Source organism: Micrasema longulum, unplaced genomic scaffold (assembly GCF_059751315.1).
Source record: "Micrasema longulum isolate JH-2025_06_02 unplaced genomic scaffold, ASM5975131v1 h1tg000609l, whole genome shotgun sequence".
Classification (NCBI taxonomy): Eukaryota; Metazoa; Arthropoda; class Insecta; order Trichoptera; family Brachycentridae; genus Micrasema; species Micrasema longulum.
The window spans coordinates 11,212-299,569 of NW_028277805.1; the positions used below are offsets into that span (position 1 = coordinate 11,212).

Consider the following 288,358-nt stretch of genomic DNA (forward strand, 5'->3'; position numbering starts at 1 on the left):
AGTTCAAAAAATCTTTCGGACTAATAAATATTTATTTCAAAAATGTTTTGAGCATGTCTAAACACTTGAAGACACGCAGGATTTCCTCCCTAGGAGTTATTTAAATCTAAATTTGTTGCAACAGAAAGGGGTTTTCAGAAAGCGTTTTACAGGGCTTATGATCTGTCAATGGCTGGTTTAAGAGCCCACTTTACACACTATGTAACATTCACTATTTTGCCTATGTTAAAACATTCACATCTCCCCAACTCTTCCATCTGTTGACTTTGTGAAGTAAAAGAGCTGAAACCTTTCTAATGTGGGTGAGATCTGGCTGACCCATTTCACCTTTATTTAGAAATTTAGATCCGAATGGCTCCCTAGAGAGGAATCCAGCCCGTCTACGAGATTTCGGACATATTCAAAACATTTTTATTTTTTAGATCGAATCAATATCCGAATAATTATAATAATAAAATTCTTGTCAATCAATAGTACGCTCCGTCAACACCTTGTCCCACGAACAACGCTGATTGATATTTACTGCTTGATTAAGTGTTGCCAAATCTTGATTAATCCCATGAACCTGTAGAATGAATATTATATTAACAATTATGACACATTAATAAGCTGTCAGATTAGAATATAAGAGTTTATAATTGTATTGATTGTTGATATGAATCTTTTGGACGCCAATTTATTATTGACATAATAATTTTAAAAAATGCTGTATTCATATTTCAATACATAAATGTATCTAGAGTTTTACACTTATTATCACCTTCATAATCGCCCTATCCGTACCCGATGGTGCATAGTGCACTACATTAAAACATTAAATGCAGTGTACCTAAATCGTCCGTTACATCCGTTTTTACTACATATATATTGACCACATTTCTGTCTATCGTAGGCAACTGAAATGGCTCAAAATTAGACAGCGGAGAGACTATCACTCCCCTCTCACTTCCGTTCATTGTACTTTATAGTCCTAACGCTCCTGCGTGAAAAATTTAAACGCTTTTAAGTTTATGGTTTACCTCTTCGTTCTAATTCTCAAGGCTCTCTCTTAATACCCATCCACAATTCCTCATTCTTCTCTAATTCATAAAGTGTCCATGCGGCTCGACTGTGGAATCATCTCTCATCCATCATAAAATATGTTACTACATTATCTCTGTTTAAATCATGTCTGAAGAAACATCTCCTTTCCTGTCCTTAATATTTCCTCTTTTCCTCTTTCCTCTTTTTTCATTTTTCCTAATGTTTTAATTTAAGGTAATTTATAAACAAATACGTTCATTTCTATTTAATATATTTTTAGTTTTTAAACCTTTATTTTCTATTGAATATGTTCTGAACTTGAATTTAAAAAATAAAACTATTATTTTATTGGTTGGTTGGAAGAAATTGCCATTTGGCAATAAGCCAATGTACAAATAACATTATGTACAAAAAGTAAAATAAATAAGTATATTTTTTTAAATTATGTTCTTACAAATTAGGTTGTGGTCCCGTGGTAATATCGTGTACTCACGGACCAAAGGTCCGAGGTTTACATCCCACCTTCCACAACTCGGTTTTCATTTTTCCAGCACAAGTTATACATCTACGACTTTTAGGAAATGGTCTGAAAATTTAAATATTTGAGTAAATAATAAGAACTCACGTATTTCTCTTTTTCCTTTTAATAAAAAAAATCCAAATGTTTTTTTACTGTTTTTTTTTGTTTTACTACATATTTTACTATGTTTTGCGCCGTGCATACATTTTTTATTTTGTCTTTGACTATGTTCCTTAGTATGTTTTTTGTTGATTGATTTGGTGTTTATTTTGTAGAACTCCATATTTAAACTTATAATATTAGAAATCAAACACTCAAACACAAATGTTTCTTCTTTTACAACGTATTTTCTAGGTTTGTAAATATGTCTTTTACTACATTTTTTGCTATGTTTTTTTTACTGAAAGTTTTACTATGTTTTCACTATATGTTCGCTATGGCTCATCATCATCATCATCATCATCATCACCATCATCATCATTCCCTTTCCGCACCTAATGGTGCATAGGGCACTGCATTGGTACACCAATCGGAGTGTATCTTGATCATTTTTGTTACATACAAACAAACAACAAACAAACCATCACGCCGTTCCCCGTCGGGGTAGGCAGAGAGAAATTTTCAATACTTAAGAAATTATTAAACATTCATTTTTTATATGCAGTGGGTTTCAAACTGATAATCAACCGACTTAATTCATTTTAAATGCGTTATTAAAATATTTACATTTTATTTATACGGACGATGGGAATCCGCTTCAAAACAACAAACCTGACCGACAACCAGCTGCCAAAGTTTAAAACGAACTTTTCAGTGTAATGCCGACTACCGACGTATACAAAATAAAATAGACGTACCAAGGGAACGTACAGAATTTCCAGTACTAGACATTCAAAATCCTGACAGACATAATGACGGACAACAAATTTACGACACTAGGCAAAGACAAAAAAACAACACTTCTGCTCCCAATGAAAAAAAAAAATTACGGACTAAGGCATTATACTTTTCTGGCCCCTAAGCCGTACAACTTTTTAAGCAAGGACATATCGGTGAACAAAATGAAAAACAATATTTTCAAAGCTCGAGTCCAGAAATGGATTGCTAAAAAGACTGGACAGGAAGCTGAGGAACATGTTTCATATACGAGAATATAATTTTAGTTTTATGAAAATCCTTTTTCGTTTTATTGATGTAGGTAGGTATGTTTTAATTTTTTTTTATTTCTTTTGAATTTCTACACACAATTGATGTGAAAGTATGTACAATTATGTATAAAATAAATAATACCCTGACACTCCGGAACGTGCCTGTGGGCCAGTGGAGCGGCTACATCCATATGTAAAAATAAAATTATATTGAATGTGCCTAGTGTATAAACATTTTTGGAAACTATGTATTTGGATTTTATATTGGATCAAATAATAACAATTTAAAAAAAGTGGTTCCAGTAATTAAAAACGGTTAGTGAGAAAACATTCCAATTTCAGTTTTGCAGTTTTTCTAAAATACCCTTCAATTTTCAATTATCATAGGTGTTTTTATACTTTTTTTTAGTTATTGTATCTGCCCGTTTGCCTAGCATGCAAGTGGTCTCGGGTTTGATTCCCGACACGGGTGACTAGAAATATTTATTTTAAAATGTGTTTTTACATGTAAATATTTCATAGTCCCTGGACTGGCACCCGGAGCGTAGAACCCTTTTAATACCCTTTCATAGCTCTAATTTTCTTGCCTCCTCTTTCACAGTAGTAGCCGCTCGACTGTGGAATAATCTACCCACTAATGTTAGAGACGCCTCTTCTTTATTTACATTTTAGTCAAGATTGAAATGTCACTATCTAAATATTTAAATTGTTCCCGTATTCTTCTTTTTTCCTCCCCATCCCCTCTCCTCTCTTCATAGTATAGTTTTAATTTTATTTTTATTTTGTTAATCTTTGTTTTTAATTTTTGTATAAAATTGTAAGATTCAATATGTCCATGTATTTATAATTTTCTCAAACTGAACGGTTTGGGTAGGTAGGAAGAAATTGCCTTAAGGCAATAATGCCCGCCCTTATATGTATATATATTGTTTATGTATATAAAAGGTCAAATAAATAAGCGTAAGGCTGATGATCATCTTACCTTCGTGCATTTTTTTTATGAAGATAACCTGCTTTTGAGTACCGATGCAGTGTATTATGCACCATTAGGTGCAGAAAGGGAATAATAAATAATATTAAAAACATTTTCTTCTGATATGCAAGTTACAGTTTTGTTAATGGGTTTCTTTTTTTTTGTTACAGGTGAGATGAAGCTATATACTGAAAACATCAAATTGACTGTGAATCCTGAATGTTTTGACTCCCAACATGAATACAGGTAAAATATCTTATAACCTAGATAAATATGTTTTAACAAAAACACTTCATTTTTTTCTTCCTCTTCGTTTAGATCTATCGATCTGTTATTTATTTTTCTTATTTTTCTTTATTTATTTGGAAAAACAACCGAAAATTTGTTGACAATTCATATTATGATATAATATATGAGTCTAATTAAAGTTTTTTACGACTATTTAATACTTTTTGTAGGCATACTAATGAACAGATTAAGACTGTAGTCGGGTAAAACAGACAAAAATGAGGGAATCGTACGATTTTGCCTTTTTAAAACGAATGTTTTTTAAAAATCGCGCAATAATAAATTTAAAAAAAAAACATAAATTAGATAAAATCAATAATTTTTAAAAGTATTTATATTACAAACTATACTTAAAAGTTTTATATCACTAAAATATAATTACTTTTCGACCGGCAGATTACGCCATTTCAAATTTGGGTTGGTAGAAAGAAATTGCCTTAAGGCAATATGCCCGCCCTTATATGTATATGAATTGTATATTTTTATAAAGTGTTAAATAAATAATAAAAATATAAAAAACACATTAAAATAAAGGGAGTTCAAGATTCTGAGGATGTAAAGTTGTGTCAGGCGTTTCTTGAAGGTGGCTGGAGAGGGTGCATTTATATGAAGAGGTAGCTCATTCTATATGTAGTGTATTTTACACAATTAAATGGAGCAGATAATGCTACTATCATGTCCAATTATTTATTCGCTCGTTTCCTGGTTAAGACCCCTGGATTAGGGAATAGTCGTAAATCTCCCTCGCGAATTGTGTGACGCGCCTTGCCCCCACTCCAGAGCACTCGGAGGAGAGAACTCGCGACCTTTTGTTTTTATTTTACTTAGTTTTATTTCCGTTTCGGTACTTACCGCCTGCTTGCTCACAAAGAAAGACAAGGAGAATCCTATATCGAGTGGAGAAGAGTTTCTTTATTTAGATTCGCCTGCGCAGCAAACATTGCCGGGGATTTATGGCCTTTAAACATTCGCAAAGAATTTCAATTCTGGCCTGAAACATTCGTTTGTTTATTTCATTGCCTAGAATTCTTTGGAAGACACAAAGTCGCTCTGTCTGCATGCATCAGTCGTGGGTACAATATAAATATCTTTGTTGCACTGACGGATAATAAATAAACACGTGACTCTTATGCAAGCTATATTTGAATGATGTAAAGATGTATGCAAATATTCCGTTGCCCTTAAAAAAGCGTATCACGTTACACGTACACAACCCTTTTAAGTATGTCCAAATTCATTTATTTATTTATATATACGCCCAATAGGCATTTTTATGGACACATTCATACATAGAAAATAATTATAAAAAATCAGAAAGACTCAATGGTTTATAGTAGACTTTGTGGGAGTGGAAGCGGGAGAGAGGTGTTTATAATTGAATTTGATTCAGTGATCGTTTGAAAGAAGACAACTTGTTATCAAAGAAATCAAGACTGGTATGTTTGTTGGCAGACCTAAGAATTCTGGGCATAGGGGAATGAAAACTATAGTTAGTTCTATGGATATCGGTATGAAAGAGTAAGTTTTGTCTGAGGTTTCTAGTTGGAATATTTAATTTTATTGCGCTCAGTAGTTCAAATGCTTGTAGACAGGCTAGATTCACTCCCTAGGTAGTTATTAAGATCCAAAACAAGGTGTTTAACAAACAAACAAACCATCACGCCGTTTCCCCGTAGGGGTAGGCAGAGAGGATAGAACGCTTCGCTTCCTCTACATTCATACATCTTCTCATGCACGCACGCCGATTATTCCTATTTTTGACATGTCCATCTTAAAGTATTTGATGGACTTGATCGTGCCCTGTCTTTCTCGGCGTTCCTCGTTTTCTGCATCCATCAACATTCGCATCGTAGATCTTTTAAGCCGTTCTTTCGTTGTCCATTCGCTCTACATGTCCCAACCATCGCAGCACCCCTTTCTTGATTCTGGTGTGAAAGGCGTTTAAACATAGCAGAATTGTGAATGTTACTCAGTGTGTTAAGTGGCCACTTAAATTAGCTAATGACAAATCATAATCCTTGTAAGTGCCTATGCTTCCATATTGCCTTCTCAATCGTGTTTTCCCTCTCGATCGCAATAGATTTCGATATATTTCCTTAGTTTATATTTTTATGTGTATTTGTTTTATACTGCACTAGTCTTTTATCACAATTTAGGATTTTTCAGAAAAGTATATATTTTTATTGATTCACTAGGGATAATTTTTCATGGACGATTATTAAAAATAATTCATTTATTACATGTTGACAAACTGTTCTATATTTCATAAGCAAAAAGGCAGTTATTTGCAAAAGTCATATTTTAGATATGAGATTTTTCTTTGAAAATGGATATCGTTTTTTGTCCTGGCTTTAATTTATTTTTGTTGTATTTTATTTTAATTGTACCTGTATGCATTATAAGGAAATTTATTTACCATTGTTGAATTGACTAAATAAGTCCGTAAATAAATAAATAAATAAATTACCTAAAAACTTTAAAATCATACAACATTTTATCGTTTTTCGTACTGAAATATTTTTTTCAGCTAATTTCTACATATCAAATGGTTCAAAACTTTGTGTAAAAAATTTATCAGCTTTTGTTACACAAAGGTAAGATGATCCGCCTTACGCTTCAGATGCCCAAGGGATATAAAATATTCTAGTGTAAAAACACCTTTTTTCATTAACAAATACTGTCAATCATGTCGGGAATCGAACCCAAGACCTCTTGCATGGTAGGCAAACGCGCTGACCACCACGATACGAGGTTTTAACCGACATTGTAGAACATTACCTCACATTTAACTCATTTTGTAATGTTTGACAAAACGTTGCATTTTTGCTGATAACGGCTGTATAAAGGATATAACTTTAATAATTTTATCTTCCGATAAAATAAATGATTGAGTATCGAAATATTCGACTAATCGTTTTATTAAACTAATCAAATTATTCGATTATCATAATTAACTATACCCATTACTTATTTTTGATTTATTTCCAAATTATTGATTCATCCACAATATGTACATTACAGTGAGCCGATGATGTATGAGGTTTTTTATTTTTTTAGACATCAAAGTTAAAGGTGTCTAAAAAGTTGCATTTTGGATCACATTGAACGTAAAAATTATTTAAAAAAATATTTCATACTACTTTTGGCTCTCAACCGAGGTTTGAAGTTTATCACTTTCTGAACATTTTGTTAACTATCTATATTGAAAAAATTAATTTGTGTTAGTAAAAAAATAACTTAATCACATTACAAATTTGAACGCGCTTTAAAACTACCGAAATGGAAAAAGTTTACACTCCGCGGAACTAATTCCGTCGAGCGCCTGGCTAATATTGACGAAAACAATGGCATATTAAAACAATGCTACCCATTTATTACAAAACAAAGTGCAACTCACGCTCTTAGATGCTTATTTAATAAGATACAATGCACATTATAACATTTAATTAGACTGATTTTCTTACTTAAATACGAAATGACAGCCGATTTACTCCAAAAAATCGACCTTTTCGAAAACTTCAATCTCTGGTTGAGGGCCAAAAGTAGTATCGAATATTTAAAAAAATATTTTTTGTATTCTGAGTAATTCAAAAGGCAACTTTTTAGACCCCTTTCATTTCAAAATTCGGAAAAAAAAATATCGGCCCACCCTAATGTACATAGACATAAGTCCATAGGAATCCATTTCTGTGTTGAGTTTGGACGATTAGATGACCAATTCAACAAACCACATTCATTAGACTACAAAATATAATCATAATACTGTAATATAAAGAATCAGAAGAATAAATATTTGATATCCGTGAAATAACCGACCACCAATTCAAATCCCTCCCATAAGGAACCTCCAGCCTTAAATATTTATTTCACTTAAAAAATGTTTTTTTCTTCGAGAGCCTAAACGCTCTTCCAAAATATTTAACACTTCAGGTGCGATAAAGGAAGGGTGCCTCTTAATCTAAAGGCCCATTTCACTCCGTAGTAAAAATCCTACGCACCACGATAAAGTAACAAAGGATGGATTGATATTTGAGGATATTAGAAGCAAACTAAGAAATCTCCATTGAAGGAGTTACTGAGATATTTGCGAAAAACTTTGAAAAAATAATAGGGAAATATAACTTTTTTTTACAATTTAAAAGTAATAAAGGTCTATGAAATACTGACCAGTAAAAAAACATTTTTTTGCTAATTATTAGTAGCATTAAAAATATTTTTTAATTTGTAATTTTGAATTCCCGCAAACAGTCATTCCATTGGCCATGCTCCTAATACGTCACGATTCATGTTTATTTGTTCCTGGCCATTGAAATTTCTTCAGAACATTATCACGAATCGTCACAACAACCAAGGCAAACAAGACGCGTTTTTCTAGCAACATATTTTTTTTTTTTACATTTGTGTATGAAAACATTTCTCCACAATATCTATATTGATTTTGAGAGTACAATGAATTTTTCTAAATCCATTTCATACATTTTTATCGATATTCGTAGTATATTATACTATAAAATATTTCCCTATTCTCTACCAGAGTACCTACGGCTCGTTGAATTGCTGTATTCTGTAGCTAACGTCGTGGTCGATAACCGTAGAATTGTTTTTCTCCCTATGGGCGACTCTATTAGGTTATTACTTCAAGGGGTATAAGTAATTTTGCGGACTGTATAATTATTACTTTACGCGTGTTTTTGCTGAACGAGCCCTTTGTGTCACAATTTGCCGCAATTTGTGAATTGTAACTTTAAAATGACATATCTACATATGTTATAAAAGCCCTCATGTAGTTAGCGACTCTGAAATGAATAAAATATCAAATTATAACACGGGTTATGTTGACCCGGGGTAATGAAATTTTCGTAACAACCTATACATTTTAATGACTCCATAAAATTACTTTTTTCGTGTATTGTTATGATTGTGCATTCAGGGGTGCTATTCTAAACCGCTCTCGCGGCACGAGGAAACTGTTTTTATCGTGTATTTTGTATGTAAATTTACGAGAAAATACGGCCGCGAGAGCGTTTAAGAAATAAGAAATATATACAAAACAGATTTTTTTGCAATAACGTTAAAATAACGGATTATTTATGTTTAATGCTTAAACTTTGCCGCTATGACCACTTACCAACTTTTTATGTTTACCGGTTTCGAGACGTAATTGAAATGGCGTAATCTGCCGGTCTACAAGTAATTATATTTTAGTTACATAAAACTTTTAACTATATTTTTTTTATAAAAATACCATTAAAAATATTGTTTTTATCTAATTTATTTGTTTTTATTATTTTATTATTGCGCGATTGAAAAAAAAACATTCGTTTTAAAATGGCAAAATCGTATGATTTCCTAATTTTGCGTTCGTTTTACCAGACTACAGCCTCAATCAAGACGGCAACGTGTTCACAAATTTCGCTTTGGTTCATTTTTATAACTTGGGTATGAAATTTAATCTTGGCAGCAATTAGCACGCCTCCTCCCCTGGATTTGTTGTTGCTGGATGGACGATCACATCCATATACATTATAGTTGTTGCTAACAAAACCTTACTTTTTATTAATATTATTATGGATAACTTATATAGCGCCATTTTCGTAATAGAACACCTCAAGGTCGCTTTACATAGTGATTCTATTGTTAAATAAATTTAATTGAAGCTTTTAAATTTGTAATTTAATTAAAACAATTTATTTTGTTGTCACATGCTACGGATTTATTCAAATGATTTAGAGAACAAGTGGGTTTTAAGTTTTTTCCGAAACATCACTTCACTTTCACAGCCTCGCACCTCTGCTAGGAGAGCATTCCATGCCATAGGGCCTGCGACCGCAAATGCGCGTTCACTAAATTTAGTGCGCTGTTTGCGTAGAGGTATAATAACTTTTCCTCTCGCCGTAGACGTAGCTGATCTAAGCGTGAGACGCCTGTCAGCTAGTTCATCTGGAATGCATAGTTCCCTTAGATATTCCGGAGCCGAGTTGTGCAGTGACTTATACATAAGCCAACAGAGTTTGTATTCGACCCCCTGTGGAAAATGTAGCCATTGTAGTTTCCGAAGTAGTGGAGTGATATGACTGAAGTTAGAGATTCCGAAAATAAGTCTCGCTGCGGCATTCAATACAGATTGTAGGCGAGTCATTTTGTTCATTGGTAGACCTGCATAGATACCATTACAATAATCGACTCTAGGCACTTACAAACGCATTACAACAAAAATGAAGAACACTTTAGAGAAGATAATATAGATAATCTAGGCATCTACAAGGCTTATGACCTGTCATTGGCTGGTTCAAGTAGCCACTTTACCACTGAGTAACATTCACCGTTCTGCCTATATTTGAACATCTATATCCCTTCAAATCTTTCATCTGTTGATGTTTGTGAAGTCAAAGAGCTGAAGCCATTATTTATGCGGGTGAGATTCGTGTAATTGAATTATTTCACCTACATACTAGGCAACGCCTGAAAATTTGCAAAATTTACTTACAAAGTTTGTATCTTTATATATATAATTCCTCTGTACGTGTGATGTCACCGTACTCATCCTAAACGACTTAACCGATTTACGTGCGGTTTTCAGAAAAATATAGATCTTTGCGCTGTGCGTGTTCGTAGATATTATAATCTTCAATAGAATATGTAAAGAAGATGTTAGGAGCATAAATGTTTTGTTCATCAATCTACCAGGATTGCATTTTCGTGTATAAAAAAGTTTGTTTTTGAATGTTTACAAACAGCATTTGTTTTTTGTGGATCTCAATCAGATTCTTTCCTTAAATTCCTTATAATTTTTGTCCATTTATTTCGTTTTATTGGATTTTTGGTATCGCTAAAATAATTTTAAATTTACTGAATTTTAAAAATCGTTTTCTACATAAGTACACCCTTTTTCATAACACGACTTGGAATTTTTTGGGATAGATCTTCCGGCTTTTCGTAGATCTCCTCGCGACTAAACAGTGTGGGATTAGGTTGGATTGGCATGGTTTAGCTCAAAGTTTTTGGTCTTTCATTATTTTAAATATATTGTATACTATTATCGTTTTGCCCTTGTTTGTAACTGTTGTAATTGGCTTAGGCCGTATATATAATAAATAAATAAATACGACCGGAGTTTGACGTTTGCAAAAAGAATGCCATATTTGAAAAATATTTATTTTATGTTTTAGAATTCAACTGTAAACAAGTACCTACTTAAATTAAATATTTTTTGAATCTTGACAATTTTTAGTTTTGGAATTTGATCACAAACAAGTATCTAGGTACCTACTTATCAATGAAAAGTCTTTTGCCAACGTTTGGGCACGACAACGTCTGTCGGGTCCGCTAGTTTGTAATATACCAAAACCTTAATCATCAGAATACTCGATACGTTTTCTGAAATGCCGACGTAATATATTTTTGAAACAAGTAAACGCTGAACTAAGTCTGAAGACTACATTCATACGCTGACCAACAAAGTAGGTTATGCACTGCTGAGTTCCGCAATCGTCTCCGCCGTTTCGCTGTAGCAAGGGTAGGCTCCCGTTTACTCGGAGGGTTAAATTAGACTCGGCAAAAGCCTCGCATCTCTTCATATAAATTTGTGAAAAGTTTTCCTTTCACGGCGGGCGCACTCGACGTTCCGTGCACAGCAAAAGCTCCCAGCGGGACAATTTCAAAGGATCACTTTGTATGATGTGTTTTATTTATACAAACAAAAACGTAATAAAACCATACAAGTCCGCTTAACATTCGGCGTCCGCCGACTGTTGCAAGCAACGAAATTCGAAGCATAGTTTATTGTTAATCTTTCTCTCCAGGCCCCAAGAGTGTTCAATGTCCTGGATGAAAATATTAAGTTCTCAAAAACGAAACCCATTTTCAGAAAGAGTGTACAAGTCTGGATTTTGCCTAAGGGAAGAGACCATTGCAGGAGACAGCTGCGAGATATTGCAGAGATTTATATACTATTAAGCGTGTTGTCCAGGTGCCCTTTAAAATATATGCACGTTTATGCGATAATATTTAATTTTTATTTTGCTTTTATTTAATTATGTACGTGCTTCCACTTTCCATTAAGTTGTATCCCAACTCAACACAGGGCCCTTGGCCTCATAGAGTTTGGGATACGTTATTATTATATTTTTTGTAATATGTATGTATTTGTATAAATATAAAAAAAAAAATTACCAATACAGTTCTGTGTATGAAATAGAACCAGAATCCTTAGTGAGTGTTTTCGACTCGACGGTTACTCCCGGGTAAAAATCATGAAATTAAAATCGGATAGAGAGAAGTCCGCTTCTTAGTGTAGTAGTTGGCGTCTTTGCCTACCATTTTTGAGGATCTGGTTCGATTTTTTTAATTGGCTTTAGTATTGTTAAGATTTTTCTAATTATTTTGTTTATGTAATAGCTGTAAAAATCCCAAATAAAATAAAATAAAATAAGCAACTGTGCTGCGCCCTGTAATTTAAACGTCCATAATTCAACGTGCGCATTACTGAGCCAAGAACCTCTCGCCACGGCCGCGGCCTGTACGAGCACCAGAGTTTAGTGTCAAGTGTTAGCGGAGGTGAGTGAGTACTCATCTTGAGTTATCTCGCGCTGCGCATCAACCGACTGAAATTTCACCACATTTTTCAAAGCCCTCCTACATAATTCATCCCTGTCGGGAGATCTTAACTTGCCAAAGCAAATTTAAATTACGGGCTTAACGTGTTTTTATAAAAAAGGATAGAAGTTTTAGCATACAGGCAGGGGTGAGATATGTGAGATCGAGGAAAGCCACATTCTGAAAACATATCGCAGCTTAAATTCAAAAGAGCCACGAATCGAAATTTGACTTTTTTCAGTTGAGTCAATCAAAGTTTTTTTATTTTTTTAAAATATTTAAATCTTAAAGAAGGGCACACATATCATACATATTGTTATGTGTGTTCTAATAATAACATTGCAAATATATTTCATTTATAAATTGTTTATCACATATGTCTTGATCATTATTTTAAATTTTTATATGTTTTTTTCTTCATAAATATTTTAGTTTATTTTAGTTTTAGTTTTTAACATAAGTTTTTGCTTTTTTTCTATAATCTTACTATATTTTTATTTATGTTTTTATCATTAGATGCGTTATTTTAAGCTGTATCTATCTAATTCTACAGCTCAATCACAAATAACTATCGACGTGCTAATAAGCGACGTGATAACAATTTTTCACTATGGTTGTTTATCGTATTCGCGATCACAATGGAACATCCTTGAACACCTAATATTAAATGTCAAAATATTTACGTTTCGCGACGTATAATCCTGCTGCGCAATCACATATTTGAATTTCACCGGTGTAAATATGGAAAATATAACAAAACTGCTATTTTTATTTATTTATTCTTTATGGCGGCTTCCGATGTGTAGTGGTCAAGACGCTTGACTCACACAGTAAAGGTTCCGGGTTCGATTCCCGGTGAGAACACAAAAAATAAAATGTGATTTTTCTCAAGCCTGGGTGTTCTGTGATCTAATTCACCACTGTTATTGGGCCTCCTGGCCTGTTGTGGTGCAAAAATAAATAAATAAATCATGCTATTTATTGCATTTAGCCAGCGGTTGGCAAGCCAAATGTCAAAAAAAGCAGTCGCCATAGTAATTGTTTGTAATTTAAATTTCACTTTTTTGTATTAGATACTCCTTACTATTTTGCAAATGCAATGTATTGTATTATTTTTTATAGTAAACGCTGATTTTTCACCAGTGAACTGTATTTCTTTACGAGAAAAACAAAAAACAAAACTACACGAGCGTTGACTTAGAGATTACACACGCGTTGACTTATGACTGCGATAACTTAAGCATGTTCATTGTTGTTCATTGTGATCGCTCAAATGCTTAGCATGTTTTTAAGCACGTCGATAGTTATTTGTGATTGAGCAACTGGAGTGCTGAGCTTTCACCCAGAAACATAAAACACCACATAAGTCCCTTTTGCATAAGATGGCGGTTTTGCTCTGAAGTTTGCCTCCAAAACACAAAATGCCAGAAGGGCTGTTGTGCGATTTGGGTCATTTATAATGCAAAATCTATGGGAGTCTTTTCCTTCCAGAAAAATACGGACGATTCAAATCTTATTTTTGAAATGTAACAAAATTTCGGGGTTTTAGATTTGTGGCTCTTTTGAATTTAAGCAGCGATATACTCGTATATAGAGCTGGTTCGAAAATATCTTCATATATATATATGCATAAATTATAAATATCTAAAAAAAAACGCAATGATTAATTGATTAAGTATTTTAATAAATTGTCCAATATCCTTGAAAGATGGCAATAATAATTTTCACAATCGGCCCAAACAAAAAAATTAATAAACGACCTCCATTTACGACATTAGTCCGGAATGGTATTTAATTACGCCGAATAGGAGCCAATTTGATCCCAACACTTGATTGGATAATATGAACTTATTACAAGTGATTTATAGTCTCTAGATTAACTGAGTTAACTCTCTCGGGACCTCGGGAAGGCAATTCCGATAATGGTGACAAAGTACATTGTTTTTCTTTTATTAAAAAAGTTTAAATTAAATTTATATCTTCACATAATCACTTTGTAAAGCGCCCTTGAGGTATTATACTACGAAAATGGCGCTATAAAAGTTATCCATAATAATAATAATGCTGATAAGTATTGTATTGTGTGATAAATTAATAAGAGCGAAGAAAACGAATGAGGAAGTTCGGTGGTTTTTTTTTATTTGTTAATAGACTATTAAACTAAACAAAAAAAACCTGTTGTATTAATTTTCAATACTAATTTAATTAAACATTTTATTTATTTTATACGTTTTTTTTAAATGTAAAAATGTATTCAAGGTATGCATAACACGAAAAAAAAATAACAGTACAATTTGAATGTGAAAAAATGGTAAAATAACAATGGCCAGTAGTTAGAGTAAAAGGAAGCTCTCCTGTCTGAACATGACAAGAAAGATTTCGATATCTGAAGAGATACGGCTGAGTAAAGATATTGCTCTTCCTACTGGCGTTGCCATCGGCTGACTGTGCCTCGATTATGAACGCTATCTTCATCTGTACATATCGAGAGGGTATACTTAACTTCTGTACTATCTGTATCTACCTCGGTATGTTCTATCTACTTGTCCTATCGACATAATATGATAGAAACAAACCAATAAATGACCCCAAAAAAAAAGTCCGCGTGCCTTACGTCATGCGTCATTAACATTTAAAATAGTTCTCATTTTTATTTTAAATAGGCTTCTGTGATAAAAAGTGCCCACTTCAAAGTGATTATAAACTCCAATAAATCCCAATTCAAGCAAAAAATGCTCGCTTAAACATTAGTTTTATATGACTTTTGGTAAGAACAATTGTCTGTATTTATCTACCGGTTGACTACAAAGTCGGCTCCTTTAACGTCTCGATGCCTACACTTAAAAAAGATAGAAAATCAGAGGGAAAATTAAAATAACTAAATTTATTTCTTACAGTGGCAACTTTCTAACGCCTTGATACTTTTATGTGTTAATAGGGCAGAACCTACCGACATTATTTTTTGCATCTAGGCGTTCGTTTTACCACACTGACAGTTACGTCTGAATTAAATTCGATTTCAAAATTTATTACTTATATATTCATTTCTCTCTCATATTTTTTATAAGCTTTTAAAAAAAAAATTACCAACCTCAAAACGATTAATATTTTAAACAAATCGAAATTAAAGAAAAAATTGCTCGGTGGAACAAACTTTGACACTTTTAACGCGTAGATAAACGTATTGAGGGGTTCTAGTCCCGTCGCTACAAACCGATGTACTTGATGGTGGAAGGATCGGTAGTGTGTCTTTGTAATCGGTTGATAAGATTTTATCTTCAACTATGATATGATATCATACTAAAGCTATGTCATCTTAGTGCGTAGATATGTGTACTGTGACGTACGCTTCCCCTTGTATCCTTCATATCGATTTGCCTACCCAAAACTTGAAGTTGGGGGTTTGGTAGTGTATATTAGTAATCGCTAGAAATAATTTATCTACAACTATACCGTCAAGGTGAAGGTATGACGTCTTTATCTTCCCATCATAATCAAGGCCCTGGGCCGCGTGTAGGTACACCAATAGTAGTTCAAATAGGATAAATATTATTGTTCCGCTAAGCCTAACAACTTGTGTGGCTTCTGTCTTTAGTCCGATTACAAACAATTAAGGCGTACTTTGTACTTGAGCGGTGCTTACTTAGTCGAAATATGGAGGAATTTAATCCTTATAATATCGAAAGCAGTTTAACAAATCAAAGTATTTCATTTAAAACTATATGTAATCCAAATCTTTACTTAACTAGTCACAGCTGTAATTATAATAACCAAATTCCGAATATTGAATGTATTTGTAAATCGTTGGACAGAGTAGATTCAATTAAATATTTGGGAATTCATATAGATGGGAATTTAAGATGGACTCATCAAATTAATAATATTAAAAATAAATTAAAAAAGCAAATGTACTTTTTTAAAACTATAAGCAATATAATTAGCCTAAAAGAACTTGTAAAAATATATTACGCAATTACTCAATCAGTTTTGGAATATGGGATAATTGGATGGGGATGTGCAAATGACACACTGATCAAGCAAATAATAATTGGACAAAAAGCTTTAATAAAAATTATCCTAAGAGTCCCAATCAGAACTAGCTCCCTCGGTATAATTGAAAATCTCAATGTAAATTCTATAAAACAACTTTATGCAAAAGCTTTGTTACTATACGCACGTAAACATTATTCTCTACCTTCCGTTACAAATACAATAGTTACTAGATACTCCACCCTGATGCTGCAAAAAAATAAAAAAATAAATACAATCTTCGGTCACAGAGGATTGACCTACTACTCGGTTAAAGTGTACAATCTACTTCCATTATCCATAAGGACAATAAGTAAGTTCTCAAAATATAAAATTGCTATTAAGAAATGGATAGTGGAGGGGGGTTGCGCACGGATCGATGAGTGGATCAAGCCAAATATGTAAAATGTATGCACTGTTTATGAATTTTATTAATTAGTCTATATAAATTGGTTATTTTTTTAATGAATATTTTTGTTTTTTATTTTGTTTATTATGTTAATTATAATTAGGTTAATTGCGTAATTACGTTTTTTTATTGTTATTATTTTGTTAATTTTTTTAACTTTGTTAAATATTATTATCATAGGCATGTTTCACATTTTTGTAAAATGTTTCCCTCGGCACGGGATACCCCAGTGAGGGAACATAATTCTGTATAAAAAAAGAATACAAACATTGTGAAAGTATAAATAAATAAATTTCCGAGTATAAAAAAATGTAGAGGTTTTTAAAAATATTTTATCAATGTCTTTAAGGATTTTACATACATTTTACAGCGATACATAAAATATTGTGTCATCATTCACTAAATAGGGTATTTTCACAATTGAGGACCGTTCTCACAAACCAAAATATAAAAATAAAAAAAAACAAAATATTGTTTTTTGACAGAAATCGATTCTTCTATATGAGATCTATCTATTGGTTAAATAACATTTTAACAAAACAGTATATGTGCGAAGTTGCAGCGAGTCGATTCGGAATCGAAATAACTTACCTATACATAGGCCTATAATTTTAAAAAGTTTATAATGATTTCACGCAAAAGTGAACTTATATTCTTCTTCTTTTCCACATCCGCTCCTAAGTGAAGCATGTGGACATCACCAGTTGCCTCCAGGAGACCCTTTCGCCAGCCAGCACTCTCGCTTCTTCCCATGTCAATCCAGCGCCCCTTCGTCTAAAGCCCCAAAGTCTAAAGACGGCCTCCTAGGACGGCGTGATCCCGCAGGTTTTAAGAAGAGGCAACTAGGGTTTAGGTTCTCCTGAGGCATGCGCAGCACGTGTCCAAGCCAGGTCCACCGCCGCATCCTCAAGACGCTCGTTATAGGAGGCTGCTGCGTCCGTTCTCGGACTTCAATGTTAGTTATAAAATCGAACCACCTTATACATAATATTCTTCTCAAGCACTTACTCTCAAATCTCAGAAGTTTGGTGTTTTGAGCTTTGGTAAGGTGCCAAGATTCTCACCCATATAGGAGAACTGGCATTATACAAGAGTTGAATAATCGGAATTTCGTTTTGACCGAGTATAGACTAGAGTTCCAGACAACACGCATCATGTTAAAAGTTGCTCCAGCAATTCGTAAGCGGGTTGCGAATTCTTTATGCATGCTTCCATCCTCAGTTATGTGTACTCCCAAGTATTTAAAGCTGTCAACTTTCTCAATTCTCTGTCCATTATTATACAGAGGCTGATTATGGTCAGGACAGGATTTGTTGCACATAATCTGAATCTTTTTTGTATTAATATTAAGACCCAGACGAGTTGAGTTTTCCTGCTGTGTGTCAACAATTTCCTGAAAATCACCAACAGGCTTTTCAATAGGACTGCATCATCTGCATATTCCAAGTCGTACAACTTTAACTTATATTCCTAACATAAATAAACTTTTCAATACATTCCTATCACTAAATATATACGTACATATATCGTTTTTGTGAAAATTCGGAGAGCTTAGACTTTTTTAATTAATAGTTTCGCTTATTCTGTATTATTGATTTCCAGTATACGAGTTAGGATGTAGAATTTCTATAAAACAGTTTTTTTTTTGTGAAAATCCTTGTATTTTTTTTTATCATGAACAAACCTTCTGAAATTTTTACTTTTTGTGGATATTTCGCTTTGGAAAAACGGTCCTTAATGGGGAAATGTAAGGTTTTTTACGTTTTAAAGCAACACAGGTATATGAAATACTGTCCAGTAGAAAATATTTTTTTTTGCTAATTATTAATAGCATAAAAAATACTTTTAAATTTGTAATTTTGAAATCCCGCAAAAACGGTTATTCCACTGGCCACGCCCCTAATACGTCACGATTGATTTTGAAAATACAATCAATTATTTTAAATCCATTTCATATATTTTTATCGGTATTCGTAGTATGTGATATTTCCCTATTCGGAAATAACTTTGAAAATATGTTTAATGTACGGAGCGGATTTATACGATTTTATTGATACAATCATAAAAATCAAGTTTTCATTTACAATTTTCGGGTTTAAAAACGAGCTCATATAAAATGGCTCGCAATTGGTGTCACGTCACTTTGACCCGCCCGCTACTAAGCTTTGTAAATGCCTGCACGCTTATATTCTATTCTCAAAACGCTGTCGTTCCCTGTCGTATTTCTATAATGAAATATTTATAGGAAATGGCTTTAATTAACCATAATTTAATTCAAAGATGATAATATTTTAAATCTAACTTCTGAAAACATGAAAAAACCATTGGGTATCGCTAACGACTCGGGCGAAACGTGCACCTGCACCAACTTTCCGAGAACTACTGAGTAGCTATATAGTACTGGACTTCGTGACTGACTGAGAGTATACTTTTGATGATATTTGTAATTTATTCCCGATTTCCGATAAAATGCTTTTTTTGTGCCTAATAAGTACTTATTATTTAATAACAAATTATTTCAGTCGATACGTAAATGTGTAATGGAGGAATACTGAAAATCTAAACCCAATATTTATTATTTTTTTATTTTTTTTATTTTTGTTTATTTATAAATCATGTAATACAAAGTATTTTACAAGTATAATACGTTGAATTATATTCCCAGGAGTTACAACAACTCAATTCAGGACATACATAATATTAACATTCAGAAAATAACACATATGGAGAACAACAAAGAAACAAAGCAAGTTTAGCACCTTTATAACTAAATATAGCACAACAAAACATACGCTTAAATCTACTAAGGGAGAGAAGGTCTTAAGGGAGATAAGATTTATAAAGATATTATATTTATTAGACGCAATGTGCACTAGCTACACATCACCGTTAAAAAGAGAATTACGTTTTTTTATTTGTTTTTAAATATAATAAGTAAATGGAATATAGGAAGGAAAAAAACTTGAATAATGTTAGTCTGCAAAGATTTGGATACTCAAACTCAAAATACTGTTAACAATATTTTAGACTGAAAATGTTTTGGTCGTTTGGTTTATAGTTAAAATGCAAACAGGCATCGCATTGTGCCGCGCGTACACTGTTTGTATTCTGGCTAAATCAATGCTCGTAGATCATTCTTACACGATTCAAATTACTATGAATTTTTATTACCGCTTATAGCATTTTATCCTCATTTCCTTCAGCTTAGGGAAAATTATTTATAATGGCCTATATTTAATAGTCTGTCATGGATACCGTATTGATAATTATAATAAAAACAAGTGATGAATGCACATAAGCTATCGATATTTTTTTTTATAAAGTTTATATTTGAAGAACTAACTTTGTGGTTATTCATTATAATAAAATAAATACAATAACCTTGTTTTTAACCACTAACTTTTATTTTTCACGATTCAATCTACATTGGAAAAACTAAACGATACTCTAATATTAGAGTAAAAGAACACTTAAGATGCTTAAATAATAATAATTTTTCTGAATTCGCAAATCATCTGATAGAAAATAATCATAACTTCAATAAAAACACTGGATCAAAAATACTTCATGTTGAAAATAAAATATTCAAATTAGACAACTTAGAAATTAAAAAAGCGATTCATAATAAGAAAACAATAATTAATAACCAAATAAACAATATTTCTTTTAGTCCTCTCCTGTCTAACTTCGAAAATATTGATATCAAATTACCACCCATGTAAGGAAAAAACGACTTGATGTATTGGGTCCACGTGTAGTATTTAGTGAACATGATAAAAATAAAAAAGGAATCAATTCATTAGTTACGTAAACCTTGACGAAGAAGCTTGTTTGCTTTGAAACCGGTCGGTGGAAAAAAAAAATGGGTGGTTAAAAACAAAGTTGTTTTATTTATTTTATCATTTGTTTTTTTTTGTTGTTTTTTTTACAATATGCATAAAAGGTGAAACGGAGTATAAAAAACATAAAGGATAATTACATAGCAATGAAATACATATTAACAGTAAAAATAGTCAATAAAAACCCTACAAAGGCATGGCCTGTTCGTGGGTATACAAAAAATGTGTATGAATTTTTTGCTCCTATAATAAATAGACAGGTATGATATTTTTGTGTAATATAAGAAAGAGAAAAGAAAATATTATGTAAAAGATTAGAAGGTACTTTTTTATTTTAAAGTTATTAAAAAAGGAAATAAAAAATATTTTTAAAAAACATTTAAGTTTGTAAGTGAAAATTCTTGATGGAAGTTCATTGTAATTTATTGTATAAATAAAAGACGAGTGATACTTTGATCCACAAATTTGGAATATCCAGTGACCGGTTTCATCGATAAAAGTAACTTTATCTTTTGACTTAAGATAAAAATAACTTTATTTTATTTACTTTCATATGATTTTGAATTATCTATCCTTACCTCTGTTTTGTATAAATACTCGTACATTGAACTCCTTAATAAAGATACCAGTCTCGAAGATGTCGCGAAAGCGATGAAACCGGTCACTGGATATTCCAAATTTGTGGACTAAAGTATCACTCGTCTTTTATTTGTATAATAAAACATTAAAAAATCGTTATTTATTAAAGGGCAACAAAATATATCATAGAAAAAAAAGTCAATGTCTGTTTGAATCCAGGATAGCGCGCGTTTTTTAAAAGGAGAAAAATTTTGAAAGTTTGGGATCAATAAAATATTATCAGTAAAAAAAAAAATTCTTTTGGGCCTACAAACATTCCGACAATATAAACAGAGACGATGGGGCACGATTAAAATCATCCAGCATTTTATTTTTATATAATTTATTTCTAATACAGACAGATGTACAGGTTAAATTAATATTTTAAAAAAAAATAAAAAATATATACATAGTAGGGCCTGCCATCCGATTATATGAATTCACCAAATTATACTGCAATAAAGCGACGACGTTTAAAGTTTAAACGATATAAATAATAAAAATATACTATATCTTCTTCTTCTTCATGTGTCATGTCGGGTCCCCCCGACGTTGACGATCACTTGGGAGAAAGCTTCCCTATCCTGAGCAGTGCGAAACAGCTCCTCCACAGTTCTAATCCTGGTCCATGCTCGGATGTTTCGAAGCCAGGAAAGCTGTTTTCTTCCGACCCCTCTACGTCCCTCGATCTTCCCCTTTATGACAAGCTGAAGTATGGCATAGTTATCACCTCTCAACACACGAAAATATGAAATCTTACGGAGCTTAACAGTGGTGAATAGTTCTCTATTCGTATTGGCTCTACGTCATACTTCATTGATGGTTATCATATCGGTCCAAGATATTCTTAATATAACTATATAATAAAATAAAAGAAATATGGACAAAACAAGGAGATATTGGGAAAGAAAATTGATAATTAAAGAAATCACGCAACAGCGTAGATTGTGAAACGACATAGTTGTGAAAATTCTAATAAATTTATCTCGCTTTTATTATGATATTTTCACTTAATAATCGAGGATTACCCTGTTTTCATAAGTCGTAAATGTCGGTGGATTAATTTGTACTCGTCGGTTATAATGATACAATTAAGAGTTTTTTCAAGCATAATAAAAATAAATAAATTGTTGATGGTTCGAAGCCGACGGTAAAATGTATCCAATCTTATTCTGTCGCGTGGGATACTATTGTTTCGTCCTTTCCTCGCGGAGTCCTTGACTCCACGGAAATAACGAGTAACAATGATTTTCATATGAAGGCAACGTAACAATTGGACAATTCGAGCGTGGGATTATTCTATGGAATTGTTTTTTTGACTGAATTGTTATATTATATAATACATATGGCGTAATCACGCAGATGAGAAATTAATGGAATGCTGTCGCGTCTTCACAAACGGTATTGTCTGCTTTTCAGGCGGCTACTTTAATAATCCTTTTGGTTTAATAGAAAACATTCCGAACGAATCACGGTGGTATTATACTGTAGTACAAATGTACACCTTTAGATAGCATTGATTCAAGCAATAATTTTTAAGTCAGTTATTCGGTGTTTGATTACCATCCATTCGGCTTCTTTACCCGTTATTGCGTTGTGAAAAATATTCATAAATAACGAACAGAAACGCAAATTAAAAATAAATTGAAGACGGTTTGCCTACTATGCAAGAGATTTCTGGTTCGATTCCTGACATGGTTGATGTGAAATATTTATTTAAAAGGGTGTTTCCACACTAGAATATTTAATATTCCCTGGACTTGTACCTGACGCCTAAAACTGATTATCTTACCTTTATGTAACAAAAATGATCAATCTACGCTGCGATTGCTGTACCAATACAGTGCCCTATGCACCATTAAGTGCGGAAAAGGTATGATGACTAATTATTTTAACCTATTTTAGTTTTAGTTGAAGTTTTTTTTTTTACATGCACTTCATATTTTTAAAGAATTCAAACCATAATATAGTATGTTCATTGTTTTAAATTATGTACTTGTGCAGTATTATGTCTGTACTTTTTAATTTACACTTTAATTAACATTATGTCTGAGCACCTGGTGACTAACTATTAGTCGATAGTTTATCGAGACGAATTCGTTTAATTTTTATGTTTTATAATGTAAAATAATGTTGGATCAACTTGTATATTTTTTTGAATAATGACTCTCTTAACGATGTAATAACTTATATTTACATGTAAGTTATTAATTTAAAAATACTCGGTACACTTCCACTTATTTATTTGACCAATTAGCGCTTTCACCCTCTAATGGGCATTTTCTGACTAGTGAATATTATACAGTGTAAGGATAATTTATATAAAACTAAATATGATCTTAAGTGTAGGTACATTTAAAAATAAGTTGAAAAATACACAATACGCAATATTTCAATGGAACAGAGCGAGCGAGACAAATTATTGAAACATGTGTTGGCGGTGTACTTTAAGAGAGGATTGTATTCTATGAAAAACATTTATTGTTTTATTACAATGTACAGGGTTCAACTTAGGGGGCTAATAAGGGTGAGTTTTTGAATTCTATCTGCTGATTTATCAAAATTATATCGCTATTATTTTTTATCCTATTTATTTCTCAAATTTCCAATTTATCTAACTTTTGACCTTAATGTTCTACATGTAAAATTTTTATGTTTTTTGATTCGTCAAAATTATGTTTTAATTCATTTAAATGTGATGCATAGTTTGATATATCGTTATTCGATATATGTGAAGTTAAATGTTCTTTCATCTCTTAACTATTATTTACATTTTATCTTTGTCGCAGAACATAATTCTTACAAGCGCATTTCCTCAGCATACAATGTCCTCACCGCCCAATGTTTAACTGTTAATCGTTTACCAGTCGCAACTCGCAACTCGCAACCGGTTGATCTCAGCTGAACCGAATTCCGGTAACACGCAACTCCGGCAACCAGCTGATTGCAAATACCGGTCCTTCGTCCGACCGCAGATACGCACAAACCGGTAGTAAAATCATTGCTTATTATTCAATCTCGATACTCCGCACTATCCGGCCTCTGCCATTAGTGCCATTTACGTATATTTGACTTACGTGAAAATAATACATTATATTAATTGGCTGTAATCGTCCAATTACGTCGTTTTGTACATTGGCGGGCTTATTTTCAAATGGCAAATGAGGAAGTTCAGTAGTTTTAAAAAAAAAAATATTTGTTAATAGACTGTTAAACTAAGTCAATTTTTTTATTTTTATTTTTGTATATCGTATTATCGGCGCTACGATTTTTCAAAGTTTTGTATTTCTGAAATAACTCCGCGTGTAACGTCAGAGGTTCACTTCCGCTTATTCTCATTCAGTTCTTCCTATTGGTCCAGAAGCGACAAGCAGACCGGAAATCTTCCATAGCTCTCAGATCATAGGTTGATTCACATGAACCAGTGACGTCATTTAAAGTAGTGCGTTTTTATCAAAATATTTTTTATTATTTTTTCTGTACATTTTCAAGAAACTTTGTGGTACAATTTAATGCTCTAATTTTTACCCCGCGTAAGAAAACATTTTTTGTATCCAATTTCCCGTAGGGCTGAAGTTCCTCATTCTTCCAACCTACCAATAAATTAAATCTAGCAAATTAAAATAAATGATATAATCATCATCATCTTCACAAGTCCGACAGCTCTGGGTAAGCCTTAGCTTAATCTTAGGTCTGCTGCCCTTCCTCTCCAGTTCCTCACTTCCAAAATTGTCATATCTGCGCTGATGCAGTCCATCCATTGCATTTTGGGCCTTCCTGGTCTTCATCGTCCTTGTGGCACTGAGAGAGTCAGGCGTTTCATGGGGTTTTCGTCGTTAATTCTAATTATATGGCCAGCCCACCTCGAGCGTCGCACCTTGATGGAGTTTGATTACATCGGGCGCTCGGTAGATATCAATTCATTTTTTTTTTCAATTAAATTCATTTATTTAAATACAACATATACATTACAAACCTACATTTAATACGTACATATTATAAAAAAGAAAAAAATACATGAAAGAGATTCGTGTCAAAGTAGTAGGAGAATCCTGCTCCGGAAAACCCCTTCGGATACATGGAAGAGATCAATATCCAGAGCGATGTTGTTCAGCATAGCGGTAGCTCTTCCAACAGGCATAAAACCATCGGCAGGTTGGTCCTGTATATCGGAATATGAAACAATCTATGCTGACGCTGTCTTAGGTAATTATCAGGAACATACAAACCAATGCTCATTATAATCTCAGGATTATCGACAATACCGCGCAACAATCGATAAAAATGTGTAGTCAAATACACACTCCTCCTAGTCTCTAAACTGTTGTAGTCAAGCATACCCTGGAGGAACTCGGTCGGGTAGAGCCGAGGATAATACCCATGTAGAGATATCTCATAGATCGTATAGCTCTCTATTGTAGCGACGATGCCAATAGTTTTTTTTAATAATTTTTATTATGGATAACTTATATAGCGCTATTTTCGTAATATAATACCTCAAGGGCGCTTTACAAAGTGATTATATAAAGAAATCACAGGGCCATAGATAACTCTGAGGATTCTTCTTTCGAAAACTGCAATGCTTTTCTCAATGTTCTTTAGTTTCGGAGGCATATGTCAAGATTGGTTTAATCAGAGTATTGTTCAGTATTATTTTAGTTTTTTTTTGTTCTAGTTTGAACCATAATTGTTTTTGAAGCGCGTAGTAGCTACGGTTGGCAGCCATTATTCTCCACCTGATTTCTTCCTGTGTTCTGTGGAACCTACGTATGTTAAGGACTTGATCACCTCAAATTTGTGGTTTCCCGATGTGAAGGTGTAGGGGATTATGCCGAGGGTTTGGGAGGCAATCATCAATTTTATTTTGTCCTCATTAATGATGAGTCCCATTTTCTTTGCACTTAGTTCAAGCGATATGAACGCTTCGCATGCAGTGTTGCCAACCCTATCCTAGAGTAAAATTGTATACACGCTTAAAAAAAACTTTAGAAAACTGTAGATGTTAATTAAATAACTGTAAATCTACAGCCTTTGCTAATTTTGTATTATTTAATGGTAGTAATAAATTAAACATATATCGCGAAGAAATATAAAATAAAAAAATCATGTTGTGATCATCAAATTTTAAATCAGTTTAACAAAATAAACTTGGAAATAAACAATGAAATAAAATTTTTAAACAATCATTAAAAGTATAAATACACTAAACAATATCAATATAGTTAAACAGATTTAGGCATAAAAAATTTCAATAGCCTACTCTTTGAAATTAAGAAGATTAACCATATTTAAAAAAAACTAAAAAAATAACTAAACAAACACTTTAAACAAATGCAAATCGAAAATAAATAATATTAATATACACCTAGCAACCAAAATAAAACATATAAAATACTAAATATATCGCATCAAAAATAAATCAAAAACATTAGCGTAAGTCACTCTCCAAGCACAAGAGCTAGTCTCTTATTTGGAGAGTCAACGCATCAAATAAGAAATTAGATTTAACAGTAAAATATTATATGAAAACAACCATAAATATAATGTGAAAATAAAAATGTATTTGAAACCATAAATAAATAAAAAAATGGATGTGATAATATCTAAAATGTTATTTACATATAAAGCTATCAGCTGATTTTCAATTTGCAAATCTTTTTCATTTTCCATTTCAATTCCACAATTTAATATGTATGATTTTAATTTTTAAACTTCGCGGGTCTGTCTTTAAACCGTATCGTTTTAAAGTTATTATATCATTGTCGACTGTTTGTTTCTGTAAAATAAACAATAACAATATTAAGAATACCCGTCGAAAAATATCATTAAATACTAAAAAAATATAATGGATATTATACAACGTTACAAATATAATCTAGAAAACAGAATAACAAAGAAAAAAAAAATATCGATAATACATAAAATATCTCTATAGTATTATTTTTCCCGCGGTAATCTCATACAGCGGTCTCTTCCCCGCAATAAAATCCAGTTATGGATGTTCATCTCACGGCTCTTGTTTTTGAGGACTGAATAATGTTCATTCGAGACGTTGAACGCTCTTGGAGCTACGTAAAAATAATTGTTTGATCATATGTTAACTCGCCAATTATCTACTACCAAATAGAGCTGATCATTGATCCTTGCATTTCGCCTTTCAGCACTAGATTGCGAGCTTCCGCATAGCTTTACAAGTCTATACCGACCATATAACGACTACTAACAACTGTAATGGTCGCTTTTATATTGTAACTCGATTGATTTACTGGGTATTCTCGTTTCCGCTGCTCAAAATAATACGCCTTTGTTTGAAAACGTCACCGATTTATTTAAAATATGTCTTTCGTAATGGCAAAGCGCCGGTATTAATTACGCATAGTTTGGTGGTGAAACTCAGTCGATGAATAATTTAACGTAGTTGTGCAGAAAGCAGCCAATCTCCTAATTTTGAAAACATGAGATACAGTAGACTCCATTCGGATAATCGAAAATTTAGATTTATTTATTATCATATTATTTTATTTATTTAATTTTATTTATTTATTTATTTATTTTATTTTTCTTTCTGTTGACGCCCATGGGGATTTTACATTATACATACTATATAATAAGAAAAAGTTACACATTAAACATAATTAACATTTTTTCAAATATATATTTTTTTTTTAAATATTTTTAAAATTTAAAAATAAAGTTACATAGTTAACATAATGCACTATTAAGACATAATACATACATTATATTATGTTTATAATATAAGGCATAGTAGGATTGAAAAAAAACATAATTATTTTTTTATTTTTTTTTACACCGGTAAACTAAACTTTAAAGTGAAGTTATCCAAAATGTTGAAAACTGAAAAGGGTTTTATAAACTAAAAATATAAAACATAACATTTTATTTAATTTGAAAGCCAACAGACATTTATACATTTATAAGATACAATTATACCATAAATACACATCATAAAGTTCAATTAGAGGCTTCCACATAATATTGTTATTGTAAATGTTGTCACATAAAAATTATTCATTACGTTAAATAACTAATCATACAAAACGTATAATATTACTAGAAATGTAAATGCAAATGTAATACATATTATTCAAAATATATCTACTTTTGAATATTGGTCACACAGTTGCACATTATAATATACAATACAAATATAGTTGACCATACAGTGTACATTTATAATGTGCCTACATACAGAACTGCACATAACCTGCATAATATTACATACACAAAATTATAATTTATACAAAGTTGGTTTGACTGCCTAACTAACTATTTACCCCGTTCTAAGACAATCAAAAAAATATAAAAAACAGTTATCAATATATAGAAACAGTTATAAAGATAGAGGACAAAGTGAAAAACAAAGAAAAAAATGGAGTAAAAACATGGTAATTAGATAATTAGATTTTTTCCGAAAAAAGAGTATATTTTAATTAATTACTTTATGTATGTTGAAAATGGGAAAAAGAAGTGTTTTTAAAGAAAAAGAGCTTTTAAATTATTGAATGAAGAGGCAACACTTTTACATGTTAAGCGTAGTTACAAGTGCTGCACATTAAATCAGTACAAATGTACCGTACTGAAAATGAAAGTCATTGCTTGCAGAACATCTCGGTCAAAGTAAGCTGTTTGACTGTCATCATCCGTTTTCGGGCAGCCAAGTCGTTATTTTGCAAATCGCACTACGTTTCCGTCTTTTTTTTCTGAAATTCCGAAAGCGATTCGGATGGTCGGAGTTCGAATGATGAGAGTTCTACTATATTGGTGTTATCAAATGCTGGAAGGTCACTTTTATGTTCCGCTAAACAGCCAGGCCGCTTTTATATAAAAAAAATGTAATAATCACCTTCTGAAAATAGTGTTAATTACAAAAACGACATTTCTCAATTTGCAGACAACACCCACAGGGCCTCGATTAGGATGGGAAGTTAAAATTTATCTTAAATTTTATCTACAAAGTTAAATAAAGTTTTCAGTATGAAAAATATGATATGTTTACAATTTTTTTTTCTAAACATTTTCAATTACCGCTTGCCGACGAAGATACTTTGAATTTTCATACGAATATACACACTTTCATACATAAATATCGATTTTAGTTTATACCGTCTCAGTATATACCGATAAAAATAGTCATTCATAATCGCGGCCTAGCACTAGAAAAAAATAGCGGTATAGATGCTGGTGGGAAGATTTATGTCTCCAGAAATATATATTAAATAAATTAAAGTGCATAAATACATACGTATTTTAATTTTATAAATTCATTAATTTAAAAATGCCTGTGGCAAAAAAACATGTTTTTTAAAGTTAATGCTTTAAATATGAATAATATTTTGTTTAATTTATTATGATTATTACTGTTATGATTGTGGCTATGTGATTGTTTCAAATATAAATATCTGCCTTTGCAATACTCAATGAAAAAAAATAAAAAAAATTGAGCTACTAGAAATTTGAATTTCCCCTTAATCTGTTTTTCCAATCATATTCAGCTTCTAATCAAATTATTCCGATCCATTTTCCAAGTTTTCACTACCCAAACTCGCCCCCACTAATCCTACCTAATAGGAGGTACTTCCATCAATTTCAATCTGCAATGTTTGTTTTGCAACCGATTTCGGATGAAGATATTCTGTTCTTTGCCAGTCCGACTTACTCACTCGTATATTAGGCTATGTTCATTAAAGTGGGCCGATGATGTACGAGGTTTTTTATTTTTTAGACATCAAAGTGAAAGGGGTCTAAAAAGTTGCATTTTGGAACACATTGAACGTAAAAATTATTAAAAAAAATATTCCATACTACTTTTGGCCCTCAACCGAGGTTTAAAGTTTATTACAGTCTGAACATTTTGTTAAATATCTATATTGATAAAATTATTTTGTGTTAGTAAAGAAATAACTTAATCACATTACAAATTCGAACGCGCTTTACAACTACCGAAATGGAAAAAATTTACACTCCGCGGAACTGATTCCGTTGAGCGCCTGGTTAATATAAACGAAAACAATGGCTCATTAAAACGATGCTACCCATTTATTACGAAACAAAGTGCAACTCACGCCCTTTGATGCTTATTTAATAAGATTTAATGCACATTATAACATTTAATAAGACTGATTTTCTTACTTAAATGAAAGCCGGTTTACTCCAACAAATCGACTTTTTCGAAAACTTCAAGCTCTGGTTGAGGGCCAAAAGTAGTATCGAATATTTTTTTTAATATTTTTTGCATTCTGAGTAATCCAAAAGGCAACTTTTTAGACCCCTTTCATTTCAAAATTCGGAAAAAAAATTATCGGTCCACCCTAATGTTCATGTATCACTATTCACTATGCCAAATTTACTCGAATACGGATTTATAATTAGGTTAAGTGATGCGCACAATCGATTATTATATCCGAATCATTAGTTATTTATTTATTTATTCCGAATAATTTGTGTGCCGTTTTTGTGTAAATCACCTCGAGGTCGCTGTGCAATAAACATCCCAACACGTCATACAGCTACAAATGACAAAGATGGTTAGGATTCTAGTTTCCCGTTTTCAATAACATATGTTACATTTTATTATTATATAGGAGCTACATTACAACACGTCCTGCAGCTACAGAGCGCTCAGTTATAAATTTAAACCCTATTTATATTTTACATTAAATGATTAAGTAGTTTTTTCAATCAAATAAATAAACATTTTCACGAAGAATCTTAATTACAACATGTCCTGCAGCTACATGAGCGCATGAGCGGCTGGATTTTTATTTTTTCCTATTAGTTATAATCGACTACTGTATTGGGTATATTCGATTATCGTATTTGTTATCTATTCTATCCACTATACCAAATAATTTATTAATTACGCTTTCATGACACAAGCAGGCTGCATTTCGGTTCCGATTCTAAATGTCACACCTGGCGAAGAACGACTAAATACGCGTTGGGCATCTGTGAACGTCTGAGCATCAGTTATCATTTTTGAGAGCTCAGGACGCGTCTATGTGTAATAATAGGTTAATGTAAAAAAAAATGAAAACTGAAAAGTCGATAAAATATTTGGGAGTAACGTCAGACTTTCAACTTAAATGGACTTATCATATTGAAAAAAATGTTAACAAATTTAGATATTTGACCTATTTAAAAAAAAAACATATATTATTATAATTTTTTTTACAATAAATACATACAAGTTAAAACAGAGTTTTTAAAAAATAAAGAATAATTACATAGCATTTAAATACATAGATATAAAAATAGTAAACAAAAAATACCACAAAGGCATGGCCTGTTCGTGGGTTTACAAGAAATTTTTATGAGTTTTTTGCTCTTATAATTAATAGACAGGTATAAATTTTTTGTGTAATGTAAGAAAGAGAAAAGAAAATATTATGTAAAAGATTAGAAGTTACTTTTTTATTTTATAGTTATTAAAAAGGGAAATAAAAAATACAAAAAAAAATTAGTTATGTTCATCCAAACACTAGCAGAATGGTTTATCATGCTCTTGTACAGTCTTCTCTTTCTTATGGAATAATTGGATGGGGAGGAGCCTATAATAATCATATTAAACCGTACAAAACTCATTATTAAAATTATATATTCTTCATAAAAATTCACCTTTTTCCTCAAACCAATTATTTCAGCAAGCTGAATTTTTGAAGATACGAGTATCTATTGTCAGCAATGTCTAAAATATGTTTTAATCCGCCAACATTTATTTCCTATAATTTAAAAAAATTGAAAAGTTTACTTGAAATGCCTTACCGTAAATCCAGACTCGGGCAAAGACACTCATTTTTCATAGCTCAAGGACAATATGATAGAGAAATTTGATGTTTGAATATTTGTTGAAATTGTGGATAAAAAAGCTGATTTAAATAGCTTCTTTTGTTAATGAATAGTACATAGGTACTTTTGCTATAATTTTCTCATTTTTATTGAAAAATAAAACGTGTTCTATTTTCAGAATAATAATGCGTAACCTAGAGAGAATCCCTATCACTATGTTTCATAGAACGCAAGCGATGTTGGTTTGTTGGTTAGCAACCAATTGGTGGCCATTTTGTTTTATTTGACAACATAAACATAACGGTTCGATCGGGTGCTTTTATAGCTGTGCTTGGCTTTGTTTGTAAATAACTTGGATATTTACATTATAATAAATAAAAATCGACTATAGTGAATTGCAGTATGTTTGGTTGCAGCAGTAGGAGCGTCAAAGGTGTTAAAGGAGTCAGTTTTCACAGGTAATTGATTCCGAATATTTTCCCATGATTTACATTGATTTTTGGAATTTATTTTCCCGACACGTGTATTATGTTGCTTAAAAACTTATATCAACATATTTACTTCAGATACTACTTTTTCTCAATTTAGGGGATAAATTTGTGAATTGAAGTATGTTTACTGTTGATAGTGACAGTTGATTATGGGCAATATGTCAGGGCCGCACTAGGCATCCATATAAAGTTTGAGTTTTTATCGAGTAGAGGTCGATTAAAATTTTACTCGAAAAAAGCAACGTCAACCTTGAAATCACATCTAAAATGACGTGTCCTAATTTCAGGCCGCTACGACTCGCCATTTCGGAGATGTAACGGATAAACAAACAAACTCAACTCAACTCGAAAAGGACTTTGGTTCAATGGAGTTGGGATTTATGTCTCAATAAATATAACATAAAGATATTGTGAATAAAATGAATAAATAAATAAAAAAATAAACACAAACATGTATTTTCAGTTTTATAAAATAAAAAAAATGGAAAAAAAAAATTGGAATAACCCTGCAATGATAAATACACAGGTACATATTTAAAAGTAATTACAATGCAAATTAATATCCATTTGGCAATTCTCGACCCGAGTACTGCCTATTGTTTTGCTGCGAACTGTTGCTAACTTAATACTCAACAGTCATAGAATGGTTTTCCTACGTTTGGGCTCCTCTCTAGGTTACGCATTATTACTCACTTATCACTTATTTTTTTTTTTTTTTATATCTATCGTATTCCTCCAGTAACCTTTATTTAAATTTAAATTAATCAACCAAACACAGGCCATGCCTTTTTCGTTTTTTTTTTCTATTTGTAACTTATGTATCTCTGTGATTTAACATGTATTGACAATTATCAATTACGTTTTTTAAAAAAATGTATGCCAGTCTCTCGATTACAAAAGGACAGTAAGAAATTAACCCGTGTTTGTCAGTAACAACTCAAATTTTCTATCCCAAATTTGAATTGAATTTTCAATAACCTTTATCGGTTACAAAGCTACAATCTCACATAAATATTTTTTCTATTTTTTTTCTATTTGTAACTTATGTATACCTTATAAATGCAAAGAAAAAATATAATTAGTTTTTTAAAATGCTTATCACTGACAGAAGGGAATTTATCTGTTGTGTATGATATTTTGTAACGAATTGAAAATAAATTGAATTTATTTTCTGTAATGTTCTCAATATCGTCGTTAATAATAAATGAATAAATGAAATTTACGTGTAATATTAATTTAATATAATTTATTAAATAAAAACTTTTTTAGGACGCCCTTACTGCTGGTTATTTCTCTCGCTGTGTGGTATTTCCATTCGGTGTTTTGTAATATTTAGGGCAAAATATCGGGAATTGAACGATTCTTGGACCGGTTCCAGCGGTGCATTATTTTTATGGGTTACTCTTTATTTAGACTAGCCTAGTTTATATATACTCTGAAACATCCTGTCGTCGACATGTTAATGACACCAAATAGCGCGAGCGGTTGCCAAAAAAATGCCTATTAATTTTCTTTATTAATAATGCTATTATCTCGAAATTATTAGCAAAAAATTATAAAATCGAGAAATCGCTTAGATTTTAGATGAACGTGATTTTGAGCAATTTCTTTATGCTTAAACAAGCTTGTATGTATATACATGGTGTTCTTCAAACCCTGTTACATCCGAAACCACAATGATCAGTATGGGCAAGAAGACATATTAGCATATTATTTTTTTTTATTTAAAACCAAGAATTAAAAAAAAAATGTTCAAAAAAACAAATGGTTGTTTACTTCTGCAGGAGAGAAGTGAGGGAAGCGCGGCGAAGAATCGAAATCTCCCCCTCCCCCCTCCTTGTTCCTCCCCTGCAGAAGTAAGCAACCATTTGCTTTTTTTGATATATTTTTTTTAAAAATTTTATTTGGTCTAAAAAATAATTTAATGTGCCAATATGTCTTCTTGCTCATACTGATCATCGTTGTTTCGGATGTGACAGGGTTTACTGAATACCTGTATATCGCCGCCAGTTAAATCAGCCACTCAACAGAGCAGCCAGGCAGTTCATTAAATGCTGACATTCATGCTGAGTTAAATAAAGAAACATTTTTTAAAATTATTATTAAATTTAACCCAACCCTAACCTAACCTAATTCACATAGCAAAATAAATGAAAAAATAATACGATTACTACTGTTGTATTAAAATTAAAGAGGCTAAGTAACGTTTAACCCATAAAATTAAGAATAGTCCAGAAGGAGCGTAGAATCATATTTGAATACATCGGACTGTGTCCAAAAATCCCCCCACTATGCCCCACTTTCGCTGTGCGCATTCGTGATGTCGCCGTGTAATGTTGCACGACGGGAAAAAATATAATCATTACACAAATGTAAGGTAAAAAAAAAAAAGCAATTTGTTAATTTCTCTAAAATTTTATTGTGCACGCGTTAATATTGATTGAAACAACAGAGTAGATAAGTAAAGGGTCATTTAATAAGATTAATGCCTGCTTGCCTGCTTTTATCTGGTTCAGCAAACGTTTTTTCGATATTTGGATTTTAACCTCCCGGGTTCAATTGTGAATCCAAACCATACGGGGACCCACTCGAACACACACAAAAAAATTCATCGAAATCTGTCCAGCCGTTTAGGAGTTCAGTGACATACATGCGTACATAAGAATTATACATATTTATAAAGATAAGTATGTGTACTGTTTTTATAGATTTGATCTATTTTGTAACTATCAGGTAAGAGCAAAAATCAGTACATTTTTGGTATTTTTCAAGTGTTGTGCACGATACTAATAGATTGAAATAATAATTTAACGGCGAAGAGTCACTTGTTAGAAATTCTAGAAAATAGAGAGATATTGCTAAAGTTTATCTGAAAAAATGGACAGGAAAAGAAGATTAAGGTCTTGTGATTTATTACAGTCTTGGGACTTCGTCTCTCCTTTTGAAGATTTAGTTTAGAAAGTAAAAGGGTTCCTCTTAAAAATAGTCTCACGCGTGTTTGGAACTAGGAAACGTTCTTTTCGCTTTAGCGGAGTGTCGTTAAGTGATGTGTCGTCAAATGTTGTCATTTTAGTAAGGGATTTAATCGCGGCTCGACTAAAGAACCGGGGAGAAATTTTACATTAGTTTTTCTATATTGTAAGCTCTTATTTTCTATTATATATTTTTTCAATCTTGAGATGCTTTCGATAATTTTTAAAGAAATCTTATAATACAAATTGTATTAATTATACAAATTTGAACTTCCCCTTATTGATCGATTTGATTGTAAAAAAATAACATTTAAAATGCGTGTCTTAAAACATACTTTTTTGTCTTATACTTAGTTTCAATAATAAAGTCATATTTTATCTTATTTTATTTTATTTTATCTCTAATTCTTAATATTTTAACCCCTGTTCCAATATAACACCCACTCACCCACCCTCTCACTCACTTACACTTACACAAACACACTAGTATGTACAATATTTTGAGTTTGTCCAAATTTTTGTAGACAAGGACTGGATTCAACTCCCTGGGTAGCTGTTTATATTAACATATTACAACAGAGATGAAGAACATTTAAGAAAAGGTAATATATAAGTCTAGGCATCCACAGGGCTTATGACCTGTCAATGCCTGGTTTAAGTGGCCACTTTAGACACTGTGTAACATTCACCATTCTGCCTATATTTGAACATCTATATTCCTTCAAGTCTTTCATCTGTTGATGTTTGTGAAGTTAAAGAGCTGAAACCTTTATTTATGCGGGTGAGATTCATCTAATTGAATTAATTGAATTAGAATGTAGGTGAAATAATTCAATTAGATGAATCTCACCCGCATAAATAAAGGTTTCAGCTCTTTAACTTCACAAACATCAACAGATGAAAGAATTGAAGGAATATAGATTAAATTATGCTAAGCATTAACAAAAAATGAAAATAAATAAATAAACATGACCGCCCCAACGAAAAAAACATTGTTCGAAATCGCTCACGTCTTGCGTATCAATAGGATTGAAGGTATCCGGGTCGCAGGAGGCGCAAAGGGTCTGTATACGAGCATTAACAATGCACGCCCGTTGGATATAACGGAGATCGTGACCGCTTTACCAATCCTAAACATTCCTGCGTGTGAACCCACTGATCTGTCTCCTATCCTGCCCTCCTGGTATTCACATTATTCGATGCGTGGGGGACGTTTATTACAAAACATGAATAGTTTGTTTATTTGATTAAATAGTAAATAACATCTTTTAGGTTAAGTATGTAATGCAAGAGGTCACGGGATCAATTACCGACATGGTTAACATGAAATATTTATTTAAAAGGGTGTTGGTTACGCGTGAATGTTTACTGCCATTTGTATATTTTGATTGTCGGCTTTTACCTTGAAAAGTAAAAACCTGAGCAGCCTGGTAGTTCCTACCGCATTGCAATAATTTACAAATTCCTTATTCAAAAATACAACTGACAGCTTTTTGTATCTTACTGAAAACAAAAGAATACGTTTTCTTATAGTTTTCGCTAGAAGTGTCAATGGTATTATTATCACCGCATTTAATATCCAATCCTGATATGTAAAGCCGAATTGAGAAAGAAGTAAACAACCGCATCATTTCCCGTATATAATATCTGGCGGAGCGAGGGACGCAGAGGTGAGTCGATTTCTATTGTACATTAAGTGGCAGTAAACGTCCTTAATAGTTTGTGTGTTGGCTGACCTTGTTGAACCATTTTAGATTAGTTCATGCGCTCTCTAACTATCGATAAAATAACGTTTGCGCCTCTCTCTCGCGTCACCAGGTGTTTTTACTCTAGAATATTTCGTAGCCATTGGACACCTGAAGCGTAAGACTGATCATCTGACCTTAATATAACGAAAATGATCAAGATACGCTGCGGTTGACTTAACAATGCAGTGACCCATGCACCGGCATGGGAAAGAGAACAAATTATGTAGTTGGTATATCACGTCATGTCACATAACTGAGGATGGAAGCACGCGCAAAGAGCTCGCAATCCGCCTAAGAATTGCTGGAGCAACTTTTAACATGATGCGTGTTGTCTGGAACTCTAGTCTATACTCGGTCAAAACGAAATGCCGATGATTCAACTATTGTATAATGTCAGTACTCCTATATGGGTGCGAATCTTGGCACCTTACCCAAAGCTCAAAACACCAAAATTCCGAGTTTTGTGAGTAAGTGCCTGAGAAGAATATGAGGTATGAGTTGGTTCGATTTTATAACTAACATTGAAGTCCGAGAACGGACGCAGCAGCCTCTTATAACGAGCGTCTTGAGGATGCGGCGGTGGACCTGGCTTAGACACGTGCTGCGCATGCTTCAGGAGAACTTAAACCAAAGTTGCCTCTTTTTTTAACCAGCGGGGTTACGTCGTCCTGGAAGGCCGTCGATGACGATCTTTCTACTTTATTCAGCGGAACTAAGGGGCACTGGATTGACGTGGGAAGAGGTGAAAATGCTGGCTGGCGATAGGGTCTCCTGGAGGCAACTGGTGATGTCCACATGCTCCACTTAGGAGCGGATGTGGAAATTAAGATAGTCTTCGTTTCGCAAGTTCATTCGTATGCCATAATACGCCATGCAACTAATGTTTTCAAAATTATTGTGTTTAATATATGTCATACCCAAAACCCGTTGGACTTTTGCTCAGAGACATCTCTCATTTATCGCACCGAGAGTGTCCAATATTTTGGGAGAGCGTATTAAGATCCCAAGGACAAAAACTATTTTCAAGAAAGTAGTTAAGAACTGGATTTACCTTAGTGGGAGGGATTTGAGTAGGAAACTCCTTGACGATTTTCCGAATGTTTGAGTTTACTGTTTACCATATTGATGTATTTAAAAAAAAAAAAGTATTTTTTATGTTTCTGATCCTATATTTGTGGTGATATACTCATGTGTCTGTGTCAACTAATTGCTAGTCCCATCTCAACACAGGACTTTTAGTCCCATGGAGTTGGGACTTATGTCTCAAATAATGTACAGTAAACTTATGTATGTAAATAAATAAATAAATAAATCTCGTTTCAGTCACATACGAACGAATACTTTGTGATCCTTGTCCCAAGCATCTGATTCAATGGGCGATGTGTTGCATTGCTTTTGAAATTTGTACTGATGCGACATTTTGAACACTGAATGACGACGCCCAACAATGGACCATTGTTATGGGGTGCCGGTCGCCATATTATTATCTGCTTACAGGTAAATGCCACGGACATGGCTTAAATGATCTCACCACCGCATCCGGCGCCCCCTAATCTCAGACTTCAGGTCTAAACTCTAAACTAAAAAATACACGTTGAGGAAAATAAAAATCCCCAAACCAATTCACAAACTTACACACGGACATTAAAAATTTAACACAATATGTAACTTACACGCGTTCACGACACGAGAACATCGACAATTTCTACCTTCCAATAATGGATTTAAAATCTGTATTTTTTTATTACCGAAAAGGATCTGATTCTTCAGAAGAGGGTCAACATTTATTTGGCACGAAGGAACATTACTACATTGAACAACTAATTTACAACCTGATTCCTATAAACATGGAAATCTGGTAGTGTTGTCAAGCTAAAGAAAGTCGTAGTTTCTTTATGCCATTGGTTGGGGGGAGTCAGAGAAATTAACGACCATTGAAGGAAGACAAAAATTGAGTCAAAAAACTTTTTCTGTTTAAACTGTAATTTTGTGTGTTGTAAGGAAAATTTATTTAAATTTGAAGGCGTAAATGCTGTACTTTATCATGTTAATGGAATGAAAAAAAAAATCTTGCTGGTTTAAGTTCAGGGTACTGACCCTAGTTAAAGTACCTACCCATAACGTAAATATTGAAACCTGTAAGCTGTACTTTACTTTTTTATTATGTTATTAACTATTTTAATGTTATGTTTAATAAGACCCTTTATTTTAGGAGACTCAGATAATTTCATCCCGACCAATCCTCTAATGACCCCTATTCATATCCAACCAGAATATTTTCCTAGTACTTTTTACTATTTTCTTTCTTTGTTTTATTTTGATTTCCTAATACAGAATGCCCGATTTTGAAATATGGTATTATCTTTCGGGGTAACTCTGCCGATGTACAGGCTTTTTTTAATTAAAAAAAGACTCGTTAGAAAAATGGTAGAATAAGGGCAACATGTTGGTCTATTTAAAAAAAATATATATTAACAGTGACAGGTATATAACGAAACTTTGCCTTATTGTTAAATTAAAACCTTAATATTTTAGTACACAAGAAAAAAAGCCACTTTCATAACACCGGGGTACGTATTTTGATGGGAAGTTAAAATTTATCTACAATTTTGTAGATAAATGAAGTTTTCTGTGTGAAAAATGGAATATGTTTACATTTTTTTTCTAAACATGTTCAATTACCGGTTACCGACGAAATTGCTTTGAATTTTCATACAAATATATCACACTTTCGTACATAAATATCGATATTGGTTTTTTACCGTCTTAGTATATACCGACAAAGATTGCCGTTCATAATCTCGGCCCAGGGCCCCGATTACAATGGGAAGTTAACAGAGTTATCTTCGACTGTCTATAAAGAAAAACCGATATTTGTGTACGAAATTAGTATATTTGCGTGAACATTTGAAGTATCTTCGTCGGTAACCTATTATTGAAGAAAAAATGTATGCAAATTCTGCATTTCATACAGACAACTTAATTTTACTTTTTAGATAAAATTGAAGATAATTGTAATTAGGAACTAGGGCCCGTATTCTAATGGTCAGTTAAAATTTATTTTAAATTTTATCTACAAAGTAAAATAAGTTTTCGTTATAAAAAATAAAATATGTTAACAATTTTTTTTTTCGAAAAATGTTCAATTACAAAAGATACTTTGAATTTTCATACAAATATCATAAATACATATCGATGTTAATTTATACCGTTTCGATGTGTACCGATGAAGAAAGCGTTTGTGCCGTTTTTAATCGCAGCCTAGGAATAAAAGTAAATTAAAAATTCCATTGGCGAAATAATCATTTCTACAAAAAGAGTATATATGCATGACCGGCCGTAAAAATTGATAATAAGCTTCCAAAAAAACTAAAGAAATATTTAAAAATTTGCAAGTGTTGTTTCTAGTAAATAAATGTTTCCATATCAGAGTAAAAATTCACTAGAGAAGCTCTTTAGCTATATTGCTATTTTGGTATGGTTTTTAGTTTAACAACAAAAGTGTAACGGATCGTTTCGTTTTGAGCTTGCAATTCTCGACACGAGTACCTACGGTCCGTTGTATTGCTGTAATATGTAGCTAACTTCGTAGTTAGATCCACACGCAGACCATGCCTTTGTGGGATTTTTTGCGCTAGCGCAAAAGTTTTTTTTTTGTATTTGTAACTTATGTATTACCTACCTTAAAAAATATATATCATAGAATTGTTTTTGTCCGCATGGGCGACTCTCGCCAGTGGCGTGTTATTACTCCGAGATTTCTATAATATAAATAAATATTTGGAAGATGCAATTGAATAAATAAAAACGTATTGACTGTAAATAATGTAAGCAATAAAAGACACCATAACTAATATAATGTTTTTACTGTTAGTACTTTCTTAACTTTTTTCTTTCTTTTTAATTGTATTTTTTTTTATTTGGGTTTGGTCTGACCGTAAGAAATTGCTACTTGCAATAAATCCGCAATTGAACCGTGTATACCTTTGTTTTTTTTGTTTGTATTTATCACATTGTAAATATCATGGTACCTAAATAAATATTAAAAAAAAAAATTTTTATCATGTACCGGGGGGTATGAGTTGTTTAAATGTAATCGTTTTTTTTAACAACTACACCGCAAGACAAAAAAAAATACGAGTTTACCTGCTACCGCGCCCCTTGACTTTACTGAACCCTTTTTCTAAGAAATCCTTTATCGATACCTCTTTCTTTTGTTTAATAAATTAAGGACACTATGTGTCACCTTTCTACAATATTTACATTTTAAAATGTCTCAACAGTCTTGTTTTACCCGCGTTTGAGTGAACATAACACAACAATCATGGAAAGTGCAAAGCAAATGTCGATTGCGATAAAATCCAAAATAATCACATTGTCGCAAGAAAACATATCTAATTGTGAAATATCTCGTCGAGTTGGGTATTCAGAAGGTGCAGTGAGGTTTTTATTAAAAAAAATCCAAGAAACTGGATCCATAGAACGGAAAAAAGGAAGCGGACGGGGGCGCGTGACATCTGCCCGAGATGATCGCTTAATAAAAAAAATTGTTATGCGCGATCGATTTTTAACGGCACCTGAAATACACGCAGAGGTGCAGTCTACCAGCACATCAACATTTTCAGTAAAAACAGTGTCCAGGCGGCTGTTGGAGCATGGTTTCTAAGCACGGAGTCCCGCAAAGAAACCATTACTCACGGACAAAATGAAGAAGGCTAGACTGGATTGGGCGAAAGAGCACCAGAATTGGACCTTGGAGGATTGGCAAAATGTTGTTTTCTCTGATGAATCAAAATTCAACCTTTTTGGTCCAGACGGCAGAAAGATAGTTCGACGAAAACGTGGGGAAAGATATCATCCGTCGTGCGTCACTCGAACCGTTAAACATTCACCCTACGTGATGATTTGGGGGTGCATGACAGCATACGGTTTAGGACCTCTAAATTTTGTACAGGGTACGATGAATGCCATTCAGTACAAAAAAGTGTTAAAAAAACATATTATTCCAACAATCGAGGAGATTACGCAGTATACCGCGGACCCAATTTTTCAGGACGATTCTGCGCCGTGCCATAGAGCCCGCACTGTGAGTACAAATATATATATTTTTTAATGCATTTTGTGACCACATGATAAATAATTTATTGTTTTTTTATAGATCAATGAATTCAAGGAGAAAATTGGCTTAAAATCGTTGACGTGGCCCGGGAATAGCCCTGATTTGAACCCGATAGAAAATTTATGGGCGATTATGAAAAAAAAAGTCGGGAAAAAAAAATCAAAAAACATTGAGGAATTAAAAAAAAACTTAATTCAAGTTTGGGAAGAAGAAATAACATCAGAAATTTTAGATTCGCTTTACGCTTCTCTAAATAATAGAATTTTACATGTTATAAAAAATAAAGGTGAATTCACTAAGTACTAAATATTTTTAAATGTTATAAATATGTTTAAATGTAAAATACTTTAATTTAAAATAAAGCGATAAGAACCTACTTCTTAAATATGAATTAAAAAATAACATGTCTTTTATTATTCCATCACAAACACTCGACCATAAATGAACCGTTATGGGTCTCTAAGGTTCGGGTAATCTGATACCTGATATATAATGGCAATTTCTAAGTACAATTCATGAGTAAGATTTTTTATTTTAACCTTGAAATAACGAGTAGTCATCACATATGTCAAACAATATAAAAAAAACTAATTAAATATCAAGAATAATTCATTATATGTCAATTTTAGTTTTTTTTGAGAACTCGTAAATTTATTTGTCTTGCGGTGTACATATTTAAATGAATACATTACATATAACATTCGTGTTTTTGTTCTAAGCTCCATTTGTCGGGTTTATATCCAAAAAGGTGGATAATCCCCAATTTCATTATGGTGTTGGAATAACTCTAATTCTTTCTCTTTGTCTCAATAATTGCCCAATCGGAATAATTTGGCTCAAGGTTGGGTACTGTTTTAACCCAAAATGTTCTCGTTTCGAACTTGAGACATATTCAGACAGACAGACTTGAGACATATACGTATTTTATTCATGTTTATTTTATTTTTAATTCGTACAATTTTTGCAATTTTATTTCAATTTTTACAATAATTTAAATTCAATTTATTCATTTATTTTGCCCATTTTAAATAAACATGTATTTAGTTAGTGTTTACATGTAATTGGTGAAAAAAAGTAGTATCGTTTTTTTTTATTGTTTCAATATTTTTGTGTATTATTTTTTCATTGTTTGTAAACCAAATAAATAAATAAATTCGATTCTGGTTTAATTATTTTTAATTTATCATCGTCTCCCTCAGCTTACTGCTAATATTATACTGTTTTATACGAATCTGTCAGCAGTTTCAGCCGACAGTTATGTCAGATATTGACATTACTCAGTTTTTAAACCGAACAGCTAGATGTTGCCATATGTTAATAAAGCAGCATCTAGTCGTTCGGTTTGAAAACTCAGAGTAATTACAGTGTATGCATAATAATCACGTGACCTTTGGGACTTAATAGAAATGTTTCCCCTCAGATAAATATATATATTTACATGTTTTCCTATGTTCCGGAGAGTATGCATCGAAATATTGATTGATCCGGCTTTGTAATACCTCGGTAGATACAGACAGACTGAAAGTTAAGCATACCGTATTAGAAACTGTCAAATCTTTATATATATAATTCCTATGTACGTGTGAGGTCACTAAACTCCTCCTAGGCGGCTTAACCGATTTACGTGCGGTTTTCAGAGAAATATAGATCATTGCGCTGTGCGTGTTCGTAGATATTAAAATCTTCAATCTAATATGTAAAAAAGAAGTAAGAAGCATAAATGTTTTATTCATCTATCTACCAGGGCTGCATTCGAGGAGAATGCATTTACAAAAAATGGATAGATGTTGTTTTTTTATGTATAAAAAACGTTGGTTTTTAAATTTTTACAAACATCATTTGTTTTTTGAGGATCTTAATCAGATCTTTTCCTTAAATTCCTTATAATTTCTACCCATTTATTTTTTTTTACTGGATTTTTGGTAATACTAAAATAATATTTAGTAAAAAATAGTTTTCCTACATAAGTACACCCCTTTGTTGGTGAGAAGACCGGAGTTTGGCGTTTGCAAAAAGAATGCCATATTTGAAAAAATATTTATTTTATGTTTTGGAGTTCAACCATAAACAAGTACCTTGGTACCTACTTAAATGAAATATTTTAAGTTTTGAAATTTAATCACAAACAAGTAGTTAGGTACCTACTTATCAATGAAGTTTTTTCCAAGCTTATAGCAGGGAAGCCAACGTTCGGGCAGGACAACGTCTGACGGGTCCGCTAGTCAATAATAATATTCAATAAATTTATTACACCAATAATCAACCTGGATCCCACAATGTTTGTCCATTATATTTATTTATCTTTGCATTTTCTTTTATTGTTTCGTTTCTAGTTTTATGTTACTGAGTTGTATTTTTCGTTGTTATATTATTTAAATGGACCCTGTCCGTATATTTGTTACAATAAATTTAAAAAAATATATATTCTTAACAATGACAAATACACGAGTTCTTATTATTTACTCAAATATTTCAATTCTCAGACCGTTTCCTAAAAGTTGTAAATAACTTGTGCTGAAAACATCACTCTGTCAGATTTAAAATTTACACTAAAAATGTATTATGTAACTTAGTAGACATTATAATAATATATATGTGCATCTCCCCTCCCCTCCTTATCCTCTCTTCAAGCATTTTTGTTCTTATCCCGCCCAATTTACAGTAACTTAATGTTCTTAAAATAAATATTTTAAAAATCTTTGATTATTGAGTACATGAAAATAACATTTTTATATGGATAAATTGTATGTATTTATTTGATATGTAATATATTTTCTTTACTTACTTTGTATACTATGTGGAAATCTGTTATTAGTTCTGAGTTTATACACTATATCCGCTGGTTAACTAAAAATACGTATGTAGAACTGTTGATTTAACAAATAAAATAAAATAAAATAAAACATGGAAGTCGATTTGTGGAATAGTGGGATTTGAGTCCACAATACTACCACGGACCACGCCCGGTTTAAATATAAAATACTTTTAATATTAATTATGTAACTACCGTATACGCCCGATGTATGTACGCATAAATGTTAAGAAAATCAATCATTCATAAACATACATTTTAATTTCCAGACGTACGGGCTCGGGCGGCCGTCCAGCGCGCCCTCAGGCGCAGCGCCCGTCGCCCGCGCGGCGCGCTCCCCCGCCCCCTTGGGGCCCGGCGGGCGGCGCGCCCCCGTGCCCCGCTTCCACTTCCCGAGCGGCCGCCCCCCGCCCCAGGCCTCCATAGACCAGGCCGTGCTCAAGGTGCAGTCGGCCTTCAACACCTTCCCCAACAGCCAGGTAACGACAAACAACGCTATTATTTTTCCATACTGTTATTCTATTCGACGGAGACACTGCTGTCCACAATAAATGGTGACACGTATTCAAAAAAATAGTTTTTGCATGATTTCTTCCAGTATGAGGTTTCATTTCTTTGACCTGTAATTTATTACTTTCTCCCGATCTAAATACCACCATTATTTTATCCGTTGGTTGGAAGTAGTTTCCTTTTGACAATAAATCCACCAAGAAAGATTTGTGTATCTGTGAAGTATATTTTCAAGAGATGGAAGAGTAGAAACAGATGTTGAAAGGAGAGTGAATGCGGGCAACAAAATGAACGGAGCACTAAGCACAATAATTGCCAATAAGAATATGTCAATCGAAGCTAAACTGGCAGTGCATAACGGAGTTTTAGTCCCAACACTTATGCATGGAAGTGAAACATGGAACTGGCAGAGGAAGGATGAAAGCCGAGTGAACGCGGTTGAAATGGGATCTCTTAGACGAATGTGTGGGAAATCAATGTATGACAGGGTTACGAATGATGAAATCAGGCGAGAGTGTAAATCTGAGTCAAGTATAATTGATAAGATTAAGAAAGGGTCTCTGAGATGGTTTGGTCACGTAGAACGAATGGACGACGAAATAATGGTAAGAAACAAATATATATGGCGAAAATGAACGGCAACGTGAGACGAGGACGAGCAAGAAAGACGTGGCATGATCAGATAAACCAAAATCTTAAGTCTGGTCATGTCAAAAGCAGACAGAACCGAAGGGCATGTATGACAAGATGTATGAATGTGGAAGAAGCTAGGAATGTATGCCAGGATATACGTGTGTGGCGGTCCATTCTCTTTGCCTACCCCTACGGGGAAATAGCGTAATGGTAGTAGTAGTAGTAGTAGTAGTAGTAGTAGTCCACCAATACCCAATTTATATTATGTCCAACACGTTAAAATTAAGAAAAAAAAACACGTCTTCAAGGAAACAAAGTTAAATTAAAAAATACATTTTAGAATAAATCCATTACTTTTCCAAAATATAACGAGTGAGATTACATTTGCGGATGGTTACCCTACATTCAACAATAACACAAACATAAATATAATAATATCTACATTCTAAAATAAATATATTGTGTTGTGTACGTAATTGGTGCTGGGTTAGGTTTATGTATATCACTCCCTCTCACTTCTGTTCAATGTACTTCATAGTCCTAACGCTCCTATATACCTGCGTGAAAAATTTCAACGCTTATCAGTTCATGGTTTACCTCTTCGTTCTAATTCTCAAGGCACTCTCTTTATACCCATCCACAATTCCTCTTTCTTCTCTAACTCATATAGTGTCCATGCGCCTCGACTGTGGAATCATCTTCCATCCACCATCAAAGATGTTACTACATTATCTCTGTTTAAATCACGTCTAAAGAAACATCTCCTTTCTCTTCCTTAATCTCTCCTCCTTTCCTCTTTCCTCTTTTTTCCTTTTTCCCATTGAGTAATAGTTTTGATTTAAGGTAATCTACAAACAAATACGTTTATTTCTATTTTTATATATTTTTAACTTTTTAATCATTTTTTTCTATTGAATATGTTCTGTAACTTGAATTATACTAATAAAACTTTTATTTTATTGGTTGGTTGGTTGGTTGGAAGAAATTGCCATTTGGCAATAAGCCCGCCAATGTACAAATAAGATTATGTACAAAAAGTTAAATAAATAAAAAAATATGTTTTTGTAATAATATTCCAATATATTATTCCTACATATAGCACTGAAGCTACTGCATTGACTATAAATAAATAAACAATATTATGTATATGACGCCACAAAATAGATATTTTTTTTGTACACTTTGCCCAGCTAACAAGGGTACGTACCCCGCTCCAAGGTAGGCAATTACATTTTTATTCATAATAATTATTTACAAATTAATTTGGCGGCGACATATATATATTTCATCGCAAAATTGAACGCGCTATCATCGGGTATTATCCACTTTAACTATGGCAGTTCTCCAGTCTTAAAAAAAATATAAAAAATTAGACTAGCCTAGACAGAAGACAGGTAAATTGCAGTAATTTGACAATTAACAACTTCCTTGCATAAGAAAATTCACTTTAAATGCCTTCAGAGCAATCAAAGTTCGTAAACGTCAGGTTTCGAGAATCTGTCTGGCCTGAGAAAAGACAGTTCGAGATTCACCGACGCTTGTTGACAGTCAACTCGAATCGTCGTAAATGACAGGTACCTATATGTAAAATCTATAAAACGTTTTCAGTATTAGAAAGGCATTGAAAATCTACGAGCTGCATTAAAAAAGCATTTCAATGAGAAAAGCCGTGAAACTCTACGAACTGACATCGGAAAAGCAGTAAAAATCAACGAAACTATTGATTTCTACAAGAGAAAAGCCGTGAAAATATACGATCTGCTATCGGGAAAGCAGTGAAAACCTACGAACTGCCACAGGAAAATCAGTGAAAATCTACGTACTGCCATAGGAAAAGCAGTGAATATCTACGAAACTATTAATTTATAAGAGAAAAGACGTGTAAATCTACAAACTGCTATCGATCGGGAAAGCAGTAAAAATCTACGAAAATTTTGATTTATTAGAGAAAATCCATGAAATTTTACGATCTGCTATCGGAAAAGCAGTGAAAATCTACGAACTGCCATAGGAAAATCAGTGAATTTCTACGAAACTACTATTTTCTAAGAGAAAAGACGTGTAAATCTACAAACTGCTATCGGAAAAGCAGTAAAAATCTACGAAACTTTTGATTTATTAGAGAAAATCCGTGAAATTTTACGATCTGCTATCGGAAAAGCAGTGAAAATCTACGAACTGCCATAGGAAAAGCAGTGAAAATCTAAGAAACTATTAATTTCTAAGAGAAAAGACGTGAAAATCTACGAACTGCTATCGCGAAAGCAGTGATAATCTATGAAATTATTAATTTCAATCACAATACCCGTGAAAATCTACAAAAATTCAAGCATCAGAAAAGCCGCGACAATTCAATAGAAAAAATGTAAAGATTTTCAGCGAATTTGTCAATCTATTAATATCAAAAAAAGCCATGAAAATTCATGAAACCATCATCAGAAACACAGATTTTAGACACAATTATTCACGCAATTTTTTTGAATTGAAGTCTTTAGTCCCCCAATGATGCCTCAATCTCATGATATGTCGCACGTTCATCTTCCTTGATGAGCTTGCGCATAGCATCGAAGTTTTCCTGGGTGACTGCCGTTTTTGGTGCACCTGTCATTGGATCGTCGCGAAGACTAAGCCGTTCACGTTTGAATTCGCCAAACCAACGAGAAATTGTCGATTGGTGTGGTGCTTCATTGCCGAAAACAGAAACAAACTCGGCGAGGCATTCTTGTTGAGATGCATAGGTGGAAATCAATTTGAACAAATATTCGATATTTTCAATACAAATTCTGTAAATGAATTAAAATGTAATCTCACTCGTTATATTTTGAAAAAGTAATGGATTTATTCTAAAATATATTTTTTAATTTAACTTTGTTTCCTTGAATTCGTGTTTTTTTATTTCTTAATTTTAACGTGCTGGACATAATATAAAATGGGCATTGGTGGACTACTACTTCTACTACCATCACGCTATTTCCCCGTAGGGGTAGGCAAAGAGAATAGACCGCCACACACGTCTATCCTGGCATACATTCCAAGCTTCCTCCGCATTCATACATCTTGTCATACACGCCCTTCGGTTCTGTCTGCTTTGGACATGACCAGACTTAAGATTTTGGTTTATCTGATCATGCCACGTCTTCCTCGGTCGTCCTCGTCTCACGTTGCCGTTCGTTTTCGCCATGTATAGTTTGATGTTCTTTTTGTTCAGTTTCTTGCATTTATGTTTCTTCATGTAACTGTTGTAATTGGCTTAGGCCGTATATAATAAATAAATATAAACTTGTTTTACCATTCTTTCGTCATACATTCGTTGTACATGGCCAAACCATCTCAGAGACCCTTTCTTAATCTTATCAATTATACTTGACTCAGATTTACACTCTCGCCTGATTTCATCATTCGTGATCATACTGAACTGGATTTTTATAATTGTATTTATGTGGAAAACTGATTTGGCTTTATTTAAGGTTTTTTTTTTAATGTTGCGTATTTTTTTTTTGTATTGCTGTTGTTTTCCTGAATAAACAAAATTAAAAAATTAAATTAAAAAAATAAAATTTAGAAATACACAGCTTCTTCAAGTTCCAAAATGGCTGCTGTGGACAGGCTAAGTTGGAAGAAAAAGTTAAAGATGGCTAATGTTCGATTTGGCCTGTTGAAGACGTCTTTCTCGGTCTTCGCCGTTTTCTGCATCCATCAGCTTTCGCACTGTAAATCCTTTTAGCCGTTCTTTCGTTGCCATTCGCTCTACGCGATCAAATAAACGTAGCACGCCTTCTTGCCATTATAATGGAAGAGAATCCCGTTACGGCCGCTACACACGTGGGAATTTAATTAATATTCAGCGCCTCTCTGTGCTAGGATTGCCCACGCTATTTTTTCGTGCGAGTGCGTGGGGGTATTTTGTACATTATGTTATGCATTTGATTCTATAATCATTTATGTATATTATTAAGGGCGCGAAACAGGCAAACAAGTTATACTGTGGGCGTAACTGCTGGCATATTTTTATTTATTTCATTTTATTTATTTCGAATACAAACAGATGTACAGGTTAAATTAATATTTTTTTTCAAAACTATATAAAATGTATACATAGTAGGGCCTGCCATCCAATTATATGTATTCACCAAATAATACTGTAATAAAGCGACGACGGCTTGAAGTTTAAACTATATAAATAATAAATATACTATATAATAGAATAAGATAAATATGGACAAAACAAGGAGATAGCGCAAAGGAAAAGAAGGAAATTGATAACGAGGGGAGTTTAAATTAAATTTATATCTTTATATAATCACTTTGTAAAGCGCCCTTGAGGTATTATATTAAGAAAATGGCGCTATATAAGTTATCCATAATTATTATTATTATTATTATTTAAGGATGATTGAAGGATTGAATAGTAAAGTGTTAAAAAAAAAGTTAAATAGTAAAAGTATAAACAATTCAATATATAGGCGCAATTAAAAATCTTACAGGGATGTTAACTTAATTTTTTTTGCTAATTAATTAATTTATTTGTTATACAGGTGTTCTTTAAACCCTGTCACATCCGAAACCACGATGTTCAGTACGGGCAAGAAGATATATTAGCATATTAAAAAAAATATTTATAACGAACAAAGTTTTTTTAAAGAAAATATTTTTAAAAAAAACAAATGGTTGCGTACTTCTGCAGGGGTGAAGCGAGGAGGGCGCCGCCGCGCGGTTGACGGTATATCAGACTCCCCTCCTCCTCGTTTCTCCCTTGGAGAAGTAAGGAACCATTTGTTTTTTTTAATATTTTATTTTTGTAAATTTTATTCGTTCTAAAAATTTATTTTAATGTGCCAATATGTCTTTTTGCTCATTCTGATCATCGTGGTTTCGGATGTGACAGGGTTTAAAGAACACCCTGTATATAAGCCAATAATAACAGTTATATAAAGAAACATATGTTCAAGAAACTGAACAGAACGAACATAAAACTGGGTAGCAAAGACAAACAAGGGCAATAAAATAAAAGCGTAAAATATATTCATAAACACGATAAACAAATGGGACATCGAGCTAAACCATGCCAATCCATAAAAAAGAAATCTGTTCACTTTATTGTGCACACGGAAATATCGATTGACACAACAGAGTAGAGTAGATAAGTAAAGATAAGATAAGTAAAGGATCATGTAATAAGAGTAATTGAATTAATGAACTTTAAACTTAAAATATAAAACAAATTTTATTTAACATAAAACGGATATTTTTATATTATGTTAAATAATATTTGATGTTTTAAAGATAATGTCGGTCAAATGTCCACTACAGAGCTGTTTTATCGGAGGTCCAATTTTTATTAGTTCTCTCATTAGATGAGCAAAGAAGGGTAAACAAATTTACTACCCTGGCAACACTAACAAAATTTCCATTTTGTTTCTTCGACAATCTGACAGATGGAAAATAATTCAATTTTTAAGTATTGCATTTGCTACTTACACATTCATTTGATGTGCACACATGAAATGTGATACCAACCTGTTTCTTTAAGATCCTAGCAGTATTTCTACACTTAAAAAAAATATTAGTAGTTTAGCCGCCTTCTGTTTGATGCTCGTATGCGGTTTCTGGACTATTCTTAATTCATGCATTTGTGGGTGTCAAGTCTCAAGCAACTTCTATATTTGCCTCTAAGATTTTCATTCCTTTTGTTTTCTGTTTGTAATCTATGTATTTTTCCATTTCCAGGTCCCGAGAGAGAGCTTCCAGCACATAGTGAAGGCGTGCGAGTGTCCGCTGTACTGGAAGGCTCCCCTATTCCTGGCCACGCAGAAGAATCTCCACACCCCCGTAGACGGACACAAGTTCATAGACTACTGGAGACAGTAAGTTCAAAAAATGCATTATTTATTCCTATTATTTTTTTTTATATTAACATACGAGGGCGGATTGAAAATGTAGCTAGATCAATTGAATGATGCAATCGAGGAAAAACGACCACATTTAATGAAGAAAAAAGTGCTCGTTCTTCAAGACAACGCACCGGTTCACACAGCATTAGATACGATGCGAAATCGTATTATTCAGATGGTATAAAAAGTTGGAATGTCGTCTAACTAAGTGTGTCGAAGTAAAAGGAGACTATGTTAAGAAATAAATGGTTTTTGAAAAAATAAAAAATAAAAATTCCTACTTAGGTAGCTTCATTTTCAATCCGCCCTCGTACATACTAGGCAACGCCTGAAAATTTTCCTTTTTTCAATTTCTATTCTTTCCATGGACTAGGTGGATTTACCAACAATATTTTGAGTTTGTCAATTTTTTTTTATATTAGCTGATGACGCCGTGCTTTTTGATAATAACAAAAGTCTACGATGTGTGCAAGGGAAGCAACTTTTTATATAGCGCTGATTTTTCTGGAAATCCACCTCAAGGGCGCTGTACAATTAACATCCCGACACGTCTTGCGGCTACTGATCGCCAAGACGGTTGTGATCCTAGTTCCTCATTTCCAATTATGTTATTTTAATAATGATAATTTTATAGGAGCTAGATGACAACACGTCTTGCAGCTACATAGCCCTATTTACAATGGACACAAAAAATGACCAAGAAGAGTTTTCAATGAATAAATAATTGTTTACAAATAGAGTAAATGGGTGGTTGCCGATGAATGTTTATAAATCAAATTTGATGGTTTTTGAAAGAAATGAAAGTATAACCAAATGTGAGATCACTAGGAATGGGGTTATACTTAAACAGGCAGAGGACATTGTGCATCTGGGAAGTATGCTTGCTAGGGATGGAAAGACTGAGAAAGATGTTGAAAAGAGGGTGAGTGCCGGGATCAGGGTATACGGTGCACGAAAATAGGCCTTGGTAAATAAATGTTTGTCGCAGGAGAGAAAATTAGCAGCTCATAATTGAGATCTGATGCCGACCCTCGTTTATGGGAGTGAGGTAAAGAATTGGAAATACGAGGATGTTTGTAGGCTGAATATTGTCAAAATGCGATATCTCATGCGAATGTGTGGAAAAATGTGCGATATATGCCCAAATGTCGAGATCCGTGCATTGTGTAGGGCTGAGACAGGCATTACCGACGAAATCAAGAAAGGAGTTCTGCATTGGTTTGGATTGGATATGTAGAGCGAATGGACGGCGAAAGAAAGGCTAAAAAGATTTACGATGCCAATGTTGATGGATGCAGGAATCGAGGAAGAACGAGAAAGACATCTTCTTCTTCTTCCTCTTCAGCCTTGTTCTCTCCACTGCTTGATAAAGGCCTCTTCCAAACGTCTCCATTCCTTTTCGAGAAAGACATGGCACGACTAAAACAAACAAACAGTCAAAAGTCGGAATAATCGGCGTGCGAAACTGTATGAATGTAGAGTGATGTGGTGATCTATCCTCTCTGCCTACCGCTACGGAGAAACGGCGTGATGGTTTGTTTGTATTTGTTCGCAATTTTTTTTCTCCAACTCCAGTCATCCAGCTTGCCAAATATCCCTATTTTTATCAGGAAATAAAAAATACAAAAGTTATGTTTTAATAACAAGTAAAACAGGGCGCTGGCTGCCGGCGCATTTTTTCGTTAAAGCAATGAACATTGCTGGACATATTTGAGTAAGTTTTTATGTGATAACGTCTGGCGCTCATTAATCCGGATAGTTGGATTTTTACTGTACTGTATAAAATAGGTACGTATCCCCAACTCCGTTTTCTTCATTCCTTACAAAGGTAAACCAGCAAATAGGGTTGGGAATAAAAAAAATGACCGATATTCATTGTCAACCTCGTACATTTTTAGTCAATGATTTTTTTTTTCTCATTTCAATTATAAAAGAGCTGATGTTTTTTTCATGGGCGAATTAACATTTCTAAATAAACTCTCGTTATCTTTTATCAATGACATGTTAGCTAGTTAAAATTTTGAATAATTTATGAGTCCACTATACAAATATTTATTTAGCTCCGTACTAACTTAGAAGGCTGTTTACACTGAATTATGATATTTGATCGGAGGGGATTGTCAAGAATATGACAATATGATAGTGCGTGTGTTTCTTTACTGGTATAATTAATGCTAGTGATACAGCTGATTACAAAACGAATATAAATAGGTTTATTTAACATAACAATGACTGTTAATATTGTTAGATGAAGACGTTTACGCAATCGGAGACAGTGAAAAGATGGAACTGAAGCCTTTATTATTATTTTCAAAGCAAAGGTTTTTTACAAAAAGTCTGTTTTAATTCTTAAGCATATTTTTTTTCTAAATATAAAACAATACTAATAAAAGGCAGTCTGTATTTTGTAATGAACACATTTGCGGACACTTTTTTCTCTTAGGATCCACATAAACAATGTTTTGAGTTTGTCCAAATTTTTGTTGACAAGAACTGGATTCAACCCCTCAGGGAGCTGTTAATATTAACATATTACAACAGAGATTGAGAACAATTTAGATAAGGTTATGTAAAAGTCTAGGCATCTACAGGGCTTATGACCTGTCATTGGCTGGTTTGAGTGGCCACTTTACACACTGTGTACTATTTACCATTCTGCCTATATTTGAACATCTATATTCCTTCAATTCTTTCATCTGTTGACGTTTGTGAAGTTAAGGAGCTTAAACCTTTATTGGTGTGGGTGAGATTCAATTATTATCAGGTCATAAGCCCTGTAGATGCCTAGACTTCTATATTCCCTTCTCTAAAATATTTTCTATCTCTGTTGTAATATGTTAACGTATTATAATTTTTTTTAATTTAATTTTCATATTTCACTTCCGATTGGACCCATAATTGACAGTTTAAAGTAAAAATGAACAAAATTGTGTTGTGACACTTTCATCGTTGATTGTTTTTTGTAGGGCACAATATCCTACCCTATAATTATTTCAGGCTATAGTTGTCTTTTCACAACCACTGTCTTTTGGACAGCTTAAGCCGTAATTTCCTAAATAAGGTGCGATTTTAACGGCCATAGCCGTAATTTTCTAAATAAGACACGATTTTAACGGCTATAGCCGTATTTTCCTAAATGAGACGATTTTAACGGCTATGACCCTATTTTTCTAAATGAGACACGATGTTAACGGCTATAGCCATAATTTTCTAAATAAGACACTATTTAAACGGCTATAGCCGTATTTTCCTAAATGAGACGATTTTAACGGCTATGACCGTATTTTTCTAAATGAGACACGATGTTAACGGCTATAGCCATAATTTTCTAAATGAGACGCTATTTTAACGGCTATAGCCGTATTTTCCTAAATAAGACACGATTTTAACGGCTATAGTCGTAATTTCCTAAATGAGACACGATTTTAACGGCTATAGCCGCATTTTCCTAAATGAGACACGATTTTAACAGCTATAACTGTCATTTCTTAAATGAGAGACCGACTTTGACTCACGGATCAGAGGTCCGAGGTTCGAACCCCACTCTACCCCAACTTGATTTACAACTCGTTGAAAATGGTCACCAAAATTGAAATATTTGGGCATATTATAAGAACACCAATATTTCTTTTTAAAATAAAAAATACTGTAAAATTTTCCAACTCCACAAGTCTGTCCTTTTCCGGTCTCTGTTTGTTGGCTTCTTAATAATTAAGAGGATGCGCGGTCTGATTTTTATTTATGTTTTATTTATACGCCCTATGGGCTTTAACATTTATTAGCAATACGTTTAATTGCAGCAGTGCAACATAAGTATATACATGAAGTTAAAATTAAGAATAACATAAGAAAGACTAAAAGAAACAATAATAAGTTATATGGGTATGCAGAAAGATATTAAATATATTTACATATATAAATATGCACATATTCATATACATGCATATGCATACATACACACACATATACATAAATATATATATATAAATACACATAAACATATATATTATTATAGAGATACCTAAAAAAACCTTTATTCTAATACCCGTTCATTAAACCGTTCCTCTACCGCATATCCTCTTAATGACAATATTGATTATTTTTCTTGCAGAGTGATAACCCAGTGCCATGACCCAGCGTCCAGGTTTGTGTACGTGCTGACGAAGGGCACGGCGGACTGCCTCGGGCCCGAGGAGCTCGCGCCCCTGGTGCAGGACGTAGTGGATACGCACCCCGGCTTGTCCTTCCTCAAGGAAGCCACAGAGTTCCACTCCAGATATGTGCACACTGTAAGTATGACACGACAAGATGCTTAGCGAGTTGCCGTAGGGATTAGGGAAGCCCCGTCGATCGCGTGAAAAGAAAACGTTTGAATTAATAAAAAAATATTATTATTTAATTGGTAGCAGGCTGCTATCACTGCTCTTTTCTTATCTTTCTGGTAAGCTTATCTCACTTCCTACATATCGCGAGGTAATTATTATAGCTAAGTCCTTAAAATATATATTGTGATGGGAAATTACTGATCACTGATCATGTACCGATTAAATCGATTTGATCAGTTATTTCATGCAATCACGAAACTCTGTTTCCGAAAATTGATATAAAAAACGCAAAAACAAGCCTATTATAGTGTGTTTAACACAATTATTCACCAAAAAATGAGACATTAATATTTTTTTTATGAGCAACATCAAATGAATTATTTTTTTATTCGATCAATTTACATCGACAATTATAAGAATAAAAGTTTTGTTTGAATGTATATAATAAAAACTGGAGTAAAATATATAATTTTATGAAGTTCTATAATGAAATTGTATTTGAATTACATGTATTTAAATTAAATTAAAACTATAACAGGGGGCCGCTGGTTGGTAGTTCCATCGACATCTATGTCTCCGGGCCCGGGGGTAATTAAGTGATTCTCTGAAAGCAAAAATTCCCGGCAATTAATTCTTAACATATCATATATTATGTGTCAGCATAACTTGTGTCCTTTTTATTCCAAATTTAAAAATGAGCGCCGAAAGCAAAACAAAATGGTAAATGTTATTCGTCATTCGAAAGAAAATTTTCTGCTCTGCTGTGTTTGCTTTTATGTTACATTTATACATAGAATTAAGAATAGTCCGGAAGGAGCGTAGAATCATATTTGAATACATCGGACTGTGTCCAAAAATCCCCCCACTCTGCCCCACTTTCGCCGCGCGCATACTTGAAGTCACCGCATAATGTTGCCAGATCGCGAAAAATAAAATCATAGCACAAATGTAAGATAATTATATATTTTTTTTAAAGTTCTCAAAATTGTATTATACACGCGGAAACATTGATTGACACAACAGAGTAGACAAGTGAAGGATTATTTAATAAGAGTTATTGAATGAATGAACTTTGAACTTAGAAAATGTAAGAAATGTAATTTTACCTGAAGCGGATATTTTTATGTCATGTTAAATAATATTTGATGAGCAAAGTAGCGTAAAAAATTTGACTACCCTGGCAACACTAACAGAATGTCCATTTTGTTTTCTTTGACAATCTGACAGATGGAAAAATAATTAAATTTTTAAGTAATACATTTGCTACTTACACATGCATTTGCCACTTCCACATGAAATGTGATCCCATCCTGTTTCTTTTTGATCCCAGCAGTATTTCTACACTTTAAAACGACTCAACACAGCATAGTTGAATTCGAATCGGGAGTTGCGTACTGAGCGACGTCTACAAAGAAACTAATGGGTCAAAACGTAAAACTACTCCTTTTAGAGTAGTTTAGTCACCTTCTGTTTGATGCGGGTATGCGGTTTCTGGACTATTCTTAATTATATGCATATATATATTATTTAATTTTATTGCAAGCCTTCAAAATGGAATGTCAAGTAGACGAAAGTGAGCATTTTCGACAACCCTTTCTGTTTGCGTTCAATTGAGGGAATAAAGCTGCCATACCTGCTCGCAATATTTGCGCAGTGTATGGTGAAAAATTCCACCCAAAACCCCGTTTTTTGAAAAAAAATTTTTTGGTTCCTTTGTTAGCAAGTATCCTAGTTTCGATCCTTATTAATCGGGTAATTTATCCATTCAAGGTATGAATTTGGATTTAGGGAGTTTGATTAGGGTAGTTTGTATATTCCGGCATTTCGAATTCAGAAATTTTATTACTTCATTACTTCACACACGTTATTACTTCACACACGTTATTACTTCACACACGTTATTACTTCACACACATTATTACTTCACATACGTTATTACTTCACACACGTTATTACTTCACACACGTTATTACTTCACACACGTTATTACTTCACACATTCAGGGAGTTTGAATTTGAAGAGTTCGATTTGAGCTTCTTGTTCATTAAAAAATATTTGGAATTTCAGTCATTTCTTAATTCAGAGAATTTGAATTTGGGGATTTCGATTCAGGCTGTATGTTCACTGGCAATTCAGCGTGGACAACTTTGTGACAGTTCAACTTTATTTGATCACGAATGACTTGTCTATGGTTCCCTTTTACCTACAAAATAAAAATGAAATTCTTTTTTTCTAGGTTATAGCCCGAATATTCTACTGTGTTAACCGCTCTTGGTCAGGGAGAATCACCGTCCAGGAGCTTCGTAGATCAGACTTGCTGCAGGTGCTCCAGCTTCTGGAAGATGAAGAAGACATCAACCAAGTCACCGCCTATTTCAGGTAAATACAGTAGTACTCCGTTTATCTGAACTCGTCATCCGGATTTCCAAATATCCGGATTGTTATCTGGAAATAAAAAATAAAGGAGATGTTATAATAACAAATAAAGAAAAAAGAAAGGGCAATTAACTTTGCTAGACAAATTTAAGTAAGTTTTTAATGTGATACCAATTTTGAATTTTCTTTTAAAACATTGCTTTAATTCAATGGTTAATCTAACTATCCGGATTTTTGCGTATCCGGATAATGTCTGGTACTCATTAATCCGGATAGTTGGAATATTACTGTACTTGTTATTATAATATGGCTTGAAACTGCATCGGTACCTTCCAATTTCAATTATATTTTGATTAGGTAATAACTTATATTTAAAAAAAAAGTTATATCCTAAGCCGAGTTCACACGAAGACTATACAATAGACACTACAATACTATTATTTCCCAGCTGCATGAACAGCCTCGACTGCGCGGGACAGGACAATGAGACAATTTGAGCATAGTTTAAAAGCAGAACTCTGCAAAAATGGATACACACAGACGAAACACGCGGTTTTGAGAGTATGCCATTGTCTTAATCTATCTCTAGGATAATGTCTTGGTCTATTGTCCTATCCTCTAAATTTCTTTTTACACTAGGACAATAGGTCCGAAGCTGGAATAAGACACATTACTGTATTTCACCAACAGACCTCATAATATTGTCTCTTTTGCAATTTAGTATTATTGTATCGGGTTGGTTTTTTTAAAAAATTAAATGTACTAACCTATTTAAGATATAGTATTTTGTTTTGTGTAAGTGATTTTACCACTTTAATTTTCACCAGAGAATTGAAGTGCCAATTGAGGACCGTTTTTCAAAATACAACATATCACCCTTAAAAAAGTTTTTGTGTTTAAAAAATGCTATTTTTATTTTAAGAATTTTGAGGTTAAAATGTTCAGCGATAATAGCATGTCACAACTCAATAAGTTATAAACGGATTTTTTAAATATTTTGTAGGTTGGGATTCAAAAGGTCCTTAGTATCTCTTTGATAATATTTGAAGTGTATTTGATTTTTATTTCCAGCTACGAGCATTTCTACGTAATCTACTGCAAGTTCTGGGAGCTGGATCGTGACCACGACCTATTTATTGACAAACAAGATCTCGCCCGCCATAATGACCACGGTAAGATCACAATCATAAATTATTATTGTATTCTTTTTTATAATACATCATTCTGTATTTTTCACATCGAGGTAAACAAAATGTTTCATTTAAATTATTTATTGACAATTCTTGATGGAATTCCATTGTAATGATGTAATAACTTATATTTACATAAAAGTTATTAATTTTAAAAATACTTGGTACACTTCCACTTATTTATTTTGACCAATAAACAAAATGTGTAGAACATCTTCGCGATCATATTTGTGCAAACAATGATTTCTTGTCTCTGTCGCTAATTATTAAGATCATATTTCAATTAAGATGTAAGATTTTTGCTAGTTTTACTGAAGAATTCCATGCTGGGCCGAAGAAAAGTACAGTTCTGTATGTAAAATCAAAAAATAAGAACCCTGGATCAGTGTTTTCCACTCGATGGCTACTCTCAGTTAAAAATCCTGAAAAAGAAAATCGAATGGAGATAAGTCCGCCTTGTGGTGCAGTGGTTTACGCGTTTGCCTACTTGAGGTCTCTGATTCTATTTCTAGTAGTTCGAGTAATAACAAGCCACTGGCTAGTGTCGCCGACATGGAGAAAAACCATTCTACGATTACTAACTACGATGTTACCCACAGATTACAGCAATACAACGGGCGTGGGACTCGTGCCGAGAATTGCAAGCGCAAGCCGAAACCGTCCGTTAAACGTTTGTTTTTAAACCAATAACCAAACTAAAAATCTAACCAAAATTTGGAACGAGAGCTAAAGGGCTTCTCTATAGAATTATTACTCTGAAGTTTTAAAGGTGGCACTACATTGAAATATTTCACTATTTCCTGGACTGGCACCTGAAGCATAAGATGAATGCGCGAAGCACGAAGCACGAATCGTGAATGATACTCAGTGTGTAAAGTTGCCACTTAAACCAGCCAATGACAGGTCATTAGTCCTGTAAATGCAATGCCTTGACTTCCATATTCCCTTCTCAAAAATGTTTTCTCTCTTTGTTGCAACGAATTTAGATCGAAACAGCTAAATTTAGACATATAACAGTATACTTCTGGGGGTGTGAATTGTACTTTACTGTAATTTTTGCATTTCATAGGACTTCCGTCATGGACCTAAACTTTATCCATCCCAAACTAATTCTCCGTGTTCCATCTGCTGCCCATCATAATGTACTGATGCGAAATTAAAATGACGATTGTAAATGTCCTTTTCCAGCGCTGTCCAGCCGCATGATCGAGCGCGTGGTGTCGGGTTGCGTGACCCGCGGCACTCGGAGGACACCCCAGCGGGAGGGGGAGGACGCGCGCATGTCCTACACGGAGTTCGTGTGGTTCCTGCTGGCCGAGGAAGACAAGCAGCACCCCACTGCCATCGAGTACTGGTTTAGGTGAGAGAAGCCAGAACTGGCGTAGTGACCAGTAGAGTAGTCTTCCCTAAAATCTCTTGTACTATTTTGTTCTTTTGGTGAATGCTTTAATTATGAACTACAATATGAAGGTTTATCCCCAAATTCAATGTATAAATTAATTCGAGTCAAATTAGGGTCAAGGACAATACAAATCTATCGTCCACTTCATTAGTAAGACAAGTTCAATAAAATAAAATTTATTCGAAGAATAGGTATTTCAATATAGTTTTTTTGTAACTTAGATGCCTCTCTTAACTTTTCCCTTACTGTGCTAAAAACATACGCGCGTTACGGCGTCTAGTCTAGTATTAGATGCAATGTGTACTAGCTACACATCACCGGGAAGGGAGAGTTAAGAAATGATTTTGTAACAAATGTGCAAAAACGGGCATATTTTTTTTGTTGATAGTATTCATAATATTATATAGTTTGATTAATTAATTCGTAAAATTTCCAACCTAACTCGCCTGCGATGTTATTCTCTAGGTGTATGGACCTTGATGGAGATGGTTACCTGTCCATGTACGAGTTAGAGTACTTCTATGAGGAGCAGATGCACCGCATGGAGGCCATCGGTATAGAGACTCTTCCTTTCCAAGACTGCTTGTGTCAGGTAAAGTTTTCTCAAATTCATTTCTACCTGTCTGGTGATATTTTAGTTCCTGTCAACAATGTGTATGATTTTACACATTCACATCTTTTAGACTAAAACAAGGCAAGAAATATAACACCAACACAACCACATCACCTCAAGAAATGGAACATTAACACAACATCATCATCATCATTCCCTTTCAACACCTAATGGTGCATAGGGCACTGCGTTGGTATATCAATCGCAGTATATCCCGATCATTTTTTTAACATACGAAAGTAAGATGATCAGTCTTACGCTTCAGGTGCCAGTCCAGGGACTATGAAATATTCTAGCGAAAAAACACTCTTTTAAATAAATATTTCAAGTCAACAATTTCGGGAATCGAACCCGAGACCTCTTGCATGGTAGGCAAACACCCTGACTACTACATTACGAGGCCGACAATGCAATGACATCAGCATAAATTAAATAATCAAAAGCAGATGACAACTCAATGAAAATTGATTTAAAATCAATGTTTAAAAAACAAAACATAAAAATATATAATTAGGACATAATCACTTACTGACTTTTTAGTGTCTACTGGTTTCGAGACGCACCCGTTCCTTTTGGAGGTCTTTTACTAGGTTGACACATATTTTGGGATTCATTCACTTATTTTATTCTCATTTCTAGTGTTAAAATTATTAACATTTTTGTTTAAAACTGTTTTAAACAAAAAGTATTATTAAGTAGCACGGAAAGTTATGCAAAGTCACAAAAACTTGTTTTGTATTTTTGTAGATGTTGGACATGGTCCAACCTGCAGAGAGAGACAAAGTGTCCCTCAGTGACCTGAAGAGATGCAAGATGACCCCGATATTCTTCGATACATTCTTCAACTTAGAGAAATACCTTGATCATGAACAGAGGGATCCATTTGCCTCCCAACGTGATCATGATGCTGAAGGAAGAGAGGTATGTGGTTTTATTACTGACATTTGTTGATGGAACTGCCTTTTGACATTTTATTTATTTATTTAATTGAATGTACAATACAGCGCAAGTGCCAATAAAACTGTACATATATGATCAGTATTTACAAAAACATGTTTAAAAAGAGCAAAAATGGGTTATTTAAATGTCAATTGTCTTTTGTATCCTGATGATGCCGTGCTTCTTGCTAACAACAAAGGGCAACTGCAATTCTTGGTAACGATGTATGGGAGGGAAGCCATTTGCTGATGAATGTCGATAAATCAAATGGTTTTTGAAAGAAATCAAGGAATGACTAAATGTGAAATCACTGTGAATGGAGTTATACTAAAACAAGTAGAGGAATTTGTGTATCTGGGAAGTATGTTTACTAGGGATGAAACGACTGAGAAAGATATTGAAAGGAGAGTGAGCAAAATTAGCAGTTCTTATTAGTAGCATATATATTTTTTTTAATTTGTAATTTTAATGCCCGAAAAAATGGTCATAGCATTGGCAACGCCCCTGATACGTCACGATTCATGTTAATTTTCAACTTTGTTCTTAGTCGTTAAAATTTTTACAGAAAACTGCCACGAATCTTGATGTCTCAATAATCAATGCCAAACATGTCTAGGCTGTTCGGTTTGACGTAAAAGTTTGTCCTAAGACCTGCAAACTATTGTTGATTGCCTTTTTTGATGGATTTTTAATAATTTGTCATCTCATTTTAGCTCTCTGAGTGGGACCGATTCGCAGCCGAAGAGTATGAACTACTCGTGGCTGAGGAAGGTGGTAGTGATGCTCAAGAACAAGTGTAAGTATATACAACTAACTCTAGTCCGACATTATTTGAAGCTGTTCATCTTTTATTGCGTAAGCTGAATAACAGTGAATAAACCCATTGGTAATAAACACACAACTGTCTTCAATATCTCAATTTTTGTGAAATATAGACACAAGCTTGGACCAGTGTTTTCTACGGTTCCCGGCTAGGTCGACCTGATTAAAAGTTATGCATAACTCGTTGAAAATGGCTCCCAAAATTCAAGTATTTGTGTAAAAAAACAGAAGAATGAAAATGATTCTTTATTTAAAAGACTATTTTTAAAATAATGCATAATTCAGAATGTCTATTCAAATTTTTGTGCAGACGTACTAAAAAAAAAGTTCCTCACTTCATATCGATGCTGGAAAAAAAAATACCAAGCGACATGTATCAACTTTACAGAAGAGCCGATTGAAGCATTTTTTTTTTAATTAATAAAAAAAATCGTATTTTAAATTTTCATTTAAATTATGTAGGAATCACGCCAAAATAAAACATATGTATGCGATTTTTTTATTTAAAAAAAAAAAATTCAATTAGCTTTTCTGTAAAGTTGCTACATGTCGCTTGGTAACTTTTTCTTTTCCAGCGTCGATATTATAATCCACAATGTGTTAAAATTACCCATGGCTTTCTTTCACTTTAAAATCAGCTGTGAGATTTTAATATCATCCATCAAAAATATTTTTTACTCTAGTCACATATATTTTTGCTAGTTCATTTTGACCATACATTAAATTTATTTGCAATTTGAAAAATATATGATTTGCATCGTTTTATGACTGTTTTTTATATTGTAATTATATCATCTTATTAATATATTAGACATACATATTATGTATGTTATCTCTACATTGTTATATTAAAATAAAATATGTTTTTGTTTTATAATATGGTAGAATTGGCTCTGCACTATTTAGCCATTTTACTGGAACAAAAATTATGAATATGTATATTTTTTAACATGTAAAATAATAGTTTAAGTTACATGTTTTTTTTTTTTTATTGACATCAGAATTCAAACAATAAGCTGTTAGTTATTTTGCTTATCAAGCAAAAAGTTTAAAAAAAAATTATTTGCAATATATAATCACCTTTTCAAAACGTTTGTCGATACTCAATCGAACCTTTAAAGTTTTAGCATTTATTTTATTTATCACTGATAGTTTTGGCTGTTTTGTTTTGAAACATTAATATTATAAAAAAATGTTGAGATGACGTATCCACAATCCACAAACGTTTTGATCCATCTTGTTCATACGTAGAATAAATTCTGTGGCATTTAGGCAAGGAGGTAAATGTCACTTAAATAGATAAAATGAGCTATGTACGCAGTTGCACTCTATAAGGTCTTCGGAAAGTTGGGTCAAGAGATTATTTCAATAATCAAATTGGTTAATGACGCATAATTCGAAGGTACTATATGGTACAGTACATGTTACTTGTATTAAAATTGCCTTTAACAACATGAAAAAAGCAATTATGAGAAAATACACTATACGACTTGTACCGCTTAACGTATTTAATTGTCAAGTTAACCTTTAAATTTAGAGTTTATTCTAAGATAGCACCCGAAACGAAACTTTTAATGAATCCCCTGCAACGATTAGCCAGCAGCGACATGTATTTCTTTCCCTAAATACCGCAGAATTGTACACTTCATCCGACCTTTTCAAAATTCAGATGATCCATTTCATCGTTTACTAATTCACCGATGAAATTCTCAATTCAGTTATTTTCCGCTCCCAGTAGTCGGCAACTGTTCCGTGCCTACGAGGTTATGAAGTGCAAAAACAAATTCATGGAAGTATGTCGAAGGAATACCATGAACTGATTTTTTACTATGAACAAAGTCCAATAGTGTTAAGTCCAATGTCTAACTTGTGCTATATCTGAGCGTTTGTGTTGTGCTACCAGGGACTATGGATGTTTTTAAGAGATTTAAAGTAAGTGAGATCATCTGTGATAGTTTGCATCGATTTGGTGGTTTTTCTGACTTGCCGTATCTATATATCGTCACTGTGAATCCATCCGAAAAGTCCAGTCGACATAAATAATTATTTTACATCAACGCTTTTCATTCCTGTGAACCTATCGTTGGCCTCATTTTTTCATGCAAGTTTTATGATGAATATATACATTTTTGTTTCTTATTGAATTTCTACGTTCTAATCCTACTGAATTTGCCGAAACTCAATAGCTGAGATAAAAAATATAATTTAAACTGCCACGTTTTGTTGGAAAATCTTTTAGGACTTTTCGCATATCTCAGAAAAGTAGGCTGGGATTAAAATGGTTAATTAAAATCAATAACTACATATCAAAAATCTTTTTTATGGTTATAACAGTATTACCTACCGCATATGGGTAGTTGTCGACTTACGACTCTTCGACTTTACAACCACAATCTGCACTCAGTTGACCGCCTGCGAGTGTGGCAATAATGGTCCGAGCTTTTTTAAGCTCGTTCGAGATGTCTACAAAAGAAAAAATAACAATGTTACAACCCGCAGAAAGGGTATTGAAAATAAAAACATAGCTTAATCCGATAAACGAAAGCGGTAATAATACACAAGTAGTGATCATAACAAGAAGATAGAAAATAAAACAATCTCATAGAATAATGACTGACGACCAGACCTACTTATGACCTGTTTATTGGAACCGACTGTGGTTGTAATTCGACGACTACCTGTATTTAAAATGGTCTGTAAAATCGAACAATGGTGAACATATTTCCTTGTATAAAAATCAATTCGGGATTTCCAAAAAATTTTTTTGTTCTTACATCAAAATACTTAAAACCACCGCAACAAAGATTATTCATTATCACTCTCATGTATTAAGCGCCTAGTAGGTAATTTGACGAGCAATGTATGAAATTCCAATAATAAATAGTATAATTGTATCGTAATATTACTATTACGCATCGTTAAATAATATTATTTTTCAATTTTAATTTTTATACGGTGTTATTTTGAAACCACGTGTAAGAACGTCCAGTGTAAATCATAAAATGTTTTTTTGTCTCAAATAGAAAGTTGTCGAAGTTGACTTGAGCGGTGATGGGTTCGCACTTGCGATATTATAGTTGAATGTTTGTTTTCTAAGTGACCGTAGCTTCGATTACTTAGTGATCTAGTGTAGTGCCCTATACGAGAGGCTTGTGTGTTGTACGGACTCTAAGTGCCATGAAAATCACATCCTTTCACAGTCACAGTCCATACATATTTCTATCTAGCCTGATTTTATTATTATTCTATCATTTTTTTTCACTGTTTAATTTGTTCTGAATCTCAACTGAATTCCGCATGGTTTATTAAAATTATTATTAATTTTTCTTTAACCCGAAAAGATATACACACAATAGCCATGTATCCGTCTCCCTAACTGTCATTACATTATAAATATATTTCGCAATCTTTTAAAGAAAAAAATACTCGATTGCGTACAGAATTATTCTGTGTCCGGACGGATAAAGAATACAGTTCTGAGTGTGAAAAAGAACCAGAACCCTGGACTAGCATCTTTCACTCGATGGCTCTCTCGGGTAAAAATCCTGGTAAAGAAAATCGAATGGAGATAAGTCCGCCGGCATTCGTTGGCGTGTTCGCCTACCATTTTTGAGATCCTGGGTTCGATTCCTGGCGGGGTGAACGTGAAATATTTATTCTAAAGGTGGTCTATACTGCAATATTTCAATGTACCTGGACTGGCACCTGAAGCGTAAGGCTGATCACCTTATTTTCCATGTAACAAAAATTATCTAGATGCGCTGTAATTGGAGTTCCAATGCAGTGCTCTATGCACATCTAGGTGCAGATAGGTAAATGATGATGTGTACGGAATTTGATACCTATTAAAAAAAAAAAAAAAAAAAAAAACCCAATTAACTTTACAAATCTTTAAAAATTGTATTTTCATAACATTTCATTCTCAATTTGTTAAATGTATTGTAATAACTTTATAACAGTCATTTATAAGCAAAATATGGTCAAAAAACATATTTCCATATGCCATGTTTCATGACCAAATCAGGCACCACCATTTTGTAGGAGAATGATGTGTTTGGTAAACCCACATATAGTTTATTTTGTCCCATTCCCTGCACCACTTCTGTTTGCATAGGCAGTAATTTGTTTTTATTTTATTTGATTTTATTAGGAAGGAGGAGACTACAGGCTTTGCCAGGGTAAGATTGTGACAGAGAGATTGCCTGCTAACAATCATTCATTTCCCATATCACCCTTAGTGCAACCCACTTGTCGAATTTCACAGACATTTTACATGAACACCTACATACATATTCAATGATTCCATAACTTTACAAACAGATTATTTCAATAAATTAGGATTGAAAATGCTATTGATTTTTTACTGTACTCAAAATATCTGATGTTGTTTAAGAAAACATTCACAGATGCACATGAAGCAGAAAAATATTCACAGATACACATCAAGTAGTAAAATATTCACAGATACACATCAAGTAGTAAAATATTCACATATACACATCAATCAGTAAAACATTCACAGATACACATCAATCAGTAAAACATTCACATCAAGCAAATTTTGAAAAAACATGACCCAAAGATAGAATTTCATTATTTATAATTTCAAAAAGTTACTTTTATCGTAATTTGTTGTTTTTTATTCAATGACACCCAAATTTAAAATTTATCTATTTAAAATATTTATTTCACAATCATTCGGCTTATCAAAAACAGTGTTGTTAAAATAATAGCACTTAAATAGATTATGCTGAAATTTAATAAGTGGGTTTCACTTAAATAAACATCATTATCCAAAAAGTCAGCTTTTCTTAAAAGAGAGCTTAAAAATTTGCAAACATTAATGTTAAATTTTCAAACGCAATCCTATGGCCCGAGTTGTATATAAAATATGCATGTGAATTTAGATTTTTCCCATTGCGTTCTATTATATTTGCTGTTGGGTTTATACCAAAATAAACTATGGAAAAACACAACACTAGTCTAGTCAATCTTTTAGGTTAATAAGTAGTGACCGACCAATGTTTTGGTTTCGGTTTTGGCCAAAAATTGTCCGAAACTTCGGCTCAGGCGAAACCTGCGGCCGGGATGTGTCGGATTACATTCGGCTGTACTCAGGTGTATTTTGGAAATGGATTCTACCCCACATCAATAAACTAATAAATATAACTTCACAAAAATTTATAGATCGAAGAATTGAAGAAATATAGATTTTTAAACATAGACAGAATGGTGAATGTTACACAGTGTGTAAAGTAGCTACTTTATCCAGTCAATGGCAGGTCTTCCTAAATTTCCATATTCCTCCTCTAAAATAAAGGTAGCTAATTTCCATATTCCTGCCTGCTAAAATATACCATATGTATTAAAATCTCATCGAAAATTGAGAAACTAAAATATTTTTGTTGAAGTTATTTTATTTATAGAAGTTTCAAGTAATACTAAATTTGGTCAGTGAGAAACAGAAAATTGGACCTAAAAATGTTTTCTTACCGGCGGTCAAAATTAGAGCATTTAATTATTCATTGGAGTTTCTCAAAAACGTACGAAAAAGTTCTTTGAATTACATCACAAGTTCTTCAGAATCAACCGATGAGAGGATGTTGTGATAGATTTCCGGTTTCCGGGAAGCCGACTACTCATCAATCAGCAGAACTCTCCGACCAGAACTTGTGACATCACAGGTCGAGTAATTACAAAACATAAAAAAATCATAGCGCTGATAATACGATGTATAAAAATAAAAAATATCATTTCTTAGCAGTCTATTGACAAATAAAAAAAATGAAAACACTCTGAACTTCCTCATTGTCGTGTAAATTATATTTTATTCTAACGGTTTGGTTGATGATGGATGGTTTTTTGCAGGAGTTAAAATCACGCATCATTCAAAAATTAATATTACAGATCGGTAGTCAGATGGCAAAAAGGACCATCTGTAATTGAGGACCGTTTTCACAAAGCGAAATATCTACAAAAAGTAAAATTGTCAGACGATTTTTTCACATTAAAAAAATACAATTTTAAAGAGATTTTACACCCTTACTCGTATACTGGAAATCAATAATAAAAAATAACTGGAACTATTTGTTTAAAAAATCCAAATTTTCACAAAAACTATATATCTACGTATTTTGTGAAAGGAATGTATAGAAAAGATGATTGTGTGAGGAATATAACATATATGTTGACTTTTACATGAAATCATTATTAACTGTTTTTTGTTATATTTTAAATGCCTACATATACCTTTGTATAGGTATGTTACTTCTGAAATATTTTCATATTATTACACAATTAAATAATAATACAATCCAATTCGACTCGCTGCAACTTCCCACATATATCGATTTGTCAAAATTTTATTTCATTAATCGTTCGAAGAATCGATTTCCGTCAAAAAACACTTTTCCCTTTTTTGTAGACTTTTCGCTTTGTGAAAACGGTCCTCAATTTTCAAAAATGTTCGGGAGAGCTGAAATACAACTCAATTTCAAGACACAAACTAAAATATTTTAGTGTTACTTTTTGATAATTAATTACCATTTTAAAACCAGTTCTTGCCGAAATTGATTCTAACCTACAAAATTGTCTGTTTTAATCTGACCGAGTTTAATCACAATTTTGTATGTTGAAATTCAAGGGGGGACTTCCATCGATCAAGGTCTCCTCGCAACTTCATCCAAGACACCTTGCGAGTTAGGCAAACGTAACTTCTGTAATTTTTTTGGTTTTTTAGTAATACACATAAAAAAAAAAACAAAAATGATGAGCTCTGTAAGAAGGTTGGTGATGAGGAAAAAAATGGTAAAGAGAGATTTTTATAGTATAGTTGACCAATTGGAAATTTACTTACGATAATAACATAACCTTATTAAAAGGTACATAAATTAATTAATTATGTACCTTTTCATTATTTAGCGCTATGATTTTTTATAGTTTTTTAATTTTTAATAAGTTTACTTCTGTGAGTTCTGTTGATTGGTAAGTTGGCAAATCTATCACAACTCTCTCTTATTGGTTGGTTCTTAAGAAGTTGTGGCGTAATTCAAAATAGTTCATTTTGATTGATTTTTTTTATACATGTTAGGGATTCTTGGCCTTACAATTAAATGCTCTAATTTTCACCGCGCATAAGATAACATTTTTTATATTCAATTTCCCGTAGTACTGAACTTCCTCATTTTGTGTGATGAAAATTTGTTGATTTTACGAACGTCGTACAAGAGGACACGCCAAAAATTACATCCGATATCCATGCGTGCCGGAGCATAAGACGCAGTGTAAAATTGTAATAATGTAACTCAATTTTGGCCACAGTGGCACATCAGTCACTTAGTCTTCTCACCGTCAATATGGATTATGCCTGATGGTGATTGATCCTGACTTCGGTATAGTTAGAAATTACGATGAATCATCACAAGCATTATCGCTCGCTTCCTTGCTATCCTTGCTTTCACGAATCACATTTCTATGATAAAACCCATTCAGAAGTTTCCCTCATCTCCTTGTCCCGGATCAGTGATCATCTCTCGTCCTTCCGGAGTGTTATGAGACTGCCCTTCATTATGTTTGCGTAAAGCTTTTCCGAATGAAGAATTAACTTTGTGAAATATATGTCCGTTTTTGCTTGAAATTGTCATTACTACTAAGCCTGGAGAAAGTTTGCATTTTGAAGCTTCTGTTTGTATCCGCAGCTTGTGTTTGAATGAAATTTTATCGAACTATAACTCCAAAAGTTTTTCGGTATTTCTATGTGAATTGTCCCCTTTAAAAAAAATGTAATACCTATTTTTGCATTTATTTTATATCTGCACCCCACTAAAAATGTTTTTTTAAATCATTTCATCTAATTTGCAATGCTATACATTTATTTATATGGAACTAATTTGCAGAACTTTGTTTTTTTTAAATTTAAATAAATTATTTCAATTAAAAAAAATAAATTAATATTATAAAAATTTTAACGTAATAGTCAACTTACCAGATTATATGACGCATTATAGCCTTTTTTTTATTTAAGACAGTTTAGAGGTTCGCATGTTGGTTCGATAGTTTTTTTTTTAAAAACAAATATAATTTTATTCCGGTTATTGGGCCAAAATTGTTATAGAACTTCTTCCATGCTGTATATAAACGTGACGTGAATTGTTTCAGCTCGTACGATGAGACAGACGACGACTGCCTGTCCCCGAATCTGGATGAAATCCTCTCCACTGAGGTGATAGAAGAGGCGAGCATCATGTGCGTCGGCTCCCCGGTGCGGAAGGTACTCCGAGCTCCCAAACAGCTGGACTCGCAAGACGTCACCGGCGGCTATGTCAACCTAACCTCACTCTACAAATCATCCCCTCTGGAGAAAGCCGTCCTATCCAAGCCCGGGGATCCGTACTACAAGAACGGTTTCTTAGATCGACAGCCCCAATCTCCTCTAAGCCCTTCCAAGTCGCTGAGCCTGAACTCCATGTCCAAAATGGCAAACGACGGTAACAATAGCTTCTTATACAGTCATCTTCTTTCCCCGCAGCGAAAATTATCTCCGGAAAAGGAGAACGGTCGCGGAGACGCGCTGTACGCCGATCTTCTAAACGAAGCGAGCTCCGGGCCTAGGAGTCCGGACTTTGGGAATAAGTATTCCAATCTCGGCGATAGTGCTCATAACCGTCTCGCCTTCACAAGCGGGATCAACAAAATATCGGACAATTACGAGAAAGCCATCAGCGGCCACATACCTCCCAAGGAAATCTCGGCCATGAATCGAATCGGAATATTTAGCAAAGACTCCCTGAAATCGCCAAAGAAACCGAAAGCTTCGAGTTACAAAGACGAAGATGACGAAGACTACGCCAGGGATAGTGACGAATGTTCTACTTAAATGAAATACTAATTGTGTTTAGTTATAATGTGGACAAATTTTAAAACTTTCGGCAAAGGAATTAATTATAGCGTTGACGCAACACAGAAAATTGTACTACGCCCGTCATGTTTGGCCTATTACTTCTAGGCCTAAAGAAAACAACCTCAATTCAGAATGATATGAGATTCAAAGCTTATGAGAGAACACCAGAAACTGATTAAGTTTATTAGAAGGAGAGTGTTAATATAGACTAGTGTAATTATAAGACTTTTCAATGATATAAATAGTGATAGGTAGATATCACATCTTCTCATGCCATAGTAAAATGTTTAATAATGTCTTTTGTAATCGCTTTTTGTAGATAATTTAAGGTAACCTGTAAGGAGATGTGGAAAGGTGTGTAGAGTGATACATTACAAGCCATTTGTACAATGTCTTATAAGTTAGGTCTATTTAGTGTATAGTGTAGGAGTTTTAAATAATGTTTCACATAGTGAATATGTGGTTTTTATGCAAATTAAATTTAACAAAAATCAAACACTGAATACGCACATATAGAGAAAAAGTGACAAGGAAAACATTTCATTATAATATAATGCAGCTAGATTGAAATACAACATTTTTATCATATTACTACAATCTTCCACCAAAGAATTTCACCATGTACCTATTTTAATAATAACTCTTGTTTTCCTGTCATATCCGTTCATATATTGTGTTTACTGTTAAATCATCGGCTCTTATATTGATATTGTACTTTTTTGTCATTTTCCAAAACGGGCTAAGAGGCTCAAGTACATTGGTAATTTATAAACAGAACACTCGGGCTTGAGAAAAATAATAATTTTGATTATTGTAATCGCACCAGGATTCGACCCGGAATTCCGGTGCATAAAGCGAGTGTCATAGCTATCTGATATCAGCTATGTCCGGCAAAGTAATCTACCTGTTTTGAAACATCCAACAGTGATCGTAATTTATATTTTATTTTATTGTAAGAAAGAACACGGTTTGCCACTTTGTTTTAAAAGTTATGTCATCCAAATATGTGGCTTGTTTTTAAAGTAAAAACTTTTACTGTAAAAATCCGCGACGGCTTACTTTAAAATGCCAACTGAACAAACACCGCATGCAGCAGTGATGGAGTCGCCATTTTTCAAATAAGTTTCAATAACAAACGCTCGATGCTCAAACTAAAATGGCAAATGTTTCGGAAGTCAAAATGATACCTAAGCTTCGACCGTAGCCAACAGCGCCTCCACGAAGCCAATTTCTAAATAGCTTTATCATTTTTTGGCCTATTTGTGATATTCAGATTAACAAAATGGGTGTATCGATGATAATTGTATTGAAAATGAGTATACTTTGATGCCCAATCTACAAAAAATTTAGAGATTATGGGTATCTCTTTTTACTAACATATTATGTGAAGAATCTATTTGCTGACATTTGTATAAATGTTTTCAAATGACATAAAGTGTGTAACAAATGGCTGACTTATTAGAAAATAACCAGTGTAGCGATGGATCAAAGGAATAAATCAAAATGTATCATGAATTTATTAAAAAATTTGTAAAATGTTTAAAAAAAAATCTTCCAGACAATATTGATTATTTAACAGGGTTTTTTTCGCTTGAAATTTTAACAAGTATCAAATCATCTTTGCTTCAATTTTTGTAATATTTCTCTTACCAGAAACATTTTTTTTCAAACATTTCTCTAAATACTAAATAGTAACAAATAACTTTTAAATGTTGAATAATAGAGAACATATTTTCTATAGCCTTTTTGTCAAGTATTAAGAATGTTTGTATGCATTTTGAAGTAACAGAGGAACTTAATAAAACTACCTACTTTTTAATATATGAATAATGTTGCACTTGTTAAGAAAATTAGCTTTAAATCAATTCTACCTTAAGAATTAGTTTCTCAGTCAGTTGAATCTTATTCTAACAATAACATTACCAAAAATGTACTTATAAGCGATCAATAACTCTTTGGTATCAGAATAAAAGTTCTAAGGTTAAGTTTTGGCCAAGTATAGTATCTATGAAGTAACTACATACCATATTTTAGGTCATTGAAGCAAAGATAGCAAACTTTTTATTTTGTTTTTTTTATTCTATACAAAGATTTTATTTTGTTAAGCTACCTATTTATTATACTTAACATTTCAAGGTACAGTGGAACCTCTATATTTGTCATTAATCTGTTCCTGGGGTCTAATAAATATAGAATATGACTAATATGGAAACATTTTTCACATAAGAAATAATTTTAATTCAATGAATCTGTTTCCAACTCCTAAAAATGATACAAAAATGTTGTTGAAACTTGAACTTTATTGTACTAAATAGATATGCCTAATGGTAGAAGTGAAGAAAAAGAGTTGCTATCAATTTAAACAAAACAGCCAATGTAATTCAAATTTTGATCATGGAGTCGCAGCATCAGTGGGGTAGACAACGATCACGGCAAATACTAACGAATACGGGAAAAAAACTGTCATCAAAATGTGACAATTATCGAAAATGGGGGTTGTTGGTTGTTGAGGATCGTTTTTTCAAACCACATTATATTTCGCCCCACATGGCGATTTGGCTTTTTAAAAATATAATTTAAAGCCAGTATCGAGACGCATCGATTACCTGAAAAAAAAACTCACCAAAACACGCTAAAACCCGGCCTTAAAATATTTCAAAGTCTTATCATTTTTTTAAAACACAATATTGTATCACGTATCCCCAATTTCAATAATTTATATTGGGCGCTAAAGATTATTCATTAAGTTACCTTCGGGCTTAGTTGTAAGGTATAATTTTTTAAAACAAAGATTGTTCTCGTGATTTAACGCGAAACATAAAAAACCCCTTCCTAAAAAAATACAATTTAAGGGAATGTCGAGTTTTGAGAAAACGGTCCTTAAATAATTACATCAAATAAAACATGGCCACAAAAATCAAGTTAAGCACTCTGAATCGGTAGGCATAGTAAAAACCTTGTAATCTTAAAATAATCTATAACTTAAGAACTTTTACATTGTGACCACAGAATTGTCTTATATTATAATGCTATCTTCTCTTCTTATGGATTTATCTTGAGTGAATTTACTAATTCAAATTCAATGAACCTACCCTGTATTCAATACAAAGCCAATATTATTCAAACTTTTTCAAGTTGAGTAATTAATTATCATAATTAGCAATTAGTTGAGTAATTGAATTAATTAGTTTAGTAACCAACTAAACTTAAAGATGTTTGAATTGTGTTGGTTTTAACATTGGATCAACAATATAAAATTTATTTTAAATTACGATTGGAAAAGTAACAACTTAAATCTATTTTATTATCCAGTTGGATCTGGACATTCCAAATTTGTGGATTAAAGTATCACTTGTCTTTTATTTATATAATAAATTACAATGAACTTCCATTAAGAATTTTCACTTACAAGCTTAAAACTTGAATCCATGTCTACGATTAGCCCTTGAAAATTCTTCGCTTACGTAAATCTTAAAGTTGTTTTGATTCCAAATATTTTTGAATGTTAACCCATGTTTCAATTGATTGGTCCCGAATTAAAAAACACAAGTGCACGGGAAAATTTATTTTAATTGTTTTGCGTGTCCAGTATATATGTCACCGCCGAATTGTATGGCTAGGCTGTTCATTAATTGCCGGCATTCAATTGAATGGCTAGGCTGTTTGTTGAATAAATTAAGATAGCTCAAAATTCAACGTGTTGGCTGGTTGAAAGCTAGCCCTTTGGAAATGGCCGAACCAAAAGCCGCCGGGTTAGGTTAGGATAGGTTGGGTTAAGTTTATTAATAAAAAAAACTTTATTTTATTAACTTATTAAGTTAAGTTAAAAAACTTTTGTTTAATTATCAGACTTAACCCAACCTATCCTTACCTAACCCAACTTCATATAACAAAATAAATTTAAAATGAAAACAATTATTATTGTTGTGTTAAAATTAAAGAGGGTAAGTGACGTTCAGCCCTTTAATTAAACGTCGCTTTCAACATTTTGGCTAAGTGTCTGTTACCCATTCAATTGAATGCCGGCATTTAATGAACACCCTTGCTGATCAATTGAGTGCCTGATTTAACTATTTGGCGGCAACATACATATTACAAATTCTCATGCCATGATACGTGTCAGTTTGAAAAATAATAAAGTCTTAAATCTACATAATAATTGTCACCATTCTTAAAATACTGTAAAGATGACATTAGAAATATGCACATATATGTATTTACATATTTATGGTCTATTAAACAGTTTCACTAGATTCTAAGCCCTTCAAACTCTGTTTAGATAGTATTGTGTCGAATAAATTAATGTTCCCAAATAACCGGTAAGCAATAAATGATATTGTGATTTTTCAACTGATATTCTTTACTCTTAAATATCACAAGTATTGTAACTTCAAAAATACTAAATTACTCTATGTATTTAATCAAATTAGCTTTTCAGTATTAACGTAAGTGTAACTCATAATCGTAATATAATGTATACATATTATTAATCAGAAGTTACCATTTCCTTACACTTATTGCCTAAATTATAACATCGGTTATAATCAGTAATCTTTAATAAAACAATTTAGCAGTTAATGGAGCGAACGATCAAATATTTTTGTTAACGGAAGAAACATATATTTTTGGCAGTACATACTCACTAAATAGTCTTAGATATCGATAGCTTTCGTAAACAAATTTTTCGTACTAAAAACTAGTCGCTGTAGATTTTGCAACAAACGATGTCAATTCTAATAAGTAAAACAAGTAGGTACGGACATTTTTATATGAAGCTATTTTTTGCAAGCTTTTTGCAATCATCGAGAAATAATTTACTGTTTTTTTTTCTTGTCCGGATTCTGTATTTTCTAGCTTTGTAGTAACTCACGAAAGCTTTACAATTAATGCGTAATGAATCACGTTTGCCAATATACATATACCGCCTTATAAGATACATAAAGTAGTTTGAGAACTCAGAAATCATCGTTATATTTTTGTCATTCGTCCTTTCAAAAGTGATTTGTATAATTAAATAAAAGATTGTTCCAAAATTTCTTACAAGTTGTAATTTTCTGTATTAAGCAATTTCTTATCCTCGAGTTCAATTATTTTTCTCCGCAAAAATATTAAATTCTTTCTGTAACAGTAAGTTATTCCATCTAACTTCATCAATTGAAGTAATAGTTAATCAAAATGATTCAATTAATTTTATTTCTATATTATCTTCCTTTTGGGCACATAATCTTTATGTTCATTGAGAGAAATGTAAATATTTTGTAATTTAACATGATTGAAATTTAGCAAATCCAATGTCATTTTAATAGGCAGTAGAGTGAAAATGTGATTTATTGGAAAATTTCTACAATGACCACAGAATTAAATCTTTATCGTTATCTGTTTTAACTAGAGGTGAATTTTTGACAGCAAAATGCCAGAGTTTCACTTTCTGTGGGGTACAATATTATTCAAATTAGGTATTATTAGTTATTAAAAATATATTGCAAAAAGTGTATGACATAATCTTTAATCTCCTTAAGAATGTTTTATTTTAAATACTAACCAAACCATATAATTATTCCTCGTAACATTTGAGGTTGTAAAATAAAGAGTTAACCTAACCTATAAATACGTTACTCCGAGTAACTTGAGTCGTGTTTTAGCAAAATTCAATGCTCACTAGTAAAGAGTGTCTGAATCGTTGGTTTGTTTTTGATCAAATTAATCAAACCGAATCTCGGGAGTGTAAATAATGATAACATTGGTCGAATAAGGGTTATTAATCTAATGTTACGTAGTTTGTGAACTAAATGTCCTATGTTCAGTTTTTTTAATTGTATAAATTCCTTTTGTGTTTCAAAGGTTTATAAATTTAAAAATGTAAAAATTAAAATTTAGAAAAAATGTAAACGTTTCGATTGAATTCTACTCATTTGGTTTTCGTGATCTTTAAGATGGAAGCTTCCGTTGTTTTTTCCAATATATTAAAACATATATAAATGAATACTTCCTGATTATGAAGAGGAATTTGCCCAGGTCGATTTTCATAGGAAGTTTTTAACACGTTCACGGTTATGCCGGCTATATAAGAGAATATAAGAGAAGATAATCCCGAAGTACATAGTGTGCACTTCGTTGGATTGAGAATAAGAGGGAAGTGAATTCTTCACTGATTTGGAATAAATTGATTAGACATGATCAATTCGCCCAAATGATGACAGAACTTTTTAAAAAACCTTGAAATTTTACGCCGGCTATAGCAGTCAAAATCGTGTCTCTCATTTAGGAATTGACAGCCATAGCTGTAGCCTATAGCCTATAGCCTGTAGGCTGTAGCCTATAGCCTATAGCCTGTAGACTATAGCCTACCTGAAACTGACGTAATAATATAGTAGGAGATATTGCGTCCCTGTTAAGTCAAATAAGATTAACTGCGGTCCAATCGGAAGTGAAATGTGTCCATGAGTGGATCCTATGAGAAAAAAGTATCCGTGAACGTGTTAATCATAAACAATTATATTTTATTCCACATGCCGAAAAATCTATTTGTTTATATCAAAAAAACTTATTTGTAATTAAAGACTCTAAAGCTGATTTATTTATTTAATTTTTTGATATACGAAAAAAGATATTCCTTTTCAAAATTTCAACTATTGCTAATGAGGAAATAACCGGGCCTGTCTTCCTCTCAATTGTAAAATCTTAATTTGTCAAATTTGTGATTTTTCCCCGAAATTGACCCTTTTTAAAATGTTTATTTAGTACCACCAATTTGTTAGTATAAAGTTCTGTATTATTATATAATCAAATACGTATTATAGTATAGTTTCGTTATGAACATAGATCGGAACGACACAAGTATTTAATTGTCTAAACTGTGTTCTATGGAAGGTAAGGTATGACCGAACCTGTGACTTACGTAGCATTGTATCGATGGAGTATCCGAACATGATGTGCCCTTAATAAAGTATTGCCGTGTCTGTATTATCATGTGAATGTAGTTATCGGTGTGTCAGTGTGCGTGTGTTTTATACAATTAGTCTTTAGCTATCAAATATTATAAATCAAAGGGTAAAACAGTTAGTAACGTTAAATTTACATCTAATATGTATTCAATCATTTGCACATGTTCATAAAAAGCTTAATAATCACCTGTGTATCATAATGTTCTTAACCTTTAAGAGTGTTAAAATTCATGTAAATTATTTATTGAATTTTTGACATTTTGTCTTTGCCATGTTTTCTAAATGTCAAAAAAACTTTATTATTGCTGCATACCTCGGTGAAATTTAAATTTTACATCTAGCAAATACTTCAGTGTAATATTTTTAAATATGGAGAACACCACACTATGTTTTAATTATTCCAAACATTACAATCTAATTTTACCACTAAATATCTTAATTTGAAAATACTTATGAAATTAATTTTACATAATATATTGGGTCTTTCTTTTTAAATGCATTATATTAGGAAGACAATTGATAACCAATATAATATATATTAGTTACAATTGTCACGCATTGCATGTGTTTATTAATCCTCGCACTCCTGATCTTTGAATACACCCTCGATAGGGTTTATGTTAGTGGCAATGCATGCACACTAATGCAGAAATAACCAATCATTTATTCTAATTTAAAAAGAAATTGTCACTAATTATATATATTTCGTATGTATATGGTATCTTTAACTGTCTCCTGCAATGTAATGCATTTAAACTTAAACATCTTGTGTATAATCAAGAATTCGTATAAGTTATATTCATTCAAAATTATGTCCCACGAAACTAAAAAATAATTTAAATAAATATTTTATACAGTTGATCATTATTTCACATCAAATGATTTAAAATCTCAATAATTTGCAATGTTTAATTTTTGTGAATAAGCCAACATTCTATTCTTGTGAATGAGGGTCAGTGCCAAACAAGCTGCTGACATCACTGTGACCCGTGTAGATGTATTAATAGGTCCCCATAAATTGACTCTCGCCCTCTAATCCTAAATCTTTGGAAAGCCGGGCTACCGAATGTAGGGCGAGTTGCTCTCACTTCTATTGCTAAATCTCCTCCTCTAAGCTCAAGTCCTTAAAGTAACTGGCTATTAGGTAGGGGGCGAACGCTCTCACATCCTCAAGTTTGACGGTCCACTGAGATTTAAAGCATCACATTCACACGATATGTGTAAAGGTGTTTCATCATCTCCACTACAGAACCTACCATCTAGAAGATTTACAAAGATTCATTCTAGCAAGGTGTTTATTAAATCTGCAGTGCCCTGTAAAGGCTCTAGGGATAATCCTCACTTGTAACCCAACATTAGTAATTAATCTTTCGCTTCGAGTTTAATCCGTCATGTGCTAGAAAATCAAGTATGTAGATTCACCGTTGGCTTATTTATTATAAACATTTATTGCAAATGTATTTTATAAGTCAGTATTACTCTTGGAAATTTGAAATAAAAGACTTAGTTTTCGATTTTAAAATTTTTGACAATCGTTTCTTATAATTATTGGAAATATTGTGTTTTACAAGATTGCAACTTTTTCAAAAAAATCATATTATAACTAATCAATTGTAGCTTTAAAATTCTTCAACCGAATTTGAGTCACGGTGCAAATATGCGATCATATGATTGACAAATCAAACCCCCTACTCCCATATTCCTATTCTCAAATATCCGACAGTCAGAAACTCTTGAAATTAAGTCGCCTAGCATTATTTTTTTAATGTTTGAGAAATCAATCTGGGAATTTATTGCATTATCAATCAAAACATTTCTACTTTCAACATTTTATGCTTTTATGAATATAAAAAAAATAACTAAAATCTAGATGTCGTTGAACCTAAAAAACTTGATTTTATTTTTATTCATTAAAAATAATATACTACATTGCGGCAGCTATATAAATCTTATTTTACTCATGTCTAGTTAACCTTTAAATTTTAGAATTCATTTCTCAATCACTAATTTAATAGATTTAAATAAGTGAAAAATTACATAAACTAAAATTTCAAATATATTATAATATCTTTGATTTCATATTATTATTTATTTTTTTTAATTCACACACAAAAATAGTTTCAAGTGGAACAGTACGTCAATAAGAGGCACTATTGCTTTTAGAAAAACTATCATCATCGAATCCTTATCTGCACCCAATGGTGCATAGGACACTGCATTAATGAAAGAAATGCAGCGTATCTCGTCAAAGGTCAGTCTTACGCTTCAGGTACCACTCCAGGACAGTGAAATATTGCAGTGTAAGATCATCTTACAAACAAATATTTCATCGATCCTGCCAGGAATCAAACCCAAGGCCTCGAGCATGGTAGGCGAACATGCCAATCACTGCACTACGAGGCGTACTTTTCTCCACCTGATATAGAGAGTAGTCGTCGAGTAGAAAACACTCGTTCAGGGTCCTTCTTTAAATATTACTGAAGTTTTATTGAAAATTTTAATTATTTAAATATGCTTTCTCAAAGTTGACGTATATACATAAACACTTTTTAACTGAAAATTTATTTACATAACAAAAAAAAATAACCATTTCTGGAATACACTTTTTCTAGACAATTTGAGAAAGGAGTTTGTTTAAAAATCAAGATTAGTAAATGTTTTTATTTTTATTTCTTCTCGTCTAGTTTGTATTTATAGTTATGTTATTTTGTAATACCTCAACTGTCACTTATGAAAATGTCTGACACTCGGTAATCTCTACTGACTACTGACTGCTGACTGCTGAGTAATGTTATCAACAAATCTAGTCGACGAGTGCTAATACTAATTTTTACCTTGACTTGATTTATCTGTTAAGTTTTTTTATAACTGCAAAAATATAATCTTTATTAATTCGTAAAACATTATTGTTAACATTAAAACTTGTATATTAATTTGTCTAATTTTATCTTTTTTCATGGCTATAACCAAAGACGTGTGGTAAACTTGAAATATAATCTTTAACAATTTTCCTTATATTTTGAGTTTATAAATTTAATATTAGTATTAAATAGCATGTGGCTTTGAAACTCGGACGTTGCAAATAAAAGCTCACATCTCATCTAATTTTAAACATCTTTTTGACTCAAACATCTCTCTAATTGATATTTTAAAAATAATATCACTCGAATAATATACTTATTTTGAATAATTTATATATTTTTTTTTTTACTCACTGTTGTACACTGCAAGTTTATAAATAAACTTTTGCTAGTGAGCTTAGAATGATTTAATTAGATAATCAACATTCAATTACATAATACAGTAACAATTTTCATTATGAAACTGTCTTCCTTATTTACACTGACTTGATAAGTTATTGCATCACATTACCACTGTGTCAAATAATATTTGCAAATTGTATATTTATAAAGCTTATTTTATTTATTAAAAAAAACAAAATGCTTCAGGTAAATTCTTAGTAGTATATTTATCGTATTATTTGTTGTAAAAATAGTATTTTAGATTTGTAGTTATATATAAATATTTAAATGTTTTGTCCCAGTAAAATTTGTGGTAGAAAAACTATTTGCATTTGTCACACATTTTTTTTTACTTTAAAAAATCTCTGGAGGTTTAATACTCTATTGTACCATATTACAATTAAATTCGAATGTGAATTTAACAGTGCAAAATCATTTATAGCTTGACATACAAATTTTAGTAAGTAAATTTCTAAATATGCATGGATTTGCATTAAGGAAGACGATTAGCCAAATGTAATCATAACAATACATATTTGATAACTTGTGTTGTGCGTACCGATAAAGTGTCATTTTGTTTTGAATAATTTGTAAGAAGTTTGAGCTTATTTTCAAAGTAAATACTATCACACTTGTAGCAAATATTGAGTATTTTGTATTATTGTCGAATATTAAAGTATAGAAAGAAATGTTTTGTACAAATGTTTGGTTATCTTAAGACATTATAGTTCAGATTGTTTATTACCATTTAGATTTTATAAAGTAATTATATTTATTTGTAATATTTGTTATAATTATATAATATTACTTTTTACAAATTATTATGTAATGATTATTTCCTCTTTGTTTTGTATTGTACTACGGAGGGAATGTAAAGGGAAATTTACTAACCTGAATAATTTCACAGGTGAACTTTAGTTTACAATTATCTTATTAATCTGGAAATATACCATTATTCCCAAACTATCTTGTTATTTATTTCTGATTAATAATTAACTCCCCTCTTCTGGAATAGACATCTTTATCTTCCCAACCTATCCCGATTAATAAAATGATTCCTCTACAGTCCGTATTCCCGTTCAGTCGCATCACTCCATTTTTTACATTGGCTTGAATACAAATTCTGTCAACTTATGTATACAAGTCACTGCACAACGCTGCTTCGGAATATCTAAAAGAACTATGCATTCCAGATGAACTAGCTGATAGACGCCTTATGCTTAGGTCAGCTACAGCAATAGCAATGGTCATTATTCCTGTACGCAACCAGCACACTCAATTCAGTTAAGGCGCGTTTTCAGTTGCAGACCCTCTGATATGGAATGCTCTCCCGTAAGAGTGAAGTGATGACAACATAAATTGTTTTACTGAAAAGTTTAGATTAGATTTTTATTTAAGAAAATGGCATTATGTATATAAGTTATCCAAAATAGTAATTTGTCGGAGGACCGATGCTGGAAACATGTGGTATAAATGCTATCATTATTCACTTGATTTCAAGCATTTTAAATCCACTATCCACTGTAGCTTTATTTTATTCATATTTTTAATCATGTAATAATAAATAGACAGGCGCCGTGGGTTAGACGGCTATCTGTGAAACTGGCGTCGCGGGTTCAACTCCCGCCAGTTGCAAGAGAAAAATCCAAGAAAGATTTTTTTCTCAATTGGTCTGGGTGTTGTGGTGTATTTTTCATTACCTCCTTCCATATCCCCTCTATCCCACCTGCTGACAAGCCTCAAAATAGAGACTTGACAGGTTATTCCCTAAAAAAAAGTATTATAATAACAAAGTAAGTAAAATAAAGATATAAATGTAGTGTAAAAATTCAAAAGGGTGTTATATTTAATGCCAAAAAGGTAATTATTATTTATACAATGAGGAAGTACAGTGCAGTGAGAAATTTGATAAAATAATGTTTTATAGAGTGCGGTAAGGTAAAAATTAGAGCATTTAATTGTATGGCCAAGTTTCTCGAAAAGGAAGAAAAAATTATTTTTATAAAAATAAACTGCTTTGATCATCGTCACAATCAACAACAAGTGTTGTGATACATTTCTGGTTCCCGGGAAGCCAACCTACCAATCAGAATAACTTGCCGTAGAAAACTTGTGACGTCACTGGCGGAGTGGAGTAATTTCAAAATCGCAAAACTTAAATAAATCATATCAGTGATAATAGGAGACATAAAAAGTAGTTTTTTTTAATTGGCTTAGTTTGATAGTCTATTAACAAAAACCACTGAACCTTCTCATTTTAAATCCGTTTTACAGGTTGTGGTCCCGTGGCTGGGTTAATTATAAGAACGCAAATATTTTTTTTTTTTTATGTAAAAAAAATATACATATATATATATATATATATATAATGCATATAAAAACAATCTCTAACAACCAAAGTAAAAACATTAAAATATACATAATCCTAAAAATCAATGCAATTTCTTCGAAGAGATTTCCCAGTGAGGAATATATTATAAATTAAATTAAATCTTATACACTAAATCACGAGGGCAACTAGGTAACTTCAAAATTATCAGGTGTGAGTCACCCACTAAAAACACATTTTTTAATGCTACAAATAAACAAGGATGTATTAAAATCATCATAATATAATATGCTTTGAATGAATCGTGACATTTGTAGCATTCATGGAGCATTTGTAGCACTCGAAAATTATGATTTCGAAGCTACCTAGCCATAATTTTCCCAGGAAATAGTAATGCAACAACAATAATTCATTTAATTATGTATCTTATTAAATTTTAACCTCATTTCATCATAGCATCTAAATGTTCAAATGGCTTTAAATAGCAAAGGCAGTTGAGGAAAATTCCAGTTTACCTATTAGTAAACACAATAGGTTGATGACAGTGCTGTCATTATAATGCTATAGTGTTTTGACTAGGTGAATCTAGTATTTTTTTGTAAATTCTGGTCTGAAAATGATTTATCTAATTATTTGTCTTTTACTGCTCATTTTTTTCTAGCTGACCGACAGTTTATTTGATTCAGAGATAATGTAGAACTATTACTAGTTCAGATCTGCCACTTAGTACTACGGCGCCGTAACAACTAATTGACGTTTAGGTATAATAACACATTCCTATTGGTCAAATTTTGTATTCGCGCTATTTCACGTTGGCGCTTATATCCGTCGAAAAAAAAATCCGCGGGAAATTCAAAACTTTCCCTAAAAGTTTTTACAGCTCATAGCTTGATCATGAGTAATAGTTAAAAATCAGAAGTATTCACTTTTTTTCCAAATTGTTACTTTTACCACGGATTTTTAATTATTACTACTGATCAAACTACAAGTTTATATTATGAAGGAATTAAAGCTTCTCTATCATTAATGATTCTGCATTTCGAAAATAATGAGTTTTGGGAATTGATTGCCAACCCATAAAATTTAATAAAAAATCTTAGATTCCTTTTTTGTGATTTAAAAGTGAATTCACCACATTTAACAACAAACTTTTATAAAGCAAACTTGCCCTAACACTGATCATTAATGGTAAAGAGGCTTTGAAGACAGAGGAGATGAAAAAAAAGACACTTTATATGGAACATGATTTTTTTAATAATTTAGTTTACGTTGTTAACTTTGATTCAGTGTTAAGTTGGATAAAAAAACGCCAACATGGAACACATACTTAAACATGACAATTTTTATTTTAAGTTCTGGAAAGAAAAACATGCCAATTGAACGCTTCAATACATATATGGATATATTTAAGTTGATATAATACAGATTTATGCAACAAAAAAAGATAACATTGGAATACAATACTTTCTGAAGAGCTAAACTTATTTGAATTCTATATATATATATACTTATATAACATGTTTATAGTTTTAATGTATATATTTTAGTCTTTATTCAGAATAAAACATTACATTTAAATTAAATTTGATACAACTTTAAAACGCATAAAAGAAAAATAATGTGTCGTGGTTCAGATTAGGGCTTCCAACCCTGCAGCTGATTTTCAATCTAGGTTTTTTTGCAGAATGAAAAAAATTCAATCCAGTGAAATCCTCGTATTAGCGGGATCCTGCATGTTTTAATGCATAGCTTAAAGTTCCATTTACAGGAGTACAATATAAAAGATATGAAAATGTTGTCTAATAAACAGCATCAACCACAAAAGACAATATTCTGGGACAATACAATAATTCCACTTGGATCCTTGGAAAGAACAATGTTGTATTGTTCACTTGTAAACGGTTGTTATATTTTGTATTTAGTGTATTGTATTATCGAGACATAATCGCAAAAATATTGTAACCAACAAAAACAATATTTTTAAGGAGAACACTAGACTTATTCCTATCAATGAACAAGGAATACACTTTGAGAATCAATCTCTCGACTATTTATTTTATTGATACCATAATAATATCTTGTTAAAAGATATATGACTGTTGACAGATGTGGATAAAAATCTATATCAACCAATACCGTGGGATCTTGCTCCAAGTGGGATCAGAAAATCAATAGGGATCCTAGTATAACGGAATGTGCACATACTCCCAGTTCAGAATACATCAACTTTATATAATACAAAAAATTTCAAAATAATTAGCCCCTTTTCACATCAAAATTTCTTTCTGGAAGTTATGATTACAGAAAAATTTAAAAATGCTAGAATAGCTCTTATCTCAGAATATAATTGCAACAGCTTAATGCTACTTATTAAAATAATATCTACTTATTGCACATTAAAAGCAAAAATGTCATATTTTGTGTACTGAACAAATAAAGTGAAGTCCATATTTAAAAGAAATACTGTATGTTAGCTAAAAAAAGACATAACATATTTAATTTGCAATAATGATGTGAACAATAAAGGTCCATATTTAAAAGAAATACTGTATTTTAGCTATACAAATACATAACATATTCATTTTGCAACAATAAATAAATAAATAGGTCAATAAGAATTGTTTATTTAAAAATATGTGATAAAAACCATCTGTATTTATATGCAAGAGTAAATAAATAACAGTTACTTAAATACAAATTAATGATTTTAAAATACAAATTAATGATTTTAAAATACAAATTAATGATTAATATTTTTTGCTTTTTACAACAGCCAATTTTTGTAAAACATTTAGATTCGAATCAAGTAAAATTACTTCTAAAATTACTTACATTCTAAATAGAATCATATTTTCCTGACAATATTTTATTTATTTCCTGTGTCTAATTGAATAGTTGTAATTTAAAAATCAGCTTTACAAATTTTACTTTTATTACATTTATAACCACTCAAAATTTAAATTTTCCTCTATTATATACTGCAAGTTTTTATGGATATTTGATTGAATAAGATTATTTGGATTATTTAAATACCCATTAATAATTTCAATCCACCTTGTAAATAAATTCAGAAGGCTATTATATGCTAATTTTAAATAATAACCAGTTCTCTCTCTCAACAATACATATTTGTGATGAATTGAAGCTTCTGACTGAGTAAGGGATTGTTTGCAGGCCTCACAAATATTGTCACTTAACAATCTACGACAAATCCAACCAGCAAAATATCCATGGGCTCCAACTTTACTTCTCTCCTGTTGAGAGCGTAAAATAGATACATCATGCACAGTAATGCTATTGCATTCTGCTATTAACAAACTAGATAATGACATCCTAGATTCATTATTGAGCTCAGGTTCTGAAAGTAATGTGGGACCATCACGAGAGAAACTTAAAAACTCTTTCAGGTTTAGTATCATGCGCCCTCTATCGTCTTCACAGTTAAGTGTCGGAGAGTGTGACGACAAAAAATTACTAATAAGTGCAGACTTAAAAGTGTTGACAAAGTCTCTGCATGTTGGATTCACATTCTTTACATTGTACATTCTTATTGTACCAAAAAAGTTTTCCAATGGATCTTGGTTGAGACGTCGCAGAACTAGTTTTTTATTACCAGCCTGATGCAAGTCTGCCCAGAGCCCTTGAACACCTTTGATGGTCAAAATATAGTTTTTTAGAGATGGTACAATCGTCTCTCTTCCTGAATTCAAATTTCATTTTCTTCAATTTGTTAATAGCATCAATCCAAAATGCATGGTGTGTAGACTGCGGTGTAGTAATGTATCTCATTTTACCCTTGGAAAAGTTGGTAGCACCATTTGTACTGTCGGAGAGTTTGTCGAAGAATAAGACGACATCACTGGTGGCTAACAAACTTAATTTTTTGGGTGATGACTCTGAAATAGAAAAAAACAAGTATTTATTAAAGATTAAATATTTTTAATTCATATTTTGATCTCATCCGGCACATTTAGATACATACCAAATTCTGCAGCAAAACGAAGAGCAGCAACCGTCCTTTCATTCAACACTCAGTTGCTTACTTTCATTTTTCGGATTTTATCAGGTATAATGTGTGCATCGTGTATTGATTTCAATAACCTCACATCTCCAATCCTTGCGTCCCGTTCATACACAAAAATTAAATCATTACAACTTGAAATTTTAGCCTCAGTTGATGTATTTTTATTGAGAAAATTATTTTTTAACCCCTTTATCAAATGGGGGAGGTCATAAATTATAAAAACCTTATGACTACATATTTCAAAAAATGTTTCATCTGCAAACAAATTTCAATAAAACATTAAACATAATATAAAACTGAAGTAGTATTATTTAAAATATTTGTAAAGAAAATCTGAATGTAATTTTGCATTTATAAACTAAGGAAATAAAAATAATTCTATCTACCGTTTTAGAAATTAATTTGTAGAATTAATTTTAAATAAAAAACACTTTGTATTTATACACCACATACGAGTTTAATATTAGTTAGTACACAAGTCTTGGGTATTCAGAATTCATCACCCATCATTAGGTGTAAATACAAACCTTTGCAAGTTTATGTTAACATTTGATGATGGGTAATTTTGAATACCAGAACCTTGTTTTCTAACTAATATTAATTTCATGATTGACAAAGTTTTTTATTAATAAAATATTAAAAATTATTATTACCATAATCTTTCCCATTAATCAAATACATTCTTCGTGTTTCTTCTCTTAAATATTTAAGTGCTCCAACATTCGTTGCACCTTGGTCACATATACTGGCCTTAATAATAAAACCAGTGTCTGAAACAGCAGCGTACACTTCCCGAATACATTTAACTGAATGGCAGGAGTTGTCCCTTCACAGAAATAGTAAGCACTATCATAAAAAATCTCCCTTATCATAAAAACCAGGGCATGGTCCGCAAATCTGAAATAAGAAAAAAATATATATTCTCAAAATTATGACATTACAAATGGAACTAAATAATTTGTTTGCAATACTATTTTTTTTTTTTAAAACAAACCTGGCTTTTTCTCAATTCCAAAATCGAGAAGCCTTTGGAGTCCTTCATTTTTCACACCAAAAGATAGTTATGGTGACAGCGAAATTATTAAATATTAATTAATATTTTTAAAAAATGCTCTTGTGTTTGCATTTATTCCTGTTCGGAAACTCAATCCTCCAAGAAGTCTATATAAGGTTCGTCTTGAAGGCGATGCAAAATTTTTCTGCACGAGTATGTAACCCTTGGGAGTTTTTCAACAAAGCAAGGGACAAAATTAGCGCAGTTTTGATATATATAAATTTTTATTTTTGCTTCCTTGGCTATATGTTCTTCAGTAAATAAAGCCGGTGCTGCTTCAGGAAGTAGCCTACAGTTTCCCTCAATGAACTTTGCCTGAAAATGTCTTTGACATACGCGAAATGCATAGCGAATTCTACTATGTGATGTGTCTAATTTTGGCAAAGCGATATAGTTTGACGATGTCCCCGGATACATGGCAAGAAAGCATACAACACTTTTTTGACATTGTTATAATTATCACAGGCGAGAAAAATAGAAGAGAAAAGGTGAGAAGACACACGCACGCCGTAGATTTAAGGTTAACACACGTTTTAAATTTAAACCATTTTTCACACGCGCTTTTTGCTTTTAATAGAAGAGAAAAGGTGAGAAGACTGACACAAACCGAAAAAATAACGAAAACAGGACACGCACGCCGTAGATTTAAGATTAACACAGGTTTTAAATTTAAACCGTTTTTCACACATGCGCCATTTGCTTTTTCTAACTGTGTGACGTCATGATGCGACATCAGCGCTCGTACGTAGCAAGTGCGTAGCGCTTACTCGAAATAGCGATGCGATACTACCAATTCCATTACTACCAACACAAGGGGGGTAAAACTCCATGACTACCAACACAAGGGGGGTAAAACACTTCGCAATAGGGACTGTCACCCCAGTGATTTGATTGTGCCGCCATTTGACATCAGAGACAATTTATTTTCATTCCATAGAAAAATTCTTTTTTTTAAATTAAAATCCAAATTGTCTATGAGAATTTTAATGTTTCTTCTTCTTCTTGATTTTTTATGGCCTTTTCACCTCTTAACTCGGGTGTTCTGGCCAGTGTCGAGTTTTTTTGTTTTTTTTTAAATATTTACACATGTGTTAGTAATGTAATATATACAAGTTAGTATTTAATATAATATATACATGTAATAATGTAACATATTTACAGCTTAACATCATTTATAACTAGATATTATATAAAATTTTAAATACATATTTATTGGGTGGTGACAGGAGAGTTAGAATATGCAAAGGGAATGCGACGTTGATAACGGAGAGGTCGGATAGGAACTCAGGATAACCATCATTCATGGGGCACCCAAAAAAACATGATTTAGATCTTCCTCATCAAGCTGACATTCGCACATGGCAGAGTCAGACGTGGATTCAGAACAGGTGAGAACCATTACAACAGTGCCCAATGCATATTTTGCATATGGTAGATGTCTCAAACTTGTTCAGAATCACCTTGGAAAACTAAGGCTTTTTTGTTACATTTGGTTTTAATTGGAAAAGATGTCTTCCCTTGGCTTGGGAGGAAGCTAAGTAGATCCTGGGATAATCCATGTCTCCGAGATAGCCACAAGAGAGATAGATTCTTCTTGAATGGTGTACAAAAGATCATCTTTTTTGTTCAGGATACTATGATTTTTCCACTGAAGAATCCTCATCTGAGAAGCCATGGCGGTAGTTAAGGAGAAAGGTAGCATTTGAAGTTGGTGGGCGATGTTGGACGGTATTTGAAAATTATTTTGGAGGAGTGAAAGTAAAATACTAAATATGGAAGAAATCAGTGAGTTGTTCGATGCTGGGGAAAGCACGCCCGTTAGGTCCCGAAAGAAGTTGCCCATTTGGAAAGAAAAGGAATGAGGAATCGTAATAAGGAGCAATGGGTTTGGAGGGAGGTTTTTTTGACCTCAACTTTTTCTCTACTGTTTTTTGAAGGATGTTGACGGGGAGGGTTGAGCAATCGTTTTCGGCTTTGTTGTTTTAGAGGTGATTTCTGCGTAAGAAATCGTCACTTTTCCGAAAATTTTCACCGCTTCTTCGTACGATATGCTTTTTTCAGCCATCGTATGTTTAATATTTTGTTGCCTTTTTAGGTCAGAGCACAGCTTGCTGGTGGCACAGTGGTAACCGAAACAATTAAGGCATTTTATATTCTCCACTGTTACCGTGCAGGACTCTCCATAGTGTGATGACCATATTTGCAGCAGCAACACTGATCTACACCGGATAGTAGGGAACACATAGAATTCTACAGGGAGGGACACATTGAATATAGATATATGGGAGGGCAGAGATTTCGAGTCGAAGGTCAAAAAACCACCGTGTGCGAGGGTTTCCATTCGACTACTTTACCATTACTCGATTTGTCGTTTAATTATCGAGCCTTGATTACTTTTCCTAATCCATGCGGTACCTCGGCATTCTCCACAATGTCCTGTTCGGACCTTTTGGCTATCTCAGATACTACAAACGTATTGGCCTCGTTTGCCGTTCTTAAGTCCACAGAAATAGGGTTACGACCGACAGACCAAAGATTTTACACCGACAGACTTAATTCCGTTCCAGGGCTGGTATTCTGAACGCTTTTACAGCGCGCTATAATGTGTATTTAGTACGTAAAAACGCGCTATAATTTCGTTTGGAATACCAGCTCAGGCAGTCCAAATGTGACCTATTTCTATACAAGTCAAGAACGAAGTCCATATCGTACAACTGGGTTGGGGTGACGCCGTCTACTTGTACTATGGTTACATGTACAATGAATGATGCGTGATCCATTCCATTATACATGCGGGATTGAACTTTGGTAGGCGTGATGGTAGGTGTGGTGGTAGATGCGGTGGTAGATGTGGTAGTAGGTGCTAATGCGTTTGGGACCTGTGAGGTACCTGGGGTTGCAGGAACCGGATGTCAAAAGGTTGATGGTTTGTGTGGGAGGGGGCGGTCTGAATCAGAATTCGATTTCCTCTTCGTATTCATGAGTTTCGGTTTCTTTGATTTGGCCTTTACGATTACGAATTCTGCGGGGTCTGGAATTGAATCCATAGTGCCGCAGGATGAATCAGATTGAGATCCATCCGATGGTTTCTCTTTATCGTCCATGTTTTTAAAAATATTACAATAAAAGGAAATTACATTTACAAATAAGAAAAAAAAGTTTTGTTACCTGGTTTGAGGTTTCAGGATAATTGGAATAAAACAATCTAAAACTAACTAATTACACTATAGACACTTGTTAGTAAACAAATCTTATATAAACCCACTGTTTTTAAACAAATTAGTATGTAATTTTCACTTAAAAATATAGGAGACACAATTATATTTTTTTATGACACATGAAATCAACCGCCACCAATGTAAGATGTAAGTCATAGACAATCCTATTATCCTATCTATGAAAGCAAAACCAAACAAATGACAGTTGGTGCTGGTTGACAGATGTCTTACTTATTATTAAATACTTTGAAATTTATAACCCGAAGTTTTAGAAAGTGTTCATTTTTCGACGGAAAAATGCCGTTTTATGCGGTAGCTCGAGGTAGGAGACCGGGGATATTTAATACGTGGGCAGAATGCGAAACTCAGGTGAAAGGGTTCACGGGAGCGAGATTTAAAAAGTTCGACTCTCCGGACGAGGCAACGCGTTTTATTACAAACGAAGGGCAAACTTTACCGCAAGCGTCTAGACAAAATACTTCTTCAAATTCGTCTCCGCGTGCAAAGCCACCTAATCCGAAATTTAAAAAATCGTATAAACCTGTAGCAAGCAGTTCAAATGACGACGTTCAATTTGACAATATTGACGACATTCACGACGCGATCATGCGGAAAATGGATCAAATTGAAAACGACGTCGGCGAGATTAAGCAGAAGGTTTTTAATAAGGCGCCCAAGAAGAGTATAATGATTGATGCGATGCCAGCCGCGACGGGCACTGCGGGAGTCAAACGGCCCAGAGAATCAGTTCCACACTTAACAGAAGACAGCAAAAGAAGAAAAGTGGATATTACGCAAGCGGGGAGATCTTATAAGTTTGATACGGATGATTCTGGTTATGTGGTAGTGTACACGGATGGTGCTTGCTCTAGTAATGGCACGAAAGTTGCAAAAGCCGGTTTAGGGGTCTACTTTGGAGAAGACCACCCGCTTAATATCAGTGAACCTGTTTCGGGAAGGGCAACCAACAACTGTGGAGAGATTCAGGCGACTACCAAAGCCATTAAAATAGCACATTCTTTAGGTATAAAAAAACTGTCAATCAATACAGACTCGCAGTTTGTGATCAACTCCATCACCAAATGGGTCAGCGGTATGTACAAACATACAAAATACATAATCGTACATATTTTTTATCAATTTATTTCAATGTTGAATATTTATAATTTTTATTTAAAAGGTTTTTCGAATTCATTCATTTTTACTAGCCGTGCAATAGACCAAGAGTGACCATTGACAAATGATTAATTACACATTGTCAATGTCTAAAATGCTTTTACAATAACATTTAGAGAATTATGTTTTTTTTTTAATTGGCCTAGTCAGTTTAATATTTTTCACTGCTAAGTCGAATTTTACTATAAGTATTGCAGTTTTCTTATGAAATAAGCTTAATAATTGCTTTATTAACCTTTTCTGTGCCGCTAGGTATTATATAGCAGTTCACAGCAGGCCGCGAAATTTTAGGCAATTTTTAGAAATTCTTATTTGAACCACCGTCGTGTCGATAATTTAAATAATTCCTCATGGCCTAGTGTTTCATCAAGCTTCGAACAGATGTCTCATAGTGTACAAAAGCTGTAATATTTTGGAATACGCATACAAAGGCGTGCATCTTTACTCACTTTTTTGTATGGCCGGCCTTCCGAGTACAGAAACGGAGAGCGCATTAACGCGCTTATGGCACTACCTGGTTAAAAAATCCATAAATCTAGTCTTTGTAATAATTTATAATCGACCATTTTGAATTGTAGAATATTCTATTTATTTCTTGCAGGTTGGAAGCGTAAAGGATGGAAGTTGGCATCCGGTGGTCCCGTAAAGAATGAAATCGACTTCAAGGACTTGGATCAGGCGGTCAACCTGTTGGATGTCAAGTGGGTGTATGTGAACGCACATAAAGGAATACTTGGGAACGAAAGAGCCGACCAGTTAGCAAAGGCTGGAGCTTCCCAATATAATAGACGGTAGCTTTTAAGTAAAAATATATCAGAACAATCGTCTCTTTTTACTTCAAATAGTTAACACAATATTTTTAAAAAATGCGATTTTGTCTAACACGAACTATATGAATACATTAAAACACAAATTTCAGTTTTGGCATTTTAGGTGATTTCGGTATTATTTATTTTATTGAATCTTTTTAAAACTATTTCCATTCTCTATTTTTTTCCATTTTTATTTACTACGCAAAGCGTTATCGATATTGTCAAATTTACATTTAACATATTTTATATGCGTAACATTTTGTAACTTTCAATTTTTAAGGAGTAGAATGACATTTTCCGTGTCTGAGTTTTTAAGTTAGTTATATGTGTATAAAGTACGCCCGAATACGGCAGATAAAACTGTGTGCTTTTAATTGTTTTTGGCTGGTTCTAGTTCCCTTAAGAAACAATTTATCAAAAATATAAAATGATACAGACACACCGATGGTAAATATCTATGTGTAAAAAAATCATTGCTCTAGTGCCATAATCCAGGGAGAAAATACAGGAATATGTTTGTATGAAGAGAGTATCCTCTTAAGTGATTTTATGCACTGTAAAACATTTACGCCTACGATTGAACCCATACTTACTTTTATGTTTAAGAATACATGTTTTCAAAGATTTATCTATCACTGTTAAGATATTGATCTTGTTATAATCCACTGGAACTGAATCCGTTGTTAATATTTAAAAAAAAAATATATTTTATTTTTGAATAATATTTTGTACATTTTTACTGTACCACTACAGACAAAGAGAACAAATAAATTAAAGTGGTGAATTACAACACAGAACACCCAGACTTGAGAAAAATCCCCTTTTTTGTTCTCACCGGGAAACGAACCTGGAACCCTTCACGAAGTATCAAACTACTTTGATTAATTGATTTTTTTACCAGTTCTGAGCCATAAATTGAATTATTTTTATGATAATTCTAATATACTTATCTATGTAAAATAATATTGTTATTTATCGTATTTTGGATCTGTTGATCCTAGACTGATTTTGTGGTGCGGGCCCTATTATTATTATGGATAACTTATATAGCGTCATTTTCGTAATACAATACCTCAAGGGCGCTTTACAAAGTGATTATACAGCGTGTTCTTTCAACCCTGCCCTACTAGGATTAAAATGTTTTTTTTTGCTAAAATCGAGTTTTAGAGCAATTTGCTAAGTAAAATCCCAATGGCAGACAATAAAAGCATATCAAAATAAATGCGTTGACATCTTTTTGTTCTTACTGGCGGGAATTAGTGTTAAATAAGCTCCCGATGTCACTGCGGCCTGCGTAGATCCGTTGTGAAGAGTATTTGTGAGTTAATTCTCGCCTTTCATACCTAGACGGAGGACGGATATTCTTAAAATTGTATTTTTGTTGTTATACAAGCCTATAAAAGCTGCACCCTTCAAAGCCTGGATGGGCCCTGGTTGTTGATGTGAGAGTATTATTCCTATGTACATAATTATTGTTGAATTTACATTTTGTTGAGAAAGGTTGTAATAAAAAAAATCTTAGTTAATACATATCGTCTTTTTGATCCAATAACATTTAAACACCAAATGCAAACCTTTTGCTTCGATAACTTCTCGAGAGTGTAAAAATAAACTTTTATTGAAATATACTTAACATGCCCAAGGGTATTCTCGGGTGTCTGCGTCCGGGCTTGTTGCAGTTCTGTGAATGAAATAGAACCCGAATGATCATTTTTTACTTGACAACTACCCTCGGGAAAAAATCCTGAGAAAGAAAATAAGAGATGAAAAAAGTAAAAAAGATGGAGATTTATGTCGGCGCATTCGACGACCATGCTATGTTGGATTCTCCTGGCTGGGTCAAGGTGAAATATTTATTCTAAAGGTTCACTGCGATATTTCACTGTCTCTGGGCTGGCACATTATCTTCATGTGACAGATGATCGAAATACGCCGAATTTGGTGCACCACTCGGTGGAGAGACGGAAATTATGATTCTCGAGCATTCTCGATTGATTGATTATACACTCAGAATTGATGTCTCGAAGCAATTTCTTCAGCCCAATGCTGCGCTTCATGGATAAAGGACGGGAATTAGTTTATTTACGGGATCTAAAAATAAAAACCAAAGAGATATTTAATGAATGTAATGAATTAATAAAACTATTAAATGCAAGTTCTTATGAGAATACCTTAATGTAACGGGGTTTAAGCGAGTCTATGTTTGTTTGCGTTGTTGAAATAAAACCATTTTATTAAATGTTAGTAAATAATTATATAATATAAACTCACCGACTTGTAATAAAATCATTATATTTTAAAACCATTTTTTTCACAGCCAATTTAGACATCTTTAGGATTGCTACAAGAGAATTCTTGATGCCATCTATGTAGTATTTTTCAGTATAATATTGATGATTTTTTGTTGTGTTGATGTCACATTTACATACAAGAGATTTTAATTTAAGCTTGTTTTACAGAAAATTTATCTGAATAAATTTGGTTTTTATTTTAAAATATAGCTACAACTGAGTGCCATGTTGGACAGACATTGTTTACTATTTATTGTACTTTATTTCATCTTATTAAAAAACAACACATGACAACGAAATGCTTCAAAAAATTGTAACAAATATTATTCACTGTCCCCTTGCGCATACTTTTCTGCGCCTAGTAAGTTTTTGCTCTTTTGAGCGATTTAGTGAATTCTATAAACGAATAGTATAATAATTATGTTATTACGCATTGTTAAATTAATATGTATGTATTTTTCAATTTCATATTTGTACCGTGTTGTTTATAAAGAAGAGGTTTCGGTGTACTGTCAATGGGGATAAGTTTTGTTAGAGGATATTTTGCAGAATTATAAGTGGAATGGTCTCTATTAATATTAGGCAGTGTGTTTAATCGGTGGTAAAACATATTCTGGATATTTACATGCGAATGTTCATGTTACACTGTCCACGGGCAGCATCGAATCTAACTGAATCTCGTGCCTGTCACTTACTGAAAGGGGACAGAATTACACACATTTATATATTAATAGAAGCATATTATTCTCCCCTCCCTTGTTAGCCTGAGCCTACGGCAGGTCCGGCTCTGACAGTGCGCGAGATATCTCGTTTGTGCCACCTAAAGGGTTATAAAACGATAGCACAGACAAACATAAAGTCGCTTGTGTTCTATCTTAAAATAATAATATTTTTATAAAAAATATTTATATACAATGTAGTCGAGCTAAACTAAAGATGACAAAAAAGATATTCAATGTTTATTTCTAAAATGACAGTATAAAACGCATGTTTATTGAGATGTTACGCCTCGCTACATTTGATTTGTGAATCGGTAGTCGGAAAAAGCGGGCATAACATCTTAGCAAATGATTCGCGCAGGTAGTTTCCAAAACATTGGAAAGGCAAAACGTAAACAAATTATTTACATAACATACAGAAATTAACATAATTACAGAGAATTAATACAAGGTTATTCTAATGTTTTTATGTTTGGTTGTATAAGCTATGGGAATATCTACACTACTCATTTCTACTTAAAATAAAAATATTAGTCACATGGTGAAGCTTATTCGTCTAACCATCCAAATGCCGTAACTCGTACACAGATTTCCAAATTTTACTAAGGAAAATGGGCAAAAATATGAATAAAAAATTATATAGGTACGAATTTTCATTATAGAATAATTTATTTACACAAAAATAGGGTTCAAAAACCGGATGCATAATGAGCAATGAGCGTTCCATATCTTAAAATGGACATTTAAAAAGAGCCATACAAGTAATTTACATTCTGTTTCAAAATAACTCACAATTCATAAAAAAATATGCATTTTTATTTTGATAGGCGGGCCCAATATGTTAACATATTCCTTTTGCATCTATCTACCTTTTATCACCTTGAATAACTGAACAACTCACTGAAGCACAGAAAATTTAAGAAATCAAACAAGTGGAAGCCATTTTGAGACTGATCACTTTGTTGGACTTAATTCATAAAGAAAAAAAGGTATTTCTAAAAAAAGTATAGAAAGTAAATTAGCTCAAGTGTCCACCTCATGGTCTGGTAGTTGCCCAATTGCCTACTCTCTCAAAAAGTCCCTGCTTAGATTCCTGACATGTTAGTATAAAGTATTTGTATAAAAATGTGTTTTTATACTACAGTATTTGAAAGGGTTAAAAGCAAAGATGCTACTGTCCATGATCACTGTTTTAGGGAAGACCAACAAAACTAGTAGCGAAAAGACTATTTTCTTTAATGGTACATTGTGTACGGACTTATGTTCTGAATTGGTATACAATCCTTGTATTTTTCTATGTATCGGGTATGTACAAGAAACCACGCCAATATCGGTTCTACTTTCTGGAAACTCGTTATTAACACTTCTACATCGAGCTTAAAAGAAACAGTCTTTTCGCTATTGGTTTTGTTGATCTTCGCAAGAACAAAAATCATAGACAATGGCGTTTTTGCCTTTAACTCCCTCATTTCGTAGTCCCTGAACTGGCGCCCAGAGCGTAAGACTGATCATATCGCCTTCTCGGTGTACCGATGCAGCGTCCTATGCACCATCAGGTGCAGATAAAGGAAGTTAGTGTATTATTTATTATATCCGGAGTGCTTGCGACTTGATGGCCACTCTCGCGTAAAAATTCTGAATAACAATCGAGTGGAGCATTTCCGCCTCGCAGTGTAGTGGTTTGCCATGCTTGAGGTCCCGGGTTCAATTCCCGGGAAGGTCGATATGAAATATTTGTTAAAAATGTGGTTCTACGCTGCAACATTTCATGCTCCTGGACGTAAGACTGATCACCTTACCTTCATAAATCAGATGATCGATATACTCTCCGTTCAGTGTATCAATGAATATATTTGGGGATATCCTAAGAACACAAATGCCATGTTCGAGGTCCTGGGATCGATTTCTGGCTTCCAAATGGTAATTCTTCACACTTTTACGTAACAGACTGAGTTATACAAGACACCGAGTCAACGGTTGAGATGAAACTTATTTAATTTGAGTATTATAAGAGGCTATGTTCCCAGGATGTACATTCCGGAACTTCCGCTCTTTGTCGCCGGGAGCTCGGCGGGCTGTTCTGCGGCTTTGTCTGGAGGCTGCGGAGTGGAGGATGTGACCGTGGCATTCTGGTTTGTCACTACTTTGTACGTGCTCGGTTTCGCTGGAAAGAAAAGGTAATAATGAATGTTGCACTATAGAAATAAAAGACGAGTGATGCCTAAATCTACAAATTTGGAATAACTATCGACCGGTTGGTTACGTTAAAAATTAACAAGAATTCAAAATTATTTACACAATAGTGATTTAATTAAATTATTTTTCATCAATGTTTTGAGTATGTACTGCATTACAAGTAAGATTGTAGAAATAATTATCCTCTTTAAGGGAGGTTCAATCGTATCTGTAAAAGCAGAAAATCTGAAACTCCTAAAATGAAACATTAAAAGAATATAAACATTTAAGAATCAAAAAATGTAGCAGCCGAAAAACAAAGAATGTCTGTAAAATTAAACTTAAAATTGAAAATATCAGCAACCAACTTCTGTAAAAGAAAGAAAAAATGAGTAAATGAAAATCTTTTGTTTTTACAGGGATACCAACAACAACCAAAAAGACTAGAGGCCTTCAGGATGTGGTGCAAGTATTAGGAACACATCACTAATGACGAGGTTCTCAACAGAATCAAAGAAGGTAGGCACCGAATCAAAACCATCTCAGAGTGGCGAGCCCGATGGATCGGCCACATTATGCGCCATGAGGGTCCCCTGCACGACATCACAGAGGGAATGGCTGAGGGGACAAATTATAGATGGCGATATTTGGAGCAAGTGTGCGAAGATTTAAACTGCGCCTCATATGTGGAGCTGAAGAGGGCTGCAGAAAATAGAGACCAATGGAGGACGAGATGCAGGACTTTGCTGCAAACCAATCCCCAGGATTGAGGCTGCGAAGGCTAACAATAAAATTCACATGCTGGGAAATTTAATTATTATGTTGGTATTTATAAGTTTTATCCATTGACAAAAATCTTCAAAATAATGTACACGAACTAAGACTTACTTATTATGGTGGCAGGAATGATGCTCTGAACAGCAGTCTGATGTATCATGTTAGGTACGGAGGTCCGTGCGATGATGACTTGCTTCTTATTACGATTCACAACTTGTCCCGTGGCCACGGGTGGGCGATTCTAGGACAAACAATATTACGTAATTATTTCATCAAAATACCCCGAAATAATTCAGGTAAAAATTTAATTTTAAAAAAATTAAATAATTTTCCAACATGTAGGGGAAAAAATATTTTGTTATTTTATGCAAATTCAAAATTCTATTTTTGGTTTTTTTTTATTTGCACATAAAATCATTTTAACATAGTGTTTTTCAATCAAATAAAAAAAAACAGATTACATAATATTGTTTGAAAAAATATAAAAATATTTTTAGTGAAATCATTCAAAAAAAGGTAAAAAAATATTGTCAATTTCCACTTATCACCGTTTTTACAATTTTTCTGAAAGTATATGTACACTATAGTGTAGTAAATCAATTTGATTTTTATGTAATTCCCATTTTCCCATAAATTTTTCATTTCCTCACTTTAGCGTTTTACTCAGTTTTACACTTTTTTCTTGCTCCCTTGAAAAATGTAAAAAGGGGGTTTTACTGGATTACAAAGTAATATTTTTTATTTTTCCATTTTATCCCCACCAAAGTTAGTGGGCTTTTTGTAGATTATTTACGCTAAAGTCCGATTTACATTTTTTTCTAGGAATTAGGAGATCGATACCCAAAAAAAACTGGAATATCAGTAAACGAAGACAAAAAACGTAACCTTTACATCACCAATAAAATTGCCAATGCCAAAATCTGTTGTTCTTATTTTTGTTTGACAAACTCTACCTTACATATAAAGCTAAATCAATAATAGACAGTATAAATACCAGAGTAGTGGGCGGGCTGGTGTCTTTTGAGGGCTGCGTACAAGTCTTCATGTGTAATGGCCAGTGAGCTTGCTGGCACGGGTACCCACAGTAGGAAGTGTTCCAACAGCAGTAGAACTGGGACATCTGTTCGCAGTTGGCACACCTGAGGAAAGGAACATTACTCAGCAGGATAGTAAGTAGAAATGATTGCTGCTACCATCATATACTATCATCTTGGAAACAGATAATGTAAAACTACAGTAAAACCCTCTTTTTACGTTTTTCAAGGGAGCAATAAAAAAAAAACGGTAAAGAGAGGAAATGAAAAATATATGGAAAAAATAGGAATTACATAAAAATTCAAATTAATTTGCTACACTTTACTGTACATTTACTTCCAGAAAAGTTGTAAAAACGATTGTTGATATTTTTTTGATTATTTTCAATGATTTCACTAAAAATATTTCTATATTTTGTATTTTTTTAAACAATATTATGTCATCTAGTTTTTCATTTGATTTGAAAACAGCATGTTAAAATTATTTTATGTGTAAATAAAAAATAATGAAAATAAAATTTTGAATTTACATATTTACATATTTGGAGTGTTATTTCAAAACCATGTAAAAAAAAAAACTGTAAAACGAGATTCCAGTACATTTCTGGATTACATACATAGTTGCGGAGCGTATCAATCAAACAATCACCCCCTTTCCGACTAATAACACTATAGCGTATACTTTAATATTATTAATCAATGATGTATGAAGGTGATAGTTAATAATTTAGAAGGATTAATATTGTTGCATGCAGCCAGATGAGAACCTATCATTTGTTAAGTAGTTAAGAAGAATCAACTTACCACTGCTTCTTTTTAGCTTCAGAAACTGCGAGTAACTTTTCGGCTTCTAGAACCTGTCGCTGTTCGACCAACACCCGAGACTTCTCCCCCTCCAAACTGGATTTGATCTCCTTAATGGTTAAATCTAGAATTTCATAAAAGAAAACATGTGGCTATTTTATTTTTGTTTTATAAAAATTATCACTATTACCTATATCCGCACCACGTGGTGCATAGAGCACTGTATTGATACTCAAATTGTATTTTTTAAATATCAATATTCACTATCTTTAAACTGAATTTGCTTATTTTATTTCATTGTTTAAGTACGATTCTGTAAGATTAAAAATATTAGATGTTAGATAATTTTTAAGCCTCGGCAAAGGAACAGTCATGGTCTGAAACCGGTCGGCATATTGAACTTATTAATGTTTATTGAAATGTGTAAACACAGGTATTTTGTAATAATTGAGTGGCTCTAATGTATGGGAGCGAAGTATGGAATTGAAAAAATGATGATGAAAGTAGGTTAAATGCTGGCGAAATGCGATCCGTCGGGCGAATGTGTGGTAAAACGATGTATGATAGGTGCACAAATGTCGAGATCCGTGAACTGTGTAAGGCGAGATATGCATTATTGACAGAATCAAGAAAGGGGTGCTGCGTCGGTTTGGACATTTAGAGCGAATAGACAACGAAAGAACAGCTAAAAGGATCTACGATGCGAATGTTGATGGATGCAGAAAACGAGGAAGGCCGAGAAAGACATGGCACGATCAAGTTCATCAAATACTTGAAGATGGACTAGTCAAAAGTAGGAATAATCGGCGTGCATGCATGAGAAGATGTATGAATGTAGATGAAGCAAGATCTGCATGCAAAGATAGAGTGATATGGCGTTCTATCCTCTCTGCCTACCACTACGGTGAAACGGCGTGATGGTTTGTTTGTTTGAGTAATTTTGGTGTTTGTTTTAAAGTATTAAGAATATATTGGCATGTAAACAACGAATGTCTCGAGCAAGTAGAAGAATTTGTGTATCTGGGAAGCATGTTTTCAAGAGATGGAAGAGTAGAAAAAGATGTTGAAAGGAGAGTGAATGCGGGCAACAAAATGAACGGAGCACTAAGCACAGTAATTGCTAATAAAAATATGTCAATCGGAGCTAAACTGGCAGTGCACAACGGAGTTTTAGTCCCAACACTTATGTATGGAAGTGAAACATGGAACTGGCAGAAGAAGGATGAAAGCCGAGTGAACGCGGTTGAAATGCGATCTCTTAGACAAATGTGTGGGAAATCAATGTATGACAGGGTTACGAATGATGAAATCAGGCGAGAGTGTAAACCTGAGTCAAGTATAATTGATAAGATTAAGAAAGGGTCTCCGAGATGGTTTGGTCACGTAGAACGAATGAACGACGAAAGAATGGTAAAACAAGTATATATGGCGAAAATGAACGGCAACGTGAGACGAGGACGACCGAGGAAGACGTGGCATGATCAGTTAAACCAAAATCTTAAGTCTGGTCATGTCAAAAGCAGACAGAACCGAAGGGCATGTATGACAAGATGTATGAATGTGGAAGAGGCTAGGATTGTATGCCAGAATAGACGTATGTGGCGGTCCATTCTCTCTGCCTACCCCTACGGAGAAATGGCGTGATGGTAGTAGTAGTAGTAGAAGAATATATTGGACTCGAGAAATGTTACCACCGCAAAAAAAAAAATATTGCAATTTCATATGAACATTGCATCCTGGAAATATTTATCAACATGTCAGTAGAGCGTGCCTCGGTAGACAGAGATAGTAGAAAAGTATCAATAAAGATAGTGTTTGTAATAGCCCCCCTAAAGTGTAAGACTTTCGCCTTACCTTCACGTGACAAACATTATAGATACGCTGCGGTTGGTGTACCAACGCAGTGCCCTATGTGCCATTAGGCGGAGGTAAGGGTGTGATGATAAGGATGATGATGATGACCTGTGATTGGCTGTAAGCATGTATATTGTTTTATATTTACCAGTGTTATGTTTTAATTCCTTTAGTTTTTGGTCAGTTTGCCACTTGATCTTCTCTAGCTGGAGTTGCAGGTTCCTGATCATGGCTTCCGGAGAGCCTTGTAGGGCCAAACCATTCAGACTGTCACACATCAGGTGGCGGAAAAATTCAGAAAGCTAAAAATACGTCTTATTTTAATCATTGGTGACAAATCATTTTTAACTACATACATATCTTCTGACTGTAGTTCATTCACTGTCCATGTTAAAAAAATCTTTACTAAGGATAAATCTTCGCCACTGATCCATCCTATCTCCTTGGTAACATTCTGTCCTGACATACAGTTTTTTTTCTCATTCAACTCAGAAAATGCTTTCAAGACTGGTGAATTATTTACAACATTTTGAACCTGAATACACACTATTTTTTGTACAAGTTTAAAGGGGATAAGAACATCAGATAAGTAAATCAAATCAAAGACAGACATTTAATAAAAACTAGTTAGCAATTTATTGACAATCACCAATCACATATCAATATACAGTAAAATCCCTGTTTTACGTTTTACGAGGAAGTGAAAAACTGCAAAAAAATTATAAAAACTGTCATAAATCCGAACTTCTGACATCGTTGATTGGTCCGGACATTGACCGTCGCTCAAACGACGTCGATTAATTGGTTGGGTTGTACAATGAGGTACTATCTAACCTGATAGACAAACATGCACCATTTACTACGAAAACTATTCGAAAAAGGAAATCTGATGCATGGTTTGACGAAAATTGTCGACTCAAAAAGAAAGAGCTAAGACGTCTAGAACGCAAATACAGAAACACACTGTCAACTTTGGACCGATCAATATGGTTAGATATGCAAGCCTCTTATAGGACATTTATAAAAGAAATAAAATCTAGTTTCTGGTGTACAAAAATCACTGAACAGAAAAAGTCTCCAAAACAACTCTGGCGAAGCCTTCAATCTGTTCGTGGTGACTGTATAGCAGAGACATCTAACACAAGCGCTACTGCCACTGATTTTGCCGACTTTTTTACAAATAAAGTCGAAAAAATCAGACTGGCGTGTAGTTCAGCGAAAAAACCTGTAATTTTAGATAATGCCCTTCAAAAATTCAGTAAATTTGAACCAACGTCTATAAATGAGGTTAAAAAAATTGTTGCGGCATTACCCAACAAACAATGTATATTAGATCCGATGCCAACATGGCTTTTGAAAAAATGCATTAACGTATTAGCTCCATTTTTAACAGATTTATTTAATACATCCATGGAGCGCAGCATTGTTCCGAGAGCCATAAAAAAAGCAAATGTAACTCCACTTTTAAAAAATTCCCAACTAGATGTGGAAGATCTTTCCAGTTTTCGCCCTATTTCAAATCTTCCCATCGTATCAAAAATACTAGAAAAAATAGTTTCTCACAGGCTCGTTAACTATATCGAGCGGAATTCTTTATTTTCGGTAAGGCAATCGGCATACCGACGTTTTCATTCCACGGAGACGGGAGTGATAAGAGTACTGTCTGACATTATAACGTCGGTGGACTCTGGTAATCTGGTGTTGATGGCTCTTCTGGACATGAGTGCTGCATTTGATACTGTAGACCATAATATTTTGCTTGAACGTCTGGAGAAAACTTATGGTATCCGTGATCAGGCACATATGTGGTTCAGTTCATATCTTAATAAAAGAGAATATGCAGTCGTGTTCCAGGGTAAAAGCTCAACCAACTTTCGGGTGTCTACAGGAGTGCCTCAAGGGTCAGTACTCGGACCACTTCTCTATCTCCTTTACACTAAAGATATAGAGAACATTATCAAAGAATGTGGATTGTGGTCGCACTGCTATGCAGATGATACGCAGATTTATTTTTATTGCAAACCAGGCGAGAGAAGTGTGCTTGTCAATTTAATTGATGGATGCATCAAGAAAATAGGAAACTGGATGGCTGAAAACAGACTAACATTAAACCCATCAAAAACTGAACAACTGTGGGTGGCTTCAGCCAGACGACAGAATTTGATCCAGGATACGGCTCTACCCAATGTAGGGAGTGCCGTTTTACCCACCGTTAAACTACTGGGAGTTTTACTCAATTCTGACCTATCTCTTGACGCTCAAATTAGTAGAACGATAAGTTCATGCTTCTACCAGCTGAGACAAATTAAATGCATACGCAAAAATTTGCCGGTTGATGCCGCCCGTCAATTAATAAATGCGTTTGTAGTGTCTAGAGTCGATTATTGTAATGGTATCTATGCAGGTCTACCAATGAACAAAATGACTCGCCTACAATCTGTATTGAATGCCGCAGCGAGACTTATTTTCGGAATCTCTAAGTTCAGTCATATCACTCCACTACTTCGGGAACTACACTGGCTACGTTTTCCACAGAGGGTCGAATACAAACTCTGTTGGCTTATGTATAAGTCACTGCACAACTCGGCTCCGGAATATCTAAGGGAACTATGCATTCCAGATGAACTAGCTGACAGGCGTCTCACGCTTAGATCAGCTACGTCTACGGCGAGAGGAAAAGTCATTATACCTCTACGCAAACAGCGCACTAAATTTGGTGAGCGCGCATTTGCGGTCGCAGGCCCTATGGCATGGAATGCTCTCCCAGCAGAGGTGCGAGGCTGTGAAAGTGAAGTGATGTTTCGGAAAAAACTTAAAACCCACTTGTTCTCTAAATCATTTGAATAAATTCGTAGCACGTGACAACAAAATAAATTATTTTAATCAAATTACAAATTTAAAGCTTCAATTAAATTAACTTAACAGTAGAATCACCATGTAAAGCGCCCTTGAGGTATTTTATTACGAAAATGGCGCTATATAAGTTATCCACAATAAATAAATAAATAAATAATTGGGGATTATTCATATTTACCTATGATTTAATTAAAACTATTTTGTATTTTTTCAATCAATACCATAGTGTATTTTTTTTTATTGAATTAAAAAAACATATTTAAATAATTTTATGTATGTACTACCTTAAAAACACGAAAATGAAAATTTGCATGAAATGCATACAATAGACTTTTCCCCTAAATATTGAGAAATTTTGTTTATTTGGTATCACTTTTTTTAGTATGGCACTACAGAACTTTAACTGCCATTTACATCGCGGCAAAACTGTTTCACACTTTTATGATAACTGTTTAAACAATCTTCTTTCCAAATTATGTTTATAACTTCAAATAATATTTCTATTACCAAATTTTTAAACTTTCTGCATCGTTATTTATTGATGTAAAGACTTTATTCTTCATGCGTCAACCGCATGTCACAATTAAGTAAAATGTCAAAATTAGACACTTAAACAAAATGGTCAATTACACTGAACCTACTTTGAATTTAGTTAGAGACAACAATTTTTGTAATTTACCTCGATTTTATTCACCATTTTGGGCAAACACGGCGGCGTGCGGCTCGGTGTCTTGACAGATCTGGTGAGTTTTGAAAAAATTTCAACGTAAAACCGGGTATGGAAAACGTTGATTGGGGGAATATTTGAATGATAATGAATGGAAAAAAATGGGACCTAAGCATTTCGGCATAAAAAGCGGGAAACGTAAAATCGAGGAACGTAGAAATGAGGTTTTACTGTATTTATGAAAACTTGATCTACCATACACAAAAGAATTGATGATTTTAATAGGAATAGAGATTTCTATAGGTTCAACACGAGAAATAAAGATAAGCCAGCTGTGCCCACCACTAGACTGCAAAAAATAAATAATTCTTTTGCCTCAAATAGCATACGGCGAAAGGTAATTTATTCTATAGTAAATTACCTTTTGATATTTAGGCCCCGTCAATAAAGACATTTAAGGACGTTGTCAAGCACAGGCTGTGGTGCTAAAGGGGGTTATTTTCGAGTCGTAAAGTATTTGCAGGACAATACAGCTTGGCAGTAGATTCGTCGTTTCTTATTTTGTATAATATTGCTCATGTTTATTTATTAATTGTTGTTTGAATTTACTGATTGTTAAATTGGATGACATAGTTTTAAGTCATTGGCGTTTACAAGAGGTTGTAGGAATCCTATGTAAATAATTTTAAAAATACAAATTACATATAAAGTTTTTTGTATTCTTATGTTAAGAAGGTTTGCAGTAAAATAACATACCTTAACCGCACTTTCGTTAATCCATTTTTGCTGCGGTCCTAAGGAGCTCGGGAGTAACAGGGAATGCGCTTCTGAAGAAACACCATCAAACGCATTCAAACTAGTTCGATATTGTAGGTTTGGAGGCTGAAGAAAAAAAAACATATTAATTACGATAATTTTTTTAAAAACACAGTTTATTAGTAAGACAAGTCTAAAAAAACAAAGATTTAAGTGAAGAATGCCGAGTTTCGTGTAAATTGTTTCCCTTTATTTAATTACTCCTCAAATAACTGAAAAATTATAGCAAAAAAATGCAGAATAACTTCTAACTATATATTTTTAAAAAATATACAGGTGTCTGAAAATGAGGTTTACATAACGTTCAAAGGTAGGCCATGCTTAAACCCTTCACACCCTCCCCTACATATTATAATGAAATATGTTTATAAATTAAAATTTTATTGTAGTGTAATGAAGAGATTTTCCATGGGACAAATGCTTTGGTGAAAGTTTGTATCAGATTTAACAATATGATTACTTATTTTATCCAGCATGTAGTCAAATAAACATTTTCGTGTACTCAAAAATTTTGATAGGCTTCTGTCATAATTTCTCATAGTGTGCAAAATTCTCCCTTGTTTTCAGTTTCTAAATTAAAATCATTAGAACCATGTTCAACTCTCAGCGTTTGCCATCGAATTTAAGAATTTTCAATTTAATTTGAATGAAAATGGTTCGGGACACCCACTTCCGTCAAGTCCGCACTTCCACTGCAGATACCGGGCGCGCTCCGCTTCCGCAAATGCTGTGCCACTCTGGCCAAGCGCTTAGAGTTTCATCGCCTTCGAAAGCGATGAAACCAGTCACTGATTAATCCAAATTTGTAGTTTAAAATATAGCTTATTACCCGATAGCTAAGTAGTTGTATCCGTTTTTTTACAAATGAAGAAAACAAGAGGACACATAAAAAAAAACTTACAAGGTTTGGTCAATAATATATTCTCCATTATTTTATGAGAAATTAGTCAATAATTCAAAGCATCTTCATTGTACACTGTGCCAGACATCGCAAGCGCTTTGGCAGCTTCATTTCATTGATTGAGCGTGAACAGAAGGAGATGTCGAAAATGCTCACTTTTGACTGCTTGGCATTCCATTTTAAAGTCTTGTAATGAAATAAAATAATATAAACGAGGTGTGTTCAGAAAATAATCGGAATTTTTAAATTTTGCGGGATTGGAAAGTCCGATTGCCAATTTTTATATTTATTATGTTGGTACACATGCCCCTGAAGAATGCTAAAATTTTCAGCTGTATTCATTTTTTACTTTGTCTGTGGCAGCCGCTAAGGTTAGTCGTGTTTTTATGAGCTCGGCGATTTTCGTTTGTTAAAAAAAATCAATCAAAGAATTTGTATCAAATTTTGTGTATAAAATTAAATTAAGTGTTTGAAATGTTATGCTATGAGTAAAACAAGATTTTACGAGTGGTATAAGTGTTTCCAAGATGGCCGTGAAGACGTTGAAGATCGAAACGAACGGCCCGGACGCCTCAGCACATCAACAACTGATGAAAACGTGGAAAAAGTTAATGAAATGGTTATGAACGATCGCCGAATCACAATCAGAGGAGTCACTAACGATATTGGCATATCGATTGACTCATGCCATGAAATTTTTTCGAATGTTTTGGGTATGAAACGCGTGGCAGAAAGATTTGTTCCAAATTTTTTTAAATTTTGAACAAAAACAGCGGCAAATGGAAGTTGCTCAGGTGTCACTAAATGAAGTCAACGATGATGCAGAATTACTGAAACGTGTTATAACAGGTGACGAAACATGGGTTTACGGATATGACGTCAAAACTAACGCTCAATCGTCCCAGTGGAGGCATTCTGGATCGCCAAGACTGAAAAAGGCTCAACAAGTGCGGTCAAACGTGAAGGTGATGCCCACTGTGTTCTTCGATTTTAATGGCATAGTGCATCATGAATTCTTGCCACGAGGTCAAATGGTCAATAAGGAGTACTACCTACAAGTTCAACGCCGTTTACGTGAAGCAATCAGAAAAAAACTAACTAAATCTAAAGGGCCGTCGTTTTACAAGCATAGATGACAGGCTATCCCAAAAATGGAGTTTAAGAAGTGTTTCGAGGATTGGAAGAAGCGCTGGCACAAGTGCATAATATCTAATGGGGACTATTTTGAAGGCGGCAACATTAATGTAGACGAATAAATAATTAGAATACAATATTTGAAAATAGAAAAAAAAATGTAACAAATTGCAAACTTTTTTCTTGTACCAAATAAACACGATAATTTTTAGTATTATTGTTAGTCAAATACCGTATTATTGATGGGGCTGTGTGCGCTCAGTACCGTGGGGGTTTGTACGGGGCTGGTGTTGGTGCCGCCGGGGTTGGCAGGGGAAAGCAAGCCGATGTCCATGGGAATATTGGTGGAAGTATCCACCGCAATAGGGTTGCCGACCCTGTTCTGCGCTGGCGCTGCGGGCGGCACAGAAACCGGCAATGGAGAGCTCTTCGATACTGCGGGCTGGGTGGCTTGGACTGAAATCAAGAGCACCTTTTATTATAATGGGAAAGTCAAGTGTTTAGATTACGTTATTAGGAAATAACTTGGGATTTTTAAAGAGCACGCATTGATCGAGTTCATAAGTCAGACGAGTCAAAACAATGTAATTTAAGTATGCAGTTTTATACAAAATTATTCTTTTTATATTATATATATATTTTTACTTTTTTAAATACGAAATTCAAAAATAATGTGTCGACATTTAAAAATATACATTCAAATTTATTTATCTGATTCACTGTCGTAATCAGGCATTACCTTGGAAAAAAAATAAATTACAAATAACTTGCATCTTGTACCCATTTTTTTAATAGACTGTTACATGATATAAATAAATATTTGCGTCATGTCAGTCGCAGATCGCACATGTGCAGCGGCAATGAGTGAAAAGGTACAACACATTGTTTAAAATATTAAATTCAAGTATTAGATCATTTGATTTGGACGTTTATTTGACTATTCGTTTTTACAGTTTAAACTTACGGGGTTAAACTATAACGATAGCAATACAGTCCTTAATCGACAAATTAATATAAAACCGGGAAATATGGACTTTTGGTATTATTCGTGTGCGACAGGTGGGACTGCGCGGCCTCCGACTGAAAGAATAATACTGTAGATAACTCACCCGGAGAAGTGTTTCCAGTTAGCGCATTCCCAAGTAATGTAGTGGCCTTGGGAGCTGCTGAATTCTGATTCGTCTTGAGCAATGTAATACCCGAAATAGTCTGCTGTAGTCTGTTTAGATCATTTTTCGGTATTGCAATCATTTGGTTGGTCTTCATGCCTTCGGTGTTGGATTTAGTACACAGAAGGCCGCCGTTGATAATCCTCTTCTCCGGACTACCACCTTCCAGAGTGATCTTTCCCCCACTCACTCTCTGTATCTGACAAACCCTGGGAATGGGTTTTGAAGCGATCTTGTGGATTTTCAGAGATTTTGTTGTCTTTTGCATGTTTGGTATCGTTTTAACTTTGACTCCGGTGAGGATATTACACTGATTTGAATTTTCCGCACTGACAGTATTATTTTCTTCGCGTATTTCAGCCGCACTTCGGTATTTTTTCACCGATGAGCTGTTGGGTTTAACTGGGGAATTTGGTTTTTTGGTCGCATTTGTACTAGCATCCGCATTTATAGCCGTTGTTGGTTCGTTGGGTTTAAGCTGAAGGGAGTTTAGCAAATGGTTCTTGTCACTCTTTGACTTGGCGCTTTCGACATCTTCAAAATCCATCGGTTCATCCTTAATGACTACCTCTACCTGTTCTGTGGAGTTATTTGCGTTGGCGGGTGTTGGTCCCGCATTATCGGTTTGACTGGTTGATTTTTCGAGAGCTCCGTTAACTGGGGCTTTCGCGTTTATTCTAGCGAACGATTTTACACTTACAGTTTCCTTTGCGGGTTTTACCGCACTCACAATCAAGGCGTTAGATTTATTCAAATAATTCAACTTGTCATTTAGAATTGTGTCACACGATGGTTCTGTAGACGTTTCGTTACTTTTATCACTCGTATATATTGTACCGTTGACTTTGGCTACATTAGGTTCATTTATTTTTGATTTGGAAACAGGAAGGGTCTTAACTCCAGACAGGCGTTTAGCGATGGCTTCTTTTAGTTTAAAATCAGACAAAGAACAGATATTTGTTACTTTTATAGTGTCTAATCCGGTAGCTTGAGGAAAAGTGGCATTTGGTTTAATAAGTTCCGCAGGTCGATTAGGGACATCGATATTATTGCTCAGTTTCGAAACGGTTTCCTTGGTGGTTTGCGGTTCTTCTACACTGGACTTTTCTTTATCTTCAATTACGAGTTGTTCAGTTGTGGTTTTACCAGGTTCAGATTTCTGCACGTTTGTTTTGAAGCTCGTTTCATTCTTGGCAATGGCGTTCATGTACTCTTTCATCATTCTAGAGTCGATGGACTTGCCCCTGCTTCTCATGGGGGGGACCTTGGACAAGGAAGATTCCGGATCCGGGGAAGTTCTCATTTTCTTGGAATCATGAGTAACCAAGAAGCTGGAATATTCCGATAGAGTTCTTCGTTTCCGTTTACCCGGATTTTCTAACTCAAATGTTTTCTCATTGTCTTGGACGGAAGATGAACGGGAACTTCGTTTTAATGTGTCGTTTCCTTCTATCTCTGTTCCACCAGTTTCTATACTGCTGTCTTCTTTGGAGGAATTTGCATCAATATCCACCGTGGGGTTGTCGTCATCATTATCAGAGTCAAACCTTCGAACAAGTAAACAGTATTTAGAAACTGATAGATATTTCAGGTTTGTTTACCATATATACATTTACAAAAAATATATGTTTTTGTACACAAATTTATTTGGGAATATATTGATAGCTCAGTTCCATGCAAGATAACTAGAAATGACTAGTTTTGAGCGATGTCTGATCAAAGTTTTGACAGATCTAAATTGATTGGTAACAAATAATTATTTATATCACCTTAAATGAAGTATATATTTACATGAAATATATACACAATGATTACTAGTTTTAAGTTTGGAGATTTAATTTGTTATGAAAGTTTATTTATATCATCAGATTTAAATATAAATTATACTAATTTAGTTACATACATAATCAAATATACAAATTAATAGAATCATTGAAATCAATAAAGAAATAATTTAAATAATAATTGAGATATGGTTTATAGAGTAAGAAATTAAAGTTATAAATAATATGCCAAATAATAGTGAGTACTAAATTAAATAATAAACAATATCAAGATATATATATATATAATAAGCAAATAAAAAAATAGAAGGAAAGCAGGTTAGTAAACTTTCAAAATAATGATTTTTAAAAAATTATCACAACATTCTTATTAGCTATGGAGCTGAGAGATTGTCAAGTTTATTTATTTCAATTTGAAAACACTTGTCTAACAAGATAATTTTCAAGTTATATCTTTGTAGAATTGAAAAGGAGTGTTTTAAAAATATATAATGAATAGTTTAACTTAAACAAATTTTTTTTTTAGTTATCCCTCTATGTAACTGACCCACAAATTGTAAGCGTAATAGCTTGAAAATTCTCGGTTAAAATGTAAAAACACTATATATTATCTGTTCTAAAAGAATACTTCAAAAGATCAGATTCGAAAATTGAGATATAAATTTCAGTATTATCCTATATCAATAAGCGCAACCCTTGAATCAAATACCTTTTTGTATTTCATAAATAAAATTGGTAAATTGTACCGATTTCATAATTATTAAAACAACCACAGGTATAAGCAATTTTGACTATTTTTAAGTCAGTATTTGGTCCTTAATGGTATCTAAAATTCACAGGAAGAGAAAACTGGCAACTTACTCCATAGAACGACAGTGTCCGCCAATTTTTGTGTGTGACAACACAACTTTTGGTTGCATATTTAGATTTGAGATGGGTGTTGAATTCTGAAAACAAAATAACAAATATTACAACTAATGGTCACTATGAATCTAACACATTCATACATTACCTCATGCCTGCATCTTCCATCATCACATACAACATTTCAGTCAAAGCTATGAACAACTATGGATGGCTTCAGCCAGACGACAGAATTTGATTCAGGATACGGCACTACCCGATGTAAGGAGTACCGCTTTACCTACCGTTAAACTAATGGGAGTCATCCTTAATTCTGACCTTTCTCTTGACGCTCAAATTAGTAGAACGATAAGTTCATGCTTTTACCAGCTGAGACAGATTAAATGCATACGCAAAAATTTGTCAGTTGATGCCGCCCGTCAATTAATAAATGCGTTTGTAGTGTCTAGAGTCGATTATTGTAATGGTATCTACGCAGGTCTACCGATGAATAAATTGACTCGCCTACAGGCTGTATTGAATGACGCGAGACTTATTTTTGGAATCTCTAAATTCAGTCATATCACTCCACTACTTCGGGAATTGCACTGGCTACGTTTTCCATAGAGGGTGGAATACAAACTCTGTTGGCTTATGTATAAGTCACTGCACAACTTTGCTAAAGAATATCTAAGGGAACTCTGCATTCCGGATGAACTAGCTGACAGACGTCTTACGCTTAAATCAGCTACATCTACGTCGAAAGGAAAAGTTATTATACCTCTACGCAAACAGCACACTAAATTCGGCGAACGTGCATTTGAGGTCGCAGGCCCTACGGCATGGAATGCTCTCCCAGCAGAAATTCGAAACTGTGAGAGTGAAGTGATGTTTCGGAAGAAACTTAAAACCCACTTGTTCTCTAAATCATTTAAATAAATTCTTAGCATGTGGTGGAAAAGTAGTATGAAAAAGTACATTATTTTTCTTAAATTAAAAAGTTGAAGTTAAAATTAAATTTATATCTTTATATAATCACTTTGTAAAGCGCCCTTGAGGTATTATATTACGAAAATGGCGCTATATAAGTTATCCATAATTATTATTATTATTATAAAGCTATTGTCGTCTCATATTTAAAAAAAATAAATAAGCATCAAGGGAAAGGAAAATTTGACATGTTCGCGGACACTTTGTCCTTTTTCACTCGTATGGACACACATTATAACTTACTCCGTTTATGGAATACAGTAAAAGTCCGATAATTAGAACAAAAATAATTCATATATTTTTGGCAACCTTTGAATGAATTTTCATAGTAAATTCTACTGTTAATTTGTAAGAGTTAAGAAGAAGAAAAATTTCAATGAGATCTAATAATTTGAAATTTTTGGTTTCAACTCCTTCAAATTTTGCATCGATGCATAGAATTAAGAATAGTCCAGAAACCGCGTACGCGCATCAAACAGAAGGCGACTAAACTACTCTTAAATGAGCAGTTTTACGTTTTGACCCATTAGTTTCTTTGTAGACGTCGCTCAGTACGCAACTCCCGATTTGAATTCAACTATGCCGTGTTGTGTCGTCTTAAAGTGTAGAAATACTGCTGGGACCAAAAAGAAACAGGATGGGATCACATTTCACGAGTAAGTAGCAAATACATGTGTAAGTAGCAAATGCATTACTTGAATATTTAATTATTTAAAAATTTAATTATTTTTCCATCTGTTAGATTGTCAAAGAAAACAAAATGGACATTGTGTTAGTGTTGCCAGGGTAGTCAATTTTTTTACGCTACTTTGCTCATCTAATGAGAGAACTAATGAAAATTGGACTTCTCTGATTAAACAACGCCGTGGTGGACATTTATTTATTTATTAACGGACATTGTCCATGTATACAATTTATAAGGTTTAAATATTACAATAAAAGAATAGTTTAAAACATAAAAAAAAAAGAAAGAAGCATTGACAAACATAAGGGACATCGAGACAAGATCTGGACTATTTATTTAGTGCTCGTTTAAATCGTTGTAAACTTAAAACCAAAAAAGTCCAGATCTTGTCTTGAGTTAACAATACGACAAAGGCATTGGAGAATTTAGGCCATAGTTTGTTCTATGCTGATCGATGAACAGTACTTCATTGTTTCTCAATCTACGAGTCGGAATATTGAATTTTACTTGTCCCAGTAATGATGGAACATCGATTATATCATTTAGTATGCCGAACATATTTGACTGACATTATCTTTAAAACACAAAATATTATTTAACATGACTTAAAATATCCGCTTTATGTAAAATAAAATTTGTTTTATTTTTCTCGTTCAAAGTTCATTAATTAAATTACTCTTATTAAATGTCTCTTTAATTATCTACTATGCTGGGTCAATCAATGTTTCCGCGTGTACAATAAAATTATAGAGAAATTTAAAATTGGTTTTTTAAAAAAATATTATTAAGTTACATTTGTGTTGTGATTATATTTTTTGCGATCTGGCAACATTGCGCGGCGACTTCATGCATGCGGGCGGCGAAAGTTGAGCAAAGTGGGTGGTTTTTTGTACACAGTCCGATGTATTCAAATATGATTCTACGTTCCTTCTGGACTATTCTTCATTTTATGCATCGTTGTTTTATTTTGATTAAAGAATGCAGTGTGACACGTGCGGACATTTCTGAACTTAAATATCTTCTAAAGCCTACAAAATTATGTGTTGACTATTGGGCTATTTATGTAAAACGTAAAATGGTATTAGTAGTGGTTGATGTTTTCGCTCATCATGCTAGAGGTCCCGGATTCAATTCCTGTCAGGTTTGGCGTGATATATTTGTTTTATTGGTGGTTTAACACTGCAATATTTCACTGTACCAGAAGCGCAAGAGAAATATTTGAGTTCTTATTATTCACTCAAATATTTAAATTTTCAGACCATTTCCTTAAGTCGTAAATAACTTGTGCTGGAAAAATAGAAATCAAGTTGTGGTAGAGTGGGATTTGAACCTCGGATCTTTGGCCCGTGAGTCCACAATACTGCCACGGGACCACAACCCGGTTCTACATGTAACAGATGATCGAAATACACCGCATCTGGTGTTCCAATGTAGTCCGAATAGGGGGTATGATAATTAATAAAATGTAAAGTAGATAAACCTTATTGAAATTGTTAGCGACAGCATTGAATCCTGGAGAGGAGGCCTTAACGCGGGAGGTAACCGGAGGGCTGCTGATGGAGAAGTTGGGGTGCTTGTATCCCTCGGGAGAGTTATAATTGGGAATCTGGAAATTTCACAATGCAAATTAAAAGTTTATCAAAATTTTTGACATAAGAAATAATTACTGTTTTAATTTTAAGCGAGCAGCATAAAGCTGATAAACTTTAATCTATTTTAATGAATGTTAGTTGTGGGCGTATATTAACTTTTCCATAAGAAATCTAGTCCATTTTTTAAGTTAATGAGAGTACAAATTGACACCAGATCTTGTGGCAGCCTTTTCCTACCATCAACAACTCTGCTCAGGAAATGCTTTTTGTGGGTTTAGGTTGAATTTGGTATTCTCCAGCTTGAGACTGTCGCCTCGATGGAAGTCGAGCATCTTATTTTAGTTTGTTTGCAATTTTACCATTTAAGCAAAAAAAACATATTTTATTTTCATAAAACAATACAGAATATCTGATATATATATATAAATAAAAACATTCCTAAAAACACCAACAAAATTAAACTAAAATAAATAAACAAGAAAGGAAAAAAAATACAGTAAAACCTCATTTGTACGATTTCCAGCTGAAATGTTTAGGTCCTATTTTTTCCCATACATTCTCATTCAAATATTCCCCCAATTAATGTTTCTTTCGTGTTTCATAACCCCGGTTTTATGTTGAAAAATTTTCAAAACTCATTCGATCTGTCAAAAGACGCTGAGCCGCGCACCGCCGCGTTTGCCCAAAATGGTGAATAAAATCAAGGTAAATAAAAACTTGTGTATATTGTTGTCTCAAACTAAACTCAAAGTACGTTCAGTGTAATTGACCTTTTTGTTTAAGTGTCTAATTTTGACATTTTACTAAATTGTGACATGCGGTTGGCGCATGAAGAATAAAACCTTTACATCAATAAATTACAATGCAAAAAGTTTAAAAATTTGGCAATAGAAATATTAATTGAAGTCAAAATTTGGAAAGAATATTGTTTAAACAGTTATCATAGAAGTGTGTAACAGTTTTGCCGCGATGTTAATGACAGTTGAAATTCTGTGGTGCCATACTAAAAAAAAGTGATACCATATAAATAAAATTTGCTCCCTTGAAAAACGTAAAACTGGAGTTTTACGTGTCTAAAAAAATACCCTATCTCTTACTTAAACAATGCTTTCTTCCTCTTCTTCTATTTTCACTTTCCTTTAGAAGACTAGTATCAAATAACTTATTCATATACACATATTTGCTGGTTCATTCATTTAATTTTGTCTCATCATCATTCTCATTTCCTTTCTGCATCTAATGGTGCATGGAGCACTGCATTGGTACACCAATGTCAGCGTATATTTATTACGCTTCAGGTATCAGTCCAGGGACTATGAAATATCCTAGTGTAAAAACACCCCTTTAAATAAATATTTCATATCAACCATGTCGAGACCTCTTGCATGGTAGGCAAACGCGCTGACTATTAAACGCTGACAGCATTATTTTGTCTATTCACATAAAAAAATAAAAGTTTAAAAAACGAAAGGTATGAAAAATACACCATTTTAAATTAAATTAAAATTTATAAATGAAGCACTAACAAACTTTGTGGTTATTAATTTTGTCGACGTTTTAGAACAACTGCAAATGATCAGATTTCAAACCCCCTCACCTCTCACTCCATACGTCCACAAAAACAAAATACTACTTGACATAAAATTATAAAATAGGATTTATATTTCATTCTCAATTATGAAGAAGCATGCGTAGCTTTGAATAAAAAAAAATAGGTTGAAAACATAATGTTTCATTTTCATTTTAATTATTTATTTTATTGGTTGGTTAGAAAAAATATCATACGAGGCAAGCTTACCAGTATTTTAAGTTGATTCTCTTGTTCAGTGGGTACGTAAAGAGTTTTGAATGGAGCGTGATTGAAGGCCCCAAACTTTGTCTTGATATTGTGGATATATTGGTGGACCTCCTGAAATAATTGCGCATTTATTTATTTATCATGATATTTTACGCAGGAACCTCTTTTGACACGGTTTCGAAATAGCACGGTAAATGAAATAAAAAAAGTTCAATGTTTTTTTTTTTTTAATATTATTTTATTGGGGCAATTCTTTAGGCGGTTTATTTCTAATATTTCAAGTTTATCTCATTTTTGGCCTTTGCTGCATGTGTGAAGGAATTAACCATTTGCATTTTTATCAAAAACAGGATTTGACTCAATAAGGTAGTTTGCAAGACAAAACCCGTCACTGGTAAAAATTTGTAAATAAAAGTGGAATAAAACTATATATGTATTTTTATTATTACAATATATCGCGGATTGTTCCCTATATATGGTAGATTGTTTACTGCCACTTAATATATTATTATTATAGTTGAATAATGCATAAAGCCATTTTTGTGAAAATCACCTCAAGGGCGCTGTACAATAAATAAATATTCCATCACATCTTGCAGCTACGGAGCGCATGGACCATTGGAATTCTAGTTCCTCGTTTCCAATTGTGATCTACATATTTCAATCATAACAGATATGAGCTAGATTATACCACGTCTTGAAGCTACAGAGCGCACGGACAATAAGAAATCTAGCCTCCGTTTACATTATGTTTTTATCTGACAGTGAAGTTTATTGCTTGAATGATATTAAAATAATTATTCAAAATAATAATTTTTAAAAAAAGTCTTGCAGCTACTGAGCGCATGGACTGTTAAAATTCTAGACTCCCTTTACAAAATTTGAGTATTTTATGGTTGACAACATTTATATATTAAAGCAAGATTATCAATCGTCTTGCAGCTACAAAGCGAATGGATGAGTGGAATTCTAGCAACTTAAAATAATATCAATAAATTTACAAAAACATTAACACCAAGCAGAGAAGATAATTTGTCAAGTGTCATGCTAAAAAGTAAACAATAAAAAATTAAATAAATAAAGCAAAGTTGTAACATTATGGTTAACAAAATAAAAAAAGATATCCAAAGGGTAGCTTTTGTAGATTGCAGGTATCATAGTTACTGCCGGACATGTGGCTAACTGTGGTCATGGATATTAACTCACCTGCTTGAAATGTTCCCCTTACTCCGCCAAATATTATGTCGGAATAATGCGGATTGTCTTTTTTCAAATACTGTAGACATATTGTTTTTCCATAAAAAACAAATGTCAGTATTGTTTTGAATATGGAATTTAGAAATTATTGTTATACGGTAGATACTCCCAGGCTGATTGGGTTCCTACTTCTTAAGGTAAAGCCGACAATCGAAATAAACAAATGGCAGTAAACATTCACACGTAATCACCACTTTTTTAGTTTTTTACGTTTCACAGCATTGCGAGGAACGTATTATTTCAGACTGAAAATGACGGAAGCCCGCTCATGCCTCGCGGTTAAAAAACCCGACTGCATTCCGTTTCAGTTCAGTTCTGTGATTTTTTATCAAACAGAATAGTTACCAGAATAGCGCGCTGAATATCATTTTTCTTGCTCTTATTGTTGAGGTTAGGATCCTTCCTGCTGTAGAGGTAACAGTCCTTGGCGGGAATCCAAGCGCGGTCATGGTCACCGAAGAACCGAACGTCCACTGTACCTGAGGTTGAATAGGCCATTCCTTTGGCCGGCCAGTAAGGAAAACCTGAAGAAAAATTGCATTGTAAGCGAATATGCGGTGGCTGGAAATTTCCATGTATAGGTATTTGAGCATTGTTTTTTTTGTCTCTCGCAAATGCTTTCCCAATATCGTGCAAAAAAGACAAATGCACATCGTACTGATTATCCCTAACTAAAATTAATAATACCAATGTTTCGTTGTATCTTGGATCCGTCCATATATATGTACAAGTGGTTTGGCCACTTCGATTGTAATAGAGAACTAAACAGTGAGTTGATTACGTCTGTGGGATAGCTCGTTGATTTGTTTAGACTGACATTTTCTATACAGCATGGATTATGCCCTACAGTACAGTGCCTATTTAGAGTTTAGTTTATGCTTATGTTCTTAACCTCTCAAAATGTTCGGTAATTTAATATGTTCCATAACATAATAAACCAAGCTTCCTAGAACAGGTTTTATTTTGATGCTTTATACTATAAGTTTGTTATAATCTTATAATAGGGAAATGTCACATTTTTTCCTTTTTATAATTTTAAATTAATAAAGGTCTATGAAATACTGTCTAGCAAAAAAATTTTTTTACTTCTTTTTAGTAACATAATATTTTTTTAAATTATGATTTTGAATTCCCGCAAAAACGGTCCATTCACTGGCCACGCCCCTAATACGTCACGATTCGGGTAAATTTTGAATTTTGTTTGATAGAACATCGTCACAAATTTTGACGTCATAATTTTCAAGGCCAAACATGTCGCATTTTGTAGGGACATACTTTTTAAAGTTGTGTATGAAAACATTTCTCCACGACATCCATATTGATTTTGAAAATACAATAAATTTTTCTAAATCCATTTCATATATTTTGATCGGTATGCGTAGTGTGATATTTCCCTATTGCTTTAAGAGATCTTGATCAACTTACTTTTAAGTTTAGCCCATAGTAGGATGTGCGGCCTTTCACAAACGTGCGTGAACCAATTTTCTCTAGTGTTGGCGTTCAAATAACACTCCGGACATGTTTCTATATCTCGCATCTCACTCTTACATGCCTTTAGGATGCTCCTAGATATGTTTGTCAACTTGCAGTGGCCTGGAATAAAAACATTGTACATCTTCACCATACAATTAACTGTTTAACACGGGACCGGGACACAACATGTGGTTATTATAACCACGTTTTTACACGGCTCTAAGATACAAAGCACAAAAAAATGAGTGAGACCCTGTATATGTGCGAACATTGCAATGTGGCTCTCCATAAAGGCCAATGTTGGCAAAAGTATCATACAAAAATTATTTGAATTGTTTCAAATAAATACGAGACGTTTCAATTGATTTAATCCAATATTTTCATAATTATGACACTATTAAGAAACCCTTCACAAAGCAGGAAATTTCACAAAAATGGGCCGGGCACAGGGTAAATTCTATGCGTATTCGGCCGGTGCTCAAAGTGTTAAGATTATGGCGTTGTAAACTGAAAAATGGGCACTGAAATAACAGATATTTGATACTCTGTGAAGAAATATTATCGCATGGACAATAGTCATAATTCCTTAATTTGTGTTAATAACCATGTTAGACGGTGGGAAACAAGGTGTGGTAAAGTGGGGTTCGAACCTTGGACCTACTGATCATAGTTCACCACTCTACCATATGACCACAACTCGTTTCATTATAAGGAGTATTCGAACATGTAACCTTTTTTAACTGTAGTTTTTTTTTTATACCTATCATTAGGTTAATTTTTACCTAATAATTTGATGAAGACTTACCAGAATTGAATATGATACAGTTGTGCAGTATCCATTTTGCGTCACTAGTAAACGCCTCCGTGCTCCCATACATTTTCTTTTCAATGTTAACTTTTAACTTGGAAAGGTCAGTCGGGTTAACAACATATTTGGAGTAGTCTGGGAACAAATCCGGGTTCACTGGAGCATGAAATGGCTCTGACTGAAAAATCATATTGTAACTGATGCATATTTTTTTCGTACAAGTTAGTCCTATAGAATTAAAACCAGCAATCTGACAATTTTATGCAAATCGAGTTATAGGTGGGGCAACATTGCCCTATTTAAATAGTTTTTGCTTATTTAGTAACATCCTATTAAAAACATAAATTGGCAATGAAAAATCAGATTTTAAAAACCTTGTTATTATCAAATGCGGCAATCTGCAAATGTGCTTCGTGTTAAATTTTTTTGTTTATTTATTTAAAAGTAAAAATATGAGACTTCTATTTTTTTGAACTGTATTAATAACTAAATAAAAGTAGTACAAAAATAAGTAGTAAAAAGTAGATTGTAACCAAAAAATTTAAATTTTAATTTATACAACCCTATGAAATTCGAATTTGGTAATAATCAAAAACAGCAATCTTTGAGCATGATAAGAAACAAAAACAGCAATCTAACATTCGGTTAGAATCATGTTCAGTAAAGGTTGAAATTCAGTATCAATAACAGCAATCTGAAAAAATCTATAATTAATTATTGTTTTAATTAAAACTGAATCTATTCGAGGACGAAAACAATATATTTAGAAATCTCTAACTGATGTAATTCAATACACATGCAATAATTTTACTAACGGATTAAAGCGTAAAACAATTTTTCTTGTTTACCACAAATTAGTAAACAGTCAGATTGCTGGTTTTGATTTTATACAACTCAAGTACAATATAAATAAAAAAAACATATAATACTGACTATACATAATTATGTTAGTAAAATGATCTCAATTGAGGGGGGGTTAAAAACAAAACGCCACTGTTTTTGGGAAGACCAACAAAACCAGCAGTGAAATGACAATTTCTTTTAAATTCATTTATCAACCGTCACGCCGTTTCACCGTAAGGGTAGGCAGAGACGATGGAATGCTCTGAATTGGAAATAGATCTCGCTTCCTCTACATTCATACATCTTCTCAAGCACGCGTACTGATTATTCTGACTTTTTACATGTCCACCTTCAAGTATTGGTTGAATTCGGTCATGCCTTGTCTTTCGCAGATATGTTTCAATCCAACATATACTTGAAGATGGACATGTCAAAAGTCTGAATAATCGGTGGGCGTGCATGAGATGTATGAACGAAGAGGAAGCAAGATCTGGATTCAAAGACAGAGTGGTATGGCATTCTATCCTCTCTGCCTACCCTTACGGAGAAACGGCATGATGGTTTGTGTAAAAATATTTGTGTTTTTATGATTTACTCAAATAATTCGAATGGGACTATTTTCTTTCAGTCGTAAATAACCATGTTAGAAAATAAGAAACAAGTTGTGATAGGGCGGGATTTGCTCGGAACTCCTGATTTGAAGTCCGCGACTGTACCCACGGGACCACAACACAAATGCTTCTTTGTGTGATATAAATGAAATGATTTTTGTTATAGGATCCAATATTTTTAACATAAAAGATAATCAAATTCTTGATTTCATGCATGAAAACCTAGCGCACTAACCGCTAAACCATATGCGGACTAATATTTACCATGGTAAAATTATTTATACTTAGTATAATTATTATACAAGAGTAAATTTGCTATAAGAAAATTTAATATGTAAGACACAATAGAGTAGGTCACCAACACAATGAAAATTATGATTATATTGTTTAATATCATAGAAAGTTAGGCAGATAGCAGACGTGCGAGCAGAATAGCCAGTGTCAGTGTATTGATTGCTGTGTGAGAGAGGAGAGGACATGCTACCTTTGTCTCAGCCACGCTCGGCTGGGTATGGAAAGAGGGCGGGTAAGGAAACAATGCAGTGTTGCCAGATCTAAAATAACTCCCACGGATATAGTATTCTAATCTTTTTAGAATAAATTTGAATAGTGAGTTTTTATGGCTGCAAAATGAGAATTTAAGCATTCCGTTCAAGTACTGTGGGAATGATGTTCACAATATATTTAAAAAATACATATTCAATATTGTTCGTCCAGTTCATTGGTAATCATTTTTAAATTATGAGTTTAGAGATGATGAGAAATTAAGTACAATGTTTTGAGTATGTCCAAATGCTTGCATACTGGCTGGATTTTCTCCCTAGGGAGATGCTCATATTTAAATTTCTTGCAACAGAGAAGGAAAACATTTTTGAGAAGGGAATATGGGAGTCTAGGCATTTATAGGGCTTATGACCTGTCATTGGCTGGTTTAAAAGGCCACTTTACACACTGTGTAACATTCACCATTCTACCTATGTTTTAACATCCACGTTTCCTCAACTCTTCCATCTTTTTGAAGTAAAAGAGCTTGAACCAGCCATTGACAGGTCATAAGCCCTGTAGATGCCTAGACTTCTATATTACCTTCTCTTAAATGTTCTTCATCTCTGTTGTAATATGTAAAAATACACTTTAGTAAAATACGGTAAAAATAGCTTACCCCTTTGACATCCATCATACGCTGTAGGGCGATTCTAAGCATGTCACAAAACTTGAGAAGGGAGATGTTTTTCAAGAGTGGCGATCTGTAACCAATTAAAAAAACTTCTTCAAAGAAATACTTTCATCAAGATCAAAATCTTAGCATTACTACTACCCATTCTAGATTAAGCTGATGTTTCCATGACTGATTTAAGCTGTGAGCAACTCGATAAACTTGAACGACTTCAGAATACATGCGGAAGGTACATTTTTGGTCTTAGGAAATATGACCACATTTCTGATTATCGTAGGCAACTGAAATGACTCAAAATTAGACAGCGGAGAGACTATCACTCCCTCTTACTTCTGTTCAATATACTTCATAGTCCTAACGCTCCTATATACCTGCGTGAAAAATTTCAACGTTTATCAGTTCATGGTTTACCTCTTCGTTCTAATTCTCAAGGCACTCTCTTAATACCCATACACAATTCCTCTTTCTTCTCTAACTAATATAGTGTCCATGCGGCTCGACTGTGGAATCATCTCCCATCCACCATCAAAGATGTTACTACATTATCTCTGTTTAAATCACATCTGAAGAAACATCTCCTTTCTCTTCCTTAATCTCTTCTCCTTTCCCTTTTCCTCTTTTTTTCTTTTTCCCATTGAGTAATAGTTTTGATTTAAGGTAATTTATAAACAAATACATTTATTTCTATTTTTATTTATCTTTAGCTTTTAAATCTTTTTTTTCTATTTAATATGTTCTGTAACTTGAATTATAAAAATAAAACTTTTATTTTATTGGTTGGTTGGAAGAAATTGCCATTTGGATAAGCCCGCCAATGTACAAATAACATTATGTACAAAAAGTTAAATAAATAAAAAAATCAGGAGCATGTGTTAAAGGTGAAATTCCAAAGGTGTACGGACAGCGAAGTCACCTGTTAATGGGACCAAAAGTCTTCAATGGCTTGCCGCAGAAGTTAAGGGAAACAACAAATTTTATAATAGAAATAAAAAGATGGATTTCGGACTGTATGAAAGAAATAGAATGTATGGGTATTGGAGCAAAAACGGATTATTTTTCTATAAGCTGCTTGTTGTGTGCTGATGATGCAGTTCTGTTAGCAAGCAGCAAAAAGGATTCGCAACAAATAGTCTCTAGAATGTATGATGTATGCCCGGAGAGCGAATTGGCAATGAACAAAAGTAAGTCAAAAGTGATGGTATTTGAAAGGGGAAGTGAGGTTACTGACTGCATAATAAATTTAAACAACGAATGTCTCGAACAAGTAGAAGAATTTGTGTATCTGGGAAGCATTTTTTCAAGAGATGGAAGAGTGGAAAAATATGTTGAAAGGAGAGTGAATGCGGGCAACAAAATGAACGGAGCACTAAGCACAGTAATTGCTAGTAAAAATATGTCAATCGAAGCTAAACTGGCAGAGGAAGGATGAAAGCCCAGTGAATGCGGTTGAAATGCGATCGACAGAACCGAAGAGCATGTATGACAAGATGTATGAAAGCTAGGAATATGTGCCAGGATAGACGTGTGTGGCGGTCCATTCTCTCTGCCTACCCCTACGGTGAAATGGCGTGATGGTAGTAGTAGATACCGGAGCAGTTTTGTCCAACACAGTCCACTACTAGTTTTGTAAATGTATTGAGATATTACGAGTACATCAATTTGTTTGGTACAATGATATTTGTGTATGTATATTATTATTTATTTATTTATGCTTTATTTAGTTAGTTCATAACATCTTAAGAACTAATATAAACTTTAAATAATATTACAATTTTTTTAATCAAAATTTCTCAATTACATTTTCAAAAAAATAATTTTAAATACAGTAAAACCTCGTTTTTACGTTCCTCGTTTTTACGTTTTCCCGCTTTTTACACGGAAATATTTAGGTCCCATTTTTTTCCACACATTCTCATTCAATTTTCCCCCCAATTAACGTTTTCCATAACCCCGGTTTTACGTCGCATTTTTTTCATAACTCATTCGATCTGTCAAAAGACGAGCCGCGCGCCGCCGCGTGAATGCATAGTTCTACATTATCTCTACGTGCATGGAGAATAAAATCGAGGTAAATAAAAAAATGTGTAAATTAGTGTCTCAAACTAAATTCAAAGTAGGTGCAGTGTAATTGACCTTTTTGTTTAAGTGTCTAATTTTGACATTTTACTAAATAGTGACATACAGTTGACTGTTCAGGAAGAATAATGTCTTCATATCAATAAATTACGACGCAGAAAGTTAAAAAAAATGGCAATATAAATATTATTTGATGTTATACACACATAATGTGAAAAGGAGATAGTTTAAACCGTCATCATAAAAGTGTGAAACAGTCCGCGATGTATATGACAGTTGAAATTTTGTGGTGCCATACTAAAAAAAGTGATACCATATAAATAAAATTTCCCAATATTTAGGGGAAAAATCGTTAAATTCATTTTATGCAAATTCTAATTTTTATTTTCGCGTTTTTAAGGTTAAGTTCATACATAAAATTATTTAAACATGTTTTTTTTTTAAATTCAATAAAAAAAAATACATTGTGGTATTGATACAAAAAATACAAAATATTTTTAATTATATCATTGGTAAATATGAATAATCCCCAATTATGACCGTTCTTACAATTTTTCTGCAGTAAATTTAGTATAGTCTTGTACAGTGATTATATTTTAATTTTTTCCATACGTTTTTCATTTCCTCACTTTAAAGTTTTCCTCAGTTTTACACTTTTTTTTGTTGCTCCCTTGAAAAACGTAAAGCAGGGATTTTACTGTATTTATTTTTTTTCTTCGGGTAACTCATTGTACAGCTTCAATCCCTTGTACAATGAGTTTTGAGATTCTGTTTTTCTCCTCATTGGTAATCTTATCTTTTTTTACCCCTTGTTTCACATGTATTAGTTAAAAAAACAACACATAGTTTTGCAAAAAAAAATATCAAAGCCAACATGAACATGATCACACTACCAGAGAAAAGGTAAAAATCAGAATCCCATTTGAAAAAAAAGACAATGTCACAAAAATGGGAAAAAACATTTATTAAGAAGAAAAAAAAACAAAATTCAAACAGAAGGTTGAGAAATACGTGTTAAACAACTTATAAATGAAATATATGTACATTGTTGTTATTAGAGCACACATAAGAATATGTTTATGTGTGCCCTAATTCAAAATTCGAGATCGTAGCGACATGATCTTATGTTGCGATCACAGACCGCGTAAAACAAGTATGTTTATAACTTTTAGAGTGAAAGAGATGGAAAGTCCAACTTTGAAGTACCGTCCTAGATTGTTTATTACTTAGGATTGCACATGTACAATATAAGTGTAACAGTGATTAGGTTAACAATATGTTTCTTTTTTTGGTGATACCGTGTGTGTTGGATTCGTTCCGACGTTTCGGCTACCATTGCAGGAGCCATCTTCAGGGTAAGCTGAGTGTTTTGAAGAAAAAAAGTGTGTGTTTAACTACTAGTAATTTGTACCGTGTCGCAGTCGGCAGTAGGCACATTTCTATTCTTTTTTGTAGTATGTAGTACTGGGAACCATGTTGAGTTTAATTTCAGCCCTTCGTCTTCGTTTATGTTATTTGGGTGTCTGTGTATTTCAATTGCCTCTTTTATTATTCGTGCACTGCAATTACTGCGTTTATGCAAATTTTTTGGTTCAAAGGCGAAAAAATGTCCGGTGTCTATAAAGTGTTCCGCTATTGCAAATTTGTCAGGATGCCCAAGTTTACACGCTCTTTTGTGTTCGTCAAACCTTTTCTTTGCTGTGCGCCCCGTTTTCCTATGTACACTTTATCACATCCTTGGCAACTTAGTTTATAAACAGCTTCCGTTTCCAGGGGATTCTTATCTTTTGGGCTCAATAAATGATTCTTTATTTTTTCCACAGTCCCAAATGTTGTTCCAATATGATGTTTTAATAGCACTTTGGCTATCCTGTCAGTAACATTCTGTACATATGGTAGGTATGCAGCTCCGCTGGTAATATCTTCTTCCTTGTTCTTCTTTGTAGCTTGCGATTTAATAATGTCAATTTGCTTCTTCTTATATCCTAGTAATAGTACTTAAACACACACTTTTTTTCTACAAAACACTCAGCTTACCCTGAAGATGACTCCTGCAATGGCAGCCGAAACGTCAGAACAAATCCAACACACACGGTATCACCTAAAAAAGAAACATATTGATAACAGTGACCGTGAAAACCTTCGCACCTATTTAGTGATTAGGTTGTTTGAAAGACGAATATTTATAAATAGTGTTGCGGTTGTAGAAAAGGTGTGATTATTTGAAATTGTGATTTTTTCCAGAAATTGAGAATTATTCAAAAGATAAATATGAATTATTATTTGTTTATTCGATGAATAAAATAGGTACCTATTAAATATTGTTTTTTTTTCCCTGCCTCTGACTGATCAAAAATAATTGCATTATGGCATACTGAATATGGCTATAATGAATGCATATGTATAAAATACGATAAACAACAACAAGAAACCTATGTCCCGATGATCATGGCCAAAATAAATATCAAAGAAGCTGTCTGATGCTTGGTTACACCAGCGCTTTGAAATGCCAACTTTAACGCGATGCCTAGAAAGCAAAATTTCATAATTACAAAACCGAAACTTTGTCAGCTGATCAAACACAACCCAGTGGATCTCAGAAAAAAATGTGATTTCTGCGATTATAAAAAAATGACAAAGTTCTGATTTCAGTTATTGTGATTGGATCACCAAGGGTTATTGTTGATTGCTCAGAATAACCATTTTGCTCATTTTTATTTCATTTAATTAATAATTAATAAACAACATTTAATATAATTAAATAGTAAAAAATGTACAATAATGTATTTTATAGAGTAAAAAACCTATCTCCTTTGATTACAAAATCTAAAATATCAATTTAGAAGTAGTCAAGTCTATTAAGGACCTCGGAGTTATCATGGACTGTAACTTACTTTTAATGAACATATTGATACTATGGTCAATAAGTCTTTAAAACTCTTAGGTTTTGTTAGCAGGACATCTAGTGACTTTACTAATATGCTATAATAATGCTGAAATCGCTCATAAGGACATAATTTACATCGCTTGATTCGAAAAGTAGCGTTGGATGCTTGGGCTAGACAGAGGTAACTATTCATATGCTGATATGGAGTCGATGTTAAATATTTCTAGTCTTATTTATTGACTCGGCGTTAACATTGTGGAATAACATATTGAATTAAATTGAAAGAAATAAATTGTCTAACACATATTTGTACTCAGCACGCAATAGTGGTATATCGGAAAATAAATTTTGGCAAAAAATTCTATATGTTGGACCAGTAACGAATAAAATCATTAAATTACTACCGTCAAACGTCCGGCCGGCATATTACACAATCAATAATTTAGGAAAAAACTTAGATAACTCTAAATCACAAATATATAAACTCAGTGGACTTAAAACAAAGTGTTTTATTTATATATTTCTAGTCTACAAAAACGTAGAACTAATATTGACTCCATATATATGTTCGGCATACTAAATGGTATAATTGATGTGCCATCTCATTACTGGGACAGGTAAAATTCCATATTCCGACTCGTAGGTTGAGAAACAATGAAGTATTGTTCATCGATCATCATAGAACAAACTATGGCCTGAATTCTCCAATGACTCGTCTTTGTCATATAGTTAACTAAAGACGAGATCTGGACTTTTTTGGTTTAGGTTTACAACGATTTAAACGAGCACTAAATAAATAGTCCAGATCTCGATGTCCATTATGTTTGTCAATGCTTCTTTTCTTCTTTTTTATTGTTTTTAACTGTTCTTACATTGTTATATTTATCCCTATAAATTGTTAAAATGGACAAGGTCCGTAAATAAATAAGTTTTTTTTTCTATCTCATTTTGATATTTTTTCCTTCCAAGTTGATTATTTCTACATTATTCTATGAAAATAATATACGTTTTTTTTGTTGTTTTATATGGTATTATAGGCTTTAAACTGTTAGCCACTTTACTCGACCAAAAAAAAAATTATAATTAAAGGTAGTTTGATACTGCAATATTTCACTGTCGCTAGAATCATACCTGAAGCGTAAGACTGATCACCCTACGTTCATGTAACAGATAATCGAGATATGTTGCATTTGGTGTTCCAATATAGCGCCCTAAGCACCACCAAATGTGGATGACAATTAAGGGGAAAAAAAATAAACGGGGATCTAAAAAATCTGAATCTTTAAAAGATCATAGTGGCATCAAAATAATGTGAAAATTAAAAATGTTCTGCCTTAGTTGAAAAGAAAAGCAATTAAAAAAAAAAAGCTCCCTCATTACTTACATTATTTATAAAATAAACATTTATAGCATAAGATATTTTTCAAATGGTTTGTTTGTTTCTTGGTTATTTTATAAAATATAATAAAACCGTAATCAAAATATAATTATTTAAATGAATTAATTAGAGCAGAATGTTTTATATTAAGATCATCATTCCTATGCACAAAACGGCTGTTGGATTATCTCAGCTAGAGAAAGTATCTGCATAAAATTGGCAACGTTGCAAAATCACCTGACTCATACTATCACACATAGGAGAGTGTATGTGACCTCTCACATACACATTGAAAGCTAACTCATTTTGCACAGAATAATTTAATGTCTGTGAACATCGCACTGTTGCCAAATCAAATGTTCAGTTGTTCCAACAAATTATCACTCCTAAAACCGTATAAAAGAAAATGATAGTCTGAAAATATTTAATCCTTGTGTCGAAATTAACATGTTCACGGACACTGTTTCTCATAAGACCCCACCTATGGGGACAAACATCATAACTATTTTTTAAAAATATTTCACTTCCGATTGGATTATAATTGAACGTAATTGCCAATCCAAAAATTTTTGAAAATGAGAAATTGGTGTTATCGGGCGCAGTGAGGTCAATTCATAGAATTAAGAATAGTCCAGAAACCGCATACGAGCATCAAACAGAAGGCGACTAAACTACTCATAAATGAGTAGTTTTACGTTTTGACCCATTTTTATACAGAATGTCACCTCATACATTCAAAGTTTGAAAGAGGTATTAATCAATATTGGATCTGGCTGGTTTCTACAAAATGCACATTTTAGGTTGTGTGATCAGCGACTTTAAAAAATCACCAAAATTCCTTTAAATTATTTTTAAAGTTATTATAACAAGTTAATTAAGTGGTTCTCTACAATTCAGTACCCTAATATAAATAAAAACAATATACGTTCAATACATAATGACACAATTTACATCAGAGTTTTACTAGGGCTGGCTGTTTTCAGCAAAATGCACATCTTAGGTTACGTGGACAGCCAGACTTTAAAAATCATAAAAACTGGTAAAATACACAAATTTTGTATCATAAAAAAAATAATCTATGGATTATTTAACATTTGTCAAAGTAAAAAATATTCCTACCGTTGTGTAGATTTGATTATTCACTCTTTTCACAAAAGTGCTATTATCTCAGTTTTACTTTTCTATGCTTTCTGCATAACTACGTTCAATCGATGATTTGAAGTAAATCTTATTTGATTAACATACTGTGACATTTTTGTTGCTGACTGTTTTTTATAGGGACACAATATCTCCTCTAGTCATATAATTACAGCAGTTTCATGAAGCCGTCATTTCAATACATGTCTTTTGGAAAGACGGCTATAGCTGTCATTTCCTAAATGAGACACGATTTTGACCGCTTCAGACGGCATAATTGCGTATGTGTTAAACAACTTATTGAATTGACACTTTACGGCCAGGAATCGAGCCCGAGACCTCAGGCATGGTCGGTGAACACATTAATAAGTACACCCTGAGGCAGACCATTTTTCATAGTTTCTTTTTTCAGGAATTTTACCTAAGAGTCGTTGTCGAGTGGAAAAAACACATTTGGTGCTCTATTTCACACAAAGCATTGTAATTTTCATTGTGGTGAAAATGGGAAACTCTCGGGTATTTTACAGAGATCTTCTCTAGCCTTCCTCTCTCCACTGTCAGATATAGGCATCTTCCAACTCCTTCCATCGCAGTGACGTCAGGAGCTATATTGTCGCTGACCCCCATTTACAAGAATAACATAATAATTATATTCAACTTAAGTTCACATTCACACAATTACTTTCATTGTTTATTTTAAATATTTCAGTTTTTATCATATTTTTTTTCCCCATATATTAATTGTACTATTTTGTAAAAACTGTTACGGCGTTTAAGTAAAATAAATGCATTTTTTAAAAATATCAGTAAAGAACTAACCTTTTGCTCGTGTCTGATGTGTTCATGGCGATGACACATTCGTGGCAAGCCCACGGATTGTCAGAATTGGGTCCCTTGTTGCTAGAAGGGAGGCACTTCTGGTGGTAGGAGCGGGGACAGTTGGAACAGTGAAGGGAGGCATTTTCCCGGTGGCAACACCAGCAGAACGGGTCCAGCTTACACCCATAACGGTCTAGAGATATCTTGATGGGGCAATACATTTTCTGCTGCAAAGAAAAAGTAGGGATTCAGTTGATCATCTAAGGGGGAACGCAGCAATAAACCGAAACCAACCATCATCGTGGTAACTGCCATCGGTCAAATGTCAAAAAATCGTGATTTGGTCTATGCGACCATCCTGACCAATCTAATGAAATAAATTGCAACAGAACATAATATATACTTTAAAAACTAATCATAGTATTAAGCTCGTATTTAAGTGTTTAGAAAATGGTACGAGATTTTGTGCAAGATTTGACCCAATCACAAATTGGGTGAGATCCTATTTTTCAACAAGTATTTGAAACAAGACCTGCTCGTATTTGTTACAACTTCAACTGTCAACGCGTATTTGCTGTGGCTTGCGTCACTTTATTTATCCTCAGTTTAATTTGTTGCACTGCACTCTTTTCTGGAAATTCTGATTTGCAATAAGGTTCACAATTCATGCTATTTAAGAAACCTGATGTTGATCGCAGAATAATATATCGTTAGTTGTCAGTAGTCGCAAGAGTCGACTGCGAAACTGCCTGTCCATCATGGTGCTGAAAACATCCAGACGTATTGCGCATGCTTATCCGCAATTTTTAGTCACAGAAACCGCCCAGTGTAAAACAGCAAATAAAATGTCCCAAGATTTGGCACAAGAACTATTCTATGATCTTGTACCATTTTCTGACCCATGCTACTACGAACTTTAATCTGGGACAAAATTTATTTTTTTCAAAACTCTTTAATAATACATAATTATGTTTTAATATTAATGTCCCAGCTAGAAGTAAAATTCGTGCTAAGTCGGGACTTACACGAATAATTATTTAGATTTAGACTTACGCATTCTGAATAATCCAGTGAGTGACACTAGTTTTTAATATTTCAAATCTATTTAAAAACTTTATGGTGGAGTCCGAAATATCGAAGGCCTTTGAGGCTAGGACTGTAAGGTGATGCAAGGAGAAAACATGTTTTTTTTTTGTTCTTAAAGGAACAACCTGCTAAGCCTCTATTTTGAGGCTTGTCAGCAAGTGGGAGATAGAGGGGATATGGAAGGAGGTAGTTAAAAATACACCACAACACCCAGACTAATAGAGAAAAAAATCTTTCTTGGATTTGTTTCATCAACGCCAGTTTCACAGTTGGCCGTCTAACCGACTGCGCCACGGCGCCTGCAAATAATGAATTGTAATATTAAAGTTATATAAGCAGCCGAGGAGATGGAGCAAAATGGGTACGTTTTTTTGTAAAGTTGGATTAAATTTGACACAGAACCTTACGCAGCTACCACAATAATGTATTTTTTTATTACAAGTTTAAGGTAAATTAAATTTACAATATTTTAGGTATGTTCAATTCCTCGTAAACAGTGGAGGAGTTTATGAAGATTGACAGCTATAATTTGAATAGATAGGAAACTTTTTTGAAAAGGGAATATGGATCTCTATTCTAGATCCAGCGTAAGAACGACCCGCTACAGTACGAAATTAGGTTCGTCCTGCGCATACCTCTTCCCCCCTACATTTTCTTCACCCGCAGTGCCCATGGCTACGGCGTCTATACTTGTACAAGTACATCAGTAACTCGTAGACTGTCTAGCGAGGCGTTTGCTTTACAAAATCTTAACCCATTTAGACCCTGAGATGAAATGGATGTTCAAATTCGCTGTCACAAATTGTAACGAACAAAAGAGGACAGATAAGCATTCGAATCGTAACAATAATGCATTTTATAAATGAATGATGTAGATACTGTAGGTACTATATAAATGAACGGAATGTTGGTGTTGATTCATTTTATTAATTTTTATAGGTGGTACACAAACCTCAATGCACTATGATTATAAATATATATTATTTTTAATGTCTGACAACCCTGATATCTCGCAAACTTGTGCCATTCACACGATTTCTGAGCAGACTGGTATTGGGGTGCATTCCGTAAAATATACTTTGTTTCGATATTCGAGAACTGGCGAAGTTAAATCGCCAAATCATTTGGTCATTTGAGGAAGATTAGTTTTGTTTTTTTAATGGCAATGATATTTTCAATTGTGGATCAATTCCATAAACGATTCGATAAATCTGATGCCACATAAAATGCAACATTTATATTCTAATACTATTCTTATTATCACCATCATTAAATGTATAAATTGTTATCATGTTTTTATTGCGAGTAGATTATTAAAATTAAAATAGAAATAAAAATAAAATTAATGAATTAATTTCATTCAATTGATTAATCGGGATTAAATGTGTTAAGTTAATAAATCAAAGGCAAAGGAGGCAGGACATGCGTGGACGCAGGTTGTTCTTACGCTGGATCTAAAATAGGAATGTATTTTGAAACTAATTAACTTTTTTATTTTTTTCATTACTTTAATTAAGTATGAAATGGCATCGGCTGATTTAAGCGATCACTTCTCACACTGTGTAACTTTCATTACACTATTCACTATTCTGTCTAGTATTTGAACTTTCCATGTCTACAATTTTTACAACTGGGATAATAAAAAAATCACTTCATATTATTTGCTGCGGCAACATGTGTGACATCCGTTGATGTTTTTACAGCATTATTTTTTGTACGGTCTATATTCTTGAAAATGAAATGAATTTACATTTTTAAAGTTAATTGCTATCCTACGAGGGGAGGTGAATGTTTCAGACTACCAAAAACAAGAATCAAGGCAACTCATAACAATCTGTACCATAAAGGACTAAGGATGTTTAATGAGTTGCTGAAAGAGATTAAGGATGCTGGGTCAATCGCATTGTTTCGTGGGATGGCGATGGTTTTCATTAAAAACAAACATTTATATAGGTTAACAAATTACAACAGGGATGGAGAATACCTCAAATAAGGGAATATGGAAGTCTAGGCATTTACATGGCTTATGACCTGTCATTGGCTGGTTTAAGTGGCCACTTTACACACTGTGTAACATTCACCATTTTGCCTATGTTTAAACGTCCATATTTCTTCAATTTATCCATTTGTTGATTTTAGTGAAGTTAAAGAGCTGAAACCTTTATTGTTGTAAAGAGATTCATCTGACTGAATTATTTCACGTACTAGGAAACGCCTAAAAGCAATTTTCCGATTTTTAAACTTCTTCTTGGACCAGTTGGTTTCATTACAATATTTGAGTTTGTCCTTTAAATGCCTAGACTTCCATATTCCCTTATTTGATGTATTCTCCATCCCTGTTGTAATTTGTCAATCTTAATGACTCCCGAAGGGGTGAAATCCAGTCTTTTGTCTACAAACGTTTGGACAAACTCAAATATTGTAATTTATATAGGTAGATAGAGTGTCATCAGAGAGAGTCTGAATTAACAACAATTTTTGTTGAAATTATTATTGTATTTAATAAACATTAGTTAAGTAATTTTTTTGTACAACAATCTAAACTACATATTATTTTCTGTACCGATGACAGGTCATAAGCAATAAGCCAACTAATGTACATAAATTTTGTACAGGGCCGTATATATAATAAATACATATTGATTATCAATCGTTTTCTATACCACTCACTTCAATATAATGCGTTTAAATAGAAACACCATGTTTAACAAAAACACTACACACACACACATATACATACAACAGTCTAGATGATTTAAACTAATTTCCGAAATGTCTGAAAGAAATGCTAACATACGATTATTTACTACACACTCTAAAAACACAAAAAAAATATATCAGTGAGTAAACAACTACAGTTCACAAACGGCAATGCAAGATTTTTTTTTACAAAGGTTACGTACGGTTTTTTATTTCAAGGTTGTTAGTGAAAATTCTTAATAAGAATTTTTTTTTCTCTCGTGTTTTATTAAATGTTAACTAAGTGTTTGAGTTTGCTGTTTACTGTATTGATGTGCCATATATTAATGTACAATATTTTGAGTTTGTCCAAATTTTTGTAGACAAGGACTGGATTCAACTCCCTGGGGAGCTGTTTATATTAACATATTACAAAAGAAATGAAGAACATTTAAGAGAAGGTAATATGGAAGTCTAGGCATCTACAGGGCTTATGACCTGTCAATGGCTGGTTTAAGTGGCCACTTTACACACTGTGTAACATTCACCATTCTGCCTATATTTGAACATCTATATTACAAATATAGGCAAGGGTTAATAATAAATAAAGGTTTCAGCTCTTTAACTTCACAAACATCAACAGATGAAAGAATTGAAGGAATATAGATGTTCAAATATAGGCAGAATGGTGAATGTTACACAGTGTGTAAAGTGGCCACTTAAACCAGCCATTGACAGGCCCCCGTAGATGCCTAGACTTCCATATTACCTTCTCTTAAATGTTCTTCATCTCTGTTGTATTATGTTGATATATTTTTTTAAAAAAATTATTATGTTTCTGATCCTATATAACATTTGCAACACAGGACTTTTGGTCCCATGGAGTTGGAATTTTTGTCTCAAAAAATGTGTAATATAAAATCAAATAAATATAAAAATGTGATTTATATACAAATAAAGGACGAGTGATATTAAATATAAAAAAATTGCGACAAGTTCAAGACTGGCATCTTTAAAAGAATTAAAGTTTAACTAATAGAAATTGAATTGAGTTATTTTTGTATGAACGACCTTTTTATAAAGTAAATAGATTGAGTCAAATGGTCAGTGCTTTTGTCTACCACGCAAGAGGTCTCGAGATCAATTCCTGACATAGTTGACATAAAATATTTATTTATAAAGGTGTTTTACACAAGAATATTTGTAAATTAAAAAAATATATATATTCCTAGGACTGGCACCTGAAGCATAAGACTGATCATCTTACCTTCGTGTAACAAAGATGATCAAGATGCGCTGCGGTTGGTGTACCAATCCAGTCCCCTTTGAACTGAACTTAGGTGCGGAAAGGAAATGATGAAATGAAATTAATGGATTACGCAATGTTATTTTAACCAGTTCAAATTAAATCTTGTGGATCTCCTGTTATTATTTTTATAATAAAGATACCAGTCACCGGTTATTCTTAATTTGTGGGCACAAGTATTACTTATCTTGTATTTCCATAATAAATTTACTTTCAGCCTATTTTGCATAGAATGTGTGAAAAATCCCATTTAATTTTTAATAATAACTATAGTTTATATACAATTTTGTAACTCAGTTGTTACAAATTGAGTTAGATTAGCTAGTTTACATAATATCAATGAAAACAACCTTGAAACTACTTTTAAACTTTCAATGTTACAAATAAAAATTGAGGCAAAGACTTGTGCGAATACTTTGAGGGCGATGATCGGCCCTGAGGGATTTTTGCATGCAAACCAAACCTTATTATCATTTTTAATATAAAATATGTACACGCAAACCGTGAAAAAACATGCGCTCGGTAAAAGAAAAAAGCAAGCAAAGTATGCCTTTATATATCTTAAAGCTGTCATGACATCAGAACACTGTACAGGTACATAATAAAATAAATGTTAAAAATATACATGTATGTAAAATATTAGTGTAGTAATAAAATAGTGAAGTGTCACGAAAGCTATGGTTTCCTAAGACAGCAATGCCATTATCTAGCGGCCGTGATATGTCATGATGCGGTGAGCATATCAAGACGGCCATCTTAATGGTGACCGGAGACCTCGATTTAAAAAAAGCAGCGCCGTTGTCTAGCCGCCGTGATCACCTCATTTTATTGACTTATTTTTATATAACTGAGACGTACTGCGGCAGAAAATGGACAATATAGCCATACTTAGCATTATTAGTAGGTTTATTTGGAGGATGGGGAGTCATCGGAAGTGGAAAACTGTCATTTGGAGGAGGGTGAGACGCTTAAAAATCATGTTATAGAGTTTTATAGAAATATTTTGATTTTTGTAGAAGTTTCTTGATATTGCCATATGTCTTATTTGCTCCACGTTTCTGTGATCAAAGGGTTGGCGATACTAAAAAGAAGCACCGTATTTTGCGGGCGAATGTCAACTGTTACGAATTTAAAAAATGTTATACACTCATAGACATGGCACATTTATCCGGTCAGTTTTGATGTAACAATTTTTTTGATTGGACCTATATAATTGAACCATGTAGTTAAGCCCTTATTATAATAATAATAGCATACATATACCGTTTTTTTAAATAATTTTATGAGCTTTTCTAAAAATTTGATGGACTGCTAAATACAGTTGTAACACGGAGTTTAACATAATACAAAAAATGTATACCAAATTCCTTTATTTTATTTGTATTCAAAGTTTGATTAATTTTTAAATTGATATTTCGTATCAAAGTCACTCGAGTTATAAATTGTACTTATACAGAGATTCTTACCTATTTATTTGATAATAAGTTAGCATAGCAAATGGCAGTGTGCCTCTTACTAATATTTTACATTCAAATGCAATATAAAGTCTTGGCAAATGCTACAAATATGGTGAAAATCTTCAACATATTAAAATATGACATATTGATGTCTAAAGACACATGTGGAACAAACTATTTGTATGAACAAAATCAGAATACTTATGTGTTTGGTGATAATATTGTAACACAGGAGATTATTCTAATTAGCTACTCAATTCTGATAATATTGGAAACAATGTCATACGTTTATCTCTGGTCTAACCTCATTTATTATAATGGAATGTTTCCTTTTTATTATGAATTTATATTGTTAATTTTGATTTGTAGATGAGACATATCTATGGATTTTGTCAACCAAAGAGGGGAAAATATAGTTTTTCTTTTCTTTTTAATACTAATTCAATTGTAAATTTAAATGGATTGTTGTGATTATTCGCTTTTGAGACTATTCTAATTTTACACATTCCATTTAATTTAGTACAGGGAAGAATTTTCTTAATTATTCAATAGTTATGTTCATTTGTTTCTTTCAAAAGGGGAAATGTAATGAGTTCAGATAAAAAATAAAAACATTTTCAAAATGTAATATTGCTAAATACAAACTTAATTATTGATCCATCACCAATTACTAAATAAACTTCAATACAAAACATAATTTGGGATTCTGAAGTTTTTAAAAAAAGTTTTATACCTACATTAATATGTAGGTACTTATATTATTTGAAGCAAAAATAACTATTTATTTTTTTGAAAAAAAGAAATATTTACGTTCTTATGATTTACCCAAATATTTAATTTTGAGGGCTATTTTCAACGAGTTGTAAATAGCTCACTATTAGAAAATGGTAATCAAGTTGGGGTAGAGTGGGATTCGAACCACGGACCGTTGGTCCGTGAGTCCGAGACACTAGCCACGGGACCACAACCCGATTTAATAAAATTGTTTACCTCAAGAATTTTTTTCTTTACTTTAATACCTACCTATTTATTATTTTTCATACATTGTCCGACACTTTCCATATTTATTTATTTAATATACCTGTCGATATTACATAATTTATATGTTTTTTTTTTAAATAATGCTTCTAGTGGATAAATTGCGAGCGGGGTAATTAAAATTTCAGAAAAAATTCAATCTTTAAAAATTTGTTGTTGCATTGAAATAACACAAAAAAGGTTTAGATGAAACAGTACATTTTGCTCGTATTTTGTTAGATGTTTGAGAGAGAGTGGTACCGTCATCTAACGGCCGTCACATAGCGGTAGATGGCGTCATTAAAATGTCTGTAGAAACCAGACAGCGCAGGTTTCCTAGAGAGCTTAAATTGTGAGCAGAACATCAAACAGCGATGCCGTTATTTGCAGGACGGTCTTCATAGTGGTAAAAACACTTTTTCTCGTGTAGCGGTGCACATTTTTGTGTCTGAAAATGAGTGTAAACATGAATTGGACTTTCAAAAATAAGAAATATTCGTTTGGTTTTATGAGTCAATCTCAAAAATTTGAAATTTGCACTTAACCTTGAAATCCTCTAGCATGATTTTGAAATATCTCACTCTCCTCCAAAAGATAGTTTTTGATTTCAGATGATTCCTCGTCTTCCAAATACATTTACTAACAATGCTAAGTATGTCTAGATTGTCCATTTTTCATCGCAGTAAGTTTCAATATAAAAAATAAGTTAGTAAAATTAGGTGATCACAGTTTCTATACAACGGCACTGCTCTCTTCAAGTTGACATCTCTAGTCAACCTTAAGACGGCCGTCTTGTTACGCCCACTGCATCACGGCATATCATGGCTGCTAGATAACGGCACAGCTTTTTTAGGAAACCATAGCTTTACTGTTACTAATATTTATTATAAAATTAAAATATTTGTGTAAAACTTGTAATTTTTCTGACTCTATTATTTTTATTTCCAATACAACATACCGAGATCAATTACAGTGGTGAATAAGGGGACAATAATTGTGATATCGTTAGAAATCAAACCCGAAACCCACATAAGACAAGGCAGGTGTTTTAATCATTACACCAAAAGGGGCGCCAAAATTTAATATATTTAATATTATATATTTAATATTATATAATAATCGGCGCACGCGCACCGATTATTCGGGTTGTGGTCCTGTGGCTAGTGTCTCGGACTCGAACTCATTGGTTCAAATTCCACTCTACCCCAACTCGATTCCATTTTCTAATAGTGAGTTATTTACAACTAGTTGAAAATTGCCCTCAAAATGAAATATTTGGGTAAATCATAAGAACGCAAATATTTATTTTATCCTTTAAAAAAAAATCCGACCGTTGACATCTTTAAGTATTTGTTGGATCTGGTCATGCCATGTCTTTCTCGGTCTTCTTCTATTTCTGCATTCATCAACATTCGCATTTTAAATATTCTTAGCTGTTCTTTCGCTGCCCATTCGCTCTACATGTCCAAACCGGCGCAGAGCTCCTTTCTTGATTTTGTCGATAATGTTTGTCTCAGCCTTACATAATGTAAGGATCTCAACATTTGTGCATCTATCGTACATAGTTTTACCACATATTCGCCCGAGAGATCACATTTTGACAGCATTCAGCTTACTTTCATCCCTGTTTTTCAAAGTCCATACTTCGCTTCCATACATCAGGGTCAGGATCAGGACTCCGATCACTTTGAAGAACTTTGATCATTTCAATAATCTTGTACACACAAGTCATTTGCAATGGAAATGTATCCTGACTCCATTTTCTTATTCATATTTCTTATCGATCATCATTTCTGATGAATTTACATGAAATATGTAACAATATTACATTATTAAAGTAGAAATATGATTATATCAGATGTTAGTCAAAAAATGGGCATAGATATAACAGAACGCCTGCCACAAGAATGTCAATTTGTTATATTTCAAAATAATGTCATTAGAATGTTCTAGTACTTAGAGAGAAATATTCGCAGAGAAATATTCTTTTCACTATGGGAGATATAGTTTGTGTTAACAGATTGAATAATACTTACAAAATAATCTATCAAAAACATTTTTTGCATTAGAGATCCCTTTTTGAATGGTTAACACTAGCAATAATGAATACACAAATAACCCATTATGATTTCGGTCAAATAAGATATTTTATAATCAATTTTATACCGCCATTTTGAATGTCATGCAACAGCTCCTTATGTTACAAAGCGCATTTGTATAATTGCTACGTGATCATATCAATCTTCTTGTGATGAATCAACGTGATTTTATCAATCTTCTTGTGATAATTTCAACGCATTTATAAAAAGAAAACAAGTATGTCAACCAGTATTGAAGATGTTTCATAAAAAATAACCATGGATAAAACAAATAAAGGATATGATTCTGTTAATGTTTTAAAAGCAGGGTGACAGACATTTAAATATTGAATTAGTATTGTAAGGTTGAGGAAGTTGCATTGGAAGTTTCGTGCAGAGTTGTAGCTTATGTAATAATGTGCATTCGTCTGTACAGTGACAAAATTAGATTTAGTTAGTCAAATATACCATAACCACTAAAACGGCTGATAGACTCACCCTTTCTGGTGTAGCACAGGTACTAACTTTGGAAGAATCATCTATATCAATATCGGTATTGTCGTCGGACAAGTCTGGTTTCCCAGAAACAGCCTTGAGGAATTTCTTTTGCTTAATGACAAAATCAGAATTCTGCGAGCGCATAGAGCGCTTGGCATCTTTCTGCTGAGACAGTTCGCTGGAGCTAGAGTTGGCACTGCTCGCCCTACTCTGGTCAACTTTGTCGGAAGGAGATTCCGGAAGAGTCGTATCGAAGATATCTTTTCTAGACTTTCTGATCTTATGCACGATTTGTGTGGATTCATTAATAATTTTAGATTCCTTGGCAGAGTCTATAAGAGACTTGAGCTCTCTACTCAGTACCTTAGAATCCTTGTCTTGGGGACTATTGCAATCATAAGTTAGGAGTAATTTATCCCCCTGTTGGTCATCCTCCATATCTTCCTGTAATAAATTGTTCACATTCCGTTGTAATTAAATCACAACAAGACTTTCATAATTCCCTGGAAGCCAGTCTCATACATGGATATTCCTCACAATATAACTATATAAAAGTATGGTACATGAAGATTAGTTTTAGGTGTACATATACCTCATTACAACGCAAATACCGTAATAAGTTAAGAAAGTAATCAAACCTGCAATCAGTAGTGTTGGAAAATATGATATGAGATCTCTGTACACAATACTTTTTGCCCAGTACCTTCACAGCGCGTTTCGCACCAGAGATAATGTAGAACTATTACTAGTTCAGATCTGCCACTTAGTACTACGGCGCCGTAACAACTAATTGACGTTTAGGTATAATAACACATTCCTATTGGTCAAATTTTGTATTCGCGCTATTTCACGTTGGCGCTTATATCCGTCGAAAAAAAAATCCGCGGGAAATTCAAAACTTTCCCTAAAAGTTTTTACAGCTCATAGCTTGATCATGAGTAATAGTTAAAAATCAGAAGTATTCACTTTTTTTCCAAATTGTTACTTTTACCACGGATTTTTAATTATTACTACTGATCAAACTACAAGTTTATATTATGAAGGAATTAAAGCTTCTCTATCATTAATGATTCTGCATTTCGAAAATAATGAGTTTTGGGAATTGATTGCCAACCCATAAAATTTAATAAAAAATCTTAGATTCCTTTTTTGTGATTTAAAAGTGAATTCACCACATTTAACAACAAACTTTTATAAAGCAAACTTGCCCTAACACTGATCATTAATGGTAAAGAGGCTTTGAAGACAGAGGAGATGAAAAAAAAGACACTTTATATGGAACATGATTTTTTTAATAATTTAGTTTACGTTGTTAACTTTGATTCAGTGTTAAGTTGGATAAAAAAACGCCAACATGGAACACATACTTAAACATGACAATTTTTATTTTAAGTTCTGGAAAGAAAAACATGCCAATTGAACGCTTCAATACATATATGGATATATTTAAGTTGATATAATACAGATTTATGCAACAAAAAAAGATAACATTGGAATACAATACTTTCTGAAGAGCTAAACTTATTTGAATTCTATATATATATATACTTATATAACATGTTTATAGTTTTAATGTATATATTTTAGTCTTTATTCAGAATAAAACATTACATTTAAATTAAATTTGATACAACTTTAAAACGCATAAAAGAAAAATAATGTGTCGTGGTTCAGATTAGGGCTTCCAACCCTGCAGCTGATTTTCAATCTAGGTTTTTTTGCAGAATGAAAAAAATTCAATCCAGTGAAATCCTCGTATTAGCGGGATCCTGCATGTTTTAATGCATAGCTTAAAGTTCCATTTACAGGAGTACAATATAAAAGATATGAAAATGTTGTCTAATAAACAGCATCAACCACAAAAGACAATATTCTGGGACAATACAATAATTCCACTTGGATCCTTGGAAAGAACAATGTTGTATTGTTCACTTGTAAACGGTTGTTATATTTTGTATTTAGTGTATTGTATTATCGAGACATAATCGCAAAAATATTGTAACCAACAAAAACAATATTTTTAAGGAGAACACTAGACTTATTCCTATCAATGAACAAGGAATACACTTTGAGAATCAATCTCTCGACTATTTATTTTATTGATACCATAATAATATCTTGTTAAAAGATATATGACTGTTGACAGATGTGGATAAAAATCTATATCAACCAATACCGTGGGATCTTGCTCCAAGTGGGATCAGAAAATCAATAGGGATCCTAGTATAACGGAATGTGCACATACTCCCAGTTCAGAATACATCAACTTTATATAATACAAAAAATTTCAAAATAATTAGCCCCTTTTCACATCAAAATTTCTTTCTGGAAGTTATGATTACAGAAAAATTTAAAAATGCTAGAATAGCTCTTATCTCAGAATATAATTGCAACAGCTTAATGCTACTTATTAAAATAATATCTACTTATTGCACATTAAAAGCAAAAATGTCATATTTTGTGTACTGAACAAATAAAGTGAAGTCCATATTTAAAAGAAATACTGTATGTTAGCTAAAAAAAGACATAACATATTTAATTTGCAATAATGATGTGAACAATAAAGGTCCATATTTAAAAGAAATACTGTATTTTAGCTATACAAATACATAACATATTCATTTTGCAACAATAAATAAATAAATAGGTCAATAAGAATTGTTTATTTAAAAATATGTGATAAAAACCATCTGTATTTATATGCAAGAGTAAATAAATAACAGTTACTTAAATACAAATTAATGATTTTAAAATACAAATTAATGATTTTAAAATACAAATTAATGATTAATATTTTTTGCTTTTTACAACAGCCAATTTTTGTAAAACATTTAGATTCGAATCAAGTAAAATTACTTCTAAAATTACTTACATTCTAAATAGAATCATATTTTCCTGACAATATTTTATTTATTTCCTGTGTCTAATTGAATAGTTGTAATTTAAAAATCAGCTTTACAAATTTTACTTTTATTACATTTATAACCACTCAAAATTTAAATTTTCCTCTATTATATACTGCAAGTTTTTATGGATATTTGATTGAATAAGATTATTTGGATTATTTAAATACCCATTAATAATTTCAATCCACCTTGTAAATAAATTCAGAAGGCTATTATATGCTAATTTTAAATAATAACCAGTTCTCTCTCTCAACAATACATATTTGTGATGAATTGAAGCTTCTGACTGAGTAAGGGATTGTTTGCAGGCCTCACAAATATTGTCACTTAACAATCTACGACAAATCCAACCAGCAAAATATCCATGGGCTCCAACTTTACTTCTCTCCTGTTGAGAGCGTAAAATAGATACATCATGCACAGTAATGCTATTGCATTCTGCTATTAACAAACTAGATAATGACATCCTAGATTCATTATTGAGCTCAGGTTCTGAAAGTAATGTGGGACCATCACGAGAGAAACTTAAAAACTCTTTCAGGTTTAGTATCATGCGCCCTCTATCGTCTTCACAGTTAAGTGTCGGAGAGTGTGACGACAAAAAATTACTAATAAGTGCAGACTTAAAAGTGTTGACAAAGTCTCTGCATGTTGGATTCACATTCTTTACATTGTACATTCTTATTGTACCAAAAAAGTTTTCCAATGGATCTTGGTTGAGACGTCGCAGAACTAGTTTTTTATTACCAGCCTGATGCAAGTCTGCCCAGAGCCCTTGAACACCTTTGATGGTCAAAATATAGTTTTTTAGAGATGGTACAATCGTCTCTCTTCCTGAATTCAAATTTCATTTTCTTCAATTTGTTAATAGCATCAATCCAAAATGCATGGTGTGTAGACTGCGGTGTAGTAATGTATCTCATTTTACCCTTGGAAAAGTTGGTAGCACCATTTGTACTGTCGGAGAGTTTGTCGAAGAATAAGACGACATCACTGGTGGCTAACAAACTTAATTTTTTGGGTGATGACTCTGAAATAGAAAAAAACAAGTATTTATTAAAGATTAAATATTTTTAATTCATATTTTGATCTCATCCGGCACATTTAGATACATACCAAATTCTGCAGCAAAACGAAGAGCAGCAACCGTCCTTTCATTCAACACTCAGTTGCTTACTTTCATTTTTCGGATTTTATCAGGTATAATGTGTGCATCGTGTATTGATTTCAATAACCTCACATCTCCAATCCTTGCGTCCCGTTCATACACAAAAATTAAATCATTACAACTTGAAATTTTAGCCTCAGTTGATGTATTTTTATTGAGAAAATTATTTTTTAACCCCTTTATCAAATGGGGGAGGTCATAAATTATAAAAACCTTATGACTACATATTTCAAAAAATGTTTCATCTGCAAACAAATTTCAATAAAACATTAAACATAATATAAAACTGAAGTAGTATTATTTAAAATATTTGTAAAGAAAATCTGAATGTAATTTTGCATTTATAAACTAAGGAAATAAAAATAATTCTATCTACCGTTTTAGAAATTAATTTGTAGAATTAATTTTAAATAAAAAACACTTTGTATTTATACACCACATACGAGTTTAATATTAGTTAGTACACAAGTCTTGGGTATTCAGAATTCATCACCCATCATTAGGTGTAAATACAAACCTTTGCAAGTTTATGTTAACATTTGATGATGGGTAATTTTGAATACCAGAACCTTGTTTTCTAACTAATATTAATTTCATGATTGACAAAGTTTTTTATTAATAAAATATTAAAAATTATTATTACCATAATCTTTCCCATTAATCAAATACATTCTTCGTGTTTCTTCTCTTAAATATTTAAGTGCTCCAACATTCGTTGCACCTTGGTCACATATACTGGCCTTAATAATAAAACCAGTGTCTGAAACAGCAGCGTACACTTCCCGAATACATTTAACTGAATGGCAGGAGTTGTCCCTTCACAGAAATAGTAAGCACTATCATAAAAAATCTCCCTTATCATAAAAACCAGGGCATGGTCCGCAAATCTGAAATAAGAAAAAAATATATATTCTCAAAATTATGACATTACAAATGGAACTAAATAATTTGTTTGCAATACTATTTTTTTTTTTTAAAACAAACCTGGCTTTTTCTCAATTCCAAAATCGAGAAGCCTTTGGAGTCCTTCATTTTTCACACCAAAAGATAGTTATGGTGACAGCGAAATTATTAAATATTAATTAATATTTTTAAAAAATGCTCTTGTGTTTGCATTTATTCCTGTTCGGAAACTCAATCCTCCAAGAAGTCTATATAAGGTTCGTCTTGAAGGCGATGCAAAATTTTTCTGCACGAGTATGTAACCCTTGGGAGTTTTTCAACAAAGCAAGGGACAAAATTAGCGCAGTTTTGATATATATAAATTTTTATTTTTGCTTCCTTGGCTATATGTTCTTCAGTAAATAAAGCCGGTGCTGCTTCAGGAAGTAGCCTACAGTTTCCCTCAATGAACTTTGCCTGAAAATGTCTTTGACATACGCGAAATGCATAGCGAATTCTACTATGTGATGTGTCTAATTTTGGCAAAGCGATATAGTTTGACGATGTCCCCGGATACATGGCAAGAAAGCATACAACACTTTTTTGACATTGTTATAATTATCACAGGCGAGAAAAATAGAAGAGAAAAGGTGAGAAGACACACGCACGCCGTAGATTTAAGGTTAACACACGTTTTAAATTTAAACCATTTTTCACACGCGCTTTTTGCTTTTAATAGAAGAGAAAAGGTGAGAAGACTGACACAAACCGAAAAAATAACGAAAACAGGACACGCACGCCGTAGATTTAAGATTAACACAGGTTTTAAATTTAAACCGTTTTTCACACATGCGCCATTTGCTTTTTCTAACTGTGTGACGTCATGATGCGACATCAGCGCTCGTACGTAGCAAGTGCGTAGCGCTTACTCGAAATAGCGATGCGATACTACCAATTCCATTACTACCAACACAAGGGGGGTAAAACTCCATGACTACCAACACAAGGGGGGTAAAACACTTCGCAATAGGGACTGTCACCCCAGTGTTTCGCACAAGCTTGCCGGATTTCTTGTTATAAAATACTCACATGAAAAGTAAACCTCTGAAAATACAGATCGGTAACAGAATGGACAAATAATATACTGACATCTCGTTCTCACTCGCGTACTTTCATGCCGAACGGGAATTTTAACAAGCGACACAGCGACACTAGAACATCTTAATTCTTGGAGATAAAACAGGTTACTGTTATTCCTACTCTGTCAAACGTCAGTGGTCGTAGACGGTTTGAATCTTGGCTGAGGATGGCTAATAAATTCACCATAGGCACTTCTTGTTCAAGAGTTATTTTTTAAATTATGCATGTCTCCATAATATTTATTAACGTTCTATTTTTCTCAAAAAACATTCTTATTTCGGATTTGACAGACAAAAGTGTCTATTTTCTGATTTAAATTAAAATAAATTATAAAATCATTATCTTCAAAGAAAACACAGATTATTACGACGTATAATAAAATTCTTACTATGTAAATAATATTTTAATTTACGTACATAGTAAGTGGCAGCTGTATCTTTTGAGAATTTGCCGGTAATTGGTATCTACCATATTGGACTAAATGTTATTAAAAATCAAATAAAAACGAAAATACAAGGACACATTTATTATGAAATTATTTTAAGAATACGTTTATTTATTTCAAACCACCGTTTAAAACATAATATGTATTATGTAAATTATTTTGAACATTCATAAATATTTTTTCTGACCGACATTAACATGCCCGCCACTTGCTTCTGTCGAAATTGAATTACCCTGTGATTTTAGTTTTATTTACAGTTTTATGGGAACATCAATAATTTTAGATTTTTCAGACTTGACCACTGTGGTTAATTAGCTAATTTTACATATATGGAAACAGCGACAATGCGAAATTGCCAAAAGCAAAAGAAAAATATTCTTTGGGAAATAAAATAAGATTTTTATGTGAATGAAAATTATAATATAACATTCAGAGTAATAACGCAAGTAGCGCCTCATTACTCTGCATGACTTTTAGAAGTATTTTTTATATTTACCCCGTATTTGAAAAAATGGAGTACCTAACTCAAAGTAGGTACCATTTAAAATAAAATTATTTTGAAAATAGAATTTTCAAATATTGTTATGTTTTTTTCTCCAAATATTATAATATTTTTATTTTGTAAAAGAAATTACGCAAATTGTTTATTTCCCGTAAATGGAAAGTTTTCAGGTAAATAAATATATCTGAATCATTTTTATTCATGAATATTTTAGCCTGTTTATAATGAAGAAAATTTTAAAAACTTTTAATATGAGTTTGAGGCTAAATATTGTATACAAATAGGGAAAGTAATTGGTTATGTAACCCAAACATTTTTTTAGGATGATTGTGAATCTCAACAGGAAATGTTTACAATGGCACGTGATGGGGAAAAGGAGGCTAGAGAAGCTGAATCATTGGCTCAAGGATCTAGGTTAAGAAAAAGGCAATTGCCCGTGGACAATACACAATCTTTAAATGCCAAATTCGCCAGGGAAGCTGAAAAAATAATCAAGCTCAGGGTAAGTTTAACAGAATAAAATGTAAAAACATGAAATTGACTCAATCTTCTTTTGTGGTTGGTTTTGCTTGTTCAGGTGACCTCAGATGCAATACATTGGCAATTGAAAGAGCGAGTCAAAGATTTGGAAGCCATTAAAGATAGACAGTCCCAGAACTTAATAAAACAGCAAATGCAATATGAGACTTTGGACACAAAGCTGCGAAATGAGTTAAGATTAAGGGAAGACATAATTAACAAGTAAGGACTTTAATATGTACTAATATTTAACTGTTTTTATTGATACATAGCCTTTTTCGTTAGTGAGGGAATGAATACCTTCTTCAAGGAAACTTTCGCATACATGTTTAAAAAATTAAAAAGTTCCTAAGTATTGATGTTCAATCATTGGGTTAAATTTAGTTTGACTGTTCAATGTTTATAAAGTGATCACTTGTCAGCAACAGCAGGCATTGCAAACTTATTTATTTACATAAACGGCAACAGTGCGGTAAAACTATGTAGGATAGATGCGCAAATATCAAGATCCGTAGATTATGTAAGGCTGAGGTAAGCATCGTCGGCCTCGTGGTGTAAAGGTCAGCGCGTTTGTCTACAATGCAAGAGGTCTCGGGTTCGATTCCCGACATGGTTGGTATGAAATATTTATTTAAAAAGGGTGTTTTCACACTAGAATACTTCGTAGCCCCTGGACTGGTACCGGAAGCATAAGATTGATCATCTTACCTTCATGTAACAAAAATGATCAAGAGACGCTGCGATTGGTGTGCCGATACAGTGCCCTATGCACCATCAGGTGCGGAAAGGGAATGATGATGACGACAAGGGCGGGCAAATTGCCTCAAGGTAATTTCTTCCTACCTACCCAAACAGTTCAGTTTGAGAAAATTAGAAGTGTATGGACATACTCTAAGTATATTAATACAGATTCTTACACAAAATTTGAAACAAAGATATGCTAAAAATCTACACTATACCGTGACGAGAAGACAGGAGATGGGAAGGAAAAAAGGAGAAAGGAAAAATTCAAATATTTACATAGTGATATTTCAATCTTCATTTACAAGGAAATAAATAAGGTGTCTCTACCATTAGTAGGTAGATTATTCCACAATGTTTTGAGTATTTTCAAATGTTTGCAGATATTGTTGAATTAACTAACTGGTAAAAGAAGAAGTATGAACATTGAAAAATTATTTTCAGGCATTGCCTAGTAGGTGAATTGGTTCAGCTGGATGAATCTCACCCACCACAAAAGTCACCAGATGAAAGAATGGAGGAAATGTGGATGTTCGAACATAGGCAGAATGGTGAATGTTACACAGGGTGTAAAGTGGCCACTTAAACCAGCCAATGACAGGTGGTCATAAGCCCTGTAGATGCCTAGACTTCTATATTCCCTTCTCAAAAGTGTTTTCTTTCTCTGCTGCAAGATATTTATATTATTCCACAATCGAGCAGCTACTACTGTGAATGAGGAGACAAAAAAATAGACCGGGTGGGTATTGAAAGGGTTCTCTCGTTACCAGAACGAAGAGATAGTTCATCTTGTGATACAGGTTGGAAGAGCTCTCTTAGATAAACAGGCTGTGGGATTATTCAAAATATTGTGAACAAGTGATAGAATGTGAATGTTTCTTCTATGTCTGATACTGGGCCAGTGTAGTTGCGTACGGTATTCAGTTGTGTGGCCAAATTTATGAAGATTAAAGATATAACATATACAGACATTCTGCAATCGTTACAACTTTTCAAGTAGTTCAGAATTAGCATTTGGGTAACATACATTTGTATAATCAAGGAGTGGGAGAAGTAAGCTCTGGACTAATGTTTTCTTTCTTGCCAATATTCAAACTGCTAGTTTAGTACTAACTTCTTTAACCTGATCATGCCACCCTAAATGTTTATGTCTGATAATATTTTTTTGCTAAAGTCATGAATGGAGTTTCTGTGTCATTTATTTTGAAAAGAGGGAGTATGGGAACATCTACTTTAGAATACATTTTTTACTACCAAAAAGTACAACTTGATTTTTTGTTGGATTTATGAGAAGTCCATTATTATTGGTCCATGAAGAGATATGCTCAAGTGCATGTGACATTACTGATCAATGTCATCGTTTTCAAAATGAATATATAATTGCAAATCATCAGCTTATAAATGGTAAGAACAGGGGAAGTTTTGGGTTATTGGATTGATAAAAAGGGAAAACAAAAATGGAGAATGTACCCCCCCCCCCCCTTGTGGCACACCGGCTGAGATCAATCTAATCTAATCTGAAAGGAAATCTGTCATTTTAACGCACTGCTGACGGCTACGTAAGTATGCTGAGAACCAATTTATTACGGATGAAAATGGATTTAAGGACTTAAGTCTGCCAAGAAGCAGGTCAAAACCGAAGCCATTGACACCAACGCCTTGTACTCCGGAGCCTGAGTGGTGGTGTGTAGATGAGAGGTTGGCAGGGGTCGGACAAATGTTCTATCAGAAAGCTATAGAAATGTTAGAGTATTGCAGGAAGAAGAGCATACAAGTCCAGGGGGACTACTGGTTTGTAAAACTTACCAGACGCTGCGTGACTCATATGAGAAAGCAATCCTGGCCATTACCGACATACAATTAGATGTAGGGGTTCCTCTATTTTCAGGGTGGCAAATACTCGCTCCATCTGCGCTGTGGTTGAGCAACACGCTGCTGCAGCCATCAGTACCCTGACTCGCTGTGAGCAGGATCGCCAGACGCTGTGTGATGCGTATGAGAAGGCAGCCCTGGCAATTAACGACATAAAAATCAGGAGCCAACAGTTCCAGCAGAGACAGAAACTAATAGTAAAGGGAGTCCAAGATAAATGTTTGTATTTTAAAAATTGTGCCAAAACCAATTTTTTCTCATTTATATCACTTAACTATTAAAGACCGCTGGGTCAAAAATATACGTGCGTGGCGGTGGTTGGTCAGATTAGACCGAGTTTTGAAACTCAAATTTTAGGTATTTTTGGGGGTTTTTCATACCATTTGGTCATCGAAATTTGTTCTGAATCAATAAAAACAGGTGCGGTAATGTTTTGTGTATGATTTTGAAAAGGAAAATCACGTATACAAATTACTTTACACATAATTGATAATTTTCAATACTACCGGGTTAAATCGGACCCATCTCTCCTGGGTTCATTAATAATGAGAAACTTGAGCCCTGCGGGAAATTGAATACAATAAATGCTTTCTTGTGCGCGGTAAAGAATGAAGCATTCAATTGTATGGTAAAGTTTCCTGAAAATGTACAAAAAAAAAACATTTTGATAAAAACGAACTATTTTAAACGACGTCACTGGTTCATATAAATCAACCAATGATGAGAGAGTTATGGAAGATTTCCGGTTTGCTTGCTGTGAATGGGCAGAACTGATCAAAAATAAGCGGAAGAGAACCTCTGACTTCACACGCGGAGTTATTTCAGAAATACAAAACTTTAAAAATTGTAGCACTGAAAATACGATATATAATTTTTTGGCTTAGTTTAATAGTCTATTAACAAATATATATTTTTTTTAAATCCACTGAACTTCCTCATTGGTAAAGTTAATTAAAGATTTGTTTATTTATTTTTAAAATTAAAATTAATGTTCACTAACTGAGGTTTCCCGTGCCCAGGGAAACATTTAAAATTATTTGGAAACATGCCATGAATACTTATTAAAAAAAAAAACTTTTAACATTTATATTCTAAGAAGAAATGAAGGCATGAGTGGATAAAGGTGTTATGTGACAAAAACAAATAGCATAGATATTTGGGGTTAAGTTTATAAAATAAAACCTTTATTCGCTTTTAAAATTGGGTTTCTGTTACCTTTTGACATAAAATCTTCATCCATTCATGTCTTCAAATATCTCATCTCAGCGTTACAGCACCACTTCCAGAGGATTTTTTTAGCACAGTCTTTTAAGAGTTTAATATGTTGATGTATAAAATTTACAATAGTTATATTTTGTATGTGTGCAAAGATGATGCTGAAGTATTCCTGAGGAAGGAAATGGAGAATAACCGGAAAAGGGAAATGGAACAAAGCAAGGAGTTGACAGACCAGCTACGGATACAGATTGACCAAGCTAATAGCTTAAACACCCTTTTAAAGGGACATAATGATAGTGTCGCTGATGAAAACAATCTAATCAAGTCACAACTCAGTCAGGTGGGTAGAAACTCGAGCGATTTATCAACAGCAAGGCGAACTTGTTTGAGAAGGGAATATGATTCGCGCAATTAATATAGAAGTAAAGGCATTTGTAGGCAACCTAGTACCGACACCTGGGATAAGTCCGCCTCGGAGTGTAGAGGTTTGCCTGCCACATTTGAGGTCCCGGGTCAACATGAAATATTTATTTTGAAGGTGGCTCTACGCTGTAACATTTTACTGTCTGAAGCTTAAAACTGATTATCATCGTACCTTCCACGTTACAAAAAGGATCAATGTATGCTGCAACGATGTGCATTTTGCACCACCGGATGCAAATTGGAAAATGATGATAATTTGTCATGAGCCTTTCAAATACCTGCATATCCATATTACCTTCTCAAAAAGTTTCTTCATCTCACTAGAAATATTCGCCCATCTAAATAAAATCTCTTTGTAGTTCAATTATTTGTCTGTCTTAAAACTTGTCTATAAAGACTTTGACATGAAAATGTTAATAAAATTATAAACTTTTACTTATACCAGGTTTATAAATATGGCCTTATTTTTTTTTTTACTGCAACAGGTCGAAAGGACCAATTATAGTAGTGAATTACAGCACAGGCTTAAAAAGAAACTGTTATTGCGATCTCTCCGGGAAGCAAATCCAGAAACTCCGTGCTCAAAGTGTGTCTTTTTTTGAAAAGTTATAATTTTTAATAGCATATTTCGGGGGCTTAGGGTCATAAGGGCGAAACTACAAAAAATGCTGTTTTGTGTTAAGTACTAATCTGATATCCAAACAAAATATCCTGTTAGTGACAAAAAGATGAAACTCATCCGATAAGTAGTTACCTAGATAAATTTGTGTGAAACTACAAATGAAGCGTTTTGTTTAAAGTCAGAAGAATAAAACACCTTTTACATGATTTTGTTAATTTACTAATGTAAGCGCAAGTTAGGGTCATATAGACGAAAGCGTAGTTTCATATTTTTGTCTCTAAAACATTTTATGCTCTATTAACTGTATTTTTTATTTTCTTTATTTGTTACCCTTAAAAGACAGTATTATTTTTTGAAAACTGTTTTATCATTTATCTCAAAACTGTGTTTTTGTAGTTTCGCCCTTATGACCCTTAACCCCCGATTTATAACTGCCAATAGAAATACTGTTTTAAAAATTATTCAATTGGAAGGAATTAAGTTGTTTTTTTTTTTTAATTTCAGGTTAATGAGGAACTTAAAAATCTAACAGTAGATTTTTCAGCATACAGAGAAAAATCCATTAATCAAATTTCAGATTTAACTTCCGCTTTGAAAATAAATGATTCAGAGTAAGTAAATAATAGTTTTCTTTATCTGAAATGTCATGTAAGTTGTTCTGTTATAACTTTATTGTCCTGAACAGGAGCATGTAACAGTCGGCGACAGCTGGCTGCTATTATTTGAAATTACAGATTCTTCACCATTAAATTTTAATAGCTTACTATACGAACTTTTTGGGTAGATATTTAATATATCTGTAAAGTTTGTGTGGTTTTGGAAGCATTATTTTGAATGACAGATTCTTTATTAGATTTAGATTGGGATCCAAAGAGCAAAAAATATATTGTAAGGCCCAGAGGGCGACATACGTGCCTAAAATCCTAACCAACTGAGGCCCGCAGGGCCGATAAACTTAGACCCGTAGGGCCGATAACATGACGCTCGAAGGGTCAAATTTTCTAGCATGTAACAGTTGGTGATAGCCGACTGTTTCCTTATTATTTAAGAATGATTTTTTACTAAATTAAATTACTGATTTTTTAAATGGTTATTTGGGAGTTTTAATTAAACCTTATATTATTTGTGTTCATTAATATTTTTTGAATGCATAATTTCTGTGGCATTTAGGTAAAGAGGTACATGTCACTATAATTGAGAAAATAAGTTAAGTATGCAGATCCACTCCAAAAGGTCTACGGAAGGTTGGATGAAGAGATAAACATTTATTTGTTTCAGTAATTAAATTGATTGAGATCGTATTATTCGAAGATACTATTAGGTAAATAAGTATAAGTAACTTGTGTAAAAATTGCTTTTAACAACATAGAAAAACCAAATATGAGAAGAATCACAACATGACTTGTACTGCTCCACGTATTTTATTCTGAAGTTTATGCATTTCAAGTTTATTCTAAGATAGCACCCAAAACTTTATATTAAAGGAAGTAAATGCCACAGATTTATAGATTTATTGAATTGATTAACTAATTCTCTTTTATTTTAGATCCGTTTTAAAGAATAAACAAATCGAAACTATAAATATCCAGTTTAATGAATTGAAGAATATCAATCAAGAAATAGAAAAGAATAAAGATGTCGCGGAGAAAAGAATTGAAAAAACTGCACAACAGTTACAGAGTTTAGAGACTTTATGCCGACAAGAAGCATTGGAAAAGACGGTAAGTGGTACCTGCCCTGCCCCGCATACATACATTTATTCAAAACGGGAAATTTCACGAAGGTGTTACTTATTCTCACTGTAAATGGGGGTCGGTGCCAAACGAGCTCCTGACGTCACTGCGACCCGGTAGATGTATCATGATGGGTCCCTGTAAATTCAAAGAGCCGGGCTACCGACTGAAGGGCAAATGTAGGTGGTGCACATATTGTTATATTCATTTATTTATCTCTAAAGCCGCCCTTCAGACCAACCGTTGATTGCCTTGTGGTTGGTGCATTTGACTATACCACTCGATTCCCGACATTATTGATACGAAACATGTTTTATTATTATAATTCATGTTGATTTTGGCCTGTTATTATGAAATGCACGAGTATTATTATCTTGCCTTAGCAAAAAAATGATCAAGATATACTACAATCATTCATTTCCCAATAATATTATCCATAAAAGAAGGGTAAGGAAGATTCATGGTTTTACATTTTTACATTTTTAATTGCTCTTAATTGACACAACTTTCCTCTTTTATCCATAAATAATATAAAAATTCAAAGGTTTAACTACCACCAAAATGTATGTACCGGATCGTGGTCCGGTAGGTAGTGTCGCAGACTTATGTAACTGAGGTCCAAAACTCGAACCCTGCTCTACCACAACCTGATTCTCATTTTATAATATTGAGTTATTTACAACTCGGTAAAAATATTCCCCAAAATAAGTGCACTGTAAGTAGGCATTTTCTAAATGGTTAAATTTACTTGACCAATTTATGTTGCAATAAATGTATTTACATCCTCATATTTAGTAATATGTATTTGAGTGTACCAAATGCTATATTTTATTTCTTACTTTATACATTTTGTCTGTGTGCCATTCCTTTTAAAAGCCCTTTAGGGGTTTATGTGGTTTTAATGTGTTTATAATAAATTTATCTACACGCTATTATAATTATACTCAGGAACTAGAATACAAATACAAGATGGCATTGGAACTGGAAACTAAGAAGATTGATGAAATTTCAAAGGTAATAAAATAAATTTTATCTACCAAATAATGTGTTACCTAGACGTAACTATAATTCAACCAAAAAAATACTGTTTTATTTTGCAGAATCATCAAGAAACTCTTATAGAGCTGAAATCCATTAAAATTAATAATGAGGAATTGAATCATCAGATAACTAACTTAACATCAGAGTTGGCAAATCAAAAACAAGATAATAAAAATAATTTACTCGCTTTACGGGAACAGCTGAATATAGTTCAGGAACAGTTGACATCAGCTAGAGAACAATTGTACGTATTTTTTTTAGATGAGTTGTGGTCTGTGGAAGTGTCGTAAACTCCGGATCAGGAGGTTCGAGATTCAAATTCCGCTCTACCACATCTAGTTTCTAATTTTTCAACTTGTTACATTAATAATTAAAAGAAAGTGTCAAGGCCAAAATTAAAGTAATTTACTACGACTTTCAAAAATATGTAAAAGGTCTTTTGGAAGAATTTCGATTACCGACGGCCTCAAGTATTTTTTTACCGATTTATTTTGTAGGAATCTCGAAACAAAAAGTGTGTCCCATTTAGAGGAAGAAAAGAAGTCCTTAGAAAGTAATGCAACTTCTTTGAGTAACACTTTGACTTCTCTCATGTCCCAACTGAAGACCAGTACTGACCTCCGGGCGAGACAGGAGAAGATTACCGAACAGATGAGAAACGAGGCTGATGCCTTCAAGGCTATGCAACTAGAGAAGGAAAAGATCAGTGAACAACAGAACCGAGTAAGTAAAACATAATTTTTTTATACATTTTGTTTCTCTTTTGAAAATGCCTATATTGTTTAACAATGAAAGCGACTACCCCTTTGCCGAAACTGTTCACTGCCAATTAAAAAAAAAAAAACGATTTAGCAATAATTTAATATTACTTTGCAATTGGCCGCAAAAATAACAAAACATAAACATTAAAAGTTTTCATTGTATCCCTCACAGCAGTATGGGCAATTTGTGATCAATCCCACATGGTCAGTACATTCACATTATTTATTTATTTAAATCTTAAAGTAGGGCACACATATCATACATATTGTTATGTGTGTTCTAATAATAACATTGTAAATATATTTAATTTAATTTATCTATACTTCCCAGATCGCTCATCAAAAGGAACCTGCTTTGAAATATATTTCAACAACATGTGCCATTCTGCCATGTGTTGAGCTGAAACAAAACAAATGCTTATTATATACTTAACGCCATTTTTGTGAAAATCGCCTTAAGGGCGCTGTAGAGTAAATAGATATCCCAACACGTCTTGCAGCTACAGACCGCATAGACTTGATTGATATAGAAAGATACATAGATAAATTGCTAAACTATGTATATTAATTCACATTACGTACACATTATCATTAGTTATGATAGCTGGAGGGGGAAATATATCATCTTGAATTGAAGAATACTTTTTATTTTAAATGTTAAAAAAGGTCACATAAAAATAATCCTGCTTGTGTTCTAAGAATGACATGGAATTATTATTTCATCAATTTAGGTTTTTTTTTTAAAGGAAAATCTGCTTAGCCTCTATTTTAGAGGCTTGTCAGCAGGTGGGAAAGAGGGGCTATGGAAGGAGTTTTTGAAAATACACCACAACTCCCTGACCAATTGAGAAAATGATCTTTCTTGGATTTTTTGTGCAACTGCCGGGAATCGAACTCGCGACGCAAGTTTCTCAGTTGGCCGTCTAACCAACTGCATTTAAATGTCTCCTATGGTCATATGTGTATGTGTATGCATATGCTTTATCCCGTTTCGTGAAAATGTCCTTTATTATTTAATTTTTTTACTATACTATATGAATTTTTTTTTGTCTAAAACATTGATTTGAGAATCCTCACTAGTACAACTAATTCTAAGGAGGACTACATATAACTCATTTTTGTCTTTGCTCAGATGTCTCAATTTTTTTTTTTTAGTTCTCATCTATTCCAAGTCAAATATTTTTAATAGTTATAGAGTGTGCTCTGGTGGGACAGTTGCAGCTTAAATTATTTATCCATATTAAAGTAATAATATACAATCTTAATATTTCAAAAAATGTTTCCACTTTTAATTGTATTATGTATCCCCCATTTAGCAAAAAATGGCTTAATGTCTCATGAGGTTGGGATATGTGACGTTATTGATCTATTTTCTATACCTACTCTGCATTGTAAATATATGTTTCATATACTTCCAATACACGACATGTGTTTTTGATACGTAACACTAAGGGCTAGTTCAGACACAACAGAAAGTGAGTGATTTGCGACCGCCGATTTGTGACCGATAATGTTTGATTGCCAAAACACAGCAAACTCTTCGATGAAGTGATTTATATCATATATCAGGCAACTAAGCGTTAGGCCTAGTTCAGAAATGGCGATCGCAAATCGCTCTTTTTCCGCCATTTACGTCTGAACTAGGCCAAACGCTTAATAGTCTGATATATGATATAAATCACGTTTTTAAAGAGTTTGCTGTGTTTTGGCAATCAAACATTATTTCTCATCGAAAACAAAGGTATTTAAAAGGATTTTCTTTTTCAGCTCATTGAAGAGGAGTTTTTTACCGTTAAAACTTTGCTCAAGAATAAAATCGACCAATTTGTAAGTTGATGTTTTGAATCACAATATTGTTTGGGGAATATGACTTTAATCTAAATTTGTTGCAACAGAAAACAGTTTTGAGAAGGGAAATGTTTCCCCCCCCTCCCCCCTCTCCCTACTCGTTGCTAGGGAGTAAATCAAGCCTGTCTACAAGCATTTGGACATCCTCAAAATATTATTTTATTCTTTTAAAAATAATATTATGATTTTAGCTTGTATTTGTTTCCAATTTGACTCTAGTGACCATTGTAGTTCCGTTAGATTTCTATATCTGATACTAATTCATATTTCTCTTTCGATAAAACCACCGCATACCACGTTATACCACAGGATGCATGTATTGGTTATCTTTCGCCACTTAAAATCGGATTCATTTATAGGTAACCATAGTAAAAGAAGTCTTTAATTAGACCTTTTTAAGGGCATTAATATTTTTAAATTCAATATTTTGTGGGATACTTTTATTATTTATTTTACCACAGGAAAGTTTGAAAGACAAAAATGTTTCGCTGCAAAATGAATTGACAACAAGTTTGAACAAGTTTGAAGAAATGAAAAAAACTGCCAAAACTTCAGTACGTAGCGATATTATAAAAGAAAACAAGTCATCACGATTCACCATTCCTGCAATGAAGAACACCACGAAAAAGGAGGCTATTCAAAAAGGAGGGCATAATGTAATAATAATGTATTTTCCACTACTAGAAATATTTCCCTTATTTGTATTTATAGATGTTCCCAAGCAGGTAACGTTATTACTTAATGCTTTAAGCTTGCTATTTTATATTTCTAGAAAAATTACTACTGTGTACATATTTATTGTTCACTGAACCCATCACCATTTTATAAATTAATATTATAAATGATAATTATACTAACATTTTTTTGAAATTCTCATATAAACATGGAAACTATCTGTTTTAGACTGAAGCTGATCCAAAAATCGTACTATTTAATAAAAAACAACTGCTACAAGGGGAAAAACCTTCGGAGGTAGACCCCTTCCTTAGTGACAGCAGTTTTGATGGTTTTGTTTACAATGTAAGAAACATTCTAAAAATACTCTATTCAAATCTAAATTTATCTAGCTCCAAATTTGCTAGCTCACTAAGCTAATAAATTGTTGAATAGTATTTTATTGCATAAACAGAGGTAAGCTTGAACACTCGTAGAATATCTGCATATCTGTTTACATTTCACAGCTTATCAAATGATATCTTTTTTCTTTTTTGAGTACAGTCCGTTCAAATATTTAATAACTATTGGTTTATGTGTGTGTAACAAGAAGTTATCATTGAAATCAAGTGTGCCTACTAACACAAACTAAATTTGTTCGTGGACTTCACAGACAGGCACTAACACATTAACATAGGGTTGTTAAACATTCAAACGCACTGTGCTTCACACGAGTCAACTGTAAAACAACGTTATGTACACTATAGAAGAAGCTCCACAATCCTCAAATAATATTGTTCCTCTTTTCTTTCCTTTCTTTTAGAATTAATATTTTTACTTAATTTCTTGGTCACATTGTTTTTTGGAACCAAGAATTCATATCGCGTCTATTATTAATTTATTGAATAGGTAGTCATACGTTTAATGAGATATTGATTTTGTAATTACCTGATAATATGCTTGGTAGAAAGCCTGATAGTACATAATAATATTCTGTTAAAAATATCAGTTAATGATTACACATTTAAAGTATGAAAATTATTGATCAAATTTAATATACTTAGGCGGATCTCATCAAGCGACAATACCATGAAATGATGTACGGTGTAAAACCGACTACATCAACGGAAGCATCAGCTAAGCAGCAGGTCTGTACTGATTTTCTAAAATTTAAATTTAAGTAAAGTAAATACTTTAAATTAATTTCATTTTATTTTTAACTAGGGTGCAAAATCTTCAAAGAAAAAGAAGAAATATTCTAATCTTGACAAGAAGTCGAAAAATAATATGGAAGATGAAAAGAAGGATATTTGTTTCATAAATAATGAATCAATAGTAAAACCATCTCAATAACTACATTTGAAAATACATCTTCATGTCAAATAGTATGTGAGGCTATATCTAGTTCATAATTTAGTTTACTTTAATATAAATTAAGTAATCATTATTATTTAATTATTAAAACATTACTGTCTAAGCAGAAACTTGTCTTCAATTTTATTAAAAAACACTTTAAAAATACATATTTACTAATATTTATAAGAAAACTTTATTAAATGTTATTAACTATTTGTATAATTAACATCTACTGGTTTCGAGACGTACTCGTCTCTTCGCCAGGACACATTAATTATACAAATATTTAATAAAATGTTTGACCACAAAGTGAACACTTTATTGTTAATTTTTATTAGAAAAAATAACAATATTTATAGAAAGCTAATTTATAAACATAACTTTTGTCATCATGTTAATAATTTTAAAAATAAACTTTCATTTAAAACTTCAACTGTATTTTAATATTATCTAGGGGTAAAAATATTAAAGAATACCCCATCCAACAAATCTTAACCAAACATATGTCTGAATCATCCCCCTATGTAAAAATGCTAATATTCTTACCCTAGTTGCAATATGTGCCTTCATATATTTTGTGTACTTCTTTAAGTACCTATTCATATTAATTAGGTAATACAGAGTCACAAGTATAAGCTAGCGGTGGCATAAACATGAACTAATTTTTTGATGAGATTTATCTATGGACTTCTTTACTGTTATCGTTGTTGTATTGAATTTTTTTCAAGTTATTTGATACTAACAAACCCCAAAGTAATACCCCGTAGCCATGCCGAAAGTCATAAAAAGTGGTAAAAGAGAGACTATTTCTAAAAGTTAAAGCATTTTTTGAAAGGGAACTAAGAAATAATGGGCAATTAATTCCATTTGAAAAACTGGATGCTCGCTTTGCTGCTATGATCGGTAGGTGTTGTCATACTTTAAGATTAATTACCCTACTTTTTCAAAGATATTTTTTTAATAGATAGATTTTGTGTAGTAAATAAAAGATAAAATAAATATATTTGTGTAAATGTGTTTTATAAATTTATTAATCCAAATTTTTTTACAGAACTAATGTTTTTTTGTAGGTGTATCTAAACGGTTTGTTCAGAGAATTGCTCTCGAAGGAAGTTAAGCCGAGGCTTCTTCAACAAAAATAGCAACTCCTGGAAAGAAGAGAAAGAGAAAAAACACTACCAAAATTGAGAACGATTACTGTGCCATCAGACAAAGAGTTTTGTGTAGTAAAAAAGGAAGTGCCTACCATTCCTAAACTGCTTATTAATCTGAGAAACGATATTAATTTTTAAGGAAGCTGTGAAACTTTAGGAATGATTCTTCTGGATGTGTTATGTCACCATGGCTGTTCAACGTGTATATCGATAACTGCATGAAAGAACTGAAAGGCTTAAGAATGGGAGCAAAAATGGGTGATTTAAAAGTCAATTGTCTTTTGTATGCTGACGATGCTGTACTCCTTGCTAATAACAAAGAGGAACTGCAATTCTTGGTAACAAAGGTCTACGATGTATGCAAGAGAAGCGATTTGCTGATGAATGTCGATAAATCGAATGTGATGGTTTTTGAAAGAAATGAAAGTATGACTAAATGTGAAATCACTGTGAATGGAGTTATACTAAAACAAGTAGAGGAATTTGTGTATCTGGGAAGTATGTTCACTAGGGATGGAATGACTGAGAAAGATATTGAAAGGAGGGTGAGTGCCGGGAACAGAGTGAACGGTGCACTTAAATCGACCTTGGCAAACAAACGTTTATCGCAGGAGGCTAAACTAGCAGTTCACAACGGAGTTCTTGTGCCAACATTAATGTATGGGAGCGAAGTATGGAATTGGAAAAATGATGATCAAAGTAGGTGGAAGCTGTCAAAATGCAATCCCTCAGGCAAATGTGTGGTAAAACGATGTATGATAGGTGCACGAATGTCGAGATCCGTGAAGTGTGTAAGGCTGAGACAAGCATTATCGACAAAATCAAGAAAGGAGCTCTGCGCTGGTTTGGACATGTAGAACGAATGGACAGCGAGAGAACGGCTAAGAATATTTACAATGCGAATGTTGATGGATGCAGAAATAGAGGAAGACCGAGAAAGACATGGCATGACCAAATCCAACAAATACTTAAAGATGGACATGTCAAAAGTCGGAATAATCGGCGCGCGTGCATGAGAAGATGTATGAATGTAGAGGAAGCGAGATCTGTATGCAAAGATAGAGTGTTGTGGCGTTCTATCCTCTCTGCCTACCCTTACGGGGAAACGGCGTGATGGTTTGTTGTTGTTGTTGTTGACTCTTCTGGAAAAAAGAGCAATTATGATGGAACGGAACGATATCCAAGAATGAAGGGAACGGTTTTTATTCAAATTAAAAATGACCAATTAAATAATGATAGATGACCAGTCATATACCTTGATGAGACATTCATCCACTCATCATATTGATGAATGAATAAGTGTTGGAAATCTAATGAAACACCCGGAATTAAAAAAAAAAGTTTCATTGGGTATGCGGTGGATTATTGTAAATGCTGACAGTGATGCAGGTTTTGTTAAAAATGCTTCCTTGTTTTTTAAACCAATCACAAAAAGTGGTGATTACCACGATGAGATGAACGAGAAAAATTTCTGGAAATGGCTAGTTAAGAAACTCTTGCCAAATTTGCCGGAATCACCAATTATTGTTATGGACAATGCTTCATACCATAGCATCAAATCAAATAAAGCACCCACTCAAAACATCAAGATACAATAATCGCACGGCTGGCCATTGGAAAACAATTTATCATACCTACCTACAATTCGTAAACCGGCTTTTTTAGAAATGATTAAAAGCCTCCAATGTATGAAATCAACAATATTCTTACTCAAAATGGTCATAGAGTTTTACGGTTACCTCAGCACAACTGTGACCTGAACCAATCGAGCTAATTTGGAGCTCGGTTAAAAGAAAGGTTGCAGAAAAGAATATTGGAAGGGACAAATCAGAAATCCCAAAATTGTGAAGTCCCAGAAATCCCAACACTGTGACCACGTCCATCCGTGTAGAAGAAGAATATGATAAAAGAGATGATTGCCTAAATCTCGATGACCAATTCCTTATTTGACACTGAATCGGACTCAGACTCAACAGAAAGTAAACAGTTTTGATGATGGTGATATATCAGGCATCCATTTGTTTGATCACACTTATATTTAATTCTTATTCTTTATTAATTATATTTTTTTACTCTATCCTGTATTTCATCTATATAAATAAAATTATATTTAAAGAAACAAAAAGCTTTTAGTTATTTTCTGGAGATGTATTCTCTTAGCTGAATGCATTTTTAGATATTCCTATAGACTTTCCATAAGATACGTCTTCTACTAGGCATTACTTTATAATATATATTTAAAAAATAATAATAATAAAATAAAAAAATATTTTGCATGTGTATATTTTTTTTTGATTTCTGAAATTCCATATGCTATCTGGAAATTTTTTAGTCTAGCAAACCTAAAATATACTTCAGCGCCCTTCGATCACGCCAACTTATACTTGTGGGTCTGTAACTTATATTTTCATATATTATGTTAAAAAACTTTATGCACTTCCATGAATTAATTTGACCAATTTGAGCTTTCACCATCTATTAAGATAAGTTTATTACCTACTTTATTTGTAGAATGGTTAATTTTAATAGTCTTTAAATTTACTTTTAATCAAACTTGTCAAATGAGTATTGGAATATTATTTGGAACAGGTTGTTGGAATTACCCAATGGGTAGGTAATAAGATTAAAATTAAAATCCAGTTGTGGAACAACTTCATTTTGTCTAAAATTGACAAAAATTCTAACTTACCAAAACTAGGTAAAAGCGCGGAGTATAAAATGGGTACATACCTATTGTTCAGTCATTTTATTACTGTCCGCCCTGTGGTCTAATGGTTAGCGCATTCAAGAGGTCTCAGGTTTGATCCCCAATATGGTTGACATGAAATCCATACTAATATCATAAATGCAAAAGTGTGTTTGTTTGTATTTCTTTCATGTTTCTTTCTTTCATGATTGATCGATATGATTTTTTGCATAATGATAGCCGGAGAGCTGAAAATTGTCAAAGGCTACTTTTCATACTGAAAACAACATCTCACTCCTTTGGGGAAATTCTATGTGGAAATATGAATTCATATTTATTTATTTACACCAAAAAAGCTTTTATAAATACAAAGGTTATAAACAATTTACAAATGTGAAAATACAATTATAAATAAAAAAATAATAATACTAGAAACTAAATTACTACCCAAAATTTTAAAGAATAATTGGTTCTTGAAGTTTGATAAAGTTACAACAAATACATTTTTTTGGTCATCTGTGTGTTTGTTCCCGAGAGAGTGAATTCTCGGGAACAGAGAATGTGCGTATTTGACTTAGATATATAAATATATCTAAAATAAATATAATGCCTATTAGGCACATTGAAATAGATAGAGAAATATTTTTTAAACTGAACAACGATACTATGTTGCCATAAATTAACTGACCGTCATATTTATTGCATAGTTATAGTTGGAAGACCGGCAATCGATACAGGCTTCATTTTATCTCGAAAAAATATATCATTCCATTGGCAAAACTCTTATTGGTAAACAACAAAACTAATCAATGAAATATAATTTCTCCATAATACCACACGGGTAAAATGAAGTATTTATTTAAAAATACGTTTTTACACTAGAATATTTTATAAGTTTCTGGACTGGGACCTGCATTAGACTGATCATCTTACCTTCATGCAACGAAAAATAACAAGATAATTATGATCATTGTACCTCATGCATACGAGACTACCTGCCTTGACTTATATGATTCTACACCACCTATGCATAGAAAATCAGAAAAGCATCCACTGCTTATTATAGATCTGCTATCTCAATTTTTTTTTGTAATCGTACCTAATTCATTAAAAATCAATATAAGTTATGGCAGTGAAGAATAAAAAAAAAAAAACAAAAATAATCATTACTGACAATTTGGCTTTCGCTTTTTTTATGTTTTAAAACTGAATAACGCGCAAAGCTTCTATTTATGAGAACTGCCAATAGTTGGAAATGAAAGAATATCAAGGAAGTTCAAGAAATAATATTTTATTGTAGGTACCCAAAAATCGCAACTGAGTGGGTACTATTTTTAAGCGTTATGTCATGGTAATTTGACAATGGCAACATTAGGAAAAGTATTGAAAATGACAGTGGATGCAAAATATTGCAAAAGTGTGAGTAACATAAAAAAAATAATCTGCGAAAGTGATCATCTGCGAAGTGACATTAGTATTGTGGTATTTACCATCGCTCATATTATTGTTTCTCGGTCGTCTGTTTGGAAAATACGCCGGGAAACTTGTAATGGAATTCGCTGAGTTAATACGGATACCGAAATTGGACGGTGTTACTCTAAAGAGTCCTCATCATGAGGATGTCAACGGAACTTTGTGTATTACTGGACATCACCTGATCCTGAGTTCAAGGCAAGAAGGTGTCCAGGAATTAATGGTAAATATTAATTTCGGAATAAATATAAATAAACAAAAAAGCTGTTAACTGTGACATTTAATATCTGGTCTTCGAAATACTTTCTACATTTTTTTAAAAGCAATAATTAATAATCATTGTTATTAATCGTTTAAATAGCATTGCATTTTCATTACGATGCCACATTTGCACAATTATCGAATTGATTCCTGTATGTTCATAGTATACATACACTTAGTCCTCTTGATTTATTCATTCATTGATAAAACCATAACAATAAAATGAAAACACCCCCTTTTGATTCCTGTTCATAATATTGTTAATTTGTTGTAAACGCATATACTGAAATGTGATATTGTGTACAATTAATAAATAAAAGTACTTTATTTGTCAAACATATGTTACATACTGCATATTGGTTATATGCTTAACATTTTAAATTTCCACTGATTGTCTGTAAGATTAGTGGTAAGTATTTAAATAAACATACGTTTTATGTTGTTTATTTGTCATGTTTAAAAATTGTGTACTTATCCATTTTAAATTAGATTAGTTTTTTTATGAAGTTAAATAAATTCTTAACAACAACGGATGATCCCGCTGTTTCCCCTTGGTAGGTAAAAATAATAGAACGTCGCACCCATCTTTACACATAGAGCTCGCTTTTTCTACATTCATGCATCTTTCCATGCACACACCTCAATTATGCTGACTTCTGACATGCCCATTTTCAAATACCTATTTGTGGAATTTATAATGCCACGTCTTTCTCGGTCTTCTGTGTTTTTATTTTGCTGTCAGTTTACTCCACATGTCCAAATAATCGCATATCGATGGCCTATCGCCTAAACATTTTAAATATCACCCGAGACAATTCTTTATGGTGCACAGATATTTCAATTGATATTTCGCTTACTGTTGACAAATGTGTTAGCAAGACTGACTGCAATTCAAACAGAACATATAATGATCAATCTTGTACTTAACGCATTCGGCCATCGATATTAAATCTTTATTTCGTTTTTTTTTTATCACAACAGGCCAGGAGGCCTAATTACAGTGGTGAATTACATCACAAAACACCGAGGCTGGATAAAAATCACTATTTTGAGTTTTCACCGGGAATCAAACCCAGAACCTTCGGTGCGTGAATCAAGTGTCTTATCCACACTACGGAGGCCGCCTGATGCTTGTTTCAGTCTAGATTTGACATTTGTGCACCTATTGTATAGTTTTACCACGCATTAACCGGTGTGAATTGAATTAGATAATTTTAAAGTGGATTTATTAATAAATAACATTTCCATATGACCTATTACTGAATTGTTATCAACAAATCTACCTAACTTGTATCCCTAGAAATTCTGAAACCAATTTATAATTTTATATGTCCATAATAAATGTGTGTTTATTGACACTGAGATAAAATACTGTCATTAAAATATGCTTAGAGAAAATGTTATTCAGTAAAACTCCAATTATCCAGATTAGAGTGCCAGACGTTATCAAATTTAGATTCATACATAATCAAATACACAAAATAATAGTAGCATTGAAATCAAAAGAAAAAGAATTATATATAATTATTGTAGGTATTATCTTGTTAAAAATATTATTTTTGGAAAAAAACAGTTGGTCATTTGATTTGAAAGTGAAAATTAATAAAAACAATCAATGTACAATATTATAAACTTTTTTCCCGTAGCAAATAAATGTTATTACCAATGTAATGTTTAAAATAAATTCTTAATTATAAACTAGGGAGCAGACTTGGAATGTGTGTTCATAAAATGATGATTTTCCTTTCTAGATCCTTCATCACAATATTGATCTAGTAGAACGTAAGGACAACAAGCCTGGTCCCAATGGGCTGGCTCAAGGTGGCTCTCTCATCCTGAAGTGTAAAGATTTAAGGATAGTCCAGCTGGATATTGCGTCCACGGCAGACCTCACCAAAGTGGCACAGTCATTGGAGAGCCTGTGCAGTATCACGGACCCACGACTGCTCTATCCATTTTTCTACAAGCCCATGTTTACCATATTAGAGGACGGGTATAAAATATTTAGGTGAGAGATTCACATTATTCAATGCGAATATTTGCTTTGATTAAGTGATTAAGATATCTTTGAAAATGTGTTTTTTTTACCTACATAAATATATGGAAAACATTTTAGAATTATGAAATTACGGGTGCGGTTTGTCTTCAGTATTAAAAACACAAGTTGAAAATCCAAATCATACAGAAGCATAGTGAAAATTTGATAAAAGTATAAAATAATGCTATCTAAATTTTTAAGAAGAATTTTAGTTCATGTAAATTAGTATTCCAATTTATTCTGCCCTGCTAAGCCAAAAAGTGACAACTGGAAAAAAATCATTTTGCGTTTTCTTTTTTGCAATAGGTATTTGATAGCCTCACATATCATTTCTGGTTCTCTAATATGAGATATTCTCGAATGAAGAAATCGGATTGTAATAACAAAGCATAAAACAGTAATGTAATGTAAAATTTCCAATTCAGCAGATATGACCTTTAGCCTTAGCAGGGTATTGTAATGTCACACTTGAACTATTGTTCTACAGTCCTGTTTCATGGAAACAGTACGGAGCTGAAAAAAAATCTAGCAGTACAGAATAGAGCAACGAAAGTAGTATTCAGATGTGGTCCATACACCAAAATTCACCAAAATTCACATTAGAGAATTTAAACATCATGTATATTGAAAAAGGATTTGGTTCAGTAGTATTTACAAGTTGAAAAACGAACTGTTTCCTGTTTTTTTGTTAAAGGGTATCAAATATAATATGGATTTCCACAAGTATGGATCCAGAAGTGGAGGTGATTTCAAGCTTCCTGAGCTAATACTGACTGGAACTCAAAACAACCTTTACTGTAACGGTTTGAAAATGTTTAATGAGTTGCCAGAAGGTCTCAGGGAAACTGGAAGCTTCTCCATTTTTCCATCAAAATGCTTTGCTACAGTGGGGTCAAATAATCATTATGTAGAATTATAGATAAATTTTATTTTTATTATTAATATATTGTTATTCTAATAAGTAAATTTATGTAACATTGTAAATTTACAAGCTAAATAAATAAATACAAATAATAATAAAACCACGTTTCCCAATGTAGCATACGAGGTGTGTTCAGAAAATAACGGGAATTTTTAAATTTCGTAGGTTTGGAGAGTCAGATAGTCAATTTTTTTTATTATTGTGTAGGTACACATGCCCCTGAATTATTATTATGGATAACTTATATAGCGCCATTTTCGTAATAAAATACCCCAAGGGCGCTTTACATAGTGATTCTATTGTTATATTAATTTAATTGAAGCTTTTAAATTTGTAATTTAATTAAAACAATTTATTTTGTTGTCACGTGCTACGGATTTATTCAAATGATTTAGAGAACAAGTGGGTTTTAAGTTTTTTCCGAAACATCACTTCACTTTCACAGCCTCGCACCTCTGCTGGGAGAGCATTCCATACCATAGGGCCTGCGACCGCAAATGCGCGTTCACTAAATTTAGTGCGCTGTTTGCGTAGAGGTATAATAACTTTTCCTCTCGCCGTAGACGTAGCTGATCTAAGCGTGAGACGCCTGTCAGCTAGTTCATCTGGAATGCATAGTTCCCTTAGATATTCCGGAGCAGAGTTGTGCAGTGACTTATGCATAAGCCAACGGAGTTTGTATTCGACCCTCTGTGGAAAACGTAGCCAGTGTAGTGGAGTGATATGACTGAACTTAGAGATTCCGAAAATAAGTCTCGCTGCGGCATTCAATACAGATTGTAGGCGAGTCATTTTGTTCATTGGTAGACCTGCATAGATACCATTACAATAATCGACTCTAGACACTACAAACGCATTTATTGATTGACGGGTGTCATCAACCGGCAAATTTTTGCGTATGCATTTAATTTGTCTCAGCTGGTAGAAGCATGAACTTATCATTCTACTAATTTGAGCCTCAAGAGATAGGTCAGAATTGAGTAAAACTCCCAGTAGTTTAACGGTGGGTAAAGCGGTACTCCCTACATTGGGTAGAGCCGTATCCTGGATCAAATTCTGTTGTCTGGCTGAAGCCACCCACAGTTGTGTTGAAGTATGCTAAAATTTTCGGCTGTATTCATTGTTTACTTTATCTGTGGCAGCCGCCAAGGTTAGACGTGTTTTTATGAGCTCGGCGATTTTCGTTTGTTAAAAAAAAAAAAACATAGAATTTGTATCAAATTTTGTGTAAAAAATGAAATAAAGTGAAACAAAGTGTGTGAAATGTTAGCAAAAAAGAGTCTTCTATGAGTAAAATAAGATTTTACGAGTGGTATAAGCGTTTCCAGGATGGCCGTGAAGACGTTGAAGATGACGAATGGCCCGGACGCCTAAGCACATTAACAACCGATGAAAACTTACTGTGTTCTTCAATTTTAATTTCATTTTTTTTCATTAAATTTATTTTTTTGCACCACAACAGGCCAAGATGCCCAATTACAGTGGTGAATTACATTATAGAACAACCAGGCTTGAGAAAAATCACATTTTTAATTTTTGTGTTCTCACCGGGAATCGAACCCGGAACCTTCCGTGCGTGAGTCAAGCGTCTTGACCACTACACCACGGACGCCGCCCACTAATGGCATAGTGCATCATGAATTCACGCCACAAGGTCAAACGATCAATAAGGAGTACTACCTACAAGTTCAACGCCGTTTGCGTGAAGCAATCGGAATAAAACGCCCGGATTTGTGGCAAAACAATTTGTGGCTTTTGCTTCATGATAATGCATCTGCTCACACTTCATTGCTAGTTTGTGATTTTTTGGCCAAAAACAATACTGTAACGATGCCTCAGCCTCCATATTCGATAGACATGGCTCCGTGTGACTTTCCTATTTCCAAAAACAAAGAGAACCTTATTGAGAAAGGGCCGTCGTTTTACAAGCATATATGACATTAAAAGCGCATCGCTGAAAGAGCTACTGGCTATCCTTAAGATCGAGTTTAAGAAGTGTTTCGAGGATTAGAAGAAGCGCTGGCACAAGTGCATAATATCTAATGGGGACTATTTTGAAGGTGACAACGTTAATGTAGACGAATAAATAATTTATTTAAAAAAAAAAAAAAAATCTGTTATTTTCTGAACACACCTCGTACATGCATTTATACTATGGGAAAAAAAAAAATTAAAATGTGATCTGTGAGATGACAGCCCCCACATCAGCACAAGAAATCTACCACTATTTTTGTTTGTTAATATTCAGAAAGCCGATGCTGATCTCGTATTCAGGATATTAGATCTAGCCCCACATATTGCCCTCTAACTCGGTCTCCCACTTCTCAGGCCAGAGTCGGAGTACAGCAAGTTGCTGAGCAGCGAAGAGTGGCGCCTGTCATGGGTGAACCGGGACTACGCCCTGTGTCCCACGTACCCCGCATGCCTGCTCGTCCCGCGCTCGGCAGACGACGAGAGTATCGCGGCCAGCGCTGCCTTCCGCAAGGGGGGCAGGTTCCCCGTTCTGTCTTATAAACATGAAAATGGAGTGAGTATAATGCATTCTGTGGCTGGCCGGGTAAGGAATACAGTTCTGTGAGTGAATATAGAACCAGAACAGTATGTTTTCCACTTGATGGCTGCTTTCAAGGAACTTAAGTAATTGCTCTAGTGCTACCCGGGGAGAAAATACGGAAATACGTTTGTATGAAGAAAAGCGAGACCGCATTTCCTCTTCAAGGCTGTGCTAAAATATCCCTCCTTAAATGGTGCTGTAATATCATGTAACATTAAGCAAAAGACAAGATATTTTGAAATACAAATATTTTAAAAGAAAAAGTTTAATCTAAATTTTATGGCCCCTAGTTTGGAGTAGTATGCACAAAGAGGGTAATCGTAATTGATTAAAAACAAATTGACTTCGATTTTACTTAGTTATTACATGCTAGAGATCTCGTGTGTTTGGTCGGTCTCTATTGACGATTTTGAAGTCTATTTATTTATTTTAGGCTGTTTTGTTAAGGAGTTCCCAGCCATTAATCGGCCCACAGAACAAGAGATGCAAACCTGATGAGAGATTACTGAACGCATTCGTAGGACAAAACAAAAGAGGGTTTATATTCGATCTGAGGTCACCTGCGTTGATAGCTCAGCATAAAACCAAAGGTAACAACAATAATAATATTTCTCACTAATAATTAAACAAATTTAGAGTTGTAATTGATTCAGAGACCATTTTGTCATTCAAAAATAAACTGTGACAAGAGTTCAGTTCTTGGCTGAATTTTTCATGAAACTAAAAGATGACATAGATATTAAAAGAGAAAAAACTATCAATTTATCTCAAAGCTAAATCAATAAAATATTATACAAAAATTCAAACATAAATTTGAATGCTTAATTAAACATGTGATTAATTCGATATTTGTGGCAATGAGGAACTTCAGCCCTACGGGAAATTGGATACAATATTTTTTTTCTTGCCCGTGGTAAAAATTAGAGCATTAAATTGTATCGCAAAGTTTCCTGAAAATGTACAAAAAAAAAAACATTTTGATAAAAACGAACTACTTTGAATGATGTCACTGGTTCATATGAATCAACCTATGATATGAGAGTTATGGAAGACTTCGGTTTGCTTACCGTGGATGGACCAATGGGAAGAACTGATCGAGAATCACCGGAAAAGAACCTCTGACGTCACACGTGGAGTTATTTTAGAAATACAAAACTTTAAAAAATCGTAGCGCTGATAAAACGACATATAAAAATTAATAAATAATAGTTTAATAGTCTATTAACAAATATTTATTTTTTTAAAAACCACAGAACTTCCTCATTGTTATAGTAACTGTTTTTGTGCCTTTAAAATCTAACTTCACATTAAACTTTAAACTAATCAATCTTTATTAAAAACGTCAACAATTTTAAATATTTGGTCAACTTTGTTCAAAAACAGTATGTAAGGTTTTTATGAATGTAATACATATATTTGAATGAATAAATATTAACTAGGTACTTTAATAACATTTAAATTTCCATTCCTTTTACACTTTTTTAATACCAGAATGTACGAAAAATTCCAAGCAATTTTGTAACAACAATAGTCATTTTTACTATTTATTTATTTATTACCGGCTGTAGCCAATTTGTACAAATTGTATAACATAATTAAAAAGTAATAAAATATAAGATACACATTAAGTTTATAAATCTTACATACATATTATGATGTACACTTTGGCACATTATATATTTTGCAAAAGTTAGTATAAATAAATTGAATTTTAAATATTTTATTAGTTTTTGGTTCATTGGTTATTGTTGTAATGGCAGTAGTACCTATTTCTTATGTACAGCTAAATTCATTATATTTTTATTTCGGTTAATTGAGTTTTGGTGAATTTATCTAGATTAGCGGTTTTACAAAATATCACTGAAAACTTTCATGGAATCCCATTGATATTCTCAAAGGTGCAAACAATATAGGCACAAAAAAACATTAAAACATTTATGAAAACATTGAGGATAATGATTGGTCCAGATGGATTAAAAGAGTTTTAAGAAGTGTTTGTGTAATTGACTTTATTTAACAAATTTGTATGACAAACGGTTATATGTATTATGCACAATATTCACACTTAAAGTTAAGATTATCCATAACATGTTTAATGTTCGATATTACCTTTAGGAGGAGGAACAGAATCGGATTCCAACTACCCACAGTGGAGGAAAGTAAACAGACCAATGGATAAGGTATCCAACTTACAACTTCTGGAATCCTTCAGTAAATTAGTCGATGGTAATTATTCTTTCATTTTTAGTATATATATTTCCGTGTCCAGGCGGATGAAGAATACACTTTTGTTAGAGAAGAATTGATCGTTTATTTTCGTTTGACTTTGTTCAATTTACAAATTAATACGGTATTTTTAGATTTACAAATTGTTAGGAACAAAAAAAACCTAATTAGAAGGTAATAATGGAGAGTTACGGAAAACACCTCACAGTTAAAAGAGGTGGGTACATTAATATTCAATCAATTTTGGAAATCCCAAAAAAGCAATTATTAAAAAAAAATACCCATTACAGTAATTCAAATGAATTCAATTTCAACTCATGAGTCGTGACTAAGACCCAGACGATTTTTCACATTTACACATAAAATATTGTACCTAATCTAATAATTTCTGAATTTATTTTAATTGCTTTAATGGTGATTTTTTAAAAATAACTGCTTATTTGGGATTTCCAAAATTGATTAAATATTAATGTACCCACCTCTTTTAATTGTGAGGTATTTTCCGTAACTCTCCATTATTACTTTCTAATTAGGTTTCTTTTTGTTCCTAACAATTTGTAAATCTAAAGATACCATATTAATTTGTAAATCTAACAAAAACAAACGGTCACTTCTTCTCTAACATTTGACATTTGCTCATCTCTACTCTCTACTCCCCGACCCGGCTTTCTACTCGACTTCATTTTACCCTAACCTTCGATTTTGGACTTATAAGTATGAAAACTATAACAGCCTTGCTCTGATTGGTACCATAATAGTGTAACAGAGACAACACTCTACAATGTCAAGTTTGCCAAAATGGCCGACAGACTCTTTCTAAGTGCCAATGTACGATATATAATGCCGGGTACTGTACATGATTTTGACAGCTATATCCTTGTTGGAAAGGATTAACTTTCGAGGACCTTTCGCAATAGATCTATACATGACTCAGTGATGCCAGGAAATTATTTAGCACTGACCTTTAGAATTCAGAATTAGAATTTGCTTTTGTCTTTTTCAGTCTGTAATGACAAGGATGTATCGTGTGACAAGTGGCTCTCTAAGTTAGACAGTTGCGGTTGGCTGAGCCATGTTCTCAATGCCCTGAATACTGCCTGCACAGTTGCCCAGTGCTTGGAACACGTGAGTCCTTTACTTAACCATTCTTTCGTCATCCATTTGCTCTTAATATTAAAACTATCACCGTGGATAAGGGAAGAGTAAGATCGGTAAGTTAAGTAGACAATATCAATGTAAAATATTTATTTTTAAAAAAACATGAATATTATACATTTCTTCAATAAATTTTTCCATCTGTTGTTTTTTTTTTAATAAGCTGAAATCATTATTGATGTCAGCAAGATTCCTCAGAATATCTTTACCTGGCAGGCAATGGCTTAAAACGCTTGAATTCTGTTCATCGATCAGCATAGAACAAACTATGACCTAAATTCTCCAATGACCCGCCTTTGTCGTATTGTTAACTCAAGACAAGATCTGGACTTTTTTGGTTTAAGTTTACAACGATTTAAACGAGCACTAAATAAATAGTCCAGATCTTATCTCGATGTCTCTTATGTTTGTCAATGCTTCTTTTCTTTTTTTAAAAATGTTTTAAACTATTCTTTTATTGTAATATTTAAACCTTATAAATTGTATACATGGACAATGTCCGTTAATAAATAAATAATTGTTGTACTTCTTGAAACGGTTGGTTTGATCAACGAAATAACAATTGAAGAGTATTTTTCAGATGAAATAATTCAGATAAATCTCACCCACATCAACAATAGAAATTTCATCCCTACTAACTACAAATCATCCAGCGGTTTAAAGAAAATGAGCACATACTATGGAAAATCTATGCGAGAGTGATTTTGAAAAGAATTTCTACCCTGACACTTTTGAACATTTTTTTTTAGCGAGTAGGCTCATTTTCACATTGCAAAGTACACCAAAAAACATAATATACACTTTTTGAGCGAAAAAAACGTCAAAACAAGAAGTCCATCAAAAGCCATTTAATAGCCCGTAGACTGCTATTTGGTGTGCCATTTCCGGCTGACGAGTAATTGGGCCTTTTTTTGTAATTGTGAATCATACCGGAGGTATAGCAACATTATGACTTCAATAATGTAACCCATTTTCAGCGGGATAGAGTCAAAGTGTACACCGCTAGAGCATTAATGTCTAAGGTGAGGAGCATTTTTTTTGGAAAATTAATAAGCCGCTTTGGTGACATAAACTGACTCCCAAGATCACCCGATCTTGCCCTGTGTGATATTTTCTATTAAAACTACCCTCAATCTCACGTTTACAGTAATTTTCTTTCAGCCATAAGTGCCCTACAGGAAAATATCTGATGTGAGAATATGAGGTCTCGATTCCAAGCGTGTTTACAGCAAAACAGAGAGCATCTGGGTTATGTTATTTTCAAAACATAAATCTGCATCATTTTTTGTTATGAAAATAAATAACATTTAACATTTATTTATTTGATAGATAAATTAAATAACTGTTTTATGAACCACTTTATTTATTGGCACAACCGACTAGTTTCGGCAATGACACGTTGCCCTCTTCAGGGTTATTTAATAACTAGTTATTTTATTTATCTTTCAAAAATATAACACTGAACCACAAAGTTAGTGCTACAAATATTCAACATATTTATTTATTAAATATACGGCCTAAGACAGTTAGAACAGTTATATGAAGAAACATATGCACAAGAAACTGAACAAATAGAACATAAAACTGTGTAGCAAAGAAAAGTAAGGGCAAAGAAATAGTGGTATTTATTTATTTATACTTTTACAATGATTGTATTCTTTTTTTACACAGAATAATGTTCCAGAATAATGTGCCGAGGGAAACATTATACAATATATTCATCAGTAGTACACAGTATATTTATAAAATAAACATATAGAACTTCAAGCTAAACCATGCCAATCCATTTTCATTTCACACTCTTTTAGTGGCAAAGATATCTACAAAAAGCTGGATGATCTATCCTAAAGAATTCTTAGTTGTGTGATAAATTGACTTACCAGCATATTCTGGACATTGGGGCATTAAAACAAAAGTTTCTCTTAGAAGATTTAATAAATGGATTTTGACTTCTGGTGACACAATGAGAAAGTGCAGTGTCTTTTTTTTATTTGTTAAAAGACTTTTAAACTAAGCCAAAAAAAAATTTTTTAAATTTACATATCGTATTATCGGCGCTTTGATTTTTTAAAGTTTTGTATTTCTGAAATAACTCTGCTTGTGATGTCAGAGGTTGTTCTCTGTTAACTCTTCCCATTGGTTCCGGATATCCTTCACAGCTCTCACATCATTGGCTGGTTCATATGAACCAGTGACGTCAATCAAAGTAGTGTGTTTTCATTAAATTATTCTTGATTATTTATTTTGTACATTTTTAAGAAACTTTGCCGTACAATTTAATGCTCTAATTTTTACCGCACACAAGAAAAAAAAATTGTATCCAATTTCCTGTAGGGCTGATGTTCCTCATTAGAAACACGAAATAAAATAGATTGCAACATAGATGGGACATCACTTATAGCCTCAGAGTAATAATTCTCTAGCCATTGCATAGAACAAAAGCGTTCCAAATTTTTGGTTTGGTTTTAGTTCGATTTTTAGTTTAACAACAAATATGCAATGGACGGTTTCAGTTTGCGCTTGCAATTCTCAAAGCAAGTACCTATGACCCGTTGTATTACTGTAATCTCTATCTAAGTTCGTAGTAAATAATCATAGAATGGTTTTTCTCCATATGGGTGACTATTAGGTATTTCCTTTTTCTTTTTAAAAAATAATTATTAACATCTCAGTGAAATAACTATGATTCTGTTTTATGTCAATTGCTATAATACTTTATGTACTTTTTGATTAAATATTGCAATAGCCCTCTGGGCATTTATAAATAAATATGAATTTCTTCTCTTAGTGCCCTGTCAGGTATCCCCAACGTTGGCAATCACTCTGGTAAAAGTCTCTCTGTCCTGTGCTGCCCGGCAAATCTGCTCCACAGTCCTGAAGCCAGTCCAGTCTCGTATATTACGCAGCCAGAACGTCTGTCTTCTTCCAGCCCCTCGGTGATCCTCAATCTTGCCCTTCAAAATATTAACTAAAAATCTAAAAAATGACAGTGGCTGGAGCGTCACATACATTTTAATATTAATCTACTAATTTTATTTTCAGGAGGCCAGTCCTGTTTTGGTCCACGGGTCTAAAGGGATGGACGCTACTCTTGTTGTGTGTTCTCTTGTGCAGATTATTATCAACCCGGACTGTCGAACCGTCAGAGGGTAATTTACAGAATGATAAATTTTATACAATGCATTTGTCGAACTCTTTTTATTTGGATATTTTTACTTGGCCAGCTCATTGCACTTCTGCACTGATATTAGGAAACCAAGCGCGACAGTGACTTGTTTCTCAGCTCAATTTTACGTTCCTAATTTTTTTCTCCTTTTAACTTTTTCCTCTTTTTTTCCTTTTTTAAGTTTTTCCGCTTTTTACGCTGAAATGTTTAGGTCCCATTTTTTTTCCATACATTCTCATTCAAATATTCCCCCCTAATTAACGTTTTACATTGAAAACCTTTCAAAACTCATTTGATCTGTCAAAAGACACCGAGCCGCGCACCGCCGTGTGAATGGAGAATAAAATCGAAGTAAATAAAAAAATGTGTAAATTATTGTCTCAAATTAAATTCAAAGTAGGTGCAGCGTAATTGGCCATTTTGTTTAAGTGTCTAATTTTGACATTTTACTAAATTGTGACATGCAGTTGACGCATGTTTAGGAAAAATAAAGTCTTTACATCAATAAATTACGACTCAGAAAGTTAAAAAATTTGGCAATAGATATATTATTTATATTATTTAAAGTAGATAGATATATTATTTAAAGTAAACATAATATGGAAAGAAGATAGTTTAAACAGTTATCATAAAAGTGTGGAACAGTTTTAATGCTTACTAACTAAATATTTTTCTGCAGGCTGCAGGCTCTCATCGAGCGCGAGTGGCTCCAGGCGGGCCACCCGTTCTCTGTGCGGCACATCCGCTCGTGCTACTCGAGCGCCCCTCCGCCCTCCGGGGTGGGGGTGGGACTGCGCAAGGCGTCCTTCTCCCCCGCGCCGCCCGCGCCCCCGCCCGGCGCCAGCCCCGCCCTGCTGCTGCTGCTGGACTGCGTGCACCAGTTGCAGGACCAGTTCCCGTGCAGCTTCGAGTTTACACAGGACTTGCTCATATCGCTGTTTGAGCACTCCTACTGCAGTCAGTTTGGTGAGATCCTCTCGACCTGACCTCTGATCTCTCGATTTATTGATCCCCACTTAATCTGATCTCTCAACCTTTCATATCACGATTTTTTCAACCTAACCTAACCATTCTACAGGCAATTTGAGAAGATACTTTTGACATTTACATGCTCATGAAATTCGTAAATATTGACAGCTAACAGAAACAGAAACAAATGCCATACTTTATTGTCGTATTCGCCGCAATGGCGGTCTTTTGTGGTATAGTGGTCATCATGCTTGACTCACACATGGAAGGTTCCGGGTTCGATTCCTGGTGAGGAAACAAAAAAATAATTTGATTTTTCTCAAGTCTGGATGTTCTGTGCTGTAATTCACCACTGTAATTGGGCCTCCTGGCCTGTGGCCCTTTTGTTGTGGTGCAAAAAAATAAAAAAATCGTGATTTACCGCAGAAAAACCTCACTATCGATCGACAATATCGACTTTATATTGAATATCGAAATATATTGTAGATATGTATTATTAATACTTAAAGCATTAACTTTGTGGTCAAAATTTTTACTAAATGTTATTAAATATTTGTATATAACCACTTAGCGACTTTACTATGTCTACCGGTTTTGAGACGTACCCATCTTTTCGTCAGGACACCAATTAAACCAACATGCAAACCAAAATGCAAAACCTAGATTGTATTATGCATATTTTTGTGCAACAACTATGGTGAAGGTGTATAGTGGGTTTTGCATGTTGGTTTAATTGGTGTCAATATTAATAACATTTAGTATATTGTATGTGTTCATTTTAAGAAGTTTGCAATGTGATTAATTATATTTAATCTACGATAATTTTGACATCAATCTTATTTATGCGCCAATTGAAAATAGTTAAACTTTAAAGAAAATTAAAAAAAAAAAAACTATTATGCATGATGGTCACTTTAAACGAGGTATGTTTACAAAATAGAAACTTAAAAAAAAAATATCAATATGTTTAAGTAAATCTTCTGACTTCTCTTTTCCCAAACCCACTAACCATTTTTTTACAAATTCATTCAATTGAATCCGGATTATGGTTTTACAACGTTTGGGTAATACATTAAATATTTTTTAATAAAGGAAAATATTTATATATATTGACGTAATTATTAATGTTAGATATGTCTTTGTTTTCAATTTCCAGGGACCTTCTTAGGTGACTGCGAGAAGCAGCGTGAAGAAATGGGTTTGTACAAGAACACCACCAGCTTGTGGTCTCACCTCAACACGCCAGGGGCTATCGGAGCAGTGTTGAGCCCTCTGTACGAGCCCAACCAGGGCGTCATCTGGCCCTCCGTGGCCCCCATGAGTCTCACTTTGTGGGAAGGTTAGCCATTCATTTCTACTTACATATTTTAAATATTAAATAAAAAATATGATTTACCTAGATGAATCAAATCAATAAGATAATATAATCCACGGAGACACTACATTTGGTTCGGAGACTGCGCCTTTGCCGTAGCCGGCCTCTGCTTGGAAATCGAACTTCTTTCGTTTATCGTACCCTCTCTATAGATGTTGTTTTAATTTTGTCTGGTATGTCAATGTTTAACAATTTTTTCAGGCTGATAAAGAATTCAGTCATTTTGGAGAATATTAATTTTTATGTTCCTGATGGACATCTCAGACAGCGTCAGCACAAACTGTTTTACCTCCCGGCTTCCAAAACCAACCTGCCTCTGGTCATGTTGATGGAAGAGAAGTCAGGCAGCTGAACATGATCAGTTTGAAGATCGACATCTTTCACATCAGTGAAACTATGTTTGAGAGGAAAATACTAATTTATTAGGGAGAAATTAGAGAGTATTATACCTTCTTAATATTATAGGACGGGTGCGTGTGAGTTGATTTGAGGTTAAATGAAAAAGATGGATTACAATTGAAGTTATTTATTAAGTAGTTACACACGAGTTACATCCTATTATCTTGTACAGAAGGAATTTACAATAGCGAGCACTGGCGGAGAGCTGTGGGCAGGTGACACGAAATGCCAAGATGAAATGTTTAAAGAGTTCTTCCGATGCATGGCGTTTAATATCTCGTCCGGGCTCACGTTGCAGCGGACTACGCGTTGCGGGCCAAAGCGGAGTTCAGACCTGCCAACCTCACGGCTGTTGGTGTTTCCACAACATCCAGTCATTACTCGAGGGTTCCTGGCTTGATACGTTTTCTTCTCATTTTAAAACCTTTATCTTATTTTATTAATATTAATATTTTATCTTTTTTTATTTGTAATGTTATTCTGGTACAATAAAAAATATTTTTAATATAAAAAAAAAAGTCTCTAAAGTCGAGATTTGCCTATTTTTCTTTTTGAATTTTGTATATCCATATGCAGAATTGCATTCTTCATTATGCTCGGTAAGGAGTTGCTTATTTATACAACGATATATTCCCATTAGTGAATTCTGTTTCAATTTGTATTCAATTTGGAAGTCAGCTCGTCCCTAAGTAGAATTATCAGGTCTACCCAGCATTCATAGGGTTAAAAACATATCTCTTTCATCTCATCACAGAACTGTATCTACGTTGGGTGATTGACTTTGCCGAGCAGCGGAATGCCCTGGATCAAATCTCCCGCATCCGTGAAAAGGACAAGGAGCTCCGCAGCAAGGCCGTGAAGCTGAGAAAACAGCTCTCCGACCTGATGAAGGAAGTTCAGCGGCTGGAGGGATCCGAGCATGCGGAAATACTGTCCCTCGCCTCCACCGAGGAACTGCCGATCTCGCCGCCAGATCTGGAAGTCCGAGAGAAAGAATAAGCTACCTTTAAGATGTGTTCATTGTTCTGTTTTTTTGTTTCAGGATTTTTTTCATAGATAGATGTCAAGGAATTATTTCCTATGTTACATTTTTTTTTTTCTTAAGTTGCGTAATATTAGGTGTTAACATAAGTTATGTCCGTTTTTTATTTTTTACTGAAAGTAAAACAAAATGGAAAACTAATGTTAGTAAATTTCAGTATATAACCACTTACCGACTTTTTTAGTCTACCAGTTTCGAGACGTACCTGTCTCTTCGTCAGGACACTCACTACACCAACATGCAAATACTGAATTACACCTCCACCTTCACCGTCACCGTAGTATATATATAGTATTTCCAAAAATACATAAATCACACGCAGAACTCCACCATGTCTAAACATGCACTAAGCTTAATTAAAAAATATTAAATCTCATATTGAAGAATTGGTAGGGAGTTGAGAAAATAAAAAGGATTATACGTCATTCTGAAGAAAATTTTCTGCTCTACAATATATTATTTTATTTGATTACAAGTCTTTAAAATGAAATGTCAAGTAGACGAATGTGAGCATTTTCGACACCTCCTTCTATTCGCATTCAATCAAAGGAATAAAGCTGCCAAAACTACTCGCCATATTGGCGCAGTGTACGGTGAAGATGCAATGAAAAATTTACTAATTTTTTGTTGTTGTGTTCTTTTGTTCTCTTTATTTGAAAAAAAACAGACATTTAAAGAAGTTTTGTTTGTAAATTTTTTCATACATTTTAGAGAAACTTCACTGTAAAATTAAATACTCAATTTTTTTACCGAGCGCAAAAAAATAATTGTATCTTCTGATTTCCTGTAGCACTGAACTTTTTCATTGAAAACCTATTTTACTAAATGCATGAATCCAGTGTCCAACATATAAAGTTTTTACTCTTCTTTTTGCTCTCCTGTGAAATTCATAATTTGTTCATGAGTCTAGCGTTAATGAAAAAGTACAGGAAGGGAGGGGAGCTGAGACAGCCCCAATAGGCCCTGAGCCCTACTGCGGGTTGCCCAGATGTGCTCCTCGTAACGAGCTTAGGTCATGGGCCGGGAAGCAGAGCGCAATGCTTTGGCAAAAAGTACCTGGTCAGCACCATGCGAAGAAACTGATAAAAGGGTATTCGCAAAAATTTGCCTTCGACCTAATAAAGCTCAGCCGAAATCAAGCGAGGGTTATCACTAGAGCCCGCCCAGGGCACTGCAGATTGAACAAAGAATTTTCTAGAATGAACCTTTCCGAAACTTCTAGATGTAGGTTCTGCAGTGCAGATGAGGAAACACCTATACACATTATATGTGAATGTGACGCTTTTTATCATAAAAGAAGCCTCATCCTCGTGGGACCACTGGCTAAACCCGAGGATGTTAAAGAGCTCGCCCCCTACCTAATAGCCCGATACTTTACGGATCTGGGCTTGGAGGGGGAGATTTAGCCAAATGAGAACTCTCGCCTTCCACACAGTAGCCAGGCTCTTAATAGACCTGGGCTTGGAGGGCGAGAACTATTTATGGGGACCCGTCACAATAGATCTTCACAGGTCGCAGTGCTGTCAGGAGCTTAAAGCATAGGACTGACCCCCCCCATCTAAGAATAAGAACAAGACGATAAGGGAGTTCTGTATGCAAAGACAGTAGTGTGGCATTCTATACTCTCTGGCTAACTTGCCTACCTGTTTTGTTGAAGATTCTCAGCCTAACTTATAAGAAGCAATACTGTTTTTGTATATCAAGAATCTATTTTATAATAAAAGAAATATGAAACAACTTCGTTTTTATTACTTATTTTTTATTTTATCTACTGACCGGTTTCAGAGCTACACAAGTTTCTTTATCATGGTATAATTAACTAATTAATTCTATCCTATTTTATTTTAACATTGATTACTAAATACTATATACATTTATATTTATCACGATAATATTCATTGGTTAAGTATACTTTGATAAAGAAGATTGTGTAGCTTTGAAACTGGTCGGTAGAAAAAATAAAAAATAAGCGGTTAAAAACAAAGATGTTTTATATTATTTTTATTATAAAAAATAACCACAAAGTTACTGCTTCAAATATAAATTTTATATTAATATAGTCTTATTTAATTTAATTTATATTTTATACAATCTATTTCATATTTATTTTAGGTCATTTTGGTGAAAACTTAAAGCATTCCATACTATATCTAGTTATTTTAGATTTTTCTGTGCTTTATTAACCTTAGAAAAAAATATTGTTTTTCTTGCCGTAGCTCAAAAACAATTGAACATGATAGTTTTATTAAAAAATCAATTAACATAGCGTAATATGATAAATAATTGGCATAATAATTTATTGTTATCTGGGCGGTTAGCTAAATCATATTATATTTAATTAAGTAGGTACAAATAATACTACCACAAAAAAATAAAAAGGAATTTGGATTTGACTTTTTTTTGCAAGTCTGTAATTTACTTGTCACTAAATATTGTAGTTACGTTAATATAAGATTTATGATGTTTAAAATATTAAATCACTTATTTAGATGTCTTAAAAACATTTTTCTCACTGTCTTTCATTGAATTTTAAAAGAAAATATAGTTTTCACAAGCTTAGCCAACGCAGTCCATCATCACAATCAAACCACTAAATATAAAGTGTCAAAATACTAATGCGACATTCGAAAGTTTTTTTTTTTGCTCTACAAGCTATTGTGTTTCCTTTTACGTTACGTGTATTATTTTATATTCCCTTTTCTTGGACCAGGTGGATTTATCAACAATGTTTTGAGTTTGTACAAATTTTTGTAGTTACTTCACCCCCCCGTTTACTTCACCTCAACATTGTCATACTCAAACTTATAATATTAGAAATCTAACACTGATAGACTCAAATCAGTAGACTACATACTACTTTACTTTTTTAAAAAATATATATTTGGACCCCTGTATTTAGTAGCCTTACGTGTCATGTACAAGGCTAAGGTACTGGGAAAAAATAGTTTTTTTTTGTCTTGGAAATGGGATGTTCGATCACTGATTTTGGTTTATTACCTATATAAGTCCAATCACCATTGGTGCAAAGTTCAAGAACAATGGCGGGTGATTACTACTTTTAACTGCAGTGTGGATATCTGTTAAGGATATTCCATCTTTCCTGCAGTCTGCTTCAAGATTTTGGCGTTGCAAACTAAAAAATGGGCACTGAAATAACAGATGTTCGATACTCTGTGAAGAAATATCATCGCATGGACAATAGTCATCATTCCTTAATTTAAACCTATATAGATAACTTCTCATATCTCCGTGTCCGGTAAAAATTTGGGTCGTTTCGAAAGTACTTTGGTGATGATGACGGAAGTTTGCTGCATCAGCCAGCGTTGGGAAAAACATTTTACATACATTATCATAACATACTACATACATACATTATCAGTAGACTACAAAACAGTAGATTCAGTAGACTCAAATCAGTGTTTGGTTTCTAATATTATAAGTTTAAATATGGAGTTCCACAAAATAAACACCAAATCAATCAATTAATTGTCATACTCGGTTACTAACCAACTAATGATGAGTCAATATAAGAACACGTTCTAACACACACGCGTTATATTCTTCCCTTACCTCGCCTACCTCCAAACTGTTAATATCAACATATTACAACAGAGATGAAGAACAAGAAGAAATATACAAATTGAAAAATATTTTCAAGCGTTGCCTAGTATGTGGGTAAAATAATTCAATCAGATGAATCTCACCCACATCAGTAAAGGTTTCAGCTCTTTAACTCTACAAACATCAACAGATGGAAGAATTGAAGGAATACAAGTGTTTAAATTTATGCAGAATGGTGAATGTTACGCAGTACTCCAGCAAATGACAGGTCATAAGCCCTGTAGATGCCTAGACTTCCATATTCCCTTTCAAATATTCTCCATCTCTGTTGTAATATGTTAATATTAACTCATATCAACACATATCAACATATAGCTGGCGAATCGCCGGCTAAGGTCAATTTGTCACTGACACAAAGCCGGTGATTCGCCGGTTTGTCTTTGAAGTGATTTTTTTTACATTAAAACTGAATAATAATAACCTCATTCATAAAAATGACATAAATAAGTATATTTCTATTACTGATTTCATAATAAAATGTAATAATCACAATTTATTTCACATTATTTATTACAAAATATTAATGTAGTCTTAATATTATTGTAATAAAAAAAGTGTCTAAATTAAATAGTGTATTGTATGAATAAATTATGTTATCTTTATTAGTGGTGCAATGGGTTAACAGCTCCCTAGGGGGTTGAATCCAGTTCTTGTCTACAAAAATTTGGACAAACCCAAAACATTGTTCATAAAGTAAATGGCGAAATCTTTATTTTTATGCTTACTTTTAAAATAAATCATTGATTGTTGTCTGATTTTATTCTAATTTATTTTAAGACTGACATAAAATAATATTGTAAATCTCTCTTTGTAGTATTAACCAAAGCTGTTTTGCAAATAATGTGTCTCCATTTATGTCATTCAATTCTTAGATTTATTCTTAATTATATAGTGTTTTTAGATTATTTAGCATTGATTATCTAGTCAATTATATTCTGAATATTGTATAAATATTATATTCATGTTTGAATAATTTTTTAACCATATAATATTTAATTTATTATTTTATGAAATCCTTTTAAATGTTTGCAGGCACATCGAGCTACATATGTGTGTTTGAGAAAACCCGTTTTAAAAAGGCAAAATGACAAAGTATAATCTTATTGAAGGAACAAACTATAATGAAAACATTGAGGAAGTTATGTGGTTTTATTATTTTTTTATTTGTTAATAGAATATCAAACTAAGCCAAACAATATTATGTATCTTTTTTGGGTGATACCGTGTATGTTGGATTTGATCCGACGTTTCGGCTACCATGGCTCCTGCAATGGTAGCCGAAACGTCGGATCAAATCCAACATACACGGTATCACCCAAAAAAGATACATAATATTGATAACAGTGACCGTGAAAACCTTCGCACCTATTTAAGCCAAACAATTTTTAAAAATGTTTTTATGTATCCAGCATCAGCAAGTTTCGTGATTTTGAAATTACTCCGTCTGTGACGTCACAAGTTTTCTACGGCGAGTTGTCCTGATTGGTGGGTAGGCTTCCCGGTAACCGGAAATGTATTACAACGCTTTGTCATCGGCTGAGTTCGGAGAACTAATGACTTCGTTCAAAGTAGTTCATTTTTATGAATGTTTTTACGCATCATTAAGAAACTCCACTATATAATAAAATGTTCTAATTTTTACCGTGTGTAAAGAAATCCATTTTCCCACTACGCTGAACATCCTCATTGAAGCCTTTAGCTGTAATAAAAATGACAAACATATTTGCCTCAAGAAATAACGTCAGTGGACAATCTTAATCTTTTGGAAGTTTTTATTTTCCTTGTTTAATAAATATTGCATAATTTAACTGTATTTTTTACACCTTTTTTCCTTTAGTAATGTTCATACAAAATAAATATCACTTTTTAAAATAATATCGTTCCTTAAGTACTGCATAAGTCTTTTTTTTTTACAGGACGATGAAATTTTATTGAAACCTCAACTAAAGTACGCCTTTAAATGTATTGAAATGAAACGTTCATCGGCGACTATTAAAAACTTTGAGTCTAATAGGGTATTATCACTCGGGAAGAATATCGGATTTAACCTACTCTACAAATAAAAGATTTTTTAAAGATTCTCCTAGTGTTTATATAAACCCTTATAATGAATATTTTCATTTATTATTTTCGTTTCGAAAATAAGGTCTTTTGAAAACGATTGTTTCGTAAGTTGGTAATAAATTTTGTCACAGAAGTTCGCGAGTAATGCATTCATTTTAATGTTGGTAATGCCGTAGGCCACAGATAGAAATATAAGGAGAGTTGTCTATGCATATTATCTTAAGCCCCCCCCCCCCCCTTATTAATTTAATATTAATTTATTATGATAATGATAAATTGAATTATCAATTTATCATGAAAATTATAAATCACAACTCGTAGCGTTTGATAAGTGACAGGACGCCGTAAATGTAAACAAACGACACAGAAAAAGAAAGCTATCTACAATACTCTATAAAATCCATAGACATTGATAAAAAAAATCCGATGACGTCACAAAACATCCGAAGACATCATACTTAATGATGTCACAAATTGTTTGTTTTTGGCACCATTCAAATGACTAGAATTTAATCTTTTATATCTCCCTTATTTCTCAACAGATTTTAATAGGAATAGCATCGATCGGCTTGTGGTTTTTTAGATTAATTTATTAGCTAATAAAAAAAATCCATGATAATTGCCCATTCCTCTTTGATTCATGATATTTTCATACCCTAGTTATAAAGATTCGACCTATTGATAAAATTTGCTTTGTTATCTAACTTGTGTTTGCAAACATCATAATATTTGTAACTCATAGATTAGAGTTTAGGGTGCTTTCAGACAATAAGGAAACTAAAATACCTTTATATTTTGTAAATCATAAGTTAGTTTATCTCCAATTATTTTGTATTTTAAAATATAATTGGAGTTGCAATTGGCACCTCAAAGTACGGTTAAATTTCTAGATAATTTTGTAAAAAGATGTAATATTTTACAAATGATATCTGATGCATTGTAAAAACATTTTATCTGTACTTAGCACTGAAGTATAATTAATAGACAGACACGTTATTCCCATACTAGATGCATTTTAGATTTAGCAATCATTACATTGCCCTCAACAATCGAGGACCGTTTTTTCAATACGCGACATTAGCTTGAAACGTAATTTTTCAGGGGAGGACTTTTGTGATTCGCATCAAATTGCGTGAAACATCTTTTGTTTAAAAAAATTACACCTTACATCTAAACCTGAAGGAAATCTTATGTGAGTTTATAATTTTCTTTTATATTTCATCAGCACCTAATATGAATTATTGAAATTTGGGATTAATGCACAAATAAAATATAGTTTTTTTTTATAAACTAGATACTTTATCGTGTAAGACTTTTCACGTTTTTGAAGCCGGTTTTTAGCGCGCTTTGGTGAGTTTTTTTCAGGTAATCGATGCATCTCAATACTGGCTTCATATAAAAAAAACGCATGTGAAAAAAACAAAAAAATCAAAAAACGGGCCTCAACTCAAAATAAATTACACAGTTTATATTTGGAGTTTTTTTTGGTTATTATACCGTGTGTTGTTCGCATTTTTCCGTCTTTTCGGATCACATTACGGCGTCCAATTTCTACATCGACCCTGATGATGGACGTCGGAAAGGAGTACAAATGACATAATAGCCTATTGTGCAATTAAAAGTAAATGGATAGCGAATCACAATACAGTGAATTTTTAAATTATTTTACATTACCATGAGGCATTCTTGGTCAATTAAAAACATTGTGATAATTAAAACCATGTCTTTTATTATATCTTTTTGCATCTAATCTCTATTATTTTTATTATTATTATTACTTATCATAGGCAGGCAGCCTTTGCTGGTTTGCTTATATCTCGTGTACTGCTTTTTGTCTGCGTTTTTCTTCCTTCAAAAAAGCGTCTAACCGGTTTTTGGACTGGTTGACTGAAACGGAATGTACAACTAGGCTTGGCAATTTATTCCAGTCTGAAACTACCCTGCTGGAAGGAAAGTTTTTCTTGGAATTGGGGGCGATAGAGCTTCCAGTTATGACCCCGTAAATTTGTGTTGGTATTTAATTGCTGCACATAGAATTAAGAATAGTCCAGAAACCGCATACGCACATCAAACAGAAGGCGACTAAACTACTCATAAATGAGTAGGTTTACGTTTTGACCCATTAGTTATTGAATTCAACTGTGCCGTGTTGTGTCCTTTTTAAGGGTAGAAATACAGCTAGGATCTTAAAGAAACAGGATGGCATCATATTTCATGTGTAATTAACAAATTAATGTTTAAGTAGCAAATGCATTACTTAAAAATTGGATTATTTTTCCATCTCTCAGATTGTCGAAGAAACAAAATGGAAATTTCGTTAGTGTTGTCAGGGTAGTAATTTTTTTACCTTACTTTGCTCATCTAATGAAAGAACTAATGAAAATTAGACCTTGGATTAAACAACGCTGTGGGGGACATTTGAACGACATTATCTTTAAAACGGAAAATATTATTTAACATGATATAAAAATATCCGTTTTATGTCAAATAAAATTTGTTTTATACATTAAGTTCAAAGTTCATCAATTCAATTACTCTTATTAAATGACCCTTTACTTATCTACTCTGTTGTGTCAATCAATGTTTCCGCGTGCACAATAAAATTTTAGAGAAATTAACAGGTTGCTTTTTTTATTACCTTGATTTGTGTTATGATTATTTTTTTTCTCATCAAGCAACATTACCTGGCGACTTCACGAATGCGCGCGGCGAAAGTGAGGCATAGTGGGGGAATTATTGGACACAGTCCAATGTATTCAAATATGATTCTATGCTCCTTCTGGACTATTCTTAACTCTATGTTGCTACATTATATTTATTGTTTCTGTAAAAATTTTCAACTGGAGTTTATGTAATAATTTTATTTTATACTTTAAAGCATAATGTCTGAAATGTGCGCATGATTTTTCAGGGCCATGCTGTGAAACTTCAGAGGAACATTTTTCATGATGTGCTTTTAAAAAAAACTAACTTATGAATTTTTTGGAAAATTGTATTTTTTAATTTAAAAAAATTGCATTAAAAATGTTTTTTTTTGCGCCACAACAGACCAGGATGCCCAATTACAGTTGAGAAAACTCACATAAAATATTTGTGCTCTCACCGGGAATCGAACCCGGAACCTTCCGTGTGCGAGTCAAGCGTCTTAATCGCTACACCACGGAGGTCGCCAACAGCCAACAAAGTGATACTAGGGAAGTGGCTGGGTAGGGGAGGGGTAGGGATTTATGGAAGGGATGCTAGTTCGAGACATAAAGGATTGTCTCCATTTTATAATCATAAAAATAAGTTTTTGATTGATTTTTTAATGCTTTTTTTTTAAATGTTTACCAGGAGGAAGTTTCGCAGTCTGGCCCTCAAACACCATGTTTTTTAAAAATCAATGCTAATTACTTACATAAAATGAACATAAAGTTCCTTAACTTTTAAAGTATTTGTTGTCATGTTTAATTAAGAATACAATTAAATATTAAAAATAATTCCAAATAAGCGTACTTACAATTTGTGGCACTTTACTTCTCCATTGACTTTCAAAATTAACTATGAGACCCATCAGCCATTTGGCCTTTTAACCATTGACATGTAATAAAAAAGTAAAAAGGCCAAGTTTCCTTATTTCAAATTTTTATTTTGAAATTGCAATCTGTATTTTTTTTACAGAAATAAAAAAAGATTGAAGATAAACATTCCCTTGTGAAATTATTAATTTTGCTGTTTTTTTCACTTAATTTTACAATCAATGTAAGTCATTAAATATCAATTGTAGGTAATCATCCCTAAAAACCTGATCTTATGCTAAATAAATGATAATTTAGTCAATTCTTTTTTTCCAAAATAAATATACTGCATTAAATATGATCAATTGTTTTATTCCACATATCGAAAAATTTCCTGTATTTTCAGGTACACTAGAACCTCGTTTTACGCAGTTTCAAAATAACACAGTCCAAACGTGAAATTAAAATAAAATGAACATTAATCAACAATGTGATAGTAATATAAGTATAAAGGGCCGTTTGCTTATGGACAATACAATAGATATGACAACTTTGTCATGTCCTAGATCCGTGAACAGCCTCGATCACGCAGGATAGAACGCTGGGACAATACAAAAATTCGGTTGCATGTGAGCGTTGGAAAAATGAATACACGACGCCATTTATTACGAGCGAATTCACGAAAAATACCATTTTTTTTATACCAAGATGTATTGGAATTGTTAAAGGACAAACTAAATTTTAAAAGGAATTGTTTTATTTTTTTGGGAGCAACTGCCACGCGCGGTGGTGGGGGTAGTCATCGTTCTGCGGAGATAGCCTGTCCGACTATCTCGGTGGCGATGTCTCGGGACTTGTCCTACAAATTGCTGTTTACACGTGAACAGTGGTCGAGTCCTGGGACAAAACAATATTGTAATGTCTACGTGTAAACGGCCTTTAAGGAGTTTTCCATTAAGGGCGCTCGAACTTTAAATTTAAATAAAACAAGTCATGTATGAGATATTTAATTTTTTATTTAATTTGAAAGAGTTTTTGATTACATTATGAACGTAATATGATATCGACTAAATGGTCGCTGCGGCTTTTCTGGACGGCGCGTATTTTAGAGGTCCTATTTTTGACAACTCGACTCATCGGGGTTGATACATTGATGGCATTGTTTAAATTGGCTTTATTTATATTGAATTTGTACAGGCTGGGTGTGTTTGGTTCCTCTCTCCAACAACCATAGCTAAAAAAAAAATATGCCATTAATTGTTAAAAACATGGAGTTAATAATATATGTATAAGTTGTTAATGTGCATACATGTGTGTTATAAACAAAGAGTGAAGAAAATAAACTATTAGAACGTTGATTTTGACACATTATTATATTGGACACTTTATTCTAGCCAAAATATACATAAATAGTGGAAATTCTGAAATGTGATTTTATAACTGTGCTCCCGTTTAACCTTCAAGAATTTGTTTATTTGTAAATTTAAGCAAGTGCCTAAATTTGACTATCTCGAATAATATATATCTATACTGCTACCAAAAGTGTACGTTTATTTAAAAATACAAATAATACCTACAATATCACACAAAATTACAAAAATATCAAACGTTATACCTACACATTGGCCCTAAAAATACGAAAATAATAAATACCGTGGATGGAAATCAAGTGCAAGTTGTGATTACTTGTGATCGTAAATGGGAATCACATATTATCGAAATTGTCAAACGCACAATTCCCTCTTCACATCACCCAAGATTTGTTCCTCAAAATTTATAAAACATGTTCGTCCACTCCTGGAGTTTGCCTACCAAATCTGGAGTCCCTATTTTAAAAAAGACATAGATTTGTTGGAGAAAGTCCAGAGAAGAGCAACTAAAATGGTAGTTTCTCTAAGAAATAAATCATACGAGGACCGCTTAAGGGAGCTCGGGTTAAGTTCACTGGAAGATTGGAGGCAGTGTGGCGACTCGATCGAAACGTTCAAAATCTTAACTGAGCAATATAATGTTCCCAAGTTGAAATCAATGTTCACTATGAATGAAAACCGCCATTTCAGAGGTCATTGATTGAAACTCAACACTACCTCCTTCTCATCCAACCCCGGGAAGAACTTCCTGACAAACCGAGTTGTGGAGAAATGGAATGGCCTTCCCGAAAAAGTGACTGGTGCTAGTTCAGTTAATGTGTTCAAAAACCGCCTAGATGCACACATCAATTTATAATGTACACTTATTATACGCGCATCAGCTAAATAGCTGCTAGTGTATTATTAATAACAATAATTATAATAATATACACATGTTTATTTAAGATCAATGTAAAATAAATAGTATCAAAAATTTTAAGCGGGAAATTTGATATCTATCAAAGAAGACCAAAGTGGGCACAAAGCTGATAAAATCCATGTGCATCAACCATCTACCAGGAACTACGCAGTCCCAGCTGTCAGCCAGTCACCCAGATGCAATAACTAGGCAATGCTACTGGATGTATTACCTTCATTTTCTGTCCTTCGGTTATCTGTCATTCCTTTTGTTATATTGTATTATGTATAATATTATGTTAGGGAAAACTTTATTTGTTTAGTTTTTTTTTTGTTTACTTTTTGTGCCGTTATATCAAAGGCACACTTGCCAAACTTACTACTTACTGCTCGATGTATTTTATTTTTTCTAAACTTTTTGAAATCATTTTCATGTTGCTAGAATTCCATTCGTTCATACACTTTGTAGCTGCAAGATGTTTGATAATATTATCTGTCGTATTATGTAAATTAAAGTTATTGTAAAATTATTTCTAACTCAATCTTCAACTGTCAATAGGGTCTAGATTTCTAACTGTCTATGCGCTCTGTAGCTGCAGAATGTGTTGTAATCTTATACCCGTATGCAGAGACAAACCTTAAGGTGAGGAGAGTACATTCTATTGTCTTCACCTTCGGGTTATTCTCTGCATTTGAAATTAGAATGTACTTTCCTCACCTTAAGTTTTGTCTCTGCATACGGGTATTAGAGTATATACGTATATACTCTAAGGTTGTAATCTAGATTCTATCTTTAAATGTTTTTTTAATTATTATTTTATTTAAAACACTTCTTAGTATTTTTTTGAAAAATGAAAATTGGGTGCATGGATTGGAAAATTGTTATTCATTATTCGAATGCCCTACATGGCTATTTTACTTACTCAGCTTATCATATATTATGATAGTTATAGCGAATAATCTTTGCTTTAAATTTTTTTGTCATGATGTTGTTTTATGTAAAAAAAGTAATACATAAATTTAAAAATAACAAATGAATAAATAAGAAACTAATTATATTACAATAAATAGTAAACTATTTTTATATGAGAAAACCTATTCAGCGTTGTAATCATTTTTTTTATATGCTATTGTGTAGAACGTATCCCCCGTGGAAAAAGAGGTCCCAGTACAGTGTATTAATAATTACTTATGATTATTTTTTATTGCAAATTTTCTAAATTCTCTGTACGTTAACATTTTTACGCTGATTTGGAGTAAAGAATCCATTATTAAATGTAAATTTCTTGTTTAAAATAGAAATTCACACAGTAAAATGCCTATAAGATTATGCATACAAAGGCTTGAGATGAAGTAAGATAAGACGATATCACATATTACAATTTTTAATTAAAACTCTTTTCTGTACGATTATGTAATCATATGAAAAAATAACGCTTTTGGCATTGAATTAAAAAAACATAAATGAGATTTACAAGTTTTACAAGAAAATGTCAGTTTTATATATATACCTATTTTATAATCTTTTGAATCACAAATGTATATTTAATTTTTTATTTTATTTATTTATTCACACTCTTTATCAAAATACAATTCCATGTTCACTTTGCCCAGCTAACAAGGGTACATACCCCGTTCCAAGCTAGGCAATTACATTTTAATATATTATAATAGTAAAAAACAAATTAATATAGAGCACAGACAAACAACATATAAACTTATTCGGATACACATTTTGATTCATATACATACAGACATACACATATATACACACATATATATAAATATACACATAAATATACACATATATACACATGTACATACACACATGTACATACACACATGTACATACACCCATGCGCATACACATAACATACATTCATAAAAACATAGACAATTTATTTATGCGAAACTTCATGGTTGTCATCTATAAATATATATTTTTTTAAATTATTCCTTATTTTTTATATTTTATTTTTGACATCCAGTAAGGTTCTCCAATCCGTGGCATGCATCAACTTTTCTGACTCCCTACGACCAATGTCATGAAAGAGCGAGGTCAACACCTTCCGTAACTTGACAACACTCCCGTCTTTCCACGATTCTGGCAAAAGGTTATGGACCTTTTTGCCTACGTTATAGTGTTGTCTCGATGCCAGAACAGTGTTGACCCCTTCACTTAGTATCAGATCCCTATTAGAGTATCTTGTATTATGGTTGTGGTGGACGCTTGGGTAAATGACTCTCTTTATGTGTGTAACCACTACCGTTATATATTGTAAGTTTTATAATTTATATATTGCCATTTTGAAGAAATCACCTGAAGGACTAGCGTCCTACTCGTATTAGAGTTACTTTTATTAGGACTAGTTAGGACTAGCGTCCTATTAGAGTTACTTTTATTAGGACTAGCGTCCTATTAGAGTTACTTTTTCTGACTCAGTGTTTTCTTTTGGTGGCAGTATTTTGGAATAAATGTAATTTATGTCTTTTCTCCATTTGCTGAAAACATTTTGAAGAAATATAAGTTGTCTCTTTTCAAAATGACAGTAGTATTTTGGAATAAATTAATATCAGTGGTCTCTTTCCAATATGGCTTCTTTATTCTTCTTTATGGTTCTCTTTTCTCCAATTGCTGGCTACGATTTTAAATAAATAAAAGTTATATCTCTTTCCAATATGATAGCGGGAAATAATATATTTTGGAATAATTGGTGAATTAAAAAGATAATAATATTTATTAAATAATTTAAATCATTATCCTTTTATTTGGTGGCAGTGTTTCTGAAGAAATGTACGTTATGCCTTTTTAATTTGGCAGCAATATTTTGGAATAAATGTAAGTTATGCCCTTTCTCAATATGTATGACAGCAGTATTAAGAAGTAAATGGAAGTTACATAATGCCTTTTTTAAATATTTTTTGAATACCTACTTAAATTTTTGACAGTTTATTAGTTCTGCCTCATTAGGCAAGCCGGTACAGGGTGTATTTAACTTTTTTATTTCATCATTTTGGTCGGGTAGGCAGTTTTTGCATTAGATACCGCGAAACCGTCCAATTTTGCCCCGCTTTTTTGCAATTATGTTGATTTTCTCCAAAAAAATGTATGTTGTGCTTTACTTTTTAATTACTAAGAATGACCTTGGTAATCATTGAATTGGGTTACAATTGTAAATTTAGTCATATTTAAATGCGATTTCAAGCAATCAAAAATTTTGATGGCGGGCAAAATTACCTCCATGTTCGTCCATGTTTGCCCGCAACCATTATTTGTTGAACTGTAGCTCATATGGTGTTCTTTTCTAAGAACTATTTTATCAATTAATTTTTATCAATTTTGCCATTGAATTATCAATTCAATGGCAAAATTGTCGTTTTAATATATTTTTAATGGCTTACTACTCGTAATAAAATATTAGTCTAAAAGCAATTGGGCAAATTTACCCACCGAACTCTATTTGTTTTCATACAAGCAATTTATAGGCCCTAGGGTTGTCAAAATCGGGTTGATAACTTAAGAAAAATTAATAAATCTTGTTTATTTAAAGAAATATTTTATTTAAGTACACATACCAATAATCCTAGTCTTAATTACCTAAATGACAATTTTTAATATCAGGTATGTACACACATTTTTTGAAATGGCAAATACTTATACCTTTGTTGTGAGAAATAATAACTGTTTTAAGAATATAGTTAATGAACAACTAAGAAGGTTAAAACCAGACGACATCAATTTTAAAAATTAATATAAATTATTTCGGAAAGTCCATATATGGACGAAAGTGAAAAAATATCGTTTGAGGGTGGATAATAAAATAATGGAGGCTGGTTAAATCCAGATATAATGAAAATGATCTAATATAGAAACAAATTGTATGCCATGCAAAAAATGAGAAATGCTTCAGAAACTATTAAAAAGCAATATAAGGAATATAAAAACACGTTATCAAATGAATTAAGAAAGGCAAAGAAGAATTACATTAAATTATCCACAATAATGATAATACTTTTGAAAATCTAAAATACCTAATGTGTGCAAAACCTTCATAATACTTTTAATTTAATTTAAATTAACTATTTAAATTAGAAAGTGACAACCCTAACACATTTTTTCGTTTGGGCAAAATTGACAACCCAGAGGCTCAACTTACGCGCGTTTATTTGCCCATCGTCATAATTCTTGATTTAAGCTACTGACAGCACATATTATAAACAGAAAATGATCTGAAAACCTTTGTCTATATCATGCAACAAGAAAAGCTTACCTTTGTCTTTGCTATCAAGTAGTATATTAAACAACACAGAGTCGTAATTGGCCCGCAACAAATTACACGCGCACATCGACAGGTTCTGACAAGCCACTGAGTGTCCTGAGTGAGTTAGTGACTAAAGCTTCTGATGGAAGTTAGTGACATAGATCTACTTTCCTCCTTAATGTACCAAATTTACCGAAATCAAATGTAAATATATTTTTTTAAAGGTTGAGCATAGATTACACTCTTTGGACAAAATATCCATCAAGGGCGAAATTGGACGGTTTTGCGGTACTTTATGTTCACTATCTAGCTGTATCTTGGAATAAATGGAAGGTCTCATTTTCTTGTTATGACAGTATTTTCTAGTACTAAATAGCAGCTATCTTTTTTTCCACATTTAATGATGATAGTGTTACCTCATCCAGTAGATTAGATGATGACAAATCATTATTCAACAGTGCAATGAAAAAACAGTAAAGCTCGGGTTTCCTAGGACAGCGGTGCCCGTATTTTAACGGCCGTAGTGAACATTGATGCGGTTGACAGCCGTCGTAACGGTGACTAGAGAGTGGTTTCCTATAAAAATGGTGTTGATAACACCGTTAAAAAATAAAACCACTCTCTAGTCACTACTACGACGGCTGTCCACCGCATCACCGTTCACTACGGCCGTTAAGATACGGGCACCGCTGTCCTAGGAAACCCAAGCTTTATACTCAATCTGTGAATCGAGTGTCTGTCAAACTTGGAAAAATTTATAAGATGCGAAGATTAAAACTCCTGTTAACTAAATATAGATTACGTAAAAAAATAATGTCTGCAAATAAAGTTATTATAGTTCCACATTATCTCTGAATTATTATCTCACTATCGCTTCAGCTGTCAATTCAGTAGATCATAGGTTCTCAACTTATTTCGCTCATCGCCTACTTTGAGAATGAAAAAAATTCTAGAGCCCCCCAAATTTTAAACCGAGGTGGGGGGAAGTCGATTCAAGGAAAAATGCCAGTAAGCCTAAATCTATCTTGAATGCGCTTTAACAACGAGCTTGTTAAGGTCAGGTCAGACGAGCACCCTTTAAAAGCCTTTTTAAAATTCAGCTATCGCCCCCTAGACTGCCTCAACGTCCCCCATTTTTTTCTGGGTTGTCTACCGCCCTTTACCGCCTTTCGCCCTGAAGGGGTTCAGCGCACACTTTGAGAAATACTGCAGTAGATGAACCAAAAACATTTTTATTTAAGAGTTTTATTTTAATAGTATAATTATACATTTTTACAAATCAAAATTTATATATGTATACCAACTTAATATTATTATTTATATTTTTAAAAACAATGAATAACAGATAAAAATTAACAGCCGGAGATATCAGAATAAACATGTTTATACAAATAATAATTTATAAGTTTATTTTTCAAATACAAGAAAATATATGAAAAATTAAAATATTTACACCTGAGCTACTATTCATATATAATCTCTTGATCGAGTAGCCACTCTCTTATTTCGGTCTTGTTACAATGTGAGTTAAATTTAAGTTCTTTTGGTAATAAATTAAAAATTCTAGGTACTAAATATTAGAGTGTTATATTTAGAGTGTTATATTTCCATACTTATCACATACTGTTGGTACTACCAAGCCATCATTAGACGTGAAGCGTGTATGATGGTTATATTTGAGAGGAAACTTGAATGTATTACTATTAAATTGTTCCAAAATGATGCAAAGCCACAGTAGTCCTCTAACAGGCAGAGTTTTGATTGTTTTATACAGGAGATCAATATTACTTCTTTGTTCGTAAATCTCTGCACGTACAATTCGTTTAACTATAGAGTACTGTAGACCCTGGATCATTTTAATATTAGTTTTAGGCGAATGTCCCCACGACTTTATACCATATCTTATTATTGATTCTACTAAAGAAAAATAAATAATTTTAATAGTGATTTTAGGCAAAATAAAAGATAACTTATAAAAAGTACTCACAAGAGTCCGCAATCGATCACAAAGTTTAAATATATGACGATACCATTAATTATGATCAATAAAAATACCCAGATACTTATACTCCTCCATAAATTCTATGAGTTCACAATTACATGTGTTAAAAATACCATCATGCAAGCAATTTGTGCAATGAGCAATAATATTAGGCAAAACATATTTTTTGGCATGAGGAGATATAAAAAATGTGCTTGCGCTTTTCGCGTGTGTATTTAGTGCGTAAATACACGCTAAAAATGCGTTCTCTACTCGCGCCAAGGCGTTCAGGATACCACCCCTGGGCCCCGATTGCAATGAGAAGTCAAAATTTATCTTTAATTTTATTGAAAAAGTAAAATTAAGTTTTCTGTATTAAAAATACGATATGTTTACATTTTTTTTTCTAAACATGTTCAATTACCGATTACCGACGAAGATAATTTGAAATTTCATACGAATATACCAACTTTTGTACATAAATATCGATATTAGTTTATACCGTTTCAGTATATACCGATGAAGATAGCCGTTCATAATCGCGGCCCTGAACCTGAGACCTTACGCGTGGTAGACAAACGTGTTAACCAGACTGCGTAAAAATATACCGTGAACAACTCAATCGAAATTTCCCCTCCAAAAATACTTTTCAGTCTCATTTGTGAAAACCTATCAGTATTTTGTTAAAATCCCTAATCATGAAATGTATGAAAAATATGTGTATAACTTTTTTCAGTCGATAAAATATTTCTTTACGTGTGAAAGGTTTGGAAACGCTGCCTAGGTCCATTGTTTGTGTATGTGATAATCAAGTCTAATATTTTGTGTTTTCACACAATTTGCGTGTGTAGTACGTACTTAATGTTTAGTGCGTGTAGGTGGAGATTACGTCGCGGGGAATCCCTGTTTGGCCTTAGAATTAGAAACTATGTATTATTATAACATTGTAAAAACTAATTTACTTAGTCCACGGTATAATCTAAAAACAAATAAAGACAAAATTGAGAAATAAATGATCGCTTTAACAACCGACCAGAATGTCGGTTTCGGCCAGTTTCGACCAATAAAACGAGTTTCGTCTGCGGTTCCGGTTTCGGACAAAATTGTCCGAGACTTTAGCTCAGCCGAAACCTGCGGTCGGGATGTTTCGGCTGTACGCGGGTGAACAATTAGCGCAGTTAGAGATATTGGATTATTTTTCATTCAAATAATTAGTTATTGTATTGCCATTGTCTAACATAAAGAATGAAAACTAGACAGATTTTGTGATTTGTTGACGAAAGTAGTTAATTAGTTATATTAGTAGTTCTACTATCTTTCATATTCGTATTTTAGCATATTACAACAGAGATATAGAACATTTTAGAGAAGGTAATTGATTTATTTATTTATACGTCCAATGGCCCAATAGGCATTTTTAAGGACATTTATGCATAGAAAATTATTATAAAGGAAAGTAGAAAGACACAATGGTGTATAGAAGACTTTGTGGGAGTGAAAGCGAGAGAGGTGTTTATAATTGAATTTGATTCAATGATCGTTTGAAAGAAGACAACTTGTTATCAAAGAAATCAAGACTGGTATGTTTGTTGGCAGACCTAAGTATTCTGGGCATAGGGGAATAAAAACCATAGTTAGTTCTATGGTTATCGGTATGAAAGAGTTTAATTTTATAATTCAATTTGGTAATCAATTTAAAGTAAAAATAAATACAAAATTATACAATAAAGTAATAATAGTACGTCATCTATATGGTAGAATATGTAATTTAATAAACATAATAATAAATAATTTTATGCTTCGATTAGCAATAGTTAAAATTAATATTTACACAATATTAAGCATCACTATTAAGTTTATTCAAAGATGATATACATATATACGTATATGAATAACAATGAAGACAGCATCGTTATTATGTATTTATTTCCGAAGCAATCTCATGCAGTGGTCTCTACCCCTCGATAAAATCCAATGAGGAACTTCAGCCCTACGGGAAATTGGATACAATTTTTTTTTTTCTTACTCGGGGTAAAAATTAGAGCATTAAATTGCACGGCAAAGTTTCTTGAAAAGGTACAGAAAAAATAATAAAAAATATTTTGATAAAAACGCACTACTTTAAATGACGTCACTGGTTCATGTGAATCAACCTATGATCTGAGAGCTATGGAAGATTTCCGGTCTGCTTGTCGCTTCTGGACCAATGGGAAGAACTGAATGAGAATAAGCGGAAATGAACCTCTGACGTTACACGCGGAGTTATTTCAGAAATACAAAACTTTAAAAAATCGTAGCGCCGATAATACGAAATATATTTTTTTTTAAAAATAAATTTTCGCTTAGTTTAACAGTCTATTAACAAATAAAAAAAATTAAAAAAAACACTGAACTTACTCATTATGGATCTTCATATTAAATATGGATATACGTTGTTTTGGAGAACTTACTATGAACTTATAGCTGAATCCAGTTCTTGTCTACAAAATGTGGACAAACCCAAAACATCGTTTGTTCATATTTTTGTAATTCCTTTATAGTTGATAAGTTAAGCGTACATTGAAGAACGGTTACATATACGTCTTTGATTCATATCATTAACTGTAGTGCTTTCACGCTTGTAGATTACGCAGACAGGGTATAGTCTAATCATAGAATTAAGAATAGTCCAGACGGAGCGTAGAATCATATTTGAATACATCGGACTGTGTCCAAGAATCCCCCCACTATGCCCTACTTTTGCCGCGCGCATTCGTGATGTCGCCGCGTAATGGGGAAAAAATCATAACACAAATGTAAGGTAAAAAAAGCAATTTGTTAATTCTCTAAAATGTTATTGTACACGCGGAATCATTGATGACACATCATTGATAACATTCACCATTCTGCCCATATTTGAGCATCTATATTACTTCAACTCTTTCATCTGTTGATGTTTGTGAAGTTAAAGAGCTGAAACCTTTATTTATGTGGGTGAGATTCATCTAATTGAATTATTTCACCTACATACTAGACAACGCCTAAAATTTTTATTTTTTCAATTTCTATACTTCTTAATGGACCAGGTGGATTTATCAACAGAGTAATATATATAGTATTATTTTTTATAGTAAACACCGATTTTTCGCCAAGGAACTGAACGAGCGTTGACTTAGAGATTACACACGCGTTCACTTATGACTGCGATAACTTAACCATGTTCATTATTGTTCATTGTGATCGTTAAAATGCTTAGCATTTTTTTAAGCACGTCGATAGTTATTTGTGATTAACTACAGGGTTTGGAGGGCGAGAACTATTTACAGGGACCCGTCACAATGGATCTTCTCAGGTCGCAGTGACGTCAGGAGCTTTCATAGCACTGACCCTCACCACTAAGAATAAGAATAATACTCATAAACTTAGCACGCCTAGGTACAGTGGAAAAATATGGATGGAAATACGAGTATAATCTTTTTTATAGTGATAGAATAAGAATGGTATTTCCATCCTTATTTTGCCATTACGCCTACGCTTAACTTTATACCAGGTTTAAAGATGGGAATTTAAGATGGACTAATCAAATTGATCATATTAAAAATAAATTGGAAAAACAAATTGACTTTTTTAAAACTATAAGAAATATAATTAGCTTAAAACAAATATATTACGCAATAACTCAATCAGTTTTGGAATATGGGATAATTGGATGGGGATGTGCAAATGACACACTGATCAAGCAAATAATAATTGCACAAAAAGTTTTAATAAAAACTATCTTTAGAGTCCCAATCAGAACTGGCTCCCTCGGTACATTTGAAAATCTTAATGTAAAATCTATAAAACAACTTGATGTAAAAGCTTTGTTAGTTTACGCACGTAAACATTATTCTCTACCTTCCGTTACAAATACAAGAGTTACTAGATACTCCACCCTGATGCTGCAAAAAAATAAATACAACCTTCGCTCAAAGAGGATTGGCCTACTACTCGGTTAAAGTGTACAATCTACTTCCATTATCCATAAGGACAATTAGTAAGTTCTCACAATATAAAATTGCTATTAAGAAATGGATAGTGGAGGTGGGTTGCACACGGATCGATGAGTGGATCAAGCCAAATAGGTAAAATGTGCGCACCGTTTATGAAATTTGTTCTATTGGTCTATATAAATTGGTTATGTTTTTTATGATTACTTTAGTTTTTTATTGTTATTATTATGTTAACTTTGTTAAATAACTAATCTTAGGCATGTTTCATATTTTGTAAAATGCTTCCCTCGGCACGGGACACCCCAGTGAGGTTTACGCACGTAAACTGTATAAAAAATGTATGTAATGTAATAAATGTATAAAAAAATAATACAAACAATGTAAAAGTATAAATAAATAAATAAGTAAGGCTCGCGATATCTGTAGCGTACAAAATGTTGATTCGTTGGTTGTGAGACGCACACAAGTATAACTACATACAAACTACATTGTATTATTGCGTACTATATTATTAGGCTAGCATTGTTGACTATATAATATATAATATCGTGTAAACTAAGGTTGTTGACCAGCCCACGTTTGACCAATTCGTATAATTTTTTGCTTTGCATTGGATCAGAAGAGACATAAACCATGGAGCCAATATAAATAAAACCAGTTCTATTTCGGAACCGGAAGATTTAGGTATTCTTGTAAGTAGATATTATCTCATGTATTGTGATATAGTATGTATGAATATCAGAGAAATAATTCTCTAGAGAAGCCCTTCAGCTCTATTGCACAGAACAAAAGCGTTCCAAACTTTTGGTTCGGTTTAAAAACTAAAGTTTAACAACAAACGTGTAACGGACGGTTTCAGTTTGCGCTTGCATATTATCATTGTTTTTTAACCAGCAGATTGCGCCTCTCGGATGAAGAAGTTTGGTGGTTTATTTATTTATTAATAGACTCAAAGTAAGCCAAAAAAAATTATTATTTTTGTGTTTTGTATTATCATCGCTTTGACTTTTTTAAGTTTTGTAATTTTGAAATTACTCCACCCGTGACGTCGCTGGTTGTCGCCGGTGAGTTGTCCTGACATTTAAAAAGTGAACCCCGTACGTATAAAAACACGGTAAACAGGGCTTTCCGAAACCGGAAATATATCAAATATCATAATTGATCCGCCATTCTAAACAGCTATTCACTATAACTTGTGACGTAGTTGATTTTTATTATTATTTTTATACGTTTCAGAGAAACTTCACCGTACAATGAAATGGTCTTATTTTTAGCGCGCGTCAGACATTTTATTTTATATTCAGAATACGTGTTTCAATCCTGCCCGTTTCTTCCTTCGGATGTTTTCATGAAGGCTAGCTCGTGTACCTACTACCTACGTTATTACAAACAATAATAATATAACATTACGTTATTACTCGAGTACCGCCGTACCACGGAACTCTAATTCTATGTAGTTGTGAGTTGTGAATACTATCAACCACGCTCTCTTCAACTGTGTGGCGGGAAAAACGTCATGTCAAATTACTTTGGACCTTAATTTGTAGATGTATTACATTCAGATATACAGTGAAACCTATCGTACATCTATCGTTCCTCGAATAATCGTTTTCCCGAATGTGCCGTTTATTTCTTCCAACTCCGAAATAATTTCATATAAAACATACAAAAATTGATCGCATCGATCGTTTCTCTATCCACCATTTTACCGCATTCGTTGTTTGAATTACGATGCGTATTTGACATATTTTAATATTTTGTGAATGTTCTAATGCGCAGAACGTTCGAAAGAGAAAGAGATATATAATGACAATTAGAACAAGTTAAGGTTTCTGAAGCTAAGACTTGATACACAGACGAATTTCAACAATTTTGTTACATTTGACGACAAATACCCCAAGTGAGTTATTATAAAAACTATTCTAGCGCATCTAATATAGATTTAGACATATAAATATATAAATAAGTGGTGTGTTCTCAATTGCAAAGAAAATTATAAATCTGATCCAAAAGTTTACACTGTTGCGTTTTCCACTGACTCGATTTTCCGTTTAAAATGGCTTAAAGCTATACACTACAAAAGATGTACACCAAGTGGATACTGTACGGTAAGTAACAATATGTACTAAACCTTGTTATATTAAAAATCAACACTAACATAACCTCTCATGCTTTATGGTTATCATGATATTTGCCATATGTATGTTTTAAAATAAATATTTGGTTTTATTATACGTGTTTGTTCTATTTATTCGTAGTATGTTTGGTTTTAATAAATGATGTGTAAATGATCCTCAAACAAAATGTCAAATAATACCCGTTCTGTAAAGGTTAGTTTTTTTTTTAAATTAAAATTTTTTACCTGTCTTTATGGAATACAGGTATTTATTCTGAAAAATATATGCATAGTTAAATACGTAGGTCCTCAGTGTTATACTTGTGTCAGAATTTTTTAAAAACCTATAGAATCATAATCTATATTTTTTGGACGTTTACAATGTCAAAAAATGGCAAACAACATTTCAGCGCAGGCTTTGATTCTAGGTGGTGTTGTTTCAGAGCCTCAATTATGAACACCATCTTCATCTGTATATACCGAGACGGTGTACTATCTATCGAGCGATTACAAAGCCGGCTCCTTTAACATCTCGATACGTACACTCCGGAAGATAGTAAAACAGACGGAAAAAATATAATAACTATTTTTTTTATAGTGGCAACTTTCTAACGCCTAGATACTCTTATTTGTTAATAGGAGAGAACCTAGCGACATTACTTTCACATATAGGCGTTCGTTTTATAAAAGTGACAGTTACGTCAGAATTTAATTCGACTTCAAAACTTACTTATTTCTCTCTCATATTTTTAATAGGCTTTTAAGAAAAAAAGTGCCAACCCCAAAACGATTAAAATTTTTATTAAATCATAATTAACGGAAAAATTGCTCGGTGGAACAAAATTTTTGACACTTTTAATGCGTAGATAAACGTACCGAGAGGTTCAAGACCCGTCGGTATAAAACGATGTACTTACATCAAAACTTGATGGTGGGGGTATCGGTACGATACCTTTGTAGTCGGTCGGGAGACTTTTATCTTCAACTATGACGTCATACTGAAGCTGTGTCATTTTAGAGCGTAGATATGTGCACCGTGACGTACGCTTCCCCTTGATTCAGATCGATGTACCTACCCAAAACTTGAAGGTGGGGGGTCGGTAGTGTATCTTTATAATCGCTAGAGAGAATTTATCTTCATCTATACCGTCAAGGTGAAAGTATGATGTCTTTATCTTCCCATTATAATCGAGGCCCCGATGTTGCCCGGCCACAGGCCCACAGGCGCAGGCGGTACCGCTCCCGAATAGTTTGAGGAGTGTCGTGTAATGTACGTATGTTGTATAAGGTTAGGCAGTATTGTGGACAGCGGAGTCACCTCCGTGTTGGTTGTGGCTGAGGCATTTCCATCCAAACCATTTTGCTCGCTTATAAACAACTATGCTACCGGGCGAATACAAACAAGATCAACGTTTTTTTAAAAAGAGAACGGGCAGAAAAAGGTTTGCAAGAATGAGGAATTCCACTGTTTTCTAATTTTTTTTCTATTAGCGTACTATTTAACTAAGCAAAAATATATTATTATTTTTTGTGCGTTATTTACAAAGATATGATTTTTTAAAGTTACATTTATCAAATACCGCGCCAAATGACTGTAATCAGTGTGTCACTTTTCAGTAGTGACGTCATGAAACGGTTGGCGTTCTTACTTTCAATGAGCTGACAAGAATCTATGGAATATTGCTTTAATTACTTCATTTTGTTGATCGTAATTTGCTCATTTCTATGTTATGGTTGTTTTTACGAACGTTTCGATATAGAAAAACCTAGAATGTTGACATAATCTCTGGTTGAAATGTCAAATTATACAAATTATATTCTTTTTTTCTATGATCAAAACGTTGCGGGGGCTTTAAAGCGGAAACCGTAAATACTACACGTAGATATAAGGAGTGACGTCATTATTTACGATTTTAAAATGAATACTATTTTTAACATTTTTTATTTATTTTTGCGTGCGTTTTTGAGATATTTTATTCTACTCCAAAAATTTTAAATATTCACGTGTACACGAAAATATTTTACAAATTTAATTCCGGGTTGGGCTGGAATTCCTCATTGAAGAAATGTCGATCGTCTACGTTAGTCAGACATGTAGCTGAACCACAAATAACTATCGACGTGCTAAAAACGTGATAATAGTTTTTCACCATGGTTGTTTATCGTATTCACGATCACAATGGAACATCCGTGAACACCTAATATTAAATGTCAAAATATTTACTTTTCGCGACGTATAATCCTGCTGCGCAATCACATATTTGAATTTTACCGGCGTAAATATGGAAAATATTCCAAAAGTGCTATTTTTATTTATTTATTTATTTTATTTCATGCTTTTTATTGCATTTATCCGGCGGTTGGCAAGCCAAATGTCAAAAAAAGCAGTCGCCATAGTAATTGTAATTTAATTTTCACTTTTTTGTATTACACACTCCTTACTTTTTTGCAAATGCAATATATTGTATTATTTTTTATAGTAAACGCCGATTTTTCGCCAGTAAACTGTATTTATTTACGGGGAAAACAAAAAACAAATCGACACGAGCGTTGACTTAGAGATTACACACGCGTTGACTTATGACTGCGATTACTTAAGCATGTTCATTTTGATCGTTCAAATGCTTAGCATGTTTTTAAGCACGTCGATATTTATTTATGATTGAGCTAATGATGTGCTGATGAACGTCAATAAATCGAATGTGATGATTTTTAAAAGAAATGTGAAATGTAAGCATGACTTAATGTGAGATAACTGCGAATGGTGTTTTATTATTGGATAATTTATGTAGCGCCATTTTGTGAAAATCACCTCAAGGGCGCTGTACAAAAAATAATATTCCATCACGTCTTTCAGCTACAGAGCGCATGGACGGTTGGGATTCTAATTTCTCGTCTCGAATTATAGTACATTACAGTTATGATATTACAGCACGTGTTGCAGCTACAGAGCGCATGGACAGTAAGAAATCTAGTCCCTGTTTGCATTGTTTTATTTTATTTTATTTGACAATGAAGTTGAGAGTTTAAATGATATTTAAAAAAATGAAATAAAAAATGGGGAAACACTGTGTAACATTCACTATTCTGCCTATATTTGAACATCTATATTTCTTCAATTCTTTCATCTGTTGATGTTTGTGAAGTTAAAGAGCTGAAACCTTTATTTATGCGGGTGAGATTCATCTAATTGAATTATTTCACCTACATACTAGGCAACACCTGAAAATATTATTTTGAAAGAATTGAAGAAATATAGATGTTCAAATATAGGCAGAATGGTGAATGTTACACAGTGTGTAAAGTGGCCACTTAAACCAGCCATTGACAGGTCATAAGCCCTGTAGATGCCTAGACTTCTACATTACCTTCTCTTAAATGTTCTTCATCTCTGTTGTAATATGTTAATGTTAACAGCTCCCCAGGGAGTTAAATCCAGTACATGCCTACAAAAATTTGGACAAACTCAAAATATTGTTGTTATATAAACCTGTCATAAAAAATAAAAAAATGTGTCCCACCAAAAAGTTTTTAGACTTAGTGGGTAACAAATTCTTATATGTATTTTTAAATTATTAAATAAACGCTCTGCAGCACTGAAACTGAATACTGAAAATCTTAACCCATCTTTTATTATATTTATGGAGATATTACAGTCATTAGATGCAATGTGCACTAGGCTACACATCACCGGGAAGGTGGAGTTAAAAACGTAACCGAATATTCGTTTTTGTTAAATTATTTTGCAGGCACACTGTCGGTAGATATCACGGCCACCATTTCAAGTGCAAAGATCAATGGACTCTCCTCTCCTCGCTACTTGCCCTCACTGCTGACTACTCTCTATAGCTACTCGCTGGAGCCAGCTGGGGCTGAGCCGCGGCGTCTTCGCTACTTCTATCCTCCAGTCCGCGCTGGATTCTGTCGTTTGCTATCTCCTGGAGTCCTGGCTGCTAGATGCCAATAGCAGTACATGGACACACTGCACGGCACGGTAACATTAGGGTGAATTCACATTTTTTCTGAAATTCCGAAAGCGATCGGTATAATCAGCGATGCGGATTGTCGGAGTTCGGATAGTTGGAGTTTCACTGTACAGTATAACAGGGACGAAGGAGCATATGAAGCAAGTGAGACTGAGCCTCACTAAGATATCATTGCTATTCACCAGCACCTAACACGTATTTTAATTCGCATTATGTCAATACATTATGAAGATAAAAAACTAGCAACTAATATAAAAATGCTCAAAGATGCCTACAAACATGGCCCGTACTGTTATTTACTGTAGGTACCTACTTAACATTTACGCATATTATATTTATCCTTAAAATCTGAGCTTCACTAGAAATTTGGTATCAAAAACGCCACTGCAGTATAATATAATAAATGTCAATCCATCCTAAGTTTACGTGTCGTGTGGATTTGGCCGATGCGCGTGAAATGGGCCTTACATTGGCCACTAGTAATGTGAATATATGATAACGAATGGTTAAAATATTTTTTTTATTAAATAATTCGATTCAAACTGTTATAATGTTCTGAAGAAAGTCGATTATGAAATTAACTGTCACCATAATGAATATGGATAGCTTATTTAACACACTTCATGACGTTTTTTTTTACCACTTAAGGCAGATAGATACCTAATTACAGTGCAAAGTAAATAAATATGACTTGATTCTTTGTTTTCGACTATTATTTTTAGCTTAAAAATTAAAATTCAGGGCTAAATAATAAAAAAACATTCATTTATCTTATTTTTTTATTTAAAAAAAAATATTTTTACTGATTTATTTCTCTTCTCAACTCAAAGGATCACGGAAACTCACGGAACTTAAGGAAAAACGGTTATTTTTAAAAGAAAATTTGGCGTTTTGTTTATTCACTAAAATATTTAAATTCATCGTCATAACCACCTTATGGTGCATAGGGAACAGCATTGGTATACCAATCGCAGCGTATCTTGATTATTTTTTTTGAATGAAAGTAAGGTGATCAGGTTTACGCTTCATGTACCAGACCATGAAATATTCTAGTGTAAAAGCACCTTTTTATATAATATTTCAAGTCAACATGTCGGGAATTAAACCCGAAACCTCTTGCATAGTAAGAAAATGCGCTGACCATTACACCACGAGGCCGACAAAAAAGGGCCATTTAAAAAAAAAACGGGAAACAAGTTTTGTTGCAGCGGGTTTTGATGTATGATCCGTGAGTTCACAACACTGGGGACCTGAACCCGCTGTCCCTGGACTGACAGCTGAAGCGTAAAACTGATCACCATACCTTCCTGCATCACACAATCGAGATACGTTGCATTTTATTTAACAATTTAGTTCATCATGCACCATTCGGTGTGAATTATGGTTTGATGACGATGACGATCTGATTACCGCTATGAGTTATTCGATTCGATTATATCTATCAATCGGTTATTTTTATTAGCGATTGTTTTATCCATATCTGTTTCATCCTCAGAGTAATAATGCGCCAAGCTATAGAGGAGCCCAAACGTAGAAAAACTATTTTATGACTATTGGGTATTAGGTTAGCTACAGTTCGCAGCAAAACAATGGGCCGTACTCAGGTCGAGAATGGCCAAATAGATACTAATTTGCATTGTAAATACTTTTAAATATGTACCTGAGTATTTATTATTGCAGGGTTATTCCAATTTATTTTTCTATAATTCGCCTATATTTATTTAAAACAATTAAAAATATACTTATTTTACATTTATTGAGACATAAATCCCAACTCCATGGAACCAAAGTCCTGTGTTGAGTTTGTTTGTTTGTCCGTCACATCTCCGAAACGGTGAGTCGTAGCGGCCTGAAATCTGAAGATGCGATTTCAAGGTTAACATTGCTATTTTCGAGTATAATTTGAATCAAGCTCTACTCGATAAAAACTCTAACTTTATATGGATGCTTAGTGCGGCCCTGACATATTGCCCATAATCAACTGTCATTATCAACAGTAAACATACTTTAATTCACAAATGTATCCCCTAAATTGAGATAAAATAGTATCTGAAGTAAATACATATTATGTTGATGTAAAGAAAGTTTTTAAGCAAAATAATACTCGTGTCAGGACAATAAGTGCCAAAAATCAATGTAATCATGAGAAAATATTTGAAATCAATTACCTGTGAAAACTGACTCCTTTAACACCTTTGACGCTCCTACTGCTGCAACCAAAAATACTGCAATTTACCACTGTCGATTTTTATTTATTATAACGTAAATATCCAAGTTATTTACAAACAAAGCCAAGTACAGCGATAAAAGCATCCGACAGAACCGTTATGTGTTTGTTGTAAAACAAAACAAAATGGCAACCAATTTGTTGCTAAGCAACAAACCAACATCGCTTGCGTTCTATGAAACATAGTGATAGGGATTCTCTATAGGGTACGCATTATTATTCTGAGATTTCATTCGATATTTTCAAGACCAGAAGAGTTCGATTATTTGGGATTAAATCGCTACTAACAACTAGCAACACAGGCCGAGGAGAGATAATACGACCAGTCGTATAGGCTCTATTGGTAGTGTCCAGAGCAGAGAGAATATTTTTCTATGGGTTTATTCACCCGGTCGAAATTATTAGGTAGGTTGTAGGTATTAAACTTGGCTATTCTTGTTTTGGCGAGTGTGTTGAATTCAGAAGAAGCGTACTATGGAATTATTTCATTGTATTTCCATTAGAAAATTCGTGCATTTTTTTGTTTTATTGACGAATCAAACCGCGTATACTATAAAAATTATGGTGTAAAAGAGGTTAAGCTACAAAAAAATGCCCAAAAATTCTTAAAACTACAATTCTTTCTTAAACGATTTTTTACATAAAAAGGCTGTAGCAAGCATTACCGACAAAATCAAGAAAGGAGTGCGCGTTGGTTTGGACATGTAGAGCGAATGGACAGCGAAAGAACGGTTAAAATATTTACGATGCGAATGTTGATAGATGCAGAAAACACGAAAGACCGAGAAAGACATGGCGTAGGACATGGAGTTGAAGATGGACTAAAGTCGAAATAATCGTCGTGCGTGCATGATGATGTAGGTATTAACGTAGACAAAGAGAATGCGAGGTGTGTATGCAAAGACAAAGTGAAATGGCGTTCTATTCTCTATGCCTACTAGGGGAAACTCTGTGATTGTGTTATTGTTGGTTTGATTTATGAAAACAACGTTTGTAGCAATATCAATCTAAAGGGCGACATAAACGGATAATTAAAGAAATCAATGTTGAACTTATTAAAATAAAAACGTACGTTTTTATTGCGAAAGTGAGACTTTACGTTTCCATACTGATTTATTATTTAAGTAAAACTTTAACTCAAGAAACTCAGTATTTTTATATCTCGTTAAATACATTTTCACTATTTTCTCTTTAAACTTTTCTTTTCTCATTTTATTTACATATTTTAGATCTTTATTTTAATAGGTAGTTTTAGTTTTAGTTTTTGTTTTGTAGATATCATTTTTTTTTTAAATAATTTCTATTTTTCTTCTTGTTTTGGTTGCATTTATGAGCACCCACTACTTTAACCTTTTTTTTCTCAAGTTTCTAATGTATTCAAGTAAATGTATATTCTTTAAACTAATTGTTTTTTAAAAAAATATTTTCTTACTTCAAAAAAAATATACTACACCATTTTATTTGGTTTTGTTGTGTTTTTTTCTTTCTTTCCTATTAAATAAACAAACAAACCATCGCGCCGTTTCCCCGTAGGGATAAGCAGATAGGATAGAACACCACAACACTCTATCTTGGCATACAGACCTCGCTTCCTCTACATTCATACATCTTCTCATGCACGCACGCCGATTATTCGTACTTTTGACAGGTCCATCTACTTTATTTAAGTATTTGATGGACTTGATCGTGCCATGTCTTTCTTGGTCTTCCTCGTTTTATGCATCCATCAACATTTGCATCGTAGATCCTTTTAGCCGTTCTTTCGCTGTCCATTCGCTCTACATGTCCAAACCAACGCAGCACCCCTTTCTCGATTCTGTAAATAATGCATGTCTCAGGCTTACACACTCCACGGATCTCAACATTTGTGCACCTATCATACATCGTTTTACAACACATTCGCCTGAGGGATCGCATTTCGACAGCATTCAACCTACTTTCATCATCATTTTTCCAATTCCATACTTCGCTCTCATACATTAGAGTTGGCACTAGAACTCCGTTGTGAACTGCTAGTTTGGCCTCCTGCGATAAACATTTGTTTGCCAAAGTAGAAAATTAAATTAAATTAAACTAAAAATAAATAATGATAATATTAACTATTAAATTTACTTTTTTTAAAGCATAAAAAAACGTATGTTCATTAATTTATGTGTACACCATAATTTCTGAACTCTTTTATTTAATTCTTAATAAAAACCAATGTCTGAGCACCCGATGACAAACTATTATTTAATACAATATTTGAGTTTGTTCAAATGTTCGTAGACAAAAGACTGGATTTCACCCCCTCGGGAGTCATTACGATTAACAAATTACAACTGGGATAGAGAATACCTTAAATAAGGGAATATGGAAGTCAAGGCATTTACAGGGCTTATGACCTGTCATTGGCTGGTTTAAGTGGCTACTAACAATTCCCTTATTTAAGGTATTCTCCATCCCTGTTGTAATGTGTTAATATTATTTAATAGTTTATCGGGACAAATATGTTTACTTTATGTTTTTATTCTTATAATGTATTAATATTATAATAACATGCGTATTTCATTGAATAAAGACTCTTATAATAAATAATTAAATATAACAATAGGCGCATGGTACTTTTATTTTTACGAAGTTTCCCGGCAATAATTTTACACTTTAATGTTTCCGTCATAATTTTATTGTTCTTATTATTTTCGGCAATATGAAATGTTACTGTATTGGACCTTTGTTCTGTATTGAGTTAGGAATCGGGACATATTCATAATACATTACAAATTAATAAATTACACATGAAAACAGAAATAAAGTATGCGGTTCTTACTCACTATATTTGACGTTTCTATTGGACCCTTCTTTTTAGATAGTTAACACATTTTCAATCCATCCAACGATATTTACAGGCCATAAACAGAGATTCGTTTTGTCCATTGGCTTTTTTCGAGTATTTCACGCTTCCCGCCTTTTCGGACGTCAACGACCGCAAATTTCCGCGCCAAAATCAAAAGTTCACTTTGTGTTTACGAACACAAGTTCGTGACGCGTTCGAACGTCACGAAAAAGCTCCATCGATCAGGGATACCATATGCAAAAAATAACTCATTATTGAACTGGTTTCAATTAAGTGCTCGCGTTGTTGAATAATTTTTTTTATTCGTGAGTGAATTTTACCTTCTGTACGTTTTGTTGGGAAACGAAATCATTTTGTTTTCTTGTGTAGGATGGAATATAATATTAGCATTCCGAATTCATATTAGACTTTCAATAGCAATAGTAAAATAGTTTGTAATTGATTTTAAACAATATTATGAACAAATCATCATTGCAATAAGATTATGTGGATTGCATTCAATGCTTAAGATTATTAATGAATTATTTTAAGTCAACATGTTCAAGGCAATTTATGCCGTTTATGTAAAATACATAAATGAACATGTTATAGTTTGTCAGTTTTGTAGACAAGAACTGGATTCGCCTGCCCGCGAAAAGATTTCTAACAATAAGGTGGAGTTTGTAAATACTCCCAATATATATGTTTTCATTATACATTAGAGTACAGGTAGGTACTTTTTCATTATAAACAATTTGCAACATTATAAAATCGCGTACCGGCGTCTTGTCAAGCGTGCGCCTACATTTCATCCGGTATCCGATCAGTATTAATAAATATAAAAAAGCATTTCACGCACTAAGCGAAAAACACGCACGCTTATAAAATAAGATAATGAATAGCAAATAGCAATAATTATTGATATCAGTTTGTATTTTGTAGATACGAATCATACGATAAAAGCCTGAATTTTCTACGTCATAGAATTTATGGCGTTGCGTTGGTTGGTAGTTTCGGTTATACATTATACACAATAACATTTCAAAGCCCCGGCCTTGTGGCCGTGTTATTATCTGACTCAAGTTTACCTGAGAGGCCCATTGCAGGGATACGAAACTAAAAGCTCCGAATATTCAGATTCGACAAGCTTCAGAAAACCAGTGAAGCGTCACTAAACTGCGGCTGAAATCTGTTTTGAGCCAATACAAATTCTAGTGAACAGAAAAAAGCATATTCGCTGTAAATTAAGGTTTTTGTTGAACAGGAAACCCTTCTATAACGCGGTCTAAAAAATAAAAAAATATTGAAACTTTTGTTTTAATATCTGAGACAGATATGTTCTAATCATCAAGGATTATTTATTTATTTTTTATCATATTATACACATGAAATTAAAATTTATAAAACGTTGCTCTAACTAGGGTTATTTCCCCGTTCTAAGCCAGTCAAAAAAATATATAAAAAAACAGTAGTCAATACATAGAAAAATAAATAAAGCTATTCGCGACATAGTGGAAAACTTAGTAAAATACACAGTTTAAAAAAAAGTAAAACATGTAGTAAAAACATAGTAAAAAAATATAGTAAAAAACGTATTCAATAACCTAGTAAAATACATAGTAAAAAGAAAATACATGGCAAGAAACATAGTAAAAGACATAGTAAAAAGCATATTTTAACACCCATTAAATACGTAGTTCAAAACACTTATGTACTTATGGCATTACTAATATGATAAAATGTTGAAAGAAATCTTACTCACTGAGATAAATCTTTTTTTTAAATTAAGAAAAATATGTATATTTATCAAAAGCTTACAAAATAACATGTACATTATCAAGTCCTACTGAACGTCATTAGCAGGTGCTTATAGTTAAATTCTAATATATGTATATACATAATTTTATCTCTTAAATGCTATAAACATATAAAAACTCTTATTACTATGGAAAAAAAATATGTGCATTGAAAATAAAAAAATGACAAAATAAAAAAGAAAAACACAAAAAAGCCTTAATATAAAAAACCACGTTCTAAAAGCCAGATTCTCAGCAGACGTCTTTCTCTTGAGCCAGATAAGTTTTTTTGATTTTTAATATTGAATGGGCATATTATACATTTTTGGTATATTGTATTCTAGTATTTTTTTCCGTATTTATTATTGAATTTAGGGAGAGCCAGTCCATCTACACTAGTGAAGTATTATATACATGCTCCAATTTATTTATTTATTCTGATAGATGATCCTCATTGTAAATGATGAAACTTGTGTAATATGCGTTGTAAATTATCTTCTGATTCTGCCATTATGGTTGCATCGTCCACGTAGCACGTGATGTTAACGACCTTATCTCCCTTAGTCCTGGATTTACCTCCATTATTGAAAGCGTTTTTATTTATTTTGTTCGTGTAAGAAAAGTTTATTGGCTTATATTTTGTCGCGACATATTTATTAAGATGTTTAATTTGCTTTGTTTCTTTGTTGTTAATATTGTTTAAGTCCCGAATTGAGTCGTAGTAACTCCTGGGAATATAATTCACTTATATTATACTTTGTGAAATACTTTTTACTCTTTTTTTTTTATAAATAAAATTAAAAAATATAATAAACCCAGTACCGCTCTAACAATATTTATATTTTGCGGAAATTCTCCTTCAACGCGGTTTCGCACAACAAAGTAGTGTTTAATATTTTATGTATTTGGCAATCGTCTGTTGAAGCGGAAAACGACCGCAAATTATCAAAAAATTAAATTGTCGCCATATTAGTACGACGTTCAAGATTTATTGATGGAAGATTATTCTGGAAATTTCTGCAGACGTTTAAATCGGTTTCTAGGAGAAGAACGGATATGAAAATTGTAAAACAAAAGAAAACACAAGAAAGCCAGAGTCAAGTAAAATATCTAGAATTTTTTTTTTGATGTAGATACATCCGCTGAAAGAAGCCGAATGTTCAAAAGAGAGTTAGAAAATTGCCCGTTTCCGTACTAAAAAATCTACAACGACCTTATGAGGATCAGATAACAAATCAAAATCATAAACTTTAAAAAAAAGAAGGAAAGCACGAACGATAAAAGAGATAAAAAAAACTAAAAACCTGAGTAAAGCAAATTACAGATATAAAAATAATATATGAATAAAATGAAAGAAAAATAGACCTTGAATATTGAAGATTGAAGGCAGCATTAACTTTTTATTTTTATCAGAGAGTGAAGATGACATTATCGTTAAACCGAAATACGCTTTCGTTTACTAATATCATGCAGCGATGAGAAAGAAAATTATTTAATGAAGATTTAACAAATTGAAAAAGTATTTTTGTTACTATTTGACACATAAACATGATGTTTTTTATTATAATTTTTATAAAGAAGAAATTTTCTACATCTTTTATCTCTTTTATTGGTTTCATATAACACGGCATTTTATACGAACCCATCTACTGTGTTTTAGAAGGGTTACCTGTCAGTGGCGAATATTGATTTTATTTACAGGTAAGCTATAAAAATATATCATATATTTGTACCTACATAGAAGGTACATAATATAATGTAAGTAATATATACTATAAATTTATATTTTTCTGTGGTTCTGTGTGATACAACAATTCTCATCCATGAAATCAACTCAAACGATGTTACTTCGTGATATATTATATTATATAGATATATTATCCATTACTTCCATACATATCTCATTAAAAAACAAATAAGAAATAGCACTATGAATTTAGTCGATATTGGGTATTCAATTGAAATGTAAACTGGCTGAATTGTTCTAGAAATTAATAGTACTAAAAACGGCCGCCTCGAGCGCTATTTGTCCTGCAATATGACGCATGAAAATAATTATGGTCTTATGTCAAAAGTAACATCTCACAGAAAAATTCCCCTTAAGAAATAATGTTTTAAATACTGTTTTCCAAATCAAGAATCTTCAAATAATTTGTGTAATCTTCAAGTTTAATTTAGGGAAAAAAAACCCGCACTGGGGTTTAAGGCATTTAAAATATAGTATACTTATTTGTATGAAAAAATAAGCTGGAATAATCGGCTATTTTCTTGACTCATCGCAGGCACTGGACGCGTTTTATTAATATTAATATTTATATTAGGATAAAAATACAAACGGTGGAAATGATTTAAAATAAATGTTAATTATTTATTTGTTTTTTTGTAAATAAAGTTACAGAAAACATTATGATGGTTAGTCAAACATAATGGTAAGCTGCGCATAATCGCTTCCATATACGGTTCGCCCCTGTTACCTGTACTCTACTTCAACATTACGCGTGCTCGCGCTGGAACTGTAGTTGTTTTTTCCAATAAATATATATTTATTTATTTGACTTCTTGCACGAACACATTTGTACATTGGGGATCTTATTACCAAATGGCTCTTTCTTCCGACCAACGTTTCAAATTTTCAAATCAAAACGTATGCTGGAAAAAAATAGAGATAAATTAATTTATATCGATACTTGTCCTCAGCGGGAAAAGGAAAAAAAGATAGAGAAAGAAGGAAAGATTAAAAATATTTTGAGGCTTTACTGACAGAATACATTAAGTCATTAAAACAAGTTGCGGGATAATCGCATTAAAATAATTCTTTCAACGCATTATTTCTACATATTTCTCCCACAATTTATTTTATTTTGAATTTTTTATAAGCTTTAAGAGGGTAATCTTTATTCTAGGCATAGCATAAAATTTGAAATAAACATATTGCACCTATATTGAAAAATATTTGAAATATATCGAGGCTATATTTGAAGAATGCATTAAGTCAACAGTCTTTATATATTTCAAATATTTTTTAATATAGATGTGAGATGTTGATTTCAAATTTTATGCTATGCCTAGAATAAAGATTACTCTTTTAAAGCTTTAAATAAATTAAATAAAAGAAAATTGTGGGAGAAATAATGCGTTGAAAGAATAAAAAAGCTTTAAATTTGTTTGAACGATTTAATGCTTCTGTCAGTAAAACTTCGACATTATCTATCTAAATATATATTTTTTGCTATTTTTAACTAGCTAGTACATACTATGGATGTATTGATAGCTTATATAGTGTCATTTTCTTAATATTCTAGTGATACTGAATTTAATTAGACTTAAAATAATTAAGGTCAAAGAATTCATTTTATACGCTTAGAATTTGTTTGCATTATGTGAAAAGTGGCCTTATTCTGTAGCTTATTCGTATCGTATGAGAGGGAACGAGAGCAAAATACGATTTTGATTGCGGTATAGTGAGATGGATATATGACGAACGAACGATCTTACGAAAGGAAATTGTGACAAAATATGCCTCCAGATGAGTTTTTTTCTGTAACATCGAGCTACAAGAAAAAAATCAATTTTTTTTAAAAATACTCAAAGTAAATATTTGCGTTTTTATGATATACCAAAATATTAAATTTTGAGGGCCATTTTCAACGAGTTGTAAATAACTCACTATTAAAAAATGGGAATCAAGTTGGGGTAGAGTGGGATTCGAACCACGGACCTTTGAGCCTTGAGTCCGAGACACTAGCCACGGGACCACAACCCGATGTGCTACGAAAATCCCCAAATTACTTAAATGTGTGCCCTACCACGGTAGGAAGCTGATCTAAGCGTAAGACGTCTGTCAGCTAGTTCATCTGAATTGCGTACTTCTGTTAGATATTCCGAAGCAGAGTTGTGCAGTGGCTTATATAATATTAAAAGTCACCAGTTTGTATTCCACCCCCCGTTCTGAACTGTTTTATAGTTATTTGTCTTTTCAAAATACTGTTGATTTTTTTCTAAAACCAAAGGTTGTCAATATTAAAACAGAGTAAACGCATCCCAAGGTATTTTGTATTATATATATTATGCTATATGGTCAATCTGTCCGTTTTTTCTAAAGGTAACCAAAACGTATTTCTTGGTCTACTCTGTACCTGTATACCGAATAGTACTGCGAGTATAATATAAGACAAAGGAACTGATTTTGGCAGGTGTAATCAAACCATTGGGCTTGAAAGAAACTCTTAAAATATATTAAGGCATTAGTTTTTTAAAAAGTCTCGCTCTATATACCTACATCTGTATATACCCCAGAGTAATAACGCCACAGAGCTGCTCATACGAACAAAAATCACTCTAGGATTATCAATTACGAAGTTAGCTATAGTTTGCAGCAAAACAATGTGCTGTAGGTAGCTCAATTACAAATAACTATCTACGTGGTAACAATTTCTCACCATGGTTGTTTATCGTATTCGCGATCACAATGGAACATCCGTGAACAAAAATATATTAAATGCCAAAATATTTACGTTTCGCGTATAAATCACATATTTGAATTTTACCGGTGTAAATATGGAAAACAGTCCAAAAGTCAAAAAAAGCAGTCGCCGTGGTAATTGTAATTTATTTTTCACTTTTTTGTATTAGATACTCCTTACTTTTTGCAAATGCAATATATTGTATTATTTTTTATAGTGAACGCCAATTTTTCGCCAATAAACTGTATTTATTTACGAGGAAAACAAAAAACAAACCGACACGAGCGTTGACTTAGAGATTACACACGCGTTGACTTATGAATGCGATAACTTAAGCATGTTCATTATTGTTCATTGTGATCGCTCAAATACTTAGCATGTTTTTAAGCACGTCGCTAGTTATTTGTGATTGCGCTACAGGTCGAAAATCGAAGCGCAGTGACGAAACCGTCCGTTACACGTCTGTTGTAAAACCAAAAACCAAACCACAAATTTGCAACGCTTTTGTGCTATGCAATAGAGTAAAATGGCGTCTCTACAGTAAAATGCATTATTACTCGTTACAGACGTTACTGTGTAATAAACTTCTTCTTCTTCGTATGGTGCCACTCCAAGGTGCAGATTGGCTTTGTCCTTGTGTCCGGGCGGATTAAGAAAAAAGTTATCTCTCTCTCCGATGGCGCTACAGCCCATATCGAGCATTGGCCTCCTGCAACTTTCGCCTCCAACTCTGTCGGTCCTCAGCCGCCGTCTTCCAATTTGCCACCTGGAGAAACTGCGCTGCATCCTTTCTCACTTCATCCTCCCATCTCAGCCTGGGTCTTCCCACTGATCTCTTTCCTCCCGGGTGTCCGCTCATGATTGTTTTAGGGACACGTGAGTCAGGCATTCGCTGTACATGTCCGGCCCATCGTAATCTAAGCATCTTCATAATATGTGCCGAGATGCTCGGGGCCTGGTATATATTGTACAGTTATTCGTTATACCGAACGCGCCACTGATTATTCTTTCTCACTGGTCCGCAGATTCTTCTGAGTACTTTTCCTTCAAAAGTGTCCAGCATTTCAGCCATCTTTACTGTCAGTGTTAGCGCCTCACACCCATATGCCAACACAGTACGTATAATTGTTTTGTATATAGTTATTTTGGTTTTCCTGTGGACGTTACGTGATTTGAACACTGGCAGCAAAGAAAAGTAGGTTTTGTTTGCTGCCAGTGTTCTTAAAAAAAAAGTTCTGTGTGTGAAATATAACCAGAATCTTGGACAAGTGTTAACTGTACTCTCAGTGGTGGTCTTATGGATCTTCTCTACTCCCTAGAGAGTGATTAATTTGAAGATTTTAATTTTTTTCATGCGACGACACTTGCTTCGTATAATGGCCACACTGATGATTAAATGTCAAATCGTGTATAAAACTGCTTCAAAAATGTAAATAAAACTAATTCTGTATTGGAAACTTGTGCGCTTTATGCTTAAAGTATAAGATGTATACGTATACTCTAAGGCTTTATGTCTGTTTTGTCGATCATGCAGGAAAAAATATTTCAACGGGCCGTATGTACTTGGGTCAAAAATTGCAAGCGAAAATCGAAGCCTTCCGTTACACGTTTTTTGTTAAACTAAAAACCAAACCAAAAGATTAAAGCGCCTTTGTTGTATGCAAAAGAGCTAAAGGCTTTCTCTAGTGAATTATTACTCTGAGATTTATACATATTTCAATAAATAAATAACAATAATACGTCACACTGGTAAACATTCACCACTCAGTCTACGTCTGAACAAACATATTTCTTAAATTCTTCCGATTCGTTTTTTTCGGCCCCGAGTTTTCGATAAAGCAGCCCTGCTTTATTTTCTACCTCGCTCTAACGACCGTTGCAGGTAGAGGGGCGAAAGATATAGCAGTACGAAATTATGATACATAATGACTTCGGACATATTTTTTGTTCCCACAATAGATAATTTAGATAGAAGGTAAAAACCGTTGAATTTTTTAGAATTTAGAAGCATATTTATTTTAGACGAATAAAATGCCTAACTTGACTTTTTTAGGCGCCAAAACATTCGCAATATATTTTTAAATTCAGATTATTTTTGTATTTCTTTTGTTCTGGGTCCAGGCAGATGAAGCATATAATTGTGTACCTTAAAGGATAAACCACGGGAGCACATTGAATGCAATGTTCAGGAAACAAGATTTTGTGATTGTGCTATTTCCAAAACGTGAAATCTTTTGAACCAAATAACCTAACCTAACTATGACTTTGAAAAAACGTTCGATCGTGCTCCAATTAAAATACTGGTCAAGAAGTTGGAGCACTTGAGTATCCGTGGTAAGCTACTAAGATGGATTGAAGCTATCTTGAACAATCGTATATTTCAAGTAAAAACAGGCAACACCTGTTTAGTCAATAACAGCATTTGTCGATATTATTCCTGGCCGATTACCTTTTTTTCCCATGATTCCCTTGACCCATCCTTTTGGTACCTACCTGACATAAAGATAGAAGAAATTCAAAATCAGAAGAATTGTATTGAACAAAACACATAACAGCACATTGCATAAAAGTTCTTGAATCGTCACGCGTCGTTCTATAGTTATTATAAATAGTTACATATATCATAGTACATTTCACGATCCAGTGCCCGAAATTGAAGAACATTCACATCAAATCAAAGGTAGATGTCCATTCCATGTTCCTATCCTTTATTCAAATATCCCCAACCTCTTACAAAACCGAATAAAATTCGTTTTTACATTACAGTCCGCCTTTTCGTTAACAACACCTTGTATACAAAACATAACGTACTTGGCGATGTTCCGCAAGGTTCAGTCCCGATCCTCTTCAACCTGTACATTAATAATCTCAAAATTGTCATAAAATCTCAATCGGGTATTTTTCTAGATGACACCAAACTGTTTGCGAACCCCCTCCTATACTCTAGAAAACTACTTCAGGATTTGGACCACATCAATTAATGGACTAAAAACTGGCTAATCTGGCTAAACGCTGAAAAATGTACCGTTCTTCACATAGGCAAAAATAACTCTATGTATCCTTATCATTTTGGGTGGTGGGATTTAAATTTTTTGAGCTTTTATTGGTTGGATTATATCATATGACGTCGAGATGACAAGTCAGTAGAACATACCAAGGTAGAGATAGTGCAGAAATTAAATGCACCGTCTCGATTTGTACAGATGAAGATAGCGTTCAAAACCGCGGTACAGATTTGATATAATGTTCCAATATAACGGCTCGAATATTTTGTTATTTGTAATTGTATGTTATTTGTAAAATAAATAAATTAAAATTTGAATCCTCTGGTTATGTTTAGTGTGGTTATTTTTTTTTTAAGTAATAATAAATTAGAACTAAGTTACGAATATATATATATTTTTAAGTAGGTTATATTTAATTGATTTTATATTTATAGTTTTTACAAACCCAAAAAGCAGGCTTATTCTGACATGATTTCGTTTCGTAAGTTCGTTCGTTTGTCATATATCCATCTCATTCTAACGCAATCGTATCTCAAAATCGTATCTCGCTCTTGTTCCCTCTTATACGATATGAATTAATTTACGGAGCGAATTAGTTACAGAATAAGGCCTCTGATAAGTTTGCAGGTGTAACTTTTAGCTCACGGTTCGGTCATTTGCCTTCTTTGAATTCGTTGTAAAATGTATTGGAAAAAAACTGTAGTTCCAGGTACAATCACCTACCTGACAACAGACAAAAAAAGTAACTATTGGGCCCTCCGAGTAAAAGGGGCATAAAATATTTATTTATTTTATAAAATTTATAGATATTTATAGTTAATTGATATTTTTAGCATGTAATATTCACTGATCTATTAGAATTTTACGGTATGTTTCCTGAAAAAAAAAGGTTCAACAATATGTAGAACACATAATATTCACAATTTCTTTGTATATTAGTGTAGGACACCCAATGCAAACACCAAAAAAACTTAAGACAATAATTTAAATTAGGAGAAATATAACAAATGTAAAATAAAAGAAATGAAAAAGGTGTATATAATAGTAAAATTAATTAATTATCAGCTTCTCTCAATATTTCTATGACTTTTGACTTAAATTTACATACATTTTCATGAAAAATATCAGCCTCGGTAAATCTATTGTTATATTGCTCGCATAGTCTAGGTATTGTAGATTGTTTTAAATAATTTGTTGACGCGTTGTCTGTGTAAAATAGAAGATTTTGTCTTTTCTGTCTAGATCTAAATTTTGTCTTGTCGGTCTAGTCTCTTTTATTTGCCATTTGCAACAATAAAATATAAGTATTATGGTTTCTCTAAAAATGTTGAATAATTTTAAGTAGCTCCTAATATTTGTAAACTTATTAATGATATTATAGTATACAAAATATGTAAACAACTATAAAAATACAAAAGGAAAAAATGTTTAAAAATAAAACTAAACACAAAAATGGGATCCGAACACAAAATGGCTAAATAACCTAATAAATTATTATCTGCTGTTAAATGGTAATTAATTTCTTTCAAAATCAGTTTCTGTCTCCAAGCAGATGAAGAATACAGGTATGTGAGTGAAATAGAACCAGAATCCTGGACGAGTGTTTTCGACACGATGGCTACTCTCATTTCAAAATTCTAAAAAAGGGAATCGAGTAGAGATACGTCCGCCACCTAGCATAGTGATAGGCGTGTTCGCCAACCGCGCTTGAGGTCTTGAGTTCAATTCCTAGCAGGGGTTATGTGAAATACTGGTTTTAAAAGTGGTTCTTCTCTACAATATTTTATTTTACCTTATCTGATCAGTCAGATAAGTGAAGGTAAGGAGATCAGTCTCCTTACCTTCCATGCAACAATATTGATACAGATACGCTGCCAATTGGAGTACCAATGGTACCAATGGGTAAATATAAAAAAGAGCTATCTGTGTTTGTGATTATATTACCAAATAAACAAATAAAAAACTTTTAGAATGAATGGATTCAAATTTGAAACCTAATAAAAAATGTAAAAATCGTGATGCTCCGGAATCTCCATTCAAAATCTTACGAATTTCGTTCCACCATTCAAATACCTCCAAGATGGCGGTAACGTTCAATTTCTATGGTTAAATCGTTTTTTGTACACTTTATGTAAGAACCAATTATTACGTCTATGGTTGGAATCAAGTGTTGCTAGGCTGTTGGGTTTTCGTTCCCTTTCAATGGAGTAAAAAGGACTGAAAACTAGATGTGGGAAGATTATGCGTGGAAGGCATAATTCATTATTACTACGAGTGCTTACTGAAGCACTTCAGTACTTTTTCAGGGGTGTATTTATGATTTTAAAAAATCACTTGTCTTATTTTGGGTATTTTTTTATCATTCATTACTCGCCCGGTAACCTATAAGAACGCAAATATTTATCATACAAAAATAAAATGTGAGGTGGAGATACCGTAAGATTAGGTGGGCTTTTTGGAATCACGTGGTTATTTTAAATTAAAAAAAATTGTCTCTCATACTTTTTTTTTATTTTTTTTTATTTTTATTTTATTTTGGAAAGCCAACAGATTACAGTATTTATTAATTACAGTGTAGGTTAAATTATATATTAAGATCCAATTACAGGCCTTCTCGTAAGCTAAAAGATAAATATTACTAATAAGAAGTTAAGAATAGATATTAAATTTAGATATGTATGTACATTTTACAGTGCGGATAACATAATAATAAGTATACATACATATGCAGCGAGTATAACATTTGCGATAATTATTGAGCCTTATAAGAAGAACAACTTAATTGAAGAAAATAATAATTATAAAAATACAATAAAAAACTCAAAAACTAAAATAAAATAAAGTAAAAATAACTAAATATAATAAACCTTAAATAATAAAATAAAATAATACTAAAATAAAATAAACCTTAAATAATAATTCCTTAAGGCTATTTTTCCATCACCACCAAAATTTTGTTATTTTGTCAATGATCGTCCCGATCTAACTGCCATCTGGTTTTCATGAATATAAAATTATCGCCTTTCTAGTATTTAATTGACATCTATCTATCCATTGAATAGATAATACACTAGAAGTGGCAATAATACGTTTTACTATGAAAAACCGACGTGGCCAGTTTACAAAAGACCTTTTGGATTTGGAACGTAAATAACCAATAAATATAGTAAGTCTTATATCTCGTTTATATTTGCGGTTATTATATTGATAACCTTTTCTAATAGTGGTGTCCCGAAACAATCGATATTTCTATTTGTAAAATTCCGATTGACCATTTAATTTTTATTTTATTTTAAATGTAGTTTTCGAGTGCTTTGTAATTAGAAGTATTTTGAATTATGTTTATTATATTACTTAGAGAGAAAAGAAACATATAATTTTTTATTATTAATTATAATTAATTATATAATTGTATTTTAAAAAACACAATAATTGCAAAAGACGGAAACTGCATCAGGAAAGGAATCAATGTAGTTTAGCAAACTGAATGCAATTTTAAATATATACATATATATAAGTCTCTACTTTTCATATCGAAGATTATTAAAAATACGAATTCATCATTTTAAAGAATAAGAGAGGTGTATTAAGTCTTGTGTCCTATGTCGACTAGTGTGACATCACCGCCACACAAGAGTTAATTTGTACCTGCGTATAAGTACATAATATGCAAGTAATATTATTATAAATGACTGTTTTTTATGTGGTTCTGTGAAAATCAAGTCAAACAACAATTATTATTAACCTCGAGATAAACGTAGCTTTATTCTACACTATTTTGTACAAAAGTTTATTAACAAATACCACAATGCATTCAACAGATATTTCCATTATGATTTTAGCACTGGCTGATTATTTTTTAAATAAATAACTCGCGACTTCCATATTCCCTTATTTAAGGTATTCTCCATCCCTGTTGTAATTTGTTAATCTTAATGACTCCCGAGGGGGTGAAATCCAGTCTTTTGTCTACGAACATTTGGACAAACTCAAATATTGTAATGAAACCAACTGGTCCAAGAATGTAAAATATGTGAAATGTTGCCTAGTATGTGAAATAATTCAGTTAGATGAATCTCTTCGCAGCAATAAAGGTTTCAGCTCTTTAACTTCACTAAAATCAACAAATGGAACATTTGAAGAAATATGAATGTTCAAACATAGGCAAAATGGTGAATGTTACACAGTGCGTAAAGTGGCCACTTAAACCAGCCAATGACAGGTCATAAGCCCTGTAAATGCCTTGACTTCCATATTCCCTTATTTAAGGTATTCTCCATCCCTGTTGTAATTTGTTAAATACATATAAGTTTATACACATAAAAATGTTATTTTCATGTACTCGTAAATATTTTTCAATAATCAAAGATTTTTTTAATATTTATTTTAACACATTGTCGTCGGGACACGGCATTTGCCGTTTTTCGCGGACTGTCGGTCAACCGCGGGACACGGCAAATGCCGTTTTTGTCGACTGTCGGTTGTTGGCGGGAAACGGCATTAAACGGGTTTGTTATCAGCGTGAAATAAAACGCCTTGAAGGGTGATTTGCTACCTGGGGTGCTAGGCGACAGTCTGTCGACGTTATTTGAGATGCCTTGTCCGGATTGGCTAGTGTGCCACTTGTAAAGGCGTCGCCAGAAATCTAGAGTTTTATGCGATCTCAATCTCCAGTTTAGTTTGAGTCATTTCACGTATTGGACTATTTTTCATACCGCTCGCACTGTTTTGTTTACTGTTTGGTATTTTCTTATTTGAATATATTAGCATTGTATAGGACGTTACCCCTACAAAAATGTCTTTACAAGCCAATGATAGTGACGATGAAGTGTATGCCGACAATTTATCTAATTGTTCATGGAATGATGACATTGAAGAGTTGTCAGACAAAGAACCGAGTGATGATGAACAAATACCAAGACCTAGAACGTTTCACCGTCGCACTATTGAAAGTGATTCTGATTCGGAGACGAGCTCAGATGAGGATGTGGACGAGTGGTCATCGTTTGATAATCCTCCAGTTCTGGAATCGTTTTTAGGCCGCCGCGGTTTGAATTCAAATGTCCATTGTCCTCAAACTGTAAGTGATGCGATAGAGTTATTTATCGGTGATGATTTGTTTGAATATTTTATAAACGAATCTAATAGATATTACCACCAAAACTCACATAATTACAAATTATATAAAAAATCGGGAAAGTGGAAAAATATTACTTTGAAAGAAATGAAAAAGTTTTTGGGGCTGATTATTTTGATGGGACAAGTTCGAAAGGATATAAGGGACGAGTACTGGTCTACTGAACCAACAACCGAAACTCCTTATTTTGCTAAAACGATGTCCAGAGACCGGTTTCGGCAGATATGGAAAGCGTGGCATTTTTCTAACAATGAAGAAATCATAGATAGTTCCGACCGATTATGCAAAGTAAAACCAATTATTGACCACTTTTTACCTAAATTTAAAAACATTTACAAACCCCACCAAGAATTGAGTTTAGATGAGGGAATGATACCTTGGAGGGGAAGACTATTTTTTAGAGTTTACAATGCTTCTAAAATTGTGAAATACGGAATACTTGTGCGAATTTTATGTGAAAGTGATACCGGCTACATTTGCAATTTTGAGATGTATTGTGCACAAGGACTTAAATTACTAGAAACTGTAAAAAAAGTTGTATCTGAGTATACTAATTTATGGCATCATCTTTATATGGACAATTACTACAACAGTGTCGAAAATTGCAAGGCTTTATTACTAAATAAAATAAGAGTTTGTGGTACCATAAGAAAAAACAGAGGTCTACCCAAATCATTGCAAATGATTAAACAGAAGAAAGGTGAATCAATTTTCAAAAGAAAAGGCGATATACTATTGCAAGTTTGGCAATCTAAAAAAGAAGTTCGAATGATTTCCACCATTCATTCTGCTGAAATGAAAGAAAGCCAGAACATGGATTGGAAAACGCGCAATAAAATCATAAAACCAACATCTATAATCGAATACAATAAGCACATGAAAGGTGTTGACCGTGCTGATCAATACCTCTCATATTATTCGATATTGCGTAAAACTACAAAATGGACAAAGAGGGTAACGATGTACCTGATAAACTGCGCACTTTTTAATTCATTCGTCATATTTAATTCGGTTCATCAACCAAAGATGAAATATAAAAAATTTCTGCATGAAGTAGCATTGCATTGGATAACCGACCGAATACCTTCTGATGATGAATTAGATAACCCGGATCCGGGACCATCGACACAACCTACGAAGCGAACACCGAAATTCGATCCTCCCGGAAGATTGTCAAAAGACATGAAACAACATAAATTAGGTAAAATTGTAGGTAAGGGTAAGAGAAAAAATCCCCTAAGACAATGTCGGGTATGCGCAGCCCATCAAAAGCGAAGTGAAACGTGTTTTATTTGCCAATTTTGCTGTGTACCACTTCACCCTGGAAAATGTTTCGAACGTTACCACACCGTAAAACATTATTAGTTTATAAAATAAACATTACATTTCGTTTTTTTTTTGTATTTTATTTTATTATGTATAGTTATATCATGTTGCCAAAGTTTTGTAAGGAAAAATGACAACCGACTGTGCCACAGTGAATCAAGTGTTCCGTTAAATATTTCACCCTATTTTATCTACCCAGGAGAAATAAAATCAAACCCTTTCATTCCACACAGATAGACCAGTTGTTTGCAGAATGCAATGATTGTACTGTAATCCTTTGCAATGCCAGTTTTTCGTAAGTTCTTACCAATCATCCACTGCTTTTTACATGTATTTTTATTTTTTGTTTACTCAATTGTCATTGTTGTTTTATACAAGCATATACTTGGAGGAATTTATGTGATACATGCACTTATAGTGTGTGATGGATTGTCAACATATAAAGTGTACTGATTCCTTGAAAGAATAAATACTATGATTCATAAGTGGAATGGGCTCTTTAATTAGACGAGGCAACCGCAAAAGATCCTTTTTTGACAAGAAGCAATTAAACTTATGAGTTATTGAGGGTTCGCCTTGGCCTTAGGCGACACTGTTCAATATTTACGCGATCAGATTTCACACATCCAGCGATTGTAAAACTGCGGGCATGGCAAATAAACATTATTATTTATCATATAACTATATGATATGAATAAACATGTTATCTTTTACATGGAATTTTCAAATATTAAATATTGAATGCTATTTACTAAATTAATTTCAGGTTTTTATATTCAGTTTTGAAATGTGCTGAAATTATGATGTAATCAAAGCAATTATAATTTATTTTTGATGATCAAATGTCAAATATGATTTCTTTGAAAATTTCGATCGAAAATATTATTTGGTTTAGAAATTGTGTCAATTTTAAGAAAGCGATATATTTTTGCGCTAATCGCGAAAAACACCCGCTATAGGCTAGAGTCTATTGTTCGAAGCGCCCGACTACAATGTGTTAAGAACATTAAGTTACTGTAAATTGGGCGGGATTAGGACAAAAATGCTTGAAGAGAGGATAAGGAGGGGAGGGGAGATGTACATATTTATTATTATAATGTCTACTAAGTCACATAATGCATTTTTAGTGTAAATTTTAAATCTGACAAGAATGATGTTTGTGTAATCTATATTTTTAAATTTTGTATTGTACACTGAAAAAGTCCTACGAAAAAAAGCATTTTTAACATACGATGTTTTACTTATTGGTACATGCAACAGGTGGTACCGTCTACAAATCTTGGCTGGCACATGTATTGTTATTAAACTAAGTAGTTCTGTACAGTCAACTATTCCTGTCATAATTTTGTAAAGCAGTAGTTGGTCCGCACACACTCTGCGGTATTGCAGAGAAGTGATTCCATGGAAGGTGGAGGCAGTGAGAGTAGATACATAAGATATACCGGTTTTGTATTTAAGGTACTTTATAAATTTGTTTGGAATATTTTCTATTCTTGTTAATAAATCAAAAAATGCACCCGATGTAATTTACCGTGCTGTGTGGATTGTTAAGTTGGTATGAAATGGACCAAATTATAATTATTTCCTGCATCTTTTGATTATAAAACAAAATGCCAATTCATAGTTAAATAATATTCATTAAATTTCGCGCGCTGTATCATGTATCTAATTCTGCCATTAATTTCTTTCCTGACCGCAAAAAGCATAATTTGTTCTCTTGCGAAGTTAGTGCCTTGTTATAAGAACCATAAACCAGTACAGTTAATAACAAAAAACATAAAATGCAATAAAAATCGTTTCGCTTCATTCGACAGACCGCGGATATTACTTTCCTTTTTCAGATAGGGGCTATGCTATATAGGTAAATATAAAAACGAACCGTAACAGTAATTCACACTTTTTAAAATCTATAATCTATAAATATTTATTACCTAATAGCGCCATTGTCATAATCAGTTGCGCTTTTAAAAAATATTTTTAGATTCTATCCACTAAGTAAAATAATGTTTTCAGTATGAAAAGTAGAATATGCATACAATTTTTTCTTCGGAACATATTCAATTAAAGGTTACCGACGAAGATACTTGAAATGTTCATGAGAATATTCTCATTTTCATTCACAACTATCGGTTTTTCTTTATAGACAGTCGAAGATAACTCTCAACAATATTTTTAAGTTTATCCAAACCCTTATAGACAATGACTGGACTCAACTCCCCGGGGAGCTGGGAGTGGTAACTTTCTGACGCATATAATCTGTGTCTGACGCCTAGATACTTTTATTTGTTAATAGTTAATGTTAATTATTTGTTAATATTTTTATCTACCTTGTTACCATTTTTATGTACGCGGTTTATATTTCTTAAAGTTGATTTTTTCTGCTTTTAAGAAGCTTTTTTTTTTTCAGGGTTCGGATCAGGAAGATTCTATAGTAGAACAATCAGGGCCGCGATTATTAACGCTACTGTCATCGGTACATATCAAAACGGTATAAACTGCCATCGATATTAATATACGAAAATGTGTATATTCGTGTGCAAATTCAAAGTATCTTCGTCCGTAACATGTTAAGAAAAAAATTGTTAACTCATTATGTTTTTCATACCAAAAACTTAATTTTACTTTGCAGATAAAATTTAAGAAATATTTTTACTTCCCTAAAATACAGACCCAGGAACTTATTAGTTTTTGCTCTTGTAAAGAGGAAACCGCTTAAAACTCTTAAGGAGAAGCCGGCCTGGTGACAGTCGTCCACTCATCAACAGGACCCCGATTACAGTGGGAAGTTAACAGAGTTATCTTTAACTGTCTATAAAGAAAAACTGATATGGTATACAGGGTGTTCTTTAAACCCTGTCACATCCGAAACCACGATGATCAATATGGGCAAGAAGACATATTAGCATATTTAAAAAAATATTTTTTTAAATAAAATATTTAAAAAAACAAATAGTTGCTTACTTCTGCAGGGGAGAAGTGAGGGGAGTGAGGCGCAGTGTCAGACTCCCCCCTTCTCCTTCCTCGTTTCGCCCCTGCAGAAGTAAGCAACCACTTGCTTTTTTGATATTTTTTTTTTTAAAATTGATTCGCTCTAAAAAAATATTTTAATGTGCCAATATGTCTTCTTGCTCATACTGATCATCGTGGTTTCGGATGTGACAGGGTTTAAAGAACACCCTGTAAATATAAAAACTTATTTTATTTTTTGTTTTGTACACCATTTTGTATAAAGGACCTAAATAATTTTGTTAGGGTATTTGTTATAATCAATATAGTGTACAGTTTCCGCAAACCAAGTTTTGTAAAATTTCCATTGAAAATAAACGTAAAACTGGCAGTTTTTAATAAAAAATGATAAAAGCGCCATCTATGAATAATAAGATTCATATTTTCGTTTAGAATCACCTTAACTTTGGTCTGCCTCAGCTTCGTCTGCCTTCCGGACCCGGAGTGGTCCGAATATAAATAATGTTATGACTTAATACCAAGAGCGTTGTTCAAAGCAAACTAAAATCAGCACTGACGTATAATATAAATATAATACAACACGATACGTTAATGTTAATTTAATTAATATTTTCATATTTTGTAAATATTGCGTTGCCACAAATAATTTGCCTAATCAAATTCAAAATTCAGTTTTACACCTCCAATTATTTTAATGTACTTTTATTTCATTAAATTTATTTGATGTTTGATATACTAAATACTTAAGAGACTTATGAAGAGACTTATTAAAGAGAAAATCCAAAAGAAGTTTCTGAGATATCTCTACACGAGAGAATGCGGGTATTATCCTTGGCTCTACCCGACCGAGGTTCTCCAGGGTATGCTTGACTACAACAGTTTAGAGACTAGAAGGAGTGTGTATTTGACTACACATTTTTATCGATTGTTGCGCGGTATGATCGATAATTTTGAGATTATGATGAGCATTGGTTTGTATGTTCCTGATAATTACCTAAGACAGCGTCAGCATAGTTTCATATTCCGATATTCAGGACCAACCTGCCTATGGTTATGCCTGTTGGAAGGGCTACCGCTATGCTGAACAACATCGCTCTGGATATTGATCTGTTCCATGTATCCGAAGGAGTTTTCCGGAGCAGGATTCTCCTACTACTTTGACATGAGTCTCTTTCGCGTATATATTTTTTCTCTTTTATAATATGTACGTATTGAATATATGTTTGTAATGTATTTGTTATATTTAAAATAAATTAATTGAACTGAAATAATAAGTAAATAACTACGTTTTCTTAAATCTCCCATAAAGAGAAATCGAATTTTCTGTACCAAAATGGGTATATTTTTTAAATTTTAACTTACATATTTTTTAATGAGTTAGTTTGAACATATTTGAAATACAAAATTGTTCAAATATAAATATGTTTGTACAAAAAATTAGAAATCTGGAAAACATCCCATTTTCATCGCCCCCTACCCTTGCTCTGGTTCAGGGAAAATAAATAAATATTTAAATTAAATCTCTTCATTATTTTACCCCTATCCGCATCTGATGGTGCATAGGGCACAGTATTGATTTACAAAATGTAACGTTTCTCGATCTCGTACATCCTTTGCATCACGGTCAACGTGTTGGGTGACTATAGTCCTTAAAATATAGCTTGATTAGAATGACAGTTGTCAGCAAAAGTGACGGCATAACTTACTTACGTCTAAGGAGTGATTTATATTGACAAACGAAAAATCATTCGTATCTGGCGTGCTAATATATATTTTTAATACAATGCTTGACATATAAATCAACATAATTATATAAAATCAGCTTAAAAACTAAAATAAATAAAAATAAACCTAATTATTAATGACGTTCTTACAAAGTTACATCATTTTGCAAAAATGTTAGAGATGGGACAAATTGATCAATGTAAATAGATTGAATAAAAAAAAAATCATTTGAAGTTGTTTATGAAAAAAAAAACAATATGTCTTATTTTTGATAAATAATTGTCTTTAACACACTATAATAGGCTTGTTTTGATTTTTTATATCAATTTTCGGAAACAGAGTTTCATATTTGAATGAAAAAACTGATAAAATCGATTTGATCGGTACATGGTCAGTGATCAGTACTTTCCCACCACTAGTCACATTAGTTTGGCAGCTGTCTTTTTTAATCAAGCTATATTTTAAGGATTATAATTTTCGCATTGGGAAACAAGGTTCTATGTAGATTCATGATTTTTTTGAGACATAAAAGTTTGAAATAAAGACATTATTTTATCTATAATTTTTTATAAAGATTGACTTAATAAACTTAATAATAATAATTAACGATTGATTTCGTTTTTTTTTAAAATTTTGATGCCGATAGAACCGATATTTAAATATAATTACTATAAAAATAAAAAAATAAAATATTTTGTTTGATAAAACCTTGTTTCCCCAACGCCACGTAATCTCTAGTCAAGATTTTCGAGACTAAAACCATTATGGTTCAATTTCACAAACATAACTGCCTTTTACTCCATTTACGCACATAAAAATTGGTTTACTAAATAGTATTGGAATGATTAAAATTTTTAATTCAGCTTTTTAATGGATTGTATATCGATCTTGCCTGTATGGCAAATGGCGAGTTGATAGGGGTAGGTAGGGTAAAGGGTAGTTGTAACAATATGCTGCAGGGGTAAACCATTGGATAAACAATTGTATTAATAAAACCGGGGAATTAAGAGGAAAGCAAACGCGTGTCTAACGATGCGGGTAAGGGGTGGTAACTGATAATTTTACCACGCGTCAAAAGCTCCCAACAAGAAGATTAGGTAATATAATCAATTATGTTTTTTTTATAGTTACTTATTTATATTTTTTAGGTTTTTTACAATAAATATTCATCATCATCATCGATCCCTTTCCGCACCTAATGGTGCATAGCATTGGTACACCAATCACAGCGCATCTTGATTATTTTTGTTACATGAAGGTAAGGTGATTATTAGTCTTCTTCATATTTAGTCTTGCTTCAGGTACCAGTCTAGGGGCTATGAAGTATTCTAGTGTAAAAACACCCTTTTAAAAAATATTTCATGTCACAATAAATTTTACAAACCCAAAATACACTTTAATATTTTTTTAAATTCCGCAAAGGCCATTGAGATATAATATATAGAGATAACACTCCATATAAATCTGAGCTAAAAAGTCGTCCTCAAAAGAAAGGGAATGACCAGCGGAGGGGGCAAGTGTCATCACGTCATATCACGTCGACTTTGGCAAGCAAAACACGTAGTGCATACCGCACAAATGGTTTCGGGACATGGGGAGTTTAGAGACAAGCTTCATAAGTTTGGACTTGCCCCTGTCTCAGGCTGTGCTTGCGGAGACGCACATATCCTGTGACACTGTGTGCTATTGGATGACGCCATATATGAGGTGCTGAATGGTTTGACAGGTGTCATGCGACCAGCGTGGAATGTGGATCAGTACGAATTTTACACTCTTCCGTCGGCGTCGGTTTCTCCGGACTTGGATATCGCGTTGGGAGGTCCTCAGATGCGCGGACGTCTAGGGAGGTAAAATAAGGTGGTACAGGCAACTGTTCCTGTGGGATACTGATTCAGTTGGGACTGTGCTTCCTTCCGAGCGGAACGCACAAGTTCTTTTGTGTTGTCCTCTCCTTACGGGGGTGGTATTCGGATCCTCTGTCTCTGATGACCCATGAAGTCTTTCTTTATTCAAAGCAGTTCTCCCATTGTAAAAAGCACAGACTGTTTACATCGGTCTACCGTAGGTTCTAGTCAGTATGTTGCTCCCTTCCGCATACGCGTCACCTTTGTTTGTCGTTTCACTGTTGTTAAGTAAATAACAGCATTTATCGATACTATTCCTGGCCGATTACCTTTTGTTCCCATCCTTCCTTTGACCCATCCTTATGGTACCTACCTAACATCAAGGTAGAAGATATGCAAAATTAGAAGATTCGGATTTAGAACAAAAACCAAACAACATTTTTGACTTGACATAAAATCGGATAAAAAATGTTTGGAACCGTCGCGCGTCGTGGAAAATCCAAAATCCAGTGCCAGAAATTGAAGAACATTCAGATTATATTAAAGGTATCCATTCCATGTTCCCATTCTTTCTCAAATATTTTCCAATCACAAAACCGAATTAAATTCGTTTTTAATTTACAGTCCGTTTTTTCGTTAACAACTATCATCATCATTATCACTACCTTTCCGCACCTAATAGTGTATAGGGCACTGCATTGGTACACCATCATCTGACAGATGGAAAAATAATTCAATTTTTATGTAATGTATTTGCTATTTACACATTCATTTGCTAATTACACATGAAATGTGATACCATCCTGGTTCTTTAAGATCCTAGAAGTATTTCTACACTTTAAAAGGACACAAGATGGCATAGTTGAATTCAAATCAGGAGTTGCGTACTGAGCGACGTCTACTAATGGTTCAAAACGTAAAACTACTCATTTATGCGTAGTTTAGTCGCCTTCTGTGTGATGCTCGTATGCGGTTAATTAATTACTTAATTCTATAATTATATGTATTTAAATGTTAGTAAAAAGTATGCATTTATCCACTTTCTGCGTCTAGGCGGTTGAAGAATACAGTTATGTTAGTGAAGTAGAACCAGAACTCTGGACGAGTGTTTTCGATTTGATGGCTGCTCTAAAAACCCTTAATCGAGTTGAGATAAGTCTACCTTGTTGTAAAATGGTTGCATAATCATTTAGCATTTTTACCATAGATATTTTCCCACCCATAAACTATAAAGAACAGAGGATGCTTAGTAATAAAATAACGCTCGTATTTATTTATGATGGTACTCTGAAAATAATCAGGAAGGGTGAGTAATATGAGAATGATGTTAGTGTAATTGTAATATATATATATCTCTTACCCTCCCATCCATTGTGCGGAAACACTCACCTCAATTATCATTTATACTGGTAGATGTGACGTCACTTTGGTTTATTGTACATATTATACGGGAGTTATGTTGCAAAAACCTACGTTTAAATGTACAACCCTGTCAAATTCAACTCGCATGTCCCCAGTAATTAATTAATTAAAAAATGAAATAAATAAAACAACTTTGTTTTTAACCACTAATTTTTATTTTCCACCTACCGGTTTCAAAGCAAACAAGCTTCTTCGTCAAGGTTTACGTAACCAATGAATAAATAATAATAATAATAATGTTTGGATAATTTATAGAGCGCCATTTTTGTGAAAATCACCTCAAGGGCGCTGTAAAATAAATAAATATCCCAACACGTCTTGCAGCTACAGAGCGCATAGGTGGTTGGGATTCTAGTTCCTCGTCTCCAATTATGATATATTACAATTATGATCTATATGAGCTAGATAACAGAACGTCTTGCAGCTACAGAGCGCATGAACAATAAGAAATCTAGCCCCTATTTACATTTTTATTTTAAAAAATTTATTTGACAATGAAGTTTAGAGTTTAAGTGATATTTCAAAAACGAAGATTCCTTTTTTATTTTATTTTTATTATGTTCAGTAAATACTACACGTGGACCCAATAATGCTTCACAAAAATCGCACTTTTCCCTCTTTTCAATTGTTCCAAGAAGCTAAACTTTTAGACACAAGACAAATATATTGTTTTCAATGTTTAAAATATATATTTAAGAACCAAAATGTATTTACAAGTAATTCAAATAGATCAAGCCAAAGAAGGAATCGTGTGTTAGAAATACCCATTGTAAAACGAGGCGAGCATAGAGACATGAATATTTTAAAGGCCCAAAAATTTTTGATTTTTTTTACTGATAATATTTCATTGATCCCAAAATTTCGAAATTTTCCTTCTTTTAAAAAACACGCACTATTCTGGATTCAAACTAAAGATATAAATTTTTTATCTTGATATATTTTGTTGCCCTTTAATAATGAGGAATATTTTTATTGTTTTTTTTAATATTTTCTATTTTTAACATTCGCGATCACAATGCAACATCCGTGAACACCTAATATTAAATGTCAAAATATTAATATTTCGCGACGTATAATCCGGCTGCGCAATCACATAACAATCAAACATTAAGGTTATTATTTTAAATTAAATAATCAAATCAGTTAATTTTTGTCTGTTTTCTAATGTTTGTATATTCAAATAGTCATTCAAGTATTCGTAATTGATATGTTCAATCGGTATGTTTAGTTTAAAATGGATAAATCGCAAGATATATTCTGAACTCTTTCGATGTCTTAACACAAACCATGTAATACAGTGACTATCTTTACAACTGAGTTATATTCGAGTTGACTTCACACTAGGTCTATATGCAATGTTTTCATTATTTTTATAGACTCGAAATCCCGTATCGTCCGAAGAAAAATCCCACAATATAACTTAATTATTACACCATAACACATAAAACATCATGTTATTTGAAGCACAAACCAACCCCAGAGTAATAATCTGAGGAACCAACAGTTTGAAGGAAAAAATATTCTTAAGAACAAAAACAGAGTGGTTTTTTTATTTTATTCATTGCTCTGTATGAATTTCACTTTTTTTTTGTTTCTCTATATTTCGTATCATCATTATTTCTCTATCTGCACCCAGTGGTGGATAGGGCACTGCATTGGAAGTTCAATAGCAGCCTATATTTATCGTTTTTGTTACATTGAAAGTTAGGTGATTATGTAAGGGCCCGTATTACAATGAGAAGTTGACATTTAGCTTATATTTTATGTATAAAGTTAAATTAAGTTTTCTGTATGAAAGATAAAATATGTGTCTTCTTCTTCTTCTTCAGCCTTCTGTCCTCCACTGCTGGATATAGGCCTCTTCCATTTTTCTCGGTCGGTTGCTACTTGCAGCCAATTTTTACCCCCTACAGCAGCTATGTCGGCGGACCATCTTTTTTTGGTTTTCCGACGACTCGCTTATTCTCCCAAGGTCTCCATCTTAAAATTTTAGGGGTCCATCTTGTGGGGTCTCGTCTCGCAACATGTCCTGCCCATTGTCACTTCAGTCCTGCTACGCGATCCATAATATCCGTTATTCTGGTTCTGTTTCTAATTTCTTCATTTCTTGGGCTTATACCAAGCATGGATCTTTCCATGGATCGCTGCGTGCATTTGAGCTTTTCTATATTTCTTTGTGTGAGGGCCATGGTCTTTAATGCATATGTAGTCACTGGCAGTATACATGATTCGTAAGTTTTCCCCTTCAGACAAATTGGAATCTCTTTATTTTTAAATATGTGCCTAAGTTTTCCAAAAGCTGCCTAACTCATTCCTATTCTTCTTGGCAGTTCCTTCGTTTGGTTTTCTGTGCCCAGTTTTATCTTATGTCCAAGATATATATATTCATCGACCATTTCGAGGTTTTTATTGTTAACAGTGATGATCTTTTTTTCTGGACTTATAATTTTTGTTTTTGTAATGTTCATATTCAGACCGACTTTATATGTATATTATTTTTTAAATATCGATTTTACTTCATATTGTCTCGATATGAACCGACGAAGATACCTTTAGTAATCGTGGCCCGGAAACAATGAAACATTGCAATGTAGCTACTTTCAAAAACAAAATGTCACGTGCACAATCAGGAATCGAACTTAGAACCTCAAGCATGATAATGACTTTTATCTGAGTTCTGGTTATTTTTTACACTCAGAACTGTATTTTTGATACGCCCTAACACAGACCTTCGTATTTTGTATTGTGTAATTAATAATGTTCCCATAATTCCATACCATTTTTGTATTTATTTATATGTATTTTAATGAAATTCCAATTGATTATCGTCATCTGATTATGATTTTGCATTTTTATCTAAAATGATAGAACTAACTGATACCAATATTATCTGCAGTTATTTATTTTATCTTTTATCTACATTACAAATTCAAAATAAATTTTAATCTTAGTATGTAATTGTAGTTAATTACATATAAGGAAGAAAATATAACGAAAAGAAAAGAAACATTATTCATCAACAGGTGATGAAATAAATGTAAATGTTAAAAAAAAAATCAAAATGATGTATCGGTTTTGATTCACAAAAATCAGCGAATGAAATAATTGAAAAAATATTAATATTATAATTTCGGTAAAACGGTGAATTTATTTTAAATGAAACACTTTGTAATTTTTACCACATAAGATTTTAAGCATAGAATAGTCCAGAAACCGCATACACGCATCAAACAGAAGGCGACTAAACTACTCTTAAAGGAGCAGTTTTATGTTATGACCCATTAGTTTATTTGTAGACGTCGCTCAGTACGCAAATCCTGATTTGAATTTAACTATGTCGTGTTGTGTTTTTTTAAAGAGTAAAAATACTGCTGAGATCCAAAAGAAACAGGATGGGATCACATTTCATGTGTAAGTAGAAAATGCATGTGTAAGTAGCAAATGCATTACTTAAAAATGAAATTATTATTCCATCTGTCAGATTGTCAAAGAAAACAAAATTGAACTTTTCTTAGTGTTTCGAGAGTAGTAATTTTTTTTCGCTACTTTGCTCATCTAGTACTAATGAAAATTAGACCTCTCGGATTTAACAACGCCTTGGTGAACATTTGACCGACATTATCTTTAAAAAATCAAATATTACTTAACATGACATAAAAATGTCCGTTTTGTGTAAAATATTTTTTTTTTTTTTTAAAGTTCAAAGTTCATTAATTAAATTACTCTTATTAAATGACCCTTTACTTATCTACTCTGTTGTGTCAATCAATGTTTCAGCGCGTACAATAAAATTTTATAGAAATAAACAAATCGCTTTTAAAAAAATATATAATTATCATACATTATTTATGTTATGATTATATGTTTCACGATCTGGCAACATAACACGGTGACATCACACATGCGCGTGGCGAAAGTGGAGCAAAGGGGGGGGGGTTTTTGGACACAGTCCGATGTATTCAAATATGATTCTACGCACCTTCTGGACTATTCTTAATTTTTTTAAAGAGTTTTATATATTAAAACACAATTAGTGTCAGGTATTCTGAATTGCCCATTATCAAGTGTAAATATAAACATAAATATATTTTTATTAATGTGGTAAAAACTACAGTGTTTCATTTGAAATAAGTTCAAAATGTTTTTTCACAAAGTAAATAATATAAAACGGTGAATGTTGCAGTTAACAGTATGATTGTATAAAGTGATCAATTAAACCAGCCAATGACAAGTTATAAATCCCGTAAATAGTTAGACCATATTCCCATCTCAAAAATAAAATTTTCTCCTTGCCTAAGATATATTTTCATAATAAACATTATCACACAAAAGATGGCGCAGAATGGAACTGTCAAAATGAAGAATAGTCGAGTCTAGAACGTTTTGAATGATGTGATCGATCGGCGCATTCGAACGTAGCCCAGTTCAACCTTTTGGCGGGAGAGTCAAACGTCAAACCCGTCCAACATGGCGGCCTCTGAAGTTTATTGCTCTCGAATGTTATTACAACTTTACTGACAAATGGCGGCTGTAATGTATTTTTTCGCGACCGCGGTACATCCGCTGGAAGAATGATGCCCAGTAATCAAAGAGTCGATGGCTGATTAACACTAGTGATGGTATCATTAGCATTAGCGTTGAATTAAAAAAATTCGGACAACAACAGCAATATTATTGTAAGTGCTTGCTAACTTGCTATTGCAAATTAAAAATGTTTTTTATTCCTAGTTTTGACATTTACGAAGCCAACTCGTAACCTAGTTTAATATTTAAACATCGTATTATTTGTTAACCTCAATTTAAATAAGTTTATCAGTTATTTTTTTTAAACGTAATAAAACTTATCTCATAATGTTTTCAGTGATCGCTTTATGCAATACGATTTATTAAAAAAATATGTTTTTTTGCAGTTGAAACGAATAATAATAATAACACAGATTAACATTATTAACAGAATTCTTTTCTTTTTTAAAGGAATAACCAGCTAAGCCTCTATTTTGCGTCTTGTCAGCAGGTAAAAGGGATATGGAAGCTGGTAAACATTGCGTACGTTGGATTAGCGCCGAAACGTCATACGTGCCTTTTGTCCACAGGTTACGGAATGTCTCGTTTCGGGTAATTCAAAACATGCATATTTTAAACCTTTGTAAAAAAATTATCTGACGTCGTATGAAAAAAATATCATTACCGTAACCATCGTTAGTTTATACTTATTTAAAAATAAAAATAATAGAAAAAATATGATAAAACCCTATAAAAATATAATGTCAATCAATCATTTCTAAAATATCTAATCTTTTGAAAGTGCGGATTAACAAATTAAACCCATTTGCAAAATAAAATATAAAAATGACTATTTAAAATTATTATAAGGTCAAGACATGTAATGTCTCAACGTCATGTGCTTTTTCAGGTTTATTTAAATTTGTCTCCAGTGTAATTTTTGTAATTTTTCAAGTGCTAACGTGAGTCATGTAGTAAAGTCTATTGTATAGTATTTTTGTTTGTCCTAAGTTTGTCTTTGCTTTTTTAATGTGGTAGTGTTGTTGTCTGATATTTTATGTGTGTATATCGGCACTTTTGGGTAGTTTTCGTCTCAATTTTCGTCAAGTGCTGTGGTTTCTGCTGTCATTCTAATCAAGCTATATTTTAAGGACTATAGTTCAATTATTTAATTTTGTTGTCTGTGTATCCTTGTTATATCTATCTTGTAACCGGTTCCACAGAAGGCGATCACATAGCTCAATTTGCTTTTAACATAAGCTTCGTACATCATTATTTTTTCGTGTTTTGGTATTAGGTCGTTAATTTTGTAAATGCAATGATGCCATTACTGTGGTGAGTTCGTCTATGTGTTTCGTCCATTTTAGTTGTCTGTCCATGATGAGTCCTAGGTATGTCGCGTGTTCTTTGAGAGTTTCGTTGATTATTTTTATGATGACATTATGGTTCTTTTTTTGTGTTTCGAAGTGTATTTATAACATTGATTTTTTGGCATTTAATGTCAGATAGGTTTTGTTTGTCCATTGATCTTTGTTTGTCTTAAAACGTAAAAAATATTTCAGAAAATGGGACAACCAAAGAAAATAACGATTTAAACGAAATTCCGAATTCAGAAATAATCGTCTTATGATAATCGTATTAATCGTATGTTGAAGAATCCAGGGCCCCGATTACAATATGGGAAGTTAACAGAGTTTTTTTTGCCTGTTTATAAAAAAAACTGATATTTGTGTACGAAAATGAGTATATTTGCAATGAGGTAATCTATAAATAAACATGTTTAGAGAAAAAAGTTGGGGTTCAAACTGTCAGTAGGATCACAGTGAGACACATATTGCTGGAGTGTGTGATTTTATAAAATGCTGCAAACGCCCAGTTGTATTCCACCGGCAACACTACTGACTAGTCCTACTCGTTAGCGTCCACGTCGTGAGCCCCGGGCAATGAGATCACACTCATAACGGTGTGATCACAGCAGATAACGAGGGGGTGAAAGGCGAGTTTCTGGCGCCTCCAAACCAGAACTCTACATCTAAGGGAAGGTAACCCTGACAGAAAAATCCATCAGAGAAGGCAACGGGAAACCAATCTGGTCATCTTTTCCCAGGAATCACTATGGCGAATACATCCAATAAGCAGTAGACCTGGCTGAGGAGTAGCGCAGGACTGAGATGCTTTCGCTGTAGTGATCGCTAACGTCGGAGGGACCTGACAAGGCACCTCAAGAAGAAGAGGAATTTTTTGTGCATTTTCTGCTTTTCATACAGAAATCTTAATTTTACTTTGTAGATAAAATTGAAGATAAATGTTAACTTTCCATTGTAATCGAGGCCCTGGGCTGGTATTCTGGACGGAATTGCGTGCGAAGAGATCTCTCTGTTAGCGTGTATTTAGTACGAAAATACGCGATAAAAATGCGTTTTCTACGCGCGCTTTTGCATTCAGAATTCCCTGAAGGATTAAGGGGTAAACAATTTTACATGCTATTTTTTTGTGACGTAGTTATTTGCTATTTATAATTAATTTTGTTAGCATGCGAATCAAGGTAAATGTCTCCTCCATTCATTAACACTGTTTCTGAATCAATGGCATCTGTTAATGCTTGTTCTAACACTCGCTTGTCACCTGTCCTGTTGCTTGCTGATGCTGGTTGCTGGTTGCTGGTCGCTGGCATGATGTAATGGCTATTGAAGTTGTAATCTAAAGGTATTAAACGATTTCAAAAGGTAGATGATGATAAATAATGATCCGTCAGCGAAAAAGTCAATACAGACTGTATAAATTATTTTGCGAGTGAGCTTATTTTTAATGCGTTTGACAAAGGGAAACGTTTTAATAAATTAATGTTACCGTTAATTTTTATTAAAATCACTTTAGTCACTACTACCGATAACCCCCATCAAGTTTTGATGTACGTACATCGGTTTATACTGACGGGTCTAGAACCCCTTGATACGTTCATCTATTTATTAACAGTGTCAAAAATTTTGTTCCACTGAGTAATTTTTCCGTTAATTATGATTTATTTAAATTTTTAATCGTTTTAAGATGGGCACTTTTTTTCTTAAAAGCCTATTAAAAATATGATAGAAATAAGTAAATTTTGAAGTCGAATTAAATTATTACATATCTGTCACTTTAATAAAATGAGCGCCTAGATGTGAAAATAATGTCGTTTAGTTCTGTCCTATAAACAAATAAGAGTATCTAGGCGTTAGAAAATTACCACTCTAAAAAAAAAAATAGTTTTTATATTTTTTCCATCTGTTTTACTATCAATACTTTACAGTAGATAAATGCAGACGATCGTTAAGCATATCGTTTTGGCAATGGTTAAAAGTCATATAAAAATCATATTTAAGCTATCTTTTTTTGCTTGAATTGGGATTTATTAGACTTTATAATCGCTTTGAAGTGGACACTTTCTATCACGGAAGCCCATTTGAAATATAAATGAGAACTATTTTAAATGTTCATGACGTAAGGAACGCAGAATAATTGTTTGCGGTCATTCATTGGCTTGTTTCGATCATATGATGTCAATATGACAAGTAGGTAGTAGGTAGAACATACCGAGGTAAGATACAGATAGCGCAGAAGTTATGTAAACCGTCTCGATATATACAGATGAAGATAGCGTTCACAATCGAGGCACAGGGATTGAAACTAACAGAGCTTTGTAAAAATTTCGTTTTATCTGTGGTTTCACAGCTTTAGACTCCGGAAAATCCCAAGTAGTAAATAGATTTACTTGTGTATTGAAGCGTACAATGACTCGAGATGACTGGTGCCTGGTGCCTGGTGCCTAACGGATTCAAGAAAAAATGTACAACATAATGTTGTTTCTCATCCCGTGTTATTTTATTTTACTTCTCAAAATGGAATCAATAAATAAATATAGTTTGACCGGATAAATTTATATTTTACATCATATTATCAGATACATTAATTTAGACAGAAATCGAACTCGGGACCTAAAAAGCTTGGTAACCATGACTTATCTCTACTTCCCCACTCGATTTTTTTGTCTCGGGCGAATGTGTGGTAAAACCATGGACGATAGATGCACAAATGTCGAGATCCGTACATTACGAGTATGTAAGGCTGAGCTAAGCATTATCGACAAAATCAAGAAGGAGCTCTGCGCTGGTTCGGACATGTAGAGCGAATGGACAGCGGAAGAATGACTAAAAATATTTTCAATGTGAACGTTGATGGATGCAGACATAGAGGAAGACCGAGAAAGACATGGCATGACCAAATCTAACGAATACTTGAAGATTGACATAATAAAAGTCTGCTAATACAAAGACGGCTTATACAATAATTGACAAAATATTAAAAATAACCGCTAATTTGGAAGTCATTACTATAATGACTTACTTTACCACTTGAAAAATTACGCTGGAGACCAATTTGAAATCTTTTTTTTTTTTTTAAGAGTCTTTATTCAATTAAATATACACATTATTGCAATATTACTACATTATAAAGAAAACAAAGCATTAAAATATATTTTGTCCCAATAAACTATTCAATAATAGTTTGTCAGCGGGTGCTCAGACATTTGTTTTAATTAATAATCAAATAAAAGGAGTACATATATAATACTGTATACGTATAAAATAATGAACATAAAATAAATTAAAATAATGAACAGATAAAAATAGTTAAAATATTTTATTTTTTTTAAGTAAGAAAATAGAGTAGAATAATACAATTAAAATTAAAGAATAGTAATTTACTAGAATATATTTTTAAATTAAGAAAAAAATTAAGCACATTTATAAATAGTGTGTGCTCATAAATGTAATCAAAACAAGATAAAAAATTAAACACAGTAAATCGAAAATTTCAATTCATATCTACAGAAAAAATAAAAATAATAAGAAAATTAAAAGTACCTACTAAAATTAAGATCTAAAAAATGCAAATAAAATAAGAAAGAAATAAAAGATAAGGTTCTAAGAAAATAACAAAAATGTATTCAATGAGAGATAAAAAAAAGGTTTTACATAAATAATAAATCAATATAGGAACGTTCTGTCTACGTTATTCTGTCACTTACGTAATAAAAACATAATTTTATTTTTACTGTGACATGTTTTCATGTCAAGTGGCAACATATTAAATATTTTTGGAACAATACAATCCAACGTACGTTGTCCATATTTATTTTCAACCTGAAAATGCTCATGACGACTATGGTAACCAGCAGAGACATAACATGACTAGACCAGGGATGGAATGTCCTTAACAGATGTTCACATTGTCGTTAAAAGTAGTTATCACGCGCTATTGTTCTTGGACTTCGCAACAATGGTGATTGGACTCATAAAGGTAATAAACATCAGTGATCAAACATCCCATTTCCAAGATAAACAATAACGATTGTTTCCGAGTCTACTTAAAATAGGGGTCTAAATACATAAAAAAAAAAACTTGATACGGGTTTTTTTAAATAAAAAAAATAGGTGTGATGGCTTAATTGTGTAAATGGGGAAATTCGGTGGTAATTTAATTTTATTTGTAAATAGACTACCGAACAATACAAAAAATCGTGTATCGTATTATCAGCGCTGTGGTTTTTTTAAAGTTTTGAAATTCTCCTCCCGTGATTTAAAAAAAATATATATATATTTTATTCAGAAAACATACAGTCATACATAATAAGTATTAAAAACAACAATTTTTTAACATAAAAAGAACAATTAAGTTTTCATAAATTATGCAAAAGATATAAACATTAAATGTGACAAAAAAAATAAATAAATGAGAATTTCAAGTGAGAAAAGAAAAATTGTTGACATTTGCGTTTTCCGTGGAGGTAATAAATTAAAATAAATTAAAATACCGAATGTACACTCCGAGCCATCCACGCGCACACATGAACGCACATATAAAACATACACAAACATATACATTACATGCGGCACATATACATAGCATAAACCACTCAAGATGTACATTCAGCAACTATCCCAAATAATCGACCCCATGAAGAAATTTTCTGTACAAATGCAACGTGCAGTTAAAAATGTCTACATCAATACTGAGTCCGTTATAATTTCTACAGGTACGTCTAATGAATGAATTCGAGGTATAATTGTTTTTACAAGTTGGTACATAAAAAAGGGGATTTAATCTAGTATAGCGAAGAGGACAACGGAAACCAATATTATGTGTGCTCAAATAGATTTCCGATTAAAGTAATGTATATTTTTACATACAATAACGGAAAAAAGAAACAAAAATGTCTACTTTATATTTTTGAAAAAAAACCTTTCACGTTCTGACAAAAACAAGTTCGTTGCAGGGATCATCGCATTTTTATTCAGAAACCCGAGACCTCTATATTTATTTCCTACAATTTATAACACAGGAAGCCACATTTCCTCAGTTTTAATATTCCATTTCATTGAATTCATCCAGGAGAAAAAAATGACAATAATATCTCAAAAATCTAAAAAATACAATGAAATGAGTGCGTTTTAGTCATGTTACTTCATTTCGATTCTGCCCTCTGTCACACCGGGTGTTCATTCAAATATACGCGATATTTAAGGCTGTAGTCTGGTAAATGAGGAAATCATGCGATTTTGCCATTTTAAAACCATTGTTTTTTAAATCGCGCAGTAATAAAAAAAACAAAAAACATAAATAAGATTATAAAAATATTTTTAAATGTATTCCTATTTTAAAATATACTTAAAAGTTTTATGTAACTAAAATATAATTACTTTTAGACCGGCATATAAACGCCATTTTAAATTTAGACAAAACTTTGGTATCTGGGTTCTCATATTAAGACTAAGTATGGAACCAAAATTTGTTGTTATAATTTAAAGATAATAAATTGAACACGAAAGTGGCCGGAAAAAAATCTTAATTTTTTGTTTTCAAAAAGAAATACAAGCATTTTAAATCACATACATTTTTGTGAAATTTTCCTTTATTTCTACGTAAAATTATGCTAAAATATTATATTAAAATATTTTTGTTGAAACTTTTTATTATATAATTGAATTATCTTTTTTTTTTTTTTTAAATATAATTCTAGTTGTAATATTCAATTTCTAACAATATCTTATTTTCGTTTTTCTTACTTTTATACCTGCCCGTACCGGTACCGATATTGAGATTTTGCTTCGGCCACTTTCATGTTAAATTAATTATCTGCAAATTATTGCAACAAATTTTAGTTCAATACTTAGTTTTTATATGAGAACTCAGATACCTAAGTTTAGTCTAAATTTGAAATGGCGTAATCTGCCAGTCTAAAAGTATTTATATTTTAGTTACATAAAACTTTTAACTATATTTTTTAATATAAATACATTAAACAATTATTGTTTTTATCTAATTCATGTTTTTTTATTATTTCGCGATTAAAAAAACATTTGTTTTAAAATGGCAAAGTCGTATGATTTCCTCATTTTGCGTGTGTTTTACTAGACTACAGCCTTAAATGTACCTACCGAAATGAAAAAGCAGCAAGTTTATATCTTAATTACTGGTATTTCTATGTCTCTATTTTTTTCTGATTATTTAAGTAGTCGGCGTTACACCGAAAAGTTCGTTTTTTTAGTTTAAAAAAAAGTTAGTTTGACAGCTGATATTTGGCTGGTTTGTTTATTGAAGAATAAATTCTAGTCTTCCTTTCAAATGTTATTTAAGCAAGTTATCAGTATAATTCACTAAAATAAGATAATAATACACGTTATATAAAGCTTTTCGATTCTTTATCAGTTTAAGGTCCATTGTTCGTTAAAAAGTAATGTTAAATATTTTGTCCTGTATAAGTTAAAACATACCCAAATTTTTCAAATAATTCCTTTAATAAGTACAGAATACGAAATGTTTAAATCCACAGGACTTATTTCAGATACATATTGAGACGGTATATTTATGTGGGAAAATGTGTATATTTGAATGAAAAGTTGAAGTTTTCTCGTCGGTAACCTTTACAGGTTATTTATTACATATTTAGAAAAAAAATGTAAACATATTATATTATTCATACAGAAAACTTTATTTTACTTTGTAGATAAAATTGAAGATAAATGTTACCCATTGTAATACGGGCCCAGGTTTGAAAGGGTTATAACAAGTTTTTTCTTCATCTTTTAAATCTTGTATTTCTATGTCAAATTACTTTTTGAATATTTGGTGTTCAAATACATACTACTTTTCAATTTTGAAAACGAAGATAGGTATATTTAAAAAATAAAGGGACTGAAGCCGAAATTTGCCGAACCCTGCATTTTGACGGATGCATTTTTCCCAGAAGCACGAAATCGCGTGGTGGCGAATTTATTTATTTATTTAACAAAACTTCAAAAGTGGCGGGAAGTCGGTTGGAAAATTGGTCCAACCTGGTCTCAAACACTAGTCTACCAGACACCGAACACAGTTTATTGTTCATGATGAGAAATGAAAGATGAGACTCTTACTAAATACCTGTTTCCGATCTCATATTTCACAAGAATATGAGGTTTGCGAACTGATTTAAATCCAGGGCCGCGATCTCAATTGGAAGCTAAGGACGTCATACCTTCGCCATGACGGTAAATTTGAAGATAAATTCTAACTGGCTGGATCCAGCCAGCCAGTTTGCAAGCATTTGGACATACCCAAAACATTACTTGTTTATTTGAATCTGAGCTACTACGTGCTCATTTGTCAATGTATAAAGACATTTTTTTATGCCAATCAACAGACTTATGAAATCACAATAGATTTTGTGTTTTTTTAATTTTATTTATTTAATGCACAAAGTACACAATTTTATCATAGCACAATTATATTTTTTTATGTCTCGACTTGAAACAAAATTCCGTGTTAAGTCGGGATTTCTCTATATATATCAAAAACATTTATAAATATATTAAACAATATACAAAATAATCAAAACAATACCAGACTTTAAAAAAATACAATTTTTAATGTTTCTTGTTTTAAAATTTTAACAAAAATGTTTTGAAAGTAGGGATAAACTATTTTGTTTTTAATAATCCAACTTCTTACCAAGCTCTTTCCTGTACCCTTTTTAATATAATTACAAGTCAACAATATTTTAGTTTGTCAAAATTTTTGTAGACAAGGACTCCTACAAGGATTAGTCCTTGTCAACAAAAAATTGAACAAACTCAAAATATTATTGATAAATCCACCTGGTCCACGAAGAAGTATAGAAATTGAAAAAAATAAAGATTTCCAGGCGTTGCCTAGTGTGTAGTCGAAATAATTCAATTAGATGAATCTCACCCGCATAAATAAAGGTTTCAGCTCTTTAACTTTACAAACATCAACATATGAAAGTATTGAAGGAATATAGATGTTCAAATAGGGGCAGAATGAGTAAATAAATACAGTTCACTGGCGAAAAATCGGCGTTTACTATAAAAAAATATACAATATATTGCATTTGCAAAATAGTAAGGAGTATCTAATACAAAAAAGCGAAAATTAAATTACAATAACTATGGCGACTGTTTTTCTTGACATTTGGCTTGCCAACCGTCGGCTAAATGCAATAAATAGCATAATTAATAAATAAAAATAGTGGTTTTGGAAAATTTTCCATATGTGACCACCGGTGAAACTCAAATATGTGATTGCGCAGCAGGATCATACGTCGCGAAACGTAAATATTTTTTCATTTTATATTAGGTGTTCACGGATGTTTCATTGTGATCGCAAATACGATAAAAAACCACATTGAGAAATTGTTATCTCGTCACTTATTAGCACATCGATAGTTACCTGTGATTGAGCTACAGGGATTGGAGGAGGAGATTTAGCAAAATGTAAACTCTCGCCTTCCACACAGTAGCCAGGCTCTTTATCGACCAGTAGCTCAATCACAAATAACCATCGACGTGCTAAAAAGCGACGTGATAACAATTTCTTACCATGGTTGCTTGTCGTATTCGCGATCACAATGAAACATCCGTGAACACCTAATATTAAATGTTAAAATATTTACGTTTCGCGACGTATAATCCTGCAGCTCAATCACATATTTGAATTTCACCGGTGTAAATATGGGAAATATTCCAAAACTGCTATTTTTATTAATTCATTTATTATTTATCACGCTATTCATTGCATTTAGCCGGCGGTTGGCATGCCTAATGTCGAGAAAAGCATTCGCCATAGTAATTGTAATTTAATTTTCACTTTTTTGTATCAGATACTCTTTACTATTTTGCAAATGCAATATATTGTATGATTTTTTATAGTAAACGCGGATTTTTTTGCCAATGAACTGTATTTATTTACGAGGAAAACAAAAAACAAACCAACACGAGCGTTGACTTAGAGTTACACACGCGTTGACTTATGATTGCGGTAACTTAAGCATGTTCATTATTAATTATTATGAAAATAAAACTTTGTTATCAGTGTTACACAATTTTATTCTTTTACAAGAACACAACTATAGTTTCGGGAGAGCACTCCTCCCATCGACGGGTGATATAAAACTAATATAAAACTAATATAATAAACACAGAATATTGTTCACAATGTCATCGAATCTAAACAAAAAATAAACAGATTAATCAGTGAAACTTAGAGCGTTTTCATATCTGTACTTAAGATAACCATCCATTCATATGCCAACACCTTAGATAAGAATAAAACCCCCCTGCTCTAAGTTTCACTGATTAATCTGTTTATTTTTTGTTTAGATTCGATGACATTGTGAACAATATTCTGTGTTTATTATATTAGCTTTATATCACCCGTCGATGGGAGGAGTGCTCTCCCGAAACTATAGTTGTGTTCTTGTAAAAGAATAAAATTGTGTAACACTGATAACAAAGTTTTATTTTCATAATAATTTATAATGAAGTGTTACGAAGTGAATGCCGATTCAATTAAAAATATTATGTTCATTATTGTTCATTGGGATCGCTCAAATGCTTAGCATGTTTTTAAGCTCGTCGATAGTTATTTGTGATTGCGTTACTGGGCTTGGAGGGCAAGAACTATTCACGGGGACCCGTCACAATAGATCTTCACAGGTCGTAGTGACCTCAGAAGCTGGTACAGCACTAAACCCCCACCAATAAGAATAATAATAAGTTTTTTTTTTTTATTAATATCCCTAAATATCGACACAGGTAACATTCGCTAATAAGCGGAATGGGGAATGTTGTAAATACGTAAAGTGGCCACTTAACCCAGCCAATGACAGGTCATAAGCCCTGTAAACGCTCGAATATCCATAATCCTGAATTTGAAAAAAATTCTACCTCATCTCTGTAGGGATATTAATAAAAAATATATACCTACTCCCCCTTGGGAGAAATCCAGATTTGTGTATGTACAAAATACACGTACCAAATAATGTTGTATAATAATAAGTGGTTAAAATCACAGTTATGTTATTTTAATTTTACAATTTTTAATTTTTTAATTATATTCATACTATGATCGCTTTTATTGAAGCAATAAATTTTACTAGAAAATATATTTTAGCATCGATCTGCAGATTGCTGAGATAATAAATCCCTCTCAACTCTCATATAAACTGATTTATTATAACTTTACTAAGGCAATTAATTTACCGTTGGATCCGTTTCCTTTAACTTTATTCAGGCAAAAACAACTATGCAGTGTCAATGCACCAGTAAACGGTTAGATAATTCCATATTCTGTTCGCTAAATTTAACGAAATCAATTAAAGTTATTAAAATGATGAAGAACATTCAACGGGCATTTGTGAAAGACACCATATCAAAAAGACGCATGTTGAGAAAGCCAGGTCTTGAGATGGACGTAGAGGAGTGATATGGTGTTCTATCCTGTTTTTTTTTAAAAATAATCTTTAAATAGTACTAACATTATGATACATTTGAACTTAGTTATAACGATCACGGAAATAGCGAGATCTCGGATATAATAGAGAAATATTACATACTACAAATACCAATAAAAATATATGAAATGCATTTAAAACAATTAATTGTATTTTCAAAATCAATGTGGATATTGTGGAGAAATGTTTTCGTATGTAATTTCAGGATTTTTTTTAATACGTCTTTAGAAAAACGCGAAATGTTTGGCCTTGAGAGTTGTGACGTCAAGATCGTGACAATGTTCTAAACAAATTTGAATGGTCAGGAACAAATAAACATGAATCGTGACATATTGCCAATGGAATGACAGTTTTTGCGGGAATTCATAATTACAAATTTAAAAACATTTTTTAAGCTACTGATAAGTAACAAAAAAATATTTTTTACTGGACAATATTTTATAGACCTTTATTACTTTAAAATTTTTTTAAAAAGCGATATTTCCCTATTTGGAAACATTAATTGATATTTTAATTTATAATTTTCTCCATACTCCATAATTCACTTTTAAAATGGGCTAAAATACTTCACGGACATACCGAACAAAAATATCGTCAACAGTTGAGCAAAAACTCTTTAATCGTTTAAAAACATAAGAACAAACCTTAACGCTATTTGTAAGGGTAGGCAGAGAGGATAGAACGTTACATCACTCGGTTTTTGCATACAGATCTTGCTTCCACTACAAACATACATCTTCACGTGCACGTGCGCCGATTATTCCGACTTTTGACAAGTCCATCTTCAAATATTTTTTGGATTTGATCGTGCCATGTCTTTCTCTTTCGGAATCAACCAATGATAAGAGTGTCGTAAGATTTACGGTTAACGATAAGTCAACGGACCAATCGGCAGAACTGACCAAAAAGGCGGAAGAGAACTTGAGTCGTCACGCGCGGAGTAAATTCAGAAATAAAAAACATTTAAAAATCATAGCGATGATAATAAGATACATAAAAGTAATAATTTGGCTTAGTTTAATAGTCTATTAACGAATTTTAAAAAAATCAACCATTGAACTCCCTCATTAAATTAAAATGAAAAATTTCTGTTTATTGATTTTCATATTAATTTACTGATTTTAGTTTGTTGATTTAAATTATATTCTTGATTCAAAATATTCGTTTGATAGGTTTAATTGACTAATTATTGATTATTTTTTTATAGTTATTGTTTTATATTTTATATTTATAATTTTACTGACGATCATAAGAGATTCAATGAATCCTACTATACAATTCTCTTTTCGTTTTTATTTCCTGATAACGATCTGGATATTTGGCAATCCGGATGACTGGAGTTTGTATAAACGGAATTCTGCTGTTTTCGTGGAAATGGATCAAGTCGGCAGCTTCATCGTAATTTTTTTCATGCACCCCGACAAAAACGTAACGATTTTTTGCACTGAACATTTTGTTATAATGATGTATTTTGTAAATGTTTCTGGGTAAAACTGCATAGTTGATGATTTTGAAAAATGTTAATAAAATTCCTAGGTTATTTTTTTGTTTAGATAGTGGAAGTAGGTTATAGATTTAGAATAATCCTTTTGTCTCCCTTTGTCCGAAATTGGTATTACTTTGTATTTGTTTGAGTTGTCTTTGTGTTGAGGATCTAGTGATTATATTATTTGTATGTGATGTATTGTAGGGTTATGTCTTTCTTTAGAATAATACAAGTTTTTGAATCTGTGAGTATTGTTTTAGCCTATAATTGCTTTGGTGTCATAAGTTGTGATTTGTAAAATATTTCTATAGTAGATGTCTGTATCGGGACTTAGTGCATTATTTTAGTTATGGATTTTTGAGCAACAAATACACTATTTAAAACTGTGTCACTCGCACCACCCCATCCTATCATACCGTACTCCAAAATTAATTGGCATAATGCAAAGTAAATCTTTAAAAGTTCCTTTACATTAATTGTATTTCGAATTGAAAAAAAAAGGTAAAGATAAATACGCCTGAAAAGAAAACGTTATCTGCATGTTCCTAATTGAGATTTTTTTCCAAAAACTCCTTGAGAATATTATATTGAATGAAGTTTAATATGTTTTCAAGTTAAATAAATAAATTTAAAAAATCATCAACTTTTTGTGACAAATCGCTCTTTATTCTGTTTTTATTTCTAAACATAATCAATCGATGCACTGCGCAGTTCAACGAATATTCAGATTGCGCAGTTCAATGCACGTGGGGAGAGCAAGGAAGTCAAGTACAGTAAGAAGATGAAAGATAACCAAACCATTTCTCGCCAAACCGGTCCCAGGCGGGACCCGAACCTGTTACCTTACCTATACTCCCGGCTAATGAAGCCAGATCCGCTATGTCCTGTCTTCCTGGAACAAACTGCACCACCCCAGCCAATGAAACCTGTATTTTATATAACACACAACTTGAGACGGCTTAGAAATATTGACAAGAATGATGAATCTATGGATTGGGTGCATCAGCATTCATTTTCTGCACCCAGTAGCGTATATGACATTCCACCCTGATGCTGCAAAAGCCATCGAAAACTTACACAAATTTGGGTCAAAGAGGATTGGTCTACTTCTCCTTTAAACTTTAAATGGCCTTACTTATTAAATTTCCTTATACCAGTTTTACATTAAGAAATAACTATACCCGGTTTAACTATTTATAACCGGTATAAAAAAAGCTTTAAATTTATTTCAACAGAGAGGGAAAACATTACTGAGAAGAGAATATAGAAGTCTAGGCATTTACAGGGCTTATGACCTGTCAATGGCTGGTTTAAGTGCCCACTTTACACACTGTGTAACATTCACCATTCTGCCCATGTTTAAAAATCCACATTTCCTCGACACTTTCATCTGTTGACTTTTGTGAAGTAAAAGAGCTAAAACCTTTATTATGCGGGTGAGATTCATCCGGCTGAACCAAATCACCTACTAAGCAACGCCTGAAAACAATTATCCAATTTGTATACTTCTTCTTTTACCAGGTAGTTAATTCAACAATGTTTGAGTATGTCCAAATGCTTGCAGACTGGCTGAATTTCCTCCCTAGGGAGTTATTCATATTTAAATTTATTTCAACAGAGAGGGAAAACATGATTGAGAAGGGAATATGGACGTCTAGGCATTTAATGTTTTCCCTCTCTGTTGAAATAAATTTAAATATGAATAACTCCCTAGGGAGGAAATCCAGCCAGTCTGCAAGCACTTGGAAATATTCAAACATTGTTAAAAAAAGCTTACTTATAAAAATATTTATTACTCGGAATAACAATTTACAGATTATTTCATGCTTATTTTTTTAAAACAGTCAACACTGATATGTGCGCGTGCGCAGTGACTTTTATAACAATGACAACAAACAAATGTCAAAGTCAAATCAACACTACTGTCAGTGTAATGGGGAGAACACGAAGAAAACCGTTAGTAAAAGAAATTAAAATTGGGAAGAAGAGGAGAAGGTAAAAACGAGTTCTTTAGTTTATTCGTGTTTCTTTTTTTATCACAATTAATTAAAATACATACAAACATATAACTCGTACATACAAACATATAACATTTCAGATATTATTAAAACAAATTATTAAAAATCAGCTGAATCGCATTGAGAAGGTCCCAAGACTTTGAAATTGTTTAAAATTGAAAAATAATCTGATAAACTATTCATTTTGATTACCAAAAAATATGACTTTTGACAGATCGCGTGCTTATTCCAGCGTTTTACCACATAATGTGCAGGTATAAGTTTCTATGGTCGCTATCCCAGATTTAAACCGAGTTTGACTCTGCGAGGTTCATAAGTAATACTTTTTGCTAAACCATCATTATTCTACGACTATTCTCAAGCTTAACTTTATACCCGATTTATAAGTAAGGCCCAAAGTGTCCAACTTCAAATTATACATAATCAAATATACAACATAATAGTATCATTGAAATCAACAAAGAATAGTTAAATATAGTAGCATTGAAAAAAAAAACAAAATAATAGTATTATTGAAATCAATATAAAAAGAATATTCATATTTTTCGCTTACAAACTATAATTAATAATAAAAATAATGTGACCTTACTGGGGTTTCCCGTGCTGTGGACACTTAATAATATACTTTTTTGAAATTACATTTGAGAATAAACAAAGAAGACTAACTTAAAAAACAGAGTTAATTAACAAATATTTAGACAATTTTAAAAACAAGGTATTTATGTTCATCTATATTACTTATATTACAAAACACACAATGAAAATAACAAAAAATCTAACATAAGCTATACAGTTGTGGAGCAGTTGAATCAGCATTGGTATGGGCGAATGAGACAATCCATTTTACTTCTACCTAGTTTCACTATCCATTTTTTTATAGCCTTTTTAAACATTTTATCATTACTAATTGCTTTAATAGATAGTGGAAGTAGGTTATAGATTTTAATTGAATAATACACTAAATCCCTTTGTCCGAAAGTGGTATTAGTTTATATTTGTTTAAGTTGTCTATGTGTTGAGGATCTAGTGATTATATTATTTGTATGTGATGTATTGTGGGGGTTATGTCTTTGATTTGAGTAAGAGTAGTTTTTGAATCTATAAGTGAGTATTGTTTTAGCGTATAAATGTTTAGGTGTCATAAGTTGTGATTTATGGAATATCTCTTCAGTAGATGTCTGTATCGGGAGTCTGAGTATTATTTTAATTATGGATTTTTGTGCAACAAATACACTATTTAAAACTGTGTCACTCGCACCACCCCAACCAATTATACCGTACTCCAAAATTGATTGGCACAATGCAAAATAAATCTTTAAAAGTTCCTGTACATTAATTATATTTCGAATTGTTTTGAATATATACGTTAATCTCTTAAGTTTATTAGTAATGTTTTCAATTTGCTGTTTCCACTTTAAATTTATATCAATAATAACTCCTAAGTATTTGACATTGTCTGTCCTATCCAGTATTGGGCAATTACTATGAGCACTTTGAAGACAATTATTACGATGTATTTTGATGTTAAGATAAGCGTTTTGTGAATAGTTTCTAGAACTGTTTTGAAATGGAATGAAGTTAGTTTTAGATTTATTAAGAGTTAAGTAATTAGTATCTAGCCATGCCTTTACTATATTCAGATATTTTTCGGATTTTTCATATGTTTCCTTCCATGTCTTATCTTTGAAAAATAGAACGGTGTCATCAGCAAAACTTATAACAGAACCATCGATGTTTAAATGGCACAGATCATTTATGTATATTAAGAATAAGATTGGTCCTAGAATACTACCTTGAGGTACTCCGTAGGTAATATTGGTTTGGTCACTTATTTTATTTTTTATTTTGACAACTTGTTTTCTGTCGTGCATATAACTTTGAAATAATTTTAGTTCTTTATTGTCGATGCCTATTCCTCTAAGTTTTTGTAAAAGTGTAACATGATTTATAGTATCAAATGCTTTAGATAGATCGAGAAAGATACCAATACATTTATCACCTCTATCCAAATGGGTAGTTATAAACTGGATCATTTTTGCTATTGCATCTGTTGTTCCTTTTTTTTCTCGAAAAGAGAATTGATTTTCTGACAAAATGTTGATTCCAAACTTTCAAAATTTTCCTTCTTTTAAAAATCATGCACTATCCTGGATTCAAACTAAAGATATGAACTCTTTTTTTCTATGGTTTATTTTGTTGCCCTTTAATAATAAGGAATATTTTTGTGTTTTTTAAAAATATTTTTATTTCCTTTTTTAATTACTAAAAAAAAATAATTCCATTTTATCTTTTAAAGAAAATTTTATTTTTTCTTTCTTATGTTATACAAAAATATTATAACTGTCCATTATAAGAGCAAAAATTAATTAACATTTTCTTGTATACCCACGAACAGGCCATGCCTTTGTAGGATTTTTTGTTTACTATTTTTCTATTAATATATATTTCATTGATATGTAATTATGCTTTATTTCTTTAATACTCTGTTTTCTTATTATGTTTATTGTAAAAAAAAACAACAAAAAAAAATATGATGAGTAACCAAAGATGAGTATCCTTAAATTATTGGTAGCATATGAATGCTCGTTTAATGCAGCCCTGGTGTAAATAAACAGTACTTAGTAACTATGTGTACGTTTTGGTGTCACAACTTAAAAAAATATTTTACTATATAGGGCATGTCTATGTATTATATGTCAATGTTTCCACGTCTAAATAAATAGACTTTTAAATTTAAATGCAAACGGAAATCGAACGAGCAAACGTCAACTCACGATTGTGGGGGAAATTTAATTCTCATAAAATCCGAAATGTCTCAGTTTCTAACGTATAATCTAGCCTTTCTGAAGCCCATTTTACAATTTTATTTACTGGACCAAAAAAAAGAAGACTCATCGTTTCAAATTTGAAATACGCATTCTTTTCCTTTGGTGTTGCCAGACCTTCGCATTACCCCCTCCCCGCGACACGTAGTAATGTAATTAGGGATGTCACATCGCTTACATCGACGTTCGAAGCATTAAAATCGATTGTTAAAACTTTGTATTAATTATTTGAGCGTTTGTTCGATTTAAAATCTTAATAAAATTGCAAATAATATAAAAATCAAACGTATTAACTTGAACAATTTGTTTAAACACCACAAGGGGATCTTCGTGGGATGAAGTAAATTAAAATATAATATTTAAATTTATTTCAACAGAGAGGGAAAAAGTTTTCGAGAAGAAATTTGGAAGTCTAGGCATTTACAGGGCTTATGACCTGTCATTGGCTGGTTTAAGTGGCCACTTTACACACTGTGTAACATTCACCATTCTGCCCATGTTTGAACATCCACATTTCCTCAACTCTTCCATCTGTTGACTTTTGTGAAGTGAAAGAGCTTTTCCCTCTCTGTTGAAATAAATTTAAATATGAACAACTCCCTAGGGAGGAAATCCAGCCAGTCTGCAAGCATTTGGACATAATCAAACATTGTTGAATTACTACCTGGTAAAAGAAGAAGTATAAAAATTGGAAAATTGTTTCCAGGCGCTGCCTAGTAGGTGATTTGGTTCAGCCGGATGAATCTCACCCACGTGATAAAGGTTTCAGCTCTTTCACTTCACAAAAGTCAACAGATGGAAGAGTTGAGGAAATGTGGATGTTCAAACATGGGCAGAATGGTGAATGTTACACAGTGTGTAAAGTGGCCACTTAAACCAGCCAATGACAGGTCATAAGCCCTGTAAATGCCTAGACTTCCAAATTTCTTCTCGAAAACTTTTTCCCTCTCTGTTGAAATAAATTTAAATATGAACAACTCCCTAGGGAGGAAATCCAGCCAGTCTGCAAGCATTTGGACATAATCAAACATTGTTAAAATATAATATATTCATAAATTAAATAAATGGTTTGATGATAATGTATTGTCTCTGAACACTGAAAGAACGTATTACATTACTTTCACACTGAAAGAACAAGTTATACCTCCCAAAAATATTTGTATCCACACCACATAATGTTGACAATTTTATGATAATTGCCTCCAAATCACAGAAAAAAATAGCATAAAATATTTAGGGATAATAATTTATAAAAATATAAAATGGAAGGAGCAAACAAAAAATTTGTAAATAGAGTGAGAAAACTTACATATGTATTTATTAGATAAAGAAATACGTTGGAGGAGGTGAGAGTGCTGGCTAACGATAAGGTCTCCCGGAGGCGTCTGGTGATATCCACATGCTCCACTTAGGAGTGGAAAAAAAGGAAGAAAATTAGAAAATTTATCACCTCTAGACTCGCCTGTGCTCCGCCAATTTATTGATTGTCAACTATTTTATAATTTTTATTCTAATGGAAAATTTTTATAGCGTTTTAAATAATTCTGAATAAATCTACTAAAATTAGGAACATGATGATTTTTTTTCGGCATCCTTACTGATAAAAGTCACCGCACGCGCCTGAAATATTATAAAATTTGTAATAAGTTGTAATATATTACATACTAATATGTTTTCCCTAATATATATATTTTTTAATGTTTTGAAACATCGATGTGTTGTGCGCGTCCCTAAACGTAATGGCGCCGGCACCGATATTACATTTCCTAATGACAGTTGGTAGAAATCCAGGACCGGGTACCTGCGCACGACTTTGATAGAATACTGTGGCCGGCCATTATCCGTAACCGCAGGGACTTTATTACAGTCAGGTACACAAAATGGCCGAGACGCACACGAGATGATGAATGGTGCGCGACGATTGAAGATGGAACTCGCTCTCCACGCTTTTGTGTCTCACCGTCCTCCATTTATTACCCCCTATTGTAAAATGTGCCCCATTTTATTCAGAGGGCAAACAAAAATAACATTACAATTTTAAACATTCAATTGAATTTTGTTTTAAAAGAAAAAACAAAAATCACTGCGATCATCAGCATAATTCTAGTTTAATATGGTGTCCATAAAGAGCCACCAGGCAACTATACTGGCTGCCTTTTTTCTGCATTTTCCCGTCAGTCAAGTCATGTTCGTGTCCCGGGGTTCTGACATTTATTTATTTTACAGAAACAAATAGTCGATATAGATATAATAATATAAAAAAAGATAGGTTTAAAGACAGACCAGAAAAGTTTCAAAATAAGAAGTAATAAAATGTACATATTAAAATTATTATTATGTCCCTGTTAATACTTTACGATTTATTTATTTATCTCTCTCTGAATCAATTATACGATACGCCATAACTTCCTGGGGGATCAAGTGAAACTAATATTAATTTTATTCAAACCTTGCAAAATTCTATGATCAAATTGCTACTACATAAAGATGTATACCGCCAGAGACACAATATTTCAATATAATTAATGTATAAATCTGTAACAAATTAATTTGTCAGCATGCGTCGCACTCCGAGTGTAAACACAAGTTGGTACTTGATTACAACACCAGGTTTACTAGTATGGAAGGGCTAGCTGTTCCTAGATATTGCACTAAATATGGCAAAAGGACACTGCAATACAGTATACCTAAAATATTTAACATGTTACCAAACAATATTTAAAATGCTGAGTTAAATACAGGAGTGAGACGTTTGCTCAAATTATGGTTATTATAAAAAAAGTTTTTTGTATTAATGATAGTTTTTAATTTTTCATAATGTAATATGTAATTGTTTTTCAAGTAAAATTATTGTTAATGTAGGTTAAGTGTAAATAATCGACGTAATTTATAAAAACCTGCTGACGAGTTGTATGTATGGAACTCAGCAGGACTTTAATTTAAGACTATTTTGTAAATATTTTTGATAAATAAAAAAAAATAAAAAAAATACATATTAAATTGTGGTACAACAAAAGGGTGTGTTTATGTGTATTTGTATGAGAGTGAGTGTAGAGGTGTATTTGTGTGAGAGTAAGTGTTCAGGTGTGTGTAAGTGTGAGCAAAATTAAATAGCAAGTGGGATCGTATCGCAGCCAGAAATAATAAGTCTTAATTTATTTTAAAAATAAATTAAGGGACATGTAAAATATATCAATAGATGAAAAAAAATTAGTTAGAGCAAGAAAGATAGAGGAAAGAGTGTTGTGCATAGTTAGTTCTACAGACAGGCAGAAACATATTACAACAGAGATGAAGAACATTTAAGATAAGGTAATATAGAAGTCTAGGCATCTACAGGGCTTATGACCTGTCAATTGCTGGTTTAAATGGCCACTTTACACACTGTGTAACATTCACCATTCTGCCCATATTTGAACATCTATTGAGTTAAATCCAGTCCTTGTCTACAAAAATTTGGACAAACTCAAAATATTGTTGATAAATCCACCTGGTCCATGAGGAAGTATAGAAATTTAAAAAAATAAGATTTTCAGGCGTTGTCTAGTATGTAGGTGAAATAATTCAATTAGATGGATCTCACCCGCATAAATAAAGGTTTCAGCTCTTTGAATTCACAAACATCAACAGAAGGAAGAATTTAAGGAATATAGATGCTCAAATATAGGCAGAATGGTGAATGTTACAGTGTGTAAAGTGGCCACTTAAACCAGCCATTGACGGGTCATAAGCCCTGTAGATGCCTAGACTTCTATATTACCTTCTCTTAAATGTTTTTTATCTCTGTTGTAATATGTTAATATAAACTGCTCCCCTAAATCCAGTCTTTGTCTACAAAAATTAGGACAAACTCAAAATATTGTTGATAAATACATTTAAGTTTATACATGTAAAAATGTTATTTTCATGTACTCGTACATATTTTTCATTAATCAAAGAATTTTTTTTTTTAAGAACAGTGAGTTCAAGCTGAAATTAAAAGTATATTTACTATTCCTTCTTAGCATTAACTTTATTTTTCATTACATATTTTTTATTTTATTTATATATTAACGTAAACTGTATTTTTTTTTCTCTTTTGGGTTATAACTGTTTTTCTATATCTTCAATATTATTTTTATTTATGGGAAATATATTCGCTAACCATATTTTCCGCAACACCCGAGTGACTTGAGACTGAAGCTGACCAAAAAGCAATCTGATTTTTCAGAAATATTCAAAAAAAACCGAGCACATTTGGCAGATCAAACTAATTTTCACCATCATTAGAACTGAATTTCAAGGGTTATAAATGTAAAAAAAACTGATTTAATTTTTTATTTATCGCGAGTTTGACGTATTTCTTGAAGTGGTACGCAGGAAAAACTATTTGGTAACTACTGTTCTAAGTTAAAGATATGTAAAATCGTTTAAGGTCACTTTAACTCTCAGGAGGTCGAGGATTTTTATGTTTTTGATAAGAGAATATGGAAATCTTGACTTTGATGGGGCTTTTGATTTCATTAGCTGATTAAAGTGATAACTACGTAGTGTCTAATGACTGTGTCTATCTTGGAACATCTAAACCTACGATCAACTGAATAGAGATTCGGACTTATTTAAAATATTGTTTCTCATACTGTTATAATATGATAAACGTTCACATTGTTTAAACATTGTTAAAAATCATATTTTTCCAAAACAGCCCAGCCCTCTTAAGTCTTTTATTAAAGTATTCATTGGAATTTGAGTATACTAAAATGTCCAATGGTCAGAAAGGATAAACGAAAAAAATGGAATAGGGATTATGAGATACTGAGTTTTATTGATGTCTGTCCCCTCAAAGGTCTTAACAAATCTAAATTCAAAGAGACTAAAGAACATTGTTTGGAAACAAAGTGAAAGGAACTGTCTTTTTCAAAGAAACTCTATTTCACTGTGTAAATGGTTTCTCTGACGTAATTCATTGAGAAATATACCTACACTCTTTGATGTGACACAATGTAGGTGTCTTTAAAAAAATGCTCCAGACATATAAAATCAGAGGATTGTTGTACCTCGTGTCCAGAGTATGATTTGCCATAAAGTCTATTCTGCCCGTTGATGGATAACAAGACAGACACGTTATTAGAGCGAAGAAAATGGCATCTCAATTCATGGGCAATTGTCTTCCGTGCTTTCATACTCTAAACGTAATTTCATCGTGATCTGACGTGATGCTACGCAGAAATATGCCTTCGTCGTTGTGTGTGACTGAAAAAGGTGCTTTAATTGTACGGAAACCATTAATATAATATATATGTATACATTGGATGCAGCACTTAGGCACCCGTCTTGTGTTCCACTCAACTTAAGTTCCGGAACTTGGCTTGTAGTCAGTAAATGTGAAGCAGCGTATAAAGGCGCGACATAGAGCTTTGAATTTTTCTAGTAAACTGGCATAGACAGTTATTCTCAGTGGTGTAGTCGGGCCGGAGCGGCGCTCCGGCGCTTTTTATCTGAGCGGAGCGGCGCTCCGGCTCTGGTTAGGAAGAAATATTACGTTTCAAAAAAATATCTACTTAAGCCTCTTCAAACAGTTCGAAATAACGACAAACGTATTTATTGCCGATAACTGGCAAAAGTCTAAACATGTGTCCCCCCCTCCATTTCCCACTTCCCTACCACTCCACCGTAGTGGTGGCGGTGCGCTCCGGTACTTTTTTATTTAGGACTACACCACTGGTTATTTTTTTAACTCTACTACGCGTTTTGCACGGCAATGCTCATTTTTCAGAACATAATTTCAAACTACCGTTCTACGAATCTTCATTTCTATCTAATTGACATACCTCTAGTGACTGCAACTATGAAAAACAAAACAGATAGGTAGGTATATGGTATTATTTGTGAATATAATAAGTAGATAATCGGCTACATTTTTCAAAACTTTAACAGCTGCCAGCTACATCATAGACTTTGTTTCCACCAACTAACAGTGTTGAGCATGGGATTGGGGGCCTGCCCTATTGCTGGTGACGCTCGCAAGTGACTAGTTGGACCACAGCAATTCCATCAAGAACGAAGATAGGGTTAGTGGCCTCTATTATTAATCCATCTCATTTGTTGAGGTTGTGACCGATTGACACTGCATACCGCATATCGAGGATACTCACTTATTTAATTAAAATTAAATACAGTCTACTCCGCTAAATAATATCGTAGAAGCCCTAGGGCTTCGCTCCCGGCTGTTTCTCGCCCCGCATCCACGTAGAAATTCGTTTTCTTGCCAACTGTCGTTTCAACTCTAATAGTGGGCTTCACGATGAAGTTGGCTGTAGTACTGCCCTAACACCGTCCGCTGGGATATAACGAGAACTTATTTAAGTCGTTGTTATACTAGCTTTCACCCGCAGTTTCACTCGCGTAGTATAAGGGAGAAATTATAGTATTTCACAGCCTTTGCTGTCTCTTTAGACAGTCTCAGTCAGGGAACAGGGAGTCACATGAAACATTTGGCTAGACCGAACAGTTTTGACGTTAACATTAAGAATTTTACCGATTTCCCGAATGAGATGTTCTTTCGGGATGAAAAGTAGCGTGTGACATTTGTCAGCTACTACTACTACTACTACCATCACGCCATTTCCCCGTAGGGGTAGGCAAAGAGAATGGACTGCCACACACGTCTATCCTGGCATACATTCCTAGCTTCTTCCACATGCATACATCTTGTCATACATGCCCTTCGCTTCTGTCTGTTTTTGACATGACCAGACTTAAGATTTTGGTTTATCTGATCATGCCACGTCTTCCTTGGTCACCCTAGTCTCACGTTACCGTTCGTTTGCGCCAAACATACTTGTTTTACCATTCGTTCTACGTGACCAAACCATCTCAGAGACCCTTTCATAATCTTATCAATTATACTTGACTCACCTGATTTCATCATTCGTAACCCTGTCATGCATTGAAGAGATCGCACTTCAACCGCGTTCACTCGTCTTTCATCATTCCTCTGCAAGTTCCATGTTTCACTTCCATACATAAGTGATGGACTAAAACTCCGTTGCGCACTGCCAGTTTAGCTTTGATTGACATATTTTGATTAGAAATTACTGTGCTGAGTGCTCCGTTCATTTTGTTGCCCGCATTCACTCTCCTTTCAACATCTTTTTCTTCTCTTGAAAACATACTTCTCAGATACAAAAATTCTTCAACTTGTTCGAGACATTAATTGTTTACATTTATTAAAAATCACGTCTACCGGCCACTCCGTTGCAACTTACAATGACGTAGGAGAAGGACAAACAAAAAAACACACGCATTTATAATATTCGTTGGGGTTTCTCGTAGCACGCTAACAAATGCCCACCGTAATTTCGCCCTTGAACTCGTTCAGTCATTAGCATCAGTCAATCTCTGCTGCGGTCGATCTTCGTGGCACTTTTATTTCCTTGAACATTCAATTATCCGTACCTACCTCCACCTGCCTTCCTGCCTACCCGGGCCCGCCATCTTCTGTTCCCTCAGCCCGGCCTGGCCCGCTTCTGTCCACCGCCCACACCCCGGGGCCGGAGTGGGAACTCCCAAAAAGAGATTCATTCCAACAATGTTTAAGTATGTCCAAATACTTGCAAACTGGCTGGATTTCCTCCCTAGGGAGGTATTCATATTTAAATTTATTGCAACAGAGAGGGAGTTACACAGTATGCAAAGTTGCCACAAATTAACTGTATTGTCCCATTTGTATCAACCGCCTTTGGTAAAAAGCAATACAATGTAATTATTAACGATTTGTAAGTGGACTGTATTGTTAGGAAGGAAGGTTGCACAACTCCACTAACCTGCTGGTGTTAAGGCGTGACGTGTGCTGGAGCTGGAACCCTGGTGAATCTGGCGGTCGTGAAACGCTGGCATTGTATGGATCTGGCGGTGTAAAGGACGCAGGCACAGCTCGTTTGAAGAAAGATTGGTTGAGCACTTCACTTGTTTTATGTTAGATAATGTAATGTTTATTCCTGCACTCAGGTAGAATTATTGTTACACGGAGTGCGCTAGGAAATGGGAAGGACGGGTAGGTAGGTAAAGATTGGGTTGAGAATTGGTCCGAACAAATTTAGTTATTATATTTTTTCCATCTGTCAAAAGAACCGGCTTTGTAATCGCTCGGTAGATAAATACAAACGAAAGTTCAGCATACCATCTTGGTAATTGTCAAAAGTCATAAAAAATCATGTTCAAGAGAGCATTTTTTTGCTTGAATTGGGATTTGTTGGAGTTTACTATAGCTTTGAAGTGGCATTTTTTTTAACACAGAAACTTATTTAAAATATAAATAAGAAAAGTATTAAATTTTAATTGAGTAAGGAACGCGGACTAAATTTTTTGGGTCATTCATTGGTTGGATTCGATCATATGATGTCGTAACGACAAGTCAGTAGAACATACCGAGGTACATAGATAGGGAAGGTACAGAAGTTAAGCTAACCGTCTCGGTATGTACCGATGAAGATAGCCTTTATAATCGCAGCCCTGGAGCAGGAAATAATAAATGCACAGGATTGGTACGTGACGCTTCGGGAATCACATTAATAATAGAAGAGTAGGGGGATGCGAGGAATGTAAATTTTGTGGGGAGGTTAAATGAAGAAGGATTTTGGTACCGAACCGGGGCAGTGCTTTTTTAACCACGAATTGATATAATTATGAGGCTCACAGAGCGGAAAGAGTATTGGGAACCACGGTATATAAAAAAATAAATACATTTCCTTTGTTTTGTAGACTGCACTTCATGCAACTTAAGGCCGGTTGCACCGAAAAAAGCCAAAGAAATAATCGGTGCGTTCTGGTTAAAATTTAAAAATTAGTTGCACGAGAAAAGATTGAGTTTGAATTCTATTTTCAATTCAATTAATTTATTTAAATATAACATATACATTGCTAACATACATTCAATACGTACATGTTATTTATTTATTGTTATAACTAACGGCCGTAGCCAATTTGTACAAAATTAAAGTTAAATACAAAGTTATATAATATAAAGAAAACATAGTTAATTGTTATGGTTAAACTCAGTAAAAGTAATGTATAGTAAAAAAAGAATAAAAGATTTACAGTAAAAGAGTAAAGTATAGAAGAAAAGTAGTAAAAAAGATATGCATTTTAGGTTTGTTAATCTTACATAGGCACACATTGTTAGGCACAAAAATTCAGCAAAAATAAAAAGACATTTAGGTATATGAGTTTATTATACAAACAGACTGAATCTCCGGTTTATCGGTTATTGTTGCAAAGTCAGTAGTACTTACTTTCTATGTACAAGCGAATGAGCATGAACCCATCTAAGTAGCAAATATTGTATATATAATGTTTCAGGGGTCTCAAACTAATTATTTTATTTATTATATCTTAAAATAAAGAAAATACATATTAAAAATTAAATAAAAATGTTGCATATAAAAACTAAAAACAAATAGACATACATATATATACATATGCACATTCATACACATATATATATATACATATACACATACAAACATATACATATATATACATTCATACATAATAAAAATATAAAAAATACGTGAAAGATACTCATTTTAAAGTAGTAGGAGTAGCCAGCTCCGGAAACCCCTTTGGATTCATGGAACAGATCAACATCCAGAGCGATGTTGTTCACATAGCGGTAGCTTTTCCAACATGCAGGTTAGTCCTGAATATCGGAATATGAAACAATCTATGTTGACACTGTCTTAGGTAATTATCAAAAACATACAAACCAATGTTGACAATGACAATGTTGAATGAACTACCTGGTAAAAGGAGAAGTATACAAAATTGGAAAATTGTTTTCAGGCGTTGCCTAGTACGCGAATTGGTTCAGCTGGATGAATCTCACCCACATGATAAGGGTTTCAGCTCTTTTACTTTACAAAAGTCAACAGATGAAAGAGTTAAGGAAATGTGGATGTTCAAACATGGGTAGATTGGTGAATGTTACACACTGTGTAAAGTGGCTACTTAAACTAGCCAATGACAGGTCATAAGCCCTGTGAATGCCTAGACTCCCATAGCAACAAATTTAAGTCTATTACGAATAAATAAAAAAATAAAACCACTGAACTTACTTTAATACCTAAATAATTTCTCCCTAATACCACGTGGGCCAGGACGCGGGTAAAAGCTAGTAATAAATAAATAAATAACTTGTTTATGGCCTCAATAAAGGAAAAAAGTACCTGGGTAGTTCGATTTGATTTTTCTATTCGATTTTTACATCGAACAATGTTTGTGGTGCATTTTGCATTTGTAGTTATTGTGTGGAGCTAAAATATTGTACGAAGTACCCAACTACGTGACAGTATTCTGCGACATTATACTTTACCATAGAGAATTCTGATTGATGTCATTTCAAAGAAATTTGAAACGTGCTTATACTGACGTTTTTCCTGAATGATTCACTGAACAAGCGCGAACGGTTCTATGGACTATCTAAATACTTATATTTTGTTTTTTAGAAAGTATTCGGTTACAGAGCTAAAATTATCACATAAAATTCCATTTTCTTTTAAAATGTTATTATTTAGCTCTTTGTTTCGTTATAGGTATGCGGTAAATAAAGCCAAACCAGCCATATTAAATTTCTACAGGAAAATCAAGATAAATAAATCTTTAATTTTTTTCTTTGTTCACAGGGATTTCCCATTTGGCAGAGCTTCGACCTCTGCCATTTCCCTGTGTAATAATAAATCGAATGAAGATAATATTTATTTTGTCCGCCTGTTACTGTAGTATTTGGGGCATTCGCCTACTATGCTTGCGATCCTAAGTTCGATTCCTGGCAGGATGGACATGAAATAATAATAGTTTAAGAGCTGACTCTGCACTGCATTTTTGACTGTCCCTTTACTGTGACTCTTTGTTTACCCTCGCACTAGTGAGAGATCTTGAATGTTCTTGCGGGGAGCCCCGTCAGACGGCTGAACATATCCTATGGCATTGCCCGATTTTGGATACTGAAAGGGAAAACATGCTGAACGGTTTGACAGAGGTGACGAGGCCGACGTGGAATCCAAGCTTATTGGCTAATCCAACTAACGTTAACGCATTTTTCCGTTTTGTGAGCGAATGGGTGGAAAAATGGGAGGAACTGGGTAAAGGCCTATCATGAGTACTACATCGGTTTAAGATAAAAGGATTACATACTTGGGTACTAGCATCGCTTGTCTGAACTGAACTGTTGTCCGTCTGTGTTGTTCTTGTCCCATAGAAGGGAAGTGGTAAATTACAAATCCAAATAGTAGACTAACTCAAGAGAACCATGCGCCGACCATGCTCTAGGACCCGTTTCGTCTGCTCTAAGGTCTGAAAGATTGTTAGGACGATTAGGGTCTTTGCATAGGATTGTTTCTACTGTTGGTATTAGGATAATGGTTTTTGCGAGGGATTCAGTATTATGACGAGAAGTAATTTCGCCTGAGTTCGATAGGGATCATTCTAGAATCTGTGTTAGGATTTTGCCAGTAATGTCTTAATAATTTGATGTTCATCTGTGATTTGGTGTAGATACGTGTTGTTTTTCTTCTGTTTCTTGAGTGCATGTTGTATAGGGCGAATTATTCTAATGTTTCCTATATGTATTTGGGTTTTGTGTCGTTGTTGGATTTGTTTGTATTACTACGTTCTTCTTCCTTTCCGAAGCGGGATCTGGAGCGTGCGGCCGCGGTCTCAATTTGGAACTAACACTGTGTTTCTTCACTGTCATACTGGGAAAATAGAAAAAGGTGATTGCGCTGAGCATGTGTATTTGATTGATCACAAATTGACAATACTGCAGTGAGGGGTACAATGAAAGCTTTTAAAGTTTCTTTGTTTTGTTTTTTCGCGGTTTGATTGTGAAGAAATATTAAATTTTCGCTTAATTAGTTTTTTAAAAAAAAAGAAAGTTTTTTAGGCATTTACAGGGCTTATGACCTATCATTGGCAAATCCAGCCAGTCTGCAAGCATTTAAACATACTCAAACATTGTTGATTAAATTACCTGGTAAAATAAGAAGTATACAAATTGGAAAATTGTTTTCAGGCGTTGCCTAGTAGGTGATTTGGTTCGGCCGGATGAATCTCACCCACATAATTAAGGTTTCAGCTCCTTTACTTCACAAAAGTCAAGAGATGGAAGAGTTGAGGAAATGTGGATGCTTAAACATGGGCAGAATGGTGAATGTTACACAGTGTGTAAAGTGGCCACTTAAACCAGCCAATGACAGGTCATAAGCCCTGTAAATGCCTAGACTTCCATATTCCCTTCTCAAAAGTGTTTTCCCTCTGTGTTGCAATAAATTTAAATATGAACAACTCCCTAGGGAGGAAATCCAGCCAGTCTGCAAGCATTTGGACATACTCAAACATTGTTGAATTAATTACCCGGTAAAAGAAGAAGTATAAAAATTAGGAAATTGTTTTTAGGCGTTGCTTAGTAGGTGATTTCGTTCAGCCGGATGAATCTCACCCGCATAATAAAGGTTTCAGCTCTTTTACTTCACAAAAGTCAACAGATGAAAGTGTCGAAGAAATAAAGTGGTCACTTAAACCAGCCAATGACAGGTCATACGCCCTGTAGATGCCTAGACTTCTATATTACCTTCTCTAAAATGGTTTCCCTCTGTGTTGCAATAAATTTAAATAATTCAATATGTCTAAAAAGTGAGATAATATAATATACTTAGCCATCATCAGTGTGACGTCACAAATTCTCTACGGTGAGTTGTCCTGATTGGTGGATTGGCTTCTCGGTAACCGGAAATTTTATTTTTTATTTTATTCAGAAACATAGTCATACATAATAAGTATTAAAAACAACATTTTTTTAACATAAAAAGACCAATTAAGTATTGATAAATTATGCAAAAGATGTAAACATTAAATGTGCCAAAAAAAATAAATTAAATAAGAAACTGTGTATAACAACCCTCTTTCACTAGTTGATTCGGAGGACTAGTGACGTCGTTCAAAGTAGTTAATTTTTTTCATACATTTTAGAGTAACTTTTCATTACAATTAAATGCTCTAATTTTTACGGCGCGTAAGAACACATTTATTTATATTAAATTTCCCGTTGCACTGAGCTTCCTCCATAGAATTATAATAGTCCGAAAATCGCTTACGCGCATTAAACTGAAGCTGACTAAACTACTCATAAATTAGTACTTTTACGCGTTGGCCATTAGTTACTCTGTAGACGTAGCTTAGTACGCAACTGCCGATTTGAAATCAATTATGCCGTGTTGTGTCGTTTGTAAGTGGGACTGCTGGGATTAAAAGGGAATAGGGTGAAACCACATTTTAAATGTAAGTATCGAAGTCACAAATAGTTTTATTGAAGAATTCGATTATTTTACCATTTGTCAGATTGTTAAATAAAACAGGGTAGACACATTGTTAGTATTGCCAGGGTAGTCGATTTTTTTACTTTGCTTCCTAATTATAAACCTTAGTATAATATTAAACGATTATTATTTATTCATTCAAAATTACACTCGTTTTAATAATGAAATAAATTCATTAATATTAATGAATTTATTAAGCCTTTTTAGGCTATGCCCCGTGTCAAGTCATAATAATTACCAAAAAAAATACATAGTAAAATTAATCAGATTACATTATAATGACATGTGATGCAATATAATAACAATCCAGAAAAATAAGGTATATGTAATAAATAATAAAAATTCTAAAGAATACAATGTAAAAAAGATAATAAGAAATAAATATTAAAATATAAATATTACAAATTTAGATTCATACATAATCAAATATACAACATAATAGTATCATTGAAATCAACAAAATAATAGTTAAATATAGGAGCATTGAAAAAAAAACGAAATAATAGTATTATTGAAATCAATTAAAAAAGAATATTCACATTTTTCGCTTACAAACTATAATTAATAATAAAAATAATGTGACCTTACTGGGGTTTCCCGTGCTGTGGATACTTAATAATATACTTTTTTGAAATTACATTTGAGAATAAACAAAGAAGACTAACTTAAAAAACAGAGTTAATTAACAAATATTCAGACAATTTTAAAAACAACGTATTTATGTACATCTATATTATTTATATTACAAAACACACAATGAAAATAACAAAAACCTAACATAAGCTATACACTTATGGAGCGGTTGATTCAATATTGGTATGGGCGAATGAGACAATCCATTTTACTTCTACCTAGCTCCACTATCCATTTTTTTTATAGCCTTTTTAAACATTTTCTCGTTACTAATTGTTTTAATAGATAGTGGAAGTAGGTTAAAGATTTTAATTGAATAATACTCAAAATCCCTTTGTCCGAAAGTGGTGTTAGTTTGTATTTGTTTAAGTTGTCTTTGTGTTGAGGATCTAGTGATTATATTATTTTTATGTGATGTATTGTGTGGGTTATGTCTTTGATTTGAGTAAGAGTAGTTTTTGAATCTATAAGTGAGTATTGTTTTAGCGTTTAATTGTTTCGGTGTCATAAGTTGTGATTTATGTAATATTTCTTCAGTAGATGTCTGTATCGGGACTTTGAGTATTATTTTAATTATGGATTTTTGTGCAACAAATACACTATTTAAAACTGTGTCACTATAAATATAGTGTATAAAAACATAATTGAAATGATAATTGAGATGTGGTTTCTAGATACTCATTCTATATTATAGTAAGAAATAGGAGTAATAAATAATATGCCAAATAAGAGTGAGTACTAAATAAAATAATACATCTTTAAAAAACATAAAAATATCAAGATATATAAAAAGCAAATAGAAAAGTATGGAGAGAAAGCAAGTTTGTCAATTTTTGTTGATTGCTTATTTCGAACGTTAAAAAAATTGACAACCTCGTCCCTATCGATGTGCAGCAACCAATTGCAAACATTTTTCTTAAATACATTTTCACTTGTGACGTTCTTTATGGCTGCCGGAAGTTGATTAAAAAAATTCGGAGTCGGGAAGGTAAATTTTCTTTGAGTGAGTGGAAGGGCCAAGGTAATTAAACCCTTCCGCTGATCGCGTCTGTATATTTTGCTGTGTCCTGACTTTATCTACAGATTTTCAGAAGTTCACAAGTGCCTCTTTAACAAATGGCTGCCACACACCTAGAAATTTACAATTTTCAAACAGTTCTTTTGAAGGATAGCGTAAAGAAACTTTTTTCATTGTTCTAATTACTGCATGATTATTTCAATCATTTTTCTACGTTAGCCTAACAAAAGTACCTGTTTGTTTTAGTCCAGTCGAGTAAAATATTTTTTGTGGTAGTACAAAAAATTATCTTATATTTGTGTTATAATAAATTGTTCGCATTCTGGTAACATTATTGAAAATGAGATGTCTGTTTAGGCGAAAGTGGGCGTTGATCAAATTAAATAAAGTAAAACTTGACCACGGAATTGTATTGATCATTTCATCAAAATCATCCATATTGATTGTATTTTCGCAAGTTAAAATGTTGGGTCACGTGAGGTTAGTATTGAAATTAGTGTGTGTTAACAAAGATGGATGGCGTTAGAAATTCCCCTCTCTAAGATAAGATCTACATTAGCGTTGCTTCCCCATGCGTGGTGAAGATAGGAGATTGCTGACTTGGCAGGTATACGCAGGGAAATAACCAGCTCTTCGTCAGAACCGTATTTAGGTTATGTGGCCTTTCCGCGTGCATCGCGCAAATCCACACGGCACGCGCGCGGTAAAATCACGTCAGAGGGATTTTTTTTGTTCTAAATTTTTTTAATAACAATATTTTGGTTTGGTCCAAATGTTTGTATACTAGGTCCGGGTTTCACCCAATGAGGAGTTATTAAGATTAGAATGTTATAACAGAAAGGCAGAACATTTTAGAGAAGGGAATATGGAAGTTGATGCGTTTACAGGGTAAGTGACTTGTCATTGCCTGCTTGAGGTGATCATCAGAAAGATGGCGCTAGATAAATTATCGTAAATAAATAACCGGAAATCTATCACAACACATTATTAATTAGCAATTCTGCTCTCATAATCAAAAAAGCAGCTTTCCGACAAAAATCACAAAATATTTTTTATTTCTATAATACTGATAATAGTTGGCTGATTTATATAGCGCCATTTTTAAGTATACAATTGCAAAGCGTAACTATTTTTGGAAAACGCAAAATGTACAGATACAGAAAAATTTATTCTGATCCTCTATAAAAATTGGAGCATTCAACTGTGCAGCAAGGTTTCTTGAAAATGTATGAAAAAAAATATTTCAATAAAAACGCACTACTTTGAACGAAGTCACTAGTTCTTATGAATCAACCAATGATAAGAGAATTGCGAAAGATTTTCGGTTTGCGGTGAGTCAACGGACCAATCGACAAAACTGATCGAGAAGCGGAAGAGAACTTGAGAACACACAAAGTAATTAAAAATATATTGTATTCTACAAAACTTTAAAAAATCATAGCGCTGATAATACGATACATAAAAATTGAAAAATACATTGGTTTAGTTTAATAGTCTTCTAACTAATAAAAAAATCAAAACTGCGAAGCATGGAACTGGCAGAGGAAGGATGAAAGCCGAGTGAACGCGGTTGAAATGCGATATTTTAGACGAACGTGTGGGAAATAAATGTATGACAGGGTTACGAATGATGAAATCAGGCGAGAGTGTAAATCTGAGTCAAGTATAATTGATAAGATTAAGAAAGGGTGAATGGTTTGGTCATGTAGAACGAATGGACGACGAAAGAATGGTAAAACAAGTATATATGGCGAAAATGAACGGTAACGTGAGACGAGGACGACCGAGGAAGACGCGGCATGATCAGATTAACCAAAATCTCAAGTCTGGTTATCTCAAAAGCAGGCAAAACTGAAGGGCGTGAATAACAAGATGTATGAATGTGGAAGAAGCAATTTATTTATTAACGGACATTGTCCATGTATACAATTTATAGGGTTTAAATATTACAATAAAATAATAATTTAAAACATTTAAAAAAAAAGAAGCATTGACAAACATAAGGGACATCGAGACAAGATCTGGACTATTTATTTAGGGCTCGTTTAAATCGTTGTAAACTCAAACCAAAGAAGTTCAGATCTTGTCTTGAGCTAACAATACGACAAAGACGGGTCATTGGAGAATTAAGGCCAAAGTTTGGTCTATGCTAATCGATGAACAATACTTCATTGTTTCTCAACCTACGAGTCGGAATATTGGATTTTACTTGTCCCAGCATTGATGGAACATCGATTATACCATTTAGTATGCCGAACATATACATATATGGAATCAATATTAGTTCTACGTTTTTGTAGACTAGAAATATTTAACATTGACTCTATATCAGCATAAGAATAATAACCTATCTCTATGTTCTTAAAATATAGCTTGATTAGAATGACAGCTGTCAAACTAATTTTATTAGTGATGGGAAATTACTGATCACTAATCAAATCGATTTTATTAGTTATTTCATGCAATCATGAAACTATGTTTCCGAAAATTGATATTAAAAACGCAAAAACAAGCCTATTATAGTGTGTTTAACACAATTATTTACCAAAAAAATTGACATTTATACTTTTTTCATGAACAACATCAAATGAATTATTTTTTTATTCGATCAATTTACATTGATCAATTTGTCCCATCTCTAACGTTTTTGCAAAATGATGTAACCTTGTAAGAACGTCGTTAATAATTAGGTTTATTTTAGTTTTAAAGCTGATTTAAAATGTTAATTTATGTTTCAAGCATTGTATTAAAAAATAAATTAACACGGCAGATACAAATGATTTTTTGTGTGTAAATATAAATAACTCCTTTGACGTTACTACAAAGTTATGTCGTCACTTTTTCTGACAACTGTCATTCTAATATAGTCCAAGCATCCACGCTACTTTTCGAAGCAAGCGACGTTGGACTGATTAAATGTGATTTATTATATGTAAGCTAGATCTAAGCTATGATGTAAGCTAGAAATGTATGCCAGGATTGACGCGTTTGGCGGTCCATTCTCTCTGCCTACCCCTACGGTGAAATGGCGTGATGGTAGTGGTAGTAGTAGTAACTCAAAACTGCCATTTTCTTAGTCGGAATAAGAGTCTTACGCTGGGAATGCTGTTCTGCCATTATTTTATCATCCGTTCGTGTAGGCCTGTACTTTAAATTGCCAAAGCCCAGGCTGAGAGATATATATCAATAATTTAAACCACGTAAATGATTACAGATTCATGTCACAATTGTATGACAATGTATGGACGCTCATTTTAGTCAACAAACTTGTGTTAACTGTTATTTAAAATTTGAAGCATTAACTAAACATTATTTTGAATTTATTTCCATGCCTAGTATTCTGTTTATTTTGTTATTTTCAAGTATTTTTCATACCCTTTTTAATTTGTAGTATATCATAATTTTAATTTTTCTGCTTTTGTAAATAATATTATAGTTTAAAATTTAAAAACGTCTTTAAATAAATTTGTTATCTGTATGTCCCTAAATGAGTTTTAAAAAAAAAAAACTCCTTGGGAATATTGTATATAATTATGTATAATATGTTTTCAATTTAATAAATAAATAAATAACTTTGTGGTCAAACATTTCGATAAATAAAAAAATGAAATAAAAAATAAATAATAATAGCATTATAATAATGATTAATTTTAGCATAGAATTCGAGAGTTTATAGATTTTAAAATGCATTTACGGCGAGAAAATATAAACTATAATAAAAATTGAATTTACTTCATTAAAATATTACAACAGAGATTAAGAACATTTTAGAGTAGGTAATATAGAAGTCTAGGCATCTACAGGTATTATGACCTGTCATTGGCTGGTTTAAGTGGCCACTTTACACACTGTGTAACATTCACCATTCTGCCCATATTTGAACATATATATTCCTTCGATTCTTTCATCTGTTGATGTATGTGAAGTTAAAGAGCTGAAACCTTTATCGCGTGGGTGAGTTTCATCCGGCTGAACCAAATCACCTACTAGCCAGTCTGCAAGCATTTGGACACACTCAAACATTGTTGAATTACTACCTGGTCAAACATGGGCAGAATGGTGAATGTTACACAGTGGTGGCCACTTCAATCAGTGATCGAACATCCCATTCCCAAGACAAACAAAAACTTTTTTTTTTCCGAGTACCTTAGCCTTGTACATGACACGTAAGGCTACTAAATACAGGGGTCCAAATATATTTTAAAAAAAAAATTAAAAAAAAGTGGTGGCCACTTAAACCAGCCAGTGGCAGGTCATAAGCCCTGTAAATGCCTAGACTTGCATATTCCCATCTCAAAAATGTTTTCCCTCTCTGTTGAAATCAAGTCTTTATATATTATTTCAAATATTGTTAAATGTAGGTTTTGGGCCCTACTTTATAAAACATAATAATTGATGAAGCTTTGGAACTTTTAGAAGGGTATATAATTTACAAGCATGCCTTTGCGGATGACATACTCATAGCCATAGCGGACAACGACCTAAGAAATGCAGAGTCTCAAGCCAACAGTGTTCTTGAAATTCTCAGCCAATGGGGAACCAAAGTCAAGCTTTCGTTTGCTGCAGAAAAAACAAATTGTATGCTCACCACGCGAAGAAAAAACTTTCAGACACCAATTCTTTATATGAACAATATTGCTATTGCAAATGTCACCAATTTTAAGGTCTTAGGTGTGGTTCCCGATGACCATTTAGCCTGGAGTGCACATCTGGATCACATTTGTAATAAGCTTAACAATATTTATAAACAACCACGAGCCGCCAGGGCTACTTGGGGACTAAAGAGTGAGATTTTACAGATATTATACAAATATATAATAACGCCAATTGCTGTTTACGGCGCAAGTGTATGGGGTGATTCAGTCACGAAAAAAAAGAACATTTAAAAGCTGAGCAGTGTACAAAGAATGATTGCCATCCAAATTATAAAAGGATACCGAACTATTTCTGGTAATCGCTGGTACTAAGCCCTTAGATATTGCGATATCTAAAATATATGTGTGGTAAAATATACGAGGTGTTGACCTCGCTCTTTCATGACATTGGTCGTAGGGAGTCAGAAAAGTTGATGCATGCCACGGATTGGAGAACCTTACTGGATGTCAAAAATAAAATATAAAAAATAAAGAATAATTTAAAAAATATATATTTATAGATGACAACCATGAAGTTTCGCATAAATAAATTGTCTATGTTTTTATGAATGTATGTATGTGTATGCGCATGGGTGTATGTACGTGTGTGTGCATGTACATGTGTATATATGTGTATATTTATATATACATGTGTGTATATATGTGTATGTCTGTATGTATATGAATCAAAATGTGTATCCGAATAAGTTTATATTTTGTTTGTCTGTGCTCTATATTAATTTGTTAAGTATTATAATATATTAAAATGTAATTGCCTAGCTTGGAACGGGGTATGTACCCTTGTTAGCTGGGCAAAGTGAATATGGAATTGTATTTTGATAAAGAGTGTGAATAAATAAATAAATAAATAAATAAATATCATACAAAACGTTACGGATATGTAAATGACATTCCCGAGGATAGAAATATTCAGCGATGCATAGATTATAAAAATCTACGACACCCAGCCACTCTTATTAAAATAAATATAATTATTGATGCTGAAATCACGAGCAACTTGTGTGAAATAAACGTCTTTACCGATGGCAGTAAAATGGAAGGACGAGTCGGAGCAGCATTAGTCATTTTTAAAAATAAAGTTGAAACTGCTAAAAGACAAATAAAGTTGGCAAATGAGTGTACTGTCTTCCAAAGTGAACTAGTGGCTATAAGAGAAGCTTTGAAGTGGACACTAAAAAATGCCAAAAATTCTACAATTATGCTACATAGTGACAGCATGTCAAGCTTACAAGGATTGAATGATCCAAAGTCCACAGATCCAATTATTTACGAAATTAAAGAGCTTGCTGAAAAAAATACCGAACATGTAAAAAACGAAATTGCAATGACATGGATAAAAGCACACGATGGCAACATGGAAAATGAGCGAGCGGATGAATTAGCGAAAAAAATGAGAACTCTCCCTACCTATGACCATATTCCCATATCATATATTAAAAAAATAGTGCAAGAAACATCATACGATACTTGGAACAAAATATATTTATCAAGTGATACAGGCAAAATAACGAAATCGTTTTTCAAAAATATAAAAGATGCCGAGATATTGGATACTTTCGGGCGGACTTACGAGCTGACTCAAATGCTTTCAGGTCATGGTGCTTTTCGAAAATATCTTTATAGATTTGAAAAAAGAGAAAACGATTGCTGCCCTTGCGATGGACTCGGCTCTCAGGACGTCCTCCGTATATTACTACATTGTCCTATGTTTGACGCCGAGAGGTTAAACTGCATACAAATGTGCGCACAATACAGCCAAATTTTTGAAAACCCAGAAGATGTTATAAAAAATGAAGCTACTGCCGAAAAATACATTGACTTTCTAAAGGCCATAGTTACAAAAATGAAAAAAATTAATGAAGGAATTGACTCATACCCGTATGCAGAGACAAAACTTAAGGCGAGGAAAGTACATTCTTATCTCATATGCAGAGAATAAAGCTAGGGTTTCCTAGGACAGCAGTGCCCGTATTTTAACGGCCGTAGTGAACGGTGATGCGGTGGATAACCGTCGTAACGGTGACTAGAGAGTGGTTTCCTACGAAAACGGTGTTATCAACACCATTTAACACCGTCTCCCTAGAAAACCACTCTCTAGTCGACGTTACGACGGCTATCCACCGCATCACCGTTCACTACGGCCGTTAAGATACGGGCACCGCTGTCCTAGGAAACCCTAGCTTAACCCGAAGGTGAATACAACAGAATGTACTTACCTCACCTTAAGGTTTGTCTCTGCATACGGGTATCAGGCCCGTGAAAAATAACTATTGTGCAAAATATACATACAATGAATAACGGGAACAAGAGGGAAAAAAAATTGCGACTATCACGGAACTTGTTTTAATGACTTAATGCATTCTGACAGTAAAGCTTCGATATGTTAAAGCCCTTTGGGAGTTAAAAAATAAATAAATATTTGTATTTTTATTTACATACTTAGCGACTTTTCTACGTCTACCGGTTTCGTCAGGACAGAACTTAAACGAAAGCAAGGATTACATCGTTGTCGTGTTATGAAGTGGTGTGCTGGGGAGTTATCTGGCGGACATCGCTTCTATGTATTTTATATGGTCTCGTTTCGATTCAACGATTTTTAGTCTGCACCAATTTACGTGAACCAAAATATAACAAAAGGAAACAATGACTATCCATAATTAAAAACAAATTTAAGGCAATCCACCCTAAAAAGCACGAATTATGCCATTAACTCTTTGAGCACAGTGGTATAAAAAAATGTACCATACATTTAAAAAAAAATATCTTTTATTTATTTACTTTGATACAGTTTATTACACATTTTTTGAGACATAAGTCCCAACTCCACGGTACTAAAAGTCTTGTGTTGAGATGAGACGAGCAATTAGTTGACACAGACACATGAGTATATCGTCACAAATATTTTATAGGATTAGAAACTCAACAATAAATTATTATTGTTATTAAACAATAAAAAAACGTAACGTAAGGTATTTTATGGAATATTTAATGTAGTTCTTTGATATTAGAACCGTGGTAAATATTAATTACAAC

At 33.0% G+C, this 288,358-nt stretch overlaps 5 protein-coding genes and 3 long non-coding RNA genes across 12 annotated transcripts; 5 read left to right on the top strand and 3 right to left on the bottom strand.

Moving 5' to 3' along the window:
• Positions 1–38,890: 38,890 nt before the first annotated feature.
• LOC148280173 (serine/threonine-protein phosphatase 2A regulatory subunit B'' subunit beta-like) lies at positions 38,891–78,848 on the top strand. Its single transcript, XM_088228809.1, has 11 exons — positions 38,891–38,956; positions 45,660–45,869; positions 52,261–52,397; positions 56,536–56,713; positions 58,986–59,128; positions 60,197–60,297; positions 61,504–61,675; positions 62,183–62,309; positions 63,078–63,251; positions 63,983–64,065; positions 72,249–78,848. The coding sequence occupies exons 1-11, from the start codon at positions 38,891–38,893 to the stop codon at positions 72,964–72,966; spliced, it is 2,109 nt and encodes a 702-aa protein (XP_088084935.1). The 3' UTR covers positions 72,967–78,848.
• Positions 65,878–70,857, bottom strand: LOC148280174 (uncharacterized). The gene is made up of 2 exons (XR_015822677.1): positions 70,536–70,857; positions 65,878–69,891 (listed from the first exon to the last, which is right to left on the bottom strand). It is a non-coding gene; the product is annotated as an uncharacterized LOC148280174 (long non-coding RNA).
• A 10,373-nt stretch (positions 78,849–89,221) lies between the features above and the next one.
• Positions 89,222–90,321, bottom strand: LOC148280175 (uncharacterized). Its single transcript, XR_015822672.1, has 3 exons — positions 90,183–90,321; positions 89,488–89,784; positions 89,222–89,401 (listed from the first exon to the last, which is right to left on the bottom strand). It is a non-coding gene; the product is annotated as an uncharacterized LOC148280175 (long non-coding RNA).
• A 3,708-nt stretch (positions 90,322–94,029) lies between these two features.
• rnh1 (ribonuclease H1) lies at positions 94,030–96,149 on the top strand. Its single transcript, XM_088228803.1, has 2 exons — positions 94,030–94,894; positions 95,579–96,149. The coding sequence occupies exons 1-2, from the start codon at positions 94,099–94,101 to the stop codon at positions 95,770–95,772; spliced, it is 990 nt and encodes a 329-aa protein (XP_088084929.1). The 5' UTR covers positions 94,030–94,098; the 3' UTR covers positions 95,773–96,149.
• Positions 96,150–99,439: 3,290 nt separating this feature from the next.
• On the bottom strand, positions 99,440–151,317 carry LOC148280177 (MYND-type zinc finger-containing chromatin reader Zmynd8-like). 3 transcript variants are annotated; one of them, XM_088228800.1, is made up of 19 exons: positions 151,268–151,317; positions 145,904–145,979; positions 145,266–145,709; positions 135,145–135,371; positions 126,833–126,917; positions 124,214–124,394; positions 123,361–123,528; positions 122,281–122,459; positions 120,679–120,789; positions 118,769–118,894; positions 115,632–115,717; positions 112,927–114,533; positions 112,050–112,273; positions 109,723–109,848; positions 105,592–105,745; positions 103,590–103,713; positions 102,746–102,890; positions 101,863–101,992; positions 99,440–100,963 (listed from the first exon to the last, which is right to left on the bottom strand). In XM_088228800.1, the coding sequence occupies exons 3-19, from the start codon at positions 145,701–145,703 to the stop codon at positions 100,815–100,817; spliced, it is 4,260 nt and encodes a 1,419-aa protein (XP_088084926.1). In that variant the 5' UTR covers positions 145,704–145,709; positions 145,904–145,979; positions 151,268–151,317; the 3' UTR covers positions 99,440–100,814. The 3 variants fall into 3 exon arrangements, with proteins under 3 accessions (XP_088084926.1, XP_088084925.1, XP_088084927.1); XM_088228799.1 differs by lacking the exon at positions 151,268–151,317 and having other exon boundaries at positions 145,904–145,991; XM_088228801.1 differs by lacking the exon at positions 151,268–151,317 and having other exon boundaries at positions 99,612–100,963; positions 112,083–112,273; positions 145,904–145,991.
• On the top strand, positions 101,878–102,670 carry LOC148280178 (uncharacterized). The gene is made up of 2 exons (XR_015822673.1): positions 101,878–102,047; positions 102,574–102,670. It is a non-coding gene; the product is annotated as an uncharacterized LOC148280178 (long non-coding RNA).
• Positions 151,318–152,365: 1,048 nt separating the features above from the next.
• Positions 152,366–165,225, top strand: LOC148280179 (uncharacterized). The gene is made up of 15 exons (XM_088228802.1): positions 152,366–152,478; positions 152,631–152,810; positions 152,886–153,049; positions 155,457–155,659; positions 156,811–156,998; positions 158,208–158,314; positions 159,250–159,424; positions 160,385–160,450; positions 160,537–160,721; positions 160,975–161,200; positions 163,006–163,065; positions 163,548–163,742; positions 163,990–164,106; positions 164,805–164,888; positions 164,965–165,225. Exons 1-15 carry the CDS (start codon positions 152,464–152,466, stop codon positions 165,091–165,093), a joined length of 2,094 nt encoding a protein of 697 aa, XP_088084928.1. The 5' UTR covers positions 152,366–152,463; the 3' UTR covers positions 165,094–165,225.
• A 5,081-nt stretch (positions 165,226–170,306) lies between these two features.
• Positions 170,307–187,280, top strand: LOC148280180 (myotubularin-related protein 9). Of its 3 annotated transcripts, none has more exons than XM_088228810.1 (10): positions 170,307–170,632; positions 172,422–172,678; positions 175,959–176,157; positions 176,618–176,774; positions 178,300–178,410; positions 179,414–179,535; positions 182,608–182,714; positions 183,411–183,697; positions 184,857–185,039; positions 186,229–187,280. In XM_088228810.1, the coding sequence occupies exons 1-10, from the start codon at positions 170,486–170,488 to the stop codon at positions 186,471–186,473; spliced, it is 1,815 nt and encodes a 604-aa protein (XP_088084936.1). In that variant the 5' UTR covers positions 170,307–170,485; the 3' UTR covers positions 186,474–187,280. The 3 variants fall into 3 exon arrangements, with proteins under 3 accessions (XP_088084936.1, XP_088084937.1, XP_088084938.1); XM_088228811.1 differs by having other exon boundaries at positions 185,647–186,467; XM_088228812.1 differs by lacking the exon at positions 186,229–187,280 and adding an exon at positions 185,277–185,625.
• The last annotated feature ends 101,078 nt before the right edge of the window (positions 187,281–288,358 follow it).

Bases quoted from the DNA above. Each gene is read 5' to 3' on its own strand.
- rnh1 (XM_088228803.1), top strand. From the start codon at position 94,099: ATGCCGTTTTATGCGGTAGCTCGAGGTAGGAGACCGGGGATATTTAAT. The intron at 94,895-95,578 runs GTATGTACAAAC...TATTTCTTGCAG, and splicing joins CATCACCAAATGGGTCAGCG to GTTGGAAGCGTAAAGGATGG.
- LOC148280180 (XM_088228810.1), top strand. From the start codon at position 170,486: ATGGAATTCGCTGAGTTAATACGGATACCGAAATTGGACGGTGTTACT. The intron at 170,633-172,421 runs GTAAATATTAAT...TTTCCTTTCTAG, and splicing joins AAGGTGTCCAGGAATTAATG to ATCCTTCATCACAATATTGA. The intron at 176,158-176,617 runs GTGAGTATAATG...TATTTATTTTAG, and splicing joins CTTATAAACATGAAAATGGA to GCTGTTTTGTTAAGGAGTTC.
- LOC148280177 (XM_088228800.1), bottom strand. From the start codon at position 145,703: ATGGAGGATGACCAACAGGGGGATAAATTACTCCTAACTTATGATTGC. The intron at 123,529-124,213 runs GTAAGTCTTCAT...TTTTTATTCCAG, and splicing joins CTGTATCATATTCAATTCTG to GCCACTGCAAGTTGACAAAC. The intron at 105,746-109,722 runs GTATGTTATTTT...ACGTATTTTTAG, and splicing joins TTAACGAAAGTGCGGTTAAG to CTTTCTGAATTTTTCCGCCA.
- LOC148280173 (XM_088228809.1), top strand. From the start codon at position 38,891: ATGACGACGCCCAACAATGGACCATTGTTATGGGGTGCCGGTCGCCAT. The intron at 60,298-61,503 runs GTAAGATCACAA...GTCCTTTTCCAG, and splicing joins CGCCCGCCATAATGACCACG to CGCTGTCCAGCCGCATGATC. The intron at 64,066-72,248 runs GTAAGTATATAC...GAATTGTTTCAG, and splicing joins AGTGATGCTCAAGAACAAGT to CTCGTACGATGAGACAGACG.
- LOC148280179 (XM_088228802.1), top strand. The intron at 156,999-158,207 runs GTGGGTAGAAAC...TTTTAATTTCAG, and splicing joins TCAAGTCACAACTCAGTCAG to GTTAATGAGGAACTTAAAAA. The intron at 163,066-163,547 runs GTAAGTTGATGT...ATTTTACCACAG, and splicing joins AGAATAAAATCGACCAATTT to GAAAGTTTGAAAGACAAAAA.